The following is a 288,358-nucleotide window of genomic DNA, read 5'->3' on the forward strand; positions in this document are numbered from 1 at the left end:
CTCTAACTTTCTGGGAGTATGAATCATCTTTCACACAGTTTTACATGGTAAAATAAGTAATGAGAAAGTCAGTTTTTGTTTTTTTTTTAAACACATTATTTATCCTGCAGGGAAAGCTCAGAAACTGCGACTACACAATCTCATAAAACTAGAGGGGAAGAATAATTAACAGGTACAATAGATTACAGCCCATTAATCAGAGGCTGATAGAGTCTTTTACAACAAAATTTGGTAGGAACCATCATCTGGTATTTGGTGTGGGGAATCATTATGACAGACATATTAAAAACATCAATGAAAAATAGCACCAATTCCCCCTTACACAAACTGAGTCATCCCAAGTCAGTGTTACTACTCCTGAAGCCATGTGTTTATATCCACACTAGAGGATGCCTGCAACCTCACTGCATTTTTTTTTCCCCTGAAATGTCAATATATGCTTCTTTCACTATCCTGAATGCATAGGTTGTTTTAAAAAGAAAAATATTAAAGGATCAGTACGCTGTGTAGGAAATACTAGTAACAATTCACTATGATTGTTCAGTTCAAGTTCAGTTCAATTGTTTTGTCATATGTCAGCCTGATAGTTGTTGGTTTTGTGCATCTTGTTGGCTTCTTTGAAACTACCAACCAGGGAAACCCTAATCATTGTGTACCATCTTTACAGAATGGGTGCTTATGCTATTGTTAGAGGTCACTGTTTTTTCAGTGAGAAATTATTTATTTATGAAATTAAATAACATTAATTTCTACAAATATGTTTACAATCACTGACAAAACGTAAGTTTACTGTCTGTAGTACCTTTCCGGTTTAGCCTTAATAAGTTGGTTAATAGTGTTGAGGCTTACTGTTGTTACTTTTTAGACCATCACCTTTATAATGTTACGACAATAAAAACCTGAAAAGAAATTACAAAAAGAATAGGAATGACATCTGTAATCACATAAAAACTTCAGCATACACATATTTGACTGTCCTGGTTCCACTGGAATCCAGGGAATTCTCAAATGCTCTAATGCTACAAATGTATAAACATTTTCAGAAAAGAACATAAAATGTTAATTAGTTTCTGTGTGCTTTTTGAAACGATTTGTAGATCCTCTTTAACAGCAGCTAAAATGATAAGTAAAGTAACAGTGTTTGGCTTAGAATAATCTAGGAATACACTTCTATTGCCCATATATTTAAACCAGATAATTATTTCCTAGATCTATATTTTTCCAGATTCTTTTTCCTTGTCTCCATGTCAATTGCAAAAGTGTAGTCTTATGCTGAAAGGCTTTCTAATCCTGCTCTTGGAGGCAGGAAAGAAGGTTGGGTTTTTTCTGTTGATTATTAAGTCAGAACATTTCTGGTGACAGACAAAGCCTCCCTTACCTCCAGCAACCTATTGTCCAGCAGCTTGTGAGCTGACAGTTTTATCTATCTTTACACAAAGTCTGATGTAGTTTTATCTAACTACTCCAGTCCATTTTTATAGCTCCAGATTTGCTAGTTTTATCAGAAATTGAACAAGCCCTCTTTCATGAATTAAGAAATTTATTTTCAGATACTTTGTTTTGAAGAGGATTTCTGGAATTCTCAACATAAGCTTTTCAACACATTTCTCAGTCAGATGGTCTTTTCATTTCTGGTTTGATCCATTGCTGTGCAGTTCACTTACTTAAAAGTATTTATTCCTCTGTCTACTGTCTGGAAAGCTAAATTTAATTATATTCATAGAGTGAAGAATAAAAGCATGGACCATGCACACTGGTGAACGTAATTCACTTTGCAAATTATTTTTATGGTAATGTTGGAGAAGGTAGCAGGTATTCACTTTGCAGTGGTAGGAATAAGGAGAACAGTTCTGTTTCTTGCAGTGGAATATTAAACAGCAAAAACATTGAGAATTATAATAATGATCTTTCTACAAAGCACTACTAAGGTCACTTGGCGGATAAGGTCACTTGGCTACACTTCTGAACTAATTCACATTCAGTTCCTTTTTAATTTAATTTATGAGAAATCTAAATTGCTGTTGTTAAGATTGCATACAAATCCTACTTCATGCACCATAAAGAGATAAATAGTTTTGGTTAAAACTAAAATTAGAACAATAAAAATGCCCAAACCAAAAAGCAATAGTTGAAATTTCTAAGTCAAGGCACAGTAAAATTTTAAGGAAAGCATAAGGAAAGTATTATCAGAAGAGATACAAATCTCATAAGCTTGCACTATAAATGAAGACAAGTGAAGCACAAAAACATTACTTTCAAATCCCTCTTGTATAGTGTCTTATAATTGAGATATCTGCTATGGCATAAAATATTCTGCCAGAAAATGAGCATAATTTTCATAAACTATGCTTTTGGAATAATTGAAAATGTAGAGTACATTTGAGCATAATATTAGTTAATCTGATTTCATGTTGTAGCAGTTGCAAGTGCAGAAGTGTAATGCAACAGTACAATTTATATGAAGCACATTAATCCTCTCAGGGTGCTTATTAATAGTACAAAAATGCTGGCAATTTTTGTACCTACAAAGTGAATGTGTTTGTATTTCTTGTACCTGGCAGCCTTAGGGAGATGGATTGCAGATCCCATTCCACTTTCTCCAAAACCCCATGCAAGACAGTGATGAGCAATGCTGTCTCCATGTCCGATGTTTAGGGTCTACAACATCTACAGGGCCACTTCTGCATCACTTCTATGTGCGTAACATCTATATTCTGCTACTACTCCAATCTCACTTGGGTTAATGGTAAAAATTCTGTGTCCCTGAGAGCTTTTTCTTGGACTCTTGGCACCATATGGAAGCAGTGCTACTAGCTTGGTGCTGCTAGCCCTGTCAGACTGCCGTTGCACACTTTCTTCCCAGAAGTATCTATGTAAAACCAAAGCTTCCAAGATTTTCTTCATCCTGTGCCCCACCCAGCTGTTAGCTTTAAATAATATCTTATAGATAAATTTATATGGTCAAATAGGAGATTTGGTTCCTGTGTCAGCTAGGAACACATAACAGGTCTGTGAACATAAGTAGCTCTGGGAAGGATGGCTGACTGCCTGCTGGAGTGCTTTTTAATATTGAGGCTATTGCATTACTAAAGTACATAGTTAATAGAGTTGGATGCTTTTCACTCAATATCTCCACTAAGTATAACTGTATTAAGTCTTCTAGATTCACCAGTGAACAAACGTAAGAGCCTTACCTTATAAGTAACTAAGGTTACTACTCCACTGCTGCCTAAGTCTGGAACTTATACATACTTGAAGCATTAATACTAAAACCCAAGCATGTCCCCAAAACGAGGCTGTATCATAACACCAGTGTATGTGCACTTAATTGCCAGTGATAACAATGTGACATCAAATATTTTCTTTGTAAAGAACAATACAAATAAGATAATGCCTGAAAATGTTTTGGAAGGAAGTGGCACTGCAGCATTTTTATATTAGTTTGATCTCACACCATGCTGTCCCTCCTCTCCTTCTTGTCCAATACGATTTTAGCAATATTCAAAGTTTTTAAAAGATCAGTCCAGAAAACAAGAGCCAGGACTTGATTCTCATACTACTCGCAAATGGCAGCTGTAGGGCAAACACAAAATGTCAAGTGATATCAATCAGTGCCTTTTTTCCTACTGAAAAGACTCTTTCTGTATTCACATGGGGTAAACTCAAAGGAAAAGCACATAAAAATGCATTTTCTCTTCATAGGATTCCTTTGGCATGGATAAGAAGTATTTAAAGTACAGCAGATGTGTTTCTGCTGTAGAATGGAAATGAAGTCTTTTATAACATCTGTTTAAATAGTTTTACTTCAATACATATATTACTGTAATTGGACAGTGGCATGTTATCCTCACGGTCTTCTTTCCCAGAGGGAAACAAGCCCTACGTCAGTGTCAAATATTTAAATGTTTTACAAGATTATAATAAGATGACATAATATTTCTTGGCTTATTGAGGGCAAAACAAAAAATGCCTTAACAAATGAAACTGTATGATTTGCATATTTCCCTAGTTTGTCTGCTAGTAAATATTAACTGAAGCATTTTTGGTGGATTTGTGTAATATGTTCTCAACGGAAGGATACTGTAACCTCATCTCTTCCATAGAGGAGAAAGCCTAGAATATATCAGTCCCTCTGCCAAAGCGAAATGAGATGGATTAGTCAGAGGCAATGTGTGCTTGTACAATGTACATCCCTCAACACTCAAAAACCTTAGCTGAAAACCTAAAATCTTCTATGTAAACGACTCAAAAAGACCAACAATAGCAGTGAATCAGCACTTTCCTTATTTAAGTTTTCCAGGGATCATGCTGCAACAGAAGGAAATGTGTAGTATCTGTACCAGTATCAACAGTGATTCCACCCTAAAAAATTTATCAGGTTGTGTAACAGGCTCACACATGTCAAAATTCCCCAAACCTTTTAATTACATTGCTTAGAAACTGTTTTGGCAAAGGTGGGCTAACAAACTACCGCTATTTTGAGGGCCTAAATTACTAAGGAAAGCAAACAGAGGTACTTTTATGAGCTTCTCTTTTGAGAGCTCTGCTAAGGAGGTAAGGGAGAAGGATGGGTGCATGTGCTTCTGAAAAATGGCTGTGGGTGACTTAATGTTTTTTGATCAGCACATGGCTCATAAATTGAGCAATTTTAGCCCTCATGCTGGGGCTGTGCCGCATAACCATCCTTGAGGACTATGGCAACATGAGGGCTGTTGGATATTTTGAATATCCAGTGAGGGCTGGAAGTATGTCAAGAAGGTCGGCTGAGGGCAATATTGCTGGGCTGTACTGAGATCTAGCCCATTCCCATCCTGCTGTGAAGTAAAAGGATCACAGGGAATCCTGGAGTGAACTATCCCTAGAGATCCTCTTCCATCCTAGCCCTCTGAGGTACACAGCAGGTTCATTTTTATGCCTCTTGACTAGAGGAAATATTTACATGCGGTAAGGAAAGCTGGCCACACTTGATGGTCACAAATTATTTGTATCTGAACAATATTCAAACTGAGAAGTCAAGCACTCAAAATCTAGGAACTGACTGGATTAAAATAATCTATGGCCAACTTGTACATATTATGAAGTTATTTATGATCAGATTCCCCTTTTTTTTTCATGAGGATGCTTCTTTCATGCAGTAAACAAATGGACTATGCTTCCCCAAATAACTTTGCTTTCTGTGTTCATCATGTCTTGTGTTTAATTTAATAGTCTGTTCAGCCAATATCATGACCACAAGGTTAATGATAGCTTTATGAGGTTTTTGCTGTGCTCAACACTGTAGAATCAAGGTGTTATTCAAATATTATTAACTTTCCCAACAGTGCTGAGAAATACGGAGATATCACCGTTATTCCCTCTTTTCAGATGACTCAGTAGGATGGACTTAAAGACTTGAGCTCCAGCTTCTCTTAGAGAAACATCTTACACGTGTGTTGTCTCATTGGAAAAAACCCCAAAACCTGGACAGATTTTCATAAAGGACATTTTTTCACATCTCAGGTCCCTGTTTGAGACCAGGAACACAATAAAGGTGCTTAAAGAAAAGGTCACTAGAATGTTCACAGTAGCCGAGCAATGTATACATCCTAAGCTGTGTGGGTGACTGAATGGCATTGGCTGAGGCTTTCTGACAGAAGGTAGACCCCAAACATGGAAAAATTTATTTTAAGAGCTTAAAATTCGACAAACCCATAAACGTCTGAAAAGAGGGCCCAAGTGTGAGACATGTAAAGCAACCTTAATTTTATCACCAGCGTGATAAAATAGCTCTGGCATTACTGGCCACAGGAAGTCTGGCAGGTGAGGTCCCAGAATTCTTCCTCCAGTCCCACTTCCTTTTCCACCTCCCATGGCTGGAATGCTCCAACAATGAAGTTTAAGCTTTCTAGGAATAGTCATCTAAAACAAACTCACGGAGTATTGCTTTTCCATGGGTATTTGACTGTGTAGGCCTTAACCTGTGAACTAAAATGCATTTCAGGGTCCAAGCTTGGAATAATGAAAGATCTATTTCTCATATCTGTTTTATATATTTTTTTTTTTTACATGAGCCAGCAAAGCACCCTTGTAGCACAGAAAGCCAGCAGCATTCTGGGTTGAATTAGGGAGAGTATGGCCAGTACATCAAAGATGCATTATTCTCCTCTACCCAGCACTGATGAGGCCACATCTGGAGGGCTGTGTCCAGTTCAGGCCTCCCCAGACAAAACATGGACTTACAAGGAACAGCCCAAGAAAGGGCAATGAAGATGATTAAGGGACTAGAGCATCTGATATATGGGAAGAGGCTGAGAGAGCTGGGACTGATTAGCCTGGGGAAGAGAAGGCTCAGGGTGGATCTTATCAATATTTATAAATACTTAATGGGGGTTGGAATAAGGAAGACAAAGACAAACTCCTCTCAGGGATGTGCAGAGACAGAACATGAGACAACAGGCACAAATTGAAGTGTAGGAAATTTCACTCGAATGTTAACAAAACCCATAAAACTACTGTAACAGTGATTAAATAATGGAACAGGTTATACTGAATAGAAATAGAATGGAACACAAACCAGAAAATGTCAAAAAAGTTAATATGGTCTGAATCCCTGCCCTGCCAGGAGCAAGTTGTGGCTATAGGAGGATAATACAAGATGCCAGCAATTGTGGAATATTTTGTTTCTTCTCTTTCCCTTTTCAGGAACACTTCCAAATACCCGATAGTTGATGAGCCATTAGGTCAATGAGGAGGTGCTTCCTCACTGCATTTCTTGGCTGCTTCTAGAAGCCCAACTTCTGCTTAGTGTCTAAGAGGTCTTTGCTGTTACTTCCCCTCTGGTAACTTCATTTTTTCTTTCTCTGCATGGAGCTTTCTGAATGAGATTCTTCTCCATGGTCCTTGAGAAATTCAGATCCTGTACAAATTTGGCATCAATGAACTTCTGACCCACCAATCTTTTTCTTTCCAGTCTGATGCTTACCTCTTACCCTCTTTTTGTGCCAGCCTCTCATTTGATTTTTTCTTAGCTTTAGTTTATCTATCCTTACCATCTTTCCACTATGAAAGAAGCATTAGAAAAATGGTCACTTCAAGATAATTTTAAAGCTGCTGTCAGGCATGAACGGCGCTAATTTCAGGGGACAAGTGAGAATCTGAAATGCAGAGTCTTTCTTCCATCAGGAAAACAGAGAACACTGAAGGCAACAGAGCATCTCTGTAAAGACTTGCTGTACATTGTACAGTCTCAGCTTAAAGTTTTCAGATTTGTGTATCTTTTCTCTAGAACCAGTATGACTCATATGTGAAAAAACCACCATGCTTCAAACTAGGTGTTTATTGGTTTTATGCTACTGTCATGTCATTAACATATTTTTATTCCATCCAGGTCTCCTCTTGTTGTTTCTACACACATGAGGTAGCACCTCATGATTACTATTTGACTATGGTGCTCCTGTAGCTGGGTTTCCTGTTACACAACTCAACAGTCTGGTTTTTAACCAACAAATGCCACCTGCCAGGATGCAGTCCACAGCCATTTCCTTCTGCACTCATCAATTGGTTAATCTTTTTTTCTCAGCCAGAATACATTATTAGGGCTACCTATGCTGTATTCAGCTCTCTCTTTAGCCATTTGGTCTGAAATATTTGCATGTATAGACCTGCAAGTAAATTTATAGTAAGGTGTATTTTCAAAGCTGTGAAAAGAAGGCTATCATATGTATAGAACTATAGCTGTAAGAAGCTAAAAGAAGGCTATAACATACACATAATCTGAGGTGTACTGTGCCATTTTTACCACATAAATAAATGATTGAATTTGTCTTTCTTGTTTCATTTGCCTAATTTCATTATTTGTTTTTTTTACGGGTGTGTGTTGGTGCCCCCAGCAGGCTCTCAGAAAAACTAAATCTGTAACCCTGTGAACCAAACCTGATGAAAGAATTGTTTACTGTGTTGTGATGAATAGAATAGCTGCATTGAATGCATATGAAGCGTCCCAATGAATTACTATATAAATCTGTTGTCATGTACAAATGTGTCATGTATGATCTTTACCTCTAACAGACGATACTGCATTGTACAAGTAAATATGAAGCCCTGAATGCTTTCATTAGAGTACTCCTACGATGCTAATTACAATCCTGCCTTTAGAGTAGTGAAGAACACCTATGTAAACTGGACAGTCTTAGACTTACTGAATGTCACTGACTTTCATTGATTGTATTTATGAAATGATTACTTGCACTGAAATAATTTGCAGGTTTTATCTGAGTTCACTTTACAGAACTGGACTCATAGTTGTCTCTCTCCTTGACTGAAAGAATTTGCAAAAACTAGAATTCGCAGAAAATAATTAAAAGACTTGTTCCTTTATTCACTGTAGATTACAAGCCATTATTTCATGTAAGGTCTAATTAAATTACATGTCCCAGCTATATAGGACTCATTGACAAAACTTTTTAGAAGTGTTTATGTTATGGTATGGATAATATTTTACAGATCCCACTTCTACAAACAAGGAATCAGTGGGCCAGCTAAGGTTGCTCACTTCTATTTAAAAAAAACAAGCATTGGGAGCTAGAGAGGGAAGGCTATTGAAATCACCTATGAACCACAGGACAGGAATTTTATTTTCCAGGAGTCTAAGTACCATGTCCCTTTTTCACTTGAAAACCTCTTAATTCTAAGGAGAGGTGTGGTACTCACAAAAATAGAAGTCTCTACTGCTGAGAGGTTGTTTCATGAATTATCATGAAGGAGCTCAGGGGGACTGCAGTCAACTGATTTTATGCCACACATCTCATGAATAATACAAAAATAGAGATAAATAGAAGAATCTCGACATTGCATCAGAGCTTTGTTTTTCAAGTACCTATGCATCAATACAAAAACGTAATCGTAAAAAGAATTATAAATAGATATATTTGATTTCTGGAACTGATTTCTAGGAGAAATGGGGAACAGACTTTAGGAAGAATACATTTCCTATAGTGATTATGTAAGGTTAAAAATGAAATCTGTTTGAATTTATTATGGAAAGATGAATTATTATCAAAATAAGTGACCTAAGGAGGATCACCTTATACCCGTTACAAATGTTCTTGCTGAGCTATCGTCTATGAGAACATAGCAACCACAAGGATGTTTAATGGGGTACCTTGCTCCTAGGAATTCCCAGGCTTTCCCTTAGACTCTACACAGCAAAATGATGAAAACTAGTTATTTCCTAATAACAAATTATGATAGCCTAATGGCTTCAGTAGCAGCTGTAGCGAACTTAGAGGCAGACCATGAACTAGTGCTCTTCCTGCCCTATCTAGTGGAGAGAGCTGACACTAAGTTGTGAAGATAAAACTTGGCCCGAATAGTTAAAAACGTGTTCATCCGGCTCTGCAGCTAAAGAAAACCACCTTTCCTTTCAGCCTCTGATGAAAATTTATGATTGTTGAAATACAGCAAAGCTGGCAAGGAAGGATAAAGGAATAAGGAATTATACATATAGACAATAAGAATGTAATTTGCTTTTGTACCTTGGGTGAAAGAATGAGTGAATAATTACAATCCAATGATTAATTTCATTAGCCATGGTAAGTTAAGTATGTCCCAGAGCAAGTGAGACATTTGAGCTGAAAGTGCAGTGCGGATAAGGTACAGCGGAGTTTCTAAGTGCATGCTTTTGTGTTATAAATGAACACTTGTAGGGTCACGTCAGGCCCAGAGGCAGCACAGGTGCTTTGAGACAGTGGGGACCTGAAATAATGTACCTGTCAGGCCCTTTTGGATGTGTGGAGAGACAGCCTAGCACTCCATGAACCCTATTTCTATGACTAGGCATAAAGACAGACCTTCTTGACCATGTCTGTGATTCAGCCCAGCTGATCAGTTTGATTCGGGTCCGTTAAGAATCGCTGATATGTCTGCCCCGTACTCACAGAGTAAGGAGCATGATGGCAGGCTCTGTGGGTCTAGTGTGGCACTAAGTTCTACTGCCTCCTGAATGTTGTACCGAAAAGAGACATAGCACAGTCTGAGTCCCAGCCTGCCTTGTATCTTTGGCAACTGCAAAGTATTTTTCTGATATTTATAATCTTGAAATTCCGTATGTTGTCCTGACTTGTGCATACAAAGTTCTGTTTAAACCCAGTATGTTGATGTGTCTGTAGATCTAAACTCTAATAAATGAAAAGAACATTTATGTAAAGTATTGCATCTTCAAAGAACTATACTTCATCAGCTAATTAATCTTCACAATACTCTTGTGACTATGTTAGAATTTGTTGTTTATTTATTTCAATAGACTTCCATTTTCCTGTGAAATATGATTCTGAGATTCTGCCTTCCATTCTCAGCCTATCTACCTAGGTTTTGACATAACTGGGGAAGTGTATTAAATATAATATCCCTATTCATACCTTCTCCTGCTCATCTAGTTTTGTAAGACTGGAAGAATTCAACAAAAATCCTATGGATAAAACCCCTATTCAAAAGAAAGTCATTAAAGTAAAAATATGAAACCGTCATGTACCCATAATGCTGTCAACATTAATAATTTGAAGTGTATTTCTTACTGTGTGGTTTCTCTGAGTCTTTTTGGAATTAATCTCAGGATACGGTCTCAGATTTCAGGTGTGCAAATCAAATGACCATCTGTTCAAAATGCAGCTCCACAGAAAGGCTTTGATATTGGTCATCAAACAGAAAAAATGTTTATAGCACTTCTGTGCAACATGCTGCTAAGCCTGTGCCAAGTAATAATACAAAAGGTGATTGCTGCACTGTGTTTTCTTAATGAGAAACAGTATTACAGACTCATTGTAATTCATGCTATGAATCTGAGAGTATTTTATTTCAAGGAGTATAAACTCATACAATCCTCACGTGTTGGCCCTCACTATGATATGGACAATGCTTTTATTTTATGCTCATTAGGAAGGACAACTTCGTATAAGGATGGGTAAAATGATGCAAAATACAGCACTATATGTAGTGAATAAGCAATCCTTTACTGTTCAGAAAATCTGCATAACTAGTAAGGTATATATAAAATTGGACATATGCTGTTAAGTCCAGTTACCTCTTTTACTTTCAGGAATTTAGGAAACAGTTCTGGTCCTGCTGAACACAACAGCAAACTGCCAACTAATTTTAAAGATCCCAGAATCTGAACTTTATTGATTTACATAAACATCAGCTCAGCTGTGTTTTCCCCACCTTGCACCTGTGTTCATGCTATAACTTCTATATAGGACACAGTATGTTTTCTTTCCAGGCTATCTGAATCTCATTTGTATCTCTCTTGTTGTTGGCAACGCTGAGACCTTCTCCAGAATATCATGGTAGGGCTAGCATGAGAAGCTGAATGATGGGGGAAAGCTTTGCGGTGCCATGGAATTTCTGAATAAGGTGCTTTGAAGGGAACTGGGGAGTTGTCCTGAATTAGTGAGGAGAGGAGCAAGAAAGAGATAGACCAGGGAATGATGCAGGAAGTTAATTTGAGAAGGAAGTCCTTACTTGTTCTAAAAAGGCCTGTGCTGGGTTTAAGGATTAGCATTGGAAAGGAGAATCAATATGTTGCTTGTAGGCTTCATAGGACAGTTTTATTAATATATGCGTTGGTTTGAAGTTTGTACATCATCACATCTTTTGCAGCCCTCACAGCATACAAATTCCAAAAGAACTCATATGCAGGTTTCTTTGTCTTTATTCCACTATATCCCAATTACTTCTCTGAAGTCAGTAGGTGTTGTGTATGTACAAATGCTAACACATTTTGGTTCCTACAACTGTAACCACACAGAACGTGGCACTGCTGGATTCCGAACATGCATCATAGTTCTGTCAGTCTTGATTTAACTTCCAGGACTTATGATTGATACATCAGTTCAAACTATTGTTTGAGGTAGAATTTCTGTGCTCACTCACTTATGCTAGTTAATTTGCCTTCCATATAGCAACACAAAACACACTTAAAATCAGCTTAAGTGAAAACTTGACATTCCTCTCGCAAGAGGGAATCTCAAATGTTTTAAAGCTGCTGGAGCTGGCCATATCTTACCCTGTATCCCTGTTGTATTTTAGGGACAAAGGATTGTAGCCGATGTCTTGTGCTATCAATTAGATTCAGTACAGTGGGGCTGAACTGGAACAGTCCTGAGGCTGAGCAATACTTCAACAGACATAGGAATCAGGGGAGTACATTGGTGGCTGTAAGCCAGCTGTTTCCCCTAGGTAGTCTCTTGAACACAGATGGCCAGAACTGAGGACTGAGCTTCTGGGGTTTTGTGTGAGTTTGCTCTGAAATTAAATTGCTTTAGTTTGCTAGCCACTGTGATGCCAATGGGCAGATTATAGATTCTGTGTCCACTAATTCCTCACTATATCATAACTGCAATTTCATTAGTATGGAGTATTATACATATATATATGTATATATATGTATACTTATATATTATACATATACAGCATCCAAAACTGCTGTAGAAAATAGGGTAACCCCTACTGTTTAACAGTATTATTGCAGTTGCTTGAAACTTCTTAAAGTTCTTGATATAATTAGTGGTGTAAAGAGGTTTCCACAGTAGCCCTCTTTTATACCCTACTACTGTGTAACGCACACCTTAGTAAATATATTTAGTAATTTTTTTCAAGCTCTAAGAACTACCATTTGGTCTTTTGGTCCGAGTTTTTCATAGCAAGTTCCTGCTTCAGGGAATTAATTTTTTAATAGAAGATTTTAGCAAGAGCTCTTTGGCTGTATTTGAATAAAAAAGTGATGGAATAAGTATTTGTATTGGTAGGAACAAGCAAAGAAATAGTCAGGGTATGAAATTCAACATGATCTGCTTTATGTACCATAATGCAAACAACCATCTGGGCCCTCCACTTTCTGATACTTAGTCTTCCAGGCACAGGATAACTTGAAGGCTGGCTGATTTCTGGTTTTCTGTGGCTAAAGGGCTTCTGCATGGCCCTGTCACTCCTTCGTAAACTGTGGAAAGTTAAAAGGCCAGTTGATCTTATACCTCAGCTGGCAAATCTCCATTTCCCAGCAGCAATCTCCTTTGAAAGCAGCTGCCATCCCAAATTTTTGGCTGCATAATCAAGCCTCAGAAATCAGATTGTAAAAAGTCCCATTAGCCTTCAGTTCAACAGGGAGAAATTAAATTTGAAACGTTATTGTGGAGTTCCACAAATGCTGAAAAAGAAGGATGTGTTTCTGAAAAAGATATCTTCACACCACCAGTCATTTTAATGATGCATAATGCCTTATGTTTTCTCAGGTGAAACTTCACAAAAGGTGTAGTAGAAGGCATGTGTAGATATAGGTGAGACTGAGCATAAGTGCGTTTTTGGTCATTAACAATCCTGGGTCTCAAATATTTTTTGGGTCACCTCTTTTTCATAAAAGTGTGTAACTTAGAAAAGTAATGAAGAATGGGCACTATGAAGAACCAAGAGGAGATATGGTCCTTAAACTAATGAAGTGTGTTTCAGCATTTTCCTTCTAGCATATGCACTTACTCACAGGTGAATGGGCACTAGACCCCATTAACATGAGGCCAGTATTCTAAAATGATGTTTCCTAGGCTTGTTGTGTTCTGTATTCTTAAGAGTCACAGGATAATCTGCATTCTATTTGACTTGTCATGTGAGACACACATTGCTTATTTGGTACCTTTTACCTCTGGAGAACGTGCACTAAGCTGGGGTCCAGGATTTCTGATTTCTGTAGTCAGGAGCTCCTGATAATTCTGTGCAGTTTGGAGACCCTTTGGTTGACACAGGCTGATATCTGAACCAATTAAATATTTATTCCCTGCTTCCTAAGTTTCTCTGAGAAGTTTCGCTCATGTCTTAATCAGAAAGCTACATGACTACTCATAATCCAACCGCCAGAGGTATATTCTGGCTGTCTTGCTCCAATTACTCTGTAATTGAAACACTTCTGAAGGAAGTATGGCTATACCCAGGGTTCCTAGCCCACTCTGGGCCTACCTAGCTTGCACAATCCACAAAGTGTTAAACTCTTGTATAATGGTTACTCCACAAAAAGGTACGTCTCTGAGTGATGTCTGCTACAGGCAGGCATTTGAGCAATATCCCCTTTGTGCCTACAGGCACTGCATTTTCTGCATTGGTAACTGCAGAGGGCTGTCCCAGGGCGGGTAGGTTGCTTGGTCAAGGGCAGGTTCATGACCGCTGACAAAGGTTGTCACAAGTTGCATCCCAGGATAGCATTCCAAAGGTCTTGAGTTTTCAAGCTAAAGCTATTTTCTGCTAGCCATCTGCTTACCAAAGAAATAACCCTGCTTGCTGCCTTTTATGGAGGCCTACCCTGTCCTCTAGCAGTGGGGTCATTAAGCATTATATGGATGGAAGAGGTCTTGACAGGGGTGGCTTGACTGAACACTGAGCAGTTGCGGCACTGTGGTTTTGCTGACTAAGCTACACTGTTGCTATGTACAAAACTCCTGGTACTGGTAAGCGTATTGCTGTTTGTGTCAGTGAAACAGCCTGTGAGAAAAGATAAAGGCCTTCAGCTACGAGTCATTTCCAGGCTCCTTCTCAGGCCTGATGCCAGTTAAGAGGAAAGAGCATCTACTGCAGCTTAAACTGGGTTGACGGGAGAAAGGGCAGTAAGGGCTGCCTTGTGCAATTGCTCTGGAAGGAAAACTGAAATTATGTGGAAGAATGTGATGAATGTTTTATAATGTACGTACAAAATTAGCGAGCTTTATTGATTAATCTGTAATGTACATATTATATTATAAATCATTAATTTGAGAATTTAAAGTTTCTTACATTTGAAGCTCTTGTTCTGTTGGCTCCCAAACCCTCAGATATTGAAGAACGAACAGCATTGATTTTTCTCAGGTAGATTGATTGCTTAGATGCAAGAATATCTCTTTTTTTTCCCTCACGGACTATAGCAAAGGAAGATCTGGAGCTTTGATCTCACTGACTGGTAGCCTCTTCTATTCCTCTGGCATGAACTTTAATTTTTTTAAGGCAAAATGAAAGAATTGGCTTTTCTGGCATTCTCCTCTGCTATGCCAATTTCTTAGCTGTATCCCTTTAGCAAAAGGGATTTTTATATTTCCTTAGATTTTTCATCATACTGTTCAGTATCCTGATGTTAACATTTATTTCTGTTAAAGTGCTGAAGAAGCTGTGGCAGCAATAAGGCTGTTAAAAGGTAGATGTGAAATGTGAAGTTGCACATGTATGTGACAAAATTATGTTTGGCACAGCAAAAGAGATTAGAACAGAGGGCAGAGAAGGTAGCCCATGGAGGACTGTAAAAGGCACTGGCAAATTATCAGCATCTGAATTAATAATTTGTGTCTATCCATGCTGTAAAGCAGAGAGGAGTTATAAGCCTGAAGGAAGGCACAGTTTGAGTTTACTTTGCTATAATCTACAGGTAACCCCAAATATTGTGCTGAGATTTCTGTAGCTTCCTACCCTTCTCCCATGCTACTCAAGGCAGGTTGTGTCGATTGTAAGCTGAAGCTTATGGTTATAGACAGATTACTTCATGCTTGACAAACCTGGTGGCCTTCTATGACAAAGTGACTTGCCTGGTTGACATGGGGCGGGCAGTGGACATTGTCTACCTGGACTTCTCCAAGGCCTTTGATACGGTCCCCCATAGTCTCCTCCTGGAGAAATTAATGCGTTATGGCCTAGACAAGTGGTCTGCGCAGTGGGTGGGGAACTGGCTGACAGGCCGCACCCAAAGGGTGGTGGTAAATAGCTCTCTCTCAAACTGGCAACCTGTCACTAGTGGAGTCCCCCAGGGATCGATATTGGGCCCAGTGTTATTCAACATCATTATAATTGATCTGGATAACGGCATCAAGTGTAGCCTGATGAAGCTTGCAGATGACACCAAGTTGTGTGGAGACATAGGCACTCCAGAAGGGAGAGCTGCTCTGCAGGGAGATCTGGATAGGCTGGAAGAGTGGGCCAGCAAGAACGTTATGAAGTTCAACAAGGAGAAGTGTAAGGTCATGCACCTGGGAAAAACATAATCCAGGAGTGCAGCACAGACTGGGATCCACCTGGCTGGAGAGCAGCTCTGTGGAAGGGACCTGGGGGTCCTGGTGGACAGAAAGCTCAACATGAGCAAACAGTGTGCTGCTGCGGCCAAGAAGGCCAACAGGATGCTGGGTTGCATCAAAAAGGGCATCGCCAGCAGAGATAAAGAAGTCATCATCCCACTCTACTCAGCACTTGTCAGGGCACACCTGGAGTACTGTGTACAGTTCTGGTCCCCGCTATACAAAAAGGATGTGGACAAGCTGGAAGGGGTCCAGAGAAGGGCCACCAAGATGACCAGAGGACTGGGAAGCCTGCCATACGAGGATAGGCTGGGAGAGCTGGGCTTGTTCAGCCTTGAGAAAAGGAGGCTTAGAGGGGATCTCATCACCATGTACCAGTACTTAAGGGGCAGCTACAAAGAAGATGGAGACTCCCTTTTTACACGGAGTCCCATGGAGAGGACAAGGGGGAACAGACACAAGTTGCTCTTGGGGAGATTCCGATTGGACACCAGAGGGAAATTTTTCACACTGAGGACAGTCAATCATTGGAATAATCTCCCCAGGGAAGTGGTTGACTCGGCCATGTTGGACACCTTTAAGAGTCGTCTGGATAGGGTGCTGGGCCATCTTGTTTAGACTGTGCTCTTCCCAGAAAGGTTGGACTAGATGATCCCTGAGGTCCCTTCCAACCTGAGATTCTGTGATTTTGCGACTCTGTGATACTTAGGAAGATATGATCTAGATCCTGAAACATTTTGTAGAAAATATTTCACATAGAACTTTGCAAAATGGGGACACCTGCTGCTCTGCATTCCTTCCTCTGCTCATCACTTTTCAAATCATGTATGCAATAGCATCCTTAAAAAACCTGCATCTTGCAGGCCATGCTATCACAACAGAAGGGTGTATATGGTTTTAACTGTATACTAGACTTACCTTTCTCATGCTGTGTGTTGAGTTCCTTCCAACTGTTAAATCCTATCCACAGGCTGTACTGCCCAGCTCACTTTTCACCTACAGTAAACCAGATCCTTTTGGACACAGTTTAGTTTCATGGGTGATGACAGGATTGACAGCAGGCTGGAGGAAGGCTTCCAAAGAATTTCTGAAATGTGGACTGCACCTTACTGCCGCTCAGCTACTGTGGGTTTACTACTGGGGGGAGAGACACACAGCGCTCTGGAGAGCTGCTAAAATACTGCCGCGCTGCTTATAATTAAAACCCTTGTACTTCCACCCCCCCCGCCCCAAACCCAGTCAGGGACATCTCTGGTGGAGCAAGGGCTCCAGTATGCCGGGCTTAAGTGTGCGTACTGAGGAGCTCACGAAAGCCGGGGGAGGACGACCACCCCTCGCAGGAGGGGAGTAACTCCTTTCCGCCCCCTCCCTGGGCCGCTACCTGCCGGCTGCGGGGCGGCCGAGGCGGTGCCGGGTCACAGCCCAGCGGCGGGCCGAGGCGGGAGGGGACGGCAGGGAGGGAGGGCCGGCGTGGCGGGCGGCGGCCCCGCAGACCCGCACCCCGCGGCCTGCGGCGGGCAGGGCGGGCTGCCGCGGGGGCCTGGGCGAGCCCATCGCGCTGTGTGCGGAGGGAGGGTGGGAGGACGGACGGACGGACCGACCGGCGGGCGGGGGGAGCCGCCGCCAGCCGGGTGTGCGGCGACCTGATCGCTGTCCAACATGGTCGCCGCTCACACCTCCCATGCCTCATCCTCCGGCGAGTGGATCGCTTGCCTGGATAAAAGGTATCGGCATCTTCACAGGAGCAGCTGCGGAGGGATGCTGTGCGCGTTACCTGCCCCCTGCATGAGTGGATGCATGCATGCATGCATGCATGTATGTGTGCGTGTGTGCGTGTGTGTGTACTGGCACCCCGCAGCTCCCCCTCAGATCCTGCCTTACATAAGGAGCGTGCAGGTGGGAGGCAAAATGCCCGGAGGAAGCAGAGCCGGGGCAGCGGGGCAGGAGGAGGGCTCGAAATGCTCCTGGCAGCGGAGGGGACGGGCAGTCCCCGCTGGGACTGCCGCTCTCCGCCGGGGTCGGCTGCCCGGAAAATGCTGCACGTGGTGGAGGAGGGGGAGCTCCAGGGCGGGGAGGGGGCGCCGGGCCTTTGGGGCTGCCGGGCGGGGACGCGCCGTGCCCCACTCCGACCCCCGCCTCACCTCAGCATACCGCCTCTTGCCTCACCTTAGCACATGGCCCCGGCCTCGCCTCGCCCCAGCACACCGGCCCCCGCCGCGCCTCCCGGCCCCGCGCCTCACCTCGGCACGCCGCCCGCCCGCCCCCCCAGCGCACAGCCCCCGGCCCAGCCGCCTCAGAGGTCGGGCGGGAAAGGACAGACCCTCGCCTCAGAGCGCTCTGTGGCGCAAGCGGGTGCAGGGACTGTTGGCTGGGGGGAAGGGAGGGGAAATGTCCGCCCTTAAGAAGGCCGGCGGAGGCTTCCCTCAGCGGTGGCAGCCTCTCCTCCCCGCTGCGGCGTCCCGGGGGCCTGCGGTGGCCCCCCGGGCTGGCGGCGGCCTTTGCTGCGGGTCAGGTACAGGCCGGCAGCCAGCGCCGCGTGGGTGGGAGATACGGCTGGCTAAGGTGTGCTCACGGGCGGTGTGCTCACTTCTAAAAATACAGGCAAATTTTTTTTTTTTTTTTTCAAATCTTTGGAGTGCTTCCCCTGGGTGCTGCAGCAGAAAGTGAGTCTCGCAGTGTTGAGTTGCATGGTGGGTGGTTTGAACATCCTTTGCTGTATTCCTGCCTTCAGCGCTTACTGGATTAGTTCAGAAGCGAAGTAATTTGATTTCTGAACGCTCACTGTGTCTCCTGTAGTCTAGGAAAATAGTTAACAAAAATTTAGACTGTAAATACACTATACTGTTCAAATAAAGCTGTTAGAGAGAATTCACTTATGTGGCGTATAGCGGTTTCCTGAGCATCATTACCTAGCTTTTGACAGTTGATGCCGTTTGGGGCTGTGCTGTGGGGAGAACGATTTGTGCACACAGCAGGAACCTTCCTTTTCTCATAATTTCTATAATTTCCAGCTAACCTCCTAGTAAGGTTTTCCTTAACAGTCCAGGCAACAAACTGTAAGAAACTAATGAAACTTTTGGTCTGGACACCTACCACAAATACTGATCCACCTCTGTAACATGTCACTTAAAAGGAGAGTAACCTCTTATAGGTTAAATAATGTGTATAAATGATGAAAGTACTCTAAATGTAAATAGCAACAGAACTGGTGATGGTAACCTAGCCATATAAAAACCGAAGTGAAGCAGAGGGCCTGATTCTCCACTCTGTAAACATTGAGCAGATGTGAAGAAGCAGAGTAGGAGCCCCAGTGCTTTTAAGTAGGTGATCCTGTAATTTCCTAGGTTTCTTAAAGGCAATACCTTGTGAGATCTAAATGGTAAACCACAATTCAAGGGTTCATGCTTAATGAGGTGCATAGCCTTGGGGAGTGAATTATGTTTTTAGGAAACATGAGGCATTTCATATAGAAATCTCTCCACCATTATATGAAAATTAATATGCTGACCATTTTTATAATGTGAATTTCATTGGAGCTATTAAGATGAAACTTTTTCTTATCCTTTTGTTACTTGGAGTAAGCTAGTAGCGCCAGTTTGTTAAGTGGAAAGAATCAGTTCCAGGTGCCCTGAAGGATTAGGTATTATTATCCTTCTTTTCCAGAAGGCAATCTGGATATAGAACAAACCCAAGACATGAGAGATTGTAGTTTTTTTCCTGGTCTCTGTCATGCTTTGCTGTGTTATCATAGGAAATACACTTACGTGTTTTGTTCTGTTTTTCCACTTAAAAAATACAGTTAAAGCTATGTTGGAAAGGTACTTTAGGAATCTAAGTACTATTAGATAAAGCGTTTTAAAATAATTTATACACTGTGTTTCCAGAGTGTATTTCTTTTCTATAGATGATCTATCAGCGTACTCATATTAATTATTATGTAACATCTATGTATTTTAAGCCTTTAAAAAAATTCTTATAGCATTTTCTAACGTAGGTGTGGATTCTGTAAATATAGGATCATTGAAACAGTTCTCTGTAAGAGAATTTTGTTTTTATTAAACACTGTTTTTTTATTAAACACTAAAGATAGTTTTAGTATGTTTTAGTTAGTGAATATATTTATATTTTTAGGAGGAAGGCAGTTCTAAAACTGATATGCTTTAGAATTTTAGATGAGCCTCAGCAAAGACAATTAAAATGGCATGTAATAAGGATTATCCAACTTCATTCTTTAAAAAAAGAGAATTAAACTCTAAACGAAAATAACAAAATACATGAAGTACAGAAATGACGTATTTTGTATATATTCTTCATGTTTTTCCCCAAGTCACATATCAAACTAGAACTAGTAACATCTAAAATGAGAGCACATATGAAGATGAAGGACCACCAGAATGTTTCAGGACAAATGTTATTACTGTGTAGGGTATTGTGGGCTAGGGCCACCAGTGCTTTGACAATGCAGCTTCCATGTGTGGTTACTAACCAGAAAAGCCAACATAAAAATCCAATGCACAGGACAGTATTTATATATAAAGTCACAAGTGCAAAGGTAAGGAAAAGCAGCAACAGAAAAGGTTGGAATACTGTTTTATCAGGAATATTTCTGCAGGAGAGAGAGGAGATCAGCAGTGAGCAACTGTACATCCTGGTTGTACCTGCAGACATAAATAATTTTTGTGTTAAGGAAACCAGTCTTTTTATCTTTGAAGTAAATAGTTGCCTTACTACTGATTTCCTAGGGACCTGAAGCATACATACCGTCTTAGCGTTTTTCCATATGTCCGATCTGCACATAATGAAAAGAAGGTTGCTGATTTATGCAAGTGTATCTAATTAGCTTAGGAGCAATGCCTTCTCTACCCTTGTGGTTTCTTTCACACCAAAGGCTATCTAACCAGGAAATTTCCTTAGTGACATATCTTTACTGAATGGTAGACAAAGTATTTTTTACATAACTATTATTTCTCTAAACCTGATCACAGTTACGAATTCAGATAAGTGTTTTAACTGGATTCAGGTACAAACTTTTAAATGATATACAGTATTTACAACAGTCAGAGATCCCAGGATTTCATACCTGCCTATGGCATCTTGTGTTTTTCTCTCTATTAAAAGTAGCCTTCAGTGCCTTAGCAGGCTGGAGGAGCAGATCACAGGGCAAAGCATGTTAACTTTGCTAGCCTGTTGTGCTAAGAACGTTGTGATATTTCCTCAGCTATTTATTTAAATATGAATGGGCGTTTCAAAGAAATACTGTACATACTGAGCTTTTATATACTTGTCATCCTTGTTAGAGTTATGACTTGCATCATTTGCATCTGACAAACCCAGAATAACACATTAAGGATAATATCTCAGAGAAGTACCTTAAGCCAAGCTTCCATAGATTCGAGTGTAAATTCAGACTGAAGCAATGTAACAGCAACATTTTTGAATCAGGGTTTGTTTTTTAGTTCATTGTAACATATATTTGACATATAATTTACTTGTATATGCTTAGTAGTCAACAGGTCTTCTGTGAGTATACAGATAGGCTAGAATGAAGAACTGATATGCTGAAAGAATTTTGGTAAAAGAAACATGGAAAATGCTTGCCATCCTCTATAACCTATACTTATGTCAAAGGTAAAGGGATATAGATTTATAATCAGGCATTATTGTGAATATTTTAGAATTTCTTTACGATGCTATTTTATTTACTTTTAAAATATATTTTTATGTGATTGGTGAAACATACACTGACCTCTATATATTTTCAATTTCTACCCTTGCTTTTTATTTGTAACAAATCCATAGAAATAACACCACCCTTTTTCACATAGTTTGGATCTGAACAAAATCATGGACGTACACTGCAGCTTCTGTTGGCATGTGTGCTTGGTGTTTTCTCTCTGTATTTAGTATGTGGCTAAACTGCTGTATGCTTGGATCAAGTCTGCATGGGGATGTATCAGCAGAAGGCACTGGGATGTGGAAACTCAGAGACAGAGCAGTATAGACATAGCATAAGTGCTTTCTAGCATTCATGCAAAGGTGCAGTCTTCTGAGTGTGATGAATAATAACAAATTTATCTTTCCGCATCATGCAACTCATTTTCTAGTCCAGTGCAAAGGTGCAGTCTTTGATGAATAATAACAAAGTCCTTTTTCTTTCCATATCTCCTCAGAGAGACCAAACTAATTGTTAATATAGCTTGCTGTAAGCTTGTAGGTCTGTGCATTTTATTGAATATATGAATTCACAATAACTCATAGTGAGAGCAAGAGTTGCATTTTAAACAAATTCAAGCTGTTTTTTTCTCTGCTCACGGGCTTAGGCATTTCTAGTATCAGCTTCTATTTGTTACATGTGGTTGCAGTAAGATACACACTTGTTTTCTGGACAGGTATTAAGAGGAAGAAGAAGTGATTGCCCTAGCATTCATGTGGATAAACATTGTCATGGCCCACCAGAGCAAACTAGTATGTGCATATGCCTATTAGGACATGATATATTCAAATTTAGTCAGTAGTCTTGTGAAGTGGCTGCATGATTGGTATGGTACTTGTGCCACTGTGGGTTTTCTCTTTTACCAGATGAAACTGGAAACTTGTCTAAACTGTTATTGCCTGAGTTATTTCTGGCATGTTGTTAGGGTTTGATCTCTAAAATCCTGTATTCTGAGCAGATCAAATTTCTTTTATAACAAAAACTCATATTCTAGCAAAGGAATTCATTGAAATCATGCCCTCAAAGTCAGGTGGCCAGCAGATACTTTTCAAATAAAAGTATTTTTCTCATCCAGTGTGACATCTGTTTTTGTCTGCATCTTACAATTTGCTGCATTTAACAAGCTCATCGTTCTTATGATACTGCCTTTGTTCTGTTAGTTTTTTCTGCACTGTGTTTAGTGTGATCACTTACTGCTCCTGCTGCTTTATCAGTATCCTCAGTGAATGTTTCCTGAACTGACTTTACACTTCATCTTTGAATTCAGCAATTGTCAAAATGTATGTCAATGTAAATCTCTAGAAGTTATCTCATAGTTGCTGTAAGTTTTAAATTTTCATTAGCTGTAACAATGCAGATCCTAAATGGGCGAGGGTGCATTTAGCATAGTGTATTGGTGGATATCAGGGGCCAGAGTTTGAATCAAAGGATATAATCACTTGTGCATATTGTTCAATTACAGATTTCATTTGCAATGTATCTCAGAGTCTATCTTTATATTAAAGTGCTTTCAATGTCTATTATGAAGCTATGGTGCTGGTTAATGTGATTTCATCCAGATCTACTTCTGTCAAATGGAATTTTAACTGTCCTGAGCTCCAGTCCACGTTTATGAAAGTTGGAGGGTTTATTCAATAAGTTTTAGTCACACCTTGGTTGCAAAGCATGCACCATGCATAAAAATTTTAATAAATGAAAGGGGAAAACTTCCTTGCAATTTTATTTTTTTTCAGTTGAAGAATTTTGTCTTTTTAAAAATCATATGAAGGTGAATTTTTTTAAGATTTTGTATCCTATTATAGCTGTATTGTTCAGGTAGTGTATTTTTAACTTGAGATAAATCTTTATGAGTGTCATTACTTAATAAATACACCTTTTGCCATTCCTCTGTTTATACAGATCTAAAAAATGACCAATTAGAAGGATGTATAATTTGTAGAGCAGGGTATATAAAGAAAGGAAGCACACTTGATTGCTCTGTCTAATCCTCCAATAGTTTTTCAGTGCTTTGGCCAAACTGAGTTGAAGGCGCAAATATAATTGAGTAATATAATAATGAGATGATTGTGTTGGTAGGGGAGAGTCCCTCATAGCTGCATTCTTTTGGCCTTAACTGAGGAAGACAGAACTCAACTATTACAAATTCTTTTTGACTGCAGCAGACAGCCAGTCGGTCTGCATTTAACTGGCTGGTCAATCAGTAACTCTATAGATCAGGATTATCTACAGCGTTTCTTGTCCCTTGCATAGCAGGACATCAGAGATTATCACAGAGGTTCTGAGTGTAGATGACAGAGGTAATTTGCTGAAAAGTAAGCATCAGCAGTTTTACTTGCATTGCATTTTTTTTTAAACTCTGGAATGATTTGTATGTATAAGAATCCTAGGGGACAGGGTATAAATAAAATTTTATTTCCTTTGCATCAGAGGAAATGTGAAAACCAGAATCCCAAAGTCTTATAAAATGGAAATCAAAAGAAAAGAACAGTGATTTGATTGTTGTTTGAAAGCCTCATGATGAGGCTTTTCCCATGACAAAGGGAAGAAGAACTGAAATGTGAATGTTGAAAATATGGATTTGGTAATACTACTGTAACAAGAGCAAAGTGCCTCTTGAGGAGAGTTGATTGACTTATCTCTCCATGGAAGTAAACCCTTACCTGGACATTTCTTCAGATTAAAAGTAACTTCATTTATATCTAGCACTTAAATCTCTTGCCACAGGTCTGAGTGCTTTGATAGGTCACTGGTATCCCTCTCTTTAAACTTTCCTTTCTCAAAGAGGAATTAAAAGTCAAAGAGCCTTACAGCATTGCCTGGAGGAGTGAGGTGCTTCAGTGTTGGCCTGCTCTCACTAAGGGAAAATGGTATTTTGGTACTAGTACTCTGCATCCTACTGCTTTGCTTTTCTGCATGTCGGGAAAGGGTAGGAGAAAGTACAGGTAGCACAGAGGAATGGTCTGGTTTCAATGGCATTCCTTACTGTTCTCTCCTTGCTCATGTTTCAAAGCAGAATATTCTTTAACATACTATTAAAATTCACCAAATGGTCCATGGTGGTGGTTACTGGTACCTTCCAGCTCATAGAGTTTGCCTTTAGTTCTTTGAATAGATGCTTCAGTTTTAACCCAGAGATGAACTAGTTTCATTTGTCTATTATGTAGTGTGATACTACAGACAGCTTTGCGAGTGGAAGAAATACATCATATCTGCTCATCCTTCATGGGCTGTTCATTGCTGCCTGAAATGCATATTTCCCTTTTAAAGAGTTAAAAAGAGGAAAGGAAGGAAATGGACCTCAGTGTTTTCATTCAGTTAGAGCAGGGTTCAGATTTTTTAACATGTTATAGAAATAAACATTTAAAATTCTAGAGGCAGCTTGGCAAAGAAGTTAAAAACACATATCTTCTGTTTTTTCTTCTTCAAGTGTCAAACAAATTATGAGGAAGAACCTGAAAAAAAGGACATGTTTTATTAAAGAAGCAGATAGATCATGTTTTGTGTGAAAACATTACTGCCAGATAAGACTTCCTCTACTCTGAAGAGGCAAATTATAATGCAAATAAGGAGCTGGATAAAACGTTCAGTGGTCAAACAAACTAGAAAGGCCTGTAGGGTGGTGAAAATAAATTAAATACTCTTGCTTTTCATAATTTCCTAAAAATTTTGTAGCCCTGCTTTCCAACACTGGAAATGCCCACCTCACTTTGGCCACAGTGAAGTGGGATGTCAGTGCAGTACCCTGTTGAGATACAAATTTAGAGACAATCATATTAAATTGAAGATTGGAGGGGGGCATGTAGGAGTGTCACCCATGTATTATCCTTCATGGTAAGACATACTAAGCATGAAGTTTTCATTTCCAAATCAGCCATTCCTCCCACATGGCTTTGTCCTGGCATTTGCTATGGTCATGGCATGATACCTACTCAGTTATAGTTGCTGGGCCAGTTAGTCTTCTGGGCCTTTCTGGGCTTGTACCCTGTAGATAAAGGGTCTGGATGTATGGCAGCAGCTGCCCCATGAAGATACTGACAACTTGGAAAAAGGGGTAAGAAACTTTTTTTAAACAAAAAAGATGAAGACAAATGTAATACTTCCACAGTTTGTTTTACTTAAAATTTATTTTAAATTGGGTGAAGCAGCCTAGGTAGTGGGTGCTTCACTGGATAGAGCTATAGATTTTCTACAAGAAGGATTGTCTTGCCTTAAAATGCTTATGTTCTAGTTGATACCTCTACCAAACTGTTGAGAGCTGAAGAATTTTAATTGATTTAAGAGAGTTGTCCGTACTTTTAGATTCATCTATGGTCCTATTCCATACATTGAACTAGAGCTTTCAGAAAAAAGAGTACACTTAGGAAAGGACAGAAGCTTTAGTAGAAAATCCAGTTGCAGTTGAAGTCTCACTGAAATGCTTTTTTTTTAGCTTCTTATGCTCATGGATATCCAGTTATAACTCTGCAGCATCAGCAGTGAGGGGCCACCAAGTAGCATACCAGCATCAATGCCACAGAACACAACAGAACAGAACAGAAGGACATCCTCACCAGCACTAGTTTAGCAGAAGGGGGGCTAAGCTCAGTGAGATTGCTCTCTAGTGAACAGCACTGGTGATCACAGGGAAAGTTATGGAATGAATCCTCCTGGGAGCCATCACAAGTCAATTGAAGCACGTAATTGGGAAAAGCCAACATGGCTTCACTAAAGGCAGATCATGCTTGACAAACCTGGTGGCCTTCTACGACAAAGTGACTTGCCTTGTTGACATGGGGCGGGCAGTGGACATTGTCTACCTGGACTTCTCCAAGGCCTTTGATATGGTCCCCCATAGTCTCCTCCTGGAGAAATTAATGCGTTATGGCCTAGACAAGTGGTCTGCGCAGTGGGTGGGGAACTGGCTGACAGGCCGCACCCAAAGGGTGGTGGTAAATAGCTCTCTCTCAAACTGGCAACCTGTCACTAGTGGAGTCCCCCAGGGATCGATATTGGGCCCAGTGTTATTCAACATCATTATAATTGATCTGGATAACGGCATCAAGTGTAGCCTGATGAAGCTTGCAGATGACACCAAGTTGTGTGGAGACATAGGCACTCCAGAAGGGAGAGCTGCTCTGCAGGGAGATCTGGATAGGCTGGAAGAGTGGGCCAGCAAGAACGTTATGAAGTTCAACAAGGAGAAGTGTAAGGTCATGCACCTGGGAAAAACATAACCCAGGAGTGCAGCACAGACTGGGATCCACCTGGCTGGAGAGCAGCTCTATGGAAGGGACCTGGGGGTCCTGGTGGACAGAAAGCTCAACATGAGCAAACAGTGTGCTGCTGCGGCCAAGAAGGCCAACAGGATGCTGGGTTGCATCAAAAAGGGCATCGCCAGCAGAGATAAAGAAGTCATCATCCCACTCTACTCAGCACTTGTCAGGCCACACCTGGAGTACTGTGTACAGTTCTGGTCCCCGCTATACAAAAAGGATGTGGACAAGCTGGAAGGGGTCCAGAGAAGGGCCACCAAGATGATCAGAGGACTGGGAAGCCTGCCATACGAGGATAGGCTGGGAGAGCTGGGCTTGTTCAGCCTTGAGAAAAGGAGGCTTAGAGGGGATCTCATCACCATGTACCAGTACTTAAGGGGCAGCTACAAAGAAGATGGAGACTCCCTTTTTACACGGAGTCCCATGGAGAGGACAAGGGGGAATGGACACAAGTTGCTCTTGGGGAGATTCCGATTGGACACCAGAGGGAAATTTTTCACACTGAGGACAGTCAATCATTGGAATAATCTCCCCAGGGAAGTGGTTGACTCGGCCATGTTGGACACCTTTAAGAGTCGTCTGGATAGGGCACTGGGCCATCTTGTTTAGACTGTGCTCTTCCCAGAAAGGTTGGACTAGATGATCCCTGAGGTCCCTTCCAACCTGAGATTCTGTGATTCTGTTATTCTGTGACTTCAGGTGCTGTGATAGGGTCTCTGGAAAAGCCTTTCCAGAGGCTTTGGGAGCCATGTAGGGAGTGTAGGGAGATTCACTTCCTTGGGGTTGACATTTGCAGCCCATCTCCATGGTTTGGTTGGGAATGGTTCCTTTCTGGATTAATACTACTGCCTCCTACCAGTGTGACTAAGGTAACATTAAAGCTTGAATAATTCTCCATCTGCCATCAGTAGTACTTTTCTAATTAATAGGTTTAATCATTACTGTTCTAAGGAATATATTATAATGTTAACTGTTTGAATATTATTCCAAAGCTATGCTTTTAAAAAAGCCAAGTTTACAGCAATTTAGTAAGATAGCTGCAATGAGAACTCATTAATGTTAATTTAATGATGATGACAACAGCTACAATGATGATAATTTTATTTATAATTTATTGCTCTCAACAACTACTTGAAAGGAGGTTGTAGTGAGGTGGGTGTTGGTCTCTTTCCGCAAGTTACTAGTGATAGGACGAGAGGGAAGGGTCTCAAGCTGCATCAGGGAGGTTTAGATTGGATATTAGGAAAAATTTGTTCCCTGAAAGAGTGGTCAGGCATTGGAACAGGCTGCCTAGAGAGGTGGTGGAGTCACCATCCCTGGAGGTGTTCAAAAAACCTGTAGACACGGCACTTCAGGGCATAGTTTAGGAGACATGGTAGTGTTGGGTTGATGGTTGGTCTTAATGATCCTAGAGGTCTTTTCTTGATGATCCTAGAGGTCTTTTTGAACCTTAATGATTCTATGACTCTGATTAAAAGACACTTTGTAGAAAGTGGTCAAACTTTGCCTGAGTTTTGCAGGCATGTGGAAAAGCAGTTAATTGATGCCATGGTATTTTATTATCCTCATTATGCTCTCTCACTAAGTAAAACCATCCTTTTGAAACCAGTGTCATTGTTATAGATTATAAGCACTTAATAGAAATAAGTGTGAGTGCTACTTCTGTTACGGTTACACTGCAATCTGGAGTTTTTATGCAGGCAAAATTCCCTGTCCTCATAAGGACTAAGGACCACTGCAGCTTGGGACTCCTACTGTTAGTTAATTCCTTACTCCTAAACATTGAGGACACTTCCCAGGAGCTCTGATCAAATCCAAAGGGATTTTGTTGTCAGACAACTTGGATTCTAGTTCGTATTTGTGCTTATACACAATCTTAACCAAACAGCTACATCTTAAAATAGGTGTTTGGCTGTGTGTCTCATTTGAGAGAAATTAATAAGTTGTTATTCTGGGGTACAGTTAAGATTCTGTGCATGTTTCTGTGCTGGCTGCCTTTTTTTTTTTGGGGGGGGTAAAACACAGCTGGAGGAGAAGGTACCTTTTTAAAGACAGGTTAATGGTTAAATCATTCACTGAAAGCCTCTCACAAATTCTAGCTTCGTTTCCAAATGTGCAGGATCAAAGTGTGTGCCCTCCCAGTAAAAATACTTGTGGAAGTTTAGTTGCACACAGTAATACTAAACCCAGTATATTTTGAAGAAAGGGTACTGAAACAAACGGCTTGCAGTAATGAATTGTTAAGAAACATTGTAAGGAGTATAACAATCTTCAGATTACTACTATGTATATTAATTAGAAGTTTGGATTCCTCCTTTTCTTTAGAGCATGTCAGCGTGTCCCCCTTCAAATGGCCACTTCGTGTACTCCACGTGGAAGTAACTGCTGCTAATAAAAAGCGCTGTAGCTCATCTGCTTGCTAAACTAATCCACTAGGAGCACACAACTTTGATATCTAAATCAAACTCCCAATAAATATGGAGTTTGGTTTCTCACTGCTGTGCTGATGTTTAAAACTGAAAAGCATGGCTCAGCTACCTGTGAGAATGCTTGTCCTTCCATGTTGACTCACTTCACTGGGGTCATGAAGCAGTTTTGTCAGAAGAAAGAGCTTTTCCTGCAGTTCACCTGCCTCACACAAGACACTCCTTGCCACATCAGTGGAAGTGAGCCCTGCTGTCACCTTCCTCTGAACTAGATGGAAACCCTGTCTCTTGAGCCTTCAGCAACTCTCGGGGAAAAAGGCTGCAAGTCTATAAAACAAACCCCCCAAATCTTGTCCTTTTCACAGGACCAGAAGTGGAAGAGATTTCTGTACTCATATTTTGGAAAGAGCACCGAGAGACCAGTGTTGATTAAGTTTATACAACTTGCTGCAAGTTGTTTGCTAACTTTTTGTTTGCTTTTTCCCTGTCTGCATCAAACAATTAAAAACACTGAACACTGAGATCCTACAGTCAATTCTGTGCAATGACTTAAACAGGAGTCAGCTATGAGCAGCTGTATGAATGAAACACTCTCAGACACAGTTTTTCTAGGAAAAGGGGATATTCCGAGAATGGTCTCCCTTTTTTCCCCTGTCAGGTTTTGCTGTTAATTTTGAGAGTCCATAAATTAAGGGAGTTAGTGTTGCAAGTGCTAGTGTAGTTTGGGTAGGGAACTTGAATAAACGGGTTTTAAATCTGTGTGAAAGCTGCATCTCCTAATCTTCTTAAAAGGATTTTGACAAGAGAGTTAATGCTTATTAATACCTGTCAGCTAGTGCACAGTTATAAAAAAGGAATGGGTGAAAATCTTACTTGAAATATTTCAAAAGGGAGCTGTTGTAGTTGGTTGTGGTTTGAAGTGGTAAGAGGATGTCACTGTGATGTAGAAGTAACTGTATACACCAGAGAGATATTATTCTCATCTGTAGTTAATAAGGGTAAATTGGCGTATAAATGAAGATAGAGATTTAACCCCTCCTAGACTTAATCTAATAAGAAAGGTGAGAGACAGAGATTCAATATAAGTAGGACTTGGGCTTCTTCCTTGAGATGAAGTTTTGGAACCTTTAAGTCTTTGATTCCAAAGAGGAATCTTTGAAAAAAATCATGTTGGAGGGAATGCTTATACTTTGTAAGTGTACTTTGAGTATAGTTTGAGTGCTTAACATTGTTACAGTGTAACAATAAGATGATAAAGATATGTATTTGTGAATTTAGTCTTCGTTCATTGTAAAATACCTGACTTCTGTTCATTTAGAAGCTCATCCACTGGCTAAAAGAACATTTTTGTCAGTAAAATTAACTAGTGGCATTTGAGTGAGTGATAGGTCTAATGATCACAGAGAGTTGTCTGTCTTTCCGGTGCCCCTTTATACATAAATGGTTTCTGCATCTGATCCAACATGATCTCCTAGGAACGTTCTGATTCTTTCTGTGTGTAGTGGTAGGCATTTAGTCTGTTATGAAAGATTCTTTCTAATACTATTAGTCAGTGGTTGGCTTACCTGCTGATTCATAATGTTTGATGAAGTTAAAATTTATGTTTTGGAGCTAATTCACTTTAGTTTCATGAATATCTAGTAGTTTTCTGAACCTGCTGAACTGCTGGTCCATATGCTACTTTGCTGGAGGGAGTTCTAGAATTTTATTTTTCTTGAAATCTTGTTTTTTTAAAGTTCTAACTGTCATAGTTTTTAAATATTTTAAATATTTGGTTTAAAACTTTTTACCCTTACCAATTATAGTTTAAGATTCTTGCTTGCATGTTTAATTTGTCCAACATTAAGATACAGGAACTGCGTGAAAGAGCATGTACTTATTAAAGTTGTCTTTCTTGCTTGCATGTGAGAAAACAGAACACTCAAGTTAGTTTGTACCCAGTAAAATGCGGAAGAGCGATGTGGATATAGGAGTTACTGCTGATATCTAAAGCTTTTCTTTTATCCAGGTAGAAAACTTCTATTTTGAGCATTGATTCCACAGACCTCTTGTATGTTTGGACATCTGTTTATTCATGTTCTCATACAAACTTAAAACTAAGTATCATTCTAAGCTCTTTAGGGTAAGGAGTGTGTCATCATATATACTTTTACAGTAATTGCTACAGCAGGACTTTGGTGCTAAATGGGGCTTCTGGACATTGCCTGGGTTGAAATGATAATAAACATGTTCAAGTTGATAACAGACAGTTGTTAGGATGTTTTGGAAGGGTTTCATTATGTACCTGTGAAATGCATTTTGATTGGTTTATATTATAGTGTGATGTTTAATGCTAACATTTGTAAGTTTGGTGCGTGGAGGTGGGGATGTTTGTCTGATAAAGCCCTTGAGAATTTTGTCCTTTGTTTCCTTGCAGGCCTTTGGAACGTTCCAGTGAAGATGTAGATATAATATTCACACGACTGAAGGAAGTGAAGGCTTTTGAGAAATTTCATCCAAACCTTCTCCAGCAGATATGTCTCTGTGGATATTACGAAAATCTGGAAAAAGGGATCACATGTAAGAGAGCTTCATATGATGATCTATTTTATGTAGATAAAATTGGGGGTTAGGCTAGGATTGTGTCTAGGAGATCGATGAGAGAACACTACCAGGGGAACGGCCATAGAAGTGTTTACAGTCATAGCCATGGGGGAAGGCAAGACTAAAGTGCTGCTTGCTCTACAAATACAGTGTATAGTGAATCTATCGTAACAAGGCACACATTATTGGATTTAGGACTCTGCCACTGTTTTGTTGAAATATTAGAAGCAAATCATTGCACTTAAGCCTCATTCTTCCCCTGTAAATGTATTATTGATCTCTTTTGTAGGTGCTTTGTGACATCAGGGGCAAAAGAGTATCACCAAGGCATATTAATAGTAGTGTGTGGTTTGCAGTCACTCTGTGTAGCACGACAGACTTGCAGAGGTGCATACTGCTGTGAAGTGCAACAGCTCTGTGCCTGCTCTGGCAGCCCATATGCCAGATGGGGGTAGACAGCTGTGCTTGGTCTGTGAAACTGGTCCTGTGATGGGAATGTGTGAGTTCCCAGAGCTGTACCAGGCTAATAGCTGATGGAGACATGTGGTGTTTGGTAGAGTCTCAGGTACACCTCAGGTAAATCTGGCATGCTTTAGGCACACAGCACTGGGGTTTGCTTAGAGTAATAGGAATTCTGATGTACTGTAATCACACAGTTGGAATGCCTGAATATCAAAGTCCTGCAGTTGCTTCTCATCCAGAACTCTTACTGAAGTCAGTGGGAGCTGTGTCTGCATTGGAAGACTCTGAATTTCAAAGGAACATTGTTCAGAAAGTCTTTTTTGGGATTCTTTTGATTGTTTGTTTTGTTTATTAACTAAGATAGCAGTAAGAGAGAAGCAAAGTGGGGAAAAGAGTAAAGCAATTCCATGTGCTTTCATTGTTTCTGTAGTGTATTGACCAGTTTACTAAAATACGTGCTTTCCAGTGTCATTGGAAATACTATTGTGATAGTAAGTAAGTAGTCCAATATGGGGAATTCTGTAGTGCCAGCAGTCACTACAGCAGTACAGTAATATGAGGGGAAAATGTTTTTTAATGTTGCTAGACTTAGAGATCACTCTTATTTTAAAAATTTCATCTTTCCAGTATTCCGTCAGGGTGATATTGGGACGAACTGGTATGCTGTTCTGACAGGATCACTGGATGTGAAGGTTTCTGATACAAGCAACCACCAGGTAAAATAGATTTTTCACTGAAACCATCCAGTTAGTAGTACAAAGAAAGGGCATGACTTATGCTGAGGTAGATAACAACGACATATATCATACGGATATTTTGTCTTATCACAAGCATGTTTCCCTGAGTCTCCTTTAGTCTCAGTTGTCCTTTGTCTTTGGAGGCAAATCATGCCATTGATTTCAAGAAAACTGAAGTGTAATGCTCTGAAAAGGCATTTACATTTTAATATGAAACAAGACTCCTCTGTCTTTTCTAATAGTGCCATGTGAAGTTAAGCTAAAGATCTGAGAGTTGTTAATTCATTCCCTGGAAATATTTTAATTCAGTCCTTGTTCATAAGGTTCAAACCAAACCCACCAACAGTGCAGTGTGATAACAGCATGCTGCAGTCGTCACTGCAAGAATGGAAAATTATTACAGTAATAGCAGAGTATTGGAACTGCTGCCATGTTAGACCAGAAGCCTGGAGGCAATACCTATTCAGTGTTAAGAAACAGAAGAACAAGTAAAATTCCCCCAAAACTGCAAGCAATTTCTCAGTATCTTGACACTCCTGGATTTATAAAATTGGGAATTTAGAGTAAATAATAAAAAAAAAGGGATGAGATATTTCTCCTGGAGTCTCCCACCCATGTTGTCTAATGTCATGCTGACAAGTCGTGTACTTCCTGCTGTGAGGTGAGTCTTCTGTGAAGGCATCGAGTCCCATTCCTTGCTCCTATGTTTGAGATCAGGGGTTGTCCCATCGTATAGCTCAGCATGGAGTCATACGTCTGACATGTGACTCATTGTGCCTTCACATGGGTGGTATGGCTTCCCAGGACCTGAAGTATAACACTAGCCCTTTTTCACACCTTGACTGAATATAGCATGTGTGGGGTGGTGGTGGTTTATTCTTTGCCCAAAGTTTGGCTGACTGGGGAAAGTTTCTCGCTTATAGAATATTGGCAGAAATTGGATTTTTTACTTTGTTGATACTGCATCACCAGTGAAATTGGGTCAGAACGCAAGTCAGGGCAGTGCGTGAGCACTGGGTCTTTCTACTACTTACAGTAAAATGATAGATACAGAAGGAACTTCTCTCATATCATTATTTTTAGCAACCTCTTCACTATACTAAGTAGAGCCTGACTGAGAATATAGCCTAATTTGAGCAATTCTCAGGATGGCCTGGCTACCATTAGTATTGTCACATTTTGGAACAGTACTGGGCTCTTATGAGACACTTTTCTGTGCAGGTCTAAAGCAATCAGGAATGTTTTCTGGTGTTTGCCGAAAGATGGCACTGCACTGTTGTTAAGAACCAATACTCTTTACTGAATCAGAAAGAAATATATATGCAAAAGTGTTCTGGATATGGAAGTTAAACTAAGAACCTGCTTCGAGTGTTGATTTGTTCTGTTAGACGGAGAATGGAACACTTCAGCGTTTTAAGAAACCTAATGTAAATCTTTTTTTCTGCTTATTCAGGTTCACTGCATTTTCCTGCCAATCGGAAACTATAGAACTACAATTTATGTAGTTCTAGCTCTAGAAATCATATTCTGCAGTAATTTCTTAACCTGACGTTTCCTTCTCACAGGAACAATGAACTGGATTCTTACCACTTACCTTATGGCCTAGTTGCCATAGGATAAAGCCTCACTGCCAAAAGCACAGCAGCTCATGCATTTACCATTCCAGTGCTGGATAAGTTTAGTGCCTGGGGACTCCTAAATAGTATTTGTATCCAATATTTTCTCTGGTTTTGCTCCAGCTTGGTGTTTATGCCATGTCCCTCCTTGTCCGTCCTTGGTCTCCTGCTCCTTGTCCTGCCTTTAGCCCCTGGGTGCCCTGTTCGTCTTGCCTGGACTTCCTTGTTGGCATGCTGCTGGTCGTTCTTGAGCTTGAAGTACTTGCTAGCACTCCCTGCCTACTGTGCTCACTGCAAACCCAGATGACAGAGGAAATACAGTGTAGGTCCACAGGTGGGCAGCTTTGTGCTCAGGCTAGGAGTGGATGACCAGTGCTTAAGGTGTAGGGGTGCTTGTAACCTACCCTGGAGCACATTTTTGAGTAACAGCAAAGTTACAGTAATGATTAATTGCTCTGCTGTTACTATTATACTATAAATGGCACTAATGCTAATGAGAAACTTCCAGCAGAGCCGAAGAAATACAGAAATCTACCTGATTTTACAAGTTTAGAAGCTTGTAGTCTCAGACAGAAGTACAGAAGGACTATACCATCGTTTCTAGGAAGAGAGAAACTAACTTTGTATTTAGGTTCCTATTGGTTAAAAAGTCTTTAGACATGACTACTAATCTTTCAATACTTAAGATGAGCAGGAGGATGTACTAGATGATCTGAGTTTTCTTGCAGCTTGAGTTATCCTATGATTATATGATGATGCCTACAGTATTAATGTAAATATGGAAAATCAATTATCTCAATTAAAAAGATATCAGTCCCACTTTTACTAGGTGTTTATCTGTCTACCTGGGTAACTTAAATTTCAGCAACCTGGGGATAAATACGTTGTGTAGCAGCTACCATGTGCTAACTCTTTATGCAGTCACCTTTGGTGTTTGGTGGTTTTCTCCCATTAAAAGTGCAGTAAGTGATTGTGCACTTGGTGCTTACTAAGAATGTCTTAATGGCCTTTGCTCCTCCAGAGGCATGTAGTTACATGTCTTGCACTAGAAATTATATCTAAATGTACTAATGGATCAAGGTTTTGATGTAGCTAGTGAAGTATTAATTCATACACATACTTGCTGCACATTTGCTTACTCATGCGGAAACCTGTGATTTCTCACAGAAAATGTTAGTAATGCTGATTAGGACCAAGTTGAAAATTCATATAAACAGAAATATTAACATTACCTACTGCTATTATGATAAGAGGAAGCATTCCATGTAATCATTTAAATGTTTTAATGAAGACAAACACACATATTTAGGATCTCATAAAGCCTCACTTTCACTTTGGTTTGGAAAAATCCTTTCTGACTGCTTGCAAAACTGTATTATGTCACAAGAGGGCAGTGTTAGAATACGTAACACGGTACAGGCAATATTTAATACTCAAATGGCTCATTTGAAAATCATATTCAACTATTTACAATATATCTGTTTTAAAGGGTTTGAGCAGAGCAGATTTTCTCTTACTGTTAGTTCATTTCCACTGAAGTGGTAAAATACGCTAGCTGCTGACGATCATGATAGTAATTTAATTTGCCGTTGAAATGGGACAATACAATTTGCAATACAGAGTTCTGACAGGATTACCCATCCAGTACCTTCTGAATGGTAGCTGATCTGCTTTCTATACAAATTATTTATGAAATTTCTGGCTATTCAACAATCAAGAAGAGACTGAAGAGGACTTTTTTTTTTAAAGATAAAAATGTCACACTCTGAATTGTAGAGGTAAGTGTAGTGAACGGTTTTGGTCGTGCCTCAACTTATTTGTAAAAAATACCTTGATAAATATTGCACTTAAAAGTCACACAAAGACTTAGTAAGTCACCTTCAAAATAAACAGAAAATGCAGCCTGTTTATAATCTATGAAAAAGAGGTCTTTACCCTCAGTTATGAACAGATTCTGAATTTTTATTTGGCACTGTTACCTACCCATGTTACAACCAAGGCATACAGTAATAAAAGTTCATCTTAGAGATATCCCTAGTTTGGTGTTGTCTTAAAAATACTGCTGTCTGCCTTGTATATGTTTAATTTTTGAACTCTATTTTGAAAATTACCAGGTTCATGAAGGATGGCTGTTGGTAATATCTTAGAATAAAGCTGGGAATAAATGCATTATGGCAAAAGCATCAGTGTGACATCTTTGCCATATTCTACAACATTGTTTTACTCAATTAGATTCAGAGCCTTCTACCCCAAATTATTAAGATTTCTGTTCCTATCTGATAAAAAGGGAAGGAATGAAGAGAAGAAAGACAAAACCCAAATTTGATCTGCAGTTTTGCTGTACTCTGCCAGCTGAATCACAGTGTGTGCTGGGGGCTATTGCTAGTTTGTCTTGCCTGTATTTTGGTGTTGTTTTTTTTTAAACTGATCAGATGCTAAAAACAGACCAAACTGAACACAAAGCATTGACTTTCAAACAACCTATGTGAAGTCAAGGCATAGTTTGTACTGTAGTCTGTAGTGCAGTGTAAATATGCCCAAGCTAGCTTTAAATTATTTGGTTTGATCATGAGAACTGCTCTACCCATTGTAAGACAGAGATTGGCTGGACTAATGTACTTAGCTGAGAAGCAGGGTGTGTTGGCCTGTGCTAAGTTCCACGGTGTCATTGTTGTACTAATTTTAGTTTTGAACTTAGCTTATTGAAAGTTAATATAAAAAAATAATTTCAATTCTTTCTGCCAGGTAAACTAGCAAAAGGTCCCAAGACATTGCAAGTAGCTTTTAGAGGATCAGATAGAAAGGTATGGAACTAATGAATGTTATTGCAGTACAATTTGTCTGATATGTAAATATTTTAATTAAGAGCTAGAAGAGAAGTTGGTCACAGTCTTTCTAGAAGCATAATGCCTCCTTTAAGCAAATCACCTTGTCTTGCATAAAGAGGATTCCCTAACATGTGTTGGAGGGACACAGGTGCAGAGGTGAGTTGAAGGTACAATGTGTGGGAAAATGATGAAATGAAAACCAAACTAGCTACATCAACTCCCTTATAAACTCAAAATACTGAATAAACTAAAATTTCAAAGAAAAGTGCCAAATCTCTTTCAACCTAGCGCTCATAATTTTTTTTCCTGTTTTCTTCATTTCTCTTTCAGACACCATGGTTTTGTTTACACACAGTACAAAAGTTCTATTTGCCAGGTTGGAAAATAGAAAGTGGCGCAAGTCAGGGACGGGCATGCAGGGATGTGACTTGTGATGGTGGGGGAGGGAATAAGGCAGAGCCTTGATTCTGGTTCTCATCCACTCCATAGAATGGTCGTACAAATTCAATAATGTTTTAGATTGATGGGGGGGAGGTTTAGCAACTCTCTCACTGCATGTGTCTCACCTGCCAGTGAGAGTCAGTGAAACTAAATACACAAACAGCCTCTGATTTGAACGCTACCATTTTCTAGTGTGTTCAAAGGACAGACAGCAATGGAAACAATCTCATCTTTTTAAGTCTTTAATACAGCCTTTTAAATAGCTGTGTGAATTTTAGCTGGTTACCAGCAGCTAGAATCCCCTGCTGCTTCTGGGATTGCAGAGGGGAACAGCAAACTGAGTTTTGAGCTGCCAGCAATCCTCCTGAAGTCTACACTGAACAGCAGGAGATTCTTGAGTGTAAGGTTAACAGGCGTAATAGGAAACACACACCTGATTCCCCAGGAGGCTGGAGATGTATAAACAAAGGGCAGAGAGAAAATGGGGCTCTGAAGGCTTGCTCCCTAGCTGGCTGCGAAACTGCATCTCAATGGAGAGCAATGATGGCTGGGGAAAAAACTTTCACTAGACAGAAGCCTGGACTTTTCTTTAATGAATGTAGATGGAACTATTTCAGCTCCTTGACTTAACACCCCATAGTTTTAATTTATGTCTCAGGCTGAACAACTGCCTCATCAGAAGTTATCTTAGGAAGTCATTCTTTGACACAACACCTTTCCTTTTCTCTTCTCCTCTATTCTGTCTTTAAAGATATATTCTTTAGGGTTGTAAAGAATCAAGAAAGGTGAAGGGTTTCAAAGGAGTTTATTTTTTTGGAGGGAGAGAAGGGAGTGAGAAAGAAGTTGGAAGATGTAAATATCGCTTATGATCCACCTAATGTAAAAGTTTCTTTTTCTGCCAGGGTATTTGGTTATTCTGCCCTAAACAGAGATCTTTTATCTGAACTTTCTATGTAAAGTTGAAAATAATGTATTGGAGACCTGGAGATCAAATTTTTTGTGAGCGGTAGGCACATTTTCTTTGTAGCTCCTTTGATTGCAATTGTGAGTATGGTAGCATGCATATAGTGTTTCAGCTCTGAAAGGTAAGCTTGTTAAGGCAGAACTTTAGTGTATAGCCTGTATTATAGGCTATTTGTAGAGACTTCTTTTTAGGTGCCTAGTTACTCATTCCCAAATATTCTTTCTTTTAAACAGTGTCCATTCATATTTGCCTTCCTTGAAAATTTATTTCTGACAAGTTGGTGGATTCTTCCTAGGTCTTTTCTGAGACATAATTGATTTTGTTTCCCTGAACACATAATTTTGTGTGGTAATATCTGTGCAAAAGCAATTTGCTATGGTTCAGGAAACTGGACTATTATGGGTATTAGTCTTTGTAATGCAATTATAAAGCTACTAACTTGATCTTAATAACATTTGCCTATTACCACTTATTAGATGCATGAAAGGAAAACAATGCAATTTTGAACACAGAAAATGATGCTGAAATATGTGCATGCATCTCTCCTGGATTATCGGCCACAAGGATGTAGTAAATGGGATGACTATTTTCTGCTTTTGTATTTGTAGACATTTCATGAATCCTACACTTTAGAATTAAACTGTATTTCTAATGTATCAAGTAAAATTAGCATGTGTTTGTATATGTTTATGTGTATTTGTCTGTGTGCATGATGATTTCCTTAGTAAAGTGCAGTCTGTATCAGTTTAAATTTTTAATGCTGTTGATATTTTTTAAAAAATTACTCAAAAGACAGTCAGTTAAGGCCCATCTTAGAGACATACGTAAGTGTTCAGCTTCAAGCCTGTGCTCAGGAACATAGCAGCTTGTAAACCTAAAATAGAACACGTATCTAAAGATCTTGATTCAGCAAGTTATTTACTTTCAAGTACTCTAATTTTTTGTCTGCAATTGCTCATAATTTACATTGGAACTATTACAGAGGAGTTCCTGGCCAAGGGAGATTGATTTAGACATCTTTCCATCACATGAAAGGCATGTGCTCACATAGACTCTTTTGAAGTGGACTTTACTACATGTTTGGGACCATCCTGAATATTCTATCCCAGGTTGTTTTGGACTTTCAGTAGTTTTCTTGAAATCCCTGACTTATGTGAAAAGAATTTTTTGTTTAAAGTATGGTACTTAATCGGCAGGCATCGATAAACAATTGAGAGATTTATTGGCATTTTCAACAGAAAGGCCAAGAGTTAATTAAACTGTATGACTGCATTGCATACAGATCTTGTATATAGAGAAATGCATTATAAATACGAGAGGGTATTATAATAGAAAGTTATGTTTACTGAGAAAACATAACAGTCAAATTTTCTTTCTGATGAGGGTAGCCTATATGTGGCAGAAATTTATATCCCAAGATTGCATTTCTGATGCTAGTTATCCTCTGATCACCTCTGACATTTCTACAGGATCTCATCATCACAACAGTCTTTAGAGGTAGATGAACAGAGGTCATAACTTTCTTCCAAAGGTGAAGGTGACTCCTGTGTTCTCTGCTTTGCAGACAGAAGTGTCTAATTCAACTGATGGTCATAGAAAATGGGAGTCCTACTTGCTTGGTAATCAGCATATTATTTTTTTTGTTGGCACTTTTAATTATTTTTTTAAAGCAAATTGCTGAAGAATCTTAAGGCAGTGATATTATCAAATGTGACATAAAGACTTTTAAAACATCCTAGAATATTTAATATGTGTCCTTTTATTTTTAATTCAAAGGATGCTGTGACAATATGCACGCTGGGAATAGGAACTGCTTTTGGAGAGTCCATTCTGGATAACACTCCTCGCCATGCCACCATTGTTACCAGAGAATTTAGCGAGCTCCTTCGAATTGAGCAGAAGGACTTTAAAGCACTTTGGGAGGTAAATTCAGACTTATTTGCAGTTTATGCATAAAAAAGTGATTTCAGCTTTTAAGTGTTTGTAATGAAATATAAGCACATTTATACCATAAGCAAAGTAATAATTCTTTTTAATTACTTTGGATAAAAATAAAAGTCTTTTTACTTCTTTTTAGTGCTTCCTATTCTACATGATTACATACTCCTGTGTTTCTTTCTTGTGGCTTCTTCTAATGAAATAACTTAGGTGGAATTTCTGGTGGAATTTATTTGTATACTGGAGGTGTTGCTTTCTTAGCCTTAAAGTTGCTTCCACTGCCGGCATTTATGAGGAGAGTCTATCCTTAATATACTCTGATATTTTAAATTATTCTCCTTTACTCCTGTCTCTTCATCAGCTGTAAGGGGTTTAGAATTTGCAGATGGATCAAGATCACTTAAAAATTAAGTTACTGATTTCATGTGAATTTCCTTAAAACTTTCCTTTGTGGAGAACGTACTGCTGAGGTTCTTCATTCTGTAATCTGTGTGTACTTTGGTATCCATGCTGAGAATACTTCATTAACATGTTACTGTGCTAAGTTGCTGAACTTCAATCGGTTTGCATTTTTGTAAGCATTAGATTTGATTTGAAAAGTGTTCTGGTAATTGGAAAGTATCCTGTTGGCCTGACCTGCACTATTGCTGATTTGTACTGCCAGCTTGTTTTAAACGTTTACTCTACAAGTTTGGGTGTTGTGTAGAGCTGTCAGATGGTGTGACAGTGTCCTAAAGTTGCAGATCTAGGGACACTAACTATATTTAAGTAGGTGGTGGTTGTAGCATTTTAGTTCAGCTTCTTTCCTAAGTCCAGACAGATAGAGTTTTTTTGGCTTTCTCTTTTCCTGAGAAAGAGCAGTATTATACTCCAAATAATTGTCCTAAGCAGTACTAAAGTAAGGGTATCAGAAAGAAAATCAAATCCACAACTAGCTACACTGGCAGAGAAAACAGCACTAATATCACCTGTCTGCAAATATGTTGCCTTGAGCAGAGTTAATGGTGCAGCAGGGCCAAAGCATGAAAGACCAATGTGTGAACGAAACATGCTTGCCATTGAATGCTCTGACAATATCAGATTTCATTCTTTGAATTGCATAGCTGTAATTTGTACTGGCTTTTTGGCAATGCCAACAGCTAAAAGAAAATGCTTATAAAGACACAAGGCAAATTTGAGGAAATTCACAATGCAATATTTTTCTGCAGTTCATGCTTTTTTTCTCTACAGGAGCTGCATTACGGTTTTAGACCCTGGCATTAAAAGATTAAATATGCCAGTGGTCTCATCTGTTTTAACATATGCTACACTTGCTAGTGGTCAGAAATTTTTAATGTAGATAGTGCTTTACAAGCTCATGATGAAGGAGAATAAATCCAGTTGTAGGTTACTCAAGTAACATTTTTTTAATTAACTTTTAATTGGTCTAAACAGAGTAATTTCTGCTATATCTATGACTTTCCTGCTAAGCATTCAGAGATTGTTGGTTTCCTATCAGAAATACTGGGGGAGTGGACATTAAGCTCCCTTCTTAAAAATTTTGAACCTTAAAACATGTATAAACTTTTTTTAAAACAAAAATGCCAATGTCATTTGGTCTTTAATCACTAATCCAATGTTGTTTCTAACAATTTTGCTGGTCTTGATGAGTTTTTTGATCATAGATGCTTTTCGAAAAGGCCATGTGTGTTGAAAGAATTGGGAGCTATCACAGGGAGCCTTAGCACACATCTTGTACATTGCAGATTTTATTAAATTCTTCAGTAGAGCATGTCACAGATGCTGCAGGTGTCAGTCACAGACCAGAGTTTAGCTTTGTGGTGCTTCTTTGTCTTTTGTGCAGTTTTACAGTGAACTTTTAATGTATTTTGGTGTACCCTGTGCTTTTAGTGAGTGGAAAATTACGCCACGAAATGCTTTGCTGGTTTGTCTGAGGTAGAATTAAGTTGTTTATTTTTTTTCAAGGCAATATTTGTTTCCTTGTAATCTACTAATCCCAAAGCCTACGTAAACTGCAGCTAAGGTATGATAAACAGAAAATGTTCAAAATGGACAGAAATTATTTAAGAAAATTCTCCCAAAATATACTAGCAATAGCAGCAGTATGTCAGTGTGTTGTTGTTGTTGTTATTATTATTAACGTAAATACTTTTCTTCAGGGAAACTTTTTATTATGTTATGGATGCTGTGTTGTTCTGTCTCCCTTATCCTAAGATTCATATATCTTTGCTGTGACAAAGCCCATATGGGGAAATGGTTATCAATATAGTGATATGCCATTCAGATGATTTAAAAATTTTTTTTAAATGAAAACCCCCACAAATTCAAGAATGGATTGCAGATATATATTGTCCGTGGTACCATGGGAAAAATGGGAGAAGGCAACAATGTTAGTGTCATTACAGTCTAGGTACGATAAAAACTAAAATCTAGTCCATACAAATTTCAACTCTCCAGATAATGAGAATTGAATTCCAGAAATAAGTAGTTTCTCCATAAAAAAGTTGAATAATTCCAAAATAATGTAATACTGTAGTTTAAGAACAACCTAAATAAGCTGTAGTGTTGAAATTCTTAAAATGGTTACTGCTTTTATGATTGTAGGGTTTTTATGATTAATAATAGGAGTGCAAAAAATATAATTTATATCTGATTTTTTTGTTTGGTGTCTCCCCCCCCCCCACCATTTACTTTTGGGGAAATTTAGTTTTTTCCTTCTTTTGAGGAAAAGAACAAATGAAAAGTCTTTGTTAGCTGATTAAAGATTTTTGGCATACAGAGCATGGAAATTCCAAGACTACAAGTTTTCATGCTCTGTTTTCTTCTTAGGTTGTAACTATAATCTTGGAAAATGAACCAGTATAAATCGATTCAGTATTGACTTTAATTTATTGTGCAACTAATCTGAAATGATAGGACTTAGAGTTATGAACTGTCTTCCTTTATAGTAAAAATTTGTTAACACCGAAACCTACTGAAGGAGTTCATGTTTGCAACAAAAGTTTTCCTACCACAAATCTATGCAGTTCTTTGAAAGACAAATATCTATTTATACTGCTTATAAAACTTTTTGTATAAACCCTGAAACTAGATTTTAAGAGCAAGAAAGATATAATACCTATTTTAGTTATTTAAAGTTTAGAAGGAATTTTCAGAATCTCTATAACTTTGTATTATAGATTTGCAGATTTTTCTGAGTTTTGTTTAAATTGGAAAGTAGCTGTATTAGCTGTATTGCTCTAAGAATCAGTTGTATTGGTAGAATGTTTCATGGATGAGATGTGGCTTACTAACATATTTAATGCACAATATACAGCAAAGTGTATTAAATTCTTTGAGTACAGTTACAATTGGGTCTATACCTGAAAGAAAGAGATTGCTACTTCTAAACAGACTTTTTTTTTTAATCACTATTCTTCTGTCAGTTTTATAAATTTAAATACTCTGAGGAAAAAACAGGATATTCCTTATCAGAACTATAATAAGATTCCTTCTGTATCATACAGAACCACATATTCAATTAACCCTTTAAATACAGAAAGATTTTCTATGATCTCCATTTTTAACAGTCAGGGAATGCTGGTCAAAACAAGTGATATTGTCCTGATAACAACAATTACTGGTTAAAATGGCCTAGTCTTTTCTCTAATGACTATATCTGTTGAAGTAACATCCTGTTCAGGAACATGCATTGAACTTCTAAGTTTACTCATCCTTGGAGACTTGTTTTCTATCAATGGCTGCTGTAGCAGATTGGAGATGATGAAATCTCTGGTTAGGTTCTCACACAGCTGAACACTGTTCCCTGATGAAGAAGCTCTAGGAGGTTCTGGAAACCACTAGTGATGTGCCTTTTTGACTGGTTATCCCTGGCCTTCATCTTTGAGGAGCACTAACAGACATGAAAAAAGGTATTCGTCAGTGGTATAACGCTGTAGTCTTCCAAGATGCTCTGTGAATCTGTAGGCAGAAGTACTCTTTGTGTTGATAAGAACTTGCTTTCCCTCTTTAGCATCAATGAGTTAGTGTGGTGCTGGCTACCTTGCTGAAAAAACTGTTTCAAAGCACAAAGGAAAATACATCCAAAAATAAACATGAAAGCAGAAGGCTACACACGAGGAGCCCTGGTCATGCACATCCTGTTGGGTCACTGGCTTGCTCCACCCCTAATAGTTGGATTCTTTTAAACAGAGTAGGAGTGAAATGAATGTATTTGAGCAGTGTTATCATTACAAAAGTTCTCTGTAGTTCATCCTCAAGCTTTGTCCTTTCAGGCAGTTGCAAACTGATTCAAACCCAGTCAGGAAGGGAGTGAATCTGCTGAGAGGTGACTTATTTTTAGCGGTCTTTCCTACCACAGTGAATTACTCAGCCTTCCTTGGGTAACATACAAATAACCAATTTCCTTTTGTGTGGAATAAGATTATGTTAGAAGTTACTGAACATGCCTTGAGAAACATTTGATCTTGAGTAAATGAAGAACAGCTATTACTTCGGTATGCAGTAACTTTGGAGAGAGGGAGTCTTGGCCACTATAAGGTCAGAACGAATATTTTAATTGCTTTATTCATATTCAGCAGCACTTACACATCTTGTAGTCTGATAAACAGTAGTGTAACTTGCTTCCTGCTTTTGCCCATCTGATGATAATTCAGTAGCCCTCAGAGGATTTCACTGCTCTGAGGTGATAGCTTTGGGAGAAGCAGCTTTCTTGCCGTCTTTGTTTTCTGAACGCTGTGAATGCTAGTTTTAATGAGCTAGTTTAAAAACAGGTCCTCTGTCAGAACAAAAGAAATTTTACATATAGATTCAGTGGAATGCTGTGTAGGAAATACAATATGAAATGGCATGCCGACTTAAATGTGGTAGCACTGTTCAGTGAGATTTCTGAATAAGGCTTAAGTTCATCAGAATTGAGACCACAGCTCCCAGTGCATTTGTGTGTAATATCAGTTTGTCTTTTTAAGGTGTATCTAATCGTATCCCTTACATCAAGGTATAATATAATCGTATGCCTCATTTTGTGTGTCAGGATTATGTCAGTAGGAATTACGAAGGTACTGTAAAAATACATTGATGAAAATGAACATGTAAGAATTTTCATGTTTTATCCATTTGGCCGTGCTGTAAGTACATAATTTATCAAAGTACGTCACTGAATCTCAGGTAGGTGTTTTGCAGTGTAATGCAGTAGGCAGCATTTCAGAGAGGCAGCCTTTTCCTTGCCTTAGGCTGCTGGAAAATATGTTACATTGTTACTTGAGAATGTTCTTGCTTCTTTCTCTGGTAGACTCCTGAATACTTCAGCATGTTTAAGGAGTATCAGGAATCTCATGTAAATGTCAGTACTTTCTAATGCACCTTTTCACCAATGAGTATTCCATACCAGAAATTCTTTCCAGTTCATTTAAGTGAGAGATTAAATCTGATCTGAGAAATGAAATACTTGGAGGGGGGAATCAAACAAAAAATCAGATTCATGTCCAGACCCTAAACTATCAGCTTGATTTATGGTATACTACTTTGCCAGTTTATTGCCCAGTAATCAATTGCCGAAGTCTCTGCTCTGATTTACTGATTTCCCATAGGTGAACATAGTGGAGATATAAAACTCTAGTTAATAAAATACAGAATATTTAGCTTTGCAGGATGGATGATCATGTGATTTAAAATAGTGAAGTGCTTGGAGACTCACAAAAGTATAAAAAGGTGGTCATGGAACACCCAGCTGTCTTTACCCGCTTCATGTCACACTCTCCATTGACTGCTCAAACTCTACCTTGATGATTTGTCTCTCTAACGGGGTTTTATGTGAGAAATGTAAAAGTGCTCAAATTGTAGTAGCCTGCATTTGCAATGTAGCTGGAATACTGTGTTCACCAAGCTCTCAAATAGCCATCTTGTCAGAATAAGGAGGAATTATTCCGTGTTATCAGATATAGAATACCACACAGAAGGAAGATGTGGAAGGACCCAAGTGTGTGGAATCTGTTGCCTTATGCCATCTGCAAATCTTCAGCTGATGACTGATTCAAATTTGTATGCAAAGAAACAGAGCTAGTGTGAGAGACATTGGAAAATGAAGTGATGATAGGCAAGCAGGACATTTTTTCCTAGAGTAAAACATGGAAGGAGGAGGAATATAAAAAGTCCTCCTCCCCTCCCTGGCTTTAGAATATGACAGTAAACACAGAATTGACAAGATGTGAGTAAAGCTTTGAAAGTAACTAACATCCCATCCTCATACCTTCTGTGTTAATACTGATAAAGCATGCAAGTGAGTAGCATGGAAAGATTCCAAAATTGTTATTATAACAAGAAGTGCCAGATTGCACTCCCAGTCTTGCTGGTGTGAACTGAGCTATTTCAAGTGAATACTGTACGATTGCTTTGATACACATGGAGCTAAGTGGGAGCAGAATCTGGCCTTTAGTGCTGCTGTTATATTGGTTTTGACCATCCTTGTAATATGCTCTTAGGTTTTTTATTTTGTTTTGCATTGTCAGACATTTCTAATTTTAACGAGTGATGCTCTGTCTGGTGGAGCAGATTTAAACAAGTATGGAACGGCATTCTATCCTCAGTAGCCAGACTTATGTGAGAACAAGCCATGTTTGTCAGCACAGCAGCACAGTGACTGCTGCTTTCATTCAGATGTATTAATCACTTCCTGTTTTAAAAAAATGGATGCAGATTTCGAGAACACTGTTTATGACAGTGTATCTCCTAGGGTAACCTTCCTGGTCACTGGCAGTGGAGAAACATATCTAGAAATTAATTTAGATTTTTTTACTTCAGTAACACAACTTTTCTCTTGGCATGATATGTACTGATGGAAGCGTACAAGTCTATTGATAGAGTTTTGCTGTGATGTGTTCTTTTCTAAATAATGGCGTTATGACCATTCATAATCAATTATTATCCACTGTTTCAGATAATTTGCTGTGCGATTATGTATGATATTCAGTATTGTCAGTGAGGCACAATTTCTTCAGCAGATCAAGAGATCTGGTTAGTTTTAACTCTGTGAGTTTTCCTTTCTTTGTTGTTAGTGTTGTTTTAAGGTGGCAGTCGCAGGCACTTCAGACATCCCTTAAGCGACTGAAAAGACTGAAAAATAACAAGCTGATTGGAGAGGCCTGGTCCTTCCTTATGTCTCTCTGCAATGAACTTTCCTGATGCGTGTTCTTTTATGTCATCCTGTTATCCCAAAAAGCAGGTTTGCTCGGCCGGTGTGCAAAACGCCAAACTACGCACAGAGCGGAGGTATTTTATTTGATTCGTTTTTGTGTAAAGATTGGTGCTAGGTGGTAACTCCACAAAGCTAGCACACTGCACCGAGAAACTACAAGGCATTTATACAGTTAAATGTGTCAATCACAGCTAATATTTGCCTTGGCTAATAATTGGTTAGTTTCTTTCTCACTTCGATGTAATGGTACAGCTTACTTAATTTACCACGCATGCTCATAGATTAAGGGGCTTACTGGAGTGGGGGTGGTTCCTGGCCTATGGGCCTGATATTTAGTATTATAATGAGGATAGTTCCCCTCCTGGGCACTTTGGTTTAGTTCTTATCAACATCCCAATTAGTTGTTCTCCTTGACTATACACTTTATCACCTCATTCTCAGCAGCTTCTGAGGTGGGATGTTTACTTTGATCAGTCTCTCAGCTCTGCTTAAGGATATCTTTGTAAAACAAGTGCTTCTCTATCTCTTGTTTTCTGTCTCTGGCCCTCAACTTCAGTTTTGCCAGGCTTGCATAGTTCGTTGTTATGTCTTTAGCAGACAGTTAAAAAAATTCCATTTTCTTAGGCATATCAATGCCTAAAATTAGTTTTCACCTCAGTCTCTGGTTTATTCTGAATGTATTTCAATAGCAACGTTTTGTGACTGTCACTGATCACTATGTGGAGGTGGAATAAGGCTTTGCAGGCCTGGTTTCTCTGCAACCATACTAACATGTGGTTTCTCCTAGGTGCAATTCTGTATCGCTGTAGTAATGCCCATCAACTTGAAGCCCCTGTTGAATCCTATTATACCAGACACTGTGCCAAAATATATTGCCATTCCTATTTACAACCCTTGTAAATGTTTATATGTTTATTAGCACTTCAAAGTGTCTTAAATTATATTGCAGAAAGCTTGACTTATTTGAGCTTCCTTCTTGGATAAAAGGAAATAGAAACATCACAGAATCACAGAATGGTAGGGGTTGGAAGGGACCTCTGGGGATCATCTTGTCCAACCCCCCTGCTTGAGCAGGCACACCTAGAGCAGGGGGCACAGGACCACGTCCAGGCGGCGTTTGAATGTCTCCAGGGAAGGAGACTCCACAGCCTCCCTGGGCAGCCTGTGCCACTGCTCTGGCACCCTCACAGGAAAGAAGTTTTTCCTCATACTCAGGTGGAATTTCCTGTGTTCCAGTTTGTGCCCATTGCCCCTTGTCCTGTCATTGGGCACCACTGAAAACATCCAGTATGTAAGTCTCCCTGTTAGGTAATGCCTTTATTGGTTTTGTCATGTTTTATCATGGTTAGAGGTAAAGTTGAAAAGTATTAATTAATCTGATTTTTAAGAAATTATTTTGATTAATTCTTAAAATATTTAAATTACAGAAGAACATCTGACAAACTGAAATGTGTACACTTGAAGTCTGCAGATGTTTTTGAGGCTGCTATTGTTCTTTGAAGCTTTACCGCCAAACTTGCACTTTCTATAACCAGCTTTTTTATTAGCAAAGAAAGTGCTTTTCATCCTCAGCAGATTGTATTATTAAATGTGGTATCTGTAAGCATGATGTGGTAAATGGCAAAAACATATATTGCAAAACACAACTGGGAGCCTACGAATCTTACTTCAGAGAACAAACTTCTGGTCCTTCATGTGTTCATTTTTATTAGGTAAAAATGTCTTTCAGAAGAATCATAAGATTTGAAGCTTATAAAATAGTTTCTGGCTTTTTTTCCCCAAACATACATTTTAACTACCAAGTATGTGTCTCATTCTTGTCTGTCACAGAGAAAAAATGAATAACACAGAATTATGTCTTTGTAGATATGTGTGTGTATATAATCTATCTAATATATATTGTGTGTATGTATTAGTACCTTAAATTCATATTTGTCTTGTCAAATTTCTGTGGCAAATTGCCACATGGATACCAAAGTCATCAACTGCGTGAGGCTTTGTTCTAAACTGTTGGATTTGACACAGACCATCTGTTCCTTAACTCAACCATGGGGTCATATGTGGATGAGGTTATTTTGGAGATCGACCCTTTCTGATCTTCTGGTCAGCGTTATCATCTCAGTCCTTGGTTTCTTTTCAGATGAGTTGTGTTTTTTCTTCCTCACACAAAAGGTTAACTATTATTACTGGTTCCTCCAGGTTCTTGAGAAAATTAGTAAACCCATAGAAGCTTCCTTTCAGCAATGCATTTTTGTTGCTTTACAGCAATGCATATGGTTGTGTGTTCCTTCAAGGCATTCCTACAGAATGCGTGCTTGAATGCTGCATTTGAATGGGTGCTTTCTGCTTGCACTATATAATGGGTCAGGCAAATAATGGGATACCATGTATTAGATCAATGGATATGTTTTAATATTGACATTTTAAAAATCCATTAGCTTAAACCTGCTGGTATTAAAAAAAATAGAGATCTTTGGCAATCACATCTGTGGCAGTGGACGATCTTATGCAGATTAACACGTACTGAAAACAAGGCTATTATATTGTTTATTATTATTTTTTGTTCTGACCGTCTTGTTTATTTTATAAACTGTTTTGTAAAAATATTGTAGAAGTGTTCACTTTCACGTAGCTAGAAAAACGTAGCCTACAAGTCCTATTTAGTGGAATGTAAATTCCTTCTTCCTTAAAGAAGCATTCCCTTGAATGAACATTCAACACCTTAAAACTCAAAACAATCTAAACCCCAGACATTATCTATTTATGAGGTGTATGGATTAATAAATGGGCTCAAAAAGAGAGTGTCCTTTGCTTGCCTTAGATAGAACAGTTCTGATAGATGTCTTTTCCTGGTCATAATCAGAGCTGTAAGGTTCAATTTCTGGTCGTAATCAGAGCTGTAAGGTTCAATGTTTGCCCTTTCCCTTAGACTGGTTCCTCCCCTCTTTTCATCCATGGTGAAACCATACCTTATTGAAGTCAATGAGCATTGTGGGATTTCAACCCAGGTAATTACTAATTGCTTCCTTCTCCCTGTGTAATATGCAGCACAGGCTGTTGGCACTAGGTTTAAATCCTCTTTACCATCTCCCCTTCTGTAACAGTTTGTATCCACTGACATAGCAGATGTGATAGGAGAGCATGAGGCTGGAATCACTCAAATGATTTTGTGGCTTAGTAGTTCGGGGTGCTTAACAAAATGGTCAACCCAATACTTGTACTGAGGTAAATCAAATCAAACTTACAAATTCTAGGCATCCCAGAGGTATGCTTAAAAAATGAAGATATAAAAGACTAGGAACTGAATATGGAATATCTCTCCTGTGGCAGAAAATAAGAATTACAGGGCTTACCTAGCCTGTTATCTATGCTGATTATGGCCAGTCCCAGATACCAAGAAGAGAAAGAGGTTTTTAAAAACCAAGATCATCCATGTGCTTGCTCTTGAATCAATCCTTGTTTCAATCTGAGCACGGGAGCTCCAGCGCTTAAAGTTCTCAGCGTTAGTGGATGATGCTCTAATTCCATTAGTTCAGTGAACTACAAAATTCCTAGAAACCTGTTCACCAGCAATGTGAAAGTATCAGGCCTGAAAACATGCCTCGAGGGGCCTGCAGGCCCTCTGAAATGTTGAAATCTCAAGGGGATTTATGGAACAACCTGTTCATGGATAATTGTTTCTTCTTTTGGTGAATGGTTTTTTTATGCCACAAATATTCAAGAGCAGCATATAATAAGACATGGTGGCCTTCTAAGGCATGTGCTTCCTGTATTTTTGTACTCTGTGATGATGTGATTGTTCACAGAATCTGTGTTTTCAACCAGTATTTCTATTACAGGCTGCTGTTTAAATCAGTGGTTTGTCAGAATTTGTGGATTAATACCATCAGTCTAGTGTGATGTTTAAGGCTAAATTTCTTTATCCTTTATCTCATGCCTGATTAGATAAGAACTTTAGTGTGTATTTCCTCTGAGCTCTGCTTAAAATGGTTTCTCAGTTAAATCTCAAATTAAGAAAACTGAAATGCACAAATAAAAGTTTGCACACCAAATCCTGCATTTAGTATTTATTGATAGAATTCAGCTTGCCTCTGTTTCCTGAGTAATTTCTATTTAATTTTGCATTCCACCTCTCTCTTGACCTTTGAAAAATATCTTTTCTGACTACCCATGCAAACCATTTTCTCAGAGTATTAACCACTTCCAAAATGCCATTATTTTCCAAAATAGACAGACAAGCTTTATTCTGTTAATTTCCACTAAACCCTATCCAGACATTCCTGAGTACAGGTTAGTGGAAACAGGTGCAATATCATTGTTTTGTTTTAGCAGAATAAAAATGTGCATTACAATATGATTTTTGTATGACTTGGTCTTTGAGAAGCTGAGTCCTTCCAAGAAATCGTGTTCTGAAAGGACCGAGTTATAAGGGAACTTGTTTGAGTTACTTAGGCTTTTATGCTTAATTCTCTCTGGGGATAATGCTGGAGACTCTCAGTACAATTAAGGAAAGATTAAAAGCTCAGTACAGACTTACTTTCTCTCTTCTTTCTTTCTTTCTGCCAATACCCTTCAAGCCTGTATCCTCTCTAGAAGCATGAAACATTTTTCAAAGGCCTTTTTCTTTCTGCCATAATTTCTCAGGAATTTTTCTGCTACACTTCTCTTTCACAGATTTATGAATGTGATTTCTCTTTCTGCATTTCTCTTTTGATCCTGCTGGCATTTAATGCCAGTTCTGTTGATCTCTGGTTAAGAGTTCATTAGGTATTTCTCCTTAGGTTTATCTGTGACGTTTAGATCCTATTAGATAACTGGGGATCACCAAGCAGTTAGGAAAAAATTATTGCACTGTTGAAGTTGGTGAGAATTCTGTCATCACTTAGTATTTCTTAGTACATTGGCTCTGCCGACCTAAAGGAGTGAAATGTAGTGAAAGTATAGACAGTTAAGCAGATACACCTGAATGCACTGGTGGAATAGCAGATTTGATTACTAAGAAGGTACCCTATTTACATCATGCTTTATCGAAGAAGAGCTACGCTTCAATCTAAGCATATCATAGCTAGAGTGTTTACCTATGCTGTAGCTGTGGTATGGTTGAAAGATGATATGATTTGAAATTACAACAGAAGTTCACATCAAAACTTATCTTTGCAAGTTTTTTCTGTGTGATGTGTTTACATACATCTGCCATATGGAGTTGCCTTATAGAGGGTGTTAATTCCATGTGATCTCATATAAAAAATGTACTTTCTGTCATTTTATTCTGAGAGACAGACTTTTCCTGTTTTAACAACAGAATGTGGATTTTTCAGCTTTTTAACCTTTCTGAAGAATTATTTGATATAATTTCAGAAGACGATTCATGCTACCAGTCAGCCCACAAGTATTGACTCTTGAATGGATTGTTGTCAACTTTGTACTTGAATGTTATGTAAAGGTGTGAGGCACAGGAAATCCTGGAGATGCTCCAAGCCCTATAGTAGGCTTGTATGGTAGGAATACAGATTTTACTACTTTAAGAATTCTCTAAGGGATTGATTTTACATGAGCATCCATACTGTTAATCCAAGTATCATTACAGAATGGTAGGTGAATCACCTTTCCTGATATCCATTAACTGGAAAATGCCTCTAGGTAAGAATTGAGTTAATCTGTATTGAATAAAATGTGGTGAATGGTTGTGATATCCAGAAGCAGACCATGAGTTCTATTTTCCCTCCTTATTTAACAAGATAATTCATACTATTAGTATGAATTTTATGCTTTGTAGTGCATGAGAAAACAGTAGATGCACGAAGAACAACCCTTGTCATGCTGTTCTTGTGCAAACAGCCTTTGCAGGGAAATGGCGAGTTACTCTGTATCTGCCCACTGCCCTGAGGGATTATGGAATGATGGCAAAGATCACCCTTTATGGTAGTATGTATATGTAAAAATAATATCAAATTATGTAGAAAAAAATAGATTCTTGACTATGATTGACTGTTTGTTCTTGCTTGTTCCCAGTTAATGAAAAGCTTTAGCATGTTTCTTCTGTCTTTGCCAATTAAAATTTCTGTTGATTTTTTCCTTTTAAGTATAACTTTACTCCTAAAACTTTAGCTTTTCGGTCTATATATGTATATCTTCATTATCTGATAATGCTGTTGCCACATGTACAAATGAAAATTGTTAATTTAATGTGCTAAAAGCTTTTTATAGATGGAGAAATCAACTCTTACGTTGAAAGCTGTTAAAGTAATGACTACTATCTTTATATTAGGTGTGTTCTTTTTAAATGAACACTTTTGAATGGCTTGCTTTGTGTGAGTAGAATTTGCTGTAGGAGATGCCCATGTGACTGTCCCCAAAATCAGATTGCTCAGTATGATGAAAATAAATAGAAACCTGTATGGAAGTTTTGATACTATAGAAAACAAAATCTCTTAATGTTGCTAGTTTAATTTTCAAACTGTAAGCAGGGTATGTGCTGCATTAGTGGTCATGAATGTGCTTCCTCCTGCAGTGGGACCTCTATCTTGGCATTTTTACTGCCGCAGCAGTGCTCATCTATTTACACTAGGCATTCATTACAAACTGCAGCATGAGAGAAGTGGGGGGTATGGTCAGAGAGCAGTAGCATGGATTAAGTATTTGGAACCTTAAAGCAAGATGGTGGAATTCCATTAAGTTATGTTTGCTCTTGTTAACAGTATGTAGGAAGACACAATATTCTTAAGCAAAGCCTGTCCAATTGCACTCATTTCATTGCAATATTGGACAGTAGAATTTGCTATTCCTGTGGCAAAAGGCTCCACATACTATTCTTTTGTCTCTTATTGTGACCAATACCTGCTATTTTGGAGAAGCTTGTATAAAAGCCCTTGGTGAACTGTTTATGTATTGTAAAAATGGAATGAAACAGCATAGCATACTCCATAAATAAAAACCTGTCATGCTTCTTCCTCATCAGTCTTCAAGAGTAGGACTGGTTCTGTCCCTTCTTTTGGAACTAAAATGATGTCTTTATTTAATGAGATCTTTATTTCCATTTCTGTCATTCCATTCACTCTTTGTAGCTCCCCTCTGCAGAGGTAGGTATGGGTCCATATTGTATGCTCCCTGAAGTTTTGTCTTTGCACATTTTAAGTATCCATGCTGAATGGCTTGTGAATGGGTGCTGCTTTTGGAGAAATATTCCGCAGCCAAGTGCATCACATGCTGCTAAGAAATTTATTCTGATTTCTGCGCCAAAATTTGTTTTCGGAGTTCATTCTTTGGTTCTTGTCTGTACTGCTTTCATGCCTCTCAGATGACTTCTCTCTGTCCTCAGTATTTATATCCTTCACTATTGGCACACAGTGGTCATGTCTATGTTTTGTCATAACTTAAAAAAAAAATAAAAATCACATAGCTGTTCTTAATTTTCCTGAAAAGCCATCATGCTTCTTTGTATGAGCTCTTGGGAAGACAAAATTGTATGACCCTGTCTTTCATGTGTATCTGGAACATATAATCTGGTATTTACTATCAGTTTTACATGCCAGAATTTGATAATTGTTGAAATAACAGCATTTTACTCTTGTATTAAGAAAGACTGTCACTGTAGTTAAACTTACATAAAGATCTATACAGAGCTAGAAACAATGGCAGTGGGAGGTATGCTGTATACTCCAACTATGTTCAGGATTATTGCTTCCTAGAGTTGTCTCACTCATTAGCTGTGCTTAAATGATGTCTCCACTGAATTTTTCCAAATGTATCTGTTCCTCAGCATTGCTATTTCCGTAGAGTCTTATGTATTATATTTATTTTTTGTCCAGTGTTTTAATCTTCTCCATCTCTAATGTTTTCATAACATGTTATAAAGTTTTTTATTCTCCCTTTGAGATTATGAATTAAAAAAAAGAAACCCCAGCCCTTTAGTACTTCTTTAGACACCTCCTTTTTATTTGTTGCCGTGTTCCATTATGTAGTTTGCAGTCATTTAGCCAACTGTTAATTTGCATGATGGTGTTTCTACCCACGGAATTCTCGTTTTTTTTAAGATGAGGTATGACCATTAAATATTTTACTGATATCCAAATATGTGACAGCTACTGTATTCCTTTCTTCCACTGTTTCAGTGATTAAAATTAAAAACCAACAGCAACACACATATAAAGCCTCCAACTTTGGTTAAATCCATTTTGCTGCTTTACAGATTTGTTGCTGTTAACTATGAGTGAGGGCTCTCTGATCTAACTGTAGTGATGTTTACAGCTTCACTCTTGAAAAGTAATTTCCAAGTATTTTTGCTTTTGTGTTAGTTGTAAGGTACCTTAGTACACGGTGCTAGATACAGCCTGGACTGAACTAAAGTGGTTAGTGGTGGTATAAATGATGATATCTGTGTGCATTGGATGGCAAATAGTTGAAAATTACCACAGTTCTGGTGTTGTAAAGGTTTACAGAATCAATTGTGAAAACTCACTCTCAAACAAAAGGAAAAGTGTATTAGAAAATAAGGTATTGACAAGAATATATAATTCCAGTTTTTCTCTCTTACTCACCTGTTTTCTCCCAGACACTTCATTCCTCTCCTGAGTTATTCCTAGCTGTCCCAGGACAAAATTCACCACAGCATAAGCTGGTGTGACCTGCATTCCATTATTCTTTCGCACATCTGCTAACATTTAAATTAAAGCAAATGAAGGTTTTTATTGGCACTGCCTCACAATGACCTCTTATCATGATTATTGTTCAGCTATGTACATAATTACATAAACAAAACCCAAAAATTCTGAATGATCTTTAGTCTCAGTGAATACTGTTCGTTACTCTGTAATATGATAAGGTATTTATTTCCACATGTTGCAGATTTGTTCTGGTGTTTGTGGAATACCCGTTTGTGCCTATGTTGCAAGAAAGTGTGAGGAGGGAGGGGAGGAAGGAGGGACCCCAAAATCACCTCCAAACTTCACCTTTTTGCTTCATGTCACATTTTGTCTCCAGTCGAAAATTGTCTGGCTAACTGCTTAGTAGCAGCTAATCAAGGTCAGTAAGATAAAGCAGAAATATAATAATTATACACTATATTTTGCAGAAGCTGCAATATTCAAAGTATACACATTTGATTTTAGTGACAAGCAGAACGTATTTCCAACCGCCTTCTATGCAGGATTTCTGTAAATAGTCAAGTGCAAGTATACTAAGTAACTTCATTCTGTGTTTCAGAATGAAATTGCTCATCAGAAGTTTTATTATTAATGTTGTGCTCATCCGTCTGACATGGCTGGAACAAGTAACTCTTGTTTCTGTGCCCACTCAACAAACCTGATGCTTGTTGACTTCCTGACGATTACTCATTTATGTTCTCACAGTGGCTTTGATTTCCAAAATGCAGTAATGTTAAACAACCATAGCTCATTTTTCAATAGCACTTTAGTACCAGGTCTCCTCTTTGGACTTTTGGCCTTTTACTAGGGCATGATTGCCTTTACCTTTTGCAGCACACTTCTTTGAGAAAACTGCCTTATACAAGTCTTACTGATTGAGATTAGAGGGCGGTGCTAGGAACCAGAAACTTAGAAAAGCTTTTCTGCGCAGAAAAGTGGAAAAAACGCACTAAGTATCCTGATTTCTCATAATCAAATCCAGGCTTATTAAAAACTAAGAAAAAGTGTGAAAAGAATCCCCTGCTGAACAGAAACAGTGTACTTAGCATGCCGAGATTTACTTATTCCAAACTTAGTTGCAGGTGGAAGAAGTTCTAATATCTAATGAACAACTCATGGCTTTGACCTCTGGATAAGAAACCTGTCCCATATTCACTGTATGTAATATTACTTCTTTACCTAGGGTAGCTGTTGACATTTGTCAAAGCAATTTATCCCTGTTCTTTTCATGCAACTTGGGTTTTGACCTTCTCTAATGTTTTTTTGAAGTGTCATCTAAAGTGTGTCTTGCAATGGCCTTTACACATGGGCTTTCTGAAGTTCAGCATTTTTTTTGTGAAGCCACATCTGTCCATTGGGCAGATGTGCCATTCTCAGTTGAGGAAGCTCCTTCATCTGGCTGGGTTTGAAGGCATTAAAGCTAAGTTTAGCTCTCTTGGTTATTAAATATACATTTAATGATAGATTCAGCATGCCAAAGATTCTTTAAGGGAAAGCAAGGGACATAACACAATGTTTTGTTGCCATGCAGTAAGGCAGTTTATAACTGTCATCCTTTATTTCATCTTCAATCTGTAGTCTGACCTGATGTGGGAAGTGGAAAAGGATATTTCACAACGCTACCACTAAAATGCAAGCAGACATATAGAGCCATTTTGAGAAATGTGAGAAATTCAACTTCATTATAATACTGTTCTAAGGAAAAACATGGGTCTGATTGTTCGCTATTTAGAAGGATAAAATGTATGCTTGTGCTTTCCATCTATTCAGCTTTTTCCAGTGATTCTCAGTACAGTGTTGTTTGGCAAGTGGATTCTGTAGTTCCTGGGACAACGTACGTGTACTCTTCTGTTTTGTTCTTGGTTGGTCCTTGCTGCTTACGTAGCCCACGTTGTGGCCTGTGCAGTTTGCAGCTAGTAGACTCACCTGAGTTTTAGAGATCTCTGTGTTTCAAATTCCCTCTCAACTTCTATTTTGAAAGAAAGCTCCCTGTTTTTCTTGCAGAGAGTTTTTCTTGGTTTCCCTGATATTTTTCTTGCAGAGAGAGCCTTGAAACGTAAACTGGATATCTAGGGTTAAAGTGTTCCTACTGATTTATTTTTCCTAAACATTATTGATTATTTGGTCTTCTGTTCACTAAAGAGGTGTCTACTAAAATTTTGCTGGCAGGGTTGTGGGGAAAATGTCATAGTGTCAGGTTGGGAAAACGGGTTTTGTGTGGTATAGTTAGCCTAATGAAGGACTGGTATAAGGACTAGCTGTAAAAGAGTTTTTTGCTGGCATAAATTGCATTATCCCTAGGATAATTTGCTGACTAAGGTTAAAATGTAGGGCAAGCTCTGAGCTGGCCTTTTGAAACTGGTAGGATATTTCCTTAATTTTTCCCTGTCTTGGCAGTGCTCCATGGGAGGAATGGGCTGTCACTGATTAGATAGACTATCTGTAAATTCCCATGTTCTTCCCTGTGGAAAGCCTAAGGTGTGCCAGCTCTGCTGCGCAGCTATTGTGATTTCTAGCTGCAAAAAGACAGGTCATATAAACCTGTCTCATGAAAATCATAAGTCTTTTGGCAATTTTGATCAAGGCTTTTATTTTATTTTACCCTCTTTGTTTTTCCATATGCAAAGTGAGAACATAGTATGTATTTGTTTCTTGAAAGCTTTTTGAGGATTGTTGAACAAGGTATAAACATCCAGATGTGTCATACACAACACTTACTTGAACTCACAGACTCTCAGCTGAAGAGATTGCCCTTTACTATGCTTTCTTGGGGCCTCAGGACAAGCAGCTAGGTACCCTTTCTGTGGCAGAACTCTGACTGTGGCTTAAAAATTTTGTGGGTTTAATTTTGTGTGTGTGTGTAGTTTTTGCTAGGTTTTAGATGTCTCCCAAAGAATAGTCTTATTGATCATTTAACCTCCAACATTCTTGCTGCCTGTTTCAATCTAACATTTGACATTTTGAACAAAACAGTTACTTGCATAAATAAGCACTCGGATATCTTATCTGTGGTTTTGAGAACCTGCTTTTTTTGCCTACATGTATTTATTTGTTTGAAATTGAAGTGGGCTTGGAATCAATAATAAATTGGAAATACATTTAAAAGTCTGCTTTTTAAGTATTTTGTTTCCTGAGCAACACCCTCTTTACAAAACATTGTTTTGTTCATTCCTCCCCGCCCCAATTAGCTATCTTCCCTTTTAGTAAGGTTTTAATGTGTTGTTTTTTTTTTTCAGTAGAGAAGTCATGTTTAATTCAAAGTTACTTGCATGTTTTCAGTTATAGATGATAATTTGTTTGACTTTACACTCTCAATTGCCTTGAGTAATTTCCTGTAGAAATACATATAATCCATTTGCCTGTTTGAAGTATTAGTGTCATTTGCATAGCTGTGTGTAACACTTAAGCAAACCACTGGAGCTTAGGAAGGACAGATGATGCTTTTTAGTGGCAAACAGCAATACGATGGCTATTCTTTCTTCTCTCTGCTGAATAGATATGGCACCATCTTTTTTGAGAACTGGAAATTATGTTATCAAACTCACATGTTGTTTCGGTAAAGCAAGTATGCCAGCAATAATGTTATATTCATATTTTTGCTTGACATAAGTCAGTGTGGATTGATGTTGATTCTTACCTCATGACCTCATGTAGTATAGCAGAGAAAATATATTGTTAACACATCCCAGTTGGTATATGTCAGAATTCCATCACAGATAAAGCTGTTGTAGTTTTTAGCTGCTGGAGATGAAATGGTAGAAGGTTTAAATTTTATTGCAACCATGTATTAAAGCCACAGTTTGTTTGGTCCACTACAATAAATTCTGTGGTAAGTCCCTGAGTGGAACGTAGTATATATGGTTCTGCTCACCTATGTTTAGAAGAGGTGAACTCTAAGTGGGATAGGTGCAGAGAAGGACTACCATAGTAAGATAAATGGAGTGTCTGTTTTATATGGTAAGACTAAAGGAGCATGTCTTGATTAGTCTGTTGACATGAAAGCTTATAGGGAATATGATTGCTGTCTACAAGTATGTAAGACCACTGTTCAGGGGAAGTAAACAGGACAGTGCTGCTTAGGAGCAGGTGGGTACTAATGCAGCCTGAGCATACATTAGAAGTTTCTTTCTAACCATCAGAGCAATGAGGTTCCAAAACAAGCTTCTAATGGGAGTCTGGGAGCAAAAAATTGGTATGTTTAAAGTGTAGTTGAATTATTTTTTTAGGGTAAATTTCTGTGTGTACCTGCAATAGCAGCTCCAATGCTGTTTCTACACCAGATTTCAGTATTTTGGCCAACATGTCTTTTTCCTAGTACAGCAAAGACCTACATGAAACCATAGGGTCCAAATTTCGTTTCAGTTCTTAGCGAAAAAGTGTCCATTCAACTGATACTGCCTTTAGAATTGACAGCACTTGCCACTTTTGTTTGCCACATCCATGTCACGCTGCTTTTTGTTGGTGGAAGCCTGTTGGGAAGGTCAGCACTGTTCTGTCCCCTCTCTGATGCAGAGAGTCTTGAATTCTTTTTCTGTATTGTAGCACACTTCTCCACAGAAGGGGTGTGGGTTGGAGCACTGCTAGCGGGGTAGAGCTATTTCTTTAGGACACTGTCCTGAGGCTTGAGAGTTAGGAATTTGAATCTCATTGCCCAGAGAAGGCAAATGAAGGGAGGATTACTGCTCTTTGGGTGAGTCCCGTCCTGAGGAGGATTCAAAGCCAGATGGAAGTGCAGCACCCCACCTCCATCTTTCTTGAAACAGAGACCTTCAGTTCTTTGAATGTATGGTGTAGGCACCTATCATGCAGAGAGACTTCTCAAATTCAAAATCATAAGATGTTTACTCAGCATTTACAAGGAGCCATCTGAAGGCTGGGAGGGCATGAGGTTGAAGGTGCATCAGCTCCTTGGTGTTTCTGTTTAGCCAGCTGCTGGTAGCTCAGTGTTGGGCATGCTTTGAAACTCTTATTTCAGGTATCTTTCCTCAGGAGATTCTCAATCTGGCTTCTGGATGCCCTTCTGCAGTCACCCATTTAATTCCTTATGAACACCATACAAAAAGAGGAGAAAAGCTGGGGAAGCTTGACGAAGTTGTGTGCAGTCCTGCACCTAGATCTCAAACTGCCTTTGTAACAATTCTGTGCTAATGAGTATGCTTAAGTCTTTGTTACATTCTGTCCCTGAAGTTGCTGTGCTCCTGTGGCAGGCATGAAAATGAGTAAAATCCAGAAAGCACTTTGAAATGGTTTTTGCCAGAGTAGACTTTCACATTGCAGCAAAAATGGCCCCTCCTGGTTTTAGGGCTTATTATAAAGTAGCAAGTTAATTGTATTTCCTTCTTTCTCTCCTGGTTTCCTGTTTATGGTAAGACACTCCGTGTAATTCTTGTTTAAAATAAAGCTGATAATAAGCAGAGAACAAGTCTTTATCAGAAGCCGAAATGTTTCTGATGTTCAAATATTACTGGTGTTTAAGCGGCACATATTTCTTGTTTAATATTCAGGTATGGCATTTGTTTCTTAAAGACAGAGGGGAATACTTCTGTGATCAGAAAGACTAGCAGCTAGGAACAGCAGTGATGTGAGTCATTTTGACAGTGAGCAAACTTGTCAGAATGTTCACATTTTCAAGACTAGATGGTCTAAGGCATTCATTTTTTCCTAAATATTTTTCAAAGTCCTAATGAAAATTTAAACAGCTGTGTCTTGTGGTATATTGAATTGAAAAGATCATGAATTAACAATTCCGTTTTACTGCTGAAATAATATTTGTTTACTGGAAAGTCAAAATAGTAGCAACAAGGTTCAGTCAGGTTCTTTGTGATACTTTTAATAGCTGAATTTGACAGTCCCACTGTGTAAAAAATCCTGAGGAGAAAAGAGAGGTTTCGCAATGAACACATACATTGTAAGGCACTGAAATATTTTTTAACCAAATGAGTTTATATGTTAAGTATTTTTAACTTATAAGGTAATTAACTTGGTTTTTTTCCATAAGCCCTGTTTGCATTAATTAATTTCACATTGTCCACTTCTTTGGGATAAACTAGAATTTCACTGCATGTATATAATACCTTTTTGTTACAAAGTGAAAAGCGCATGATTTTGGATGAAATGTTGGTATATTACAGCCATTTCTTGCCTAGGGCCATCTGCATAGGAGAATATTCCTTTAACAGAATAAATCACAGATAGACTAGTGCAGACTTATTGGAACCATTCGTCTGTATCTCTGACTACTGTTCTTGCAAAAGATATTAATAAAGAGGCTCAGTGGATAAAAACACAGTATTTGTGAGAGACTACCTGCTTTGCACTGGTTTCAGAAAGAAAAAAAAATTGTGCTACATTCACTGGCTCTTTAATTCGGATTACCAATGATAATGCAGAGTCTACCGCTAAAGAAAGGTAGGATGCAGAAGCAGAAACATTAGTGCTAATCTGCTGCAGAAGGACTAGATAAATCAGCGCAGCTCTCATACATCACTAAGAGAGAAGCTGATTGCAACTTGACCATGTGCCTAAGTGGTCACATCAGCAACAAGAACGGAGCATGGATAAAAAAACTAAAATGTACCCTTAGGGCTACTTGCTGTGCAGGACCTATAATAACATCTCAATGTAAGTTTAAGATTTCTTTATTTTTTGTTTCCTTCTGTTGTGATTAATGTTGTTTACAAGGTTATGCTTTTATTTTGCATAGATTTAGGGGTAACACAATGGAGCGAAGTATAATACTAAGCAGATACTAGTTTGATACTGTTTATGTCTGTGAATAATAATGGGCTTTATTACTGTGTGTCTCAACATAGTTCTTTCTTTGAAGATGTTTTAATATTTAATCCTAACAGTCATAGCTCAGAAATTGAGTAAGGTTTAGGGTAAGACAGTAGTGAGATCTCTCTTATTCATTTCTCTCGTCTTACGTTTTAAAATTATTTGAAAGACAGAATGCCACGAATATATATATACTGCTTCTACCATAAGAATTTTACTTTTTTTTATTCTTTCTGTTAAGAAAAATGCTTGTAAAGAGTGATTTCTGTGGACCTTTTTATTCCTGAATTAAGTGCAGATGGTAATTTTCCTACAATTTTTTAAATTTGTGCAATTGTTTAATTTAATGTCACTTAAGCATCTGCAAAAAGGGAAGGCAGGAATAAGATGGAAACTGAATAAGCATTGATTGCTAGTCTGAAAATTAAATTTTAAAAGTTTTTGCAGTAAATCTGATTTCAGTTCATTTCTTACTAAATTAGATTATCATATTTAAATTGAGGCTGCTGTATAGCAAACAAATGTGTGAAACTATCCTGTGCAGCCCACATTTCCTGCTGTATCAGACTACAAAGATGTTGATTGTAGCTACCCAGGAATACTCTAATTGTAGAATTCAGAGCAGCATATTTAAATAATGCATGGGAAAATAAAAAGGAAAGGTGGAATTTTACTGTTGAGATGTTAAGGTGATGCTTTGTTCAAAGAGAAAAAATGTATAGTAAAAGCTATTGATGTGGAATCTCAGGCTCTCTCATAGCTTTAGGGAGAGGCAGGGAAACCCAAGACAGGTCTTGCTGTGCAGCCTGAAAGTGAGGGAAATTTGGAAGCACTTCTAAAAAAAACCCAAACCAATAATGCTTTGTTTATTTACTGATTTTTAGGGAAAGATAGGGGCTTCAAGCAAACAAATTTATGAAATATGAAAAAGGAGGATTGAAGGATGGATGCTTCAGTGATAGGAACTTGATAAAGTAAGTGTAAAGATACAGAAGAACATGATTTATTTTATAGTGGTGTAGCTATGGCCAAGTGTAATAACAGGAGGCTTACAAACAGAAGTAGCCTGCATGTGTTTGTTCTGCATGGATTTATTTTTGTGGCAATTAAAGAATGTAGGGATAGTTGTATGGCTATTGACCCCTTCACAGAGTTAAATACTCAGAATGTGGGCCTGTTTTAGGTCTTGAGACCCACATATTTGTGTAGGTCTTAGCCAAAATAAAAGTTAAGGTTTATCTATTAATAGTTGCAACTTCATGACAAGAATGATAGATGGGAATGGCGAAAGAGGAAGGTAAGGCTTTATGACAAAAAGGATGCTCACTGTTCCCAGCAAAATAAATAACCAACCTGGCCTACCAGCAGATGAAACATGGGCCAAGTGGAGAGTGCATTTTTGTACAAAATATGCATATCCATGATCACGCAGGCTCTCAGTCGTACTCAGCCCCTGAAGCTGAGGTCCCATTGGGAACCCGTAGCTTTAACAGTCTGACTTACAAAATAATAAACAAAGAAGGAGAGGAAAGCTGTAAGGCATTAGGAAGCAAAGAGGATTGGTGGTTACTTTGACCTTGTTGCCTCTGTTCTAATGTACCCAATGTGATATTAACTTGTAAACTCCATGGCAAAGATTCCTGTATTTTTGTTCTGTGAAATATTCTCCTTTCACACATGACACAATAATATAGTCAGTCTGGCTCCTCTTAATGGAGTTGGGGTTCTTGTTGGTAAAATAAAGGCACCGTTTTTTTCTGTGATCTGTGTTCATTGGAATATTAGGAGATTATTCTGGTTTACAAAGATAATGAAACAAGTAAATAGTTTTCCTTTTCTTGTAACTGAACACAATCTGTAAAGGTTCCTACCAAAGTTGTTTTTGACAGTTAGAAATGCTATGTCTGCTAAGATAGTCTACATTTGTGTTCATATTATGATCTTAAACACTTCTGTATGTTTCTGTGAAGTTTCACTTAAATTAGATGCTGAATGAATTGCATTGCATGTGACAAAACTGGACTTAGGTTACTACTTCTTTTAAGTTTCCTTTTTAGTTGAAGAGACAAAAGTATACTGAGTGCCTTCTGTAGGCTGAATTTGGTCTTGGATGCAGTTTCTGTTAGTCAAAACAAGGCACATCTTCCTCTAGAGTGAAATTCAGAGTTATCTGTTTATTATGCTGAGTGTGTCACTGTTACCAGTAAGCTCTTTCAGTAGACTCCAACCTAGTCTTAATTTCTACTTTTAGTTTTAGGTAATAAATTTATGCTAATTATAGTTTCTTGTACTTTAGAGAAAAGTGTGCTAATGGACACTAATCCCTGCACTTTCAGAGCTGCAGGGGGCTTACTGATGCCAATTTTAGTATATTGAATTTGCTTATACCTATGATATTCAGGCAAACAACATACAAAATATTCTTGCTCCCATTGAGTTTAATGGAAAAGCTCCTATTAACCAAGGTTACCAAGTCAGGGCCTGAAACCTTAAAACAGCATGAGCGTGAGGGTAGTATCTCACACACAAAAAAAAGTCTGTCCTGAGAAAAATACCTGAGTATAATCATAGGGGTTCAAACTGTTTTGATTAAACAGCATTTCTTCTAGTTTTCTGTCTACAAAGCAGTACAACTTCCACTTTTGCTTCGAAGTCTATCCTCTACTATCTCTGTGTTCGTCACAAAAGAAAACTGTATTGCCCCAAGGGGAAGCCCTTCAAGTTCTGTGATGCCAAAGGAGAAAGTGTACTGTTGTATTGCTGCAATGAATACATTGCATTCCCTTTCTGAAGCTTACCAGTTCTGCTAGCCAGGACAAGGAGTGACATGGCTTTCCTTCTTCCTGCTCCTCCTTGTCCTTTCTGGGCTCTAGTCACTTCTGATAAAAGGAAGCACCATTTCACAACTATCCCAAGAGACCTAAGAACTGTAGATCTTTGAAGTATGCGAGAAAAGCTCCCATCTTGCTTTATGCACACAGGCCTAAGAGCTCATTGATTTCTTCCACAAGTTCAATAATCACTAATCCATCCCACTGAATTGTGTCTGGAATACTCCATAACACAAGCAGCTTCCGACATAAAATGTTAACTCACATGCTACAGTATATAAAGTAGCCACAGATCAACTCACGTACTTTCACAGCATCAGTTACCACCTGAAGTACACTTAGAAAACTGTGATAAATGACTTTGCCCTCGGACAGCATTGCACATGCTGTGAAGAGAATACATGTGCTAACTGTTTGAACAAAGTGAACTCTCATCCAAGTATCATTTTCTTCTAGGGAAATAGTGAATCTCTGGAAGGGGAAGGAGAATTTTACATGTAAGTTGACTAAGACAAATAGTACCAGTTACAGCTTACAAGAAAAACTATTTTATACCTCGATTGGGTCCTCTAACCAAATCGTGGAACCTGTGTTGAAAACCATTTAACAATTATAAGCTATTATGGAAGAAGGTCATACCTGGAAAGGAATTTCCTTGGTATCTCTCCATCTAGCTTTCAGATTGTCTTCCAAGCCTTCCTAAATGCTGTCTTTGAAGCGGATTTCTTCCAGAACACAGTGAACTGCATGGTATCAGACTCTGCTGGGGCACACACAGCAATGATCTCAAACAGATAACTCCTAAGTACAACCACCCGTCTGATCTTTCAGTCTTATCTAAGGGAGACTTAAAATGAAAATATGTTCAAAAAGGCAGTCATGCAGACTGATGTCTATAACTCTGCTATTTGGTGAAAATCATAGACTCCTAATTAGGGTGACAATGTCTTGTGAAGCTTTTAACAGTTTTTGTTACCTCTCTGTTATTATCCTGGAAAGTAAATAGTTACATATTGGATAGCCATATGGATGATGTGTTAGTGTATTTTAAGAAGATTGCTCAGATGGCTTAGAGCCCATAATGGCAATGCCAGGATTTTTACATACTGGAAATCTAAACAAATAACTAAAAGATGGAGGGAGCAATCACTGAAAGAAAGAATGAGAGATAAAGTGTAGAATTCACCTTTAGCATTGATGACAGAGATGAAGGCCATGGGGACAGTATAGCATGACTACTCACAGTATACTTGGGCCATCTCCCAGTTAGCTTCCCATTTTGAGCTGGGGGAGCTGTATGGGTGGTTTTCCCTTGTTTCCAGTCAAGAGTACTAGGCTGCCAGTGCTCTTTTTGAAACTTGATGTTCTTGCCTCTGTTTTATATTTCCTCAGTGACTCTAGCTGAACTTCCCAGCAGAATGGGTGGAGTCTTAGGCTGAACTTGTCACCACAACTCCATACAAACCCCATTTCTCAACTTACCAACTCACCATAACAACTTCTTGTGATAACAAGGCCATTGAATAACCTGGCATTATTTTCTTTAGACATACGATGAGTGGTGAGAGGAAGGAAGGAGGCAGAAAGAAAGATGTGAGGAATAATGCAAGGAAAAATTCTTGAGGGACTGAATAATTCCTTCAGGGAGGTGTCTCTCATAATTTTTATTTGGTGCTTGAACACTGCTTATACAATATATACCTATATTTTCAATCTGTTTGAGTGAAAAAGGACCCTGTAATCCAAGTCCACTCATTGCACTATAAGTGTAACCTCACTGAAGGAAAGGAACTGTTTGAAACACTGACACTTTCGTATTTTAGTCAGGATTTATCATGATCTGTAAAGCACATCATTCTTATAACAAGAAAGCTTCAGATGTTTTAAACCCTGGCAATTTTTCATGCAGCAAACAGATTTGAGAAATACCCAGGCAGCAAGCCTTCTCTCAGTCGAGACAGAGTGGGCTGTTTTATATCAGGAGCTGCATTTCCTACTTTGCTTCCTCTGCCAGAAATTCTCTTGCCAGAAACTCTGTCATTTCAGCTTTTATCTGTTTTTGAGGGGAAGGAAGTTAACCATCCCAGTAACATCACCATCACTGTAACAAAACAATCTGCAGACATTGAAAGGCTACAGAAAACCAATAATTGCACACAAATGCATAATTTCCCAAGGCCATGATAAGCAGTGATAAGATTGTCAGCTCCATTTTAGAGTGGGGAGATACTTCAGTACAGATCTATGCCTTTAATATGAAAGTAATCTGTGGACAATTCTGAAACAGCAGGGTGATGAATATGTTTGTTTTATGTCAGTTACTACTTCTGCTGTATTGCTACATATACAATTAACTGTTACAGCCAGTACTATGTTCTGGTACTGGATCCATGTCTTTGAAGGAACGCACAAGCACAGTTTAGATTTTTCAAGAGTGTAAAAAATAAAATATAGTCATGCAAATTTTCATTGTTTGGCTACAGGAATCAGAACTTTGTCCTCTTTAATCTAGATATGTATGTACAGACCACATAGGCTTCAGTGGAAAAGCCCTTGCATGCTTTTTATGGAGAATTTGACTAAGAGTGGTTGATAACTGAGCCAGCAAGTTGGAGGCTTAAACACACATGAGACAGCCTATTTTTTATAGCATGTGATAACAGTGTTTCTGACTGACGAGTTCTTTATTCTATGGGTAGGCTATATGTTAGTAGAGGGTATTTGAATGTAAGTGTGGAGCTCAGCTTGCTGAGAGTTAGTATGTAGTGCTCAGCAGTCAGAGAGATCCCTCTAAATTTTATTTGTTGCTAGTCACAGAATCACAAAAGAGTAGGGGTTGAAAGGGACCTCTAGAGATCATCTCATCCAACCTCTCTGGAGAGATGCTCCAGTCCCTGATCATCTTTGTAGCTCTCCACTGGACTCTCTCCATTAGTTCCCTGTCTTTCTGGAACTGGGGAGCCCAGAACTGGACACAGTACTCCAGATGTGGTCTCATTAGCGTGGAGTAGAGGGGGAGGATAACCTCCCTCGATCTGCTGGCCACACTCCTTTTAATGCATCCCAGGATACCGTTGGCCTTCTTGGCCACAAAGGCACAGTGCTGGCTCATGGTCAACTTGCTGTCCCCCAGCACTCCCAGGTCCTTCTCAGCAGAGCTGCTTTCTAGTAGTTCAGCCCCCAGCCTGTACTGGTGCATGGGGTTGTTCCTCCCCAGGTGCAGGACCTTGCATTTGCTTTTGTTGGACTTCACGAAGTTCCCCTGGGCCCAGATGTCCAGCCTGTCCAGGTCTCGTTGGATGGCAGCATAGCCTTCTGGTGTATCAGCCACTCCTCCCAGCATGGTACCATCAGCAAACTTGCTAAGCGTACGCTCTGTCCCTTTGTCCAGGTCATTGGTGAATATGTTGAATACGTTGAACAGGACTGGACCCAGCACAGACCCCTGCAGAACACCACTAGTTACGGGCCTCCATCCAGACTCTGCCCCGTTGATCATGACCCTCTGAGCTCTGCCCTTCATCCAGTTCTCAGTCCACCAAGTCATTTCAAAAGTTAGTGGTGCGGTGAATGGCAACATTCCAGATTGCATCTCAGTCAAATGGATTATTCTTTAGAGCAGTGCTTTTCTGGGGAAGATAATATCCAGGGTCCAGATTTGAAGGGTGTTCTGTGGTTTTGGTGAACTCACCTGAGAAAAACAGTCAATACTTCATACAAGTGTAACTGCTGAAATTCTGTAATGTATTTGCTGTCTATGCCAAGAGGCAGTCAGTGAATGCTTACAAAGGGAGGTTTTTGGGTGAGGAGTAAAAAAGCATAACTGAGGAGAGACCATGCCAGGGATTAAAGTAACATATGATGTATCTTTTATTTTCTTTTTTCCTTTTTTTTTTTTTTTTTTCCAAATTAAGATCTGTAGTGTGCTAGTAACTTCATGGCAATGACGACTAAAGTGGTTATTATCTTTGTTGTACATGCGTTACAACCAAATTTGAAAGCGCCTAGCACCTATCCAAAAGATCTGTGACATTTATACTCCAGTGGTGATAGCAGTGGTAGTGGTGTGGGGTGTTGCAAAACAAGAAGGTTGAACAGGGGTGAAGCACAGACTTTCTGAAGGAGCTGGAGCACTGGAAGACTAAAAGAAAGCTGTTAATGCAATATAATATATATTAATGCATAATCAAATATACAGAGAGCAAGTGATCAAAAATACAAGCCCACTTGCATTCTTTATTACCTGAGAACATTTGTTCCCATTGAACGTAGTCTTGAAGGCTGCTTTCCACCCCAATATGCTCTCCCTAATTCACTGTATTTTTACTCACATATGTATATAAAGTCCTCCAAATAATCTAAGCACAAAAATCCTGCACAGAAAGGATTTTATAAAAAAGCTGAATGTTAATGCTCCAAAGAGGACTAGAGTATCTCCTGGGATTAGTGAGTAGGTGGGAGGAGTTGATTGCCTCAGGCATAACCCAGGGGCATTAATTCCAGCTAGTCATTAATCCCCCTGTAATGCCCTATGCTGATGCCACAGTTCCTGTTAGAACATAGAAATAGAAGCTGACTGACCTATAGATTTTGATGGGTTATGTTATTCTTGTAATGATTGCTTATACTTCTGAATGCTCATCACTATAGTGTTGGGCAGAGTTTCAGTTTATAAGCTTCATGTCTTTCCAGAGACTTAATGCTTTGTTTGTTACTCACAGGAAGCCTGCAACAATGTTATTGGTGTGCCATTCTGTCCTAGCCTTTCAATAAATCTTGAAAACATTGTAGCCTATATGAGGTAAGCTCCGTGTATTGAGTGCTGGGAAAGCGAAATTTGTATCAATAAACTCTAAAGATAATTAGCGTACGTATCTTCATATCTAGAGAAAATGAAAATTGAACATGTGGTTCCTTTACTCAGTGGTGGCCATGTAAGGCAAAGTGTAGTCTAGGTTGCATTTATTTTAGTTTTTGGTTTGTTTTTTTTTTTAAAAAAAAAGTCCTAAAATTTTAATTTGTTTCAATGCCCAAAGAAATGGCAATAAAGGAGAAACTAGTAAACCATTTAGAAGCAACTGCCATCCTGTGCCCTTTACATTTGTGCTCATGTACTCAGCAGTTTACAATAAAAGCATTGCTCGGCAGATCTTAAAGTACAGGAGGAAAAAGTTCAAGAGCAAGAGACAGCCCCCAGCTCCCAGCTTAGCAGATCATGTGAACACACATGACTCTAAGCAGCACAGAGTTTAGGTAGCAAACAGCAGCTGTGAGAATTTCCAGAATGCGAGACTTGCATGTCTGTTTGAATTCTCCTAAAATGTTTTTGCTCAAGAAGAAAGTTATTAATCTGTCCTTTACATAGAATCCTTCTTTGTCAGGGATCCCAAAGTGTTTTACAGATGTGGAGATTTAGTACTGACATGCACATGTCAGAGGGAAAATTAACAGACTGCACCATGGTTGCACAGAACTTTGGCAATGCAGAAATATGACTACAGATGGGCTTCACTACTACATTCCCTGAAAGACCATACAGCAATACCGCGTACCAGCTGAGGTCGGGAAGTGTGGGATACTTTACTCAGCTGAAAACATAGGTGAGTTAACAACACTAGACTGTCTGAGAACAATGCCGAACTGCTTTAAAAAGAGAAAAAGCAGCAGCTGAGCTCTCTATAATTAGCACTTGTGGTGAAGACTTAGATTGTATTGCTGAAATGTGAAATTCCAGCACTACAATGATTCCAAGAAAGAGGGTATGAGGTTGTTTGAGGATTGATTTAGGATAAATAACCACTTCCTACAGTGCCGTCTATGCTCATTATTTACCCAGCTGGGCCTTGTTTAGTTTATGAATTCAAAATTGATCACAGCAGAGAATGTTGGGGCATATTAGAGCAAAAGAGGAGGCTTAGGATAGACTGTGTTTAGGTATACAAAAAATGTCTGAAATATATAGATTATATAGGATAATTTGTACTTAAAGTTTAGCAATGCCAGTATAGAAGAAGGTTGATATACGTGGTTTTTTTTCCTCTCCTTATATGTGAAATCTTGTTGACCCTTGTGCCCATCTCATACACACAGAGGGAAAAGAGCCTAGGGCCAATGTTCTTTCATTTTAGGAAGACTAGTTGGGATTCTTTTCTGTTCGGTTCCATTTGCTAATTCTAACATCTAAGCACCTTTCCTTGAAAACCAGCATTTTCAGAATGGGTGTTTTTCAAAGGCGTACGTCACTCCTTTTCCTTCCTCTGACTTTACTGTTATAGTTTGGCCTGCCGCTGTGCAAGAAGAGGACAGATGAGGGAAGGAGGCAGTGGTAACCCTCTTTGCCCCGCTTACTGCCCATTCTCCCCCTTTCCACTGGCTCAGCATAAATTCTGTACTGTTTACAGTGCTGTCAGAGAAAAAGAGGGGTGGGAGGGAGGAAGAGAAGAGAACAAAGTGAGAATTGGAGGAAACATTTACCCTCTGGAGTCATTGTGAGGCAAACATGCGTCCATTCACCCGTCTGAGAATCACTGTAATGTAAATTAGACCATTTTAGTGCATAATGAGGATTTATTCTCTTATAGCTGGCAGTTAGTTAATAAAGTCTTAATTTCATTTCTCTGCGACTCAAGAGTTTTTAAAAACTGTACAAGGTAAATGATGAATTGACTCAGCAAACTAGTCACTTAGAGACTGTATTTACCAGGTGAATCAGGGGAGCTGACTGAGGTGACCCTGATCTTCCACACAGGTACGGGTGAGGCTTTATCAAGTACCACCTGTTGGCCTAAGCATTCCTGCAGAAACCCACAGGGGATTGTGCTAACCTGCAGTATAAGCACGGTACTGAAAAATTCATGTGGAATTAGGGGTTCGTGTCTTTATCCCAGAAGGCTGAAAGTAGATTCCTCTGTTATGATTCTCTTTCTTAGCAGATCTCCTGTCTGTTAGCTTTGATCAGTAGGGTCTGGAGTATTCCTGACTTCTGTTTCAAAGGTTGCTCTATAGATAGGAGTGTCTGAAACTGGAGGGAGGGTGTATGGAGCTCTGTGCAGACTTAATGCAGCAGAGTTTAATGTGTGTTGGACACAAATGGGGGGCTGCAGTACCTGTACATATAGGGACAACTGGAAACCACTGGGCTAAACCCATTCAAAGACAGTAGTGACTTCCTGCTCCTTGACTCAAGTGTTCCAGAGAGGGATGAGCAATCCTTATGTGCTGTTTCCAAAGAGACATGTCACTGCAGTTTGATGCTGACTTATTGCTATTTGAATTTATCTGGTTTGAGTTTCCTTTTTCTTTGAAAGGACTTTTTTTCCCCAAATATTTTTAAACTTCCTTCCTGATGTTTGTCTTTTTTCCAGATTCCAAAATTAGATCAAGTCACATTTCCTCATGGAACTTCTGCTGCAAGGAGGCACTGAGCTTTTGCAGCCTCTAGTCTGAAGGTGCCTGCTCCAGTGGATGACCTGCGCTGTCATGCACGCTATGCAAAAACAATTGGACAGTGGCAAACTTTAAAGTTAATGCATGTCCTGATTGCTGTCCCACCCCCCTCAGCTTGTGCTTTCTGACTCTTGCTTGATGTCACCGAGGCCTGTTTGTTGAACGTACTATTTAATCCATGACTTGCCTGCTGCATTCTTGTTTGACCTGTTAACTGTTAAACCAAAAAAGTTATTTTAAGAATTGGCTTGTCAAAGAGAGCATATCTCCTCCCTTCAAAGACCTCTAAGGATGAATACTTGATTAAAATGTGACTGCAGCATTAAAATGGGTGCCCTGTGTCTTTCTGTAAATGAATGACTAGCAAACATGTGGACTGTCTAGTTTTTAATTGGCAAATTATTCAGTGGATGCTTCAGGGGGAATTGCAGGGGAGGGTGAGGAGTTAGTTGATTTTTAGATTAATTCATTACTACTTTTATTCCTAGAGATAGTCTGAAGATGACTAAATACCCAGGTGCATCCACAGATTCAGTTGAAATTTTCTCTCTGGAAATGAGGAAGAGGACATGCTCTAAAACATGGGATAAACCCCTAGGTCCTGACTTGGGCAGCCCCACATCAAAACCAGGAGGTTAGGTTTGTGGTCGTCTTAGTAGTGGCTGTATGTATGACCCATGCAGCTGCTGCATCATCCTTTTTGCCTGCTTCTGTTCGCCTGCTGCTTTCTTTGTGAACTCCAGTGAATGGCTGCTGATAAAATCTGCTCTCAAAAGGGCTTGGAGACCAAATGCCTGTCCATTTTAATACTCTGATGGATCAGAAGGACAGTGAAATCTTTAGATATTATTATATGCTCTACAGAAGACTCTAAGACAGTCAGTACAGAGAAGGAAAATAATGGATAGACTTATTGTACAGTTATCTAAATATACTACTAAAACTTTTGACACTGTATCAGTGTACTGGAAAATACCATGGAATGGGGTATCAGGACAAGGGAAGAAGCTGTTTAATTTTAATTTTGAGTTTAAAAGCCTTGATAGCACTTTTTAAAGAGAAGAGACTGCTCCATTTGATATGTATGAGTTTGATGTTGCTATCTTTGCTTCTGTAAGTGATGCAATCCAATCTAACAGCTCATGAGAACTGAGGTAAGACACAAAGGGCTCCAGAAACAGTCTGAGTATGTCTCTTGCTGGGTCGGCACAGGGCTCCTGCAAAGGTCTTTGACTAATTTTCTTTTCTTGATAGCTGGCTGCTGAATTCTAGAAACAGAACAGCAGAAAGTATTTTAAAATGAAAGAACAAAGCCTTAAGGGCTACTGTTATTTCCAAAGTACTCTCTTTCAAACCAGAAAGCATGGTAGAAGTGAGATATGCGGGCAGCCTCTAGTACCTAGATTCTCCCTGCCCTGTGGACAGGCCAAGGGGTAGTGGTGCCAGCTGTAGTCAGAGATTTTTTTTATGTGCTCCATGGTCTGCAAGATGAACAATTGGAAATGGTGGACTAGTCTAGGTATTCATCTTTGTACAGTTGGAGACACAGAGACATTGCACGCAAACTCAGGGTGGACGGGAGTCAACTGTTGTTTTAGCTTTTCTTTCAGTGGAAAAGGGGCTATTATTTTTAATGAAAAGGAAGGTATATAAATGGATCTTGAATCACCTTCATGTTACATTTTTCATTTTTGGCTGATGTTAATTAAATTGCCCCAGTGAGATACTCTGAAATGCAGCATGGAGTGGAATATATACAGTATGTAAATATGTGTGCATCTTCTTTGTTTCCATTGAAAGATTGCTAAATGTTATATGTAAGATGTGAAAACCAACTTATTTTAACATTGGAAAGCAAAACCAAGTGCTCTGTTGCTTTTTTAGTGTTTTATAATGTGCTTTGGTTACTCTCGTAAATGTCTAACCAGTCTTGTACAGAAAAAAGTGGCTATTTTCTCATGTTACAAAGAGACAAATATTGTGTGAAGATTTGTCTTGCTCCTTTCTGGCCATTTGTTCTTGGCTCTGCAACAATTTCTTAAAGACCCAAATCTGTTCACTGATCCCTGTCCACAGTAGGGCCCCCTCTGCAATCTTTGCAAACCTGGCCAAGAAGATGACATGTTTGGCACAGGAGTAGGAGCCAACAGCTGCTAGGGCATAGGCCGTTCTTGCTTTTAATGCTTTGTGTTGTGGGACCATGGCCAACAGCTACAGGCTGCATGGGAACGTGTGAAGGGGTTGGATGTAACCTGCATTTGCACTGCTTCTTCAGAAAGGGAATTCCAAGAAAAGAGATTTATAGATGGAGTAACATCATGCATTGCCACTCAATGTCATCAGTGGCTGCTATGAAGTTTTAAAGCTGGGAATATAGGCAATTAGATGCTGATGAAGAATAGAATGCAGATGGGGGGAAGGAGGGTACAAGAGGGTTGCAAGAGGGTAGTATTGAATAGCTACATCCATAACTGACATGAGCTTGAAGAGTACATTAGAGTTGTACCTAAATGAAAGCTTAGTATTTGAGATCTTTGTTGAAGCAAGCCATACTATGTTAGGGGAAAAAGAATGTTTAAAAAATGTTTTGTTACAACTTATATTTACAGTTTCAAGGTGCAGCTGAGATGACTTCTATGATTAACAGAAGAGTCTCAGTGGCTTCATTGCAGGTGCACTCCTCTCTTAGGACTCCCTGGTTTTAGCTGGTAGCTTTGGTTTTACTAATATTGGTGATTTCTGTCACCTCTTAAGACAACACTGAAGAGCCAGAAATAGGTTTTCAATTGACCTGCAAGGTATATTTTGAAACATCACAGAAAGGTTTTGAATCTAGGCTGACCTTACTGTTGGGTAGCAATGCCCAAACACGATGGACTGGGTGTCATCATCTTTGTACGGCTGCTCCTCCTGGATATTTCAAGGATTGGCCATATGGCCTGGTAATGGGACATATGCAGTAGTACCTCATTCTTATTAACAGTTTGAACTCAATACCAGCTGCATGTATCGTATACCCTTGTAATTTAAATTGTAATGGTGTGCAACAACAGCAATAGCTCAGTTAAAATATATTTAGAAAAAAATGCACAAGGTAGATTAAATTGTTGGTCTAACCAAAATGTTGACTCCAAGTATGTTATGTTGAATTTGGACAGAATGGAGGCCTGGGAGAATATATAGTCCCTGTAATGCTGCTGGACAGAAATTTTTTTTAGTCGTAATGGAACTGTAATTAAAATTCCTGCTGGTCTTTCACTGATTGTCCTGGCCATCCTCTGTGCTGAACACTTCTGAAATATAGCTTATCATAGCAAAGTTTCTCCAGCTTTTCCCCCAGCTTACTCACAATGGGAAAAGGTTTTCCATTTAGCCAGGGGAGGCTTGTCAATCCCTAGTTACCCTTGCACCCAAGCTCCTGTTTTTGTGCCAGCTTGCATGCTTACCCTTAGACATATTCATCTCCCGGGGAGACAGTGCTGGCTTGCCAGACTGGAGTTGCCCTGAACAGCCAGTATAATGGTTCAAATTAGGGCTGCTGTTTTGAGAAGCTGCCTCTGACATTAAAAGAACAGAATTGGCCCGGTGCTTACCACTTTGGAAAAGCCATCCTCTTTGGAAAAAGTATTTTAATTCTGAATAAAACATTGGGTTGGCTTTTAGCTCATGAATAGCACTTTATGCCACTTCAATAAATATCAGTATTGACAAGTAACCACATCATGTCATGACCTTATGTAAGTGCATGGCAACATTCCAAGTTAATTTTGGCTATTATTTCTGCAATTGTGTGGGACAGGTTTTTGTAGGTATTTGATTCCTAGTTAGGCAGTGCTTTTGCAGGCAGGGGCTGTAAAACAACCTGACAATTATCTAGGCTCAACAGACTAGTCCTGGCTTCAGACACTGACAGTATCTCAGGTGCTTCCTTTCCAGACGACTCCTGAAGAGTTTGCTTCTTCAAGGAGCAAGTGAAAGCTGAAAGTTGACAGACATCTGAAGAGCTATAATTTTATGGAGAAGTTTGGGAAGCAACATTGCTTTATTAACAGGGAAAGGTCAAGCAATTAAAAGTCACTGGAAGACAAATGCCCTCACATCCTACTTGTGCCCTCCAGAGTCCAGAGGAAGGGTTGTCTACCAGTGTGCAACCAGGGGTCCTCACTGGGCCCCTGATTCAGGCAGTCTGCTTTGTGCTTGGACAACTAAATGAAACACCAAATGACTCATCTTCTGCAGCTTTAGAAGCTTCTAATACTACTGTAAGATCACTTCCTGCACACTTCTAACCAGCAGTTGCATGCCCTTGTCATGTGCTGCATTCCAAAGGTGAACTTCTCCATCATGGTTCTCCCTTTTATGATTGTATTTGAACAGAGGGTCGTCTTCATTTAATAACCCTCTTATGGTAGTTGGAGGCTTGATAAAGACAGGAGCTCATAACCCTATGTGGAACTCACAGGTTGTCACAAGCATCTTCTAGGATTGTTAAGAGGGCCAGCACTTAGGTAACTGTGTCTCTGAATGCTTAAATGTCTTTAAATTCTGTTTCTGGGGCCACTGAATGTCAATACCACATAGTATCTGAAATGCCTAAGTCATTGCTATAAATGGAGCGTGGTTGCTTAAGTCATTCTGGTGCTTTGGGAAATTTTGTACCCTCGGCTTGTTTGCCAATTAAATAGGGAAGGTTATTTTGTTGCAGATGATTTGTGTAGGCTATCACTCAAAATATTAACATTATGAAGTGTAGACTGCTGCCAGGTTTCTCTTGACATTTTTTATTTAGTGCAGAGAAAAGCAGATTGAGGTTCGTCACTTAGTGTTGGATGGAAGGCCCTCGCTCTCTCAGTGCTCTGTTTCTATACAGCAATCAAATCCCACATACTGTATTATATTCTGCCAGGAAATCTGCTAACCTTTCATATAATATGTAATAGGTTTTATAGCCAGTGCTGCAGAGCCATTTTCCATACAGGAGGATTTTCAGCTATTTTTTTCTGCTGCCTTGGTAAGATTTGCAATGGTTCTTTCTATGCTGCCAGATGTTGTACATAAAACAGGAAATTATATACTATTCTCTTGCTTATTGAGCAGAGAGAAGAATCTACTTTTAAAACCTATCTGGGAGAGGTTGTTAGAAATGCCAAGTTTAAAGAGGCAGATCAAGTGTGGGAGATGAGAAGGCAAGACAAAACTTGCCTGCATGTGACGATGAATGTTAAATCTCAACTGAAACACCGTTGATGTACTGACATTAAAGGGAATGTACTGAATATATAATCATTGTGGATATATGCATGGGGTTTTGTATTGTAAGATAATCAAATGAGTAGTTCTTTGTACATACATTTACTGACACTGATGGGAATCTCAGGAGAGATCTAATGATCTATATTTAAAGAGATATCAGCCCAATTACGCACTGTGGTGTTTGTCTGTCTATTCCTGAAGGAATGCAATGTCAGAATAATACTATTTTGGTTGGGATCCTTAATCTACATATCTGGAAGCGTTTTACAAATATTAAGTATTTAATTCAGTAGCATTCCACTGGGTTGTGTTCACAGGGATGGTGATGCACTGATTATAGACTTAAAGAGTCCCTCATGAACAACCGTAGTGACCAGCTGGTCACCCCTGGCCCGTAGGTTCTTCCTACCTGGCCTATGGCTTTTTCCTGTCAGGTACCAAGGAGAGCAGCTCTGTGGCCACTGGACTGCCTAATAGCCAAGTGGCTCCTGCTGCCCCTCAGGCTCTTTCAGTCTCTGCACACTGGACTCTGCCACTTCCTATCCATGCAGGAAGAGACTGTGGTCTGGGCTGTGTGACAAGGGGCCACCACAAAACTGGCCTCTGGATGCTGTAGCTGCAGAGGTTTGACCATTCTGCTGCAAAGCATGAGAAAAGAACCATAAAGGAACACATCAAATATCATGTTATTTCTCATTAGTAAGCAGTGCCTAACATATGACACTGAGAATTATAGTTCTAAGGGGATACATCTTTTATCTTTCAGAAACTTCTAAAACATACTAATAAATTCAGAGATTATTTGAGTCAGGCTCTTTGTAGCCTTTTCTACTAGACAGAGCCACTTTAGGAGTTGTTCATATGCCTGTGTGTTACTGTTCTTTGAACTAGTTAGCGCGATGGTGAGGCATCTAGATAAAATGTAGCTCTGTGCAAGTTAGAGAAATGACAATCAACTTCTCTACTGGGACTACTGCTCCATCAGAGAAAGTGTCAGCTGAGTCCGAAGTCTTGTCACTTTTACCTTTTCATCTTCTGGTAGCTTAAAACAGCTTTTCTGGCCACCATCACCTCCTTCTGCTACTAGTATACACTCTGGGAACCTGAATTACATCTCTGTTGCTCTAGTTAACCTGGTACCTGAGCATTATTTGAGTTTTAAATCTCTTGGAAAAAAGTCACACTGGCATGAAATCAGAGTAACACATTGATGTGTTGTACTGTGTTGTATGAACACATATGTGTACATGTGTTACAATGTGACGTAAGGGTCTGACGCACGACTGTCATGCATCAGACCCTTAGTTTCTGTCGTGAGGCAGAGCAGATCAGCAGGCCTGAGATGGCAGTGTTGGTCTTGCTTGGAATCTTAGTTAATTTTACATCTCCTCTTTTTTGCTCACTTCTTCATTAAAATGGCACCTTTGGACACTTGTAGCAATTTTCATTTTTAAGAGGCCAGATTTGATCCATGCTATTGTTGATAAATGGTTCCCTATGAAGTATTCAGGCACTAAGACTTTTTTCTCTTGTCTGGATTTTCCCCTTGTTTCTGTTTGCAGGAGGGATTAGCTCTGACACTCTCTGGGCAATGCAGTCATTTAGTAGGTCTGCAGGCCTCTTTACACTGCTCTTTGTAATCATGTCAGATTTGTAAAACCTGTCAAGTTTGCTAAGCTTAGGTGATACCAGTGATGTGAAAACTTTGTGATTTTGACGTGGTAAAACACCACCAGGTGTTTTTCAAGGCAGTGGCAGAGTATGTCATACCTATTTCATAGAGCATTTGTTTACTGCTTTTGGAACTTACTGCAATTTCCTAAAGTTTGGAGGTGAAAACAATTTCTGAAATTGTTATGTGATTATTCTGTAGCATCAAGGATGTAGTGGGGGCCTTTTAAGTCCTGTGTTCATCCATGTTCCCTATTAGTAAGGTAGTGCAACAGAGCCTGGGAATAGAACAGGGCCTGGACACAGCTGGAACGTAGGCTGTCTGCATGTGCCCCTTCCCAAGGATGAAATTTCCCACTGCAGAAATGAACAGGAAATCAGGGTAGTCAGATATCACATTTCACAGTTTGAACTGTCTTTGGTTCAGGTATCAGTTTTGGTGAGTTAGTGGCATCCTTGGAAAATGGCAGAGATCTCCTCTGAGATCCAGTCTTCAGTACTAGTTAGTGGACAATATGCCTTCCTGTTGGAAGATGGATGATCATTAGTGCTATTGGAACAGATCAACAAATACAAATCAGTTTTGCTGAAGCCAGTGAAACTGTTAATTTATGTCAGGTGAGGATCCATTCCAATACAGTTGTATATAATGGACTGTAACTCCTTAGGACCTAGGCAAATAATAATACTACATAAAAGACAGATTACAGTGGCTATTTTATCTAAAAGGTATAAAGATTTTCACAGAAATATGAAATTTATAAAACTGAAGGGACAGTATAATGCTAAAATTGCATTCTGTGATGCTCCCTAAACAAGCAGCTAGCAGTATGTAGGGGAATACTTGTAAATTGAAAACTAGCCAGTTAAATGTTAGGCATATGTGTACAGCTTCCTTATTCTTACAACACTGGATTCTCCTCAGTACTATCAAAGAAGACAGATCAGATAAACAGCAGTTATCATGTGAAAAAATAGAATTATATGGAAAAAAATATTTTTGCCTTATATCCAATGTGTTTGATTTTTATTACAGTATGGTTTGCAAAACTTGTCTCTAATGTGGTTTTAGAGTTGTAATTTAACAGAATAATTACGTGAAGTGGATTTAGATGTGAAGGCAGCTTTTTCTCCCTGTTAAGAAAACCTATCTTAAAGGTTGTTCTATAATTACACTTGTGGCTTGGTGGATAATGCCTTGTTCTCATATGCAAGTATTTTGATTCCTCTGGTGCCTCATAACACTCAAGAAGCATGGACCCTTGCAGTGTGACTCACGCTGCAGCTTAGTTTACTGCATATTCTATATAAAGACTTTCTTTGAACGGTGAGTAGATACACAGTATCAAAGTGACAATAACAAGCTTTGCCTGTCTTGCTTCAGAGAAAGACCTACAAAAATAGACAAGTGTAGGATGTTGCTAATTAGGTAACCTTTCAATTAAGAAGTGTTCCAACTCTAATATTACCAGTGACCTCGTCTTGCCTTCTAGAGGGACTGAAAGTCTCGTCCCAGTATAGCAATACACTTGCTTCAAGAATTAACCATTCTTGCTGTCAGAAAAAGCGTGAAGTATTGCAGGTTACTTCTCAGCTAAACCTGCCTCTCTTCTAGCAGGAGTGCATAAGAATGCCCTTGTATATTTTTCACCACTGCAACAGCAGGCAATAGCAATGCATTCCAAGCCAGAAATCCCTTGTTTCAGATGATTAGCACCTTCAATACTGGTGTCCACAAAAGCCTGAAAAATTGCATATGTCCTAAAGCACATCTGTGCATGGTCATAATGAAAATGCTTAGAAGAATTGCTAATAATAAAAATTGAAGTTGCAAAGTAAGTTTGGGATATAAATATAATCCCAGTCAATGAAAATGATTGAAAAGTTTTTCTGTGAGTGGAAGGACTGATAAAGCTTATTTCCTTTCCCTTTTTGCTCTTTCCTGCCACCAATACTTACCATAACTTCCATGATGTATCGACCTGATGGTAGACAATGTATGTGGCGTTTGGAGTTATACCCACGAGGATTAGCCGGCTGGTGTGTGCATACAGACTGGTCAGCTGGCTGTCACCCAGTGAAGCGGGTGACAGAGTGCTGCCCTCTGTTCCCCTAGTAGTGATTCTATATTTGGGACCTCTCTCTGGTCGCTAATTTTTATTTAGCTTCTAGGACCTTATTTTAGCCCTATATCAAATTTGGTTAAATTTTTTCCACTCGTATCAAAGAGTTACTGGGAAGAAGGGAGAAAAGGGAGGAATTTCCTGCCAGGCAAAGTGGTTATGTTTCATTAGGAAAGCAGACCAGCAGAAGAGAGTCTTTGTACCCACAGTTGAGTACAGGAGGTCTGGCATATTGTGGCCACAGTTATTACACAAACAACAATTAAAGTTTATTTGGGTATGCTTTTAATGTAAAGGTTGGGAAAATTATCAGGGACTGTTCAGTATGAGAGAAATGGCCAGAAAGATGAGTGGACAAAATGCTCTCTCTTCTCATCTGCCACTGCACAGCCAGAGGCAGGGTTGTTTACTGCATCCTTCAAGCACAGCCTTTTAAAAAGAACATTATAATGTCCGTGTTGAGTCTTTTTGAATTTTCAAAATGTACTCATGCAATATAAGTCCTAAGCAATCCATTCATCTTCATTTGATAATCTACAGAAATGATTTAAAATCATAGTGCAGTAATACTGTGCACTGTTATTTTTCCTCCTCTATTGAAAACCAATTTATTTTGCTTTCCATGTAAAAACAGTGTATTTATCTAGTACTGCTGTTTGCTTTGTGTAAATATTATCCCTTGTAATACATTGTTTCCAATGGGTTTGGAAAAAGAACAGCCAAGGTTCATGAGAAGCAGGTGGTGGGGCCCCCCCAGCACAGCCTGATGTATTTATTTTAATACCTTTTTCTCATTCTTTAAACAAACAAATAAAACATGATTTCATAAAGAAGGAGCAGGAAATACAGATCTATCTAAGAAATGAACAACTGAAAGCAATGGACTACAAAGATGTTCTACTTTCAAAATTAATGATCTGCTGTATTTCTAGGCTGTATCAAACCTATTCATCTAGTGGGGTAGGTTGAGATTTCAACATTATAATGACATTATTTTTAGTCATGTGCAAGAGGGTGCACAGAAGAAATGGCTGTTTGCCCAAGTGGAATAGAAACATAAAAGTTCAGAAAATTCATTCAGTTCCTAGTGAGCTTGCTATCAAATAGATAACATTTAAAACTAACTGTAAATTTTAGAGTATACTTTTAAAAGCCAGGTCTTTCAGAATGGCAAACTAAGTGCCACGAACGTTTCACTGAGAGCATCTTTTAGCCAGTTTGACAGAAGTTGTCTTTCCCCTGAGAGGCCAGTTCTTGGGCATTTGTGCTGATAGGTTTTGGATGCTTGAGCTTGGCAAATTGTTTCTAGAGGAGTCTTAGTGCAGGAATCAGCTTTTCTCGTTGCCCCGCAGATCTGGAATTTCCTTGCCAAATTTCCTCACAGGAGTGCTGCGTTGTTACATACATAGTATATGGCCAAGTGTAACAGTCTGTTAGTGAGTCTTCAGCAACCCCCTCCCTCTTTCTCTTACACTTGATTGTGTCTTCCGTCATCATCATTTGCGTAGTCCTTCCATGTAAACTTAATAGTGATAACTGTTTCTCTGAATCTGGTTATGTCTAAGCCTCTGTTTGGGATAGTGTTGGATCAGTTTCTTCATTAGTTGCATCCCTTTTTGGAGGTCTAGCTTTAGTGCAAGAATGTAACAAATACAATTCTTTCAGATGGGAGAGTGTTTCCTGAAGCATTTTCGTTCCAACCTGTGGAGTTCTGTCCTATGATGGATGCCAAAGCTGTGAACTTTTTGTTCTCAGTTACCTCACGCTCCGATAATCTCACTTGCTTTATTTGAAAACAAAATCCCTGGTGAAACATCCTCTTCTTGTATTTAGTTAATTTGTGCCATTCTGCACCTTTTGTGCTGTGCCACTTTGCCTGCTTGCATCCTGCCTGTGAGTGCACTGTGAGCCTTTCTGGATGGGAGGAGAGAGAGACAGAATCTGACCTTTCGTTTTGTCTGTAGAATTTAGCAAAGCTGGACCCCAGTCAAGGCGATTTCAGTGCTCTTTTGGACAGAGGAGGAGGCTGATATGATGCTATACTATTCTCCTTCTACCTTCTTTCTTTTTCTGGAAAGATTATTATTCAGTTTATTTCAGTACTTTACCCTTCATTATCTTGTGAGTTGTCTCCATTTTTTTCATGTTCCTCTTGTTTCATTTTTCTCTTTTGGTCATGTGTAGGTTCAGCCTTAACATCTCTTTACTGTTTTTTTCACTTAAAAAAAATCTACAGTGCATCTTCATTACTATGCCCAGCTGCATATCTCAAATGCTGTTTTAATCTTGATGACAGATAACATGATAGATCATAGTGAGAATGAAGGCTGATAATGAGGAATGAAAATCAAGGTGACCATTTTTTGTGATTATGTTGTGAACATTGTACTGTGAAAGAAACTCCCATTCAAAAAATGAAATAAATAGAAAACAAAGGCTTTTCAGTCAAAAATTCCTGCTCCTACTGAAGTGTCAGCCTAGTCAAACTAGGCTACATGCTTGATGCTCAGCTCAATTCGAAAAAAAACCACTATTTGAGTAATTTTTAAATGGTCACCAAAAAGATTTGGATTGTTTTTACCCAGCTGAATTAATCTGGGAGAATGTTCTGTAATTTCTTTAAAAAGGTCACTCCTCAGAACCTCAGAGTAGTTTGGACTCTGCTTGCCTTATACTATTTTAGTCCTTTAAAACTCACATTTTTCTATCCTATTTTCTTCCAATTTTTCTTATAATTGACATCCCGGTGCCACAAGATAAAAAAATAAAAAACTAGGCAATGCTTCAGTATGGAAAACAGAGATTAAGCTTGTGACTGGAAAATTGGCAGGGGCTGGATGTTGTATTATGTGCTGTTCATCTTGAGCTGCAGAATCTTTAAACCTAAACTGTCTCAGCAACAGCCAGATTTAAGGAGCCTAGCTTTTGCCTATTGTAAAATTGCTTATCTGTTTCTAAGACATCAACAAGTAGAACTGCTTCTTCAGTGGCAACAAGATTGAGGAGGGAGTGCATTTATAAGGCACATCCGTGAGCCAGTTCACGCACTCTTTTTTTTATTTACACACTTACAGTGTGCGCTCTTTCCTGAAGTCTGTCCAATTCTTGTGATATCGTATGTGTTCAGTGGACTGAAGGAGCCTGTTTACGCTCTGTATTGCACTCCTCTCCTACCCTTCAGCCATTGCTCCCTAAAACATTTTTACTACCTTCCTTCTTATTTCTTATTAACATTTCTTTCTTTTCTAACATTTAACTTCCAGTGGGACTCTCTTCCTTCTTTCCCATCCCTGCGTGCCTCCATTCCTCACTGTCCCCTCTCATGATGAGGTTTGAAAATCTGTCTAAGGCTGAGGTGAAAGGAATAACGCTACTTTACCTTTTGCCCAAAGAAAAGACACAGCAAGACTGGGTTAGAATTGCAAAACAGCATTTGGTGTGCGGGCTTTTTTAGTCTTAGTGAGGAACTGGCAGCTAAATAAAATGTCTTTGGTTTGAGGAACTCACACTGACTCCAGCCAGAAGGAAAAACCTTGAAAATGGCCCTATGGAAAGAAGGCTGTTGCATTGAAGATGGCTAATGCAGTTTACCTAATCCCTATGCTACAGCATGGCTGAATAACTGTTATTAATGTCGTTTGCATTTCAGTTTGATCAAAGTCAGTCATTTCTGTCCAATATGCTTTGGTATCTTCAGGCAAGATGCTGTGGTACTAGTCTATCAGAAGAGACTGTGTTTCATGGGCCTTTATAGGAAGCTTGAAACGTGAGGGCCGTGAGATGTTGACTGTGCATGTGGATGTAAGGCAGTATAACTAAACACTGTTACAAAATAGCTGAAATATTACTGTGAACTCTGATGGGGAAGTACCACGGGCAGCATTTATTATACTTCACTGCATGAAAGGGACTCTGGATGTGAGCAGCTGGACCCATGAGAGATTTGTGCTGGCAAGGTAATTCCAGTGGTGCCATTGCAGTGACTGCTGGCTGAGTTGAGGCCCAGGTATTTTGGGTCCTGTTAAGTGACATCAATCTGATGATAAGTGATTTTCTGTGTCAGAATTCACTCTTTTTCCATGCACTAGGAAGAGTAGACTATGTTCAGTTATGCTTCCTGAATTACAATTATTTAGTTTGTCTTTAGGTTTTCCCCTATTATTTTGTATTGTACTTCCTGTTCTGCTTTCACTGAAGTGTTACTGAGTGAGCTGCACAAGCTGCTTTTAAAGCAGCTCACACTTAAAAAGCATTGAAGAAAAGCTAATTTATAAGGTTCTGTTGTTACATGTTGTATGTTTACCTATTTACACTTATGAAATATCCTCATTATTGCTACGCACAATTGAGCAGAAACAATCACTTTGAGGAATTATCCATGAAAAGGAAGTGTATTGGAAGAGTAATAGGAGGGTATTGGAAGTAGGTATGTGCTTATTTCTGTGAGAAGCAAAAGCACAGCGTTAGACTGACCCCACTGAACTCACTAAGAGGTTTATATTGATTGTAGAGGAATTAATATTTAACCCAGAGTTTCTAGACCAACATACTTCTGTGCTTAGAGGTCATAAATATGAAAAGCAGAGTTATAGATCAGCTCACCATTTTGCTTTTTCTTTATTTGTTTCAAATCTCTTTGTAAAAAATATAAAGGGAGGGAAGAAAAGAAGCTGTTGATGAACAATGGATAAAGCCACTGCTGCACACAGTGTCAATGTAAGGCCAATGTGTCATTTAAGTTGCACTTAAAACCTATTTTTAGGACTTAAGTACTGCACAGACCTTGTGGTGACCTTACAGAATTTTGCTACAGAGGAGCATGACTTCAGCCCACTGTCAGAGCGCAGCCTGCACTGGGAGGTTTGCAGCTTTTCTCTCTCTTGGTGGTACATACTAGTTCCACATACATTTATTCCAATGAAACCTTTTTCATAACATTCATGCAAAGATATGTTGGTCATGTGTGTCAGGCCTTCTGTATTTGCAAGGTGGCAGTCTCAGGGTGGAACAATATCTTGGTTTACAGGCTCTTGCTGACTTCTGACTTCCCTAGTACACACAATCTTTGCTTTTTCCTTGCTCTTCAAGTTAAGAAGTGTGATCAGAAACAAGACATGTACGTTGCTGCAATTACATAATTTACCAATCCGTCAGAGAACTTTACAAATATAAATGTCTTCCTGGTGTGACCTTTTGTCTCAGCTGAAGCTCTGCTCCAGAGAAATGCTAAAGATCAGTTCAGGGAGGCACACCGTATGGGAAAAACAGTGTAGGAGGCAGCCCTGTAGCTGCCAGCCTCATCCTGTATTTGTGAGTCTCATATTACCTGTCTCTGATCTTCCTTGTACACTGTCTTCTTGCACAGCACACCCAGACTGAGCTTACCTGGAAGAGCACATCTTTGCTTCTCCCCTCATTAAAACAGTCTATCTGAAAATAGAAGGAATGCCTGTCTGAGGGTAAAAGGAAGTATTTGTGCCCATAACTTCAGGAAATTGTTCTTGGAACAGGTTTTCCTTGTGCATGACCCATGACATGATGTCACATTTAGCTTGACCTAAGTGCTGTCAGGTTTAAAGATTGGCTGAAGTGGTAAGAAAAATTGTGTTAAAATGGTACCTTTTTCTTAGCAGTTTTGCTCTTTGTTTTCAAGACATATCTGCTGGCTTTGCTAATAAAGATGCAGGTTTACAATTGTTAGCATCGCAGAACAGTTTGAAGAGGAGTGAGGTTCTGTTCTGCCACTTGCATCATTCAGAAAATTCCAGCTAAGGTGTGATTTGCTGCCTCTCTCCTACAAGTGATAATGAAAGGGGAAGAAAGGAGAGCACAGCTTGATTTTCTGATCTTGTATTGAGTTTGAAGCACTACTACCACTGACAGTCATCATCATCTGATTTTAAAGTGAACAAATTCAACACAGATAGCACTATGAAAGAGTAAATATGGAATTGTATAATGCTTTTGAAAACTTTAACTTCATATTAAAGGCAGTTAAATGGTTATATTTTTTTCCCTATAAATACATTACCTATTCTATGGTTACACAAGAGTAGTAAAAGAAAACACATAAATCAAATGGACTGCTTGTTCTTCTTTATGTATTTTCTTCATCCTGTTTTAAGTATATGCAATCTTTCCCACCCCTCCCAACCAAGTCCTGTCTCCACCCAACTGCATTTCCTGAGTGGATTCCTCTAGGAGACAAAATCTGAGGGCTGCATGATGTAATTTCTATATTTAAATTAGATGGAGCAGAATAGGCTGTGTAATTTGTTTAATCACTGCTCATGCTCTAATTTCCTTGGATTTGATTTTTTGCAGTGCAGTCTTATCTTCGGGTTTCTATCTGGAAGCCAAGTCTGCTATTTGGCATGATTTCAGGGAGCTGGGTGTGTTTTTCTTTTCGACTAAAACTCAAGGGGATTCTGTGATCAAGCAAATTCTGCATACAGAGGTTTTCAAGCATGATAAATTCATTTAAGTGGAAATGTGACAGAAAAATATATGCCACCAAAACAAAGAGATCAAATAAAATCTAAAGCATAGTTGATTAGAGCCATGCAGAAACATTCAGAAGATGGTAAATAGGTAAATAAATGGAAAAGATGCAGATTCATCTGCTGTTATATAAATGGCACTAATTCTGGGATCAGGATTCAGCAATTTCAGTATAGGCATTTCCTGTATTTATTTTATCTAAATATGACTAAATGGTACTTCACTTCTGCTATTTCAGGCCTTGTCTATCTCATTTTAATGACTTGATAGACTGACATATACAAAACAGTCTCTGTTCAGTAAGTCGTGGTAAGATCTTCACGTGGTTTCTTTTCTGTTTTTCCACAGTACATAAAGATATGTTTTGCTATTGTAGCATTCTTTTTTTCAGATTTGTCTTTATCCTTTCCTTTAGAAATACCTCCGTTCTGTTCTCTTACCTATATTGTCAGCATCAGTGAATATATATTCTGTGAATGACAAAGGCAAGTATTTAGTAATACGCAGGATACTTGGTGTTCTAGGGTGAAGCACCAGCTTCAAGCAGTGATTTACCATCCAATGTCAGCCATGGGTCAGGTCCTTTTTGTGATATCCAGTTAACTGGCATTGATCTGAAATGTATGGAAATTTTCTGAAGAAATACACTTGCTAATTTGTAAAGGTACTAAGAAAGCAGTATCTGAAATCAGAATTATGCCAGTCCTCTGTGGGTCTCAGCACATCTATTGGGCAATAACAAGTGTGTTATTTGGTTTCCCCTTTGTAACAAGATTTGGGTAAAGAACAACTATGAATATGTTTTGTTGTTGTTGTTGTTGTGAAATTCAGTAAGAACAGTAGGCACTTTTATTGGAAGGCACTAACGGATAGCAGGCAGATGACCTGAGGTTTTACTTGTCAGTTAGTTCAGTGAAGAGCAATCTCTGAAGCATCAGCTGTAGAGGCAAAGATCTAGACTTTGAGGCAGCAATCTCTGCTTAGCTTGGTGTTTGAAAAGAGGGTCCAGAGATCTTCAGGGGGTTGTCTTTCACATCTCTTGTTATTGTTCTGGAGAAATGAGAAGAAGGAACAATAGACCATGGGAGTTACGCACTCTTGTGAGTAATGCTCACTAGGGAGGTGGGTCATTGCCAAAATGGTATGACTGGTGCAGCCAACTTAGAGGAGAACAGAGTTGTACTGAGAGCAACGGTGATCAATTATTTATTGTCAAAAGAAAATAGAGAAGCTGGCTCACATTGTGAAGCTACAGCATCTATTCCCCAAGAGAAGCCATTACAGGAGTATGGACAACTAGTACTGGAGGATTGCAGAACTCAGGTAATAGTCAACAGCATCTAATGAAATGGTTACACAAGGTTTTGAAAAGCATGTGTGGAAAGGGCCTAGGATTCTACAACTGAAATTAATTATTTTGTATTAGTCCTAAGTTTGCAAGGTCTGCCTTGTCACCTTCTCTGCTGCCAGTGGTAGGCAGAACAGGAGGCAGCAGAAGTGCATCTGCTCAAAAGTGACACTGTGAGTTGAGATTGTAAGTGGGGGAGAAAGAGGAGGAGAAAGAGAGATCATGTATTCAACCAAGCATCTGTTGCAGTCTACAAAACCTTCTCCAATGTTGCAAGACGCTCATTGCTTAGTATCTGGCCACATGTACATTTACCTTGGGATGGGGAGGCATCAGAAGCCTGACTTGACTCCCTAATGCTACAAACCATCACTGCCTCGGTCCTTATTACAAAGCCTGGCAGATACTCTTTGCTGACTGCAGAACTGCTGAATGTGGGGAGTGGCTGGTGTGGAACCCGTGTTCAAAGCTTCATACCCAGGAGGTCTTCCTTTCATCAGTCCCGAGTCTTTCCTGTTAGGTTTTGCTGTGCAATGCACATGGAGGACAACAAAAGCTCATCTATTTTCTTCACAACTACCTGGCTTGTTTTGGAGTGTTTGTATTGTACAGATCTCTTTTTTGCTCCTTCTTTCCCTTTAAACAGTATTAGCTCTTCAGTACCTGCAGCAGAAGAGAGGAACTAACTACAAAGACATATTTCATGTACCTCATGTATACTAGAAAATTTGTAAGGAATTTAGAGATAGTGTGCATCAGAATTATAGTAATTGCCTTCCTAAACATAAGCATATAAAAATATACCAAATTATGTTCATAGAGTAGAAGAAAATCTCTTGTAGTCATCAAAACCTCTGAGACTAACTGCAATTAACTGCAAATAAAGTCTAAATAAGAGCGTGTGAAGGAACACACTGAAAAGCCTGATAATGAGTGGCCTTAAAAACTGTTGGTATCAAAATTCACCCACGGCACCACCCCAGTAAGGCTTCCGTACAGAAAAGGTTCCTTCTTCCTCCCATCCAAACTGTTTCTGTCAGCAGTCTTCTGTGGCTTAGGCTATAGCAGTGGCTGAAAAGGTCGTGTTAATTTTCACCACTGCATGGATATGAGGCGGTCAGTTACTGGAAGAAAAAACCTGTCTTTATTACTTTTGCTGTCAGATTAGATCCAGGAAGTGTCTGATCTTTAAGCTGTTGCATGATAGAGTTTGTAAATTGGTAGAAATCTGAAGACAGAGTGAATAGGTCACTGAGTGTAGTTTTAAAACCTGCTGTCATGTTGGATTTACAGAACCTGAAGACTTCTGGTAATAAACAAGCTTATGATGATTTGATACCTGTTGTTGTCTTTCATAAGAAAGGCCTTTCCAGATTTCATATCACCAGTGGAATACATTTTCAAAAGCCTTTTGTAAATTTTTAGTCTGTTAATCTTCAGGATGATTTTAAATGCCACCTACCAGTACAATTTAACTTATTGCATTTTCTTTTAATTTACAGACATTACAGTAACAAGATAGTTCTCACAGTCAGTATTGTGTTTTCCTCATTATTTCAGCTTTGAGAGACCTCATGCCTGGAACTTCATTACTCTGTCTGATACTGTGAATCCATATGCAGTTACTTACATTTTTCTTTGGCTACTTAGGTGTCCCAGCAAACAGTGTTGCCCTGACTTCTTGACAAATAAGTGTCCCTTAACATTTAATTTGGCTGATGCGGTGGCACAATTTTAGCTCTAAATTTTACCTCCTATGTCAGTCCGCACCCCACCGAGGCATCTTCATGGGAAGCCATGTGTAGGCAGTCATATTAGCCTTCCCTCCGGATACACAGGTACAGAAGGTAGTTTCATTTATGCAGAGGTCCCCTGGAGGAGTCTGAGCAACGGAGCTTTCTGAGGACATGTCTTGAATTAGTGCCTCTTCTAGTAATGCTGCCTGAACTCCTTTGCAGGCAGCACTGCTCATTGGCTTGCTGTGTCAGACTCCTAAGTAGACTCATCCCATGCAGGGTGGGACCTTCATGTGGAAGATGACAGAGTTGAAGTCCTTGGCAGCCTGTGCTTCTGTTCCTGGTGTACTTTGGCATCCTGAGCATGAGGTGGGGCTGAATGGGGTTAGGTGCCTCCTTTAAAGTGTTATATGCAATTCTGGCTTATTCTACCTGTAGGCATTTTTGTTAAGCTAAGCCCCCAGATCTTTTGGAAATTATCGGGTGTGTTCTATGTTTTGTTTCATGAGAAGAATAATCAGGACAAATATGAGAGAATTAGTCAGAAGGGAAACTGCCATGCAGTGTAGGATGACTGTGAACATGGTATAGGAAAAGAGAAAATTCTTCCTACAATTCAAGTTCTTTACCAATGTAGATTAAATGTGGACTAAGAGTGTATTTCTGGGAAAATAGTCTTTTGGGGAAAACAGAACAAAGAAACTAATATAATCTGGATGGTGAGGAAGAACAAAAGGAAAAAACCCTATAAAATTTGATTTTGTCATGTCCCAAATGAAACATTTAAATTTTCCATTTCTAAGTCACGTTTCAAGACCAAATTCAGTAGAAGGTAGAAGAAAAAACTTATCTACTGTTTGAATAAAATGTTATTTCAACTCCTTGTGACATGCTTTCCTTTTTTCATTTGGCCAACCAAAATGGGTTTTCCCCTTGTTTTATGTGTGTGGTTTACTAGGTGAACTGAGAAAATAATTATTTCTCATGTTCTTCCTCTGACTGACTTCCAGGCATAGGACTGGGTGCAGAGTATGGGAAAGCAAACTGCTTGGGAAAGAAAATAGAAGAGTTTTATCCTCAAATGAAGTAGCATTTATTTTGTGTGACTGACCAGGGATATAACATAGTTTTGCTCCTACGAGTTTGCAACTGGATTATGGGTGAGATTTAAATAATACATTCTTAAGCTTTAGGATGTAATAACTTGTCTAAAAATAGGATTGGATTATTAAGATTATGTAATCTTTGTAGCTTTTGTTATTATTTATAATGCAAGACATTCAGTCTTCAGTGCTAGAATCGATGATATTTTCATACCTATTTCCGAGAAAAAGGAATGTTAAAAGGGTAATTCAAGCATCTGTTAAAATCCAGCAGACAACATTTTAAAAGTGAATACTTCTAAACAGCTCCATAGAGCAAAGGGTAAAACTTTTAAATTAAAATTTTACTATGAGCGAAATTTTCTGTCTCAATTATTATGTGTGCTTAGTTGAAACCTATGTGAATTTCAGCTGGTTGGTTGTTCACGTTCAGCTCACTGCACACCCTAAGGACTGCATGACACATTTTGTTTATGCTGATCATCAGCGTCCCTGTAGCACAAGCTTGTTTTCTGACAGTTCCAAAAGGGAATTATAATTGTTTACCCTTAAGCGTGACAATAATATAGTATGAATGAAAACAAAAATGTCTCACTTATTCATTGAATGATTTGTATCTGATAAAAGGACATTTTTTTCCTTTGGTGTTATTTTTTAGCTTCTGTGAATTTCTTACGCCCTAGACAGAGATTTGAACTTTATTGATCTTGTTACCAGCATTCACTGAAGAAAAATAGCAGTTGCTGACATCAGTCACAATTATGTAGTTTACAGTGGTACAAGGGACGTTATTTTTACAGTTACAAAGTTTCATCTGATAATACAATTTTTATGTGTGTGTATGTATATAACATGAGGTACTGGGTTCGTGTGTTTCATATCCTTGTCATTTCTGAAAACCAAACTTAGTGTGTTGGAATTAAATGTTTAGGGTTTTTGCACTGAAAGTTTTATATTTTCAATTTTCACACCAAAATTGTAGTGGTACATGATTCTCATGAATCCTTACTTAACAGCTTTGTCTCCATCCCCACAATAAAGTGGCTTTCTAGTTTGAGTTCAGCTGAGTAGTATAATTTCAAATGAGCTCTAAAACAGCCTTTATGGGAAATCATACAACTAAGTACAGTATTGGTTTATTAGAACCCTCAAAGTCATGCTTTGGGTAAGATGGAGGGAACTGTTTTAGCACAACTTTTGATAAAATTAAGGCAAATAAGGTGTCCTTCAGTCAAGAAAGCAGGCCTTATAGTGTTAAGAGTAAAGACATGTCTGGCTGCCTCAGATTGCTTGTGTGTAAGTGAAGCACAGGGCAGCAGACACACAGATGTAAATCCCACATCATCCACTGAATGGCTTTATACATCTGTACCTGACTGAATGTGCCATTGCTTTCTTTCAGAAATATCGACAGTATATGTCTGGACTTCTCACTCCTCCTTATGGTGTTATGGAAACCAGCTCCAACAATGACAGTAAGTATGAGAAAATAGACATAAGATGTTAGAAAAAAGAGAAAAGAGAAGAAGGGGGAAGATGAAAGTCCTCTAGTTTTGGGTGTTGGAATTTAAATATTCAATTCAGTATTACAACTGTATTAATACCGCATATAGTAGGAAGTACTTTGGAACTTGCCTAGCTGCATTCCCAACTGTATAAAAAGGTATACAGAGCTGTACACAAACCTGCACTATGAGCCAGGCCTGTTGACTAAAGCATACTGCATGAAGTCATGTAACATTTAACTGGTGTTACATGACTTCCATGGAACATGGCCATGAGTCCTGCTAGTAAAATAAATATAATGACTGTAGGATGGACTACACAACTTGCGTGGGAGCCTAGGTTAGTGCTTGGGCAGACAGGCTGCAGTAAACCTGCTGCTGGCTGACCTGTTACATAGCTAAATAAGTTTGGATACATCTCTGCCTCATGAGAATCTGTCAAACTGTGGGATAGTGCTGTAGACACGAATCCAAGGGCAGTCTTTGAAACTCATCACTTCTGTAAATCACAGCACTTTTATTTAGTTGCCAGAGGATTATTTAGATGCCAACCAGGACAATATCTGATGGCTATCAATGGCATCTGCAAATTTTGTCCCATATGTTATATGTTCAATATGTTCTATTTGTGAAACAATAGCACAGCACAGCACAGCGTAGCAGAGCAGAGCATAGCGTGGCATAGTATAGCAATGCTAGTTAGTGCAACCTCAATGTCACGTTTGACTTCCAGGTACTAAAACACAGATAATTTTAAATGAAAAGATATAAATAATTCCTCTATACAAAAATACAAATAATTCCTATATACACACTTAAAATACTAAGTTGTGAGAAAGTACTATGTTTGGCAAGCTGTTTATAGTATATATGCAAGTTAGCTTTTTGTCATTTTTGTGTTCACAAGAGAAAATTTTTGTCTGAATAAATCTATTTTGCTCTTAAAAAATCACAGATTAATGTGTATGTTATCAAAGTATTGAACCCTCCAATTCCCTATTCTATTGATAAATATCTCCACTGTTACTTAGAGAATGTACAGTATGTATTTATTTTCTGTATTCTTCTTTTAGGAATGCCAGATAAGGACAGTATGTCAAGCAGTGCTCTTTGTCAAGTTTCTAAAAATTGTAATAAGGTAAATCCCACCTAGTTTTCCCTATGTTTTTTGATGGGGGGTGTGTGTGTATGTGTATTTGGTAATGAAAAATGCAAAAGTACAGCATTAAATTGCAAAGAACCAGATGCAAATGCAAAGCATGTGGTTGATGCATGTGAGTACAGTATACAAATTATAAGGATGCTTTAGACATTGTATCATGTAACTGGAGAAAGCAACTGCCTCAGGGTCAGCATTATTAGAAAGTGTACTGCTGCCGAAGTTTGCGTTACCATCTGGTTGTCCTATCTTTATCAGAAAGATGCTGAGGGTAAAGAAGAAAAGCAGCACTCTGACAAGACCAGTGCATAGCCAATGGATCATAAAATTTATATTTAAATCCTATTTTAAGGCTTAACTGAGTCTTAACTGATGCATAGGCATTGTTCTGGGCCTTTGCTCAGGGTGAATTTTCTCCTGTGTTGAGAGACCAGCTTTATGTCCCAGTTCTCCTTTGTAAAATAGTTCTGTGCCTTCAGTCTCCCCACATGAGGACCTGCATGAAAGAACTCATGAATATTTCTATGCTGGTAGAGTAATTATAATAGTGGGAATAAATAGTATCAGGCATTGCTGTAAGATTAATAACTTTTAGATATTTTTAATGGCAGGAGTAGAAAAATTACAGTAATAAACAGATGCTTGGATATGTTCTTTCTGGACATAGGAGTTTAATTGGATACATTTGTGTGATGTCTTTAAAGGTTAAATGTATTTTTGTTACACAAAAACATCTTTTGACAGCAGATAAAGACAGTATTTTAGCGTGTTTCCTTAATGCGAAAATAACTACTTCCACCTCTCCCTGTCTGTCTGTCCTGCTTCCTCAAGAGTACTGACCTTTCTTAATTGTCATATTTGGCTGTTATTAAATGTATAAATTTAACAGTATGCAGTTCCTTTTTCTAGAGTCTTATTCACTAATGCTATAGCACTTCCTGACACAGCGTTATCCTGTATGAAAATAAACATTTTCCGTACACTGAATTCTTGGATACTTAGATAGCACCTTTCATTCTGTAAGCATTTTAGAAACAGTTATGAATTAAGTCTCAGTGCTTCTCTAAGATGTTGTCATTTCAATGCTACACTTGGAGTTAAATCTGATCAGGTGTCTTGCTTGACCTCTCAGTGAAAGCATCAGGCATAGAATCCAAACTAAAATACGTTGTTGTATTTTCTGAAGCAGATAGAGGTCACAGATAGACGTAACAAGGTAAAAACATCTGTCTTTCCTAGAAGGTGATATCCCCCCGGTAACAGGCTGTGATGCTCAGCTAATGGTGATATACAGTTTCAGGTGCAAAGTATTTTAGAAACTGAGCAAAGTTTAGTGATTAATACTGCTGGCGATAGCTGGGCTCTTCTAGAATGACAGGAATCTACCTGCACAAAGTAATGTTCACCTGGGTAGGAGACAGAACTTGGCTGGGGCAGGCTCAAGCTGTTCAGTGACTTTTACAGAATAAGGTCCTTTGCAAACCATATTAACTTCCTATCCAAGACACAAAATTAAAACAGCCATAGTTCTCCCTCCCACATTGTACACATTTCTGTGGAGAGAAGCTGAGAGAGTAAATATGTGACAGATGCTTGTCACCTTGTTTCATCCTGGAGGAGCTCAGGCAGTCCTGTGACAAATGTGGCGGAAGAACCTACACATCATAGAAATAGTTGATGAATCCTAGTTCTGTGTTTTTGCCATATGGCCATGGTTCTCTTTAAGTATGTTAAGTGAAAGGTAAGTGCAGCAGAGATAAATACACGAGTATTTTGTTTATGGCAAGAAAGCTTCATTCCCACGATTTTAAATGGTACAACTGTTATAGTGCTTACACAACATGTTGATCTTCATGCCCTGCAGTCAGTTTTGCATGATCAGGGAGATACTGAGGTTGCAGGGCCAAATTCCCAGAATTGTTGCCAGCTCTTTGAAATACAAAATAACAGGGTACCAGGAAACAGGCCTGTGTTTGCAGATTTTATATATTTTGCTTATTTTAGGTTGATATATGAATGTCAAAATGGCTACTGCATCAGGGAAGGGCATTCATCCAGGGAAAGGGAAGTGTTCACAGGGCATCTTTAGACTACTTCATATCATTAGATTGCCAGAATGATGCCTGTGGGACTGGCAGCAAATACAGCTCGGAGAGGCCTGCAGGCTACTCTGTGATGTCCAGAAAAAGACTGAGTGAGGAACTTTCTGAGATTCAGAGAAAGTTTCTTAAAATCCTACATGTGGTAAGAAAACATTACGCTGTTAGGCAGAAGGAGATAACATCACATCTTCAGTAGTTCTGATCATAATGATGCATTTATTTTCTGGGTTGTCTGTGCTGTTTTAATTTTCCAGGGAAGTTTATAACTATAAATAATTTTCTTCAAATGAAATTTAATATATTCCACTCTTGAAATATGAAATGCATGTTTTTCTCTTTTAGCTTGTAATAGATGCACTGTAATAGATGATTTTCCGTATTTGCTAATTATTTGAGTTTCATCTTCATAGCTTAATTTTTTCCTCCTGTCATATCTATTAGTTTTTGATGAGTAACATAAGATTTTTCTTCTAATACAAGCCTTGAAATTTTCTCACCATATGGAGATGTTTGGTTTTGCTAGTTCATTAAAATCTATTAAAAAATTCTATTTGGAGAAGGCAGCAACGAGATTTTCTTTTACCAAACACAAATTCATTTGCATTTAGGGTTACATTATTGCACATCATTTAATGCAGTATAGCAGTTAAATTGAGCATAAAATACTGAGACAGAGTATGCTACTATCCTCAGTTATATTTTAGGGAATGGAAACAAAGTCAATTTAGAGCTGTCTTACATAAGGGAAAACAACACAGCTTCGGTCTTTTAAACTAGTTGGTCTAGTATCTGTACGGCAGTCTCTCTAGCTCTAGTTTTTGAAAATTTTCATGGGGTAGAGTTGGATATAGCTGGATCTGTGAGATGAATATAACCCTAAAGCCAAAATGACAAAATCAATAATAATTTCAGATACATTTTTGGAAAGGGTACAGGAGAGTCCTTAGAACGCAGGGGAGGTCGGGTTCCAGTGTGCAGACAGAATAGGTAGTGGTTCTGTTTCCATACATTACCAGCAGAGCTGGCAGCAGGGTTGCATGGTGCTTCCCACTACAAGATCCTGTTCTTACAGTTTGGCGACTTTTTCACTGTTTACACTGAATTTGCCATGCTGAGAGTATGCTTCTGGCTGATTTTTAAATTGAAATGGATCAAACCTCTCTGACATTGAGGTTGGGGGAGAATATCTATCACATATTAAATAGCTTTTCCCAGTGATATAGTAGCAGTTCTGTCTTTTGGACTAGGAGCTCGACATTCTGGGCTTGTTCTGGAGTAAGGAGTGCCACTTGCAACCCCCTACAAAATAAACTGTATTGTTAAGCCTTGACAAATCTGAGTTGAAACAGGGTCACTAGAGGCTCATTATAGTGTAACTGCAAGATTGTGCACACAGGCTGCTCACATTGCATGTGCAGAATTCCCACGCTGTTTGTCTTGTTCCTGGGCTGCTTGGGCATTCCTGTGTTGATGCTTAACGGTGTGGGTTTTCTCGCGATCACTCATTCTAGTTGCTAGAGCAACGTTTTGATTATTATAAAGCCAGACACTAATGAAAACCACAGTTCTCTCCCCTGTGCTTTTACACTCTACTGGTGCCCAAGTAGGAAATGAGTAAAGAAATAGCCCATTCTTCTCTGGAGACATGAGATATACGATAGTTTTAAAGAAGAGGGCATTGCAGAAATGAGTTGTAGAGACACAGGAATGAATGTGGGTAAAAACAGAGGACAGACCCGTCAAGAGCATAAATCTCCACTCTCCTATGGAGTGTGGTGCTGAATGCTTTTTTCTGCTATAAGTAAATGTCTTAAACTCCTTTGCGAACTGTGAATGCTGTGCCTAAGAAAGCATAGGAACGATCCACAGAAAGAATAGAAATCTGTGATTAATAACAAATATTCTGTTCATTCAAGTAGTTGATAGTTTAAAAGTCCTAACCCTGCTAATGATCCAAACAGAAGTTTTGTATTGTTTTCCATAATGGAATCTCCATATTGCAGTTTGCTAAAGGAAGTACCACATCTTCAAGAAACTAAACAAAAAAAATTATGCTTGAAGGTAAGGCTGAAAAATTAAGTGCTCAAAAGCAGAGAATTTCAGGGATGGAGGCTGACGGAGCAGCGTTAATGAAGTCCTCTTATCCGTGTTTGTTACGGTACAGACTTCAGTTCTTCGTGTTTATTATCGTACAGACTTTGATGGCCTGCTCAGATAATTTTTTACTGTGACACACTCAATTAAAACAACATCTCACCTCAAAAACCATGCTAGCTTTCTTTTTGTACAGCTTAATCTTTATGACTCTTTAAAACCTACTTAAATGTGTGCCTTCTTCATTGAAAGCATACATCCTAAAAGGGGGAAGGTGCTTCTTCATCTCCTTTGTACTGAGGAAGCCATACTGAACACAGAAGATATAATCAGATTAAGTTGTGCAAATTCATACAGTCGTTCTTGCTATTGGGTGAAGAATGTATCTTTTTTCTGAAATCTCTCTCATGCTTTATTTCCCTATATTGTCTTTCGGTTTCAATTGTGATAAAGAGTTGCAGGAGCTCCCCCTAGTGCACGAAGTAATATTCGAAAAACACATGGATCAAGTTTATGAAGCTTACATGCTGGGACATCCCCTTTATGTTTTTCATGTAATGGCTCCGAATCCTCTAGACTGGAAGCTTATTGGAAGTGATTTATTTAAAGATATTTTGTATGGCAAAGCTCCTATAGGATGTGCTGAAATACTCCTCTGAAAGTTACTTTTTTTTCACCCATCTTCTTCCTTGGTTAATTTGATGTGATAAAATGTAGATTCCTTTTCTTTACTGAATTTTCAATAAGACTTAGGTACCATGCTGATTTTTATGCATTTAAATAATTGGAGTGATTGTGAAAACATGATCTGCTGTTTTATCAACTCTAAATGCGTTTAATAAAATTATATTTAAAAGATCTTTCAGTTGACAGAGAAGGGCATAATCTAAGTGTTAATCCTCAAAATATTGCCATTTTCAATATTGCCAGACAAATGAATATTAACTTATTTCAATTTTCAAGCACTTAAATATAGCTCTGGGCATTTGAAAGTATACCGTTTGTAAAGATGACATTACAGTTCTCTAGATGCAGCTTTGAAAAGCCCACACAAGACACTAGTAATAATCATGTTCATTCACCATATTAGCTACTCCAGCAATAAACACAATAATTTTACTTCTGATTTCCCTATATTTCAATTTACTTTTCCCACATGACAGAGAAGAAAGCTTATCTTTTAACATACTCAGTAGAATGTCAGATATGGAATGTGATAGAGCATTAGCAGAATGCTAAGGGAAGTGTTTCACGTGCTCATGAAATTGTGAGCCTACAAGAAAGAATAAAAAGAGAGAGCAGGAAAGCAGGCAGTATTCTAGCAAGGTTATAGATGCAATGACAAGGTGTTTGTTTGGAAGTGGTAACCTCTCCAACATTCACATGAAAACTGTGTTATAACAGAACTGATTTTCTGTGTGGATGGTTTTTATAACTGTCTGGTGATATGCATGCATTAATTCCTGTCCTCTGTGCCAGAGTCAGTTCCGCTATACAGTGTTAGCATAGGGTTGAAAAAATAATTCCCTTTTAACATCTGTTTTTAAAGTTGTTGCATAGAAACACTACATGCAAATATTTCTAAATAATGTCTTCATGCAGTCCTAACTGTACCAGTTACTTTTAGGGGCTGCTCTCATATTTTGGTACCAATTTCACGTATATGAATGTAATTGGCTTAGAGGTCTATTCAAGTTCCTCATTTTGCTCTAAGTGGAGGTGCTCAGGGTTCAGTCATTACCCCAGCCTGTAACGATTTGGCTAGTGCAGAGGCTCTGCATGTAGTCCCTGGCAATGAGTTGCATGGTTACAGCATATGGCAGGAGAGATAACAAAGACAGGAGTGTGAGATGAGTAGGAGCCTGTGAAAGATATATTTTTCATATGTTAGTAATGAACTTCATCATGAAAAATGTGAAGGTCTTTATATGTCATCAGAGCTCTTTAATGTAAACAAAATTGTTAGTAGGTGTGCTGGCTTACATAAGTAGGCTTTGCATAAACTAAATTGTTGCAGAACCACCAGAGAAGGTTTTGATACATCACTGTCTCCAGTTCCAGCCATATGGAGATGATACGCAGCTGTAGGCTTCCCTTCTCAATGCCAGTGTGAATAGCGATGCCTCACAGAAAAGCTTGCACCACCCCATCTGTTATCCAGTTCAGCTGCCTGATAATCTATGAAATATCTATGACCCATGATTTCATTGTGTACCCTGATTTCTGGAGACCCTAATGGCAGTTTCTACTGGAAATGGTTTCTTCTGCCATATCTAATCATATCAGTGAGCTCCAATCTGAGCAATACAGAACTAGCCAGAGTAGTCCCAACGAGAAACCTGCAGATGCAATTAGTGATTCTCATTCGATCTATTACTATACAGGAATGAGCATTGTGGAGACAAAGATCAGAATCCTTGGTCCGGGTTGCTGTGTATTTACCAGTGTACGTGTCAAACTAACCTAATTTCTCTGCAGTATGTACTTGGTCCATTTCAAGGATCCCGGATCCTTGAAGCCCTTCCATGAATTTGGAAGAAAAAATATGGCCCCTTCGTTCTACAATGAGGAGTTTTCATTGCGGTAGTTCTAAGGACAGCTCTAAGGATAAATAAAGCTCTCTACAATGATAGTGGGATTGGTAAGAGATGGAGGCAAGACTACTCTTGGCAGATGAATTAAACTTCTTGCAGAAGAGGGCAGAATTTTGCAACCTACAGATTATAAAGGAATATTCTTATTTTAAATTTTACCCTCATTTTCTAAAAGCAATAACAACAGAGGTTTAAATATATGTAGGTGTATATAAGCAAATTGCCACATTTATCTTGGGGAATAATGGGAAAAGTAGTGAATAATGTCCAGTAGCACGGCACAGCTGAATAGTCAGCACCTGAAGACAGAGCCTCCCTTTCCTGTCACAGCTGCAAAACATTACAGAAGCAACCACTGCCCGTTGCTCAGGAATGGAAAAGCAAGCTTGGAAAAGCATGTCTGCATCCATAGCCTTCTTTAAGTACTGCAATGACATTCTGAGTCGTTGTGAAACTACCTACAAGATCCAAATCTGGGAGATGTGGGTTTTATCATGAGGGAGAAGCGAAAAGATGAAGAATGAGAGGTACATCCTCTGTTACTGGCAGAACAATCCATATAGTCGAGTCAATGTTAGAGCTAAACTATATGAGATTTTAGATCCATGGCTTTTACATCTGAGTATTAATATGTATGGTCTCCACAGTATTTGTCTGAATGGAGAGTCCCTTCAAGCAGTCGTTATTTTGGTGCTCTCCACTTCTCTTGCATTTTTTTAGTTTTTATGCCAGCCTTTATTGCAATTTATGTGTATCCTAAAGCCTTGCAATTCTTGTTTGTGCTGGGTCTGGGTGCTGTGATGCAAAGCAGGGTTAAAGGCCTCTGCTACAAAGAGCTTCAGTCACGGAAAAGATGGAGTGACTGCCAGACAGAAAGATGGTGGTTTACTTAGAACATTGTAATGCATGGGATTCATATGTGTTCATACATTTCAAATGAGTTTACTTACAGGAGCTTATTGTGGTCGGTCATTGGTGTGATAATCCTAAGAGACAGTGGGAGTGGGAGGAAAAGGTTCAAAAATCAATAGACAAATGAAAAACTAAGTGATATATATTTCTTTGTTAATCTTGTAATATGGAGGGGATCTAACTAACACTGTTGGCCTTCTTCAGAGTAGCAGAGTAAGCAAGTACTCACCTCCTCCCTGAGTAACCTTCTCCCCACAAAAGGGTTACAGAGGTACTTGGGGTAGCATGGCAGAGGCAATTCGGCTGAAGAGATGTTTTCCCTTACTGACTCCTCTTGCTTAGCTGAATGAATGTTGCTGCCATAGTTTAGACAAATAAAATAAATAATGGAGAAATAACAGAAATTCCTAGAAAACACTAGAATTTGAAAATACTCAATATTGTGAAGTAGGTGTGGGACCTTCTTTCAATAGGAGCATCACACTCAGTTCCAGTTGCCTGGGGAAACAGCATATTGCCTTACCTGCCAGTGCTGGCAAGGGCAGTCTGATAATATATACTGTGGAGTCACATTTGATGACTCTTGCTTCTTGGCTGTGTCTTCTCTGTGATTCTGTCCCAACCCATAGAAAACATGCACATATGCTCCATTTATTTCTTGCAGTTGAAAGGCAGAAAGAGTGGGTAATTATACTGAGAAAAAAAGATAGTCCTTTTCAAGGTTCATGTCTTCAGACAAGTCAAGCGTATACAAGTAACACATTTGGCACTTATATTTGAAACAGCAAAATGAATTTTTTTTGAATCTTGTAATTATTTTCTCAAGTTTGGCAGAAAAATTGGATCAAGGATCTTAAAATCAGATTCCTTCCAGTCACTCATATCATCTCTTGCAGAGCATTTTGACTGCCTGTCCTACAATGCATGCTGGAAATTGGTATTCTACAAAGTCAATTATAGTTCTGAGTCAGTAAAAAGTAATCAATGTGTCTGATCCGATCATTTAGCAGCATCTTTTTTTGTCTATGTACAGATGACAAAAATTTGAGAGGTTAATAAATAGTGAGGAAAAGCTGTCCAGTGATTTTATTCTTCTTTTTGTGTCAGCCAGCCAAGAACCAGGAGCCTGTTGTGCTGGCTCCATACAAAGACCATCACCACCAAAGCAAGTGTTCGGTTTGTGGTGCTCATTTAGAGCCATTCTGAGTTAGAATTTCTAAGGCAAAAAAGTCAGATATTTACGACAGAGCCAAAAATGTAATTGGACTATTATCTCCAGTGATGGTTAAGAAGCGAGTGCTGTTCAGGTATTTAAAGATTTATCATTTATGACTTTTCATTATTTATTCTTTTTGTAAATTTCCTTCTGGAAGAAAACTTGGCACAAGACTGTGAACATGTTTGATCTTTGTGTGATTTATCATCAGTGATGCAGCTGTCTTAAAATTAAAGATAGCAGTTAGTGAGGAAATACAAATACACATAGCTGAATTGACTAGTAGAGAAATGAAAATAATACATAATTTAGGTTCCAAAATAAAAATGGGGAAAAAAATTACTTCCAATACCAGTTACTACTCTGCTTCTAATTAGGATTACTCAGCCACACTTGTTTTCATCTTAGGAAATGAAATAATATAAACAATTTATATACTAACCTTAAATATGAACTGGATGGAGAAAGAGCCAGTAGCTTAACAGGGGAGAATTATGATTAAGTCTTTGTAAACCTCCCAGGACTGCTTTGTCCATCCTCACTCTTCAAAGTAGCTGACCTCAAATGCAGAAATCTGAGGGGGCTAAAGAAACATTTTCTCTCATGCCACTCTTCCCTTGTAGCCTTTTGCACAATGGCTCAGATGGTTACTTTTCATCCAAACCCGTTTTCTGACCCAGCCCACCTTAAAGCCATGTGAAGGCCAGCAGTGACACCTGGAAAAGAGGTAGGAGAGGGTGGCTGTGCAATAGGAAGATGGTGGGAGCATCAGCTCCCAGAGCAGGGCACATATGGGCCCAGGGAGAATCATGGGGCTGTGGCTGCCCTTCCACAGCAGCTTCCAGTGACCTGCACCAGGCCTGTAGGGACCTGTGGCCCCCGCCACCATCCCTTCTCTCTACACCAGGTTACGTGTGCCCTCTCCTCCACCACAGACTCCTGCCTGCCTGGGGGTAGAGGAGCAGAACCGTTGAGAAGCACATAAACGTTTTTGCTGAGCTTAATTTGCTGCTGCTTCAGATGAAAATTAGGTCCCTGGCCAGGGCCAGCACAAGTAACAGGGTGGAGCCTGGGTGTGGGGTTCAAGGAAGAGATGGACCACAGTGGTCCTGTTCGAGACTACTATGAACTGTCTGCAACTTTAAATGTAAACCTTTGCACAAAGCACTCCCAGATCTGTCAGCTGTAAACAGAGACTCTCTTCTGCCCCAAACCTGGCATTTCTGCCAGCTCATGTCAGCTGCAGGAGAAGCAGAGGGACAACTGGCAGGGGCTCGTTTTGTCAGGCCAGCTTGCAGCTCCACTGCAATTCACTGCTAAAACACAAATGAATCTGTGTGATTTCAGTCTGCTGTGTTTAAACAGAGATTTGTATGATGTGTTCCTGTTATTGCTGTAATACACATACAGATCCAGACAAATATTTGTTCCCCTGTCCCTTCCTCCACTTGAGTTGTCTTAATTATGTTCGGAGTCAGTCTAGATTAGGGCTTTTCAGCTTGTGGTCTGCAGGATGCTGGGTTCTGGCAGCTATTCCAAATGAGTGGGAAATAAACTTAAGCCTGTTGTCACTAGCTGTACAAGGTACCTCGTCTTGACTGGCAAAACTATAGGGGTCCACAAGATAAAGGAGCCTAACAACCCACCACCACCACCTTTTGTTTCCCCTGATTCAGTTCGCACTCTGCTTAGTGTCAGTGTTAGCTGCTGCAGATTCCAGGGGAATGTTGGAGAAACACGTGTTGACAAAACTGTAACAGTAAGGTTTCTGGCATTGCTTATACTGGAAAAGTATAGCCACCACTCCACAGCAGTCCTGGGCCTGTGTAACAGAATGGCGCTCTCGTCTTCCTGGTATACTGGTCCAAACTGGGGGAAGGAGGAGGTAGAAGAAAACAGGGAGATTGCCTCACTGGAGCTTCTGAATGCTACTTAGTCTGTTCGGTTTCTTCAGTGTTACAGTCAGTATTCTTGAAATGCTGTCTTTTGTGTTTTGTCTGGCCTTTTTGCTATCATGTTTGGGGTAGAGAACCTGGACTGCTGCCTGGAAAGTGCTGTGTGACCTTGTGGCAATACAGACATGGGGCAAACTGCAATAATATTGGACTTCACTGTACCAGAAATTCTTCCGGGAAGGATGCATCTTCCTTTCCCCAAGACAGTCTCCTAGACCAACTGTCATGGAGAAGCTGAAGAGTACTACATTGTCGCAGAAATTATATTTTTTTAATACAAGTTAGCTGGAAATATTCTGTGTACATTCAGTATTTCCAGGCAAGCTGGTTTGGATTACAGTAATTAAACTCCTCTGGAACAGCAAACATTTTCACACTCTGTTTTGCTTAACATAGTGCAACAGTCCTTATCCTTTATACAGCCCACAGAGAGACACTAAAGAGTCAATTAAGCCAAAGAAGATTTTGAAAAGAAAGAGGTGAGTGGTTGAGAGATGGCAGGGACAGAATTTCAGCTGGATGAAGTCATATTTTTAGCAATGATGTGAAAATAAATGCCAACATTAAGGAGAGTAGGAGAAAGGGGATAAACTACAAAATACATACAGTAGGTCCTTTTCCATTTCACAGGGACAGGGCTGGTTCTGTGATATCCCTAAAAGCCAGACATCACTGAATTTACACAGCTTGGGCTACATACCGAGAGAGATACAAAGAGGAAATCTCTTTCAGAAACACACTATGGTGAACTGGGATATAAAGAGATGTGGTTCGCTAGGGAAAATGTCAGATAGAGTAATTTCACCCCTCTGTGTCAGTCTTGGGTTAATAATTGCAGTGTTCTGTGTGCCTTCGTGGAGCCAGTTTTTTCTCAAGTTGCAATAAAGTTTCATTTAGCAACAGAAGTAGCTCAGAATATGTTTAGAAATGTCTGTCCCTCACTAGTTATCAGGGAAGATGAGCTGAAATTCAAAACAATAAGAAATGTGAACAGGCCTGATTTGAAAGGTATCAAGTTAGGCAGCTGCAAGCTCTGTAGGAAGTTAGGAGGAAGGAAGGAGCAAATTTAAAAATATTAAATAATTACTCTTTTCCAATGCTAATTATATTTTGTTCAGATTGGCAGGAACTAATAGTATTATTCTTTTACTGCTTTCTTGGGGAATACCTACTGTTTGCACAGATGCACATTAACTCAGTGTTTGTATTTTATTTGCTGATTGTTCCCAGTGCATTATGGAATTAATGTGAAAACCGGGGCATATCAATCCATGATGTTCAGATCCAATAATTTGATTCCAAATGACTTTGTATATTTTAATCAATACAATTACTGCCAATAAAGTATCTGAAGAACACTGAATTAACTGGTTAACTAATAGAGCAGTTATGAGTTTCATTTCATGCTAGTTAAATGCGTGAGATCACAATTGCATTTTACTGTAAAAGAAAAAGAAAAGCCCTTACCCTTCATAGGCTGCATTTATGCTGTTGGACTTTGCCCATTACTGAATCGGATGATGCACCCTCATAGCAGGAGAAGGTAATGATGTTGATGGGTTGTCCTCAGAAGACGCATGTTGTCCCTCGTAACCAGGTCCCTCCTGCTTTCATAGAATCATAGAATACCTCAGGTTGGAAGGGACTCATAAGGGTCATAGAGTACAACTCCCTGTTCATTGCAGGACTACCTAAAACTAAACCATGTGACTAAGAGCATCGTTCAGATGCTCCTTGAACTCTGACAGGCTTGGTGCTGTGACTACTTCTCTGGGGAGCCTGTTCCAGTGACTGACCACCCCCTCAGTGAAGAACCTTTTCCTAACGTCCAGTCTGAACTTCCCCTGACACAACTTGATTCCATTTTCTTGTATCCTATTGCTGGTCACCAGAGAGAGGAGATCAGCACCTCTGCTGCCCTCCTTGAGGAAGTTGTAGACTGCAATGAGGTCACCCCATGTTTTGGTTAGATCTCTCTGGTCATGAAGGTTCATTGTGGTTAGCAGAGTTGTGAGGGTGCTAACACATCCCAGTCAGGGACAGTAGCTGTCTCTTGCATCAGAAGTCCTAGGAAGAAGGGCGCTACCCTAACGAGACTACAATCCAATTTTGAAACAAAATCACCCAGCAGATAAACCGCAGTCTGAAAGACTTGGATGAGACAGGTAGCAGGTTCAGCACATCAGCACCCTCCACCTTGACATGCTGTTTGTAGACATCATGGGAAACAGAAGTTTTAAGGAAGGTTGTTTTGTGGATATTTGCCAAGAGCAGAATGCTTGCCTTTTCCACTGATGCACAAATATGTAAATTCAACAGCAGTGCTTCAATGGTTTTTATGCTTATGACAGAAGACTTAAAGCTGTTGAAGTAAAGAAATACTTGGCTGAAAGAAGAATGTCTGCTTTTTTTGAAAACGTGTTCTGATCTAACCATGAGTGTGGGGTTTCTTTTCTCTGTTTACTTTCATATACTACAGAAACCACCATTTACCTTTTTTAGGAAATATATTCCATGTAGATGGAAAACATTTACATAGATCATTAAAAAACTCCTTCTATGAAGTAGGATAGCAGAAGGTGTTGCACTGGATATTGTTAGATTATTCCTTTTCAGTTCCATTTTCAGCAAAAATTTATTTCTGAAAAGGATGACAGGAAGAAGAATGAGAAGTAGACAGGGCAGCTAGAATCTGAGGCAGATGTGCTGCCCTCCTTCAATGTTTCTTCATTTCACGTATGTTCACAAAATGCACTGGCCTGAACTTGGAGAAGAAGGAACCTGGAATCAGCAGAAGAGACACAAAATGGGTTTAAGTGAAATTCTGTTCCTTGCTTGCCAGAGGCTTTGCCTTGTTGCTCACCACCCCAGGGAATTCAGGAGGTAACCTTCAATGCCCTCTAGCCCTGTCTCACTTTGATGACTTTTCCTTTCAGTGTTAAAAATCATTGTAAAATGCACAGGATGACTTTGTAGGCACCAGACTTCCAGGATTTCAATTGCAGGATTCAGCAGTGTTGTCAGTTGCTCATTCTCATCACTTGTCAGAGATGTGAGTAGATACTGTTGCCCCCATTTTACAGGTGGAGAAGTTGAAACACTCAGAGGTCAAGTCACGCAACACATGAACTGCTATCACCCAGAAGACAGCGGTGCTCTTGCCTCACTTGCGTGGCATTTTGACTGCACCAAAGTCAAGAGTTTTACCATTGATTTTAATAGGTTCATGATCTCACTTGCTAATTCACACTCCATCCAGTTTTTAGTACCCTTTTGTTTGGCATGAAACCACTTCCATCTAAAATTTCACCACCTAATCCTCAGAGAGGCATCTGAGTGTGCTCTAGGCATAGGAGAGCCCACCCAGTCCTGTTTATCTAGAGGCATGCCTCCTGGGAGACTTGGAGGTGGGAGATGGGTGCAGAAGTTACAAAGGTATCTGGGAACAAGTGAAAAAAAAATCCTCCAGAAGCTTATTCATCTTTAGCTTCCCTTCAGTTTGTCTTTTGAATAGTTGCTGTGTATCTATAACGTGGGTGAGAGGCAGATCTTAAAAACCAGTAACCTTGCTGCCTAATATTTATCATAACTTTTCATCTTCATCATTATAGTTTGTTTCTCAAGAAGTAAATAATTTCAGGTGAACATACTATTAAAGCCATGGATACTAAGAAACCAGTAATTCTCATGAGAGACCATGAAAAAATGCTTTATTTTTTTGTAGGTTAAAAAATGCCGCAGCAGAGAAACCCGTGACAGCGCTGACTTGAGATTCCTTATGACAACTGTAGTCACACCTATCAGAATATCGGGAGTGCTCACAGCAGAGTTAGCATTTTCTGACATTTTATTCAATGTGTGCCGTGTAGTTATAGCAGCTGTTTCATTGTAGCAGGGAAGTAGAAAAATGACAGGAAAATAAGACATCATTAGCCATGTTCTGGGGGTTTTTGTGCACTGGTCATAGTCTGTTTCAATATTCCTTTTCCCTTTGACATTCACAGTGAAGTATCATTTCTGGTAATGGCTGAATCGTTTTGTGTTAAAAGGACGGACGTATACAGTTTGTCAAAGAAACATTGTAAAAGTGTTAATAGCAATTTCAATTTAACTTTCTAAAATAAATTTGCTACACTGATTGTATTTGAGAATTTAAAGCAACACATTTTCCTGTTTATGCTATTAATACATGTAGATTACTAAAGAAAATCAATTTTAGAATGTATTTTAAAATACAGGTTAGTCTTCAGACTGTATTACATTTAAAGAATATAGATTTTTAAACAGTCATCATTACTCTGAATATTTTGATAGTAGCCCATTTACTGACACTATTCAAAGCATTTTACAAAGGTAGACATTATTAATATTCCTCTCTCCAAAAAGAGGAAAATGAAACAGTGTGATTACATGATTTGCAAGGTCATGCAGTCAATTAATTCAGAAAAAAAGAATAAAACTGAGCTGTCTTAACCACCGGTCCTGACAATTTCTACTAGTCTATTTTGCTTGATTTAGTTAGTTCATAGTTTGGGGTATTTAAATTATAAGTGCTGTAGTTTTGTGAAACTCAGAAGATTTTTTAAGATACAATTAATTCCTGTTTCTGTGGAAGTTCCCTAATTTTGCAAACAATTTTGTGACTGTTTGTGTTTGCCTCCATCCATACTTTGCCCTGCTTCCCACTTCTGCTGTTTACAGATGTTTCTTAAGAAACTATATGGTTGTCTTTTGTGAGCATGGGTGGTTTGAAGATGCTTTGGTGATACAATTTTAGACTACCTAGACTGCCTACAGGTCCTTTTAGTACTTGCATTGTTTGGTAAACGTGATGAAGAGCAGAAGCAAGTGCTCTTTCTGGGTTATTTGTCCTTTGTTAATTGCGAAGTGTTGCTAAGTCACCTACAGACCTGGCATGAGATCAGTCATTGCCAGTTTTAGACTTTTCCAGTTAGCAGATGTGAGCAGGCATGTTGCTCTTTAGCTACCAGTGCTGGCTTGTGGAGAGTGCTAGAGAGGACAGATTTGTTCTCTCAGCTGCTGCATGCATTACTGGGGTGATAGTGAAGAGTTGACTGAAATGTTTCCAGCGTAGTAGTGATGATTGTATTTCTATTTCCACTTCTCTTGTCTTCTGGAGGGGCATGGTAAGGTCTCTCTGCAGATATGACTGTGGTCAGGGTTGGGCAGAGATCAGTCCTGGTAACGTCCCAACCATCAGAAAAGCCTGTGGCAGGGAATGTGTGCCAAGGTTTCTTACAGAGTGTGCACCCTGGGGGGTTGGTTAGGGGTCACGACATAGGTTGTTTTCTGATGACAAGAGTTGGTCAGTGTATCAGCATGTTCTACATCAGGCTACACCAGAGATCCAGCACAGAAATTCCTACATTATCCTTCAAATTTTTGCAAAAATGCTTTTCAAAGGACCTTTTTATGACAGAATCTTTGGCCAGCTGCTTCTCTGACGTTTTTTAGCAAGCTGCATTCACTAGGTGTATTGTTTTAGCTGTAGCATCCTGGCAGAGGTTGGTGCAGACTGCATTGACATACTCTTTCTCTGCAGATGGAACTAAGACCAATGGAATTGGCTTTAGGATACTCTGTCCAAGACTGCTTTCCACTTGGAAATGCACTCCCACAGCTATGATACTGTATGCTCATCTTTATGCCTGCTGTATGGTTATTGTGTAGCGATGGAAATACTGGTTTGTATTGGAAAAAGAGTCTTCTCTACAAAGGCCCCATATCTTTGGAATTCATATCTGAAGTAGCTCAGGTAGATGACATACTACAAAAAAAGGCAACTTTTTGGATATGGATATATAGATTTGAGAAAGAATGATAGGAATAGAAGGGGAAGGTGGTGTGTGGGAGGGCTGTGGGGACTCTTGCTGATTGTCCGCTGTATCTTACTGACTGGTTATATTTCACCAGTATTGTGGGAATGGTTTTTGGTATGTTTTATTTCCTGCCAAATGAACCAGACAGAGCATTGATAGCCTTTCACGAGATATATATAAGGATAGTCAAACATGCTAGTCTTAAATGGCAGTCATCAGAAGTCATTTGGAACCAGTAAGAGCTAAAGATGCTCTGCTTCCTGAAATACACTTCGGAGAATCAAATACTATGGGCCTGACTCAAAACCCGATGAGTCAGTTAGGAACTTGCCAGTAATTTCAGTGGGATTTGGATTAGGCCCTAAATCACCAATAGGAGTAAATACTGAGGGGGTAAAACAAACAGACCTCTCTTAGTCATGTGGCTGTTGCTGCTGCCACCTCTTGACTTGTGTGGGTTTTGTCCTTTGTTTCTTGTGGATCCCCTGCCAGCCAGCAGGAAAACAGATGTCACTTACAAGTCTTTTCAGTGCCTCAGTTGGAAACCAAGGGGTCAACAGTAGTGCACAGGTTTATCTGATCGCCTTGGTAACTTCACATGCCATGCTTAACTCCAATAAATACAGAAACTTGTTCTCTGTTCAAAGATGAGCTAAACTGAGGTCATGGGAAAAACATGATTCATTGGCTTTTGTTTTATTTCATCTTAATACTTTGCAATACACAATTCCTACACTAACATTTGAGAGTAGTAAGTTGGGTCCCCTCCGTCTATAGATTCTATAGATCCAAACTGATGTAGATCTAAAGCTTTCATTCATATGTAAAGGCTCAGAAGAAACATCCCTTTACAGCTATTTAACAAGGGGAATAGAAAAATGTATTTTTATAAGAGATGTTCTGGGACTTTACTTAGCAGATTCAAATAACTTGACAAATACAGACCTCATGTCAGGTCTCTATTATTGTTCGTTATATTATTTATTTGTTTGCATATGGCTTGCTCAGTGAGGTAAGGAGCACAGAAAAAATGGCAGCTCTTGCCCTGTAGTTGGTAATCTAAGGCCTATTTCTCCAGAGATTAAATGTGTGCATAAAATTATACACATGAATGGTCCTATTTAAATCTATGATATTGCTCTCATGCATAAATATTTGAATCTTCAAAGGAATGGAGGCTAAAATTGCTACTTTCCTTACTTTGCCCCGGTTTAAATAGGGAGTTTTGTGATTGGCTTCATGAAGGGTTTGTTTAAATGGCCCAAATGTGAATCCATAAAGGTACAGATATGGAGTTTGTCAAAGTTAATGCTGAAAGCCATTTTATCACAGATTCTCATGATCATTTTCTGCCTCCCTCTACCAACACCTGCAGCTTTCCCCTCTCTACCCTTCAGACCCGTACACACCTTCTCTCCTACGGGGGGATCAGCAGATGATAGTAAACTGTGTGTGCGCTAGTTGGAAAAGGGCATGCTGTAGCTAACCCTCAAGATGGTACTGCTGTGTTGCTCTATCTCATGCTGAAGGAAAGCTAAGAGCAGGAACACTTGTCACTACTGTGGCTAGGAGTTTGGTAATAATTCGTAAACTATTCTGATTGGCTTCCAGAATGTATTAAGAAGGTAGTTAAACACCCTGCTCACTCTCTGCTGTTTTATAGCGAGAGTTACTTCTTTTTTTCTAAGTGCTTTCTAAGTACCCCTTATTGGGAAATCCAAGATTGTAAAGACTTAGAAAATATTTCTTAGGTTTCAGCCAAGTTGTGAATATTATCCTAAGATACAATCCCTTACAGCATCCAGGCTTTTTTTGACGGGAGGCTGTTGCAGGAACACTGTATCTCCTATTAACTAATTGATGTTACATTACTCTGCCTTTGAAGGATGACTTACCTTTCTATAGCAAACTCAGTCCAAGTCCTGTGATTCCATTTGTTGCATTTCATCTCATTGCTAGTGCAGCCAGGGTCACTGCGGAAGCTTTGGAAGGCTGTAACTTTGGGGGAACTCTTTGCTGAGCATGTCTTTTGGATGGCAATGATGTTGTTCCTCAGTAGGAGTGACTGCTTTGTTTTCTTGAGTCTGGGCTTGCTGCTCTGGGGGCTGTATTATTGATCATCTCCTTAAGCACCACCTTGTGGTTGAACTAATTTTAGACATGTAAAGGTGTCCTCGAAAATTACACAGTGCCACACAGTGAGGCTAAAAGGTACTTCAGGAAAGCATCTAGTCGGTCCCTGAGCCACATGTACAATTCACTACAGCAGTAGCACTCCTGACAGATACCTTACGTATCCTCCCAAGCCTCCAAAGATGGAGAAACCACACCTCCCTAGGAATCTGTGCCAGTATTCACTGTCCACACTGTTAGGAAAGCTTCACCGATGTCTAACCTGAATCTTTCTTACAGTAATTTAAACCCTATTTCCTGATCTCTGCAAGATGGACTAGGTGACTTCTTTCTTCTTTTCAAAGGCCTTTTAAATCTGAAGTCTTTTTTATCATGCTTCTGCTAAGACTTGCCTTTTCCTTAGCTGAACAACTTTGATTATTTATGTTGTGCTTTCTGATGATACTTGTTGCTCTCCTCTAAATTCTGTCCAGATGGTTTAGATACTTTTGATGTGAAGTGGGCAAATATGACACAGTACTTCAGCTTAGGTCTTAGGCTGACTAAAGCAGAACTGCGTTATGTATCTAATCTGTTACTACATCTTAGTACAGTATTTGTTGCTTTTATACAAGTACGGCATTATTTACTCAATTCTGTCTAATCTGTATTATAAACCTTATTTCCTTTTCTGTGGGACTGCTGTTAAGACACTTGTTTCCTACCCTGTCTTTGTATATCTGATTCTGCCTAGAAAAGTAGTCAGCACTATCTGTGTTGCATAATAGCAAATATTTAATTCAGACCAATGTCAAAACTGTGTCAAATCGTAAACTTATTTTTCAATGTACATGAAGTCCCTCCCATCCTGAAGTCTCCTGCAGAATCAATCAGTGTACATTCTACTTCATCCCATCTTAATATTTAATAGTATCAGATGTGATATATTCTTGAGAATGGTGCTCAGAATAGACCTCTGGTATGACTGCCAGTTGGACAGTGCTTCACTGGTAATTGCTTTCAAAATATACTTTTCCAACTGACTTTGCACCAATTTTGTAAAAATTTAATCTGGCCTTTGCAGAAGAGATTATCATATGAGATTGTGCCAAAGTCTTACTAAAGTAAAGGGTTAGAAAACTACTGTTTCTTCCCCAATCTGTGTTGCTACCCAACATTAGAAAGAAATTACATCAATGTGGCATGATTTGTTCTTGATTAATATACATCACATGTCACTCATCTCCCTGTTCTTTTCCAGGTGCTTACAAATGGACTTTTTCTAGGAAGTCATGTTAAGCTGATATGTCTGTCATTTTTCAGCTCCTCCTTTTCCCATTTTCCTGTCTTCTGCTGCCTTCCTTAGACCCCAAGAATTGTCAGAGGTGGCGGTGGCTGCAGCCCTCTTTAAGTTTCTTCAAGCTCTTCAAGTTTCCTGCATGAAATTTTAGAAACCCAGCCAGTCTGAGAATAGCTAATTTATGTAATATTTTCTCATCCATTCTTTTGCTTTCTCAGGCTGAGATTTTACTCCTTTCACTCTACAACTTAGGATATTAGCCATCTGTCTGCCACTGATCTTTCTAATGAACACTTAAACAAAAAAATAAATCAACTGCTTCTGGCCTTCTTGAATTATCTGTCAATAGATTTACCTCTGTTGAGCAGTGGATCAACACTTCTCCTCTCTGTTTTACTACTAATGTACTTGTGGAATACTTTTTGTAACTCTTGACATTTCTTCGTAGGTTTGTCTCATTTGATACCTTTGCTTTTCTAATTTTGTCCTTCATTATTCAAATTATTTTTTATACTTGCCTTTTGTAAACCCCCTTACCTTAGCCTTTCTGTACATTTCCTTCTTGTATTTCAGTGAAGAGCTCTTTCTTTAGTTAAGTTGAGTCTTTACTACATCTTCTAGCTGTATGCTAGGGTATATTTTATGTGTGGTTGGTATTGTTTCATTGAGTAACTACCAACTCTCTTTAACTGCTTTTACCTTACACTTACTCCTCCATGACCTGCTCCAGGAATTTAGCTATCAGTATCTTATGGGAGTTTTTCTTCCTAGTCCATTGTTTCTACTTTAATGTTCTTCCTTCCTTCTGTAAAGTACCGACACTGGATCATTTCATGATCACCCCCACCCCCGTTACCTTGTGTCTTTGCAGCTGATCCTTCCGTATTGGTCAGGATCAAATGTAGGTGAAAAAGGCTTCCTGCTGCTTTTTGTGGAATCTTGAGCTGTGCCCTAGGTTTCACCTTCGGTGTTTTCTGGATTTTTGGCTTGAATCAGATTTCTTCTAAATGCTGTCTTATATTCTGTTTTAATTAGGATGGGAAATTTATTGACAAATCTTCTTCCATATTTGATTTTCCCAACTATTAGTTTTATGCATTTTTGTTGTAGCTTAATGGAAGCTCTAAAGAAGAAAAATTAGATTCATTTTCACTTGTTTATTGCTGTAAAAGTCTTTTATATTTTTTGTCTTATGCATTTTATCTTTTCTTTGAAGTATATTCTTAACTAGAATTAAAATCTGGAAGCTAGATTGAGTATATTGTGCTTTATTGATTTAAAAAAATCTTTTAAGAATGTAGAATTTAAAAATCATTTTTGTAATGGCTTTAATGTCAATTTAGCCAACCATTTAAGTATATATTTACCTTCAGCCTCACTGAACTTGATGAGGACTTGAAATCCTTTCAAAAGAAAATGGAAGCTAAAGTTATTAATACTCAGAGTGATATCTCTGACTTCATTATTTATGTACCAGTTTGAAACTGTTATTCAGTGGGTTTGTTTGCATTAGAGGCACCTTTCAAAAGATTCTTGCTATTCTTAGTATGCCTTAACTGCAAATGTAGACTGTCTAAAGCATGCTCCACACAGTTCAGAAACCAAGAAATATTGAGGGATGTTTTACTACCCTTTCAGTGGGACAGAAATGTTTATAACTTAAATAGGCCTTTGAAAAATTGTAGACTTATTAATGAGAAAAATCAGGAATCCCAATTTAATTGTATTGATTTGCCTTTTCGGAGACTTCTTGTAAGGTATGACTAGAAATGAAAAATCATTCTCATTGTTTTCCATATACAGGCCTCTTGGTTAAGATTATCTTATCTTTATTTATTTCTGTCATGTGCTTCCCTCATTTTCCCCTTCCCATCTGACCTACAGTCTCCTGGTGCATTTGTAGCTCCTAGCACTATTTGATTACTACAAGGACTTTGTCACATCATTAAAATCCTGTGGGAGCTAACAAACAGATGCCCAGCTTAAGAAAACTGATACCCAGCAACCCAGCAGTGCATGGCATGTGTTCACCGTACTTCTGACCTGACTGTCCTGCCTTTGCTGTACGGGTATAAGGGAGCCATGGCTGCCATGGGCTGACGTGCAAGGTCTTGCCCTTGTGGGAGACCTCTGTGTTTGGTATGTTCTGCCCTGTCAACAAGCCCACACCACCAGCCAAATTCAGCCCTCGTGTTGTGTCTCCTGACATTTCACAATGGAAGTAAATTTGGTCCATGCTGTTAACTACAAGTCCCAACAAAGTGAAATGTCTTCTCATCATTCTGAGGTGGCTGCTGAAGTTTGGTTTTGTTCTCCTTTGTCTCCATTTCTGCTGTCCTTTAACCCTCTGCTTTCCTTTTTTGTCTATGTTGTGCCATGTGCTTCCTATCTTTCCTCTCCTTTCACCTGTTCATTATGTGCCTGTTTTCCCATCTCTCCCATCCCCTCCTCTGCTTCTCTCTTGTAGAGCCTCGATAGCCTTCCTTTTCACTCTTCCCTTTGCAGAACCAAGTCATCTGCTTTACTCTTCTCTTTTTCCTTTACCAACCCCTTTGTGAAAATCCTTACCCAGGTCTCTGTGAGTGGCCTGTGTGTGCTTGCATTTCAGAGAGCTCTGGTGAGAGGCTATAAAAGGGTTGCCAGCTAGGCCAGATAGTTTAGAAAAGACAGAAGGTGGGAGCAGAGCTTTTTCTTCATTACTGTTTTGTTGTGTTACACTGTAAGAGAAAAGAGAGCTGAATATAAAAAGATGTTGAAGGAGGAGAGAGTTTCCATGGTGGAGGCAGCCTATGATGAGAAATGTTGTGCCCACTGCAGGTCAAGAGCAGCAAGTCTCAGATCTGATTTGGCCATTGCACACTTTATTAGTACTTTAAAAAGTTTAACATGCATTTGTTTATTCATCTTCACATGTCATGTCACTGTTTTAATTTGCTGAGCATTAAGAGCCAAGTTTGTCTTTAGGATGTATTCAGAGTGCTTTTTCTACTCATGTCCGCTGGGCAGAGCTTGGACTTACACATAATTCTTTGTTTTTACAGCTTCTTTGTTCAGTTTTTTATTTTAGCCTTATTTTATTTTACTCCTCAACCTTTAAAAATGTATTTAATTTCATTTTATTTTTCAGACACCTCTTATTGAACCTCACATCCCACATCGTCCTACTAAAACCATTACACAGGTAATAGGACACAGGTGCACTGTAGAGCCAGACCGCTAGACAGATGGAAATAACTCCTATTTCCAACAGTATGATGCATATCAGCTGAAGTGATGCTTTCTGTTAGATGTGATAAGTATGTGAGACTTAAAATCCCAAATACATACTACATTGCTCTGCAAAAGTAAGCATCTCTGCAAGGACTTTTAATTTAGGGAAAAGAGAACTTGTGTTTTGTTTTTCAGAAGGCAGTACAGAGATTGCGGAAAGTTTAAAATCTGTGTGTCTTGGTCCCTGTTTTTTTCTCCATGATCACCAAGGTTCCTTCAGAAAAGATCCTCAGAGCTGGAAAGATTTTACGGAATACAATTCTGTCCCGAGCCCCTCACATGATAAGAGATCGTAAATACCATCTGAAGACTTACAGGTGTGTGAGCTGATTGTATAGAGGTCTCTGAATTTTTATGCCTGCCATCCTCTGATTTGTGATTTATGCTTTACCATACTTGCAGGTCTCAAAAGGTCTGAAATTATTCTGTGATGCTATTTGAGTCTGGATGTTATGCAGTCTTTAATGGGCCTGGTAAATCTTTTCTGAAGTAATTTGGCTGGAAATTGAGTCCATGATTGTGAACAGAGTATTCACATACAAAAACTCTACCAAAGTTAATAGCATAGTTAGCTGGACCGGTCTGTGCAATATCAAATTAAAATGTAGATTCTGTTCTCTTTGTATATCAGTAAGAGATAATAGGAAAGCTCATTAATATGTTGCTGTACTGATTGTTACAGCAGTGTTGCTCAGTGTGGAGTTCTGAAAACTCACCTGGTGAGATTTTCTGTTATATTTAAATTTATTTTTTTCAGTGTATTGCCAGGCTTTCTTATCTTCCTGCTGGTGGCAGCACTGTCTTGCTGAAGTGAGATAACAATGGCACTTGTAGAATAGGAATCTGACTTCAAGGAGTCAGGATCTATCTGCTGTTGGCTAAAGGAACAATCAATTTGGTTTAGTGTCTAATGTTTAAATCAAATACCTAATGCATTATTCAGAGTATGTTTAAGTAAAAATTGCTTTAAAATCTCTGAGTATGTCTTTTTCTAAATAGTAAGTCAATATGCTGCTGATCTGCTTTTGAGATAAGTGCATTGATTTTCCATATTTCAGTCAAAATGTGTTTAATATGCTGAAACGTATTTGGAGCTTGCAGGTTGATCTGAGAATATATCACGATATGACATTGCTCATTGCTCTAGAAGAACAAAAGAGCATGCATGATAAATGAAGACGAATGCTGACCCAAACAACTGAACCATTTTATCTTATACATAGCTGGGGAAAACTCAACTCTTACTGTTCTATCCTTGCTTTTTTTTTTAAATATGGAATGTCAAAATTAAGATTGGATCCAGGTGAGGGGAAGTTTTGTCATCAAAATGGGATTTTTAATTGGAAGAGCATTATTTGAGATAGATTTCAGCAATTTCAGTATTATCTATTTCCTTGGTCTCTGAAAGTTATGCAAGAAGTGTGGAGCCACATGAGCCAGTCCAGAAGGACTAGCCAACTTCCTCTCTGTTCTATGTGTGATCAGTTATAGATTTGTAAGTTTTTTTATCACATTGCTTGTTTGCTTCTGTTCTGCTGAGCTAGGTAGTGCTATGCAAATAATTTTACTTAGTGACCATGTGGCTTTTTGTTTTTTTCACCCTCTTTGGGTGTCCTCCAGAACTTGAGGCCTGCTGTTGCCTGCCTCTGGGTCAGTCAGGAGGTGTGAGGTGACCAGCACCTAGCATGAGAGAGCCCCAGAAACACTGTAGATCTACAAACCAAAGTCCCCAAATACAGTGTGGCCAGAGTTTGGTTACAAATGGAGGAACACCCTCATAATGCTCGCTCTTCCGGTGGAAGCTGTTCTCATTGGCAAAGTTTTTACAGTGTTAGATTATTGCTTTCGTGCAGGATTCTGAAAAGCATGAGGCTTTTGCTATCCCATGGCATATAGAGAAGGTTTCCTTTGAAATCTGTGTTGGAGGTTGTTGTGCTGATGCAACAGGCTTTGTACCAGGTGGCACAGGGTCACTCTGATCCTCTGAACTTTGCATTTCCCAAAGCACTTGTTGTCCTGCTGAGGTGATCCTCTCAAAACTGAATACCTTCACTGGTATTTCAAGCATATACACGCAGATGGTGACATTGTGTCTTGTGCAGGTTATGCAGAGTTTAAGATATTGCTGTTCTTGGCAAACATTGTGTGTGATTTCTCTCTTGGCTAGCTCCCTTTTCATTTCTATCTATTCATTTGTCCTTCAGGCAATGCTGTGTGGGGACAGAACTAGTTGACTGGATGATGCAGCAAAGTCCTTGTGTCCATTCACGAACCCAGGCTGTTGGCATGTGGCAAGTATTGCTGGAAGAAGGTGTTCTTAACCATGGTAAGATAAAGAAAACCAGCATCTTGACTAAAGCACGGGCAATGTGTGACATCAGTGCCTCTGTAGATCTCTCATAAAAAAGAAAGGGTCCATGAGCCCAAAAGAAATGCTGCAGAGCAACCTGTTCATTCATAAGTGCAAGTGCAACACACAGACAGTATTACATTAATCCAATATACCTTTTTAACTTTTGACAGTACTGAAAAGTAAATGAACAATTTATAATGATAACTTTCATTATGCTTAGGAGTACACTGGCTTGTGATTATATTGCGAGGGCTGTATAGCACTCAGGCCAAAACCAAGAGGTGTACTACCATGCACAAAACTGATCTTCATCAAAGATCTGCAGCATTTGAAAGTGAATGTAAGCATTTTTGTTTGCTCAGATCCATAATTTTGGAATGATTTTTAGTGGTTTTGGAATGGTTCCCAAATTCAACACTCCAAATATTCAAGTGCAGAGATCTGGGATTCTGTGTTAGTTTTCTGACTGTGTTTTACACTGACTTTCAGTTTCTGTCTGGCAGGATTTACTTGGTAACAGGATATTATAGCTCTCAAAAGGGTAGCTTTCTAAAGCAATATTAGTATTTGAAGCTTTGCATGTACAGTTTTATTAAGTTCTGAGGAGCAGCTTTATTACGGTACATTCCTATTTATCCTCTGTATTTATCCTTCCCATATCCTAGGAAGGAATTCCCACACTGAGAAGACAGATTTTTTCCACTGCTTCCTTACCCTAAGGGCTCTAGCTTTAATTCCTGCCAAATATTGCCTTGAACTCCCAGGTGCAAGCTGTTGCAAGCTGCGTCACAGTATCCAACTCAATACATCTCACTGACATGCTTGGAAGTCCAAGTGTTTGTCCTTTGCCATACCGTAGCCACTCTTTAGAATTCTTCTCTTGATAGTCTTTCCATAAAGTTCTTCCACCAGGACACAAGTCAATGAACTTGCCCTGTGTTCATCATCAAACTTTCTTGACGATGTACATTTCTGGTACATCAGAAAGAGTTTAGATGCTTTTGTTACCTTTTAGTCCTATCTGAAACCTGTAGGGCAAGGTGTTCGTGCTAGAGACCACCTCACAGAAATTCATCATATAACCGTTTCCCTAGTGTGAATTGTTTGCTTAAATGAAATGGTTTGAAACAATAAGAACAAATGCAGATCTAGTAAGAAACATGCACACATGTGTGAACACACACGTATGTATACACACCCACAAAACACATACCTGCAAACAAATTCTGGAAAGTGTCTGTAGTATACAATTTAAAAGTGTACCCTCCAAGCTACATAATTTGGTGAAATAAAGGTGTTTCATACTCCTGCAATTTCTCTGTAGCTTTCTTTCCCTTCTTAACTAGTATATCTGTGACATATACCATGCTACACAGGTTTCTATAAGGTTAACTTTAATGAGGAGAGCTTAGTGTTTGATATGTTGTTTTCAGTGGATCAGGAACACCACTTTCAAGACAAATACTTATTTTATCGATTTTTGGATGATGAGCGTGAAGATGCCCCTTTGCCAACTGAGGAAGAGAAAAAGGAGTGTGATGAGGAGCTACAGGACACCATGCTGCTTCTGTCTCAGATTGGGCCAGATGCTCATATGAGGATGATTCTCAGAAAACCGTAAGCAGATTAAAGAGTTAATATTATACATGGATCTTCCTTGTGACATGGAAACAAGTGAAATCTACATTTATTGTCAGGCATCCTTTAGCCAGTTATTTCACTTCAATGCCAGTTTGTTCAACCTCTAAAGTTTTAAAGTCCATATTAAGTCATTTCCAGTCCTCATTAATCCTTAGAATTTGAACTGTGTGTTGAGAATAACCATCAAAGCCATGAGTGGCATCATACTCACCTTGAGGAAAATGCTGCATTAAATTTTTATTTCATTTCTGAGTCTCCCCAAAAGCAAGTTGCAGGTAATAGAAGAGTCCTGCTCTGTTAACACTTTCTGTGTAGACATGCCATTCAATTAACTGTGCCGCCTTAACTTATTGTGAGTGAGTAGAGTGGCAGGATGGCAGCGCAGCGGGTACCTTTCAATTACAGTCGTCAGTGGCAGCCGTTAATTATATTCATCCTTGGTAGAACTATATTGAATTAAGATAGGCTGGATTTGGCCAGTTGTAGTTTGCTAGCAAGGTGTGAAATGTGGCTCTGTGGGTTTAGTTATCCTTTCTTATCATATAAAATCAATACTTTAAAAAGAATACTTTGTGTACCTAGGCCACCAAGGATGTCTGCCTAACCTTTTCATAGCTATCCGATCATGTCCTCTCACTCATTGGCTGGCTAAACGTCCTTTCAGCAGTACATTCTGGTCGCACTGAAAACTGGTAAAGGCATGTTTTGAAGGCAGCTTTGTAGTGACTTCAAAGCAACCAGTACAAACTCTGTTTGACCCTCCATTGAAGGCAACCTCTTCATTATGCAGGTAGTATTTAGGGGCACTAAAGACATATTTTACTGCTAATTAAGCACACTGAGAATAATTAATTACTTAAGGTTGTCTATACTGAAGATTTAGTTGTAAGGGTCAGTACAAGAAAGGTAAGTATACAAAGCTGGTTCCCGCTTCTTTGAAGCCATCGACAATATTTGTCTTTGCTATGGCATAGGATTGAGCCCTGTCTGCAGTGTGAGAATGTTTTTTATACTAAACATATTTTGAAACCACTTCACTCAAGTGCTTGCTCCTGTTCTGTTTCCATCTGTATCCTCTCCCTGCTCCATTCTTGTCCCTGTGTTGTCTGTTTAGACTGTAAGCTTGTTTAGATGGCACTTCTCAAAAAATTTGCTAAAAGCATTGAATTTCAAAAAGTGCCATCAGATACTTGTGCTTATAAAAATAGGTAACCGTGCCATGCAGCAATAGTTTTTAAAGTATAAATTCTCTGTTTATTAGAGGTCTAGTCAAACACAACCAAAGGAGCACTCACTCCCTATCACACAAAATACATAGACTGAAACCAGACTGGGAACATGGTGCTTCCATAAACCCTTATGGTGTCAGGGTAGTGAGGTGTTTTCTCCTCACAGACATGTAGATGTCCTGTGCATTCTCACTGAGGAGCAAAAGAGGGCTTCCTGCACCCATGAGCAGATGCCAGTCATTAGGAGGCTGTGCTATGTGTGCTGTGACCCTGCACTTCTGCACTATCTCCTTTGCCGCAGACTGACTGGGCAGGTTGGCTCTTGGAGAACTGCCCCATTAGGTTATCATGGGGTTTGGCTGCCTACTATGTTTGCTTTCCATCATGACTTTCAGAGCAGCCACTGTAAGTTTACCCTGGCAGGATCAATGTTGATTATCATCCACACTCCTTGCAGAGAGCTGAAGGGCTAGAATGATGCTGTGGAAAGTACTGCTCTTCCCTCTGTGTCGTCACTCGCACAGCATCGCCTGAAAGAACATTCATAGGAGATTTTTCATGCAATATAGTGAGGGGAAAGAGGTTTTCTCAAGACTGACAGCCATCTGACATCTTTCCCTGTCCCTATCCCTGAAAGTGCTTATTTTTGCTGCCCTTTGCTCAAGAAAGCAAGCTTGTACTGTCAGGCACCATATTAACTACTGTTCTAGTATTCAGTTTACATGCGTTATGATTTTGTTAGGTGAAAATCCACCCTAGGCTGTGCTGAATCAAAGCTGTTAAAATCTCCATGAATCCTCAGAGTCCTGCTAGTTTTGACTAGACACTGTTACAGCTGCCAAAAGTTCAAGGAATTGTCAGGGCTTCAGCGACACTGGCTCTAGCTGACCTGAGCAGGACCCACAATTTTCCAACCAACACAGCTGCATTTTATAATAGTCACCATTTCCGGAGAGGTTGCAGAACTCAGATAATTACCCTGAAAGAAATAAGACAATATTCTTTGATGAGAAGATTACTTTGAGAATTTGATTGTATAATGAAGCTGTTGCTTTGAAAGGTACTTTCTATTGTTCAAAATCTGAAAATCTCTAGCAAAAAATGTCACTTGTTTTGACAGCCGACTTAAAAAATTCTCTGTTTATTACATTAACTGCAGCATTTTAACTGTCAAACTGTGAAAGAATGTTCTATAGTTTAAAAAACAGAATAGAGCTCAGGGAAATTTTTGGCAGGCTCTTGTTGCTATTGGGTGGTTTTTTTTCTTTGGAAATACATACACTGTGAATGTGAAAGTAGCTTTTTGTGAAGTAGCAAACACAGCTCTCTGCTCCTTATAATGCCCAGAGCACAGGTGCAGACCTTGAGCAAGTCCCTGGAAAAAAATATTGTAGAATTAACATAGCTCTTCCTTACAAGCATTTCAATCCCTCACTATGAAAATACATCCTGAAAACATTTTTCTAGTTATTTTAATTTTATTTTAATGGTGTTCAGATATAGCTAGCTTGATGGTAAACCCTAATTAAATAGGATGCTGTAATACAAAGCTAAACACAATAATAACAGGAGTCTTTAAGGGGAGAATGATACTCATCAGACAGCAGTATTTAGCTCAGATGATGTTATGGATTATATTCCTTTTTAAAACTCTAGGCTCCAGTAAGTTAGCAGTATGACTGAAACAATAAATCTGAGTAAGCGCAACAGGATGCTAGGGAGAGGAAGTGAAAACAAATCTAAACATGGTAAACAACACAAAATATATATATAATAAAATACCAATTTAATCATTGGTAAGAATCTATAGCTTCCTGAAGGTCTTGTAAAAATTAAGCAAGATATATTTATTCTCTTGTCCTTAAGGTGTTTCATTTAGATATTCCACTCAGCTGTTAGTAGTAAGAACCATACTGGATTTCTCCTTAAAGACTGTATTAAGTTCCGTAGTCCTTGGTGGAGCTTCGTGCCAATGACATTTAATAAACCAAATGTTATTCCTGGGACAGGAAATACAGATTATCTTTCCACATATCAGTTCACTGATGTTTATGGGTATTATATGTGGTAAATGGCATTTATGGAGTTAATCAAGGAGCACTGATTCAAGTACAAAGATTGCATAATTAGCTTCTGTGCTAATGTAAGTGAACATGCATTCACTTTCACACTCAGACACGGGTAGTAGGTAAAATTATTCATATATCCTATATAGTTTTATGGTACTTGAAGACAAAATTTGTACTCTGGAAATGTATGCTTATTTAACATATAATCACAATGTTATGGGGTCTCTGATCTTTTTTCTTGTTCTTATTATCTAAGAATTTTCTGGCTAGCTGTAATCAATTATGTTGCTTGTACGTACATGGTTTATCAATGGCAAAGTACTATGTTATTGTCAACATCCTAGTCGCAGAGAAGCTCAGTGTCTCTGACCTTGATAAATTCTCCAAACACTGAACAGTGTTTGTTGATAACTTAATATCATCTGAGTTCTCCTGTCCACTAATATGTAGCTTCATTCTCTACCTATTCCATTTATTATCCTGCCTACAACCAGCTATCGCTGTTAGAATGTGTCCCCTGCAGAAACTAGGTCTTTACACAGCAGGATCCTACAAATCAACATCAGTGGGTCACCACACAGGTTTTACAGAAGCAGCGATGCCTAATATCTCTCCACGTGACATCTGCAGAAGCAGAAGTAAAGACTGGGAACATCCAGTGTAGATTGTCAGTCTAACACAGGAGGCAAACGACATGCTGAAAGAAGAGTGTAGCCTTTTGTCCTGATAGAGATCTGATATAGTAAGACATCATCCTTTTAATTTCATATAGAAATTTGTTGATTTGTTACACTATGTTTTCCATTTTCCAAGACATGCTGGTTTTGCAAGCATGTAATAAAATTAAAGTTGTTACTTCCTATGGGAAGTATTATTTGTTGAAATCTTTACCTTGTGTTTCTTAAATCTCCAGTGAAAGGTTGCTAGTACTGGCTTAGCTTTATTCTGTACGTAATTAAGCTGCTACTGCCCCACATAAATCACTGGGAGTGTCAGCCTTGTAATTTCAAGCCAGATTTAGAAATAGTAAAGAGTATTTTGAGTCACTAGAGGGCACAGCAGCACCAAACCAGTTTCTGTTTCTCCCTTAACAGTTTATTCCATTCTGTATGGGAGAAGAATCCTTTCATCCAAAGTGTTTTTTTGTCTAAATGGGTCTTTAATTTGGGTATATAATAAATGCATGTCATTGGTAAGTGAAGAACAGATTAAAAATATAGCTCACTCAGCAGAGATGTCAGTTGTTTTTACGTTTTCTATAACTTCTTCAGTACTTCCTTCATCCAAGAGAAGTCTCCATTAAACTTCCTTTGCAAAAGGATGCAATATATCTCCAGAGTGACACGATTGCTGGGAACTCCCTCTACCTCACAGATGGTTTAGACAGACTGTTGAACCAAGAGGTGATTAGGCAGAAAACCTGTAGAGCACTATATTTCTTTATATAACTTTTCTGATCCTCTAGATGCTAGGATCTCCTGTCATATTGACATTTCAGGAGGAAAACATCTATTAGAAAGGCTCATTATGACATTTCTTTTAGGGCTGTCCAAAGATTCAACTGTGCTGTTAATTCTTTTGGCACCGCACATTGCAGACAGTGGGGTATGGAACTGCGCACTAGCCTATTCTTAATGTAAGCACGTAAACCTTCTCCTTTGAAACTCCTGCCCCTGGACTGGACTTTCTGTATCCCATTTCCTCACATCTTAAATTTATCTTCTCTCCCTTTTGACTAGGTTGCTCTTTTCTTCTGTTCTTGACCCATTGATGTAATACTTATATTCTGCTTTTCACAAATCTAAAACATATTGTTTGAATGGACTTAGTCCTATAAAAGTAACTTGGGATAATGCTTTAAAGGATTTTTTCTGTGTGTGTGTGTACGTAACTCCAATGTGCTGTCTGAAATGATATCACAGGAGAATTTGTCCTGTTAGAAAAGAAACTTGTATTAGATACTTTAGCTGAAGAGAATCTTGTGAGTGGGAAAAAGATTAGGAGTTATTCACAAGCTTCTCTTCTCATGGGTACTATTTATTAGATCCTCCAAAGCATCTCTGACACACTGCAGTCCTCAGAGTATTTGTGTCCTTTTTTAGCAACCAGAAATTTTTCCAGTGTGTAGACTACAGAAATGCAATCATTTCAGTTACAGTGGCAGGCTCATTCCTCGTTGTGCTACAGGAGGATTATTCCTTCATCAATGCACGCTTTCTATTAATGGCAGCTTCTTGTGTTTTTCAGTGAGAGAAGCTGAAACTACTGAGTGGTTCTTATTTACCTTTGTGGCTAAACAACAGCACTCAGCATTAACTCTATAGCAGTCGTTTACTGTCCTCCAATATGCACTGCCACCTCTTCCAATTTGTTCAGCGGAAATTCATGCACTCCTTTACAAACCACTACTACTGTCTGTTTGCTACACCTAATTAGTGCCACATGAAAAATAGTGCAGGTCCCACACTTGGGAATCCTTTTGAGAGGAAGAAATCTTTATGTACCATTTCTGAATTATCTGACCATTTTACATATCAAACACTTGATTTCATCAGGAAAGCTGCCTAATCAGGATCTCTCTAAGGTTGTAGCTATGGCTGCTTCTTGGTGTCATTCAGGTGGTTTCAGAATGCTTCCATCCTTTGTGTGTTTCAGTCCTCCAGCCAGAACCGTCATTTAGTCCCTGTTTATTGAGGATGTACCCTTCAATAGACAGTGCAACAGACTTTTTTGTTGTTTTGCACTTCTCTGAAGCATTTATTTGGGGCATTTATTGCATTTTGCTGTCCTTTTTATCTTTTCTCTGTAGGCCTGGCCAGAGAACTGTAGATGACTTAGAAATTATATATGAAGAACTTCTTCACATTAAGGCCTTATCTCATCTTTCTACCACAGTAAGTATTTTTAAAAATATAACTCATCACCAGAAGGGAGGTTGAATTTTGACTTCTGGTGCTTCATTAGAATTGGAGTGCCTACGACCCTTTCCATTTATACTTTCCATGCAAAGAAGTTATTCCCACCTGTGAGGACCACCCAAGCACTATGCAGATGTAGGTTGTCTTTTGGATATCAGATATAATTCTCTTCAGGTATTTCTGTGCAACGCCTACCTCACTCACTTGGCACAGGTGCATCCATCTGGGTCCATACGTGAGTTTAAATTAAGATGCATATCATCTGACCTGACACCTGGGACTGTGGTGCTACTGAATTTTGCAGAACAGATGTCTGATTTAGGAGTCTTGACTTGAACCAGTTAGGAGGAGGAATTACACAGTGCAGAAAGGTGTACTGTGCAGTGCTGGCTGCTTGAGTTTGGTCACTGAGTGAAGGAAGCCTCATGAGACACCTTCTTTCTGAGTGGGCAAGAACAGTACAGAGAACCAAGAATAAATTGAGAAAATGCCTGGAGAAGAAAATGCAACTGTTCAAAGTCTCGCCATCATTGACACACTGTGTTGGCAACTGAAACAAGCTAAACAGCACTTTACGTGGTAGCAGAAAGATGTGGGTGCTTTCAGAAGGAGGAAGCCAGTCAGAAAGTAGATTTACATTTAGCAATAGCTTCTTTAGAAGCTCTTGATATTTTCAGTAATTCTCAGCTAACTTTAACAGATGCAGCTAATCATGAAGCTGCATTACAGAAGGGTAGTACTCTGTGCAAACCTGAAACAATGTTTTTCAAAAAGAACATGCATCCGGAGTTGGTAACTGAACTAAGAGGGACAGCCAGCCAGCCAGCCAGAATCTGTAAACATCTCTGGGATGTAGCACAAAAGTGTTTAAAGGAAGACTTCTGTAAGATCCAGAAATGACCCTTTTCAAATCAAACAAAAGAATCTACCCAAGATGGACGGATACTGAGAGGGAGTGGAGAACACTTTTGACGCTACAGACGTAACCCAGAACAAAAAAATCAGAAACACAACATATTTCCAGCTCAGAAGGAATTCAGACTTGTGGTCAGGCTCCACAGCAAGTAGCACATAAAACAAGTATGGCAAGTGGTACAAACTGCAAGAAATGTTGGGCATTTTGAGGAATCACAGTTGATTCCATGTTTTTAGTAAAAATTTGGAAATGCCAGCCTATTACGTGCTGCATGAACTAAAGCAGAGGACAGAAACCAGAACTAGCTTAGAGGAAATCTTCAGAGAAGCAACAGACAGCATTGCTCCTGTGAACTGGAAGATTAATGGTCAATCGACTTGAAAGCAAATGGAATGTTTCTTCATTTTAAGCAAGGCATAATTCCTAAAGTAATAAGTTTTCTAGATATGCCACGAGCAGCAGGAAGTAAAATGGATAAAGCTCAAGTCGCATGGTGGTGAACTAATCCCTGCTAGACAAGCCTGTGAAGTTAATGTACGAATGAAAAACAATTATATAATACAGTGTTAAAATCAAATCAAATTCTTGGCTTCATCAAGAGGATTCATTCACTGCAGAGGCAAATGACTGAAAAAACTGAGAAGACATCTGAGGACGTACATAGATAGGAGCACTCCCTACAATGCACATAACAGTGCCAATGGGGTTGTATTTCCTGTCCTTACGAAAGCGTGATTGCCTTCAGGCAGAGTTTATAAAAGAGTCTGGTAATCTAATTGTTACAGGAATCACAGGCCTGTGTGTGCGTTCACTGGTCAGTGTACTAAAAAAACCTGTCCAAACACTTCTATTTATCCCTTTTCTTCTCCAGACTGCAAACAGGGAGTGCTTTGCACTGGCTGTCAGGAAGGAGTTCTGGGAGAGGTGGCTGGCATGGTATATTTATGCTTGGTGCCTGAGCTAAGGTTTGGTGGGTGCCGTTAGGACATCAGAGCCTGAATTTGTCCACCCATCTTACGAGATGCATCCAGATTGTGTCCAGAATTTGAGAGTTCCTCCCCAACCTTTTCTTCATGGCCTAAAAAATTTTTCAATTTAAACACTTGGGAGAATGGTGTGAAAATACTACTACTAAATATATGTTGGGAGGCAGCTTTTCATCTGTATTTGGCATGGCTAAGTTACACGGTTGTACCTCTGAAACACAGATTGTCACCAGCTGACATTCTCTGCAAACAACAATCCCCACTGCCTGGCAATTGGTCTCCAAGTCCTTGGAAACTTGCAGTTGAATGGAGACATAAAGCATGTAGGAAAACTCAGGATAATATGAGGTTCCCAGCACAGCTACTGTTTTGTGAAAGTAACGCTAACAGCGTTTACAGTGAGAAAACGTGGTTGTAAACAATGTCTCACTAGAGGCAGTTGCCCAGTCAGTCATAAGAGCTAATCACACCAGAGCAATACAAACCCAGTAAGGAGCAGGCTGAGACCAAGGGCAGTCACATTCTCTAGTTCCTGAAAGATATAGTGAGCTGGACGTTTTGCCTGGGAAGCTGTCAGATGGAGAGAGGCCTCAGCAGGTCCAGATGGCTGTGCCTCATAGCTCGATGCAGCAGAAGTGGCCAGACTTACGTCAGTAAAGGGAAGGGTACTGATTTCTCAGGGGAGAACAAGAGTACTGCAGAGCCCCGTGGAGTAATTGACAATTGCTAGCTATCTTCTATAATAGGTTAGCTATTATCATTTGAAATTTTCTATCAAGTTAATGTTAATTGTTAATGATGGTTTCACCTGTGTGTGTATGAAGAAAGATGTGGAAACCTGTGTCTTAAAGATGCTCTTGTCTGAGCCATTTGGAGCCAGGAAATATAGAGGCTCATGTACTGTAAAGCTAATCAGTAGGAAATAAGACATAAAGTGAAGCAGACCATTGTCTGGCTGTGGGACTCTGAATGAGTGCTGAATGATGCAGAGGGAAGGAAGCAGGAACTGGAGTATATTATGTGACTTCCTTTCACCAGCACAAATAAGATACATCTAAAACCTGTAATTTCTCTCTCTTTGTTTTAAGGTAAAGCGAGAATTAGCAGGTGTCCTCATTTTTGAGTCACATCCCAAAGCAGGAACGGTCTGTAAGTAAATGGAGTCCTGTAAGATCTTCTTTCTCGCTGTGGCATAAACATTTAAATTCTTAATGTTTAAACCACAAGAGCAAAACTTGGATGCACTCTTCAAAATTGACTGGCATTCAGCGTTTAAAACCTGGGGTAATAAGTGTTGGCTTAGTCTGTTGCTGATTGCAGGGGCATAACCAAAATTCATTCTATATCCTTGGTTGGCTGTATATATCACCTACAATTTGGGTGTGCCTTTATCTAGAATTTTGGGTTGGACCAATCTCTATTTAAAATGTATTTTAATAGTATCTTTATGTTAAAAAAATCTTGGCTGCACAAAATTAAGGATTTAAAATATTAGTTTACTCAGACCTGTTTATACTGAGAAGTTTTAGCAAATGGATGTCAAATTCACAGCCACTAGAGAACTGGGTTAGAACATGGTGCTAATGTGTGCTGATTAGCAATTGATAGCCTGACATGTATTGGTAAAGTAGTTGTTGCAGTTGTCATGGAAAATAAAAGCAATTTTCACATCAGTGTAATAAAATAAGTACTATATGTGGGGCAGGGGGTTTCTAAAATCTGAAGGCAATTGCTTTTAAAATCATAGTATGCCCTTTTTCAAAGTAGACATTAATATGACTGCAGTAGAGTTACCTTGAATTTTATTGAGTGCAGAATCTGGCCCATTTATATTTTGAATAACTATATTCTCACCAGAAAATCTTTTCTGTCTTGTAGTGTTTAATCAGGGAGAAGAAGGTACTTCGTGGTACATCATCCTGAAGGGATCAGTAAACGTAGTCATTTATGGCAAGGTATTTCTTTCAGAAGCCTTTTTATATTATTCTTATTATTGAAATTTTAAGAGTAAACTTTGAAGGAATACAGTTTAATTTAGAGCAAAATTGCTTTGTCTGAGGAAACAAATGGAACATAATTTTATTAAGAAATGATCCAGTGGTTTCACTGGTTATACTTCCAGTTGATTGCTGCATAATTTTGGGATATATTACACACCTTATGAATATAATTCAGCAGAGTTATATTAGTATATTTAGGAAAAAGTAATTTGCTGGAATTTGGTGAATTGCCAGACCTCATGGGGTCTGCCTCATGGGGATTTTTGTCCTATCCCTTTACCACCATATTCTCTTGGTTTGTATGACTAGTTTTTCTCACACTTGTCAGGCATGTCTGACAGAAGTACTGCTTTGTGACTAGTGGTTCTCAGGTTTGATGAACCCCTCCCATATTTATGTCAGCTTTTCATTTTAGTTAAGCTATAGACTGAAAAGCATCTCTATTAAATTTACTGTTCGTGAGAGAGGTTGTTCAAGGCAAAAAAAAAGGACCTTGATACACAACAATCTAGTGAGTTTTTAAAAATCCATACTTCCCTATTGAATTTTCATTCAGTGACTAAGAACCTCCATTCTGAACACCAAGCATCTCACAAAAATCTAGCATAGAGACCCTGGTGGAAGTCTGTTCCTAAGTAACCCATATTTAGCTAAAGTTTTTACCTCACTGGGTGGGCCAGATCCTCTGTTACTATAAATTGGAGTAAATGGAGCACTGCTGATTTACACCAGCTGGGGATGTGGTGTTACACGTTATTTCTGCAAATTTAATCTTATTTTTTAGGGCCTCTATAAATAAAAACCAAACAACTCAACAACTTTCTGTCTTCAGCAGAGCTAGAAGTCTCTCAAGCTGAATGTAATTTCCGAGAACAAGCCAATTCTTTTCTATTCTTGCCTTTCTTTAGTAATAGTAATAACCAGCTATCAAGTATTGTTTCCTAGTCATTATTTTGGCTGTTGATTTCCTGCCAAATAGATTTGTTTTGGTATTTGATTGTGAAGTCCGGTGTTTGTACAAGGACTTTCAATAGAATCCAGAGTAATGATGGGTTTCTACATGTAAATGTTTTGCTCTGTGCAGGGTGTGGTATGTACTTTACACGAAGGAGATGATTTTGGCAAGTTAGCGCTTGTGAATGATGCTCCCAGAGCAGCATCCATTGTTCTGCGTGAAGACAACTGCCACTTCTTGAGAGTAGACAAGGAGGACTTCAACAGGATCCTTAGGGTAAGAGTGGGAAGGGCCACCCCAACAGTGCTATATCAGAACTTGCAAATTTTTCTAGAATCTGGTTTATTTCTATGGATATATTGATATTGATAACCTTGTTTGAAGTGTCTCTAATTGCAGAATAGAGATGTGACAGTCTAGAAGATCAAGGAAAGAATATATTAATAATCTTTCCTCTTTTTCTGTTCCTAGCTCAGCCATGAAAATGGGACCAAATGGAATCTTTTGTGTCTCACATTTCTGTAGCCTAGAATTTGCCAAGTGCTCAGTTTTTCTTTATGCTGCCCAGGATTTCTGGGTGATCTTCCATCAAATATTGAATAAAACAAGATCTTGCAGATAGGTCAGTGTCAGGTACCTTAAACTCAACAGATTCAAGGCAGAACCAAGTGGCAAATTAAATAAGGTAAATACATAAAGAAGGTAAATACAGGTAAATACACACGTCTTTAGCAGAGAGCTCTAGAAAGATATTCCCAGGCTAATTTTACAGTTATTCATGTTAGGACAAATGTGTTCCAAAGTCCAGATGTAATTCTGTAAATACCGTTTTGCGATCACTCATAGTATAGGAAGTCAAAACCAGTATCATCCTATATTCAAATGTATACATGCCCAGTATTGCAGCAATAAAACCAGTCCAGACACAGTACTGTGCTAGAAAAATGACACAAGATTGTGTTTACTGTACGAAAGGGAACAAGGATCCTATTGGCAGTAAGGTTGGGTTGGCCATGGATTTAGCTTTGGTGATACTTCAAAGAAGATCAAAGTCCACCGTCTTACTGATTTTCATCTGTGTTATTTGAATGCACATTATATTTAATTCTTCTTTTTTTCTTTTTCTACTGTGATCTGGTAGTGGAAAATGAAAAGTTTATTGACAGTTTATTGTGCTAAGGCTTGCCATTTTTAAGTGTCATTTTGGTTTTTTTCAAAGAGAAAAGTCAGATTATGGATAATTATGTACATATATAAGTGGGATCAGAGATTATATTATGTATGGAAAGTCAGGGGGGCACTCTGTTTTTGGGAAACTTTTTTACTTTGCCATAGCCAGAGATTTTTCACACGGCTTTTGCTGTAGTCCCTCCCACAATTCTCTGCCTTTTCCCCCAGTACCAGTGCCTCCTTCTTGATTCTGCCCGTGACAAAAGCAGAATAAAGATAGATAAATATAGGGGAAAAGAACCAACCCCAGAGGCTTTTGTGATTGGAAGTCATGCACTTTTTCAGAGTAACTAATCAGCCAAATTGGGTGCAGTTACTCTATTAAAAGTAACTTGTCTTGCAGGATGTGGAAGCAAATACAGTAAGACTCAAAGAACATGACCAAGATGTCTTGGTGTTGGAGAAGATCCCAGCAGGAAACAGAGTTTCTAATCAAGGAAATTCACAACCTCAGCACAAGTACGTTTTCATTCAATAGTGCAAATGTCAGACAATGATTAACCTTTTCATATGGTATTATTATCCAAACAATAGCATATTCCCCCTTTCTGTGGAAAAATGCAGTGCATATAAAGTTTTCTTTTTTTTAATCATCAGCTGATCACATGCCCCATACTGGATAATGTATCCATTTCCAGCAGCACATGAGTTCTATGTCTTTACACAATAATTCTCTAAAGATCTCACTGTAAATACTTATCTCATGTAATAGTTTCTAAATAGACTACACACGGAGAATGCTGAAACGCTATTAAGCTGAGCTACTGTGTAAAAGATGTGAGGAAAATACGTTGTTTTATTTTTAAGTACAGATAACTTCATTTTGGATTCTGAGTTCTGGATTCTAATAAGAGTTCGCTAGGTACAATTTATATACAAAACTAAGATCTCGTGCAATGGAAGTCACACAGCTTATCTTACAGAATAGGTTTGCACTGTAATAACAATATTCATTATATTTTCTTTACTTTCTTACTAAAAGGGAAAAAGTACAATTCTGTTTGGATACTACTGTGTTAAGAGTAGAGTGAGGCTATTATCGTTCAAAATGTTGGTAAAAGCTTTGTAAATGTGTTATTTGCAAACAGATGCACAATTTTCTTCAGAAACGCTTAAAAAACTCCAAAAAATAAGCACGAAGAAATTGTGAATCCTTTACCTTGGACCTTACTTTTTTTTTTTTCTCAGAGAAAGAGCTAATTTACTGTGAGATACATTGGTTACAGTTTTTATCTGATCTGGGATTTCATATACCTATTTTATCTGCATAACTGAATATAAAGATTTGTATATGCTACCAGGAAAACATGTACTTTTACAACAATTTTTCCTTTGTCTAAATGAGGGGAACTTGACTGCAGCCAGTGGATTTGCATCAGCAGCTGCAATGCACAGCAACGTGGTCATAGATTTAAATCCATTTTCTTGGGTCTGATATATTATTTATGCTTTCAGAAGTGAAAGTTTCATTTAAACATATTTCAAACACTACCTTCATTGCAAACTCTTTGCACCGCATTATTTGTATTATTTAACGTTTTCTTGTTCAGTATTTGATAAAAATAGCTAGAGACATTTATGATCCCTGGTTGTTAGGCTTACATTCCAGGAATATTTTCAGGTGAAGCTCAGAATTTCATTTCTCTAAATATTTTATGCATTTGGTCAGCTTTTGGGTACTATCAACGTGCCAGCAAGGGAGCTTTTGCTGGTAATAATGACAAATAGACACAAGCTACATGAAAGCGGAAGCTACCTTGAAAGTTCACTCTCTGTTTTTCAGCAGTCAGATTACCTTGTTAATGGTGTGTTGGCAGTGTCTTTTTGTTTAAGATCTTTTGAAGTGAGTTCACTGGTTTTGAAGGTGACGTTTCTTTTGTTAGTAAATAGAATTAGTGGCTACGCTTGTGCTTAAGAGTCCAAATCAAAGTTACTGGTGTATTCTGATTTCCAGAATATGTCATTGGAACGTTAGTTGACTGTTCAGTACTTTTAAAAATCACTATGCTCAAAAGAGAAACTTAACAGGGACCTCTTCTTAAAGGCTTGCTGCTTTGCCCTTCATTGGGTAGCTTAGATCTCTGATATCTCTTCAGATGAACTGCCCTTTGGGCTTTGCTCCCTAAGCAGGTACGTAGCATTTGCGCTAAAGAGTTGTTCTGCATCCCGAAGTTGTTCCCTGCAATACCCAGTCAACCAAGAAACTAATTTTCTTCATCGTAGCCTTGGGGAAAACTTCGCTTTGGGAACAGATCCTCTCAGCTGCAGTTTGGATTCTACTGCCTCTTCTGCTGAGGAGGTATAGCTCCTACATGCTCCCTGAGCCATGCTTTCAAACAGCGACAGTTTTGCTTCGAAGGACTAGCTCTGAAGTTCTCACTCCCAAGATCTAACTCTTTATGGGTGATCACACTCATGCAGGGTGAATTCAGCAGCCCTGCAAGTCACTTCACTGTTCATTTTCACTTTCATATTCAGAGTACAGCAACCTGTGATTTCTCTGCTTCACTGACTTAGATACTTGGTTAGTATCTCTGCGAGAATGTGCACTGGCTTAACAAGTGTTTGTGTTCTTGGGACATCAATACAGTTCTTCCAAAGGGGTTGGCAGGTAAAAGAACTGTGACGGTCAGTGCTCAAAGTGAGGAGGAGCTCCCAGGAGCTCAGCTCCACCACTTATTTCTCAGCAGGAGCAGAGTATCTTCACTTCTCGGGGTTTTTTCTTTCTTTTTTTTTTTTTTTTAAGTTTCATACTTTATCAGTTGGCTTCCAAAAAAAAGAAAAAAAAAAAGATGCAAAGATTGAAAGAATGGAGGGGAAGATACAAAAATCCAATCTGCAAGGAAAGAAAAAAAAGATGTTAAGACAAGTTTAGCAATATCCTATGATATTCTGCGGGTACTTAAAATCTTCATGCCAGTGTTTTTGCATGAAGCAGAAAAACCTGACTATTGCACTAGTTCCCTTACCTCCCCAAATTTATTTCAGGAAATGGTACAATCCTAAGTTTATCCACTTGAAAAATGTACTTACTTCAGCTATCTAAGGAATTGCACAAATTTGAAGATACAGTGTGCTATTGCATTATCTGCCCCATGTTCTCAGACCAACCTTGTCAGTGATGCTGAAGGAAACTGTTATACACATCAGTTCTCATTTCATGGTCATAGTAAGTCTGTTAAGACACTCTAATGACTGCTATTTGCTGTCATTACTGAGATATTTATTCTCAGTGGAGAAGCATTTCTGATTGCACTTCTCCAGGTTTGCACCAGTGCAGCTCTCCTGATTGCGGTGTAACTGTGGTGGTGTTATACCAGAGTACTTGTGTGGGGAGGGAGCATTCTGTCATCTCACACTCCCTGTGTAGGGTGGGGAGAGTTACTGCTCCCATTCTGCAGGGGGGAAGCCAACAAAGACTGTGAGTGGTATTACCCTAAGCCACACAGAAATTCTGGTCAGAGCAGGTATTTGTACGCTAGCACTTGTCAGTCCTGGTGTTCTCACTGGTACACTACTGTTTCATGATTAGCTGTTTTGCCTATGAGACACTAACTGCTCCTTTCCCTCCGTCAGGTATATTGTGATGTCAGGAACCCCAGAGAAAATTTTAGAGCACTTTCTAGAAACTATGCGCCCTGAAGCAACTTTAAATGAAGGAACAGGTATCTACATGACAAAGGCTGTGTTATTATTACCACATAAGATGGTCTTGCTGGGGAAACACCACAATGTGATGCTTTGAAAAGCAGCTAGTGGTATTTTTTCTCAGAATAAGAACTATCCACTGGTCTGAAACAACCCCAAGAAAACCTAGGAAATCCAGAATTAAAGATAACAATCCACTCCTCCTAGCCTACTCTATTGTATTTCTACTTTTGGTTCAGAGCAGAACAGCAAAATCTGAAAAAGTGCCAGACCACTAGTCGTGATTTTAATTAGGCGCAACTGTAAGGCCAGGACAGAGCATGCGTTACCTCCTGATGATAATGGTACTCAAACTTCTTGTTCTGGGTGTTGCTTAATACTGTGAACTAGCTTGATACCACCAGCCATTGCGTTACGCTAATATAAGTATTCCCAAAGTTTCATATCCATATCACATTGAAAGTATCACAATTTAAATTACTTGTTTGTGATACTTTCCCATGTGCAGGGAAGGAATTGTTACTCAAAAGAGAAGAACTCAGCACACCATGAGCCACATCCCAAAAAAGGGGTTGCTGCAACTGCACTTAATAGGCTGCTTTTCATTAGTGTAAAGACAACAGAGAATTTACATCTAGGGATTTAGGTATTTGCTGACTTACTATTAGTAAGTATTTTAATTTTTAAAAAGTCAGGCACAAAATGTTCCTCCTAATTATGACAAAGTAATGCAGAGACTACATAATATTGCTTTATCAAGTTCTTTTTACCCTGCAGATGTCTAAGAAGTATATATTCAAAGGTTTTCTTAAATCCAGTTAATCCATCACAGACCTCATAGTATTGGAGAAACCTGTATAGTGGTCCATAAATGGTGGAAGAGCTGCAAGATTACAGAAATTCTTTTACAGAGTGTGTTTTAACCACTTTTAAGAATAAAAATTACCCTTCTGATAGATACCTGTTTATTAAGATTACAAACAGAATGTTCTTTAAGCCTGCAAGAATATAATCACAAGTTTACTATTCATAACATGCATGCATTATACATTTCCCTAAAAAGAATTATTTTCTAGATCTTTTAAAACTTTTCCCCAAAATATCCAATGACAAGATTATACCTATATTCTAATGGGATACAAAATGTCACAATTCACAAACAAAGCTATTTTTAGGATATAGAAGCTCAGAGTCCTGGAAAATTGAATTTTTAGTGTATGCATTCCTTTAGTTTAAGAACAGTTAAAATCCACTTTGCTCTGGAGACTATGCAAAAAGTTCCACCCTTCCAGAGGTGAGTTTTGTCAACTGAGAGGTATTTTCATATATGAATTACAGTGGAAGCAATGATATAATATTACATTAAACAGTTATCTCACCATATTTTTTCTGATATTCTTTACTTAAAAGGTTTTAAAATTTTCTTATCTCAAAAGTTGCACTTGTAGAAATTATAACCGACAGTATTGTTTTTATTGTTTCTCAGTGATTCCATATAAGACTTGCATAGTTTAAAAATAAAATAAAGTTTATTCTCACTGCTAAACTTATTCTGGCCTCTGCAGTCAGACTTTGTAAGTCCTTCTTATTGTCACAAATACAAAGATAAGGCAAACTGGGTTTTACACCAGCGCCAGATCATCTCAATAGAAAAAACAGCATGCTATTTTTTGCCAGAGAAGATGCAATCATATCTTTCATATACATTTTAATATAAATATAGCAGCTGTGATATTTTTGAATCAAAATAAAATCAGAAATTTGACTGTCCATTTATGTCTTTTAGGCGTTCTGCTCAATGCTAGGAAATCAGCAAAGAATTAAATTATTTGCCACATCCTGTGTAGTATATACTAAATGTGCTGCCTGGTATTGTAGTTCCCTAAAGCCAAATGCAGCAGCACATCTTAGGTACCCAGGCGTGGCAGGCCTGATTCTTGTTATGCTAAGATCTCTAGTTTCTAGATCTTCTTGTAGGGAAGTATATCCTAATAGTTCACTTTAGCACAGTTGGGGTTTTTTTGTTGTGCCAGATTTCCCTTTGACACAGGCAAATGCCTGTTAATATAATTGCGGTAAAACTCATGCAGGCAAGAATAGAAGCTTAGTATATTAGCTCATATTTGTTCATTCCCCATTTTCATACTTAATGCCTATAAACAAAGCGCAAAAAGACCCCTTTATTATCTGCAGAGGGCTAATAAGATATTTTAGCTGAAAGAAAACGCATCCTTGTGATCCCCAAGCTGTTTGCAGGGGCTTAATTGACATTTCTTTCTTCTTTTTTCACAGATTCTGTTTTAAGTGATTTTATTATGATGCACTGTGTTTTTATGCCAAATAGTCAGCTCTGCCCAGCCTTGATGGCACAATATCCTTTTTTAAGAGAAAAGTTACATCCCTTTAATAGCTATCCCTACTGGTGATGAGACTGAAGCTTCTCTCTCTCAAGAAGTACATCGTGTTGCATGGAGGCTGTGCCTTGTGGGTAGGTTCTCAGTGTCTGAATAACATCTGTCCATAGCTCAACAACTCTGAAATGGATAGTGTATACCCATGATGGGATACCGTCCTGGAGCATGGAAACTGTATCTTTCCTGTGCTGATTACTATTCCAAGGGAAAGAAATGTACTGTCTCTCCACCAGATAAGTGAAATTGCATAAAAGTTTGGATTACCCTTCCTGTATCCTTTCTGTCTTTCTTGTGTTTTTTTGCTGAACTACAGCACCTACATTTTAACTAAGATCATTATGTTTTGGTGATTTCAATAGCCTGCTTTATAGATTGCAAGCTGCAAACTGCCTCAAGCAAAAGCGTGCCTAAACTAGTAGAATAATGTGTAAGTAGTTCCTAGGTGCTGTCGTAATGGTTATGAATGAAAATAATGATAATCTATAATAACAGTCTAGAACAAATGTTAACAAACTTCAAGAAACTTCAGCTGCATGCGGATACCTAGGAGATGAAAGCTTACAGTGGACAGCATCAAGAGCTGGAGGTGATTCTTATACCGTCTGCATGTTTTACAGAAGGAGTCTGTGAAATATCCATCAGTCAGTTACTGGCAGGTCATTTGGATTGGGGAGCTGTTGGCACCAAGAGTTTTCCTTGTGCAGAGTGACTTGAATCTATCAAGTGACTGGGAGCAATAAATAAACATATAATGTTTTCTGTTTTATAGAATTCTGACAGGGGTGTAATAACTTCAATTCCCTATTTATTTTTTTTTAGAATCAGATTGGTGTGAAAGTGTGCTTTCCTTGAAGCTCAGCAGGGCGAGTGAATGCTAACACCCTGAAACCACAAAATAGAGCATCGTGTCCTTGTCTGGCAAGCTCGAGAATCCATTTGTGTTACTCCTAGCAAGGACAGTAATTGTTTTGAAAACCTTTGGACCCATAAAACTGGTCTGCAGAAAATTGTTTGTACACCAGAAACAAACACATTTTCCAAAACCACGTAGTTTTGGATATCAAAAGTATTATGAAATGCTGTTGCTGACAGCTTTGAGAGGGGAAGAAAAGGGCAGCACTTTTTATAGGTTTTTTTTTCTGGTTTATCTAGCTCATATTATTCAATCAGTCCATCTGAGGCTCAGGCTTGTCTATCCTCAGTTATAATAGTATACCTCTGATAGCCAATAACTGGGAAAATCAGACACCTAAGCAAAATGTACCTCATTGTTTATAGGGGAAAAGCTTTTCTGAAGATCAAAGTGGTAATGTCACTTGTGTATACATATTCACTTGTGATGAAATCTGTTCTGGATAGGAGGCTAAGACCATGGTCTTTAGGTGGGTCATGGCAGGCATTGTGCTAATTCTTTTCAGAGAGGAGAGGGAGGAGGAGGAGGGCTGGAAGTAACTGGTATCCCACTGCTTTAGTGTCACCTTCTCCCAGAGCTGCATTATTGTTTCTTTGGTCCATTCTGAATATGGAAAATCAAACCGTGCTCTGTTGATTGTACCATTGAAATTTACTGTTAGAGTTGAAAGGTTGCTAACAAAGCTCATCTTTTTTGAGCAAAATCACTCTACAAAAATGTTTGCTGGTGCTGTGGGACTAAGGAGAGATTAGTTATGCTCAGTGAGAAAATGAAAACAAAAAAAGAAGAAGAAGAAAGGTGATTCAGTCAGAGACACTGTTTTTGCTGCAGCTCCCAATTTTGAATCATTACAAGTCTGTTTTCTTACACTCAGTTAGGACACTATTTTAGCTGGCAGCATGCAAGTGTGAGTAGAGCTAGACCACTGTAGTGCTTTTAAGCATAGTACAGGTATAAATCATTTGAGTTTTCACTTCTTTTACAGCAGTGCTTTGGCATATGTAAGTTCTTTATTCCTGAAAGGAATGGACGGATGCACCGTTTTGGCTAAGTAACATTATCACTTGCTGCAGATTCAGTGCTTATCCTGTGCTGTCCCTTGGCACACCACTCTTTTTTAGTCATTAAAGTATAAGGATCCTGCAATATTAAAAAAAATCAGACATTTCTTTTTTATACGGAAGCAAAGGGCATGCTCCCCTGTCCTGGATCAGGACATCAGTCCTGTGTGTTGGACCAAGGCCCCTGTTTATCTCTCTTCTTCACAGAGATGGAAATGGATACATTCTCAGAGCTGCAGCTTGTCAGAGGGAAGCAGGGCAAAGCCCAAAAGAAAACTTGGAGTAGCACCTCCAAAAGTGCACTTGGGATAGTGCAAGCTTGTGAGCATGTGTGCAGGTGTACATATTTAAAGGACCACTGTCTAAATACTTGGGAACTATAAACTCCTCTTTTGCTCTCTGTAGATGATAGTCCTTTAGCATGTTTCTCTATGAATGTTTTGTGAACGTACTTTACCATCACGCCAGCAAAATAGTTTGCCTTCTACTGTTGTAATGGGTGCTGGGTTTCCACAGCTCCTGATGGCTAATTATTCCCACGCAGGGAAGAACAGACTTCAGAATTGCTTCTACTTCCTAGCATATGCTAGACGTAATTAGAAATATGTATATTGAACCATGTTGGTGTTGATAAATATTTTACAGTTATCTGATAGTTGTTGCAAGTGTACATGGTATTTTACTTCCGATTGCAGTCTGCAGTGAAGCTGCATCCTGTAGGTCCCGTAAAAATGGGAGAACCCTCACTGACTTTCCCTGTGATAATGTTAATAAAAGAGCAATTAATACAAATGAGCAGTAAAAATACAGAAAAATTACCAGTGCCTGTGGTGAGTCAGTTAATAAGAAAGTAAAAATACATGAAATAATTACAGTGTTTGAAAGGTAAAAATGGCATGAGAAAAATGACTCAGTAGAATATTAAACTTGCTCCCTGAGACATCAGAGCACATAGCTTACAATATATTATTTATTTCTTATGACCCTTTGACTTATTTACTCGCATAAATGTACTGACATGTTTAGTTCTGTTGTAATTTTAAACCTTTCTGAGGGAAATTAAAATGCAGATTTCTAAAAGTTTGTCAGTCAAATGAGCACCCTAGTAACCCTGGTAGCATGTCAAAACTCTGCAGGAGTTTTGGGCAGGAGGATCATTTGGAAAGTGTGAGTTAATAGATACTTTTACCCATTATATTTTACTAGTATTTGTTAGAGAAATGCTTTTAAATGAGAAGCTTAAAATAAATATCTTAGATAATTTTGATTTCTAATTAATGTTTTAATTTTCTGATTACTATTTTAAAATCTTTTGTTAAAGCAACTGAAAGTGCACCTTGAAAGGATGCTGGACTTCACTGTGAGTGAAAGACTGTCAGTATTTTAATATTAAACATCACTATATAATTGGGAGTGGTATTATTCATGACAATCCAGAGTCAGAATTTTGGTATCCGGGAAGGAAGATTGAAGATGTGACTGCACTCATTCTGTGCTTACTTCGCATTCAGCCATCAATTTTTCTGGAATCAGTTTAAATATATATTGTTAACCTCTGATCAGTGAGAAGTAGGCACACAAATTGTCATATCCTGTTTCTGCTGGGGATTCTTCTTCATTTTCACACAGATTAAAAGCTGAAATTATCTCAGTTTATTGCCCATTGTGCCTTTACTTTTTTCTGGATTTCTTCCTTTCAATAAATGTTACTTCTGGCCTTTTTGCTATTTGCATATTTTTGTAATGTTGACACTGCATCATGAAAAAGGTCAATGAAATGTTTCCCATTTTTTCTTAGTGTTTATCACAAAATAACTATCACAAAATATTGTGTCCCAAATATGCTTTATTTGATAGAGTGGAGACTTCTGATTTCCTCATATGTAAAATGAGGCTTCTACAGAATTTATTATTTTACCCTGTGTCTCTATAGTTAGTCTAGGCTGTAAGCTTTCAGATCCCCCTACCATAATGGGACTGAGGTTCACCTTGGGTTACAGTAACTTCTAAAAATAAAAGGAAAAACACTGGTGGTTCATTCCAGTAGTCTTCCTCACAGATGGAAGACTGGAATTGTTAATAAACATGAAGTGACATTTTTCTTTTTCTTCAACTGTCTCAAAGAAGAACAAGGAGAAATACCCTTCTTCAGACTCCGTGGTTAATCCTCTTCTCTATTGTTCCAAGTGTCATTTTTGTTCTGCTCCCCTACAGCAACTCTCTCTGTGGTGGGATTGTGATCATTCCTGTGCTCTTTAGAGAATTCACTATCTTTTTACTTTTTAGTATGAACGTGAAAGGTTTGCAAGTCTTTATGCTAGCGGCAGTCGGAAATCAAAAGTATGTATTGGAAAGTTGTGTTTGAACACCTTGAAAATGGTTTGTTGGAAGTCAGTTGTTTATGAATTCATACTGGTTTTGATATTTTCAATCACTGAGTGTTTTCCTTGACACCGTGGCACCTATCATGCCCAGCCTTCCCAGGGTACAGAGCAGGAGAAAATGGATTATGCCCTCAACAATAAAAGGCGAGTCATTCGACTGGTTCTGCAGTGGGCTGCTTTATATGGAGATTTACTACAAGAAGATGAAGCAGCGATGGCATTTTTGGAGGTATAAAGGAATTGTTGTATCATTGTACTGAAAAGTACCTACCAAGGAAGATAAGCTGAAAGCCTGTTCCCGGTCTGTAGAATTCTGTTATGAACTAAAGAGAAGTAGGTCATTTCAAAGCGGAAACTCATCCCTCTGTTTTCTCAGTTTTAGCTGCAGAGAGTATACACGCTACAACAGTGCTTGAACCGTTGTTCAGCCTCTGGACCTCTGAAAATATCTGGTGGAGTCACAGACCCCTTTCAAAGCACTGCATGAGTAGATTGCTTTATAGCAGTAGATGAATTTGCTTTTTTTTAGTATTTTCTTGTGAATAGTTCAGAGGCTCTACAGGTGGAACTAGGGGGCTGTTTATGCCTGCCTGAGGCGTGACAGGAAGGAGCTGGAAGGTTCTCACTCTACAAACCCAAAAATCCATTCCATTTGAATGGAATCTGTACTGCAGCTCTTGGAATTCAAGATCTTTGTCTTCAGAACCCCTCTGATCCCTTACAATCATTTAACTCCTCAGACATTGGTTGTAAGGTCTTTGTGGTAGGTGCCATATCCTTCTATTTCTAAGATAAGATGCACCGCCGATGTCATGTTAAGTCACTATGATTGCCATTATTATTGTTATAAATTGTGTCTATGGAACACAATCCTGTATGTTACTGGCTGAATGGAAGTTTTTGCCCCAAAGAGCTTAAAACTGAATCTAAGTTAAGAGTTAGCAGAGGGGAATAGAGGTGGTTCTTAACTATGACAGACATATAGCAAGCCCATATGGGAAAGCTTTTCATAATAGACAAGCTTTGGAGACGTACGTAATGTCTTTCAGGAGTCTAGAAGTTAAAGAACAATTACTAGTTGCAAGCTTTGACCCCTTCTTTAGATCAGTTTTATGTAGGCGTGGCAGGAAGAGGTTTGAGTAGGGTTTAAAAGAGGGTAATATTGTAGCAGACTGGAGCAGCTGAAAGTCAACTCAGTAGCAAATGAACCTCTAATGACTACAACAGCAGTGGGTAAAAAAAAAAACCCTATCATGTCAGATTACTTGTGAATTTTATAGTCTTTATCCTTGATAATCTGAAATGCAGTTTTTACACAAGGAGTCAGTGGTTACACAGTGAGCTAAGGAGCCTCATCAGGCTTCCCTTCTGCATGTGTAACTCATGCTTTAAATCAGCTGGAGATAAACAAGTAGAAGTAATAGAGGGTTGGGCCCAGCATGTGTTCCTCTATGCAGATTATCATTCTTTATAATCATTAAGCTATCAGATGTCATCTCATAATCCTCTATCCCGAGTACTGCTCATTTACCCCTATAGTTATTTAAAGACTATTTTGTATCATTTACAGGAATTTTACGTGTCTGTATCAGATGATACTAGAATGATTGCAGCACTAAAGGAGCAACTTCCAGAGCTAGAGAAAATTGTAAAGCAAGTGTAAGCACAGTTTTTACTTCTTTCCTTCCCCTGCCCTTTTTCTCAGTGAATAGATAAAGAAAATTTACTGCTTATATCTATTAAAAATACATTCTATGAATGGCACTCAGTCATACAAGACTGAATGTTTGCATGCAGGCTTGTTTGGATGAATGTCTGTGGCCCTCTCTTTCCACATTGTTCTTGCAAACACCAAACTCTCACTTAAAGGTTGACAGAAGGAATAAGAAATTGTGTACACACCACTGAAACTAAGCTGGATGCTTATTTCATGCTTACATGGCCTTTGTATAGTATTTTCCCTGCCTTGGTCATAGATTAACTATGGTATCCTTTGGTCTTTTTGTATACGCAAACATGAATATGTTGGTATTGCAGTTTGACACGTGGTACATATTCTATAGGTGATTTTGTACACAAAGTCTTCCAGGTAATATTTATTTATATATACCATGCTTTACCTTTTTATAGTTCTGAAGAACCTAAAGCACCACAAAAGAAGGTAAGATAATTTATTTGACATTTTCTAAAGTAAAAGCCTTAGCACAACAAATCCATAAGCATCTTTTCTTTCGTTATCATGGATGTATTAAAACAACACATTGAGAAATAGCTTTTAACATTAAGTGTCAAATTCTGCATTACTACTTTTTCCTGCCATTGATAAAAGATCTATTGTAGATCATATGTATCCCGTCATGTTTCTTTTTGCACTGATGTGAATCCTGATGATTCATTTTCAGCACAAAGTTCTCCTGCAGCTGTTTAACACAAGTGATGACAGATCACAGAAACGCCAGCCTATCAGGGGCAGCGATGAAGGTGAGCTCCTTCTCTGCAGGTTTTCTTGAGCCACAGAGATTTGCAGTAAATTTGTCTCTCTCAAAAAAAGGGTCTAAAAATAAACAAAAGTACCTACCCGCAGTTTTGAAGCCTGGCCTGAAGCAAACTCCGCTAGCCCAACATTCTCCATCATTGATGCTCCTGGTCTTTTCCCTTAGTTACTCGCACTATCAAACACTGTGCTTCCTCAGAGGAAGATGTACAAAGCTTTAAAATATGGAATGAAAAACCCAGGTAAGAACCAGTACAGACAGTGTCCATGCAGGTAATGGCAGTGCAATAAATAGTGGGTGCTGCAGGTCATGTTTGAGCCTGTGCCTCCCCTGCATAGTTTGAACTGTTAGTTACTGTTAGTAACATGTACAGCTGTTCCTTTGAGAGATAGGAGCGGAGCAAATAATCATGCCATGGATCTCTGCCCTGTGGCACACAGCCTAGAAAACAAAATCTGCTGGTTTGCCCTATTGTTATTGTTTGATTCTCTGAAGAGATTAAGGTAAAATTTACAGCAGTGTATCAGAATATAATTTTCAGTTGTACTGGCTTTTCATATTGTCCTTTACTTCAGGCAGGTTAAAGCACTGCTATGAGAACAAAATCCTGAGCTCTGCTGATGAGATCTGTTCATTGTAAACAAAGATACATGTCCCTTAAAACTCACAAGTCTGAGGATTTCTTTGCAGCTGACAGGGCCGCTCTCTGAATGGTTGTTTTGGTGCATCTTCATCACAGAAAATAGCTTCTGCTTCAAGGTGTTTGATATTAAAGGATAGCTCTTGCTAGTGAACAACAGTAAAAATAAGGGAACGAAATGCAAGGTCATACAGCTGAGAAAGCTGGTGGCATAAATCAAACCAACGGAAAAGCCATTTCAAAAGCTGGAAGTAACTGCGTATCAACAGCAGACATCCTGCCAGGCGTACAGCTGCTGTTGTCCCTACCAGTGTTTCTTCTAGGTCTGCAAAGACCGAAGCAGTTGCGGCTGCCAGGGAAGTACTACTTCTTGTTTCTGGGTGGACAGGCAGTAACTGCCTCTTTTGTATGGCTGCACCTTCCTCATTCATAGGGCAGGCAGCACACTGAGCATTGAAAATCCATTGACAGCTATAACCCCAGGGGCTGCTTGGCTGGGCTTGACAGCTGAGCTGAAGGAGTGTTTTGCTAACTTCTTCTGTCTTAAATTCATGTCACTTTGGGCTGCCTTGCTTTTTGCAGGCTAATGTACTATCATATTGATTTCTAGGCAGCCAGAGGCCTGGGTTCATGCATGACTCTGTGAGCCAATTTGTACTGTACACTCAAGTGTATTCTTACTGTTAGGGTATTTTTCTTCATCGTCTACAACAATCTTGATTTGGCAATTATATACTTGCTTGTAAAAAACAGGTCACACACAGTTTGAGTTCTGATTGTAACCAAAACTATTTTCAAATCTATTTTGTAAATAGGAAAATTATTTTCCTGTAATTAAGAGAGTTTGCCACCAGTTTTCCTGACTCTTGAAAAGAAGTGTTGATTTAGAATAGTATAATGTCTGGAACATAACAAAGTGCCAGATTAAATTGGCGTCCATAAATAATGTGGCAATACTGAAACACTAGTACTTCATGGTTTACTAAAAGCTCTGGGAAATCAGAGATTTCTATACTAGAAATTGTAGAACATCTGAGGAAGGAGGGGGAGCTATCAAAACTGTAGTGATTTATTGTTGCTTTATTTGTTTCATTTGTGAGGAGTGGTTACTGAAGTGAAAATAATTTGTACAATGAAGTCTCTATGGTTGTTACACGTGGCATACACAGTGCAATCTTTTTTTCTTTAGTTCTGTTTAAGGTGTACTGCATAGACCAAACCTATACCACTATCCGGGTGCCAGTGTCTTCCTCTGTGAAGGAAGTGATCAGTGCAGTAGCAGATAAGCTGGGTTCTGGAGAAGGCCTCATCATAGTAAAGATGAGCTCAGGAGGAGGTACTGTATTTGCATCATCTTAAACACTTCTCACTTATGGTGAAGCGAAATGTTCGGAGGGATTGAAAGACTAATTCTGTCAAGGCTTTTATATCCATGTACATGTTTGGCTGGTACACAGCTTCTGCCTTAGGGGCAAGTCCTTTCCCTACTGCAGGCACAGGCTGGAGCTCACCTGGGAGACAGGAAAAATGGAGAAGCTTGTGTATCTGCATGTTACAGAGCAGAGCTACCCCAAGTTTCCTTCACTGTAAGACCTGTAAGAGATTTTTAACGAGAGAAATATGAGGTAAACACGGGTAATGCCAGGCTAGACATATGAATCAGCAACAGCAGAAAACACTGCAGTGCAGATATTCCAGTAGTGGTAACTACCATTCTGGCTATTCTGTCCATGCAAACCACTACGGAGCAACTTAGTGTAAAGCCCACTGACCTAGTGTTCGCAAAGGGTCAGGAGTCAGACCCCCACTCTAGGCTGTGGAAATGGGAGAGTAACTGCAAGGTGAACTCTGCTGGAGAATTGCTGTTGCTGAAGTGCTCGGGGTGAGTACGACTGTGTGGACACACACAGAGCTAATGAGAGCTGTGTTGGAAGGCATTTTTGCAAACAGTGATGTCTGCCAAAAACAGCTCACTTCCTGAGAACTGACACCAGGCGGCTCTAGTTTTTGCAGTTGCAGCAATTTTTTATTGTCAGATTTGCTGACAGCCAGCACATGCTGGAAGAGACTGTTTAGTAAGTTACTGCATTATCTTTTCTTTACCTGTGATGTGATGCTCTTTTAGAACTGCTGCAATGAGATTTGAATACAGTTGCATTTTGTCACCTCCTTATACAGCTAGTGTCTTCCAAGGCAATTTTTGTTAAGAACAGCTCTCCAAATGCTTACAGCTGAGAGAAGAATGGATGGAATCCCTAATAATGGCTGAATTTTTGCAGGTAGCTTCTTGATATGGCAGCACACGCTTTCTGACCTGTCTGTACAGTTTTGGGCTGAGATTCTAGTTCCATGTGCCAGTTCTGTAGGAGATTGGTTTGGGCTGAGCTTGTTGTTACATGTCTTCAATAAAGAGGACCTTCTTGTCACCTATTTGGTATCCTGGACATAGGTTTACTTGCAAAATTTGTTCTCAGAAGGGTGAACTGTGCAGCTGTTGGATCAGCAGTCCTGCTGTAAATTCTACATATATATAAAATAAACAATCTTTTGTTTCATGTTTACAGAAAAAGTTGTGCTCAAACCTCATGATGTTTCCGTGTTTACAACTCTCAGTGTTAATGGACGGCTGTTTGCTTGCCCACGTGATCAGTTCGATTCATTGGTATGTATGTATGTAGATCTCAGGAAGTTTAATTCTTCAGTTTATTTGAACACTTGGCCCTTTATGCATTATCAATGCTTTAGGTAAGAACTAGTGGAAACATTCACAACAAAGGGTTTGCTTGTCACAGTGCTATGGGGCGAGCCCTGAAATTAAAACGAGGTAATTTCCTAAACTAGAGCAGAAATCCGTCTGATCCACATGACAGCACTTGATCCCAGTATTCTCTGTGTCATACTGAGCATTTAGGAAGAACTGAATATTGTCACTAAGACATGCAGTAATTCCTGATTACAGAATTATCTCCTCAAGGCCACAGGGATGTATTCTTGAAAATAGATGTTACCAATTAAAGCATTCTGGAGACTTGATTCCAACAGTAAATTCCTTAAAATCTTTTATTTCTCAGCCCCACAAAACACTCTCAAAATCTCAGATAATTCTAAGTAGAATCACAGAAAACATTCCTGGTGGAAAGTCTGTTTATTCTAAGGTAGAATTGTTCATAAGTACTTACAGTTTATACAGTAATTCTAACGATCTCCATGGGGTCTGCTTTTATAGAGTTTGATTTGACTGTACTTTTTGTTCCTTTTATTTCATTAAAAACAAATGTCATTGCCAAGTCATGTCAGCATGAACTCTATTACTCCTAGCCTTGTTTCAGCCTCCCGTATGCTTTTAACAAGCCACTTAGTATGTATGCCTGATTTCTTTTATAGATATGGTAAAATCTGTGCTTTGCTGCTGCTTTCAATTTAGTAACCAGGGAATGAACATCCAGCGTACTCTAGTTCCATGCAGAGATACCTCTTGTTCAGTTTATTAAATTCTGGTGTTCCCTTAAGGTTAATTAATCCTGCCAAGTAGATACCCTCATGGGGCATGCAACTCTAAAGCAGGGGTGTTGCATCAGTATAACTACGCTGGGTACTTTTATATGGCTCTGCATTGTCTGTGTAGACATAGCTTTGGCAGCAAATTGTCATGACTTTCTGTACCTTTTCCCCTGTGCTATTTACCATGGATCAAGTACTCAAAATGCTACAGGGAGCTCTAAGACACAGGGCTGAAATGTGCTAGTTTTCATCAACTGGACTGACTTTAGTAGGAATTAGGGAGGAACAAGCAGCACCTTAAAAAAGGTTCTCAACACTGCATAACAGAATACATCCCCTTATCATCTGCATTTTTTCAGAGAGATATAAACAAATTGAAAACTATTACAGCCTTGCTTGCCTCCCAGTTTAATCCTTTCACGTTCCAATTTTTGGCTGCTGCCTGTGTATGTGCGTTTATTCACATTGCGCTTGGCAATTCCCATGTGAAAATTGTTCTGGTTTAGATGAATTTTCAAATGTGCAATGACTTTACATCTAAGTGATTCTTTCCTAGCCTTGGAAAATATGTGTTTGTTATGGTAACAGCTATGTTGTGTTTGTCTCCAAATAGGGGAAAAAAGCCCTCTTTCAGTCTGTGGACAATTCTCTTTCCACAGATTTCCACAAATTATGATTTTCTACACAAAACTGCTGTACTTTCATACTATGTCTTAAACTAAAGAGATTTTTTGTTCGTGCAAATCCCAATTCAGAGCAATCTGCAGGCTGTTATAAGATTGATGGCTGTCCTGATATTTTTTAGATAATACTTTGCTTATATACACTATTTTTTAAAATTGTAGATGGAGCTTTTGAGGTAATAATACCTATGGTTTATTTTAGTAATTTTGAATAATCTAATTAATATGATGATATTTGAAAGACAAGTTTTCCCTAGAGTACAAAGCAAGAACTCATACAGAAATAAAGCTCCTACATACTGTGTGTTATTGAGAAAGTGATTTGATGTAGTAATCCAGTCAGTCCTTTTTCTATTGGCTATATAATATTCTTATATAAAAGGGGATTAATTTAGTTAGCTCTTCTTTTATATTGCAGTATTTAAATGTGATCTGTTAATCTTGCAGACTCTATTGAGTTTGTACTCAGAAAGGAGCCTGTTGACAATTCCGTGCTCTGTAATTGTCTAACAAAGACCCTACGAGAAATTGAGAAACTTGTAAGTGAATTCTACTGCCCTCTCCTGGAAACAAATCAATTAAAACGTGGGTTCACTGGAAGCTTTACTGATGTAACACATTTGAATTTGCAAGAGTGTTGTTTGTTAGTATTTTAGCAGCGCTGGTTCAACCACTTTGACCCTAATATACACAACAGACTACTTCAAAGCTGACGTTGTCTCAAGCCACGTTTTAAATCTCGCTTTAGTATAAGATTCACCTGTGTACAAAACTGTAGATCACATCTCATTTATTGGGTGGTATGGAAGTGTCTTTCAAGAATGGTTTATACTTGAATGCTTTAAAGTATTCTTTCTCATAAGACTGTGCATATAATTTTCATTAGCATAGCCAGGAGTTTTGCAGTCACAAATGGTGCATCCCTGTACTGTCAAACAGCAAGTATAAGGCTTATTTTATAAATGATCAGAAGATATTGCAATCACTGCAGATTTCTGAAGTATGGCAGATGTAATAATTCTCATCATTAGAATCAGTAATTTGCACAAATGTTTGGCTTGTGCTTTGTGGCCTAGTTATTTGTGTATGTGAAAAAGGAAACTGATAACAAAAGCTTTGTGGAAAGACCTATGCTCCTAAACAAACAGGCGTGCTTTAGTTAGCACAAAGTGTATTGAATTATTTATTTCTGGCTTCAAATTTTAGAACAATGCTAAAAATAACACACTGAGAACAGTCTGTTTTATTTCCTTACAGTGCCTCTGAAGAGCTTTCAGAATTTTCCTGACTATCCTGTGCATAGTGGATACTGATTTTGCACAGGGCTTCTCTCATTTCCTAATGCCAGACCATGGTTAAATGCAAATTTCAGTTTTACTATTAGAAACATGCTTAGGAAAGTGGTCACACTGAAGAAAAAAATCAGAATCATTATGGAAGAAAAGCACCAATCATGCAATTTAGTATTTTAAAAATATTTCTATACCATTTTTCCATTTGTAGGCACCGTTACCAGAACAAGAAGGACCATCTACTGGTACAGTGGGAACGTTTGAGCTGATGAGCTCCAAAGACTTAGCACATCAGATGACAATTTATGACTGGGAGCTCTTCAACTGTGTGCATGAGGTATGAGGATCTATCTGTTCAGCAGATAAGAATCTGTTAGAAAGTGTTTAGTTTTACATTTGTGGGTTTGTGCATTATTTGCAAAACTTTCTCTAAGCTTGATTTTCAAAAATACTACAATAAAGCCACCTACAAGTTTTGAAATTATAAGGCATTATTAATTTTATAGGCAAAATGCAAAAATAAAGTTAAGCTTCTCCTGAGCGTGTGCTGCTTATTGAATTACTCTTGTATGTTTTAAGGCATTAAGCTATTTATATATAGCCTGTAGTTATGCTTTTAGTATGCCTCAGCTATTGTCTACTGGATTTACAACCTGAATTCTTGTCATCTGTACAGCAATATATGCTTGCAGAGCAAGTTTCAGGCTAGATACTTAACCTGGTCATTCTTAGCTTCTTTCCTGTGTCCCTAAGGTAAGATTTCTGGGGAAAAAAATAAATCCCAAACTGTTTTCTTTTTCCTAGCTGGAATTGATCTATCACACTTTCGGAAGGCACAATTTTAAGAAGACCACAGCAAATCTGGACTTGTTTTTAAGAAGATTTAATGAAATTCAGTTCTGGGTGGTCACAGAGATTTGTCTTTGCTCTCAACTCAGCAAGCGTGTTCAGCTGCTAAAGAAGTATATTAAGATAGCAGCCCAGTAAGTATACAGTCATTTGTGATCTGGAAATGAGGTTCAGTATAGTCAATTTGTTGTTATTTTTCTTTTTTATTTTCAGACAGCCACACACAGTAGAGGTTAAAAATGTTCTCTATTTAGAAATTCTGTCCGTTTCCTTATAGGGCTGTATAGAACCTTTTTAATATCTGTTCATCTTTCCTGTCCTACTCTCCATTGCTCCTCGATCTGTGATTTCTTAGGGCCATGTTTTCACATAAAATTTGTGAGTAAATATATTTCAGTTCAATAGGAGAATCCTTCATTTACCCTTACATGCATTAGCAAATATTAATATGCTAATTAGTAAATATTAACAAAACTGAGCCTTCATTTTCCTGAGAATGGAAGTGTTTCTGATGCTGTTCACGAAAAATGTTCTCAGAATTGCCCGAAGTGGGAAAACCAACAGAGGGAAGCAAAGAATCATAGAATCATAGAATGTCCTGAGTTGGAAGGGACCCACAGGGATCATCAAGTCCAACTCCTTCCCCTGCACAGGACAACCCCAAATTCACAGCATATCTCTGAGGGTGAGATAAAAAGAGATGTAATATGTAGATGATGAGGCTCATGTTACCTTCAGTCTGCTTGGTACAGTTTTTCTAATATTTTTGTTTAAAAATGCAACAATATGGATGTCCTTTTTTGTTAGTAACTGCTGGGTCTGAGGTTGGACAGAAGGCAATTATTGCTGTCTTCTATTCTTTTATTCATATTAAAACTTAAAATCTTTGGAGCCTTCATGCCAGAGATGTTGGCCTTGACTCCTTACCACTGAAGTCAAGGGCAAGGGTGTGACTGACTTCAGAGGGAGCAGGAGCATGCCCCTGCCCTCCATAGCTAGTATTTTATCACTGCTACCCTCTTCCTTCCTTTCCAGTTTGTGGTGTATTTATTACATTCATTGCTTTCTGAACAAATGGTTTCCTGAGGTGTGCAGTGAAGAACTGCCTGTTTAAGTGTTTGTCTATGATTCTGGGCGTTGTGACAGCAGCCTTTAGACAGTCTTACTGAACAAAGAAGTTAATACTTGCAGTTAAACCATGAGTTTTAATTTTTTGCATTGTTAAATGTACTTGTGTGAAGGAAGAGATTACTATTACAGCTGTGATGCCGCCCTCCTCCCAGTTAATATTTCCACATAGCTGAAATCAGTGTTCACATCAAAACTCTGCATCAGCGTGCCTCCCGTCTCTGGGAAGGGCCCTGTTCTGCAAGTACCCACTTCCTTCTGGGAATTGCTTTGGGCCCTCCGGTCGGATTATGGTTGGTCAAAGCTGAAGATTTTCAAAATCTAGTGGTGGGCATGCAGGATCAGGTTTATATTTTTAGAAACTAAAGATATTCCATTATCTCATTCTGCAGAGCGAAACTGGGAAGGAAGCCGCTGGTCTGGCAAGCCATGTCCAGGAGAGGGCAGTGGCACCCACACACAGATGTGTCAGGGTCTTTTCTAAAGTTAGAGGCATGAAATGGGAAAATGTTGAAATGTGGTAAATTAAGATACAATAGTAATTTCCATAAACACTTGAAATCAAGTGTCCTAAAAATTAGTTAAATATCTCATTAATAAACTGCCCTATCCCATGGGTTCCTTAGTGTCATGGGTTTAATCCTATGCTATTTACAACAGCTTGACAACCTCCTGTTTACTTCCATGTTTCTGGTATCACTACAATGCTAAAAATAGGTAGCTAAAAGCAGTCTGCTCTGCTGAGTCCTCTTTGTCTCGTAAAAGCAGAAAAAGTCAAAGCACAAGATTTTCCTCCGTGCAGACTGAGCGGGCAGGTTTAATTGCAGCTGCTGGAAAGGCGCTGGGAAGTTTTGCCAGGCTGCTGCCCTCTGTGCAGTGCTGTCATGGTAACAGGTGCTACAGTGTGCACTAAAACAAACACAAAGTGCACCGAAGTTAGAGGGGAGAAAAAGCCAAGGAATTGGATCAAAGATGTAGGCCCAGGCCTTGAAGCAATATCTTTGAGGAAGTTTTCCTTGTGAAGATCCTTGAGACCTAATAAGAACTTTACCCTACCTAGAAGTACTAGACTCATTAGAAAAGTGTTCGGGGAGAACAGCTCAGTGCTGCACTATTAATCTTAGGCATGACTAGTGGTAACAAGATGCCTTGCACATACCGATTTTCAAAGATAACTGTTACTGAGAACCCTGTTTCAATTCTGTGACTGGGGGCTCAGACGCCATGGCAGAAGGCACATCATTTTGTGTCTGCCACCCCACGCACCCTGTGATGTGTGCTCCCTGTCAGTGCAGGCAAGCGCAAGGCCAAGTGCTGGCTCCAAGTGCCGTGCACATGTGCTTTCAGTTCCAGGGGAGCTGTTGTTGCCTTTGCCTTTGCTGAGAAAGGATGTAGGGGTTACCAGGTTCATCTCTTTTCTCCAGCCACTGTAGGATTAAACTTTCAAACAACGGGGAGAAGCGAACTGTATTTCCTACAGTGAGTTCTTCCCATATTAATTGTATTAGAAAGGCCTCCTAGGCTATACCTGTACATACCCTTATGGATATCCACAAACCCAGTTTGTATGTATTTCCTCTTTGCAGATATACCCACAGGCTATTTAGAAGCCTTCTTGTGTATCACTATACTCAGACACTTTCATTCAGTTTTTGAAAATCATACTTTCCATACACATGCACATGTTATAAGCCCAAGGAGCCTGTAAGATATTTTTGAAGGGTGTGTGTTTACAGGGAAAATGCCAAGATGAATACGCTCACGTAAGTACCGAGAGATTTCAACCATGTGTGAGTTTGTGTTAGAGATAAGAGCGTGTGCATATTTGTGTGTTCACAGTTCATACTAACAGGAAGATTTTTCCAATACAGTCTGTTTTGGGAGGCAGAGGGACCTCTGCTCAGCCCACATAGTGGTACTTTGGAGGATCCACTTTCTGACATTTTACAGGCAGCATATATGCAGTGGAGCCATGCAGCGCTGTTTCTCCTTCCTTACAGTGGTCCTCTATCAGAACCTGAGCTCTTTAGTGTAGAGCCTGTAGAATTTACAGAATATTCGGTGTAGAATGTCATCCATCTAGATGGATTTTAACAGGGGCTTTGTCAAATTATATTGCTTAACAGGGTATTTAGCAAAACTCTTCCTTCTTAAAATTAAAGATAGATTCAAATTACATATTGCAGATACATTTGCAGCTGCCTACTACGTTTGAGCACTTCTGCTGTGTGGTACTAATTATTTTTACCATGCCACAATTTATTCTCAATGTCACAGGCTGTGGACAGATATCCCTTTCTGGATTTAGTTGTGCCTGGGGAAGAGGTTATCACTGGCAGCCTATCCTGGCTGCCTTTCATCCTTATCTCCCCTCAGATCCACTAACGAGGCACTCCCTGACCTGCTCTAGTCAGAATAACTTGGGGTAGTTTTAGCATTTCAGCTTGTCTCTGCTAACCTTGCTCACTGTCCCTAATCTGATGGGGGAGAATTTGTATGAGCAGCTCTTCCAGAAGATCTGAGGGGGCAGCAGTCTCCAACAGACAGACCATCAGATGGGAGAGATCTTTTTTTTTACGTGCTCAGTGTTCACACAGTGCAGACACAAGTGAGGCCCAGATCTAAAGGACTCACCCACTTGATACATCAAGTCTGGTGAAGTGGATGGACAGAAAGAACAGAATAACAATAGGCTGATGTGGCAGTTATAGAGTCGGACAGTAGGATGTGATGATCGTATTTTGTCTGGAGCTGAGGATACCTCAGAGGAACTACAGGCTTCAGTGATGAATAAAAAAATTGGAGAATCATAGCTTGATTCTTGTTAGTTTTCTTGGTAAACAGCAAGAGAAGCAGACTGAGGTGCTGAAATCAGATGTTGGCAAATCAGTTGTGAAAAATAGCAAATTATTTGCAGGAACCTAGTGAGACACAGATTTATGAGATATAGGCTTTGTTCTCTCTTCTGTTCCCACTGAGTCCATGAGACACCTGATGCAGTCCCAGCTGAGCAGTTGTGTGGGCACTTCCTGCCCGATTGTGTCTACACCTGTCTATGGTTATTGGATCTTCCATAATACTCAGTTACATGTTCTGTTTTTTCCTGATTGGTGACAAAAGTTGTCCTTTGCAGTAGGGATGAAGCATGACCTAGAGCACCTACTGCTTAGGACATCTTTAATGATGCTGTTAATAAATGGCAGTTCTTTGCCTGAAACATCCTGAAGAGTTCCAGAATCTACAAGTACTAGTTAGAAATCATACGCAGCAAGAGAGGTCACTGGCATGCAGGCATCTCTAGACAGCTGGTCTTCTCCCTTTAAAAAGACTCAGAGCCCCTGTCAACTGCAATGAAGACTGTCTAGGGACAGCTTCCAACATTTAGTTCAGAAGCTGTCAGCAAGTTCTGCAGCAAATGAGGTTGTAAACCCATTGCTTCCACTGTTTCTGGTATTCCCTGAACTGAATTAAGCCCAATTTCAGGACTGTGTTTCTGGGTGGGGAGGAGCTTCAAAGACTCCTTTAATGTCCTTGCAGAAGCTGGCACCCAGTGAAGTGGAAGCAGGAGGTCATTTTAGGAGGCAGGGGGAAGGAGCCTCCAGAGTGCGGTGAATTACTCACACATAGGTGAAGTGGTGTGCCACAGGTGTGCTGGCCTGGGCTGTCCAAACTCAGTCACACCTATGCTAGATGCCTCGGCTCAGCTCTCTTGAGGTTGTCACGTGTACTTCTGCCCTGACTGATACATACCACTTAAAATTGGCCCTTTGTGTTTCAGCTGTAAAGAATATAAAAATCTGAATTCCTTTTTCGCTATTATTATGGGACTGAGTAATGTTGCTGTGAGCCGTCTCTCGTTAACATGGGAGGTAAGTCAGCTAAAATCCAATTCCAAGAAGTTTGACTGGGATTTGTGCTTTTAGTTAGCAAAAACATGACTTGGGCCGTTATTACTGGTAAAATTAGATCTACTAACTCAGCACCTGCACATAAGCCTTTAGCTAATGCTGACAGTTTTTACTAGTAAGGCAGTATACCCACAGATGTGTTGAATACTCACAAGCAGTTAATAAGAGTGACAACAGCAGCTTCTATTGAGGAGCTAAACTGCCCAACAAGGATGAGCAAGTTAGCCAGTTAACCTCCTACATCAGCCCATCCTCCATTTGACTTTACTGATCATTTAGGGAGATTGCTACAGAGATACTGCTCTAAAATCCATCCTCTGTTTATACATATTATTTTCTGATCTCCATATGGACTCTGCTGCCCTATTAAAATATGGGTTTGTCCTAACCAGTTCTGGTTTTCTCTCTGACATGCATTCCCCTGCTTGCTGTCAGTTTTGTCTTCATTCTCAGAGCTTCCACCTTTTTCTGTGGTTATGCTCTTTTGTATGTGAGTATATAAAAAGGGTGCAGTGTCCATCAGGGTGAGGTAGTAAGCACATGTAACCACTAAGAACACACTGGTTATCAAAAGTAGTGCAGGCTTGAATGTGCATGTATTTTGTTCATTAGAAATTCAAAATAGGTAGCATGACTGAGGTCATTGATGCAACTGAGACCAAAATTTGAACACCTTTTAAAAAGTGCTCTGGAACAGATGACACCAGCCCAGTTTTCAAAAGTACATTTTGCAAGTAGCATATACAATCAGCACTAAAGGCAAAGATTTTCAGATCTGTTTCTCAAAATAATGACCCTTTATTTGTGGCTACTGAGAGGAATAGTTGGGAAAGCTGAGATGATACAGGAGTAGTATGAAGAGAGAAGAGGGAATTGAATGTATATACTCCACACAGCAATCTGAAATGGGCACAGGGTCTGAGCTGGAGATCATTTGTAGGTGTGGGGTATGAACTTTAGTTCAGGGAAATGTTATCACACTCTGGTTCTGTAGGGCAGTCAGTTTATCAAGAGAATCTCTGCAGCTTGATTTTTTTAGCGAGGCATATCTACAAAATATACTTTAAAACAAACATATCAAGACCTGATTTTTGCTATATTATCATGCATTTACATTAGTTGCATGCACAAATTAGATATTTGCAGGTGCAAATGTCCAATTATGCCACTTATTTCACAAATACCTAATCTGCATGCATATGCAAACTAGGCATACAGTTGTTGACACACATGATTAAAAATTAGGCCCTTGCTGTGGCACAGTGTAAATATCTTGCTAGGGTACACATTCCAAATGTAGAAAGTATTGCAAAAAATAATTTCTGCACTATAAACTCTCTTAATTTTTAATGTTACCTGCTGCCAGTAGTAGTCTGATTTAATGAGCAAATAGAGAACTTTCTTATTAAAACTAGAAAGCTGACATATTCTGTGTGCATAAAACATTACTGTGATCTCTGAAACTAACTTATATCTTAATCTTTAGGGTAAAATTATCTAATATGTATAGCATAACATGAGGGGGAGAGAAAATATTTAGTAAAGCCCATCTCATCCCAATCACTGCATGATCAACTGCCCACGATTTATTTGTGTAGGTATTGTGGACTGAAAAACTATTCATTAATTTATTATTATCCAGAAAGCGGTAGAGGCCCTTGGCTGCTGGGCACATCACAAATTTGAGCAATAGTTGGTGATATGTCAGCATGAACAAAAAAACCTCCTGACAATGCCCAGGCATGGATTTGAATATTGCAAGGGCAGTTCATCATAGGTATGAATAATTAAGCTGAGCTACCCCTACGCAAGCTGTGTGTAAATTGTATTTTCAGATAGTCTATGATCAGGAATGTCCTGAAACCATTGACTTGAACTTTCACTTACATTCTGAATTTAGTGATTGCGATGTGAGCCAAACAAAAATCTGAATCTAAACATCCCAAAGGAGTAAATTCAAGTTGGGCTTTAAATCAGGATCCAGGTTTCATGGCTGGTCCCGTCTCTATTTATAATCTGGTTGCTAGGAAACATGTTGTATTTTAGATTAGCACATTGTTAGAAATATCTGGCAAAAAGAGCACTTTCCTGACTTAGGGCGTTGTAGAAGGAACTAGCATTTACAGTAAAATTACCACACAAATTGGATTTAATTAAGGTTTGCTATTTTTGTTTTTATTAACAGAAACTTCCAAGCAAGTTCAAGAAGATCTATGCAGAGTTTGAAAGCTTAATGGTGAATAGCAATAGATCCCTTATTCTATGCACAATCTGAGCTAATTCAGTTTCTGAGTAACTGATTTGAATTCCATGATTCAGAACATTTTATATGTCCTTGTTTGACTTTAAGAAGTTTATGATCCCATTTTAGAGCTGCTAAAACAAGTATGTATGACTAATAAATTATACTCTTAGGAACCTACTCTGAGAGAGCTTATGTACCACTCAAAGTTAATCTGGGAACTCAGAAAAGCTTTATCACATGTTTTCCGATAGTACATACAGGAAATTATATTTTCCAACCTGGATTTTTCCAGGCAATACATTTTAGTGTTACAACATATGCAAAACTGGATCTGCAAGTGCAAGGAGGGAGGAAAATGTGTGGTTCCTTTTATGAACAATTTTTTTGTAATCATATCTTACCTTGCTATTTGACATGAAAAATGTGTTTAGCAGCTGCATGTAAGCTGTATGGGAGAATGATAAAAGGTCTCTTAGTTTGCAGATGCACTTTTAAAGCCACAGGAGAAAATAATGGTTTTAATAAATGCCATGACATCTAAATGAATGCATACAGTGTCTCAATACATATAATAATACGTATTAGTAATTATTTGATTTCTCTTTTCTTCTTAAGGATCCATCAAGAAACCATAGGGCCTACAGACTAACTGTAGCTAAATTGGACCCTCCAATAATTCCTTTCATGCCACTACTTATAAAAGGTAAGCTTGGATGTTACCAGAATTATTAACTTGAAAGCTATTTGTCAAATATTTGAAGAATAAGAGTAGCAGCAAGAAAAAGCAAAAATCAATCTCAGTGTGAGGTATGATCTTTTTCCATTATAAAAAGCGTGACACAGAGACAAGAAAAACTGCTTTAGTACATTTGAATATCATACCTCAATTTTACTAGTCTCAGAAATGCTGCAAATTAAAAACTAAATGTTTTACTTTTGTGGCTGCTTTGATATTTGTAAGGGACAGATGAAAAGTTCTGCTGTTCTATATGGCCATGATTCAGTAATGGGCTTTTATGTGGCTTTTATTTCTATACAGACATGACGTTTACTCATGAGGGGAACAAGACATTCACTGATAATCTAGTAAACTTTGAAAAAATGGTAAGTATGACATATTTGAAATGAAAATTTTAAAAGACCTCCCTATTCATCTCTTCAAGAGTGAACTCAACAATGACTTCCAGGGTTAGAGAAAGTGAAGGCAGGACCAAGAGCTGGCAAAAATAGTCTGCATTGTGCACAGCATCTGGGACCTCTGGGTTTCTGGAAAACCTCATAGAGGTGGAGAAGAAGCTGCCCACTGAGCCATGCACAGCCAAGATGTTTCCTAAGAGAGGCAGCAGCAGTGACAGGAAGCAGAGCTGTTAGGGGCAATTTTTAACAGCCAGTTTGGGACCAAGCTGTGATTTTAACTGCTGTTTCTTCAAACAGGACTGAACTGCCTCAGGCTGGGATAGTTCTGCATTGTTCCTCAGAGAATGAAAGGAGCTTTAATATAGAACATGCACAACATCCTATTTTGTTCTTCCCTTTAGCAAGTTAAAGGAGACTTCTGTGACTCGATTACTTTCATATTGGAAAGGGGGATCAATGATAGAAGGCAAGATTATGTTCAAATTTGATTTATCTTAAACGCTGCACCTAAGCTGTCATTATTTCAAACACCTTTGTCAAAAACTGCAGGCAGGCAACTTCCCATGGCAGAAGTCTCAACTGAAACTCAAGTTTTTCAGCAGTGAGAAGCCATTTTCTTGGTCGCTAAGGCCATGTTCTTGATTAATGTCATTAATGTCTGCACCTGAGAACAAAGCCCAGCTATGAGCAGCTGCACTGCAAAACCAAACCTGACTTACTGTTCCGACAGTAAAGCTCCATTCAGCAGCCATGCTAGAGCATATCTACTGTTGCACCCATAATTGCTTGTTCTTAGTACTACAGTAATCAGAACTACTCCATGGTTATTTCCACTGCACTACAGAGGAGCTTGTCTTACCTTCTGAGCACTGATACCATGGAAGGGAAAAAAGGAGGACCTTCAGCTCTTTAGAAAACTTAGCAGAAACATGATCACCACTCTGAGTGAATTCTTCTCTTAGATTTTAGTCTGTAGCTCCAGGACAGTCTCTGTCCTAGGGTGAAAATGCCTCTCTACTAAGCTGAGACTTTTTGGGGGTAAATGGTAGTGCTAATGCCTGAATAAGGGCCTGACCTCACTTTGCAATAATGACATTCTGTAATTGCATATGCAGACTGTGTTTCTGTCTCCTTCCAAAGGGCTTGAGCCTTCTACCTGTAGAAAAGGACTTTTTCCTGGACTGTCTGTTCTAAATAGATAGATAAATACATATATTTTAGTGTATATAGTAAATATTTTGGGGAAAACAAAGGGATCTCAGACTCGGCTGGAGCACCTCCAAACCAGGAGGGGTGGCAGCTGCATTGCTATAGCCACAGCTATATGGCTGGCTCCATGTTCTTCACCTCACTTGGCCTACTTAGGCCTCCCAAGCCAGAAAAGCTGGTACATCCGTAGGCCTCAGAGCTGTATGCCTCAGGCTTTTCTTTATACCTGGTTATGTGTAAAAGCCATTACAGGAGGCAGGCAGGAGCTCTCCTGTGAGAACTTGTCCATAGACAGAAGTCCAACCCAGGCTTGTAATTTAGAAATAGTTCTGCACCATTCTATACCACAGTTTGACATTCCCAAGGCCAAGAGTGAATTTTTTAGTAGCTTAAACTGATCTCTGTCTAGGCTGCTGCAGGTCTGCCCTCCTCACCCTAGTCTGCACATTGCCTTATCTTCAGAAGCATGTTATCTCCAGAACATGGATTAACTAGTAGCACCCAAAAGTTTTCAATAAAATTTATACTCCTTGAATGTAGTATTGCCTGTTTTGATCAGTAATCTGAGCTCTGAGCATTGGCATTAGGAGGTGAAAGTGAAGATCAATTAATATCTTTTTGATGCTATATATTTTTAAAAGAATCAATATAAAGTCTCGTATTCCTCCACACAACAGGAAGGGAAACATTCTCCTTCCTCAGTATTCTAAACTTTTCTTCAATTAGTACTCTACCTAAAAGCTCACTCTGCTTTTTCCTCCAGGCCTTACTACAAGTATATCTTTCATGTTTTTAATGTTCTTCACTACCTATTCTGCATACTTCTATGGTGTTTTTACTGCTTCTCTCAACCCATAGCTCTTCAAAGCAACATGTGTTCAGATTCCACCCACATAATTCATTCAAATCTTAATGTGGACCTGGCAGTTTTTAGCTTTTTGCATGTGTCATCAGGTCAAGCAAAGAAGAAAAGCCTACTGTTAAACCTCAGTCGCTACCGCCTACTTGCATTAAGCTTACAACTGTCATATCCACACATAATTGCCAGATATTAACTAGTGAAGACAAGACCACTCAGCCAGATAACTCTCAGATGAATTCAGCTCTCTTTTACATAAGTATAAACTCAAAGTAAATCTGTGATGTTATTCTGCCATTTTCAGGAGAAAAGCAGAAAATAGATTTCCTCACAGGAATCATGTCCTGCCAGTTGTTGTTTCTGCCTGTTTGTTCTGCTGCATGATGTTCTGTCACAAACAGATGGAGATGCCTCTGAACATTGCTGGGAGCCACTCTTACTGATCTGTCTAAAATATCTTTGTTCTTTGGAAAATTATTTCCCTTGATCCATCCTAACTTTGATGCTCGCTGAAGCTTATGAATAAAAATATCTGGGTAGTCGCCACTGGTGGTACCATTTGCCACCAGAGGAGGTGGGCCCCTCCAGCTCTCATGTAAGCACAGTGATGAAACCAAGAACAGCCTCTGGCATCGTGTCTGCATTCTCACCACAGAGCTCTGATCCCGACAGCTGATGTGCTGCTGACAACTTTATTCCTGTAACTGGCAGCCAAAAGTAGAAGTTTGATCTAGTGGCATCTCTTCAGCTGAAACAGCTTCCTTTAAATCTTTTACGTTTTCTGATGTTTCTGTTATTATTTATATTAAATGATGCACCTTAAAACACGCAGGAGCTTTCAGGCAGTGTCTGAGCCAGGAGTTCCCCAACTGCCAGAAACAGCGAAGCCTGGTTTCCTAAACGTTTATGTTTCATGGCTGCCTGAGCTCTGCTCAGAGCTTTCCTCGTGGCTGGGGCATGTGTGGTTTCTTCATAGCTGGGGAATTCTGTGTGAATAGGCTTTTGTCATAGCATAGGAACTTGCACTACAGTCTTTTCCCTGAGGGAGACATATGATGAGGGTGCTTACATGATCTTTCTCTTGTCCACAGCCATTTATTTTCACAGAAAATTGGTAGGAGCTTTCTTATGTTTGAAAACTCTGGGTTCTTTTTTCAAATTTGACAAAATTGTCTAGAGAAGAAGGGAAAAACAGACAGATGGTGTTAAACCACATTAGTGACTGAGTCAATTTTTCCCTGCTACACTTTCCTATAAATCGGTCTTTACAGAGGTGTAGTGACAGAACTGTGGTATTGGCAGTAGTGGGGGACATCACTCTGCAGAGTTGCTGAGCTTTACCTGCTGCTGCCTTTGTAACTGCCTGCTCCTTCTTCCCCTTCCACATGTCCTGATCCCCATGGATGCCTCGTATTTGGAGGAGGCTTTGAGGAGTGGGAGGGCAGGGACAGCTAGCCAGGGAAGAGAATACCATGTGTGACAGAGCCACAGCTATGTGTAAAGAGGAAAGTTTGTGGACAAATGATATTGAATGTGTCAGAAATAGGTATACTTTTTGTATTTGCATTGTACTTGTGCTTTTCACTATGCCCTTTTTTTGCATGAAACAAAGAGGGGGATGGAGGAAATAAGCATTTGGCCTCAAAATCCAGCCTGGAACGTGTTATTTATACTTTTGTCAGTAAGTGGACAGAATAACTAATTTATTGGTAATAGTAGTATAAGTCTTTAGTAGAAGGCTTTGTCTTCAACACCAAACAAGACATTGTTTTAGAGAAGTATTGAAGGTCTTTTATTTATCTCACTGTAAGAAGCTGATGGAAACAAGATACAAGATGTTTCCACCATGGTGTTGCTCAGATGTTCTTCTAGGTTGGCATATAGTCCATGACCTTGTGTGGTATAAACTACTGATTTCCACTTTTTTCAAACTATGGCTGCCCGACTGCCAGTACAGAATTTTGTATTCATAGACAGAGGGAAGATGCAATTATTTGGGAACTTTATCAATGCCTTTCTCAAGCTATCAGACAGCCTGAACAAAGATCACTTTCCGTGATCACCATCTCCATGTTACACTACCCAGAATGTCTCTGAAATGGCACCTGTAGAGGGAGCAGAAGTCACAAAAGAGCTCTGAAAGTGCTGACCTGCCATGGCAGCACAAGACAGTGCCATGATGTTAGCCACTGATGCTTCTTTTTGTCAAGCCTCTTCACCCTTCAGGTGTGAAATGAGGATTAAAGAATCTGTGCATATTGGTTTTCGGGTTTTGTGGAGATGAACAAAAGGGAATTCACACTCTGATCCTTATGCAAAAAAAGGGCAAACATTCTTTCATTTTTGGAACATAAAGATTATGCAAAAAGTGTGTGACTAAAGCCCTTAGTAGTTTTCTATGGCATATATGAATATTTATAACATTTAGAAACCTGGGTTTGGAATGGATTAGAAGATAATGTGCTGGCCTGCTGCCACTATTCCAGACTGCATAAAACTTGAAAGGTATTGTTGTGTATATATAGCCTGCTGGTAGTAGCAGTTGCTTGTTATATTATGCAGTTGTGTCTATTTCAGAAAGATCCAAATTTAAGTTTGTATGGATTTTTCAGTAATGGTCTTTCTTAGCACAGTGAGCAAACGGAGGTTAATTTTTGCAGGCATTAAGTAGAGGTAATCCTCTATTTGAAGAAAAATTATAAGGAACTGGTAATTAAACTTTCATCTGAACATTTTCTCAGTACATTTCTAATTTTCTTGAATTGAAAGAAGACAATCCAATTTATCTACAAGATTCAGGAAGGAAAAGTCGCTTTCGCTTCATATGCTGTTTTTCTGTTCAGTTTGCACCTTCCAAAGAGGAGCTCTTTTGAGTTTGTGTTAGGCAGTACAACAGCACTTGGAAAAAAGCAATGTGAAAGGAGCTCTTCAAGGATACATAATGCTCCAGAATCTCTCCATTGGGTTGCAATGTTGTCTTCTGGCCACAGTTTCTCCATTTATTCTGCCTTAACACTTTATTCCTTTATGTTTCATCATTGCCGGGATACTTCTGAATGCACAGATTGAATGAGATTATCCTCAGAATAGGCAAAGTAACTCCACAAAATGAAGCCTTTCAGCCATCTGAAGGAAGCCTGGCAGTTCAGCCTTCAACCAGAAGTCACACAAATTCATTGCCACTTCGGTTTTCCTTGCGTGGAATAGCCCATATGAGAAATTCAGAAATACTGAAAACTTTTTAGAAACTTTTGCTACGCACGTAATTTGTCTTTCAGTACAATAAAGCACTACAGCACTTATTCTGAATGCTGTGCTTTTTTTCAGAACAAATTCCCCACATAAAGAAAAAAGTAAAATTATTCCACAGAACACACTTTTTTGATAAATCTAATTTTCACTTATGAAGCTTAATACTAAACTAATCAAACACTGAGCCTACAGTCTAGCTCCAAAGGTCATTCTGAAATGAAGCTTCAAAGCCTAAACATTTGCAAGTGTGAAAAATTAGTGTGTGTATTAACAATCCATCTAGAAAGCACATCAAACAATACTAGCTATCCTCTTAAAAATGAAGTGTCCTTAGCAAAGCTTCCCTTGAAGTTAGACACTCCTGAGACTTCATCAGGTTGGCTGGTGCAGTTCAACTCTTATAGTCTCTCCTTGAAATAGGAGCATAGAATCATAGAATCATTAAGGTTGGAGAAGACCTCTAGGATCATCAAGACCAACCATCAACCCAACACTACCATGTCTCCTAAACCATGCCCTGAAGTGCCACATCTACACGTCCTTTAAATACCTCCAGGGGTGGCAACTCCACCACCTCTCTGGGCAGCCTGTTCCAATGCCTGACCACTCTTTGAGTAAAGCAACTTTTCCTAATATCCAATCTAAACCTCCCCTGATGCAGCTGGAAGCCATTTCCTCTCATTCTATCTCTAGTGACCTGGGAGAAGAGACCAACACCCACTTCAATACAACCTCCTTTCAGGTAGTTGTAGAGAGTGATAAGGTCTCCCCTCAGCCTCCTCTTCTCCAGCCTAAAAAATCCCAGTTCCCTCAGCTGCTCATTAGACTTGTTCTCCAGACCCTTCACCAGCTTTGTTGCCCTTCTCTGGACACACTCCAGCACCTCAAATGTCCTTCTTGTACTGAGGGGCCCAAAACTGAACACAATATTCAAGGTGCAGCCTCATCAGTGCCGAGTACAGAGGCACGATCACCTCCCTGCTCCTGCTGGCCACACTATTCCTGATACAAGCCAGGACGCTGTTGGCTTTCTCAGCCACCCGGGCACACTGCTGGCTCATGTTCAGCCGGCTGTCAGCCAGCACCCCCGGGTCCTTCTCTGCCAGGCAGCTCTCCAGCCACTCCTCCCCAAGCCTGTAGCGTTGCATGGGGTTGTCGTGACCAAAGTGCAGGACCTGGCACTTGGCCTTGTTAAACCTCATACAATTGGCCTCGGCCCATCGATCCAACCTGTCCAGGTCCCTCTGCAGAGTCTTTCTACCTTTGAGCAGATCAACACTCCACCCAACTTGGTGTCACCTGCAAACGTACTGAAGTTGCACTCGTTCCCCTCATCCAGATCATTGATTAAGATATTAAACAAGACTGGCCCCAACACTGAGCCCTGGGGAACCCCACTCATGACCGGCCACCAAATGGATTTAGCTCCATTCACCACAACTTTCTGGGCTCAGCCGTGCAGCCCGATTTTACCCAGCAAAAAGTACACCTGTCTAAGCCATGAGCCGCCAGGTTCTCTAGGAGGATGCTGTGGGAGACAGTGTCAAAGGCTTAGCTGAAGTCCAGGTAGACATCACATAACAGAGCCAAATATGAATCCATAGAGTTATGAAACTTTCATGTTTACATGTTCATATTGGTTTGATTTTCATTTGATTGTGTTAGACTTGAAGAACCAGCACTGTAATATGCGGTGCATTCTGTCTCAGTCCAGTATTATAACAGGTGCTTATCTTTGAGTATTTAAGAGGTTCCACTGAAGTCAATGGGGCTTATTCACATGCCTAATGCTGAACAAATATGAGAATGTTTGCAAAGTAAGTGGCTTAGAAAATCTGCCTAGTAGTAATGGCTTGAAGAGGTATGAAAATTAGCATAGGATAAAAATTATTCTTACTTGAAATCTACTTATTTTCCACTTGTAAATACGTATGACTTTAGGAGCAATATAAGCAGACCCATGTCCAAATTCCCTAAATCTTTTGGGAACTTGTGCTTTAGAATTAAAATATTTTAGATCTGTTTCAGAATAGCTACATTTAATAATAAACTACATTTAATAAGCTGCATTTTAAGCTCAAACTCCTATGAAAGGTGAAAGCTCTTTAATTGCTGAGCATGTTCTAGAAATGGCCTTGCTACTGGGAACTGATGGTCTTAAAATTAAGATGTGTACATACTCCAAGGTGTTCTACATAATATTCCTTTTACTTTTGAATGTGGGAAGATGTTATCAAGGAAACGCACATTGAAGGGGCTGATTTTCATTCTTAGTTAAGGCCTTTTACAGCATCCAAGTAAGGGAAAGGGTTCTCTGAGCGCATGTAAATTATACTCACACTCATTTAAAGCCTGTGTAAATGCAAATCACACCCTGCATATGAGGGTATCAGCATTAAAATTATATTTTCATTCATATGACTGCTTTTATTGGCATATGTCTTCACACTCAGGCACAGTTAGGTGCTTCGTTTAAATGATGATGAAATACAGTGCTTGTTCTCTGATTGCATCCCATCTTTTCTTTCCAGCGCATGATTGCCAACACTGTCAGGACGGTGAAATTCTGCCGAAGCCAATCTTTCAGTAAGTGTATTACAACATCTGCACAGTCAGCTTTATCATCAGTAGCTACAGTAATTACAACTAATTCTGTGTGTACTAGAACTGAAAATCCTGGTTTCCAGTGATTCTTCCATCTTTGGATCCTCCGATGTTTCATAGGATGAAATATCCTTCAGGAAGCTCTAATAGGCCCCTTCTCCTCCACCTCTTTTCCAAGCATGTGAAGGAGTTAAATATCTGTGAGATCTCTACACATCTGTCAAATTAGAATCGGCTGTAATTAGCCACTGGTTCAGAAGCGGTTGAAATAAAGCTAGCAGACAGCACACAGATACATGCAAGATACTTGCTTGGATAAACAATATTTTTTAGTAGGAAACCAGTCCGGAAACATGACGTTTATAAATGACAGAACTGCATACAGTGATGAACCTAAAACCTGTTTGTCGGTATAATTACCAGAACTTACTTGAGGCCATGTAAGATGACAGAGCTGTATGGTCAGACAGGCTTGCTCTGTGGGTCTCACCCACCCAGGTGCACTGTCAGTCCCAGTCACACTGGCTCTTCCTCAGCACGTCATTCATTTTGCCTCACAACAGCCTTCCTCTTTCTCAAAAGAACAGAATAAATAACACAACACATTTTAATAAAAATTGTTTCTTTCCATCTGGGTCAAAGCTTAACTGCAGAAGATCAAGTTATGGGAGGTTTTTTTTTCTCTCGCCATCAAGGTTTTTTCTGGCTATGTGTCTTTTAATTTTAATGTATTAAGCACTAGTGAGACCTCCACATATTTAGAAATGGAAGTGGATTTTCACTGTACATGATATAACAAAATGTCAGTAGATGGATCTACTGTATCTGAGTTCCATGGGTTTTGTGTATGTGTATTGATATATAGTAGAAGCTCCAGTATCTTATTTTTAGAGAAGTTTAAGTTACCAAGTTACCTAACACATTTCATTAAATTGTAAGCTGTTCACTGTGAGGCTGAAGATACTGAGATTTTAACTTAGTGGTATTTCATAATTGTTGGTGAAGTAGGTATAATGTGGTTATGTTAAGTAATGTAAACAGGTAGTCAATTTTGAGCCTTGAATGGGGCAGCCACTAAGCACTACAGTGTTACTGAGCCAGATATGGGAATATTTCATGAAAGGAAGCTCAAATCAATTATGTAGATTTGAATCTGTGAACGCTGCTGATTCAAAAGCAGATGGGCAGCTTTAAATCATACTAGTTAGCTATATAATTTATAGCTATTGACTAGTAAGGTGGTGTATAAAACTGTAACCAAGGGCCATCAATTTTAGTAAATGTAGCCAAGTATATGTGAGAAAAAAGTTAATTTGTGGGAGTAGTAACCAGAAAGACTATCAGATATGGAGAAAAGGTTTCAAAGAGAGTGATTTCTAAATAATTTTTTTTAAACTCCCCAGGATCTGGCATTTCCTGTGACAGCTTGTAAAGAGTTATGCATTCTGTTCAGGCATTTGTTCGTTTAAGTGTATCAATCCTACATCATTTCTCTTTCACCAGATCCCGACGCAGCCCTAACTAATAAGAACCATCAGGATGTTCGGAGCTATGTGCGGCAATTAAATGTGATTGACAACCAGAGAACTTTATCACACATGTCTCACCGACTAGAACCGCGTCGAGCATAAACATTTGAAGCAATGATGAGAAATGATCTTTTATCCTGTCAAGGTCACTTGTTAAGAACTTCACTTTCTCTGCTACCGCACTGCCACTACAGAACTAAGCAAAAACATATTCTAAGATCTTAGGCAACGCACAATGTACCAGCCTGTCAGAGAACTTTGGCTGAGGAAGAATTTATGCACTGTAGCTGTATGGGTGGCCATGTTGTGAACTGTTGATTCTTCTTAAATTGTAGTAAATGATTTCTCACATGGATTAAAAAAAGACAAAAGATAAAATAGAATAGTTAGTGAAAAATGCACAAAAAAGCTTCTAACAATTCTAAGAGAGGCAGTGTTTTTCTCCCTAATTAAAAATCTGCGTTTTATGACTTATTCTCCAGGTCAGGACCAAAACTGATCATGAGTTTAGCTTGCCCAGCTACTGTTGACCTCAGTAGAAGATGTATGTATGCATCTGATGAAGGGATGTAGGTTCAAGAGAGGTCCAAGGGATAGATCCATTCAGAGAAGACTTGCAAATATTTCCATTTGAAATACAACAGATACTAAGAAAAATGTCTAATCTTAATCATACTGCCTACTACTGCAAGCAGTGTGGCCATTTCAGAAAGCTGACAGGACTGAAAATATTTTAAATGATAAATAGATTAATCTGTGTTTACATTTTACTTTTTTAAAATTACCAATCAGGTTTTTACAAAATTCCATTACAACAGTAAGGTTGTCAAAATCAATAGCATAAAGGTAGCAAAGGACTGGTTCAAACAGAGCACAATATGCACAAACTGATTTCAAGAGAATAAGACATTAATTCAAGGCATTAATACCTTAAAATTCAGCTATAATTATTGGTGGCTGGTCAACACATATTTTCTGGTCTTAAGCATTTACAACTATCTTAATTTTCAGCCAATTGTTTTGCACTTTCAATAGACTGTAAATAAATGTTAATTCATTATGTTCCAGAATATTTATTTATGTAATAGCTATTGTGCCAAAATAATTCAGTTTTATTTATTTTGTTTAGCATGTTATGGGAGAGCAGCTTTTGTCTTTATACTTTGTGCATTTTATGTGTAGGAATTGTGTGATGTATGTTTGCTGTAAATAACACACAGTACCTTATTAAATGTAATTGCCGGAAAGGTTTTGTCGCTGGCCTTATTTGCACTTTGGGCTTCATTTGTGTATAAATACCCATGCTATTAATTGGCTGATATAGCAAACGTCGCTTGTCATTTGCTGAGCCTCAAAACCGCCGTTAGCCTACATCCAGTGTGATATGGATGACCAATGTAAAGCCAGTCAGATCCATCCCTGCCACAGGGGATGACAGCCGTGCAGTGATGCAACACTGTGGTTTTATTAGCTGGTTTGTTTAGAGTTTCTAAGGAGGCCCCCTACCCTCCCATGTAAAGACAGAAAACATTTAAACTGGAAAGGTTTAAATGAGGAAGGGATGTGTTCTTCATTTTAGCTATCTGACTGATTTGTCCTGTTCGGTCACTAATATGACCACTAAAAGTTACCTTATCTTGGACAGGATTTTACCTCAGGTTGGCTGACTCAAGTTGAGACCTAGGCTAATGTGGCACTCGAGAGGCCTCTGGCTTCAGTCACCCCCAGGAGGTCTGTCAGGTTCTGTAGCCATGAGGGAGGAGGTGACCTGGCACGTACCCTTTCCCCTCCGAGATCATTTGTGCTAGCCTGAATACTCCACGGGATGGCTGCACTGCTGCTGGGCAAGCACTGATGGTGGCCGTGTGCGTGCCAAGGGAACGATGATGTTCAAATGGCAAAAGGCTTTCCTATTGCATTCGCATCGGCTCTGCTCTGCAAAGCTGGATGTCATAAAACTGAATAAGCCTGAAATTACAGGTTGCAACTATTATCTCATAATTAAGTTTCGGAGATGTCCTCATCAATATAGTCTACATTTTGCCTCAGATGCAGCATATACTTTTCTTGGCATTGACCAGGACTGTGTGGAGTTGGTATACACATAAGGAATTTTTTTTTGTATCTATAAAAATAATTACATCCTTTTAGTCAAAACATAAGTCCTGCAAAAGCCGAGAGTCATCAGGGAAATGCTGACACATGGAACCACTATCTGCTCAGTACCTGCATTCTGCAAAGGAAAGAATTACACAGTTAAGAAATATTCTGCAGCATGATGAAATAATTTATTTTAACTTTGCTGTCTGACTAGAAGTTCAAGATGATTCAGAGGAAAACCAGCTAATAACACAGAGAGAGATTTGTGTCATTATTTCAAGTGAGAAATATTTCTTATTTCAATTTGTACTGCTCTATGAATATACTTCATATGGCTTTTTCAGATACAGAATCTTCCCAGAAGCGAAGTATGCAGTAGAAGAAACTACAGAGACACAATTAATTCAGAAGACATTTTTATCTTTATAATAAATTTATAACATTTGTGAGTTTATGATTTTATTTGTTCCAGATTTATTCCTATTGTTTGGACTTTCATTTATTTCTATGTTAACTGGTTTATAAAGCTGCCAAGTTTTAGCTTGGTTCTGCAGATAGACCGATTCTTCATCCGTTTAGTATGTTTTTATCCCCTTGGATTATTCTTTTATTCCTTAGAACCTCTAACTGTTTTACTTATTTGTTGCCAAACAGTCTCTATCATGTAGATATATCCCAGTGATACAACTAGAGGTTTCATGGCACCTCCATATTAACAAATGAATGCAGTTTACCTACTCAATGAAACTGGTGTTAATTTTCCAATAAAGGGTGCTGTATGAATAACAAGTGTTGCTATCTCCATATCTAATTCATTCAAGTGGCTCAGATAGTTGCTATGGTGCTGATCAGAGCCTACATACCTAGAGATTAAATGAATAAAACTACCTTCTGGCTCTGGGAGCCATACTGGCCTTCTCTCGCTCCCTGTGTTGACTTTACAGCAGTAAGGTAGCTGTTGATGTATTGCTCTTGCTGTATGAAGTCTAAGTGACCGTATGGTGTGAAGAATGAATAGGAACTCAGGAAAGATTGAAATGTCAAAACACCCATACCGTCTTCCCCTGTGCTTGCAGCAGCGAGTCACAACTTCATCCTGCTTCAAGGTAGAGACTTATCTGCTGACTCTGGGGGCCTGTCTGTAAGCCCGGGCTCGGATGCTATGCCAACGCAGCCAAGTGAAAGGGGGTTGGGCCACCCCCAGACCTGCGCCACTGGTGGTCCGTACGGCTTTAGTTGTAGCACACTGCTTGGCCTGATTTTGGCCCATGCCAACTGGCACCGCATGAGAGCGTCCAGCCATAATTTGTGGCAGAGCATGCACCAGGGACCATTGCCAGCAGGAAATACAGACCAGCCTGTCCGGCCTGTCTCTGTCCCCTCTCTGCAGTCCTCCAGCAGGTCCCAGGAGGCTTCACACCTCCATCACACCCACTTGCATGAACAGCATAAATGCTGTAGGTAGCACAGCCCCCTCCTTATTTTCAACACTTCAGACTGAAAAAACATAAACCTGTTCAAAATAATGATTATGTCTGAGGGTCACAGGTCATACAATGCCGATATGGCCTGCCCGTGCTGCTTTGCCTCAGGCCCCTGAGCCTGTTTTATTTACTGGCAGAGTCATAGCTGTAGTTTCTAGATGTGAGGTGACCGGGAGGCAGTGTTCATGACAAACATCTGCTGCCGGGGACCAGTGAGGCTGCAGACCCCATGGAGCTGGGATGGTGGCACTGTGGGCATTTTGGAAAAGGTTCTGCATTACAGGGTTCCACTACAGGCATGGCTTTTTGCACAAGCAGCAGTACGGAGCACAAACTGTGCCTCTATTTAGGGCTATAGAGCCTGAAGAGCCACAGGGCACAGCTCCCCCCTCCCCTGGCACATTTCGCTATTGTTGCTTTGTTAGGATTTGCTGTTTTCCTCAATGGCCAGGCCAGGTGCTGGCCATTGCTAGACAGAGCCAGGGAATAAAAGTTAAATCCAGGGAGGCCGAATACAACATACCAGGAGTCTACGACTCTTTGGTAAAGGCAGGATACAAAATATTTTCCCCAGATACCTTGTTCAAACCTGATCAGCTGCAACGACATGATAGTGCCAGATAAAAGAGTTAAAAAGTATTTGCAGGACTCTGCAGATGGAGGGTTTGCATTTTTTCCTTCTAAGGAAAATGCTGTGAAGGCACACAGCCTCTGCAGACCAGGTACAAAGAGAGAGACAGAGACAAAAAAAAACCCCCTCTTTTCAAAGAGACATTGGCAAAACAACTTTTTAAGTACCAGAAGTTTAAATACAATTTAGAAATCTTACAAAACAAGTTAGAGAGAAATCAAGAGGTTTAATCTGCAGGGGTACCAAAAGAGATAATGAATTTTGCTTAAAAAAAAAAAAATTTAACAAAATGTAATGGCAGAAAATTATAAGTCTAAATTGTTAACATAGCTTCTTAGTAGGGTCAACTGCATAATATACAGTACCTTAACCTCTTCTAGCAATTTTTAAACACCACGCAGCTTAAATAGACTACTTCTGAATTCAGTGGTATTTCTTCTGGGAGCTCTGAATGCAAATCAAGAGGTAATAGTAGACGAAAATTAAAAGATGTGCTATTCTCATTTCATTTTTTGTACTGATAATAAGGAAAGCAGCATAGAGAGCGATATGGCAAAGTGAACCTCTAACTTGAATAGCTTTTCTTTCACTGTTAATCTGAAATGCATTACACCCTGCCTTTTCAAATAATCATAATGTTCTTTACTGTAGTCTGCATTAAAGTTTAGCAGGCACAAGCAGCAGCTGTCACCAGAGGTCAAGGTATTAGCAATCAAAGAAAATAATGACCAGATTAAAAAGTTATCATTAAAATTACTAAACCAGAAACTTCTACAGCAGCTTATCTTCACCTTGAGCACAAACAACCAGCGGAGCCCTGCCTCCAGCGCTGTAGCTGTGCCCAGGGAACCCCTGCCACCCTTGGATGTCTCCCAGCCAGCCCTCGGTCAGGGTGACAGCATGGCTGGCCCCAGTGGCCAGAGGGGACCCTTGTTCCTCCACCTCCCTTGGGAAAAGGCACTGCTGCCCCAAACCAGCTCCCACAGGACAGGGAGCTCCCCGACACAGCTGGTAGCTAAAACCCGATCTCCAGCTTCTCGCTGTGGTGAAAGGCTGTGGTCAGTGTGCCATAGGAGCACCCCGGGTGCATCCTCTGGGCATTTACCTGCACGGCATCCAGTAACATGTAAGGCCGGCTCTTACTTCATCTGCCCCGTGCACTGCTTTAGCAATAAAATGCAGCTCTCATACAGTACCTAACTAAGGAAATAACTTGAAAATTCACAAAGGAAAGTAATCCAGCCATGGTCTTGGTGTTTTCTGACTCAGGTGATGGAGGCACTACTGTAAAAAGGAAGATTCTTGTAGTTAAAAGGGAAAAAAAAAGAAAGCACGTACAGCCACAAAATCCACTATTTACATCTAACTGCTGAAAGATATTTCACAAGGGTTTCGTTTTTAATAGGTTTGGCACTCAAAGGTAATTTCTGAATTCAAAACAAACTCAAAAAATTACATGAAAATGCATAAAGAACGCATAATTACTGACGCAAATTGGAATATTTTTCTTGGAAACTCCATGTAATAAAAATGTGACACACAGGGGTACTGGTAAGAGACTGACCTTTATTTCCTGGCCCTAATCCATTTGGGTCAGAGTGACAAAAAGCAAAGCCTTTGTCAAATGGCAGGGGTCAGCCAGTCGTGTTTAATTTTTTTCCTCTTTTTGCTTTCAAATGCAAATAAAGCACATTACCAATGAAAATAATGATTGTAAATGAATTAAAGGAAATTTTCATAAAGATACATAGGATAGGGGTGACAGTAGATACTCCAACATCCTAACAGACAATAATCCATTTCTTAATCAACTTGTGTCAATAATCATAAGCTTTCTGCTCCCCATGGTTTCCTCATTATAACACCACCTCTTGTGTTTTTAAATAGTTCTTTCTTCAGATGCTGTCCGAGCCAGCAAGTGTATCTGCTAGCTGTATTTGCCGACTCTTTGTGGTTTTTCACAGGTGTACATTATTTCTGCACAGGAGTACCGTCGGCAGCATTGTGGATGTTCTCAGATAACAGAGAGCCAGTGCTGCCTTGGGTTTTCTTTAGATGTCCTCATTCTCAGTAGGACTGACCCTTGAGGGCTGCGGTACTGGCAGGTTGCTGCCTAGTGTCTGTTTGAAATCTAACATTTCCTTCCATTTGTAATTCCTGCCCTAATGTTTCTCCTGTTCCAGTTGTCTGGCATGTAAGTCCTTTGTGATGCTCCTGATCAGCTAGTGCTGTTGCCAGAAACTAGTTAGAGGTTTGCAGAGATTTTTTTTTTCCCTTCCTGTCACAACTAGCCATTGTTAATAGTGTGCTAGTGTTTGGGGGGTGTTGATCACCTTTTTTTCGGAAACACAGGCAAAGGGACTGAGATGGTATAGCTAAACAGATTTATCTACAATAAGGGCTTTTCTGAGGCAGTCTAATATTATGGACATTTTCTGGTCTTATTTCATCTCTAAATCCAAAGAAAAAAGATGTGATCTTCAACAGGCAGATTTGTTTCTAATTAATGCACTCTGGATTAAACAAGTAGCAAAAAATGTAAGCTACTAATACCACAGTACATCACTAAAAGGAGCTAATATTTTCTTTTTCATTCAAACCAACTCCCTGTTAACAGTGGCCAAAGTTTTCATGATTTCGGTGGCTGCCTTTACTTTCCAAGAAAGGTAAATGTGCTAAATAGTTATATAATAATTAGTTTTAATAAAGAAAATAGCATACGATGCTTTAAACCAGCTGTTGAATGTTCTGTGTTGTCGTCTTCCTTTGGTGGTGCTCAGAGGTGGAATTGTGCCTGCCTCTCCCCAGACTCCCTACGACCGAGCAACCTATTGGAAAAAAACTTACGAGGGAGATGAAGGGGCTGTTGCTTCAGTGGAGCTCGCAGTAGCGTGGATTAGAAAACACAAACAGGCACAACAACAATAAATTCGGTACAGCTTTAAAACAAAGAAAACGGCTCTAAGCCGTATTACATTTCAGAGAAAAAATGTGCTGAAATTAGAACAACAAATTAAATCTACTGGACCACAAAATTTAATATAAGGAGGAGTATGAGCTCTATATATATAATTAAAAGTATGTAATGAAATGGTAACTGAGAAGAGTACTACTGAGTGGATTACAGCTGAGTGTAATGATCAGCTAAAAATCGTGGTGCCAATAAAAGATAAGAAAACTATTCTTGTAAAACAATCGGGAAATGTATTTCATATTAATATTTTGCCATCTCATTGCTATCTCATTGTTAATTATATTGGCATTTTTTTAGAAGTTATATGTGCTTTTATACTGCGCGCATGCCAGATCAAAAGACAAATAGTGTACAAGCTGTAGCCTGCCAGCTCTGAAAACCATTATGCACAAAGCAGGTATTTGATGCACATGTAAAACACCCATCACACACAAGCCTTCTCTGCCACATGAATGCCTATATTTTACCATTCTAGTCCATATGTAATAATTCTGTGCTTAATAATTTTACAAATAATTCATAATTAATATTTATAATGATGCATATCTATAATTTTTATGTTAGATTCACAAATTCCTTCTTTTTCTCTCTAATACAAAAAACAGATGAGAAAACAACAGCAGAAAAAAATACCATCTGTGTGGGTCTAAGAGACATATGATGGTTAGTATGGGCTCTACCTTTCTTCACTCCCCAGGAAAGCCGAGAATTAGCCGTTAACCACAGCACACCAAAGACTGGGCTGCTGAAGCAAACAGGAATCAGCCCTGGCTGTGTGGGCACAGGGCCTGCACGTAGCATCACGTCGGTGTTGGTGGGTGGACACTCACCATGTCATTTGCAGCAGGAAAGGCAGGATTGCCTCTGAGCCAAATCCAAAGGCACTTCCTTAGATTTTCCACTTGTTAGAGCTCGCTGACTCCATCACTCAGAAAGAGTAAAATGCAGCTGATTTTGGCTAGCAGTACCATGCAAGTTCTCTTTCAGTCATGAAACAAACCCTGCCGGTTATGTTTTCGGATGAAACCGCAGAGGTGCATGGTTGCAGCATGTCTGCACAAACCTGCATGAACTTCAATCTGGACAGTGCAAGCAAAAATAATGACGCAGAGAGGGTTTCCAGGAAAGCCACTTGTGAACCCCTTCCAGGTGACAAACCTGATGGTACAAATGGCATAAAATTAATGCTACCATATAATTACTGCTACTACTGTTCAAACTAGCCAGCTTAACACTAGCGTATGCTAGCACTACGTCTTCTACGGCAATGTGTGTACAATCTTTCATCCTAGTATATCCCAGGCACGGCCCTCACCGTGTTGTCTGGCCAATTTTTAAAGCTAGAAATGGAGGCAAGCCATATCAGCCAGAGAAGCAGAAGTCCTTCAAAGAGACCTCAGTACTAAGCCTGAGCTGAACTCTGAGCCAGTCTTGAAGGAGATTTGAAAAATATGGAGCAGGTGTCTACCTCCAAATTATCTGTGTCTAGAGTTTCATGTACAGTTTAAGCTGGCATAAACCTTTCCTACTGCTAAAAAAGCTCTTCCACGCCCCATACCCTCTCAGCTGCTCGTATCAGCCCTTGCTCCTCTCCTGCCTTTGCGCTGGCACAAGTCTTTGTGCAATTGTCCGATGACCTGCATTCACAGGTCACTGATTGCCTTTCCCTTCCGTAGCTTTGCTTCTGCAGCCCAGTTCACCACGCAGCCATGCAAAGACTGCGCTGGCAGAAGGCGAGGTGGGCAGCACAGCGGCAGGAACAGGGCTCGCCAGGCAGGGGAGGGGTGTGACTGCTGCTTTTGGCAGGCAGGATGATTTAAATCGCCTGGACGTATGCATGAAACTGTATTTTCCATGTTGAAAGGTGGTGAGACGTTATCACACACCCAGTGTGGCAATGAGATGTAAAGAGGCAATTCATATGAGTCCTTTCAACTTGAAAATTGAGTTAAAAGTTACCAGAGCTGCCTTCATCTCTTGCCAATTGTTGTGGCTTTACAGTAACTTTTGTTAGCTTTTAATTATTTTTTTTTCGGCCTGTTCCATCTAAATTAAAGAAGCCTGAGATTAGGATTGAATTCTCTAGAGCTAACTCAGATTTTCTCAGTTTGAATTTGCTGCCTCAAAAAGGGGGGGAAAAACATATGCCATGTGTTGGCTGATTGTTTTATATGGCATTATGGCCACCCAAGAAACCCCGATTACTCCGGTTTCTGATCTTTTCTAGGTAATATTTTAGTTCACATGATAATGGAAAAGAACTCAAAAATATCTAGAGACTCACTTGCCAGAAGGCAGAAAATATACAAACCCAAAAGTGCACACTAAAAACCTGTTGCAATAATTCCAGCTTCGTGACAGTGTACCACTGGGGTTGGACAGTCCTTGCATAGGCTCCTTCACTTTCGCTCTCTTGTCCTTTAGTAGAGCAAGTGCAATTACATGTTTTCAACAGTGGCATGTTAACACAGTGCCTGATGCAGACTCTGCACTCTTGGAGTAGGAAATATTAACCACCCCCTCGTTTCTCATGCGCTACTGGAATAGTTTATTTCTTTCTGCAACCAGGGCCTAAAGTCAGACATGATAAATCCCAGCTCTGCAGACAAAATGGACAAATGCTCTGGTCAAAATGCCGGACCAAGCGCCCTAGGCAAGAGACCTCTGAATGCAAGTGCTTTGCTCTCTGAAGCAAATGCCAATGAATAGAGTGATTTAACATTTAAATAGATTTTAAAAGCTTTTGACTAATTGGCAATTGCCTCAGACAGGAAGGATAAACACGTTAATCTTAGCATTTAAGAGACTAAGTATGTGGCACCTCTCCTCCTCCAGAGCATGAGTTTCATGTGATTTGCATTTGATATTTGTGCTTTCTTTTAAAATGTGGCACCTTTGATTGACTTTGTCTGCAGACTTTTCCAGGCTCACCAGCAGATCAGTTCATAATAAAGCAGAAGCACTGTCAGATCAGACAAGAAGTGTCTGAAAGTGCCATATCCAGGGGAAGCCAGAGCCTGCCAACCTCCTTCGTTGCTTGTCCTGGCAATGCTGAACCTGCCAGGTGGGCGGAAGGGGGCCTCCAGCATCTGCCTTTTGACTTTCTTGGCATCTTCATGTACTTACTGCATCGAGTGCTTAAGATCTTGCTGAACTGTACTCCGGTTAGTTATTATGGCACAATGAAATAATATGTTTTATTTTACGCCCAGAAATGGGCACTTCTGCTCCACTGCTTTAACTTTTTTTTCTAGCCTCTCCCATGCCAAAAGAACACACCTTCGGGAGAAGCCTCTGATGTTCGTGAAACGCTTGTATTTGATTAATCAGTAAAGTGTTCTTCCATGATTCACCTCGATGCCGTACATCTTTGTGATGTACAACTAATGTATATGATTCAGTATGATGCTGCACACCTCTTTGTGATTCACTGTGCTACACAGCTGATTTTTATATGGCACATACATATAACAATAGTCAAATAGGAGAGGTAATGAGGAGCTGAGATTCTCCGGTGAATGCAAAACCACAGTATACAGAGACTGGTAGACAAGCGGGGGAGCGTGGTATAAAGCAGTGATATGCAATGAATCTTGTGCGATACTGATATAAAAAAATGTACTGTCACGGCCATGTGATGTGTTTGCCTCTGCAGGAAAACTGTTTGCCCCCAAGTCTTTTGAGTCACTTCCTTTAAGCATGACAGCTTATTTTCAATTTGCAAGAAGTCTTCTGCCACAGCAGAGTATCTCAAGACCATTGAAATGTTTGGATAAGGAAGGGTCCACGTGGCTTCAGAGGGAGGAGGTGGTTGTCTCTGTTTTCTTCCTGACCTGGGGTAATCACCCTGAGAGCAGCTGGGGATATGGGTGGGGGACCAGTGGGCTGCACTTGCCAGTCATGTCCTCCTCTTCTCCCACATTCCTCAAAGGAGGACTGGCTATAGCAGCACAGCCTTCTCCCTTCCTCTTCCTGGGGACCTCCAGGCCCTCTCACAGACCCATCCGCACAGCAGCTCAGCAATCCCAGGCAACACCCAGCACTTAAAAGACGCTGCTGCTTGTGGTAACACCATCCCAGCTTTGGTCCCATGAGAACAACGAAGCAGGTTTCTTAAAACATTACCATCTTCTGATCATTCCGGTAAGAATTTTAGATAAATTGAGCTGCATTGCCTGTCACTGAAGCAGCAACCCTGGAAGGAAGCCAGTTGTGCTTCCAAAGCTGTGGCCATGGCAGCGCAGCACTGTGCCAGGACTCCTTCCACCTGCAACGGCAGGGCTGCGCTCGCGAACCGAGAACACCCCAGGTGACAGGCCCTGCTCGGTCCAGAGGGCTCTTCCTAAATTTGGCGCGGTTCACTGACACCCAGCCTCAGGCGAAGGCCACCCTCCCTGGTCAGCCCAAGCCACCCACGGAGCAAACGCTCCATCCATTCGCCTCACGGCAGCCCCACGGCGGCAGCTGGCGCCGCGGGCGACGGGTGCGCAAGCCGTGAGCCATTGCTCATGGATGCATCGGGGGCGTCGGGGTGGGCATGCGGCCCTCCTCGCCCGCCGCCGCCTCGCGCTCCCTCGGCCGGGGCGGAGGCGCTGGTGCCGTGCCGCGGCCCCGCCGGTACCGGCCGCCTGGCTGCCCCGGCACGTCGCCCCCTATAGGCGGGGCGGCCGCGCTGCCCGCACCCCCGAGGTGGCGGCGGCGGGCTCGCCTCCCCCGCGGGGCTCGGCGCAGAGCGCGGGGTGGCGCCGCTGCGAGGCGGCGCGGGGGCGGCGGCGGCGGCTCCGGCTCCCCGGCACCAACCGGAAGCGCGGGGGACGGAGCGGGAGACGCGGTCGCGCCGGTTCCAGCCTCCCTCGGCGGCTCCGGGGTCGGCGCCGCTCGCGTCCCGCCAGCCCGGAGTCCCTCGGGGAAGGTGAGCCGGGCGGCGGGGCAGCGCTGGGGGGCGGCGGTGCGTGTGGCGCTGGGCGGAGGGAGGCGGCGGGGCCCGGCGCGGCCGGGGAGCGGGGCCGGGCCGGGCCGGGCAGTGGGTGTCCCCGCCGGGTTTGACGTTTCCCACCGGCTGAAACAACTTTGGAAGTCCTTGGAGAGGAGGCGCCCGGCCGCCCCGGCGCCCGGCCTGACCTTGCCTCCCTCCGGGGAGCGGCCGACCCCCGCGGGAGGCAGCGGCGCCCACGCGTGGCCGGGCGGTGGGGCGGGGGTCCCGCTCGGCGCCGGCGGGCGGGCCGTGCCTCCCCTGGTCGGGCCGGGTTGTGTCCACCGCGGGGCACCCGGGGGGCGGCCCCACGCGGGAAGGGTGCCGCCAGCCGTTCTCTTCCGAGGTCGCTGGGCGCGGGACGTGGGCGGCCGGGGGCCGCCACCCTCGCCCGCCCCTCCGCTCCTCCGACGGCGCATCAAACACGTTCGCTTTACCTGCACCTGCTGCGTTTTTCTGTTCTGGGCATAAAATCCCTCAGGTTGGGCTTTAAAGTGTGACTTTCCTTCCCCTCCGTTTTTTCCTTTTCCTCCTCATTTTTTAAGTGCACTGGCATTCTTTTTTTTCTACCGTTGCTCAAGTTAGTTCGTTTCCACCAGTATGCCTTTTTTTTTTTTTTTTTTTTTAGCGCGCCTGTGTGTCAGCCATCCATTACCCCTCTATCCAGCATGCTTTGCTGTGAGTTGTAGCGACAGAGCCATCGGGAAAGCCATGGATCATTATTTTTTCTAAATTCCAGAAGCAGAAATAATTTGAAAGCGCTGGATTAACTGGGTCAGTGCCTGAAAACATCATAGCTTTCTGCTGGAGGCATGCGGTTAGATGTTTTCAGGACTTTGCCCTGAAATTGTAAGTCCTCAGAAGGCTTCTTGTTTTATCTATCAGTAATGTGCTTTGCATACCGGTGGCATTGTGTGAATAATGGTAACCCTGGAGAGCCCGGCTCACTGAGGGAGGAGAAGGCAGAAACGCTGACAAAACCAAGGCCCGGATCCTGCAGTTGTGCCTGTGCAAGGACCGAGCGGCTCTACAGGCCAGGGTGCAGGTTTAGCTGCCTTGTCTTTCTTGCGTGTTGTCGCGTGTGTGCCCCTGGCACACATCACTGACGAGTTATAATGTAAGCAAAGCGAGCAGTTCAGGATTTCTCCAAGATAAAATGTTTTCTATTTAAAGTGAAGTCTTTTAAACTCTTCAGACTCTGCCACTGACAGAGCTCGGGTCGAAAATAGTTCTTTTCCTGAAGTACTCAAACTGTTTAGGCTAGGTTGAGCTCTTTTTCCGTACCACTGCTGGTTATATAAATTCAAATAAAATTAGAAATGTTATTAATGGAAGTTATGCAGAATTCTTAGGTTCTGACAAAGGACAGGCTCAAATGTTGTTGCTTCTGTAACTAAGGTAGGCAGAGCCTCATCGTCTGCAGGGCTCCTGCTCAGTCTGAGTAAAAAAGTTGAGTAGTTGAGGGGGTTGTTGACTTTATTTTAACTTATTGGGAGATTAGGATATATTTAATTTGGAGTTGTGCTTGGAGTTTGTTTGCATCTTATCCATCAGCCGTTCATGGTATGATTAAAGGATCTTTTATTTATAAAAACTTTCTGCAGTATCTCTCATAGCTTGATATCACTGTAACTCCTTTTCTGTTTTCTGTTTAGACAAGACAGTGGTTAACAATGTTTTGGCATTTGAGGGATTCTTTTTTTTTTTTTGGTCAGGCTTTTTTTTGTTTAGTTTTGTTTGTTTAAAAGCTAAATAAATATGCTGCTGCAAAAATCCAGGTTGATATGCTCAAGGACTGTAGGCCGTGTTGGAGACAAAGGATGATTTGGGTCTAAAAATGGATGGTCAAAGATCCTGAAAGCAAATGGGCTGTTTTGCCAAATAAGGAAACTTGGCACATTCTGCTGTGTATTTTAAGATAGCACAAGTGTAGTGTGCTACTACTTTATTGGCAATATGTTGGCGGTGTGCCTTCCTGAAAGAAGCACTGAATCCTGCTTCATGGAACCACACAGTGAAGCAAGGGCAGTGAGTTGCATGGTTGTTTCCTTTAATAAATTACAAAGGGTTTTCCTGAAGTAATCGAATAATTAAGCAGCGTCAGGTGCATGTGCAAGATGAGGGATGCAATTTTCAGTTCTGCAGCCACGCACTAAACAAAATATGAGTTGCAGTTACAGTGCAATTTCTGCTAAATTCTTTCCTGCCTCCTGTCTCTAACTCGCAGCTCCCTCAGTGGAAGCTCTCAGTGCTCTGGGAGCAGTAGCTGAGTGACAAATGTTAGGGTCTTCTGGCTCCTACATGGAATAAAGCAGAGAGTTTGGCTTGGCAGCACTTCGCCTACTGCACAGGCTGGTTGGGGGGAGCTGGGAGGTACAAGCGATCATCTTGCGTTCTTCCAGTGTCGCTGTGCTAGGATGCAGGGCAGGGCTGCCTGCAGTGCTGTCAGTTTACAACCTGTCTGCCTGGGTGCTTGGGGGTTCCCTCACCTTGGGCAGGGTCTGGGGGGAGCAGCAGGTGTGGGACCCTAGCACATTTCTGGGGAGGGATCCCCCCCCCACTGGTTACCCCCCCAAAATGCTGTAATCACAACAAGCCAGTGATGGTGGATAGTTTCCTATACTGAGCACTTATTACTGTACTGAACTGAGTTTTGATGTAGCTTAATAGCTTGCTGTAAAGTGACTCTGCATAATAGAGTCCTGACATGTTAAGATACTGATGTTAAATAATAATGCCACATACTAAATACTGCCAAACGTGGCTCAGGTCTGGGTTTTTCTGTGTGAAACAAACAGCTTCAAACAGCATGCTGAAGTTAGTTATTATGAGGAAAAAACACACAGAAGATGGAGGTGGTCTTGCGTGATTACAAGCGTGTGTTAACCATTAGAAATGAAACAGAAGGAGAAAGTTCTGCCCCACGCCCTCCAAGATCCCATAGGAATAATTAAAATAACCAGCAATCGAATTATTTCTTCAAATACCTGTCATTCACTGTCTCTGGACTGTGACATTTTCATTTCATTGAGAGTAAGCAACAAAGTCAGTCAAGGTAGTGTTCCCCACTCTTACATGCCAATAGTGGTTAAACACTCAGAACTGTGTTAGTGGGGAAGGACGGTGCTGACGCTAAACCTGTGTGCTTGCGTGTGGGGGAATTGCTGTCATGCCCCTGGCCCCGAGCCTGGAGACCCTGTTGCAAAGGTCTGCTCTCCTGACTGCAGAAGTGTAAGATGTGAAGAAGTACCACAACTGTGTTGGAACGATTCACTTGTTTTGGATGCATGTGCAAGACGATGGAGTTTAATGAAATCCCCTTTTTTTTTTTTTTTTTTACTTAACTGCTGGTGTAAACTCAGATTGTTAAGTATCTTGCAGCAGGATGACAATTTAATAACTCTGTGGATTTGTCACATGCAGTTGTTACTCTAAACAGTTGTTTTCTCAAACATAACAAAGGGATTGATCAGTCTAATTGTGGATTAACTACCTTGCATCTGAAAACATGGAGTAATATTTAAACAGGTCTGTTCTTTCATCTAGAAGGAGAAAACTCTATACCTAATTTAGGCGGTCATTAATTACAGATCTCTAAATAAAGAGTGTCCCATGTAAATCTCCTCTACTTTCTCTGGAAAAAATAATCTGGAAGAATCTGATGCAAACCAATGAATTATTCTTTAAATTATTTTACGTTATTATATGCTGGTGCCTATAGCATCTGCAGCTGATTGACTGCTGTAGATAAATTTGAGATTGGGAAAGTGTTAAAAGAATGAACAGTAGCTTCTGGAAATGCTTGTGTGCTGGGTGCTGCATGCGATTGTGTAAATGTTAAGGTAAAGTTTTAAGCAGCAAGGAGGATGCATCAGAAAAGTACTTGTATTTATCAAGTGTCTGGTGTGTACGTTGTACCATCCTGAGGTCTGTTTCCTGTGAAATCTTGGAATAACATCTTGTTCTATGCTACCATTACTTTCAGAAATCAAATAATTTACTTGTTTATATGGATGATTTGGTGGTTCTGGGTGAACAGTAATTTAAAATAATTTGACAGCTCTTCAGAACTATTGAATTCAGATAGTGAAGGCCAGAAATATTTGTTTCCTGTCATGTATTTTTCTTTTCACTTGGTTTTCTGTTCCTTCTGCCATCCCAAATGCAACCATCTGTTATCAGCTGTTTGCAGTTTCCTGTTAAATTTATGGTCCAGTCGGTGCATATGTTTTTGCCTATGAGTAACATTACTCTTCTGAATAATTCTGTTGTCGGTAAGGAGATTATTCACTGGAGCGTAATCATCCATGTGCATAAACGTGTGCAGGGCTGTGGCCTTAAATCATGAGGTCCCCAGGTTGAGAAGCTGCCCTGTTTTATTTCTCTATAAAGTGTCACATATGCTTGAGACACCGTGTACACAGCGTTAACTTGGAGCAACTGCTGGAGTAGAGGCAAATGAGTGTTTGTTTCTGAAGACCTGCTCATTAAGCAGCACTGGCAAAGAAGAAAATGGTAAAACTGGCTTCGCTACCCTCCTGATTTGCAGGAGTGACTAGGTTTCCTTTCCCTTGAGCTTTCTCTAAAGAAAATGCGTCTAGGACAGTGCAAAAGATGACTCTGAGATGGCAGGAAATCTAATGACAACAGCGACAAGGTTAACACAAGAACGAAAGGTCAGCGAAGAGTTCAGGCACTTGTGTCGGGGAAGGAGCCAGCAGGATAGTGGATGAATGGACTTTATTTCGTGTCCCATGGGTAACCCCTGCTCTGACTCGCAGAGCTGGGGAAAGAGCATTCACGTTCCCTTACTGAGATCTTTGCAGGCTGGCTGTCAGCGAAAAGGTGTGCTTGAAGCCTGCTCCCTCCTAAATGTGATACCTTTGGTATACGTAGTAAAGTTGTGATGATCTGGTCAGCGCTTGCCTCAAGCATCACCTTATAGGTGAAGAGATGTAAAATGAAGCAGGCAGTTTCAGAAAAGGCTGCATGTTATCCTATGCAATGTGTAGAAAAAATGTTGGTATCTTCATCTCTTATTTGGAGAATAACTGCAACCAAATAGTGCCAGAAATTTCTGGTCAAATGATGTCTCAAAATTTTAATCAGATTAGCTGCACAATCAGGAGAGCCGGGGGGAAGTTATGTCTCTGTGTTTGTTACAGAAGGGATTGGGATGAAGAGGTTTTGGGAGTTGGCAGTGCTAGGTGTATTACAGGTGCATTTCCCAGCCACAGACAACACATAATGTGTGGATTCTATCTCAAAAAGCCCTATGGATTGGGAGTTCCCAGGAGACACGGTATGTTTTGGCACTATAGTTAGACCAGTGTAATTGGAGGTATGATTTTCACCAGCAACCCAAAATCTCTGTGTCTTTTTTTTTTTGTTTGTTTTGGCTTGTTTTATTCAAACCCATCTCTCATTTTATGATAAGTTTACTTTCAGTACTTGCAAGTATAGTGACTTCTGCTGGTAATTAAAACTACTTTGTCTAAACTGGTGAACTTTAATGATCCTCTGGCAGGCTTGCAGATGGTTCTGGAAGGTGCTGTGTCCTGCAGTCCCACTAAAGACTTGAGGCTTCCTGATCTTACACCATTAAAAAAAAGAAATCTAAAATTAGTCATTGTTCATGCATTTAGGTGATAGTGTTTCTTGAAATTCGCTACGGGCATAAGCTTTATCGCTGTGAAATCTCTGAGAAGGACGTTCTGTTCCCCTGGCAGCAGACATGGGATCGTCTCTTGAAATTGCCGACACCAACCTTGGCACAGGCTGCAGAATTTCCTATACTGTAACCCAGATGAATTACCACGTACTTGCGCTTTGTTATAACATGTGAACAGAATTGAGTCACTCGGGAAGAGACATTTACCGTGGCCAGGTTTTTCCACATCTTTGCGTGAAGCACTCCTACCTCGCCCCGAGCGCTGGCAGCATGTGGGGTGCGTGCCAAGGTGCTGCTGCCCGCCTGCCGGAAGGCTGCCTGCCCGGCCGGGGCGGCCAGAGAGCCAGCGTGCCTGGCATGCCTGAGCTCCTAGGCAAGCTCGGAGCGCAGAGCGCACTTCCCGTCCATCGGCGTGCTTCACTTGTGTTGGGGAAGGCAGCGACGTGCCTGCCTTTCACAGAGCTGCTTCCAAGGTGTTCGGGAAACGTCAGTATCGCTCTGGGGAATATTTTTAGTCATTTCTGTCTCCCAGCTGCTCCCAATAGCTCCTGCAAATTATGCAAACATTTCCAGAGCCTGTTGGAGTGCGAGTTCCCAGGCTCTTTTCCTCCTGTGCCCCCATGGATTTTACTGTCCCATGTGTATGGTGACTGATTCTGGTTTTGGGGTGTTTGAGCATGAGTAAGAAAGCCCATAAATCCATGGAGCATATGTATTAACAAAAGCTTTTCTTTTCACAGGTTTTGCTGTGGTATATTTTGTCATTATGAGATGTCGTCTACCAGTGCTTCATTTGTGCAAATTAGATTTGATGACTTGCAGTTTTTTGAGAACTGCGGTGGAGGGAGTTTCGGGAGTGTCTACCGAGCCCGATGGATTTCTCAGGACAAGGAGGTGGCTGTAAAGAAGCTGCTCAAAATAGAAAAAGAGGTAAGAGCTTACTTTTCATTCCCCTTGCTGTGGAAACAAGGACAGAAATTCTTTTCTAGTGTCTTCCATCCTCTAGCTAATTGAGGCAAACTGCCCTGGGCTTTTTGTTAATTACAAAACCCCATAACTGGATGATGCTACAGTAAAGGCATACTGAGGACGTCCCAGCAGAGGGTGTTTCTGACTTAAAGCATTATTGTTTTGCTGTTTACTGTTCTCCCCCACTTTTCTTGTTTAGCAGCTCCTCTCTGCTGTGGCCCTGAGGAGGAGAGCTAGCTGCACCTGTGGGGCTAGTAATTTCCCTTTGATATACTGCTGGGCACGTTGCTAGATAAGAAGAGCTAGTGGTCATTCTCTTTGCCTGGTTCTGTTTTCTCCTCTTTACATCTGGTCCCTTAAGTGCTATGGTTTTTGTCTGTATGTTCACTATAGGCTTAGTGTGTGCTGCTTGGTGTCATCTCTTCCATGCCTGCTGCAGGTTTTGATCTGGGGCTCTACTAGCTCCGAGTTAGTCATAGCTGCACTTTGGCTTGGTCTCATCTTGCAGAGACGTTTAAGCCTAACTGTTCTACCAGTCAGCTTCTCTCGTGGCATCCTGTGCATCTGGAAAGGCAGACAGGTCCTTGGCAATCCTGTGCGAAAAGGCAGAATTAACTTAACTGCACCTTTACCAACTAAGGTTGGTTTGATTTTTTAATTTTTTATTTTTTTTTTTAAAAAGACTTCTAGGTTTACCTAAAAATCCTCCTGACCCTCAGCTTTGTACCGTCCCAGCAGAGACACAGGGTATGTGGTTGTCACAGTGCTCCAATGTGGCTGTTGATTGGATCAACAATCACTGATGCAGCAGTGAGGACACACTGGTGTAGTGATGGACAGCACAAGTTACTGGACTTCTGTTCTAGCATGACTATATCTAACTTGTATACAACATCCTCAGAGTATTTTAGGAAGACAGTTATAAGCTGGAGGACAGCAGAGCACTGCTACGAATAATATGCTTAGTAAATAATCAGACACCAAAGTTCACCCACTGCTGCAGCAGCCGAGTTAGCGTGATTACATCATGCTTAGTGATGTGATAAGCATGTTTGATCATGATTAAGCAAGTTGCTGTCTGAAATAATGTGGAAGGATCTCATGATTTTTCCAGGATGGTCGGAGATGCACACCTTCTGTCCAGTGTCAGTTTGTACTGTTCTCTTTATTTCTACTACTTGTTAATATCAGAAGATATACAAAGACAAGTAAAATCGGTGCTATGCAGTGTCAGTAATGCGCGCCTTAAAAATCAACTGGCTGGTAGATCTCGGTAGTGGTCAGTGAAGTATCTTTACTGAATAGGTGTATTTCTGGTGGGATTACACAAGAGTCTGTGCTAGAACTGTTACTAGATACTTCAAGCATTTTTGAAAGGAAAATTAAAAACAATATTACTACATCTTGTGATGGCATAAACCTTAGTGGAATGGGAAATAACGGAGAAAGTAGGACAGTCATATATTTCTTGACACAGTTGGACCATTCAACAAAAATATTTTTTTTAAACAGCCAAATACAGTGTTCAGCCTGTAGTAACGAGGAACACAGGTTGTACGCTAGGAAAAGGAAACCATATGCTGGAAAGAATTTAGTATAATTTAAGGGTTTATTTAGGGACTAATGAAGTCTTGCAGCTCATTAAGAGCTCATATCATGGTGGTGTTAGGCAAATTAGGTTAATGCCCTTGCATGTCCAAATGAGGATCAAGTCATTTGTAAGAACCAGGCATGCTTTATCTTGGTATGTGGCACTAGGGAAAGGGGTGTTAGGCAGTAGGTGCAGACCTGTTTCTGTTGTGTTTAAAAGAATGTAAACAAACTGGAGGGGCAACCCAAGGTGGACTGCAAAGGACACTCAAGGAGTGGAAAGTAGGGGCACTGTGGGGGTGTGTGTGTTGGAAGGGCGTGATGGACGTCATCCATCAGGATGACTTGACAGAAGGGGAACAAGTGCCTTCCAGCACAAAATTATTTCTTTTCCTTCAGACTGGTCATCTTTTGCAGCTTAAGCTGACAATATAGGCTATAGTTGGGAGCAGCTTGGTGTGGGCACCTTCTCTTGAAAGTTTTCTGGGGAGGCAGCAGAGAGGCAAGTGGTGATGCCTCAAGCCTAGCAAGTTTTGCCAGAACTTGTCTGTCAAAAACCCTGGAGAATTAAAAAATAAGAGCTTTTTACAAAAATTGCATTTCATATGGAGAAAGTGCTGGGCTTGTTTAATCTAGTGCAGAAAGTTATTACAGGAGCTAATGGTTGCAGTCTGAAGCCAGACAAATTAGAGTGGGAAATAAAACACAAATTATAAGCAGTGAGGATGAGTAACTCTTGGAGCGGACTACAAAGGGAAGGAGCAAAGATGGAGAATCCTTTCCATCTCTCCATGTCTTCACATTGAGATGACTTTTTGGACAATTGTTTTTGTCAAGTTGCTGAGCTCAACACAAGAGCAGCTTGCTGAAGCATAGTGGCCTGTGATGTACTGGAGGCCAACCTTGGTGGCCTAAAGGTTTTTTCTGACCCTAATGGCTGTTAGTCTGTTTACATACATAGTATGCAGTATGTTTATCTGTAGTGACAATAATGAACGTCTGTGACTGAACTGTGCTGAGAGTCATTGAGGGTCAATGGCTTTTCTGATAGCAATAGAAGAATAACTTGCCGTAACTGTAATGTATCTGTGTTTAGTACATATTTGGATGGTTTGCATTTAGCCCAGAAAACTAATTGTTACCCTTTCTGGTTTATTTGAAAGGAAGTGTCCTTTTAACTTCATGACTGATTTTCTTGTATTTCTGTTAACTGCTGCCAATAATCCATAACAACTGATTAAAGACAAATCAGAGTAGAGTTGGGAAAAGCTTGCTCAGAGGAATTTTGTGCTAGCTGAGTCCAAGGGCACAAGCCAAGTCAATAGAGCTGTGGTATCATTCTGCAAATATGTTGTATCTGTGTTTCATTTTATTAAACAAGCCAATAAAAACCAGCAAAGATCTCAAAGGCTTTATATTAGCCAAGCGGCTAACAAGTTCTAACATGTGAAACAAAGCAATTTTTGTTCCAGTATATAGCAGTGCATCATACTAAAGTATGTGGTCAGAAAAACTTATAAGTATTTGGAAGGGTGTTGCTCAGGCAGATTTCTTCAAAACTCTTTAAAATTTGAGAAGAGGGGAGACCTCTGCAACCATTAACTTTTTATAAACAGGCAGTAAAATGTGACTGTACAGGAAGAGGTGTGTTTACGTGAATAAAATACAGCTAAATACAGCTAACTAGGTGTGCTGAGAAAAATAAATATGCTGCAAGGCCTTGATTAGAGTATCTGGTCTGAAACTCTGGACAAGACTTCTGCTGATTAAGTAAACCATAGACGTGTCTTTTGAGTGATCAAATAACAGCAAAAACAAAATTTAATTGCCGTTTTACTATCTAGTCCAAGCACTTTTAGCAGTTTTAGGTTTTAAGCATGGGATAGATAGGAGTTCCTTGTGGATGTTCTAGGGGAAATCAGACTATCAGTGTGATGTTTATGATGCATGTGGGGGGAGTAGAAATGCCTCCTGTAGTAGGATGTGTACTTGCTCCTTTTGCCCTAAGTGATAATTATGTGCATTCATTGAAGAAAATCACACACCTACTACTCAGGAAGTTATTTGGTACTTTTGTGAATGATTCATATGAATTATTGGATAGTTTGGCTCCTACTGAAATGGATGGGAGAGATTGGGCCCAAAGGCCTAATTCTGCAAATTGCTAGCAGTTATTTTGCAGCCGCTATCTTGAGCAGGTAGCTGCTGGAGTGAAATGTTACAACCTGTTGTTTTATGCCTTGCCATGTTAGCTTTTCACTGAATAGCACTCACCTCCTTTGATTGTCTGTACATCTTTGGAGTTCACCTGGTATTTGTCACTGCTTTCGAAGGCTCAGCTTTTGGTGGCTGTTTTTTGGCATCTGGCATCTGATCTGGATTGTGGTTCTCCACTGGGAGATTTATTACTGCTGGAATTTTACTGGAAATTTGAATTTAATTTTAACGTCGCTGCTCTTTGGAAGTACTCCATGATCCATGTACCACCTCCAAGCTATTGATGGGCAGCATTACTGCGTCTGATTTGCTTGCTTCAGCTGTTACAACCAGGGTACTTAGGTACAAGATTGTTTTGTTTCATGCAGTACAGCTGCTCCTGGATTCCTTCAAAATACTGGTGGTGGTCTGTGCAAACTACAGGAGAGTGGTGGAAAAAAAACCCAGTAGAATGTAACTGTAATCTTACTGGGAAATACTTCTGGTGAACTAACAGAACTTGCGGATAAAAGACATTAAATTGAGTAGGATTAACTGTGCATGCTTGTTCAGTCATGTGTGTGCAATGCTTTTGAGTTTTATGAGAGTCAAAAATAAAAGCATGTTTTTACTAGTTTTGATGCCATATTGCTGGAAATTAATTTTATATTGTCAGGTTTTCTTGCATGTTAACATGTACAATAAGCTTTAGGGGATCTTTTCATGCTTCATAAAACTTTTCATATGGAATAAATGCAGCTTGTTCACTTTTTTTATTTTATGATCCACTTCTGGAAGGAACTGTCAGAAAACATGGATTGTGCCTGCAGCTTCTGAAGGGGATAAGTGTAACCACATGCATGTCACTGGGATTACCTCACTCATTTTTGTAGTCCTAGAAGAGAACATGTGGTAATTTTAATGTGGGTCATAAGAGTAAGGACTGGGAATAACTTTCAAGAGTAACAAGAGAAAAACAACTGAGTAAAACAGAGCAAAACAAACGAAACCAAACTGAAATTGATAGCCCTGAGAGGACTAAAAATAGTAGATGTTTTTGCTTGGGGTTTATAGCTGGTATGGGTGCTTGGGTGTCAGCCTGGAATGACTCTCTACACTGGGACCTGGCTGTAATGAAGGGCAGTTTTGATGCTGCTTTTTATTATTTTATTAGCTCTTTCTAGGAGCTCCTACCCCCTTACTCCTCTTATGTCTGAGTCAGCAAGTGCTGCAAGTGGTTCAAGGTGACATCTGCCAGGAAATGCCTGGGTTTACCTGGTTCCAGCTTGGAGCAGAGGGAAGACAAAGCCTGTGTTTCCAACTCAAGATTCTATGGTGCAGGTGCTATTGCTAATGAACAGTGAAAGAGGGCTTAAAATGTATGCTATATAAAGGTACATAAGGTGTATATGAACTTTCTAGAGATATATGTACCTATATTGGAAAATTACAGAGTTCACGGAAATTACAGAGTTCACAAAAAAAGGAAGGTTGTATATCCCTAGAGAAAGTGATCACATGGGAACCCTTCCAGCCCCATATAATTTTTAAAGAAATACTGCTGTATCTTGTTAACAGCTAAAAGGAAATAAAACTGTATTTATTATGCCAAAAGGGGTGTCTTAAAATGTCTTTGTTTCTGTTTTACAGAGTGGTTATTTTGCAGGGTTTTCTGTTTCTTTCATATATATATATATATGTGTGTGTGTGTGTGTATATATATATACGTAAAAAGGAAATGGTTTAGAGCACTCCTCCTGGTGCTGACTAGTGTATTTCCAAAAGGTATCAGGATGATACTCGGTACCCTTTCTAGACTGTGGAAGTTGTCAAAATGGATTTGGATGTTCCAGCTGTTATATATTCTGTATCTTGCAGAATAAATAATTTTGGATAGGACAGATTTCTGCAATAAATCTCTGACTGCTTTTGAGTTTGCCCTACTCTTGCCTTCCATTCAAGGGATTTTTTTCTGGAGGACTTTATTTTGTAAATGAATATCATGTTTTCAGGTGTCAAAAAAGTCACCGCATCAGATTTGCTTAGTGGGTGCTTTGGATAAGACTGTGTTGTAAGTGTTGAGCAGCGTATTTGTTGCAACCAAGATGATATCAAAACCCCATTGGTATTTGGAAGATACTGGTATAAAGAAAGATGATGTAGCATTGCCAGAATGCAATTATTCTTAGGAAGAAGTGTCTTTGTTTTCATTTTGTATGTTTTAAGAAGAAACTTCATTCCTCTGTGTCTCTGCTCCCCAGAACAATCTCAGAAACATAATAATCCAGGCACAGAAAAGTATTTGTCTGTATTTTGCTACATTTTGTAGTGGATTTTTTTTTTACTTGGGTATTTAAACATTTTTATACCAAGGTTTTCATTAGATGAGTACAGTCTTTCAGAGTTGCTTCATGTAAATAATGAGTATTTGTGGTACAAGTTGTATGGCTTACTGAGGTTTTTTGATCAGCTTAATTTGAGGTTCTTACTTACACAGGCTTGTGTATACACTCTTCATTCTTTTAAATCAAGCCAGTTTTGGCTTAATTTTATGTAGACATCAGCTTCAGTGGAACTGGCATGTCAGGGCCCAGACCGGCAATCTGTGGCTTCAAAAGTTATTTTGGGTCAGTTGAGACATGGTGACTGTCAGTGTTGTTATCTTAGCTTGCAATAAATGGAAAACAATTTCACAAGTTCTAAAAATCTTGCTGTAGCCATATTTATGAAGTTACTGTGTCCCTTTTTTTAATCAGCTAAACCACCAGATTTTGTACTGGAATTGTAAAGGATTAAGTACATGTGTCCTTCTGTTGACTGGTGGGCAGCTTTGGGCAGTTACTACATAAACAAATTTGATATACAGGTAAATTAATAAGCTAAGATGCACCAGATTTGTCTATTGCTTCTTTTTGCTTGACTCTCTTGAATAGCCCTAAATTTTGTCAGCATGAAGCAAAATTACCTTGCGTGTGCTGCTGGTCAGGAATACATGTACCGTTGCCATAGGTTGGTTGAGGCACAGGAACTTAGCATGTGCCTGATCCCTGGGTTAGGAATATCTCTGTGCGGTTTGGGCCCTTTTACTTCAATTATCTTTAATTTTGTTTTTATCAGAAGGTGCAACATCTGCAGGTAAAAAAAATTGATGCTAGTTTCCTACAAGTTATGAATAAAATGTTTAGAATAGGGAGAAAATCTGTCTCTGATTATTTAGAAAGCACTCTTTCTTATTCTTTTTGCTGGCCACAATATGCAGCCTGTTAGGATATTATTAAATATTCTTTAGTTTCATAATCAGTTTAAGTCCATCATATACTGTCTTAAAAATTATTCTGTCAATCTGCTGTAAATTTTTGTTCAGCAGTGGGTTGCTCAAGTTGCCAGTAGAAACGTAGCTGGAATTAAGGATATTTTTCCTAGTTTCTTTCTATTTTTTAATTTTATTTTGCCCTAGATGTGTTTCTCCCTTTTCTGTTTTCTTTTTGCATGGGTCCAGTTATTATTTATAATTTGGAGGAGTGGTTGTGTTGCTTATTTCTCCATGCCAGCAACCCTTGACATCAGACGGTGGCTCTTTTGTTTCCCCTCCCACGACATTCTCTGACCCCAAGCTTCTGTTGAAGTGATCAACTGCAGAATGGTATTTTTAGATGTTTAAGCCATCTTGAAACTTTACTGTAGAAATGTCATGGATATGGAGGAGATCCTTTTCTCTCAAGGTGGTGTTTTAGGCTCTTGCAGGCTCAAGCAGTTGAGGGTTGGTTCAAGTTAGTCTTATCTCTACATTTATCCAACTATATAGTTTTCTTAAAACAAGGTTACAGTACAAAAACACATGGCAGGTGAGATCTAGTGGTAACTTCAGAGTAGTGTAAGTGATTGCATGCTTGAGTCTGGAGTGTTTTGAGGGACAGCTGACAATTTAAATGTCTGTGACCTGCATTCAAATCTGTTGGTGTTGCAGTCCCTGGGGACTCTAATTAAATAACTTGCACTCACTGCAGCGCATGGAATGACAAATCCTTGTGTCTGATAATACCAAAGTTGCTGTTGAGGTGTGCGGAAGTATTGTTTGAATCTAACACAGTTTCTGGCTTGTTGCACACTATGTGATGGTTCAGAAGAAGTCAGGGATCTGTGCTGGTAGTTGATGTGACTGGAGGCTGTTTTTCACATGTATATTCAAAGCTGAGCATGAGGCCCACAGCCTTTGGTTGGGGACCCCAAACTACCTGCCACACACGTGGTAGCAGTGGAATTTTGAACATGGTTTGTTCTTTTAAGAGGGCAGTAAAAGAGTTGATAGGACTAGACATGCCCTCCTTTACTTGCCTGTTGGTTTGGTTTTTTTTTGTTCCTTAATTTTTGGCCAGCTGCACATGAGTTGTATAGGGGTCTGGGGCACAAGTTTTCATTGAAAACAAAGTTGAACAAAAAATATATAAAAATATATCTTAACTTTAAGGGAAGCATCAAAATCAGTCTTTTTAATTGTAATGATGCAACTAAGACTGTAAAAGTTATTTCACATATACCTATTGCCACTTATTAAGGTGCTGATAGAGAAGGTTTCCTTTTTAAGAGGACGATATAAACAGTCACAAGGAAACATTCAGACCTGTTTATGTTAGCTGGAGGCTGCAGAGGAGCCCAGAGAACAACTTCAGCATTAACTCTTTCTCTCATATTCAATTAATTGTGCTAACACACTGGGGAGATGAGGCCAGTAAGAGAAAATATGGTGCTGCTTTTCTCATCCAGCTGCCCCAGAATTGCTCTGTTTGTCTTAAAGGTGTTTCATCTGTTACAGTTTAGCTGCTGAGGAAGAATCCTATTTGCAAATAGGATTCTTTGTAACGTTTAGTAAATCTTCATTTGTAACGTTTAGTGAATCTCCTTCTGTGTAACTTCTATTTGCGAAAGCCAGCTCCACTGGCACACTGGGTGAGACGAGTAATGGTGACCGTCTCTGTGCCTCCTCCATGCCCTCTGCAGCTCAGCGGGCTGATGCCCTGGGAGCCGGGCAGCCTTTTGCACACAGGAGGGGCCCCCCTACAGCTGCACCTCCTCGGTGAAGTAGTGCCTGGCCCCAGGATGTCACTGAAAGGGGACAGTGCCACACGTCTTCCTCTTCTGCCTCTATATGCTCATTTATTTTACTTCAAAACTTCTGAAAATTGAGGTTCCTTATAGCTAAATGTTGAAAATGGGAGAGAAAAATTCATGTCATGACACACACCTGACCAAATAGCTGTGGTTTTTGTGTATCGGGCACGTGAGTTTCCAATAGCCACGTCGAAAGTGAGCCTGGTTTGTAAAAACCCTTGAGCTGCTGTAGGAGAAGGGAGGAAGCTAGTGGTAGACACAAAAAGACAACATGCAGTTACTTTGTACCAAGCTCATCTTTGGAAGGTGGTAAAACGGAAAAGGCAGGCGTGCAGGCTGGGTGGGCGTCAGCTTTTCAGCGAAAACTGTGGCGCTCTGCACATTTTTATCTGGCAGAAGCAGAATAGGGGAGGTGAGTAGGTTGTTGTTCTGGGAGCTTGTTAAAATAGTCTAGTTGCTGCACCCTTGAGTGACATTTTCCAAAAGGATCTCTTTTCCTCTTCTTTGGAAGAATTGCAGAACAGAGAAAATATAGTGCATGCCTGCGTGCAGTTAGAGAGGGAAAACAGAGATCACATTTTGCCTAATTGTTTAATAGCCTTAATTTCAGTAATGTCAGATGCATTTGAGGCAATCCTATCCAAGATGATGGCTTATAAGCAGTGATTGGTAGTTTTCATTTTTGGTGAATGCTGTACTTTTAATCTCCTAAACCAAGGAAAAAGGTTTTACTTTGACCTCTTCGCAATGTGTCTGTGTGTACTGAGGTGCTGCATTTGATATAAAAACGTAGCAACAGATGGGAAAAATTCAGAGCTTTTGAATTGCTCTTCCTTTTGCATATCGCTTGCTAGCACCCCCGTAAGAGTTTGCGAGGGCCCTAAATTCAACTACAAGATCCACTTATTAGGACCACACATCTTGGAGTTCTGCTCTTAAAGTCTGCTTTTTTGGTTTTTTGTGTATTTGTACTGAAGTTTATATTGTAAAGTTTTCTCTCCAAGCCAGTGTCTCATCTGTCCTGTGCAGATGTTGGTAGTACTGTGGTTTCTGGTGCTGTGTCCCAAATGGTTTACTCTGTTCCCATTGCAAAGCACTTCCCTGTTAGCACTGCAATTCTGGAGGGTGTCCTGAGTGTGATTTTTTTTTTTTTTTTTTTTTTTTTTTGTCACTGACTGGGAAGAAAGCTCAGTCCTCCTAGGGTAAACAAGCACACTGTTGTTACTTAATAAATTTGAAATCTGCAGTATGAAACCTCCTGCCTTTTCATTACTGTTGCAATGGACTGCTGTAATGCACTGTTTCATACTGTCACAGAGATGAACGTGGAGTAACAGCGCTAACAGGGTGCCTGGCTCAAGAAATTCAGGGCAAGTGACACTTCATTCTGTCCTGACACTGGCATCGGCTGTTAGCTCTAGTGACATGATCATTGCCTTGAAACCATGACCTGAGTTCCCTTTTTGGGAAAGAAGAAGCCCACTGACCCATTTCAAAGACCAGGGCAGCTGCTTTGTCTTTTAAAATCTATATTTCTGCCTTTTTGCTTGGTCAGTGTTTAGTACCATTAAAAAAGTAAACGTGACATGGGACTGAGATCCTGCAGCTAGAGCTTCTTTATAATTACATATTCAGTGACAACCGTACAAAGGAAAATAAGAGTCCCTTTTCCTTCATGTACCATATTTCAGTTTTCCCTTAGGTTTAAATTGGCATTTTGGACTATGTTCACTGGAGCCACTGAAGAGCTTATCAGAAAAGGAAGGAAACAGAGGGAGGGAAAGAAAGATAGATTTCCAAATGACAACCTTTTGAATAGTCCAAGTTCAATCCCTAAAACAAAAAGTGGAATCTTTTTTTTTTTCTAAATAATGTGCTCTACAGTCTCGCCTCTCATCTTGAGAAACATGAAAGAGCAAGTAAAAGAGATGACCCAAATCACAGAGTTCCTTTGAAAGAAGAAATTCAGCTGTTTTGAACACTTACAATCAAAGGAAGTGGTTTCCCTAATTACATGAACTATGTGAAAGCTCTCAGAATAGCTCTTCCACCCCAGGATTCCTTGTACTTTAGAAGTTTGCATAAAAGCTCACATGGAGAATCAGATGCAAAGTGTTTGATTCAAATTTTATTAGGCAGAAGTGAGCATACGTTCATTTCTCTGGGTTTGACAGCTGGTTGGGTTTGGACCGCAAGCCTGGGTTTGATGGATTTCAGTCCTATACTTTAAAATCTTTCACTGTTTAGGTTCTCTGGTGAGACACCCCTTTCAAGAGAAAAGTGGAAATGAAAAAATAAAGAAGGGATAGAAGGGTCCCCTTGTGAGCTTTCAGTTGATGATTCTTCACCCTGCTTAGGCTGTTCATCACTGTGAAAACCCATTCCTGTACACAGCTTCTAAAAGAATGAGGAATTTTACTTCCTCTCATTTTAAAGAAGCTATATATCTTAAAATACATACCCGGAAGAATTGAGATCTGAATTCTAGAACTTCAGTATTATTCTAGCACCACCATTTACTTCAACCCATCAAAATTCTGAATTCAGTAGAGACCGAACAAAAAAAAAAGCAATATTTTCAGAAGGCTGTTACACCTTGTGCTTTGTTTTTGTGCATACACAATAATAAAGGTATGTTAGTCTAAACTAAACGGTGAGGACATGTGAAAAGGTGCAGGACACTTCTAAAGGCTTAAGATCTCTGTTCCTCAAGATTTCCTTTTCAGAAAAACAGTTTTGCCTTTTTGGTGGTTTGGGAGTAATGGGAGCAAGCAAAAGAGGACTTGAATCAATGACAAGATAATTTTCGAATGTAGGCACTTAAAGTTAGATGCATCATTGACCCAACTGAAATGCTCAGTTTTCTCCAAATTTTGGCAGAGTATAATTTTATTTTTGCATTGTAGAAAATGTCTTTATTTCTCAAACAGTTTATTAGCTAAAAATGTAGTTAGATTTTTAGCAAGAGTTATGAGTATTTGTCACAAAATTGTCTGCCCTGAAAGTGCTAAAGATAGTTTAGCTAGGTAAAGATTAGATACCTAAAAATAATGCTTCCTTTCCAAACCATGTCTGAAACTAACAACAATGTGCTGTCCCTGAGGATACAATATGGAATAATTAATAGTTGAACTACTAATAAATAATATTTGCAAGGCTTGCAATAATATGCAAGACCATCACACTTGCTCTGCACAACAGTAATCTCCAGATGGTCTGATATTCTCCACTCAGAGCCAACTACAGTAATTATATCCAGATTTGATAAAAGCAGAGATAATTGATGAAATTGGCCTTGAGGAGAAATCTTGAAGCCCTCCAAACTGCAACAATTCAAACTCAAGAAGGAAAAAAGGCAGGGTTATGACTGCCTTCCGGATATATAGGACCAGCCAAACCCTCTTTATAGTAACACTGAATACTAATAACAAGATGATCGCTACTTGAAGAAAAGAAGAAATGTTTCTCTGGGTGCTTTTTTTTCCTGCCAGTACTCCATCTTTCTTATAACAGAGTTAGCCTTCCTAAGCTCCATTTCTTTTTTTTCCAGGCAGAAGGAAGGACTTGCCCTGGAATCAGGGAATTGTGTCCTAGAAGTGAACACCCTCAGCAGGCCAGTGGTGTTGCAAGTAAAGTGCACAGCACAGTAGTGGCACATGTGGAAAGAAAGGGGAAGTGTCATGTAGCCATGCAGCACTCCCACAGGGTGGGAAAGAGTTCTGGCTGTGCCCTCTAAGGAGATGTGTCTCGGGCAGCGAAGCTTTGTGAACACTATTGCTAGAGGATTATTTTGCTTGGACAAAGGAGAATGCTTAAAGTCATCCCAGCCTTGCTTGACCTGAAGGTGGCATGGAAAATTACATTTGCTCATGTATGATCCTTGAGGAGAGTTGATTCCTCCCTATATGAACATCAGAATAGTCCTTAGATAAGCTTTTGCATACCTCTGGCATTGGAAAATGAGAAGCTGTGGTATATGTGACGCTGTTACTCTTCCACACCAAAGGTTTGCAGGTGCACAGGTTTGAATGCGCTCTGTGCCACCAAAATAGCACAAAGCTCCTGGGCCCTGGATCCAGCTTGTGAGCTTTCATTGCAATGAAATTCACCGATCTAATCCTTGTGTACTCAAAGCAGAAATCAAGCAGTAATCATGTGAGGACTATGGACGCTGCTAGAATAGGAAGGGAGATGGCAATTATTTTTGCTGTGCCTAGATTCAGACTAGAATTGTCATTAGCTGCAGCATGTTGCCTCCTCTTTGGCTTTTCAGGTACAGCCCATAGGAAAGAGGTTTCATTGGTACGCTGCACAGCGTGACCCTGGTCCTGAAGTTCCTGTGGGCTCATGTAATGCGTTGTTCCCACTTCCTCTTTGCTGTTTCATTTTCTGCAGGTCCTCGGGACACACAGTGCAGGGTGATGGAGGAAGTAGTGCAAGTCAATTGTTTTGTAATCACAAAATAGATTTCCATTTTCTATCTGGCCTTGTAAATGTTCATAATCCCCTATTAGGGTATGTGTGTGGTATTTATTCCCCTCGTATTTACTTCTGATGTGCCTGGAATTTTTTTGTTAATATGATGAAAGAGAAAACTCAAAGTCTAAAGGTGCAGTTTACTTGTGTGGAAGTAAGAACTGAAAAATGGAGAAATGCCAGAGCTGAATGTGGTTGCAAGATGTTCTTTTCCTTTGCATCTTTACCCTAAAATGTGTTGTGGTTACATTGTGGAGTATTATTGCAGTACTGTTATTTTTGCATTCAACTGTCTTCTATTTATCACTTTTTCCTACATCTGTACTCTTTTAGAAATGTTGATCTGCTCTTATATGTGAGTTAGAGTGGTTCTCAGAAACAATTTGTATGTGTTGGAGAATGAGAATTAATGGCATGTGGGATGCTGTGGTTTTTCCACTTTTCCAAATCTCCCCAGAGATGCTCCTGGCTTGCATGCGTTCTGTTCCACCAAATCATTGCAAAGGAGTTAGAGTGGGTCTTAGGCTTTGCGTTCTCAGTTTGGCTCACTATTCAGATTTGCTCTTTCTGGTAGGTTTGAACCACAGAGCCAAGGTTGCAGCACAGAGAGCAGTAGAGGTCATGGTACCTCTGGTTGTTCTGTCATAACTTTGGGGAAGGAACTGGCTCGGGATATTGCTGTTTGGTTGGAGAAGAGGAATGGGAAAGTTGGAGTTGTGGCTTAATTTGGTATCCTGTGGTGGTGCAAAAACTGTACGAGTTCTCTGCTCCTAAGTCTGCTGTTCATAAAAGTCAAAGCCACTGCCTTCATAGCTTCCAGGTCACTCTGTAATTAGTCTCTATCACTCTTCTAGATAGATTCTTCTAGATTTCCACTTTCTACAGAGTTCAGAGATACTGATATTCAAGTTACTGACTTTTTAAACAATTTATTTTGAGGCTGATTGCTTGTATTCTTACATAGATATGATGTCAATAAGTTTTATTTTCTGGAAATAAATTTTTAATAACAAAGATTAGAAATTAAATACTTGTTATTGACATATCTATGTAAGCAGATAGCTATAAATATAGTATAGATAAGGTAAGGAGTTCTGTGTACAATAAATTCAGCAAAGAGAAGTAGGGGAATAGCTGAAGTTACGTGTCAGGAATAAATAGTACAGTAATACTAATAAATGTGGTTTTATGCCACTAAAACCAATTTTAAAATATTGCTAGTTTTCCTCTAAAGTTTTTATTTTAGGCATTGTTTTATTTGAAGTTTTTTAGTCTTAATGGAAGAAGGTTAATCTACCATGAAGGTAGCCTCAAGAATCCCAAGAAAAAAAACCAGTGGATCTACTTTGCATAAAGGTGAAAGATTGAGATTTCAGGAGTTTTGTCTAGTTTCATTTTTTGACCATCTCTACCCAGTACGGGTAGCATTTGGGCCTAGTTTCTAAGTACAATTTTCAGTCTTAGACCAAGAAGAGTAATTTTTCTGAAAAGCAGGTAAAGAATTTGTGTCCTGAAGCTTTAGTTTTGTTGGGAACAGAGACTCTGATCCATAGTGGTCTAGGTGGCAGTGTGGACATAGCCAGAGAGCTGCTGTGAAGTCTGTTGTTCTCACTATTGCTTGATGGCATGGTCCTGGCTGAAGGGTAGTCATACTTAGTTGGAGAAAGTAAAAATCAGATTTTGGTGGAGCCTGGGAGTCCTGTTCCCAGAGACTGTTCTTCCTTATATTCTTGCCAGACTCTACAAGGTGAAATGGAGATCTGGCTGTAACCTGAGGAAGGATGCTTACTGTTTAAGTCACAGTAAAGAAAAGAGTTGGTAAGTCACAGAGGCAGCTTGCTGCTCTGGATTCAGGAAGGAAGGCATTCTGTTGCTAATACGTGGGAAAACCAAAACCGGAAGCAGATTCATGGTGAAGACTTCGCCATGATTCATGGTGGATCATTTGGACAATTGCACATAAAGCCATGATGTGTGTCATTCAGATAATGTGTTTGGATAATGTACAGCAGTCAGAGATTCAGATTATGGTGACAACTCATTTTCTTGAAAACCCCAGGTTTTGTGAGCTTGTGGTATGGTATAGGTAAATGTGGCGTGAAAAATGTTTCTTGTCCATGGAGGACTCTCAGGACACTTCAGCAGAAGAACACCTAGTTGGCAACTACTTTCTCTCCTTTCTTTTATGGTGGCTGGTCACAGCCAGAAATTCTGTGCTGAAAGTTATGTGTCTTTTTAAAGTAGGTGGTCTTTGGGTAGGTGGCATTCTTTGCTTTTCTGCAGGGGCAGGTCATTTTTGAATGATGACTGGGGAGGGCCTTCTACAGAGCTCAGCTTGTGTGGAAAGCAAAACCCCACATGGTTCCCCAGCAGTTGCTGTTAATATATAACAGGGACGTGACATGTCTTGTGATGCACTGTTTTCATGAGGGTGGGCTTAGCCTGTCTGGTTGAGGAACATTTTCTGGAATTATAACAGTCACAGGGATTCCAATAAGAGGGATCCCCATCAAGTGCTGTCCCTATCATTAGCTACAGTAGGTTGGGTTCATCTACTCTAAGACACTCACTCTTAAAGTAAGTGCTCATCAAGAACATGATTTTTTTTCCTTGGTTAAATTACAGTTTTCATTATCAATTTTGAGAAAACACTTTAGTGGAAAGATCATAAGTGCTTTAGAGGAGTAGATCAGGATCTATGAGTAGAGCTGCTGCTGTCTCTGTTGAAGCCTGTGCTAATTGTTCAGCAAAAGCCACTGTACAGATTAGACTTGTTCTTCGAAGTTATCTTATCCAGATTCCTTACTAATACTCTGCAGACCTCGGAAAAATTACTGCTTTAGCTGGATATGTATGGACATGGCCTTTCTCCATTTCCTTGACATTATTTTCTTTTCTGTTGCTCCTAAGCACTGCAAGAAACTCTTTGAGAGGGGATTGGTTTTGCCCATCACTGTCGTACCTGAATGTCTTTCCAACAAGGCACTCATAAGACCTATAGTGACTTTGATCTCAGAAATAACTTCCTTGGATATTTTTCCATTTGTTGGATCTAGAAAGAGTCAGGTGTTGCATATTAGCCATGATACCAGCTCTCATGTGGAGTGAGCAGGGAGTCAGAAAGTTTCACAGTTTGTTATTCCCTTGTATTTTAGAGATGCTGTGGGTTTTGTTGCTGTACTCTATAGTCAAAGCAGGTTTGTGTTCAAAATGATTGCAAGTAAATGGGAAAATTTCCCAACATTGAGAAAAGAAATGATGATTGCTGAAAATAAACTGCTCTATGGGAGCTCAGGTATTTTAAACCTGCTGTTTAGTCCACTCATCTATTGTTTCTGTTCAGTTGCTGGTATTGATTTGCAGCTGGAGGCAGCTTTTTACTCTAAATCTGCCTGAAGGAAATATTATAAATATTGCAGGACATTGCTCACTTCTAAACTTGTACACCATTACAAATACATAGTTTATACATGTTTTGAAGGGGATTCCTAACTGTGAATAACACTAGTGAAATCCAAACTACCCTTCTTCTTGGCAGATGTCCCTTTATCAGGTACCTTAATATTAAATGCTGATACAATCTCAAGCTGCATGCTGCAAAATGTAACACTCCTGTGGGATATGTTTGGACATTGTGGATTTCTAGTTGAAATACGTGTGAAAATGAATTATTTGTCCATGATCTTTGTGGTTGGGTTTGGGGTTTTTTTTGTGGGTTTTGGTGGTTTTTTTGTGTGGCGGTTTGGTTTTTTTCCTCCTTGTAAATGGCACTGCAGTTGTAACTCAAAATGTCATTTCCAGCTTATTAAACCTTCTATAAGGATTTTCTGCAGAAAGTGCCATTGCTTACTTTTATCCTAAATGCTGCAGCTTCTGTTGACAGCTTCTTCTCTCATTGATAGCAAATTTTTAACCCCCATCATGAGGAAGACCAACACCATGATCCTGCAGTTGCTCGGTTGCTGCTTGGTGGGCTCCATGTAGTTATTGTACTTGGCTGATGTACATCAGTGGCAGGATCGAGCCAGTTAGCTTGATCTAACTCCCTCTTTCTGTGTAAGGCAGGAGGTCCACTGCTTTATCACAAGGACAGATCTCCATGTGATTTTTGGAGGGACCAACCTGCTTTCCATGAGTGGAGCAAGCCTTTGTAGTGGTTTTGACAGGGATGTTCTGAATTGGCTGGATAGTACTCCTAATCCCACAGCCTCCAAATTATCCTTAAAACTGCCAAGTTATGTGCAAAGGTTGCTATAAAAAGTTATAGGAGATTATAAAACTTTTTCAAATGGTCAACGTTCAATATATTTTACTACTAACGTGTCCTAAGGTGGTGTTACCTCCAAAAATGCTCATACGCATTTGCTACTGCATGGTGCAAATGAAATATTTTGAAGTAAGTTACATAAAACGGGGTAAACCTGTAACAGTACATAATAAATTTATGTCCATATTCCTTCAGCATGGTATGTTATGATAGTTTAAAGGAATTGAGGTATCTTGGTAATGTGCTTTTTTGTTTGTTTGTTTCAAGATTGCAACCTAGGAGTCAATACAAGCTATTTAAAGTGTGTGTTTCTACCGCAGTATTTTAAAAAATGAGAATTGTGTGGTGATATAAAACAAGGATTTAAAATAATGCTAAGATGATTGTATAGTAATGAGATTTTATTAGTTTCCTTTATATTTTCACTTTTAATCTCTGGGACTTGTAACAGTGTAGGACATAATTTTGGATGCAAATTTGATGCTTTGCAACATTTGCTCAATCAAAATGCTTTTAAATACATGTTTTGTACGTCATTGTGGATGTACTTAGGAGAATTTAATTCTGTTGTTTATGGAAGTGCTGGTGGCATCAGTCTGAGAATGTAATTTAACCCTTCTTTTCTGGATGGTCTGTGAAATAGTATCCCTATAACACCAAATATATGGCTGTCTTCTAAGACATAACAAATGTTGTTTTAACATGTTAGGGGACTATAGAAAATCACTTTGATTTTGGATAAGTGATCCTCTAAGCGTATACTAAAAAACAACACCAAACTCACACAGCTTTAAGTGATATGCAACCATAGTTTTAAGGGCTATGACTGCCTTTTGAAAAAGGTGGTAATGCATTAGTGCTGGGAAGGTGCCCACACCACTTGTCAAAGCAGGTGGTAACTCTGCTTATTTGCAGGTAAAAAATCTCACTGAGGATTCTTTGGCTTTGCCATGTTCATGTGGTTTTCCTCTTGCTTTGTTAATATCAAAGACAGTTTAATAGTTTTAACAAACATTCTCTGAACTGGATAATCGGTGTGCTTTGCTTCTTAATAGCTCTCTTCATGGGGACCCCAAAGCCCAAAATGTTCCTTTTTTTTTTTTTCCTTAGAAAATAAAAATTTAGGACTTTGCCTACTGTTCTTTCTGTTCTCATAATTTTTTTATCTGTTTGCTTTTCTTTTTAATGTTAAAAACTGTAATAATTGCATCAGATCCCTGTGTAAAATTCTTCTTTGTAGTTTTACATATCTAAAATTCTTTACGTATCCCTTTATTTGTTCATATTGAGAGGAGCATTAGTTAGCAATGATAGAACATTAGTTTCTATCATTAGTCTAAAACTATGGCATGATAATAATCCAGAAAGAGCTAAATTACATAAACTGTTTCGATATCCTTAATGGCTTAATGATTTGTCAGCATTACTTTAAAAAGTCAGCATTACTTTAAAAAGATCATAAGATGCCTGTTTTACTAGTGTTTTGTAGCTGAACTCTAGCTTTAGATGCTGATTGTCTTAGTATTGTCTCTGTAAAATGATGGTTTGGGCTCATTTATCTAGAGAAATGAGTGCATTATAAGAGACATCATCCCTTATTAGACATCAGTGAATTCGCAGGAAAGAGCATTATTGAGACACTGGAAATGGACACAGACTGAAAGTATTTTTGAGCAGGAATTGGGAAATAAAGGTTTGGGATTGATTTATGTTAGCATTCTATATCTTTTTGTATGTGGTTGTCAGTAAACAGAATGTTTTTAATAAAACATCAGCTGGCCTTTTCCAGCTGCCCTTTTATTAGACTGTAAACCCCCTGAGAGTAGCTGAATTGCAATTCTCCCAAGAATATGACAAGGGTCAAAGCCTTTAAAATGCTACAAGACTTAAGAAAAATCTTTTCAAAGCTGCCTTAAGTGTGTCTAAATAGCTCCTTAATAAACATGGCAAACATTTATTTGGAAAAGTAAATAATCAAACCATTGCACAATGTAATAATAAATATTAGAAGGCAGTTAAGGACGTTGTATTAATCGGATTCCTTAAGTAGTTAGCCATGTCTGACCCTGTAATTTTGCATGGAGTGAAGGTACCTCTTGCTGTGCAATTAACTGATTTATTAACAGGAGATTCAGTTGGCTGCTGGCTGACCCAATGGTCTCATAGGGGGGCTGCAGATATTTCCTGTGCTAATCCTAAACTAGCATGCTCAGACCAGGGTGGAAGGATGGCCGTACTTTGTCCTCTCTGGCGGCCAGCAGCTCCAAAGGGACCTGGAAGAAATGGTGGTTAAGTTGCTGTGGGCAGTTTGCCTGGACCCAAGCTAAAAGGTCTTTTGAATCTGAAAAAAACTCTGTGGGCAGATGTTCTTTTGCAGATCCAGCTGTGCTGCTGCAATAGGCTACTAGCCCAAATCCTTGGTCACTTCTCTTGACTACAAGTGTGAGTGTAACAACTTTCTGATGTATTTCCAAGGAGGATCAGAGTAACTAAAATATGCTGAGTAGTTTGGTCTTTGCTAACTTTAGCTGCCTTGGGATAGGGAGCTCTAACAAGAGCAGCTGCAGATGGTAAGAGTAGCTGTCAGGCAACAACACAGCTGTATGCAAAGTGCCTCTGTCCACATCCTTGTTGCCTTTGCGGCTGCAATTAAAGATCTGACGATAGGGCCTTGTCTGTGTTCCCGAGTAATGCCAGCTCAGCATCAGGTGGCCATTGCCCACATCTGCAGTCAGCACCGACCTTGAAGATCTCACCAGAGCTAAGCTGCCTTTGCTGCTGTTGCTGCACTGTCACTGGGCAGAGCAAAAGCAAGCTCGGAATTGTCATCCCAGTGAGCTGAGGCTTGTGCTGCTCATTACAAGACCACGCTGTCCAGGTAGCTTGCTTTGTCCCCTTATCTGTTGCTGGCCACACTCAAAATCTCTGTTGGTGGTTTCTGTTCAACAATTGCGGAATATAGGCAAGGCCTAGAGGAGGACCCTGTTTTTATGTGCTGAAAATACTGAGGATATGAATATTCATGCAGAGTAGTTTGTACTAGAAGGTTAAGAGAGTAGTAGCAGGTCTAGAGGCAGCTGTAGGGTGATGTCAGACATAGATGATGTAATTGACATTTTCACATTTGTCAATAAGCAGAGATTAAACAGGCATAAAAATAAACGAGCCATTAAGCACTGTGATCTAGACCACAGTTCACAGGACACAATTAGTTTGTACACTGAGGGATTACCTGCATTCTTAAATCTTATACTGTAGTTGTCTTATGAATTGGGTTTGATTTACGGTAATATTTACAGGAGCCAGTAAGTGAGAATTAAATTAAAATGTTTTTAGTATAATTTGCTCTGACCTTCGATTTCATGGTAGTGGTTGAATTATGTAAACTGTGGATGAGGTTGGTTTTGACTTCTGAATCCTTTTGCCTTCAAGAAATGGCATCTAGCCTGTAATTCCCTTCAGCAGGGCTCAAGAGGGAGACATAATTTCACCCATACCTGTGGTATAAGTACACGGTGAATGGTTTTATCATCCTTTGATGATCAGTACCAGGCTGTGACTAAGCTTATTGTGGGACTAAGCGTAATATTCAACTCCACTGCAGTCACCTTGTGTGTCTGACTCTGTGTCTATGTTATGTCCAAGGAGTCTGTATTGACATGTTTGGGTTGTGCCTTTCCTTCAGCTGAGCTCCTTCTAGTTGCGCTTTGATCCACATTTAAAAAAAAATAAAAATTGTCTTTCACACAAAAAGTAATATAATGAAATAACTGAAGACTTGTTACTTGTCATCACCATGGCTTTAGGAAGGAAATTGATGCTCATTTAAGTTGCATAAGATAGCAGCTTTACTGAGGAAAGTGTGTCATGCCCAAGACAGTGAGGGCTGGCTTATTCAGTGGCCTTTAGGCAGACAGATGCATGACAGGATTTTCTTCCAAGCAGTTAGGCATTTTGGATTTAAGTATGAGTTTGATGCTTAAAGGTGATTTTAAATATTCTTGTAAGTGCCTAAGAGACCTTTGAAATACCAGTCTTTAACCACCGCTTTGTAATTTGCTATCTGAAAGTCAGTCTTTCATTGAAATATGGCACATTCTTGTAAAAAAAAAAAAAAAAAAAAAAAAAGTACAAAAGCTTCAAAGATGTGGATTGACTTGCATCTGGTTCTCACTGTAACGAATAAGTGTCTTTAAATTGGCTAATAGAGTTCATAGCTGATCTACAGCAACTGAAAAGAGCAAAACATGAAAGGAATAGTCTAGAATTGCTAGTGCTAACAACAGCAGAGTGATTAAAAGTGTTTAGAAAGGATTTCTTTCAGAAGTAATGGTCCTTAGAAAAGGTTGGCAATTTCCCCCCCCCCCCCCAATTCTTAATTTGGTATATCTGTGGGCAATTAGTAGGTGCCTTTCTTTATTCTCAGATGGAAGCTTGCTTTGGTGTCTGTTAAATCCCAATTTAGAGCATGAACATCAATGTGAAGATGATGGTATTGGCCACGGTCGACACAGCATTTCTTCGTACTTCTGGAATGTGATCTTAGTGTGTAATACACTGTAAATAAGATAATCTTAGAAAATAATTATTTTTGAATCTCCAAATAATAAAAGCACTGTGTGCCAGTATGCCTGCGGCATCAAAGAACCCATCTTCTTGGCCCAGTGCTCTTGTCTTGCTTGTTTTCCGTTTCGTGGTAGCACTGGTGATTGGTAGGCCTGGGTTTTGCTAATGTGGCTGCAGTGCAGCCTCTCCTCTTGTCCAGTAACTGGTGGGCGATTACTGGATCCAGCAGCATCATGTGTGAGATGGAGGACAGTCACTGGGTTCTGCACGTTGCTGCGGTGGAATAGGGAGCTATGGTCCTTGGATGTGTTAATCATGTGGCATTTTTAATCATTCTCTAAAAAGATTCATCTAGTACTACTTCTGTAGCCAGGACCTAAATGCATCATGCCATGGGAAAGTTAAACGTGAGACCAGTCAATATAATTCTAATGACCTGTTGAGGTACGTGTATTGTAAACATGAGCAGGTGGTGTGCACAGTGCTTTGAAGACGTGGATTTTTAAATACTGTACAATAGAATAGTTTTATTCCGCTCCTCATGACCAAGGCGTTCAAGAAAAGATGGTCTAGATAGTTTGTCTGATGTTGTTGGTGGCCTGTTATTCCTGTCTCATTTCTAACAATATTCAGGTAGGCAGTCAAGAAGTATTATTAGGTGCCCTGGTTATCTGGCAGTAATGCTGGTAGGAGTTGGAGGACAGTCCCAATTTAATATTTCCTAAAGAAGATAAAAACATAATACAAAAGTTTTTGAGGCATAGGGGTCTTGCATTTGCTAGGCCATGGAGATGGAGTTTTGAATGACTAGACAGTCACCTGCATCCTCCAGGCTACTTAAGGAGGTTGGGTAGTTGCTTAGATAGCTGCCAATTAAATTATTTTGTGGACTTGTAGGTGAGTCAGTCTGCAGTATGCTTTGCTGAAAATAACATACCTTTAAAAAAATACTTTTCTGGTATTGAGAAAAAATTACTCGCTTCACAGTAACACGGTTTCCCTTGCTGAGCAGGCTAAGCAGCACGAAGAACCCTTGCAACCCATGTTAAGTTCAAAGCTATAGTTAAAGATTCAGTTGAATATGTGTAAATGTGCGTTAACTAAAGATAAAGGTCTGAATTCAAAACTGTGTTGAAGTTATTCAGAAAAGGTTTTCAACAACAACAATAGCAAAAAATTGAGCCATCTGATACCTTTATCTGTAATCATGCAGTTACAGACATGTATCATAGTACCAGCTATAAAACAACGACCAAAAAAACCCCTGTTTTGCTATGTCTATACATTTATTACAGTAGCACTAGCTAATGTACCATGGTTTTCTGCATCAAAGCTGCTATAGCCTTCCTGTTTTCAGTGAATCTACAAGGCCACAAAAATAATTTAATTGGCAACTAAGCAAATGTGGGAAGACTCACCTGCAAGTAAACAGCAACACTCCTACAGCTAGTCAAGGGATCAGAGAAGGGATCTGTCAGATCAGGTACTTTTGATAAGTTCAGAGGAATTAATTGTGTTTTTTGTTCTTGTTTGATGCTTCTTGACTGGTGTAGAGTTAACATAATCTCTAAGTCTTAAAGTAATGCATTGCTATAGAAAAAAATATAAAATAGTATATATCTGTATTTGCATAATATGTGTATTTGTGTAAAAACATATTACTAAAATATCTTGAGTATTTATTTTAATATACTACAGAGGCAAAACTGTTGGGAGACCTTGAAGGAGATATCTGGCCTTTTTTCTTAAAAAATGCAGGGACTATATGTCTTAATTTCTGTGGATACATTCTCAGTGTCTTGAAGTTTCTTTCTCAAACGTAGAAGCATTGTTCAAGTGGAATTTGAAGGTTTTGTATATTTATCCAGAATTTCCAAACATCTGCAATCTGCTCTAAGGAGCAGTTTCAACTGCACTGCTGGCTATTTGGCAATCTCAAGTGTGCTTGCAGTGCATATTCAATCAGACTCTACAGCGCATGGCTGGAAACTCCACGTTTCCAGTAAACATTGGGTGGAGCTGTGTGTGCATGGTATGCTCTTAAGAGCCTGAAGCACTGGGCTCACTGAACCCATTGTACTTTGTGCATAAACACAAATTCTGGATAGGGCTGCTGCAACTCTGCCAAAAATCCCAGATTTGTCTTTGAACAGAGTTTTCCAAGGCCTTCAGTTTTTTCCAAAGACTTAGCTTCTACATCTGTGCCTTGGCCATGAAAGAATAGTCTGAAAATTTATTTAATTCTTTTCTCCCAAACATATGAAGCATTCATCTGCCAAACTCATGAATTTTTTCAAACGCCAAGCATTTGTGAACAGTCTTTCCCAGATAAGAGAGTGTGTGTGTGTATGATATATATATATATCTATATACATGTAGACCTGCTTGAGTATAAAATGAAACTATCATAGTAACTGCCCCATTCTTAATTGTCTAACTTGTTTGTTTGCTTTTAACAGGCAGAAATACTCAGTGTGCTCAGCCACAAAAACATCATTCAGTTCTATGGAGCTGTCATTGAACCTCCGAATTATGGCATAGTTACCGGTAAGGATTTTTGTCTGACTCTTGCCTTGATTCTGTAAAACTCCAAATCCAGTGTTTTGCTAATTGTTCTGGCCCTCTTTGAACGTTAGAGTGCTCGGCACCACCTGCCTCAGTGTAAATGGGAATGCAGGAGGTGGCAACCACGCTGGGAGAGTGGCTGGTGGCAGCACAGAGGCAGCTGGAGTCTGGGGCGTTCTTAATGCACAAACTCAGCACTCCCTTTAAATAGAAGCTTTCACTGTGTTCTCTGACCCTGTTCTGTGAATTGCTTTTCCATTTTAACTGACATGTGACAGAAGTGGAGGTTTTCATGATACGAAGTTCTGGCAAGTTCACTGGAGAGGGAAAGCTGAGAGTCTGGTCAGAGCAAAGCTGCACTGTGAATTCTGCCTGTACCAAAAATAGGAGAATCTGCATTGGGAACTTCGTAGCCGTGGGAAGAGCTTGAAATAGTCAGGGTTTATTAGACATCATAAGAGAACTCTCTTTGTTCAGTGAAAACTAGATTTCATTTGTTCTGGCATTCCTAGAATTATGCAGAGGTTGGTTTTTGTGGTTTTGTGGGTTTGGGGTTTTTTTGGGGTTTTTGGTTGGTTTTTTTTCCTATCAGCACTTTAAGCTTCCTTCCTGTATCTTGGGAGTTGGTCCAGATATAAAATTACATGACAGATAATGTAATTTCTCCCTTTTCTGTATGGGAGAAACTAGGTAAGACAGTAGTAGAACATAAATCCAAAGCAAAGAAATCTCCAACCTGCTGAAACAAATGTCTGGAGAGGTAAAAACCACAAAAGCATGGATTAGGAGGCATATTTTGGCATGCCTGTAACACTTCAGAGAGTTTGATGCGAAGAGTAGTTTTTGCATGTGGCACAGTTTAATGCCAGTTTGAAACACTGCTGTTCAAGTTTTTATTGGTTCTCAGATGGTGGACAGAATCTGTGAAAATTCAGTTATTTCTACCTGTCTCTTAGACATTCAATTATCACAGTAGATGGCAGTGTATTCCGGTGGAGCGCATCTGAGATACAGCACTCTTCAGAGCATGGAGAGTTCTACTTACAGAAGTATCAGCCTGCTGGAGGTCATGGTGTTCCAGCCAGTGCTCCAGAGGTGCATGGGGGTGACCACAGCCTACACCACTCGGAGGATGCACTGATGATAAGATATAGACAGGAACTTGAATACTTTCTTGAAGCAATAAAAATAATAGAAAGCTAATACATCAAGTAATGTAATTTTACTATAATTTATAACATAAGTGTAGTAAGTGTAAACCAGGAAGCAGAGTGACAAAGGAAATGTGTAATCAACAACTCAGGGTGATGTCTGGATCAGAAAGTCCTCAGTTTGATCTCACAAAAGGTCAGTGTTCGAAGGAGGACATTTGACCTGCTTGCCAGTCACGGGACAGACAGCAGCTAAAGGAGTTCATTATGTCATTGGGAATGGGGACTCTAACCATATGTGAGAAAGAGACTACTCTGCGTAGTCCAACCACTTTGTAACTCAGCGAGTTCTGATTCCACTCTGGAAAGATAGAAGCTTTTTTAAACAAACTGCATTGGTTCTCCCTGCAACTTCCAAGGAGACTAGAGTCTCTTGGTTTGGAAGGGAAGCAAGCCTCTATTTCCCCACACCATTTTCAAATGGGAGAATGGCTACTGAGAAAAGAAATTTTAATTGTGCTGGAAATACCTTTTAGAGAGATTTTTGCTCTGAGATCTTCTGGATGGACTTCAGTGTTGCGGACTTAATCCTCTGTTTAGTCAGAGATCCATTTCTTGTGAGGGAAAAGCCTAAACAACAAGAAATCCTGAGAACCTAATGATTCTGCAGAGTGCTGGAGATGAGGGCATTCAGCCAAGCGTTGGCATGTACCGAGCATTAGCTGCACGTGGTGTCTTATGTGAGATTGTCAAGAGTTCTCTGAGAAAGGCTACATCTGCAGTCAAAACACGTTTCCCTGCTGGGATGCATGTCAGAGTTACAACTGATCATCCTGCTCAGCGAGCAGCTAACATGGATCACATCATTCTAGATGTCACTGTCTGTCTCTGTCAGCAGCGGTCTCAATGCCTAGCTTTCAGATGTTTTTTGACCACAGCTGCCTCCCCCCAAAAGGTTCTTGGAGCTTGTGCCCTCCATCTGCTCAGAAACATACAGTGTACCCCACAGCCCATCACAGGGTCAGTCCAATCAGGCATTCAGAGCTTTTCTTTCTAAAGGAAATACCTCTTTTCCATTACTGACAGAAAATTATCCTCACAATATGATTTCCAAATCCATAAGCTCCTAGTAAAAACCTGTGGCACAATACTTAGAAGAAATACTAAAGGATTGAGCTTTGTTGATTGAAGCTTGCTTGCCTCTGTTCACACAGAGTGGCAAAGGGCCCGGGGAGCGGAGTTGTCCCTGACCCTGGTGGATCAAATTATGCATTGTAAAGCATGCAAAGCGTGCAACTAACCTATTCCTGAAGAATCCATTTATATGACAGAGGATGACATCATGGGTAAAAACAGCTTATGTTTTAATTGAGGAAATGCGCAGGTCAGCAGCTTACTCCTCTTTTGGTGACATCAGAAGCAACACTTCTGTCTCCTGCAGAGGCTCCTTTCAGTGGGAGGTCCTGCAGTAATGATCCAAAACTAACTAAACTCGAGTGTTTACTTCCAAGGGACTTCCTGTTTTCTTCCTTTACTTATTAGGCATTTAGTCTATTGTATATAATTCATTGATATTATTATTAACAGCAATTCAGATATATTTTATGTAGTTTTAGAGGGAATGATTTTGTGGCAGCTTTGAAATGGCTGAAATTAAGCATTTCAATTGTATACTAGCTGGTTTGCCACCTTAGGTATGCAGACTTTGGGAGTGTTGTAAGTAGGTTTGTAAGCAGGTGTTAAATTCTCCAGACTGCCTGAGGAGCACACTGAATAGCCTTGGGATAGAGGGATGAAAGGCTTGAAGCTGCTCCTTGCATCCCTCTGGTCTTTGTGCTACTTGGGCTACACCAGGTGGCATATGCTCACTCTGTCGTGGCGACCAGATAGAAAAAAATGTATCAGCTGCTTCAACTCGTGAACCTCCTGTTGTGTTTTTGGTAAAACATGAATGAATAATAAATAAGCATAAAGCTTATTAATGGATACTAAGCAGAGAAGCTACAGCCTTTAGGCTGCTGAACATGACCTGCAGCACATGGAAATCTGGCCCACTTATCTCAGGGGTACACCTCTAGTTTCTTCCTTCCATTTTTTCATGAACAAATGGTGTGATCTGCTACTCTGTTCCTCCATGGGGAAATAGGAAAAAAAAAATTAATTTCCCTTTCTACCTGCAAACCCTTTCTTCCTAACAGAACATTATATATTTAACATCTGGTTTTACTTCTAAAAAGAAAAATAATTATCCTTTGTTATGAGGCAACCTTTATATGCAGTACTGTTCACCACTGGGAAATATCCTCTGTCTTTGGAAACAGTAAGAAGGATCTGATACCACCAAACTCATCCGTTAACTGTTCGTCTGATCAGGAGTGGCAAACTCACTGTTTAAATATGTAAGAATTTCGAGTTATATAAAAGTGGTGCTGGGGAGGTTTCAGTTGTCCTCCAGTTTCATACCTAAATGTGTGTAGGTGTAACTAGCTCATATTCCAGCGTGAGCTCTGACAGTCAGACTGGATTCCATCTGCCACGTTTGCAAACAGCAACAGGGCGAAAAAGTCCTTGCTTGTACCCATATAATCCTGCTCTGGGTTTCTGTAGGTGTAATTGAGAGAAGTTTAAAAAAAAAAAAGGTCTGTTGATCCTGAACAAGGAATTTGAACTTCTTTGAGCTTTGTTGATGCCAGACCTTTCTAATGCTACCATTAGCAGTAGATTATGTCTGTGTTGGGGTAATCAGAACCACTCTCCTACTACACTACTAATAATACTAGCTGCTGAACCCAAATTCTTTGTCATTAAGCCAGAGGCTGAGTGCATTCTGGAACTGGCAGAGTTTCCATTAGATCTTTCAGTTTAGGTGAAACATTTTAAGATGTCATGTGAGTTTTATTGTTGTGTTTTAACAGAATATGCTTCTGCTGGCTCACTGTTTGATTACATTAATAGTAACAAAAGTGAAGAGATGGATATGGATCATATCATGACCTGGGCAACTGACATAGCTAAAGGTAAGCAAGACGAGCAGTGCATTACTGCCCTACACAGCTGGTGAAGTGTACAGCTGGAGATGCTTTCCCTATGAAGTCAGGAAAGCCTTCCTATACTTCCTTATTCAATTTGTAAAGGAAAAAAAAAACCAAAACCCAAACACCTCCAAACTAAAAAAACCTCAAAACAAAAAAGCCCACAAAAAAACCCCAAACATAAAAAAAGGAAATGCCATTCACTGTGCTTTTTAATATGTTCCTTGGTTGTAATGAATCCAAAATAATTTCTGGAGTAAAAATGGCTTCTATGAGCCAGTTTTACTTCTGGTTTGTCCCTGAGTCCCAAAAGGATAATTTTGCTAATGTAGAGTAATTATGAGGTAAAGTGCATAATTATCCTTACATTTGATTTGATTTGGGACATTTAAGGAAGCTAAGGGCTTATTCTCAGCAAACATACTGAAATTCTTCATGTAATAATGCAGAACAAGCTGTTTTGTCCTTTGTGTTCTCTGTAACCATACAACAATTAGAGTAAACTAATGAATGAATATCTTGGCTTCCCTGTGTAGACAACACCTTTGAGGAAATAAATAAATCTGATGTTAAAAAGCATTAATGTACCCATATAGATTCTCTGAGAGATGTATGAGCTTTGCTTAGTGTTTTTTGCTCAAAGTAGAGTATGGGAAGATGTGCTTCTCCTGCAGCATATCAATATAGCATATAGGTAACGTATGCCAACTTGTAATGAGGACAATCAATGAGAACCAGAAAACGTGACTGCTGATAGGTCATGGCCATGCTCATCCTGTCTAACTAGATTGTTCCCTTGTTTTGTGTAGGAATGCACTATTTACACATGGAAGCTCCAGTTAAAGTAATCCACAGGGATCTGAAGTCCAGGAATGGTAAAGTAGCAAAACACTGAAATGCTCTTTATTTACTGTTACATGCTAATGTAGCATCTAAATATGTACCTGAGCTTTGTGAACATGCAGAACTAACACACGCCTTGGCTGTCATCAGGCAGCACTAGGAGTTGTTGAGGCACAGAAGAGCCTGTTCCATCCTCCCCGTCCTGAGGCTGGCTGAGCTCTGTTACAGTCCCTGGCATCATTTAGAGCACTGTGGAGGGCTCTTTCAAGTTGTGTCTTGCTGATGATGATTGTACCCATCTTATCAGCTGTCAGACATTGCCTCAGCACTCCTCACTTCCTTTTTCTATTAGGAAAGGTTGAGTACCATGAAAGCCTGGCAGACACCAGACACAATAGACTGGATAAGGCCTATTATTTCTTATCTGAAAATCTTGTCTTTACTGTCACCTGTTTGGAGGTTTGACAAATATTCATGTAATATGCACTCAGTGTGGAGCTGCACTGGTTAGTCTGTATTTGGCAGTTGACGACTATTTATGAAATTTGCTGGACATCGCCTTTTAACTGAAACTTTAACTACTAGTAGTGGGATAGGAGGGACACAGAGTTTAATAATGTGCACGGGGAGATAATAGTCAAGAAGGGTCTGTATCTCACCTCAGTTATAAGTTTTCTCCCTTTATTAATGAATCTTTCAGAGAGCTTCTTGTTAAGCCTAACTACACTGGGGACAATGCAGTTTATCTGTATTTTAGCTATAGTTGTGTTGCTATCTTTGAACTCAGTAAGGCCTGAAAGGTTTTGCCTTTGTTCGCAGGCTTGCAGGCGTTCAGCAGATGTTCTCTAAAGCTTCTCAAAGAAACCAGGACAATTGTGCATATGTGCATGTTCAGTTGCTGACTCACCATAGGATCATTTTTCTTGATAAAAAGCAAAGTTTTCTGCTGTGAAAATGTGTTGTGTTTATTTTTAATAGCATTCTCGTAACCTATTGTTTCTTCATTTTCAGTTGTTATAGCTGCTGATGGTGTGTTAAAGGTATGAACACTTTAATTATTTGTAGAGAGATGCTGCTGCTGCTTGACTTGATGTTTTGATGCCTAATGAATGAGGTTGATAACTCTAATATCTGTTTATTTTGTATTTTGCCAGATTTGTGATTTTGGTGCCTCAAGGTTCCACTCCCATACAACCCACATGTCATTAGTGGGCACTTTCCCGTGGATGGCCCCAGAAGTTATCCAAAGCCTCCCAGTGTCTGAAACGTGTGACACATACTCGTACGGAGTGGTGAGTGCCTCTCATTTCCCTATGCATAGTAGCAGATCTCTAGTGTGACAGAATTTGTGTGATGCAAGGTCAATTCTAAATAAGGACAACAAAAAATATCACACTTTCTTTCAAGACTGACCCATAATTTACAATTACATGCTTGAAAATTACAGGAAAATCAGTGTCTTGCATGTTTAGTAAAATCCTTATCTGATTGGATTAGCAGTATGCCAGTATGGGAAGTGTATGTTTTACCACAAGTATTCAGCATGTGTCCGAAGGCTTGCAGGAGCTACTGAACAATCTGCGTCATGAATCTCTGCTCGTGTTTTTTAGTGGAACGGAAGAGAAAAAGGTTGTCTTGCCATAGATATATAACAGGATTAAATTATTAGGATTCCACTTTCCATAAAATGGAGTGTCACTGAGTTTATATTAAAAAGTAAGCCACTTCTCCATGCTTAAATGTTTTGTTTAAAAGACACTGCTAGCATTAGCTGTGAGAATAGAGACTGTACCTCTTGTGGAGGTAGAGGCCCCATCTAAAAGTACAAAAAAGGCCAGCGTGGCTTTGCCATTTTTCTGAAGGGGGAACAATCAGTTACAGTTCATCAGAACGTCAGGTTTGCAGACATGGTAATGTGAATTATATCGCTCTGTCCACAGTGAAACTATAACTTGTTTTTGCTCTGCAATGCGAAGTAGGCTAGAAATAGCCTACTGGTCAGAACAATTGTGTGCCTAGCCCCGTAGCCTTTCTCTGACAGAGAACGATGGATACTTTGGGGGGAAAAGGAAAGGAAGTAGGGTTGTAGTTTCCATGCACATCTGTGTATTAACCATTCTGGGGTTTGGATTCAATGGTGGGTGGCAGAATGAAGAATTCTTTCAGTACCTGTCAAGTATTGCCTCTTTCTTTTTGAGGGACTCGAGGAGATAGATGTGAGGAAGGCACTATGGTTTTAAGCTAGTACCTATGGCTATACATAGCTAAGCTGATGTCCCAATGGAAGACGACTTAAACTTTTGCCAAACAATTGTTTATAGTGAAAAAAATGGATGAGAGATGATGTGGTGACACTTACCAATGAAAGGTTGAAGACTTGCAGGGAGGGAGAAGAAGCCCATACTGGCAGATTCAGTGTCCTTCCTTGCGTAATTGAACTAGGTCACAAACACTAAGAGAACATAAGCTAATAGATGTAAATGTTAATGTAAACTGTTACTGGAAGCAATCACATATTATCCACTGAAGGGAAACATTCCAGTTTCAGAACAAAGTAAAAATGTTAGAAGAGAAATTCCAAACATGGTCTTACAGCTCAAACTGCTCACATGGTCGATTTGGTGTGAATTGACTTTAATGTTCTAGAAGTGGGTGAAGGTAAGAAATTGTTTACTATCTTTCCGTGTCAAATATTAGCAGACCCTTCGGAACAGTATGTCGCACATAGTTTATTTTTCCTTGTCCAAAAAGTAAAGCTCCTTTGACAGTTCTGTGCTTGGAGGTAAAACTCAACTACCCTCCATATGAACACAGTTCAGTGTTACTAGAATATTTTAATATGGTTATGGGTGTATAGTGCTACTTTAGTATGCCTAATAGTATTCGACCCACATTTCTTAATATATTGTTTTTGTGCTAATGTGTTCCACTGTGGGTAGAAGCTTATGAATTCATAAGCACTTAGGAATGAATTTGTCTTTTTATAACTCCAGTCTTGGAACAGCATCGTTTTCAGAGGAGATACAGGGGTAGAAATGAAGAATGGCAGTGGCCCGGGTTCACTGTTGATGAAATTATTGACATAATGGGGTTAGACCAGCAAGAAATTGTCCGAATATAACACTGAAAGTTGGAATCTCCCTATAATAAGTGTTAGACTATCAGAGAAATAGCTAGGAGACTGAAAACAAAAAATCTTAGGGTATTTTTGTCTCTTCAGATGATTATCATCTATAAAAACAAAATTTAAAGAATCCCTTTTCAAAGTGTAACACTTGCCAGCAGTTTTTGTGCAAATCTACTTTTCTTCAGTTAAAGTCCTGTTAACAAAGAACAGAATCCTTTCAAATGTAAACTAGTAAGATGCTAGGAATAGATATTCTGTTTGCAGTATTTGTTGCCTTCCCCATGGTTTTCTTTAATTTCTTTTCTGCTACTTTTTTTCCTGACTGGCTTTTCTTTCTACAAACCAGTCTGCAATTTTAAATATTCTGCTTAAGGTGTGTGAGAGATTTTTTTTCATGAAGTGTCAAAGTCTTTCTGCAACCTTATAGGTCTGAGTTGCTCCTCAGCTGAAATGAATTTTTCTCCTTGTAAACAGTTGCATAGATGTTTATAGCTAACGTTTAGATTAGTTTGTCCTGCTCTTCATGGGTGGTTGAACAGGTCCATATATTCTCTTTGAGATATATAGTAAATAATTTATGATATTGCCAAGAAATGCTAAAGCTAAATGTTCCAGGAGATTTATTACAATGCAAAGACAGATCTTGCACTTTCCTTCAGCCATGGTGTTATTCTCTTTTCTAATCCATTTCCAAATCCATACTCTAAACAACAGATACCTCCTGTTACAAGTGATCAACCCAGAAATTGACCTGCATGTGATTGTGTGTTGCTCAAAAACAATTCCTTGCTTCTCTTCCAGATATGAAAATTTACATGGAATGACAATGTTCACTCTAAAAGCTGTTTTGAAATCATGAAGATACATGCTTAGAATATGTTATCCTGGCAAAATTGTTTGTAGTGCACTGCAGTATGTGTTTCTGTATCAATACAAATGTGTTCAATCATAGAAAGCTTATGCAATGTAGCTGAACTATTTTAACACTTAAAAGAACAAAAAAGGAAAACCATTAATTGGCTACTGGTAGCATAGAGGCTGCCATTAAATGTAGCAGCTGTTATGCTCCTAGCAATAGTTCATACATTGCTTTAGCTAAGAGAACATAAGTTATTTATAGAGGGAATGTTGGCCAGCTCCAGGGGTTATCCCTTACTCTTTTTGAAAAGAATTATGAGATCTTTAACTTCCACTTGGATCAATGCAGAGAAGACTGACCTAATTTTCATGCCTAAGGGCAGTACCTCGAAGAGTGCGACACGTTTTGCTTGTGCTGTACTTCTGCTAATTGTGGCTCCTGACCCTAATCTGTGAACACTTTCCTACCAAGAGAAAACATTTCTCTTTTTTTAGTGAAGATATTCAGTGTGTTTGCTTTTTCTCAAATTACTCATTTGGATGTTCCCTATCCTGTACGGCACTTTGAATCTTTGATGGCTTTGCATGCGGGAGTTTTGTTTTGTTTTGTTTTCTTTTGGTTGTTGTCACATAGTTGAGAGGATAAGAATTGAAATGCACAGCTGAGCTGACAGAAGTAAGTGTGTAAGCTTTTTCTGAAGACCATAGAGTTATTATTCTCAGCTTCATGGATAGGATGAACGATCATACATTTGTCTCTCCTTTCTGTTTCTCTGTACGCAAAGAAGAGCCCAACATCTTCAGGGCCACAGCTTACAAACCACCACATTAAATGATCTTGCTTTGTTTTTCTATCATTGTGTCTAGCTTGGCTGTTTCTCTGTGAGCACCTGCTGTCCGTCATCAGAGACATGATGTGATCAGGAGAGCAGGTGATCCTCACCATCAGAGATGGGAGGGGAAGTGAACCATGTCAGTCTCAATTAAATTAGACCAGAAATGGAAGATAAATTGATTTCCATATGAGGTTAGCTGAGGAGCTAGTTCTGAAAATGAACAGAGTGTACCTTGCAATAAAGAGGCTGGGAGAAGTCAGGTTGCAGTGCTTTTTCTACTGCTGAATGACCCTGGGGACAGGAGGAGACAAATGGGAATGCAAAAGATACCCATTTGCTTTTTAAAAGACTGATAATGCAATCATTCACCTTAGCTGATGATTCAGGGTAGCTAATCCATGAGATGAGATTGAAGCTCCTGTAAAACATAGCTCCTGTAAACATAGAGACATGTCACCATTGGAAGGAAAGGCTTTATCTGCATCATTGGCTTGAATATGAAATTTGCGATGTTGTTAGAACATTTTCTAAACCTCTGTAAATAAATATAAGGATTTCTGACATCCCACTTTTGTATCTTTTATTTTCTTCTACTACTCGTAAAAAATAAGGCATTAAGAAAAATTCTTCATATTGTGTCAGATTGCTGTTTTTTCTCTCAAACTGTGTGCAGTCTTGAAGTGTTTTAAGCTAGCACTGTTGGTTTATGATGGCAGTATTCTGTATAGGCAGTGGAAATAAACACTAGAGGTGTCATGATAAACGAATTCAGTGCAAAATGTTCTGCACAAACTGTATGCATGAATGAAACGAGACAACCGTTATAATTTACAGTCTTCTAAAAGAAAGGTAGCAGAGCAGTAGAGTTTTCCAGCTCAAGGCTGTTGGAGACATTTAACGTGTATTTCATTGTGTTCTTTATTTGGAAGATATATTTAGGTACTGCTTTATCTGATGTGGAAACTTGCGTTTTCTCTCTGTGGTTTCATGGTACAGATAAGGTGGTTCTGCAAGGCTGCTCAACTGCATGTTTGATTTGGTCCAGTGGCTTTTGTTTTAAACTGGCTATTTTGTATGCTGCTTTTTTTGCCTGAAGTACATGGGACTGCTAAATTATTTCCTTCTCTCACAGTTAAATTTCCTTGTCTACCAGTCGAGGGGTGATAATTGGAATTAAAATTGAGGTGCCTTTTTTTTTTCTCTTCTAAAAGGAATGAATTGAGGCAGAAAGGAGAATTGAACTCCTCTGTGATAGCCTTCCCCATATTTCTCATTCTCAGGAAAACTGTCCTTTTACTTATTTTCCAAGATACCCTTACCTTTACTGATCAGTCTTCTGACTCAAGCAGAATTATTCAAATAGGTCTGTTGATGGAGTACCCTGTTCACTTGATTAAAGGCCCAACTCTGCTTCAATGCTTTTTTTTTTTTTCTGGTTGAGCTGCATCTGCCAATATTCTCTCATTTTCTTTCTAATTAACTCCATAGCTGGCCAGAATCCATTCAAAAGGATGTAGCTGGAATAAGCCTGGGTACTAATCCAGATAGCGAGGATATAGACACTTGCATAAGGATCTTAATGCATTTGGTCAGATCCAACATAAATGATGTCTTTTTTTGTTGTTGTGCTTGGTATGAGCAGAAGAAAAAGTTTGTATGTAGATATTTGTAACAAGATACATATATGAATGTTCTGATTTAAAAAAAAAAAGACACATACACAAAGTGCCTGTTAATTTGGTTGAACTCCAATATGCAGTCCCAATGGCAGAAAACCAAGGTGGATTCATTGACTTGAAGCCATTTTGGTGATGCCAAACTCTTTTCTACAGAGTAGCTTAGATTCTCAGGTACTGTATTACCAAAATGCTAAAAGCATGAGAAATTAGGAGGTCTTTTTATATGTAAGGACAGCGTGTCTGTAAGATATCGAGGAGGACAGAATAATTTTCTATATGCTATGTGTTGTTCAGTTTAATAAAATCACATACTTGGAGATAAAAAAAGACAGTTTTGCTTGCAAAATTTTATTTAGTATTTTCATAGTCATGCCATAGGATCAAAATACCTTTTGGATCATATTCTGACTACTGTGAAGCACTAGTTGCAATCATGTAGCAATATTTTTAAATGCAAAATGACTACAAAGCAAAGATGCATCTAGTTGGGGTTGAGAAGGTGAGGAGGAGTTCATTGTCTTCCCAAGTTTCAACTGCCAAATGTGAACTTTATAGTGTACAAAGAAAGTAAAAAGCATTTTCCATGGCTCTCACAAAAATTGCAGGCATTAGACCCCACACAACCCAGTTTTTCATCTCAGCTTTTCTGTAGAGTAAAAAACAGAAACATTCAAATTAATTTAGCGAGAGGATCTTGCACACAAACACTGGTCGAAGTTCCTGCAAATGGAAACTGGTTGCCTGATAATTGGATACAGAATAGTGCTGTATCAAGGTTTAATAATGTATTTAAAATACAAAGTACAGAAATAAAAATTCTTTTCTTTTTTTCTGTTCCAGGTTCTCTGGGAGATGCTAACAAGGGAGGTCCCCTTTAAAGGCTTGGAAGGATTACAAGTAGCTTGGCTTGTAGTGGAAAAAAACGAGGTAAGACTACGTTTCTACATTCAGGTACATAGATCAGAAAACAGTATTGGGGTTTTGCAAAAGACTTTTTCATCTTCTTCAAATTGAAAGTAAGTTCACGCGTATGGAAAGATTAGCAGTAGGAGCTAACACAAAGGGTCAAAGTGATGTTATTCCTCATGAATGGACCCTTTACATCTAATTGTTGCAGCTTCACGTCGTGATGCTGTAGATCAAAAATTGTACAAGTACTGTACTAGTTTCTCAGTCTCAATTGTAAAACCTAGGGGTTTGTTCTTAGTGATGAAAGAAGCCATTGCGTCCAAGGTAGGGGAACAGTTTAACTCCATCTCCTGCGTTTAGGACATCTTTTTACTGGCCGGGAGTTGATATATCTGTAAGAGACCTTCAGCTACTTCAACTTAACTCTCCCAGCAGGAGTCACTATAGTACAAGAAACTGCCGCTTAGATGAAAATTTCAAAAATAAAAGAAGAAAAAATAGTTTTAAAAAAAGAGAGAAATTACAGTTTTGCCACCTACGTTCAACACTACATTGAAGATGAGCTCCTCACTGGTATCGGCAAGGCTGTGGCATAGCTGCAAGCCTCCTCATGCAGAGTCTTTCCATTTCAAAAGCACTTCAGTGGTGTAAACACCGTTTGTACAGTGTCCCCAGCCTCGCTTTTCTTCTCACAAATTGAGGCTTTCAGTTAGTTGGACATGTGAGCGTATATCTGAACACATAGTCCCTTGATATCAAAGACAGTAACTACATTTAAAAAACATTTAAAGTTGTGACTGTACCACACACAGACAAGCATGGAAATCCTCCACAAAGATGAAACCTCCTCTATCTAGACACAGCGGAAGCTTGGGAAACATTACAATGGCGAGGCAGTGGCTGTACAATACAGATTCCTATTATTCTACATAAACTGTTTCTCAAAATGCTTCAGAGTTAAACAGAGGAGTTAGGTTTCCTCCTCTTAGTTTAATATTTTTTGTTGATGTTTTTCTGCCCCCATTTTTTCTTCTATTTGAGGACTGGATTAATTCCAGTGGGTGATACTGTGATACACTGATTAGTTGGAAATGCTACACTAAGAGTGTGAAGATTATGAATTTGGTCTTCTACAGCATTTATCAGAGCAGGAGGCGCAAAGAAACACCTTCTCCTAGTTTAGGAAAAGCCTTGTACATAATTTTGAAGGAGGAACCATAAAGCCTTCCACCAACAGTATTTGTTTCAGGTGCCTACCACGTGCAGTTTCGTGTAAGGGGTACAGAATGGCATTGGGAGTGTTGTAAAGAGAAGTCATATGCTGAAAGGTGTCAGAGGGTACAACACACTTACAGGTTCTCTACAGTTTTCCAGAGCAAGCACCTGTGTAAAATACAATATGAACAAAATGTGGACATGATGATTATTTTACTCATGGATGAAGAAACCTCAGGGATGATGTTTTCAGAGCCAGCTGTTTGTCTGTTCCTACCATCTGCTTTGGAAGGGTGCCACAGAGCTTACACTTGCTTACATAGATTATTTTTTTTTTCTGGCCATGACTTGGGGAACATGCCCAGCCGTAAGCCTTGTAAAAGTCAGCTATGTGCTACTTTTCTTCATAGTTTCTACGTCCCAAAGCTAGTGTGAGGGTCAGGTTCTGCTCTCAGTTCAATCTGTTGACACCAGTGGGGTTGCATGGTTCCAATTCACAACAGAATTGAATCACTGTTGAGCCAGTCCTTCATTTTTTTGCACTGCAAGTATCTTGTTAAAATCAGTGTAGGACTGAGGACAAAGCGTAATTGCATAGGGTGAAAAATCCCCCTTTGCAAAGCCTGAGCCCAACAAATGGATTTTCATGACTCTGTATGGGTTTTTCAACTCTTTGTATAATTTCTATATAATTATGGTTTTGGGGTGTTTTTTTTTAACCCAGAAAATAAAAGCTTGAGTGTTCAGATTATGCTAAGCATGATCTCATAATAAAGATGTTTTTCAGTGGTAATTTATTACAATACAACACTTTTGGAACCTGCTACCTCTCTATTACATGACAGATAACATTCTGCACAAGCGAGACACACAAATGGTGATTGCAACTGATTTTCCACCTCCTGGAACAGTGAGGGTTACAGAAAAATACTGTAGCAAGACTAGTCAGAGTATTTTAGGCTAATGACTCAACCAGAGATTGAGCACCAGTACAATTTGTTTATGCATTGTACAAATTTATGTGTATTTCTTGCACAGAAAGCTTTGCACCTTAAGGTATTACATTATTTTAATAATCATAATCCTGCAGTGCCCTGGCTCTGTATCTCATGTTTCTAGTTTTCATGGTGTTCAAATGCTTGTGGGGCAGAATTTGTTAACTCTTACTTTGGTTGCTGTGGCCTGTAAGGCTTCGCAGGTCACATTGCAGTAATATAATGACACAATTTGATACCACTTGCTCTGCTTTACTTCTGAAACGGCCATAGTAGGACAGGTCAAAGGGTCTTCCTGGCAGGTTGGTCTGAACAGGACTGTTAACACCTGTTCTCACCTGGAACTCTTTTTCCAGCTTGAGCCCTCTTATATTTGGACTAATTTTCACTGAAGAACTGTATTTTGTTTACATATTTATTTAAATGTAGTATGAAACATCTGAAGTCAGTTAACTGCCTTAGTGAGAGCAGAGGGATCTCCTTATATTTGTAATGTTGGTGGGATGCACGTTTAATCAACTGGAGAGGCTTCAGTATCTGTCTGTTTGTATACGAGAAAGGATTTGCTTTTAGGCTTTCCAATCTGGGCAGAGTCTTTAAAAGTCCTCTAAGACTAGCTGAGAGAATCTTTTCATGGTTTAAAACACTCAGCAAAGGAAACCAAACAAGCTTCAAACTAATTCTCTGCAGTCAGTGGTCCTGGCTATAACCAGCAACTCCTTGTCTTCAGTTGTCAGGAAATATTTATGAGTTCACTGTGCTCTGTGAGTGCCTTCTGAGGTCTGCATGTCCTCATTAATTCTTCTGACCACAGGCTCATCACTCGTCTCTTGTGTCATGTAGAGCTTCACTTAACTCTTTTTAACTCACTTAATGTAATCTATATTTCAGCCATTTGTTATATCAAAAGTGATTATAGTATTGTACAGCTGGATCGTCTGTGTGGGAGAAAGGAATTAAGGCAGGCTGTGCGTTACACCTATCTTGACAAGCATCTTAGAATACCATGCAGTAACCTCCACAAACTATTATGTTTTAGTATTAAAAGCTGTTTGCCTCATGTTTTACTTCCTTGTCTCCGAGATTTCTTAAGGAACTCCATTTGTGCATTTGTTCCATTTCTTCCTTATAGGTCTATTAATTAATTGTACATCTTGCTAGTGTTAGTAATTTGATTTATTATTTTTAATATGTCAATCCTCAGTTTTTATATTGTGTTTAAAAGAAAGAAGAGTGTGTTTTACTTCTTTTAATTGCATTGCTCTTACAGGAAATCTATTAGTAGCAGCTTAAAAGGAAATGCTTCCAATAACTGGCACATTCTCTTTCCATTAGAGATTAACCATTCCAAGCAGTTGTCCCAGGAGTTTCGCAGAACTGATGCACCAGTGTTGGGATGCGGATTCAAAGGTAATTTAATTTGTGTTTAATTTCTGCATCACAATCCCCTGCCTTGTTTTGCTAAATGTGTTAGCATTTCTTTGGGGGACAAGTCTGAGCTAACACTATTGATGCATGCTAATAGACACGTTTCTTCACAAAGGTAGCTGGGCTGTCTTTTTTTTTAATGGGTTTCTATATTTATACCTAAATGCCTCTCTTTCCTTTTTAATCAAGAGTTGTTATGCTACTAGCTTACCTGACTAATAAAGACAATGACAGTAAACAGGGTGGGATGGTAAGAATGTAGCCATTTTGGAGCAAGTGAAAAATGGTTCTCTTCTATTTTCTTTCAGTAGTCAAAATCTAATCTTTCTTGGATGTATGTGAGCATCATGTATGAAATATCTATTTCAAGGTCCAATTTTGATGCTTTCTGTGTGTTGAAAACATGTAAAGAATAAAGTAATCCATAAAATGTGGGTAGGAACAGCAGCAACACATTCTAAATTAACATTAAACCTTTCCTAAACTTTTCCCGTAGGACTTTGAATGATGAGCTTTATAATGATTATACTGTAATAATATAATAATAGAAATATGGTAGTATACTGTTGAACCATGAAAACAGAATAAAAATACAAGTTAAAGAGCCAAACCGTTACCACTATTAATCTGCCCCTACAAGAATAAAGTAAAAGAGAAATTAAAGAGAGCATTTAGTCAGTAAAAGCTTTTGAAGATTTATGGGACTTACCTTTTTCAAATAGACGCTGCTACCATCCTGTTGTACATAAAACTGGCTGGAAAGAGCCTGTGGGCATACTAGCTTTATTGCCATGGATTAGCATACATTTCCTTTGCCTATGAAGGTATTTGAGAGAGGGAAGGATGTTTAAGGAAAGGAAATGAAATGCTCTTTTTCTGAAGTCCAGGCATGAGGAAGAACTTTGTTCCTTTAAAGTCAGGAGAAAGTTAGCTACTACTTCATAGGGACCAAGATTAATCCCAAAACAAATTATAGCGCTTAGGTGCTCTAAAGCTAGAACTTGTTATCAGAGGGTAGCCATAGAAGAACAACATGAGAAAGATTTCCCTTCTTGCTCTCTCTCTCATGCGCTCTCTCTCTCTAAGCAAGGAGTTGCTTTCCTACAGAATGGATCTGGAAGGCTGAGATCCATCACCAACACGTGGTTTCCACGTGAACACACATTTAAATGCCATTCCCTTAATACCTCCCTCCTTATCCTCTCTGCAGAAGGGAGGGGAGAAAAATGTTTTGAGTCTACAAGTAGACCGTTCAAGTTCTAGGCCAGGAATTACAGAAGAACACTTTCCAGTGGTAACTACATATATTTAATAACTACTTCCAAGGATCAGCATCACTACCAAATGCCACAGAATAAGAATTATTGAAGCTTCTTTTCTGTAATTGCAGCACATACTAGATCAGCTTGCTCTCTGCCTTGCTCTAGCCACTTATATAAGTGTCCAGAAGGCTGTTGCTGTTTTTCAAGGAGAGGGAGGGATCTGCATGTTGTAAAAGGGGGATGCCCAATCATCAGGCTGAGTTCTGTCTGCAAAAGCAATTCACCTGGGTTTGGGCTGGCTCCTGCGAGCATTGTTCCTACAGTCGTGTCTGATGTGCGCAAAGAGTGAATCTCATGTTGGATGTTTTTTTCTGACAGTCTGCTCTTTGCAACTTTTTTCATGTAGCTTCTCTTCTGTTTGGCAATTATAAATGCTTTGTTCACATGACTGAAATGGAGTAATCCCTGGTCACAGTTTGGGCATGTGACTGATTTAATCAGTCACGTGTTGGGAAAGGTTCACTACTTACAGCTCTCAGAATGACTTGATAAAAGGCTGTGTGGCCTGCATGAGCCAAAAGATGGAGCACACTCCTCTAAAATACTGCTCTCTGTAACGTTCCCTTTTCGCTAGGATTAGCTTTAGAAAATCAGAGGGTTGATGCATGAACAAGTTACTGACGGTCAAGCAGGGGTGACCCTGAGGATGTCAGCTGCTCAAAAGCAATTGCTAACATGCATACTTTCAGCCTGCAGAAAGCATAAGGTATCTTTAGGTGGTTTACCCCTGAGAAAAGAGGGATGCGCGTTTGCTGTGGGGCTAAGGAATACACTTGGAGAGCTGCTGCATAGCAGCTGGAGCATCAGACACTGCTCAGACCATAACTTCCTCATGGCCATGGACAGAGTTATTAACTTTGCTTTGAATTCTTAACAATTTCTTCGTACGTCGAGAAAAATGTCTGTAGTGCATTGCTCCATGTGATATTTGTACCGGTATTCTTTACACAGTTTAAACTGTGCTAGTTGAAACAAATAGTCCCTAGTGGGCTCGAAGTGTTTTACTAAAATGTTAATTGCTAACTATTTTAAGTCAGTAATTATTAAAGAACGATCTCTGTGGTAACTAAATATCTTAAATAACTACTTCGACATGTTAAAATCCCTACCAAACAAGCTGCTTTTGCTTGGGTACTAGATAATTGTACAAACAAGGTTGCTTATCACTGATGCCTTTTGTTACTGGGGATACTTGCTTTTAGAACAGAGGTGATTGAAGGAACAGATGAAATGCGAAAAAAACCAGTTTATCCCCATTTTAACCTTAAAGAGGTTTATAAATTACTGAATATTTTAATGGAAATCAGAAACCTGGGAGCAGAGAAGCAGCAAGAAAAGAAACCCATGTGGATTAAATATCCTGGTTTTATGCAGGCCTGTTTAGTAAGAAATACTGAGTGGAAGAAAACAGTGAAAACATGAGCCAGAATTATTTCTAGAGGAGCATATATTTTAAAGATTTTTTTGTATGAGACATCACAGATATAAAGGGAAACAATTTTCAAAGGCAACTCATGCCTTGATATTTTAAGAATCTCGTATAAGTACTGACTTGAGATGCCTGACTTTCTAGAAAGTGATAAGTAGTCATCCACTGAAAATAAGATATTAAAAAAGAAACAAACAAAACCAAAAAAACGCAGCTCAGCTTGGGCTCCCAATTTCAACAGTCACTTCTTTCCAGCTTTAACCAAGTTATCAGTCTGCACTTTGAGTGCATTTATTAAATCTGAAATTATCCTTGCCTAGGGGAAAGAAACTAACGAAACCCACATGACAATGTAGGCTTGTGCCTTCCTGTCAGCTTTGCCTCTGGGGAAAGCCGGTACCTGTAAATCTGGCAGGGTAGCTGGTGGCTGTTCACAGAAATTGCACAGCCAGCGATGTACAGGCTTTGTCAGTACTGTGTGACTGTGCATTTGTTCCAGCTCTAGTTGCGCAACTCAACAGCTCCTTTGCGTTTAGCATAGGACCCAAAGCGTGTGCGTCGCTGCTCCTCCCAGTCAGTCAGTGTTGTCACCTGCCCTTAGTAAAAGCCCTGTTTGCTGTTGTTCTCTTCACTCCAGTTACCCTGGGCTGACTGTGCTCACTTAGTGTCAGCCCTGCCCAGTACTTCCCAGTATACCCCTAAGAAAGGAAGAGGAAGCAAAACTCATGGAAGTGTCTTGTAAAAGAATCCTAAATAAACCATGAAATACTGTAATTAATGCAGCATGGGGATGCTTGCCCTTCATCTGCTCCTGAAAATGGAATTGGTTTAGTATAGTTAGGAGGCTCTTGAATCCTCTCAACAGTTCACACCCACTGGGGTGGTTACAAGAGATGCAGCTGTAGTAACAAAGGTGTCAGGGCTGTTGGAAGGTTCTCCTGCCCCAAAACTGCACCAGAGCTGTCTGTCCTGGTTGGTGCCAGGGATGAGTTTCGTGTACGCCTGGCGCAGCACGCTCCCTGACTGGGGAGGTTTGTGCTCTTCCAGGACATGTTCAGAGGGTCTGCTCAACTGTGGCAGGTCCAGCAGCATCGTGCGTGTAGGGGGAGGACTGCTGCCTCCCCCAGCGCCCCTGTAAATGCAGGGTGACCCTGGTGGGTTTCCACACTGGGACTAGATCAACAAGTGTGAGCAATGCGCTGCTGAACAGGCACCTGCTGCCATGCTGCTTGGTGAGCCCGCGTTGCCGCTCGGGGACACCGGGCTGGGGGCCAAATTGCATAAGCACGTGGTGGCTGGGGCAAGTGCTGTCTGTTGCAAAGAAAATCCACATAGCTCATCCAACTGCCTGTTGCCTGAAATCAAGGAGATGGACCAAAAAATGACAGACAAAGACTCCAGTTACAGCCAAATAGTGCAGCATTACAGTATAAGAGAGCTTGTCTTTTTTTTTTTGTTATGCATTTGACACTTTTTCATGCTGTTTGACATTTAAAATAAAGAAATTGTCTTTCTTTTATAATGTGGAAATCACTTGGATCTTCCTGGGAGAGACACCTCAGCATTGTTCCTAATTGTTTTTGTGCTCCCAAATTAAAATGCACGTTTTAATTGCGGCATCTGTAATTTTAGCAGAAACGGTATAATTACAGGCGTGATAGAGAGAGAATGTGCATCATCCCCTTATTATGTCTCTACATTTTGTTTCAACCTTTTGTCTCAACCTTGTCTGGGGTCTGTCAAACAGACTAACAGAGTCAGCACTCTTTCAAGAAACACATTTAACTGTGGCTTTTTCAGTTTTCAGTTATTATCCTACTTCATAGCTTCCTTTTGGGACTAAGCAGAAAGTAGAAAATACAGAGAAGTTTTAACTGCTCTCCGTGACTAGTGAGCACGGTGGGTGCTGGATGGAGAGCCCTGGAACAAAAAGGTCAATAAATAAGCCCAGGACAGAAGTGCACAGACACTGCTGACATGAGCTCGGCTGCCAGGCAAGACATCTTCGCCTAGCCTCAGCCTTCACTTCCTCCCTGCCTGCTCCTTAGGTAGCCAAGGGAAAGATTTTCCGGGAAAGTCTATCCCATTTTTGATGGGCAGCTAAATAGCTTGTTCACATGTTAAAGAGTTTGGATTACTACCTGTAAAAGGCCATCTGTCTAATGGGTCCAGCCTTCTGGTTTTGTCAGTATTTTTCTTCTTAGCTTGAGGAAAACTTTAGAATTAAAAGAATCTTGATGGTTATTGATGCTCCTAATATTGTTTAATGCTCTTACTGAGTACCAAAATGTTTTATTCGTAGATCTGGGAGACTAAACTAAGGCTTGAGTCCTACTAGCTTATGTGACTCTTCCCAAACTGACCTTTTCTTGAATGGGAAGAACAAAAAAAAAATTTACGAATTTACTGTCCTCTTGTAGCATGCTGTGTTCAGAAGCAGCATCCCAATTTATGTTGCTTGCAGTCCTTCAATTGAAAAATTCCTGCAAATAATTTTACACAGTAGTAGTTGTATATGAATGCAAATAGTGTGGTTTGGTTTGGTTTAGATGGTGTGGTTTTTTGTTAATTTTTTTTTCTTCCCCCCTCAGAAAAGGCCATCTTTCAAGCAGATCATTTCAATCCTGGAATCTATGTCAAATGACAGCAACCTTCCAGACCAGTGTAACTCATTCCTGCATAACAAGGCAGAGTGGAGGTAAGTTTCCTTCCTCCCAAGATGAAATGATGTGGTTTTCCTTTGAAATGGTGAGTCCATATTCTTCAGAAAGACATCAGACTCCGATGACATATTGGTAGAAAATATCTGTGCTTGAGGTATTTTTAGAACGTAACTTACCTTGTTTTTCAGGAATGCCCAGAATGTTGTGAAACTTGTATTTGGAGCCAATACACTTAGCTGTACCCTATATTTATTATTACACTGGTTTAGGTATCACGATATTTATGGTTTTGTGATTCACATCTTAAAACCAGTTACGCGTTTTCAGTCAATAGTGTGAGGGCAAAACAGCTTAGGTATAGGTATGTTTGATGCAATTTTCACAGAAAGTGTATAGGTGTATATTTAGAAAAGAAAGAAAAGGATAAAGGGCATAAAATATTTTCAAATCATGTCTCCATTTGTCTTCACTTATACGCGTTCTGCCATTTTTTGTGCAGTCTCTCCTTTGTATTGCTTTTGTGTCCGTGCATTCATTCAGCATATGTCCAGGCCAGCCCTGGTTTTGCGTAGCGCACCAGCATTGCCTGCGCATATGATTTTTACCTATTGCCAATGGTAATTTTTATTCATAAGTGACTATAAATGGAGATGAGATTTGAGAAAATTTTATTACATGACACAGTTTTACAGTAAAGCTTTAGGCCTATTTTCTGTATATGCCAAAACTTTACAAAAAACCTGCCCCTGAAGCTTATTTGTCAGTTAGAAAGCTCGCTGCTTTACAGTACATCCTTCCGTGTGGAAAAGAAAATTGAAAACAGATCTGCACAGGCAGAAGATTTTTACCAGGCAATCGTGCCTCGTCTATGTTAAGAGGCATTGGCCCCGCTCCAGGTAAGCGGGGAGCAGAAATACTAAGAGATTCCCTGCCTGCCAAAGAAACCTGGAGCAGGGGTGGGGAAGAGCACATGGAAAGGTGGCTTGTGTCAAAGGCACCCGCATTTCCTCCGCGGGCTTCCACGGAAAATCAGGACCTGTAGGGTGTTTTTTTTTTTAATCGGGAGAGTGGAAAAAGTGAGCTGGCGATGGGCGCTCCCCCGGTCACATGGTGGGAGTATAAATAGCCCGGGCCGGGGCCGGGGCCGGGGCCGGGGCCGCTGCTGCTCCCGCTCCCGCCCTGACTCAGCAGCGCGGCGGCGGCGGCAGCGCGCGGCCTCGGGGAGCGGCGGCGGCCACGCGCCACCTGCTGGCGGCAGCGCCCACCTGCGCCTCGCGCCGGCGGCGGGGGCCGGCGTGGCGGGAGGCGCCGCTTCCCGCCGCCGCAGCCGCCCCTCGCACCGTGCTCAGCGCTCCCCCCTGCCAGTACCCGGCTCTCAAATCGCGGGCGCCCTCTCGCCCCCCAGATCTGTGTGCTAAGGCTTGGGACAAACGTCAAGCTTTCAAAGAATAAAAACGTTATTTCTTGGCCACCGTTATTTTTGCGGACTCTGGACGTTGTTCTGTGGTTTTGGTAGCAGACAGAACAAGGAGGGTTGGAAGAAAACTGTCCCTCAGAAAGGGGTTTCTTATACACCTCTGTATAGAAAAATATTTAATTAAAAGATGAGCAAGCACTCAAATCCCTTTAGGAAAAAACAAATGACTCCTTAAATCTTGCCATTATAGTAGACTAACAGCTGTGCTAGTTAATGTTTGGTGGCATTAAACTTCTTTTACTAAATTGCTTCATTTCTTGGAGTGTGTCTCTGGCAGCCGAGTATTTCTTGCAAATTTTATTTTGATGGACCTAAATTGCTCAGATGAGGAATGGCTAACAAGGTGTTAATGAAAAGCCATGTAGAAACAAAAAGTTCTTTGGCACTGTCAGGTCATGGAAAAGCTTCTTACCATGGAGACTTTTGTTAAAGGTAAATTTGGCTTTTTTTTTTTTTTTTTTTAAGAATAAATAACTTGGAGACAAAGAAATGTGGGAGAGAAAATAAAAATTCATGATGGGGCATGATTTGCCTGAAAGCAAAGATGATTTCTGAATTAAGCCAAAATGAAAACGCGAAGTGCAGAAAGAGCACAAGTCATGAGGGGACTTGCTCAGACGCTGGGTAAGAGGGGTGGTCTCTTACCTGAATTCCAGTAACAGCTGCCTTCCCTGATGCAAAAGCTATGTCTGTATGGAGACACTCACAAAGGCTAAGCCAAATTAACAAAGTATGTAAAAAATACGCAAGTTAAAAGTAGATGAAAGGCTTGTATGCATAAAGTGATCCCAAGGGATAAACTAAAACAGAATAAGACCATTTCTGAGAACAGCTGCACAGAAGTTCAAGATGTTTTAACTTCTTCATTTAAAAAATCTTTGCTTTTACTCATTGGTTTATTTTTTTTACTTTTTTTTTTATCCCATAGTGATGTGCAAAGAGATAGTTGAACCAGCAATAGGGAAAGAATGAGATGCGTTACCAAGAAATAGGGAATTTTAATGAAGCCTGGCTATCAGAGCCCTGGAGAAGGGTAGGCTTGGGAAAAGTGAAGGTTACCCTTGTTCCTTTGAGGGACCTCCAAATTAGTGATCCAGATACTGCACTTTCACAGGGATACTGCACTTATCAAAGCAAATCAAAGCTCAGACAAGCTGGATTAATTTTTTTCCCACTCAAAAAAAAAAGGCGAGGTGAGGTTCTTTTAGCATAGAGATGTGCAAAAAATGCATCTGTAACAGCGAGTAACCAGGGTCTTCAATGTCGCTGGCTGGCCGGTGTGCAAACAGAGAGTGGGCTGAGTGTATACATGACAGACAGAGGTGATAAGATAAATGACATTTTGACCTATCTTTAATGTGGTCTTATTTGCAGCATTTACTGGTCTTGATGTTTATATTAAGAATACATTTTAATCTGCCTGTTCTATCGTTTCCTTAAAATAGTTCACTATCTTATTTCCTAACTGTTCTTCCCTTCACATTTTTATTATTTAATTGAAGAGGGGCATTGTCTTATGACAAAGTTGCACAGGTCTGCCTAATGTTTAAGTTCGCATTCTGTGATCTTTTGGAGCTCTCTCTCAAGTCACTTCCATTACAGTAGGAAAAATTTACTGTTGAAGTAATGATGTTCCAATTCAGTGAGAGATCACATTTGTCTGCATTTAGTCATATATACTAACTGCATTTCTCCTTCCATCCTCCCCCCATAAGCGGCTGTTCTAATGATTAAAATAGTCTATTAGTGATACTTATATTAGTGTATCAGTAGCAATTCAAGACATATAAACAAATGTCAGTCATTGTTTTCAATCTCTGTTTATCATTGTAGTTTCTAATAATACAGTATACGTTCTTCAGTGTCACAGAATGAGATTATTCTAGAAAAGCTAGTCAGCTCAGACTGCAGAACTACAGAAGCAAACAAATCCACATGCCCTACCATGTATAATGTTTCAAGCTGCTTCATTTATGAAGTAAGACTCATTAACTGGGCAATGTACAGTAGCTTTCTCTGTAATTACACAGTTTTATTATACAGTGGAATTATTTTTCAGAATGCAACTGTTTTCACAGACTGACCTTTTATTATAAGAGAAGTTTCTGTCTAATGAAGAGAGGTAATTACAGCACAAAATAGACTTTTGACATATAGAAAGCTATTGTTATCAGGACTTTCCTAGTGCAGGATGTTATTTAAAAGAGAACTTAATTTACATATTTTAAAAATTATAGAGTTGCGTATAAGTAGCAGTGATGTTGAGAGACAAACTAAGAAAAGCAGCACTTGCGACTATCCTCAAATTGCTCTTTAATTCCCACAGTCGACTGCATAGTGTATGTTGCAAATGACAGAAAAGGTTTATGATAGGGAAATAAATATTTGGAGAGGAGTCACTTTCTGATCTTCTGTCCAGTGCCTTTTAGTTTTGTTCCTTTATTGTCTCTTTATTAGCATGTGTGGCCACTTTCCATCTAGCACAGAGATCAGCCTTGACCTTTGCTTGCCTAAATACGAGAGAGAATTTTGCTTGAAATCTGAAGCATAATAATTGTGAGGGGCATTTGTTCTGACCACCACATCGAACAGCTCACTCAGCAGGATTTAAGTGTGATAAATGCCCTTGCCCCAGGTGGCTGATTTTTGCAGTAGAATTAAGCGTGGTGGTAGAGGTTGCAGTAGAGTTTGCTGCTTATTCCAGCTCTGAATCCTTTCACTGTACTTTGTAAGCATTATTGTCTGTCAGAGATGTCGTATTAAGATAAGAAATCTAAGATTTGGAATATTTAAATTATTTCATTTACTTAAATAGGCTGTTTGGGTATGCATTTTCCCATGTTGAGAGCTGGAACTCCTTTAGATTGATACCGGAGAAGAGTTCAATCATTCCATGCTCGGACAGGAGATTTACAGGAAGAAATAATTCTCCTTTTTTTTTCTTCCCCTGCCTGCCCCCCACCCCCCCAGGAAATGACAACTAACTCTGTTAGTCCTTTTATTTTCTTTTTTAGAACATCAGAAGGAGCAGATTTTGTTTGCAGTGTGTTTAAAGAGTGAAAACTTTCTGAAAGTTTGAGCAGAAGATTTGGCATTGCAGAGTCCCAATAACTATCTTCAGACCTCTCTTAAGGTTCTCTGCCTCCTCTAGGAGGAAAATGGAATGCTGTGATTGATTATTCCCACAATGTGAACAGGAAACAGTTGAAGTAATAGTCAGGACACAGGTAGTGCAGTGTCTCCCAAACAGTCACAGAAATGGTTTGTTAAATGCAAATACCACCTGTGATACAAATTGGAGGTTTTTCTTTGGTTATTGCACAAGTGAAAATGTGGCTGAATTTAGTTACGGAATTATTTTTCTGAACCTTCTAGTACACACCCGTGCAATTGTAGTGCAAAACTTGTTAAACTGTTTTCCAAGAGTAGTTCAGTTCATGTATTTAAAAGGTACTGTCCATCAGAAAGCATGTCAAAGGAAACCACTTTAAGGGGTGATGTACATGCAGTGCAACCCAATAAAGATGGTATATGAAGTACTGCCTTCACTTCCTGCCTTTCTTATTTTTCACACCTTTTGCATGTATGGTGAGAAGCAGAGAAAAGTAAACCAAATTATTAATGGTTCCTAACCTGAGAAGCTTGTATTTGTAACCATTTGCAGGGCTGGGTCATATCATTCTTGCTTTTATGTCTTCACCTACAGAAACAGGAACATAAGGGGGAGAAACACCCCAGCGCTGGTTCTGTGTATTTTAAGTCCAAATAATATTTATAGCCAAGTTATAAACTCAGGCAAATGGGCTTCTCAGACTGCCCGTATAGTGTTGCTAATGATTGCCCCATTACCAGTTCTTAATGCAGTTTCTTTATGGATAAGATAATGTTGCATGATGTTGAGGGAAAAGACAGCATTTTAGTTTTTAAAATGTTGTTATGATATGGCATTTTACTCTTCAGTGTTATTTTTCTTCAACTGAAGGTGTTATGGTTATTCTCAAATATAAACGTGGCCAGTTGTTCTCAAAGCTCTGAAAGGCTTTGCATTTGGTAATTAAATGAACTCCTTAAGTCAGGATTGTACTTTTCAGCCTTTCACATTTAATTAACATTCAAGTGGGAATTATGAACAATTTATATCTGTCAGGAAAAGACAAGACGTAACAAATTGTCTCTGTGCAGATGTGAAATTGAGGCAACCTTAGAGAGACTAAAGAAACTGGAGCGTGATCTGAGCTTTAAAGAGCAGGAACTAAAGGAACGGGAGCGACGTTTGAGGATGTGGGAGCAGAAGTTAACCGAACAGTCCAATACTCCTGTAAGTAGACAATAATTCAACTTTTCATCTTTCTTCAGAAAGTATTTGGAGCTTTGTCTATGTAAATCGAAAGACACACCAAGGAAATAGTACCCATTTTCTTCAGTTGTCCTTTGGCCCAATTAAAGTCTATTTTATTACATCACTGCAAATAACTATACTATTTTTTGAAATTCATCTAATATATTAGGTATCAGATATTGCTGATAGTTCATATTGTGCCATGGGCACTTAAGCAGTTTCCCATTGATTTAATTAGAGTTCTCAGCTTTAAAAGTTGATTGCATTCAATAAATTCATTTTTCAACTAGAAAGTTGTTGATTTTAATGGATGCAGGGTTTGGTCTTAAATGTAAGAATTGCTTGTTTCTTGCAGAAGGCTGGAAAAACCTATGTAGTTTTTATTATTATTATTCTGTTCTTTTTCTTTGAGAAGAAGCAAATTCCCATCCTGTGAAAAAGGGGGTCAAAATCTGAAGTGTTAATTTAGGCCTTTGCTCATTATAGTTAACATGCTTGTACTGGCCAGTTATTAGCTGTTAGGATTGCCATATTTCTATTAATAAATTGAACAACAAAAATTCTTTGGATAATCTGGAATTCCTGAATGAAATATGATGCACTTGACTACTGATTGGCAGAGGGAGGACCACAGGGTGAGTGCATGGCTAGACATATTACAACAGAATTGTCGTTAGGAAAAATACCGCATTGCCTACTTGTTTTTAAAGCACTAGCCAAAACAAATACCAAATTGAGATTGCAGTAGCATATGATTTTTCTTATGCACAATTTTATCCTACTTATAACCTTGATTCCAGCCAGACCCATTTACATACCACTTGTTTTTAAGGCATAGCTTATTGCTATTGTTTGAATGAAGATACAGTCATGTTCCAGCTGTGAACATGCAGTAATGAAATAATGAAGAATTAATGTTTTCCTGTGTGCAGATACTGTATGTTCTCGGTAGATATCTGTATGCCTGCTTTAACGCTTGCAAACTTCCAGTAACTGAGCTGTGGGCCATCATCTATCCTGAGCACAGCATGAGACACAGGCTTAATGAGCAAACCTCTTCACGAGCAAGGCCCTAGGGTTTTTTATGCTGTACTTGCTTATGACTTCTACTTTTCACTTAGAGCTGGCATTGCTGAAAGAATAAAGCATTGTGCTAAGGCCTATTGTGCTAAGCATGAACTATCTTTCTGCATAACATTAACCCAACTCTCCTATTGCATTTAAATGCAATTTCTTCTAATAGAGAAATATAGGTTTGTTTTTTCCATAGATCTTTAGTCAACCGTTGCACAGAACGGTTTTTAAAAAAACCCTTTTGTTGGAAAAAAATTGACATACTGGCAAAAATTGGCTTGTTCAAGCAGGATTGGTTATTTCAGTGCAAATGAAGTTCTGCAAGGCACTGGTTACAAACGCAACTATATTTTAACTTCATAGCTGTAAATCATTTGCAAAATATCCATGGGCATTCTGTGTGCAAGCTGTAATCTTTGGAGTCAAGTGTCTCCCTCCTTCCCTTGGTATGTCTGCTCAGCAGTATCAAAGTAGAGGATTGCAACAGGGAGGTGCACTGCTCAATTTCAAGCTACTTTGGCTGTAAAAACAGTAGTAAAGATATGACAACCAGAGCTAATAACACAGTTTAGGGTACACACTAGGCTTATACCTGGTTCTTAACCAGCACTAGGCCTTGTGTCCTGTCATCCCTGCTCCATGCTCTGCAGTCACTTCTTAGTTTTGCTCTGCAGCAAAGACTGGAGAACAAGGAAGCGGCTCTGCTGTTTGATTCTCTATTGTTTTAGGGTTGGTAGAAGCTTCATCCTGCATGGAAGGTAGCTATGAGTGGCAGCTCCTACTCCAAAGAATAAAGTATAGCTTTACACACATCAGCATGAGAGAAGGATGAGGCCAGTCTTTAGAAACACTTCAGTTAAAGCAGTGTTTCTCCCTGCTCTTGTTTTGACCCTGTTTCTGCTGTGTCTTATACAACAGACACCTTTGAGTCTGATCTCTGCAAATTCCCTTTGTGTAGATTTCCAAGAGCCTCTTGCACAAGGGAATCTGGAGCCTTTTGGAGGAGTAAAATAAATCAACAGTTGTAGTGAAATGGGAGACTTCTTTTGAGAGAGGGCCTGACTTTTAAGAAGGGAGTGTATGTAGCTAAGCTGAAGCTCGTATTTAGAGGAAGACAGTGAGCAAGACATGAAATCCAGATATTCACCTGTGGTGTCATGCACCTGCAGGTGGTCATTTAAGAACAGTGGCTTGTATACAGATTGGGGATCCCAGCAATCTATAAAAGTTTCTTCATGATAGTTATATGCAATGTGACACCAAAGGCAGGTCCTGTTGCAAAGAGCTCCGAAGTTCTCCAGATAACGAGGTGGCAAGATATGAATGAAGTAGGGTGATTATGACTCGCAAAATGAGCGACAGTAATGGCTCATTCGCAGCTCACCCACTGCCAGGCATTGCACAAACACTGACCCAGAAACGTGTTTTAGAGGAAGGCTGTTTTGCAGCTTTGCTGATTTTTATAGGGAATTCAGGGCATGCTTTTCCATGGATCTAAAGTGACTAAAACTCCAGTAGCTGACAGCAGGACTACCTGGCACTGAATCATGTGTGCTGGGCATCTCATTTCTGTGGCTAGATCTTGTTTTTAAAATATTCTTTCTCTTCATCAGTAGGACCTTTTGGTGCCCTTGATCCTTGAGTAGTGCTCTGCTGATGGTATAATCGTTTTTTCCTGTGCAGCCAGGTGTACAGAAGCTTAGCTGAAGGTTCTTTGGTCAGTTAGACATAGGATGCATGAAAAGTATTTAGGGCATCCCATTTCCCCAACTTCTGAATTTTATTTTCATTTCTTAAACCATGATCACTAACTTTTGTTAACCACAATGCAAATAGAAAGCCTATGTAAGTAGGGAAATCTCGAGAGGAATAAAAAACAGATACTGTCTTTTTTAATGTTAGACAATCTGTCAGTGTAAGTGGTTTTGCCAAGAAATGGGCACTCTTTGAGCAGCCTGGCCATGAAGCCTCCTGTGTTACAGACCAGGGAATCACCATAAACACCCCTGTAACCTGTTGTGACCAACTGCCATTGACTCAGTTTTCTGATTAGGTTAAAAATTAATTTTGGGGAGGTAGTTTTGCAGACAGCTTTGGAAAGAAAGGCAAATTCAAGTGTTCACACACAGCTCCTTTGCTGTTGCTTTTATAGGTAGTTTAATTTGGGATGAAACTCCTGAGACTTTACTCCCTGTGGAGAACAGGCAAGCATGTCACAGAGGTTACTAGCCTGGCCACTCTGAAGAGGCGTTAATAATTATTTAATGATTGGAGCTGGAGAGGGCATGTTTCTTTTGTTACTACAAACAGACTGTGTCAGGAAAACACTATTATCTGTAGGTGTAGATTAAATGAGTAGAGATTTAATATGATGTGCATCCAAATGGCAGATATCTAGAATTTTTTAAAAAAAAAAAAAAAGGGCAACCAGGCTGAAGAACCTGACCAGCTGACCAAACAGCCCCTCTTCCTCTGTCTGCTCCTTCTTGGGACAGCTTCCAGAAGCAAGGTGCTGGTGCGGGCTGGAGGCCGGTTCCATGTCCTTTGCATTGGTGAGAGGCTTGTTTCTGATTGTGGCCGTCGCAGGGTGACCCTTTCCTCTCCTGAGCATACGCTCAAACCCAGTCTTTGCACAAATAATACTGCTGCTATTATTTCTGATATTTAGAGGGCTGCTACTTCTGCACTGAACTTTGGGAGCTTGTTTGGGTTCTCTGACCTTAATGTGATATATTCTTCAATCCTGAAAGGTTCAATTAAGCAACTTACTCAGACTTCTGTTGTACCTACACTGCCTTGGGAGCCAGTCCACCTGGCTGGGAAATGTCACATTCTGTTTTACGCTGTACAAAATGAAGGATTGAAGAGTTTGAACCTTCTTTTGTCATGAAAGCTCTGCTACCTGTGGTTCTTGCCTTGCGACTCAGTGATTTTGCACTTCCATTTAAGAGCAATGACCCCAGAATGAAGCTGTCTGGTTTAATGAATTCTTACTTGATCTCTGTGTTTAGATTCACTAATCATTGTGCTTTCTGTTGATTGCCAACTAATCTGGTGGTGTCTTTTTCCTTGATTTTTAAATTGGTTCTAACTTTCACTTTTGCTCTGTCCTTTCCTCCTTTAAATAGTTTTTCTTACCTCTTGCTGCAAGAATGTCTGAGGAGTCTTACTTTGAATCTAAAACAGAGGAGTCAAACAGTGCAGAGATGTCATGTCAGATCACAGCAGCAAGTAACGGGGAGGTAGCTGGCATGAACCAAAGTCTGAAGGCCTTGATGATGACGGGCTTTGGGGATATCTTCTCTCTGAACCAAGCAGGATCTGTCCTGCACTCTGGAATGCAGATAAACATGCAAGCCAAAAAGAATTCTTCTAAAACCACCTCTATGAGAAAAGGAAAGAAAATCAACATGGCTTTGGGTTTCAGTGAATTCGACTGGTCAGATGACGATGATGACGATGATTTTGATGACACAGATGATAGCAGCGAATGAAATAATTTATAGAATTAACCCTGAAATCGGTTTTAGCAAAGTGAAACAATAAAGTGTTAGAACAAGAATCCTGTCAGTTTGGTCTGTTTAAATCCTGTAAAAGAAAGAAAGGAGAGAGAGAGAAAAAAAAAACCCAAAAAGCAACAACAAAAACATTTTCCAGGCTGAGCATGTTTGTGTGTAGAAAGACATGTTGTTTTTGTTTAGATTGCGCTGACTTATTTCTGCTTTGATGAAATTTGGAACTAAACTTTCCAAACTAATTGAGATTATTATTATTTTAAGAACTGTGATTATATCTATAATTCTTGATGCCTGATTACAGAAACTATGGCTTGATAAACTTCAGATCTGAAAACATTGGGGGAAACTTCAATGCCTTTAATGCCATTAATGTACTTCAAATTTTTCTTTTGTGTTTTTGTCATTTCCCTTACCCCTTTAATTGTCAGTCATATGAATATACTTGTACTTCCAGATTTGCTATTCTTTACAATCGGTTCTTTCTTACTGTTGTAGTGAAGGGGTTTGCTGTGTTTCTAATTTAAAACCTTTTTCAAGGCAGCGTTGTGGGAAGTCACAAATACGTTTCGAGGAAGAGAAGCTTGGTTGAGGGGAAGAGAGGGGTTAGTTAAATACACAGTTTAAAAACTGAATAGCAGCAGAATCTAGATAAACCCTATCAGTAGATGATTTGTATAAATGTTCCTTTTTCCCCTCACGTGTATATACATGTGTATGTAATTCACTCCAGCAAAGTGAACTGCAATCAGACCTCTGCATCTATTATCAGATATTGTGATCCAGAAGCTAATTTTCTGTTATGTTGATGTAAATCCAGGAAGCCTCATTAACTTTGATGGACTTATTCTTGTACCTGAGAGTGAAAAATCTGTGTTAGTAAATTTTGATCCTGTTGCATCCCCTAAACCATGTGTGTTACCCTTATGAAAGGACAAAGAGAAGCCACAGTGACATTTCAGCTTGGGCCCTACTACTGTGGCTTATGCGAAATTCTCTGTGAAGGCGGTAATGTGAAGACTATTTACTAGTCTCTGCATACCTGTTTTTTTGCAGCTAAATCACTTTTAAAGTATTGCCACTGCTGTTATGACTTACCATAAAACTCAGTGTGTAACAATCTGCTGCAATAATTGCCTGCCAGGCACTTGTGTTGAGAGCAGCGACTATGTTTCTCCTGATGACCCCTTTAGTGGTGATGCAGAAGGAGGGAGGGAAACCAGTGTGAACACAAATGCAGGTTAGAAAGGAGGATGTAAAATATTTGCCCAAGGAAGAAGGGCAGTATTTCAAAAGAAAAAGATTACTGTCTAGTTCAGCTATAGTGGGAATAAGCCATCAAAATTCCATTCTCAATTACTGGAGAGGTTTCTTTTATAAAACTTCTGTTTTTGAGTGGCTTCTTTAATTATAGGCTTGCCTGTTACACAGCTCTAACCTACATATTATGGTGAGTGTTTTTGTAGATAGCTTAGAGAAAAATGGATACATTAGATAACAGCAGGCCTGAAATCATTACACGTTCACTCAACAAAAGAGAAAGTTCTTTGAAGGAGTTTTTCTAGAGTGACGAGTGGGTACCTCTTTGGGTTGTGAGAGAGAATTGTTTTATCCTTAAGCATCGGCACTGGTCTGGTAACCTGCAAGGCAGCGAGTGCTGCGCTTCAAGCTGGCCTACTCCACTCAGTTTGCGTAGGATTAGACCCTCCAAGATGCTTAATTTCTAATTTCTGCAGGATGTAATTCCACTGCCTTCATAACAGCTGCAAATCTATTGGCTTGAAGTTAACCCTCTTGTATCAGGAAGCTTTTCTCATGACAGAATTATAATTTAAATGAGTTTACAGAGTACCCCAAGGAGAAACTTGCTCCTTCGGCCCAGGCAGGGATGGCTTCTTCATTCCATCAAAGCAATCTGATTTTAGGGAGAAAAAGGTACATTGAAGGGCAAATAACTAAATGGAAATAAGAGCAAATATGCTGTTTCCAGTGCAGATTTGTAGTATTTTTGTAAGTCTATGCCTGCGAACACTGACAGCAATGATACTTTGCACCCAGGAAAATTTGATGGGTTTGTGTAATCTAATATATGCACTTTAGATCTTAAGATGTATGTCATTGTGCATAAGTTACTGTACCACATAAGCAGTGTAGGGTTGTACGGCTTTAACTGAAAGGGAAATTTGGCTTGAAAATTTAGTATTCAAACCCCCCTACCCTCCCCCACCCCTCCCCACCCTCCCAAAAATAAAGAATTCTATCCCTAGCATTGATGTTTTGCACTTCTTTAGCATCTGACAATCTCAGAGCACTTCGTACATGTTTATATTTGCATGGGTTTGAATTTGTAAATCCACTCCTTAATCTTTACAGAAGTAAAAATAGTCCTTAAGTACTATGACAGAGGGTTTCATAGTTGCAAAATCACAGGATTTAGGTCTCTCTCCAAGGTTTTGTGCTTACCCAGATGTGTAATATCATCAGAATTTGGTACCATGCTTTTAGGAATTTCTGCTATCTTCTTAGTTCCAGTATTTTTTTAATGAAACAAAGATGGATTTTTTTTTTCCCCTTCCCCTTTTTCCACATACAGTATTTGTCAAAGCAAATTAATCTATATTAAGGGAAAATTTAAACTCTTGTAAAACTTACCTGTGTTCAAAGTAGCAAAGGTGGTCTCTGAATTGTAGAGGTGATAACATGACAAACTTTTCTGATGCAGTTCCCATGAGATAGTGTTATACTTAGTATATTGGCTATGCTTATTAAAAAAATAATGGTATTGATTGCATTTTTACTTCCCTGTGATGACTTTCATACCAGATGTCTCCAGTTTACAAGCTAAAAATCATATGTGAGGATCAAGCTGTGTTGTTTCTGCCTCTGATATGCTTCTCACTCAATAAAGGTTTTGAAAGTGGCTCTGGTGGGCAGGTATGTTGGTTGGAGGTGGTCAGAGTATTTCATCTTCCACACTTGATTTTGCTCTGCAGTGCAACCTAGTCTGTCTTCTACCTGTATCATCACCAGGGTGTATGTGTATATATGTTTATGTATATATCTCCCCAATGGTCTACAGCCACGTAGAGTGTCAGCTTATGAAAGCATTAACCAAACCCAGAAGGTGTTTCTCCAGCTGCTCTGGGCTGTGAGCAAAGCCACCAAAAGCCTTCCCATGCCTCGTACACCTCTCAGCTCACTAGTTCCCACCAGGCCTCTTGGGATCCCAGTTTTCTGTGGCTTCCATAAAGCCTTGGAGGTATCTACAGTAAAATAATATTGCTGCATTTGACAGAGGGGAAGGGTAAGAACATCTCACTTTTCCCAAGCTGTTGTATTGCCAACGTTGACCTGGATGGGTAAATGGCCCAAGAGAAGAATGGTGAGGATCAGCTTTTGGCTTGCTTAAAGATAGAGGGTGAGCTGGGACCAAGACAGGATGTCCAGCTCCCAACTCCCTTTCTTTTCCTTCACCAGTGGGGAAAAAATGGAAGGGGGAATTAATAGAGGAAAACTTTTGATCTAGTAATTTTTGTGACCATCACACCACTAATTCCTTGGAGTAGCAAGTGTCCTAACGTATGGTGTGTAGGTGTGCTGCTTCCCCAGCCTCTATATGGGAAGGGCTTCCAGGAGGTGAAGTCTGGCGTAGCAGTCTGTCACACAGTCATGCTCTTGACTTGTCATTTGGTTATTTTTCCAGCAGTTTTGTTAAATGTTGATTCCCTTTTCTTCTGGCTTTTAAAGGTGTTATTCTGAGTTAAATATTTGATGCAATAATGATTTATATTGCTATCAGCAGTAGCAGTAAATCCATAGTGTACATATAGCTGTTAAAGATTCAGCAGTGTTACTGTGTGTCTTTAATACTGTAGTTCCTTTTTCTGTAATCAGGCAGCTTTTACAGGTTTTTAATAAGACCTCTAACTTGATGGAGCTTTTAACTACAGCCCTAGGTAGAACGTTCAGGTAGAAAAATAAGTTCATTTAGTAATTTTCACAGCCCTTATAAATGCACTGGTAGGAATCTGGAGGAGAGACCTTTCCCTTTTCCCCCAGAATTCAACTTAGTGTACACTGTAAAATCTGCACAGAGATTTCTGATGTGTGAAGATTTAATTTTAAAACTGTAGAACCAACAACTTCAAACATTTTATATTGTGTGCTAAATATTCATATGCCTTTTAAAGTCAGATATAGTCCACTGCATTTCTTGCTTTTGCACTACTGAAGAAGTTTTGTACTGAATACTAGGAGTCAATGCTACTTACACTTCAAGTGTGAACCGATAAAATTTGAATAGAAAATATTTTCACAGTGTTAGAAAACTTCATTCTTCCCTTCTGAAAAACAAAGCTGAGCGTAATGCTTGTGCAAAAACTCTTGTGCTGTAAACTGAATATCATTTGTGTGGAACATGCAATGTTACACTTCTGTGTGGTAAAACCTTGCAGCGTCAGTTATACTCTTTATTGCACTTGACATATGATGTCTTGTTTTATTCACACTGTGGATTTGATTTTTCCAGTGTAAAGCCAAAGCAAACAAACAAAAAGAAATCATGCAATGTATTTGATTTCCTCAATTGGTGTCATAAACTTTATTCTGATGTGAACTTTTTCCTTTGCTTCTCTTTGTTCCAAACCTCTATTTTGCAATAAACATTTTGACAGTAAATTTTATGCATTTGTGTCCCTGTGTAAAATGCTGGTGTTTCAAGAGGTTACTTATTGTCTGCTGGTTTAAGTAACTTTTTGTATTACTCACTGTGTGACAGTTCTCCTTTATTCTCCCATTTATTTATTTTTTTTAAATTGAAATAATACAGAACATATTCTGCCACTTGTTATATTTAAACATGGGAAAAGCTGACAAAAATCGATTGTGCAACTAAAAATGTAATATTGGGCGTCTGCAGTAAATGATCCAGTTCTACAAATTATTGTACCAGGCCCACGGCACCAGCTGGTTTGACTAGAAGTCATGCAAAATGCATGACCCGCTGCCTTCCTGAGGATGTTTACAATTGCCGCTTGCCCTCCCTTGTGCTCAGGCATTGTCCCCAGCACTACTTTTGCCCCACAGCGTCCTGCCCAGGTTGTGGGTAGCTGTTAGCATAGGGAATGCCTGAGTAACAGCAGGCAGGTTGAGAAGATTGTCTGAAAGTGTGGTGTAGTAGAGAGAAAAAGCCAGGATGGTCTTTTTCTCTGGCAGACACATCTTCCCTTCTGCCACTTCACCCTAATTCCTTTGGCTCCATCCCCTGTGGGGAGATAGTGGGCAAAGGGATGGGTTTGAGCGTCCACTAGGTCCTTCTCACTAAGGTGGCTTCAGCTGGTCTCAGGGATGCTTTGTGCCCAATAAGGTTTGGCTGAGACATTGGTGGAGGAGGAGGAAGAGGATCTGAAGAATCCTCAAAGTGGGGTAGGCAGCAAAAAGTCATAGTTAGAGGCAGAAGTCAAGGGATGTCAAGCAGTCACAAATCCTTCAGTGGGAGTTTTGTGTGGATGCTGCAATGGGTGTTTCACAGTGAAGGCTGACAGTTGTGGGCAGATTACACTAGACCCTGATCTCCTGCCTGGAGAGCCAGGGAAGTGCTCAGGCACATAATGGACAACTCTGCCCTGGGGCTCGGTGTTCAGCTGGAGGCAGGCAGGGGTGAGTGCCTGCCAGGGAGGGGGGACATGCTTGGCCGGGGCGGGGGTGGGGGGGAGAAGCTGGAGGGCTGGTGGGTGGCAGGGCTCTCTGGAGGAGGTAACAACGCCTTGGTGGCTAACTGATCTGAGTCTCTAGTAAGTCGATGTTATCTACATTGAATAAGTTTGCAAGTACGTCGTGGTATTGAGCCTTTGGGAGACACTGACAGTCCAAATACACACCAACCAATGCTAACCCTTTAGCTGGATAAAAATGCCAAGAAGGTGAAGCTTGGGATACCATATGCTTGAAGTGAGTAAAATGGCAATCAGTATTATAGTGATGCCTTCTCCTGTGTCAGTTTTCAAATAATTCCAGAATTTCACTTAACGCAGCCATTCTCCTGTGCATTCTCTGTGGTTTCCTTGCGCTTGAAGAGCTAACACCATCTTGCATACAGCAAAGTGTGCCCTGCATGGGCTGCAGCACTGGAGGAGGCTTGGAAGTGCTGGACTTGCCCAGCTTCAGGGGAGCAGTTACAAAGTGTTGGCAGAAACCAAGAGAGACTTGTCTATACAGGAAGACTAGCCACAGTGGCCTGACTCCAAATTCTGCTTTCACTGCTGCTCAGTGACAGTTGTCCTTCCTTTTGCAGAAAATACGCATCGTTCGGCAGAGTCGTAATCACAGTGTTACTTCCATTGCAGAAATCAGGTGGTACCAAAGCCATAGCAAAAGCAAAAGCCTTCCCATAGTGTCAGAGCTGAGACGAGATGCAGCTAGAGGGTCCCTCACCATTGGACGGTTTACTTTTACTTCCTAAATTGTTTCTATTGGAGACCTGCTGATAATTTTATCTGCCTAAAGAGATGAGATCGATTTAGCACTGCCACCATGCTGTTGCAGACAGCCCATGGTCAGTGTCAATCCAAGGGTTTAGTATGTCAGTATGAGAGTTGCAGCCTCAAGTCCTGCCCTTTGCAGGGGAAAAGGAACCAATTAATAATTGGCCACCAGAGTAAAACTTGGGTGGAGGGGAGAAAAATGGTCAGACAGTTTTCTTTTCAATTCGTATCTCTCACACAGTTGCTGCCCTCCTTTGATATTTGTGCATGGACGGAAGAAGATGTGGTGAGTATTTTGTGTTGATGTGGCCAGTGTTGCGCTGCTGGAGGTCTCTAACAAATTGCAGTGGGTATGGAGGGAGGGAAAGCCGGATCAGAGCATCTAGGTGAGACTTTACTGCTATTCATTTGGTGAAACTTGTGTCCCAGAAAGGCTTTAAAATGACCATGAGTAAATTAAGAACTTGAGCAACCTTCACAAAAGTCACTTTCTCCAATACCCAGAAAATAATCTGTGTTGGGAGCTGTCAGCAGCCAGGAGGATATTCCTGAATGATCATTTGAGGTGGAAGTGCCCAAGACATGTCCTGGGCAGGACAAAACAGGTTTGAAGGTTTTATCCCACTGTGCCACTAGGATGGCAATTAACTGAAAATTATGGGGTTTTTAAAGGGGTGTGGAATCTCTCTTTCATATAAAATACTGGCATTGAGCATTTTTAACCTCTTTATTCAGTTAAAAGGCTAAACAAGAAACATCAATGATTTATCTCTAGCATAGTCATGTGTCATAGTGATTTTAATGTCCTGTCTAGCACCCTCCTCCTGTGTTGTGCACCATGGGGTTTAGCTAATGTTTACCGAAGGACTGTCTAGAAAGCCAGTGCAAAACCCATGATAGCCCACCCTGGCTCCTTAACATCAGCACTTTTAGCATGTGACAGATCACTAAGCTGCTTTGGTCATTTCTGTTGTTTTTCATAATAAACTGAGGAAGGTGGCTGAAAAATAGGAGGCAGTTTTAAACAGCTAATTAAAAGTAATCACTTGCATTGGTGAATCTTGAGTTCTTTAACCCAAAGTTAGAAATATTTTCAAATTTTGTTTTAAAAAAGAATTATTACTTGCAAACTCCAAATAACTGTAATATAAAATTGTGATAATGTGAACTTCAAGACTGATTCCTCTTTTTTGCAGTTTTTCTGGATGCAGCAACTTACTAGAAAAGGTAAAAGCTATTTATACGTACCTTCATATTCACATTTATGAATATATATACATTTGCTCATCTTTTTCTCCCTCCAATAAAGCCACCCTATGGATTTCTGAATAACCTCTCTTATCTTAAGGTGATGCTTCTGGTGAAATGAGCGTATATGCTAGCTTGTTTAAGGAACATCATATCACTGGGAAACGATTGCTTCTTCTAGAAGAGGAGGATTTAAAGGACATGGGAATTGTTTCCAGAGGCCACATCATCCATTTAAAGGTATTTAACAGCATATGTTGAATGTTGCAATAGGTTATACTGTGAAGATTAAGAAGGGTTTTCAGTAGTATTAACACAAAAAAAAGTTATAAAGTTAAATAGAGAACATATTTGAATAAAAAAACCCCAGAGTTAAAGGTTCTAGATCCATACGGGATCTAGAACCCAAAGGAACCTGAGCATTTTATGAGGCAGGAAAATGCGCTGCAGTCTTTATATTCCTCTGCAGTTCTTGCTTTTCTTGTGGGCTGGACTGTCAATACTGCTAAAGATTTGCCTAGGAGGGCCATCTTCCCGGCAGAAAGCTTTGGGTATCTTCAGAGAGAGTTTTTCCCCAAAGGTGTCTCTTTAGTTGAGGGAGGAGCACATATGAAAACAGTTATTTGAACTGAAATCTCTGAAATTTTCAACTTTCGCGTTTCATCTATAGCTTAAAACATACTTTGACTAAGAAAACTCTGCTAGAAAACTTTAAAGCTGGTTGACAGCCAGGTTGCTTTGCTCTTAAAGCTTTGTTTCACAGCATTTTAAATATCTAATGTTTGTAATGAGTTAGGAAAATCATAGTCTGGAAAACGTAAGCATGACAGCAGTAATAGTATTAATACTGTAGCCACAGGAGAGAGTTCAGCTTCCTGGCAGTCAGCTTTGGAAAAGGATTTCTTTAAAAGCAGCGTCTATAATTCCGTTAGGTTTCAATGATTTTACACCACAATTTACTAGTAAAGAGATACTTGTATCCTAATTGCTAGTCCTGCAAATTTAGCTTCCTAAGTCACACAGATTTATTCCCCTTTTGCTTATCAGCCATTTTTCCATGCCACCTGCCATTACTGATGTATTTCATTTGTATTTCCTACAGGGAAAATTATTCAAACTTAATAAAGTTGATAATGCCCAAAACGAAAGATTTCAGCTTCCTGGGTAGACTGAGTGTAAATAAAAACAACTAAAACAACCCCCCAAAAATCTCTTTCTCTGATTAAGCAGATCTGATTCTGACTGCAAAATGGGGCCAATCTACCAGGACAGTTTCCAGAACAGGGCTGTATTTTAAACTCTTCTACATGCCCTATTGTATTCATAATGGAAAGCACAATGCACATGGAATTGCGCTGGTTTTCATGCTGATAACTGCAGTATGAGACACTGAATAACTCTCATCTGATATTGTTGATTTGTTTTATTTTTTTCTAGACTGCTATTGAGAAGTTAACCCATGACTACCTAAATCTGTTTCATTTTCCACCATTAATTAAGGCAAGTCTCATTGCTTCTTATGTTGGTATGAATATTTTTCTATTCTCGTGTCTCAACTTTCCTACTGTTCGTGGGAGGGCAAAGCAGCGGTTCCTACAGAGGGTTGTGACAAATGCGGAGGGTCAACAGCAGCGATGGGTCACATCAGAACGAGTAATAGGATAATAAAAGTTGTTTTCAAGGGGGCTCTAAGATTTTTATCATGGAACTGGTACTATTAAATTAAAAGACTACTGGTTGTGATTCCTTTGCTGTCATTAATCAGAAATTACTCTTAAGAGCCATTCCTTTGAACTGGTGCCACCAGCTGCTCACCACTGAAGAACGGCAGACCTCTGGCCAAGAATGAGCCCATCATTCCTCAGTTTGTTAATGTTGCAGGAGAGAAGGGTGATTTATAATGTCTGGTCACCCTTGTGTTAACCTGTTGGTTTTCTGATATCAGTAACAAGAGCCATGCAAAATGGAGAGAGTGTTTGGGAACCTTGAGGTTGCCAGAGCAGATATTTGCCTGATTTAATTCTGTGAGCTAATCAAGCAATTCTAGACCCCAAAGCCTGAAGTAGCTTTTTTAGTCATAATTTATTGCACAGTTATAGAGTGCTATCCACTTGAAGTGAATTTACATGCAGTGAAACTCTGTTCCCTGAAGGGGAAAATGAAAGTCGGGGCTTTGTCGCCATGCCGCGGCTGCGATTCCAATGGCAGTGGCTGCCACGATGCTCACAGCGGCACCGTGCCAGGCTGGAGCAGCTCCACCAGGAGCAGAAATCTTGCAGCATCTCCCAGGTGCCGTCCACTGTGCACTGTAAACCTGTGCAGAAGCCCTGGCTCCTCTTGGAGCAGTGTGATGGCTCCTTCTTGCTGCCTGCCAGACTTGTAGCATCTGAAAGGCAAATCCTTTCTGCCACCAAAGGCCTTACTCCTGTCTCCTAGGGGGTTGTGGTAGATGTGAAGTCTCACCTTGCCTTTTTTTTGGCAGGATTCTGCAGGTGGAGCTGAAGAAAATATAGAGAAAATAGTGAATCTTGAACTCGTTTTTGGTTATCACTTGAAGCCAGGAACTGGTCCAAAGGTAAGCTGGGAGTGCTAGATCAGCTGGTGTGGTTAACAGTCACTACCCAGAGGGTCCAGTATCTTCTGAACAAAAAAAAAAAAGAGGATTTGCTGTGAGAATCCTCTTGTTTTGGAAAGTGCTGACCGAATGTCAAGGTGGCAAATGGGGCTGCATTGGTGATGGGGAACCGCACCCCAGAGCAAGCGAGGAAGAAGAGAGTGGCACAGAAAGCTTTGAAAGCTTTTGTTTCCTTGTGAACAATTTTTTTTTACTCTAGTTTTTGTAATTCAGGCTTTTGCTTTGTTCCTTTTATTCCAATGGGTGTGAAATAACAATCCATTTATGCAAAAAAAACCCCATTCACAGTTCAGCAGTGCCATACGCCTGTTGTTAGTGGAGAGACTATTACTTTTGTCTTAGCGGAAAGGTGGTGGCTTTTATGCAAGCAAGAGGAGTTTGGAAAATACGTGGTATGCACACCTGCTGGCTGGGGAGGACTGGTCCTGGTGGTGACTGTGTTCACTCACGCTGCTGGGGAAGGAGGGAGGGGTAGGTACAGCACACTGCAGATGGCAAAACTACTGTGCAGAGCTGGTAAAAGGCAGTTACCAGCATGCCGCATCCTAATCAAACCTCCGCTCCAAGCCGAGCTGGTTCAAGGATCTCTCGTTACGCCCTGTGTAACGGGAGTGTTGATGACTCCAGATGTTCCAGCAAAGCATTTCTACTACATTGTCTTTTTCAGAGAGTGAGGTTTGTCCCATGCTTTTTGTTTTCTTTATCCAGCTTGCCATAGACTCAGAGTTTCAAGAGTCTTAGAATTAATCGTTTATGTGGAAATGGTGTGCAAAGCATTTCTGAGTTAGAGTCAGGGGTTGTGACAGCAGGATTTGTTTCCTTTTGTATTTAACAAATCTGCATTGTGTGTCCACCCTAAACTTGTGGGTGGCTGACTTTCATCTTGTGTTATCTGGCTGCTTTGCTTTCAGGGCATATTTGCAGTAGTCTCTTGATTTCTGTACTTGGTGGTGCTTGCTGAGAAAGCATTTAGGTTTGTACTTAGCAGGAACTTGGACTCGTACTGAAAGTATTTCATCAATTTGAAAAAGCTGTTTGCTTTTTGTCTGGAGATGTCCATTATTTGTTTGTTTCTTTTATCCTAAGCACTTTTTTTTTCCTATTAAAACCTTCTTTATCACTATGTGAATTACTTAGTCTCAGTGTTCTTGAATGCAGGTAGCTTATGATGCTGTACAGCTGCTTTCTTGTAGGTGTGTGACTTTCCCATGTGCAACTCTACAAGGAACTAAAAGTCCATGAAATAGCTCATATCTCCCTTCCATTTCCAATATGGGTTGTGAGCTATACTGTAGGGAGGTGGGCAGCCTCCCCCAGGAAACAGCAAGAGAAGGAGTGAATAGACCTGAGTGTTGGAGAGAAATTCAGGTTTCACTAATGCCTACTAAGTGTGAGGACAAGTAGGTATTTTAGCCATGACAGCAAAATTTGTAAATGAGACAGCGTGCCAAAGTCTACAGGACAGAAGCTGAATTGTTATGAGAGGATGGGGCTAGTTCAACGGGCCTGCGTAGTGCCAGCATAACCTTTGCAGATTTCTGATATGCCAATTGAGAACCCTTTTTTTTGGGTCCTGCCTTCCCTGTGACCTCCTAATTGGTCCCCTCTGCTCTGCGTGCTGTCAGGCCACTTCTTAAGGAAGCCATTCCCTCCACAGCAGTAGGCGCGTGCCAGGCATGCCTGCCCTGGCATCCGCCCTACTGCAGTGCCCGAGTCCCCAGTGCTGTTCCAGGAAATGTGCTATTTGTCACCTGAGTTTGTGGGGACCGGAAACTTCTGTCTGAGATCTGTTTATTAACTCATACCTGCCTTTAAAGATGTTGCAGCTAAGCCGGTTTTAACAAGCGGACTGCAAGGAGTAGATTGACTGAGCTTTTGGGCAGGATGCTAGGGCTAATGTGAACAAGGTGATTTGTGTTAAACATCAGACTAACAAACACTGGTGTGGTACATACAATACAGAAAATTTGGCGAGCTTGCTTCTTTGAAAATCCCTGGCTACAATCTTCTAGCTCCCCTAGAGGCTGCTTTAAGCCAGCTACTGCTGCCATCCAGATTTGTTCCAAAATGAACTAGGATGGAAGGGTTTAAACTTCTTTTACTGTCCCGTTTTTGTAGAAGAGTGGTGCCTATTCCTGTAAAATGGGTCACCAGAAGCACCTGGGATCATACCTTCCACCATCTTTATAGCTAAAGATCTGGCCTACATCAGTTTAAAAATAAATTTTTCAAAGGAACTTTGCCCTAATCAGTCCCTATAACCAGCTGCCTAGATAAGAAGCGTTTCTTCTGTTTTAGCCATGAGGAAACAGAGGCAATAAGCTCAAATCTGGGTTATGAGTTGAGAATGAGTGTTTCCCAGGTGATGTGTAGACTGTGTACATCATGGGAGTTTATCAGGCTCAGCTGGGAGCTGGTGCAGCACAGCAAGAAGGGCTCTGTACAGGGCAACAGGTCACGCTGGGAGCTTTTACCCCAGCTTGGCTCTGCACTGGTCTCCAGGATTGAGTTCCCATTAGTTATTGTAGTGCGTCTTCTGGTGTAGTTGCACCTGGAAGCAAAGCCATCCATGTGCTCAAAGGTGGCTCTGCCAAAGCATGGGACAGGATGGACGCATGGGACAAAAGCACGCTCCTGATCCGAACTAAAGCCCTGGTGTGGGCGCAGCCTTGGCATGCAGCATGACATACTGCAATGCCACAGGGCATAAAAGTGCTGGATGAGCTGGTCCAGGACCCAGAAACCATGTGAGGGATGCAGGTCAATTCAGATGCATTTGGCTGGTCAGAGCACAGCAGCGTCTCAGGTGCGAGGATGGTTCCTTTGGGGCACAGGTGTCCTCTCCCTAGCACTGCACCGAGCCCTGTCAGCACAGCCAGTGCACCTTCTCTGTTAGCAGGCAGAAACTTAAAGGCCGTAGGAATGGCAGTGCCTTTTAGCAAGGATCCTGATGAATGTACTTCAGGATGGCATTACAGTGTTCAGCCTTGTCTGTACACTGAATGAAACATTGACTTCCCAGTACACAACTCTACCAGCCTCAGATTTGTTATCTAATTTAAACTGCATCTTCTAGTGGGATTATGTTGGTTTCCGCCAGCTGACAGATGCAGTCATTTCATTACAGTTTCCTTCCCTTTTTAGCTGCATCTTTGGAGGTGATGAAAGCTCAGTTGACCTTTGTGCTCTCTGAATGCATCAGGAGTGAGCGCTGCAAAGCTAACCTGGTTTTTAGAGGTTTCTTTTCCAACTCTTGTAGTTCAAGTTATGTGGTTACTTCCATTCACTTCCTTTTAATGACCTTTCTGTACACAGTTCCCACTGAGCTGAAAGGTGATAAATTTAGACATTTTATATAATTTTCTTCCACAAATTAAAAAAAAAGGGGAACACACACCAATTAACTCCAAGATACCAAAGAGGGTAAAAAACAAACCCTGGCAATTGTGGCTTGAGCCGGTTCACAGAACTGCAGAGGGAGATTTCAATGGCTTTCTCGTCCTCGGTGGCTCATTAAAATTTCCCAATCAGGGAAAGGTGTCTGAGCTGTGTTGGCTCTGCACTGATGAATTGCCCAACCCCTTAAGAAGGATGGTTCAGAGTCTTTTTGTCTCCTGTTGGTGCATTCTTTAGTTTTGGTCCTCAAAAGGGCAGATTTCACCATGCCTTCGAATGTTTTCATTTTTTACCGAGTGTGGCACAAACTGACCTATATCCAAACACAAAGCCTTGAAGCTGGCTCACCATTTGCCTTATTTTTCCCCAGTTACCTCTCCCTCCATTTGACAAGGTAAGGAGCAGAGCCTCTTCATAACCATCTGCTAACTGTGTGAACTATTTTTTAGCCTAGAATATCCAAACTGGGATGTATTTGAATGCTATTATTTAAATGTGTAATGCAAAAGTGAATGTAATATTAAGGTCACTTTAGAGAGACATTGTGACCAACTCTTCATGTGGAGAAACCCGGCAAAATGCAGGCAGTACCAGAAAAAACAGTACTGAAATAGTTGATGTAATGGGAATGCAGTTGCAAAAGTGACTGAGACCATTTCTGCTGCGTCTTCCTTTCCACCTTCCCACTACATCACCCTTTCGTCACTTTCTTAAAAATAATTCCTAGTTCAGACAGACATGAGATAACATCACCAGTTTAATTCACCTTGTAAGGTACTTTTCACGTTACAAATGTGGCAAAAAATAAAGCAAGGGCCAAAGTCTAAAACTTAGAATTCCAGTTTTGTACTTTTTGAGTCGCACATATGCTCTGTAGGTATTTTAACCCACTTCAGTAAGTAAAGCTGGCAGACGAATCTGACCCTTCCTTTGCAAGATACTTGCAAGTACCTTGACTTTCTAATGTGGGGTAATTTAACCTTATCTCAAAACCTCATCTTCTAAAGCCTCTCTTTAATTACATCTCAAAACCCAATGCTTTCACTACTAAAGGCTAATAGTTAATGCAAGAATCAGAATAGGTCTGTTTGTGTGTCATTTTCATAGATTTGCTCCTACTCTAATAAGTAGTCAGTAAAGGGGTAAATACTTCGTGAAGGAAAACAAAAATTACCTAAGCTGTAAAATAAAACCATAGCCACATTTAAATATAACCAGCACCATTAAGAACTGGTTTATGTAGTCTGCCGAGGAGGTGGATCAGTGGTAGGGTTTTAGAAGTTTAGTGCCGGTGATCAGAGCTCCATGTATTTTCTTTCAAAGAGCCTTATCTGGACCACATATTGTTTTTACACAGGTGGAACTGGTATAACTCCATCACCTTACTGGGATTGCTCCAGCTGTAGCATCCATATGCAACTGAAATCAAACTCAAGCTGACACCTTTTAAAATCTTTGTGTAGGTGGTGCTGAGCCAGGGATTCCCATCAGAAATGATTCTATGATCCTGAAGAGGCATATAGACTTTTCAGCTAGGTAATTTGCTCACTTGACTTTCTAGACTTTTTAATCTCAAGCTTTGTTTTTACACCTTGGCCACTCTGAATTAACTTGCTGCCTTCCAGATGTTGTCTTTTATGGATACATCTGCAGAAGCGCAGGCAGGTTCCCAGTGGTCTGTAGGCTTGGCACACATCCTCTCCAGACAGAAGCCTAGAAGAGGAGCCTCTGGCCCTGGCATGGGCAGATGTCCAGCGGCCCTGCCATGCCTTTTCCGACATCCTGCACATCCTTGCCCCCTCAGGGCTGCAAGCTCCAGTGTGTGAGCTGTAGCCTCCACGTGCCAGCCCACCCCACCATCGGTGGGGACGTGGTGCCTGCACAGCTCTAGCATGTTGTTCCCATCAGTGGTCTGTGGGAAATGCCATTGGAGGACAGGGCTGGCTCTGACAGCATGGGAGGGCACCCATGCAGCCCTCAGGGAAGGGACTTGTGTTTTTCATGCTTCCACCTTTACAGTCCTCTGTTGCAAGCAGGCTGCTTGTGTGCATGATGATGCCTGTGACCGCAGCAATCCCTGTTTGCTTCTGATCATATGGCAAGGGCAGCTTTGGGTAAACGCTACAGCAAGGCTCAGGACCGCTGTTATTGCAGAGCTCTCCATCTCGGCTGCTGCAACCCACTCTTCGCAGAGCACCAGCCCACAGCATGTAGCGGCACCCGGTATTTACAATTATGTTCCCTTCTGTGGTGGCACAGAGCTTCACAGCGCTGGATGTTAAAGGAAGGCGCTGTCAGGGGACAGATATTTTGGGTACCGCCGGGTGGTCTGCGTAGGTGCTAAAAAGGCCTTGTGCTTCTCCAGGCGAAGCTGCAGCCAGCCAGTGCCTGTAGCCTTGCGGAGGAGTAAGGGCTCCAGCTTTCGGAGGAGGCATCCAGGCAACTGATAACATAAATATATATTTCGCTTGCTTTGTTTCTGTACGTTTTAAGACCATCTCTCTCGGAAGGCCTCCCCTCCGCCCCTGTTTTTTTCTGCCTGCACAGCTGAAACAAAACCGGCGGTGGAGCCACCTTCTCTCTCTGGAGCCTGGCTGGCAACAGCCTGCCCTGACCTGAGACACCAGCCATTGTTAAGGGTATAACACATTTACATATTTTGCAATAAAACATCAGTTATTTGCATTACTGTGTCAAGTTTTATTTGATTCTTTCACCTAAAAATGACTCATTTTCCTTTCTTGTATTTTAAAAACCAACTACTCTAAGCTTGTTTGAGAATAATCAAAAATTGCCCATTTAGCTAGAAGTCATTTTCTTTTCAAAAGGCAAATGTTATTTAATCTTTCAGCTGTTCATTGTGCCATCATAAATACTTTCTTTTCAGCACAGTTGTGGGGACTGAAATGAGCCCACTAATTGCCTCCCATTTCGACTGACATGTGGTGGTTTAGTGGAAAGAGAACACAGCGGGGAGAAGGAAATAGGAGGCTGAGAAAATGAGAGCTAATTATTTTCACTGCCTCATGTCAGGCTCTGTGTCAGCCTTGTTTTTACAAACTGGAAGGTTTAGCACTAAATAAAACAAACTGGCGTCATGTTTTTATATACTGGCAGTGTCATGGAAGCAGCTGCACATCTCAAAGACAATATAATGCCTGCATTCGCATGGACACCATCTGACAGCCACTGTGAGCCACTGCTAATGAGGATATCACAGTGGTGCCAAGTGAAAGGTGCTGAATTATGTATGATTCTTCATCAGTGCAGCAATAGTCCTGTACATCATTATGAGACATTGTTTTGCTGAAGAGATTAAAACATTCTTAGTTCCAGACCCTGCAACCTATACACGCTACAAGAGGTTATTAATGGAATTTTTAGGGAGAGTTTCTTGTGGATTTCTTTTTGGTTAAAAATATCTCATGGGACAAAGCCGTGGTGGGTCATGACACTATATATATAAAGAAGAGAAGCAAATTAACCATAATTGTGTTATCTTCCTTTAAATCCAGAATAATAAAATATAGTGTAGCAGGGTGATACATAATGATAAATAACCCAAGTGCTGTCACTAGATGTTCAACTCTAATGCCTTTAAAACAGCAGGTTTCAGCAGCTGAGATGGATAATAGCTAAGAATGTAAAGGAGCTTCTGGGGACCTAAATCATCAACATGCTACTACTTTTAGTACCAGCATGACCAACATTTTTTTCGTATTTGTTTCATCTTGCGTTACATCTTACTTTTCTTCTAATAGCCAGTTGCCTGCTACAATGCTGTTTCCATTTTTTTCTTCAATCTAAAAAAAAGAAAAGTTTATTGCAACCACTGATTTTAAAATGAATCCTGGATTTGGGCCTCCTTGGAAAATGAGGTGTCTCCCCAGCAAGAGTTTTAAGCTGTTGTGGCAGGAGGCATGCTTGTTTAAAGCCTGTGCTGATCTTTTTTATTTCCCTTTCTATTTTTGTTGCACACATTAGCGCATATGGGGTTAAAGGAATATTGTCACCACAGTAAGCTGAAGACTTAATTTTTAAAGTGTTCTTATTTTCTGTTTCAAAGCTGAGAAGTGACTCAAAATACATGTGTGATTTGCTTTTCTTGTCTACAATCATTTGCAGAGGCTGATGATTTATGGGCTTTGTCAAAGTGTTATTCGAAAATGTTTTTCACACAAAGTTTTTCTGGTTGTGCTTCTCAGTTCTGAAACTAAATTTTTTTAAAAAAAGACAAAAAGCTGAAATTCTTTATTTAAGTCAAAATCAAGCAGGTAAATATTGGGAGGTATTTTAATGTTTGAATTACAAGATGTCCAGGGAAATCTCTTTGAAGGACTTGTGTAAGTATATTTGTCACGGAGACGTTTTGAACAAGCCATTTCCAAATTATTTTCCCATACATGTCTGGCACTAAATGTAGTCTCGATCCAAGAAATCTTATGGCTGCAATTCATCAAAGAATTGAAATACGTATACTTGGTTGTTCTAGCCAAATTTTTGCTTAAGTGGCTGAGCATTTCTCTCCTATTCATTGCTAAATAAGAATCTAGAACTCGATTGGAAAACAGGGAAATATGTCCCTTTCTGCAGCACACAAATGTCACGTTATTTACTGTGTGTTTGAACGAAATAGTTACCAAGTGCAAGACAAGTAGCCACCTACTTATCCTAGATTTCCCAGGTGCTTTGATTCAAAAGTCACCTCACTGCTGTCTTTTCTCCTTCCTTTCCTTCCTCTCTTTTTTTTCTGTCTTTTTTTCTCCCAGCCTCTCCTTCCTTTCTCCCCTCTTTACTTCCCTGTCTTTCTCTCTCTCTTTCTTTCTTTCCCCATTTCACTGTTGATTTTACAATAATGCAAAATGAAAACCTTTCCAAATAAAATGAGTGATGTATTTTTGAGTGACCAGGGAGGGTATGCTTAGTGTGATAATTTGCCCTTTGGTATCTGCATGGTGCTGCTGGAGAGGACTCTGAGGAGGATGGAAGGTTTGGGGGCTGGATTTGAAGGACGGGAGAGTGTATTTTCTTTCTCTGAAGCTGCAGTTTGGAGCTGGGGAAGTCGGTGTTTGTGCAGGGCTCGTGCATCCACAGCTGCATGGGGCAGCCTGATTTGTTACCGCACAGAGAGGACTCCTGTGCGTGGCAGATCCGGCAAGGGGCTGGGCGCTGGTAGGTGCCCACTGCCTGCCAGACCCTGGATTTACACAGCTTGTCGGCCTTTTCCTTAGAGAGGGTTGTTTGATTTATGTTGTTTATTAAAATGAGCTCACGGTTGTCAGATCTGGTCTGTAGGAAGGTGTGAGTGAACAGCACAAAATCCTGAGTTGTGAAGGCACAGGAACCCTGGCACAAGGTGCCGCTCTGGCTCTCAGGTGTTTGGCACTGGTCTCGTGGCGGAAGATGCACTGAATTAACTGGAGCATAGTATTTTGTGCCAATGTTCTGTTCTTTCCTTGGTTCAGGTGTTTTTCTAAAACTTATAAATGTCATCAAGCATCTTGTCCCTAACCTTGGGTTTGATCTGCAACAGGGAATCCAGGTAGCATGAATTTAGGGAGTCCTGCAAAAAAGTCTGGCAAGCAGGCCAGTGTGGGCCGGGAAAGGAGCACAGTTTGAGAGGTGAGGAGGAGTCAAAGTCAACTTGCTTCGCTGTTGCTATTCAGTTACATAGCACGTACAGTCCTCAGCCGATGTCAGGGCCGGTGCGTCGTGCTGTACCTACCTGGGAAGAGGGAGGCATGACACTGGGTTAGCTCACAGCCCAAAAAATCAGGACAGAAAAAGGATGTGTGAGAGATACAGTCTGTGATTAGGAAACGAAGGCACAGGGCAATGTTGGCGCCTTACCAGGTTGCGCAGGAAGCTGATGGCAGAACTGGAAGCTGAACTCAGTGCCTCCAAGTCTTGGTCCGCCGCCCTGACTGCTGGACCGCGGTTCCTGTTGCTCAGACTCGCACCAGGGTGATGCGAAAACCAACTCACATGTCCACTCTGCTTGTAAAACGCGGAAGCTTTCAATGGAGACAGATGGACACACAGGGCCAAATGCTTTCATAAGCATAATTTGTTGTTGCGGTTCGGAAATGATTATACTCCAGTTTTCTTTTATCTTGGAATTGCCAATTCAATGCCTGATTGAAAGCTTTGAGACTTCTGAGGGCTGAGCTCCTACGTTACATTTATGAGAGATGCACGTGCAAACACTAGCACATAATCGCATGTGCGAACGGATACTTTTTAGGCTGCTGTACATTTGTGTGTGCAAATAACTGCTTACGCAAGCCCTTGGCCCTAAGCGGCCATCTGTGTCCCCATTGAAAGTTTTTGCATTTTCTGAGCAGAATTGAGGAGAAGACTGCCTTCCGCAAATGCTGAGACCACACCTGACCAGCCGGCGGCGCGCGGCAGACACAGACCCTCCTGAACCCCTGGCGTGTCTGGAGGAGCTCCTGCCTCTGTGAAGGGCAGATCCCTTCCTGCCTCTACAGAGATGGAGACGCTCTGCTTCACTGCAGCCCTGTTGTCCCTCAGGGGGCTGATTTTTAGAGGAACTCAGTGCACTGGACAATATCTAATTCCCAAAGCACCTGCTGGACACACCAGCGAAAGTTGGCTGGTTTGCAACATGGACAGGCAGCCTCTGGTCCCCAGTGGCCTCCCTGGCCACAGGTACAAACCCCAGTCCCAGCATTCAGCCCATGTGGGATGTCCTGCCAGGATGCTGCCAGAGCCATCAGCTTCTCTAGGCTCACACCTGTGCAAAGGGTTGGATGTTGGCCCCATGTTCAGCTCAGGGGCTTATTTAAGGATACCTTTCATTGCTTTGGTTTATTAGACTCACTGTGATTAATTTCCAAGTTGAGCTTGCTTACAATTAACAGTGCAATTGGAGGTGAGTGGAAGCTGAGGGTGCTTAGTGCCTCACAGGGCACTCAAAATCTGAAATAATGGAGCTGTAATAACCAGCTCATCCTCTTGCCCGTTATTCGAGTGACCCTCTGGGCATTTGTTCCCGGGTTCACTGGGAAGATGTCCTTGGGGCTGGCTGCCAGCACTGGCTGTGACCCCGAGTGATGGCCCCCACCTCTGCCCTGTGCCTCCACTGCCACACTGGTGTGCAGAGCTCCTGCACTGCCTGCTCAAATGGGCTGTCTGTCCAGGTGGGTGAAGCCACCATACTCCTGGGGCCCTTCAGGGGATCCACACCTCTGAAGACATCCAGACCCGTCAATGTGGCGACTGTCTTTCTGGGTGAGATAAGAGGAGAGCAAGCAAGAGAACCTGAGGGTTTTCCATTATCAACACTTTTACTGGAAAACATGCGTATCCTAAAATATGTGTGTGTTCCTTATCTTTCTTGTTGGGTGATTTTTTCCCCCCCCATATACTGAGGATTAGGTTTTAGGTTGTTTTGGCTTCCAGTTTTGTTTCATTTTGGCTTTGTTTGTTTTTGTTTTGTTTTATTTTGTTTTAAGTTGTATTCTAACAATCCAGCATTCTTTTTTATATTATTCATAGGATTGTAAATGGAAAATGTACATGGAGATGGACGGGGATGAAATTGCAATAACCTACATAAAAGATGTGACATTCAACACTAACCTACCTGATGTAGAGATTTTAAAGATGACAAAGGTATTTACAGCCTTAAAGCTTTCACGAATTCACAGATCTCAAACAAAGACATTAAAATACCACAGCAGTCGACTTTTGTGCTTGCGGAAGCTCAATCTCTTGACAGCTTTTAAATAAAATGCACATTTTAAACAGGTTTGTATCATAATAGGAGTTAGGTATTTTGGTTCTCTTTTAAGCTGACAATAATGTTAACAATAGAAAAATAAGAGAAGCAACTAATTTATATTTTCTTGTTTTAATTCTGTGTTCTATCCTCTGAATTTATTACCCCTTTTAAAGAAAAGAATGTTCAAAAAATTACTTTCCTTTTCAAGAGAAGAAAGTGTTTTAAAATGTTCCAGTTTGAAACTTTGTGTGATTTGTCTGGGTGGGGTTTTGGTGTGTTTTTGTGTTTTGTTTTGGGTTTTTTTTTACATGGTTTTAGAACTTTTACGTGGTTCTGAAAGTCCCTCTTTCATGCAACGATAGATTGCAAAGACTGAAACCCATCAACAGACAGTACAGCACTGAACATCTGCAATCCAGTGTCACTGTGCATTTTACCTCATTTCAGAACCTGCCTGTAAATAGTTACCAGCCAGCATTTAGGCTGCTTTTTCCATAACCAACAGAAGCTTTGTCAATGCAGAGGGCATTCTGTTTGCTGTTGTTTCACTTGTTTGTTCTTATTAATATGCTCCACTTGATAATAGCTAACAAAATAAATTTCTAAATGAAAAAAATACAGCTTGATTACCAATTAGAATGCTGCTCTAATGTGCACTGATAAAAACCCAAAACTCCTGAATGCTTTCACTGTGATTTTTTTTTTTTGGGGGGGGGGGAATTTTGGGGGAACCTTTTGGTTAATTTTTCTAAAGGAAAAAGTGAAAATCAGATTTTCAACAGTCAGAATTTTAAGGAAAATGTGAAATTATGGGTACTTGCCAAAAAGGATTCTCATATTTAATTCACGCTAAAGCTATTTTTATAGTTAGTGATTTCTGGAAGAACACTTGTGATTTTTTTTTATTATTATTATTGTGGTGTTATTACGATTATTATTATTATGGTGCAAAATAGTTTTGTTTAATTTTCTTCTTGGGCATTTTAATTTTTTCCTTTAAAAAAAGGCTTAAAGTTAAGTAAACTAATAACTAGTACAAGAACATTAACTTTTCACATCCTTCAACATTTTTATGTCTGTCAGGGAATATCTCCAAGAATCTCTAGATATTTGTTCTTGCTGGCTTCTGTAAGTCTAGCAGAAAAAAACCCCTGTACATACACAAAAATGGAAAAGGTTTATGCCCCCATTAAATCATTCCATGTTGTTGTACATATTATCAGTTATTTATAGAAATCTCTTCTCAGTTTCCTTTTGTAAACAAGGAAGTAAATAATGCCAAAATATATTGCTTTGTCTCGTAAGATTTTCAGAGAAGTATTGATATTAGCAAATATGGAAGTGGATGAAAAAAAGGCAAATATTGAAAATATCTTTGGGGTGTTTCAGAAACAAGTCAGGAAATTAAGAGCACCTTATAACACTCCCACCATGTTTTTTTCAGCCACCATTTGTAATGGAGAAATGGATTGTGGGGATAGAAGAACACCAGTCTGTAGAATGTATTGTTACGTATGAGGTAAGCTCTAAGAAACAAGTAAAAATATTGTTTATCCAGGATAAAACCTACGTGGGAGGTGTGGATATAGCATCCTCTGGCTTTGTTATATCCTATAATAAATTCTCAGCAGCCTTTAATTAATTGGAAAATCTAAAGTTCAGAGCAAAAGCTGAATGAGGTTTACACAGACGATGTCCTCAGACTGGCTCTTTTTCTCAAGGACAAAACTCCTTTTCCTTGAAGTGTAATGGTCAGTGTTGTTTGCACTACTTGAAAAGACTGGTTTTTGCCTTTTCAATGAAGTACTAATTAGAGAAGCAACAGGAGAAGAAAATGAGAAGTCAAGAGTAAAATAAGATAAAATAAAACCCAGAACACAATTTAATGTGATAGAAATTAGCCTTTGTAAAAAGAGTTTGCAGTTACTTTAAAAAGTGGTTTTATAAAGACCAATGCTGTGCATCACAAGGAGGCTAATAATTGAGATTCCAGCTCTGCCCCACACAAGGATTCAAGCAGTGATGGAGAGACAGGGGAATCCTGGACCTTGCTTGCCTGTCTCAGAAGTGAAGTATCTTTCTTTCAGAGTGAAGTTTCTTACAGGAGTCATAAGCCCTTAACAGCAAATTGAAGAGCTTAATACTCCAAGAAAGTTTTGTGGAGGGTTCCCCTGCAAGAATACCTGCTTAATCCTACATGTTTTAGCAGAAAGCACTGCCCATATGATGCTCAGATTAATGCAATTAGTAAAATAAATTTTTGTTTTTGTAGAGGAAGGCCTTCAGATCTTTCCTCCACATGGTACATGAATTGAAACAGTTGTTCACTACCACATTTTTAGCATAGTCACAAAATACCAGCCAAAATTATCTAGAGTCTAAAAATACTTGAGAACTGGCTAAGCGGTTTTGCAAAACAGACTCTATATTGGAAATACTGCTGCCGCCCAGGCACTAGTGGAAGTTCCCTCGTAGGAGAGCTTAGTGGGTTCTGTGTTGTTATATCCTCGTGTGCATTATGTTCTCATGCATGTTGTGTCCTTGCTGAGCAGAGTGATGTTAGAGCTCCCAAAACCACCAGGCACATCCAAGCTATCTGCTGGAGCAAGGTGAAAGCACAGGATGAGGTTGAGACAGTACAGCTCATGATACAGACCTCACTCCCCAACTCGGAGGGAAATTCACGGACCAGATCCGACTCAAGTAAGTCAGTACATGTGAATTTTATTGCTGACATGAGCAAGGCGTATGCGGGGAGAACAGCAAAAAGTCAATGCCATTATCCCGTTCCAACAACAGATCACATCTTGCAGCATCAGCTGGCATTGTGGTCCCCACAATGTCTTCATAGATGCATGCAGGAGCACCCTGGCATATCTGACTTAGCTTAAAGTTCATGGTAATTAGCTACAAATCTTTCATCTACTTGTAGTCACTTGTAGTTTCACATTAACAGGAAAGATAGAGCTCAGATCCTTCTGCTCCAAAACCCTGAATGCCTCACATCTTCTAGGAGTACACAACCTTAAATTCTTCAACCCCTTCCTTGGGTTGGCTTTGGGTCAACCTTTTGATCTGCCCTTCATGTCCCAATCCGTCCCTCCTCACCAAGACAAGAGAGTTCTCTGCTCTGTGGAGCCAAGTGTATTGGCATAGCAAAAGGATTTAGACTGAATTATAGCACCCACACAAAGTGTGCAGAGCCTGGGGTGAAGATATGTTTCTCAACCAGGATGTCAGGAAGGCATCTGCAGGGCAAGGAGACAATCTCACACATCTCTACCCTCTACCTGTTGGGAATAATGGAATTTTCCACCGCTGTTTTGAGGGTTTTGGGAGCCAGTGCCTTCAGCAGCTTTTATTCTGGCTTTCACTACCTGCAACCCAAACTCAACAGGAGTGCTTTGGCCAGCTCTTTCCTCCTGCTCTTGGCCACTAAGGACACAGGCAGCTTTGCACAGATGCTGTGCTTGGATACAGGGCACTTCCTGGAAGAGATGTGTGGGTGCAGATTGCTCTTCTTCTGGCCAGTGCTCTTGCAGGGGGCACATGGACCAAGGCTGTAGCCTGAGAAGCTGCATGTGGGGTGGCAAGAAGTACCCGGTGGGCGAAATGCAGTTTTGACACATGCTGCCAGCCTGGCAGATGCCATAGGTGCCTCCTGATGTCCTACTCTGCTGTGGGGAAAGAGTGGAAACCTTCCCACTGCACTCTTCTGTCCATTTGAGCCAGCCCTGGCTCATCATTATCTGACTTCTGGAGTAGTGTTTGTTATGGTTTCTGGGGCTTGACTTGTTCAGTGAGATACATTTAATAATACAGTGGGCTCTACATTCCAGTCTTCATTTCCTAACTAAAGTATGCCACTGACATAGTCAAACTCAACTCAGTTGACTCTAGCATGGTTCTGCCTTTAAGATCTGCTGTTCTTGTTGTAAAGGTGTTTCTTAGCCAAAGCTCTTTTTCTGATCGAGTTCACAGTAGGGCTGCAGAAATGTTTGGGATGAGACAGCTGAGGGGCAACACAGGGGCTGGAATATGATACCAGTCAGTAGAGGGTGAACTTCTCCGATTTTGTACACTACTGCCCGAATGTAGAAGAATGACCTTGTGAATTGAGACTGCTGGGTTTAGACTACAGACACATCTAAAATGGGTGCACTTATTCGTAAGCCATCGTGATCCATTTGCAACACAACTATGTTTTGTAATGCAGATGGAACCTAAAGGTGTGCTGAAAAGACACATCTTCATTGCAGATTAGTTCTGCTGATGGAGGTTACCCTGCTTTCAGGGTGGTGAGCCATACAGCCGTACCAAAGCAGATTGACTCTGCTGCAGTAAGCTGAGCTGCTTTCATATTTTTGTGGTGAGCAGTGGGAGAGCTTGTCTGTCCCTTTGCCACATGGAGGAGTTTCATGAAGGCACTAATGTATTGTCAGCACCCAAGTGAATAGGCACAGTTCAGAGAAGGTGGGTTACCAGCCAGCATGAAAGCTGTGCCACAGCTCTAGCAAGCCTTCTGCCCTGTCTTCTTTACAGGACCACCTACCCCAGGTTTAAAACGCCACCAAACCCAAACATGAAGGTAAGGATAATACCTGTCTAAGAGGCTGAAATAACCAGCAGTGAAGGTACTACCTCTGTGGGCTGCCACATAGAGCATTTGTTTCAGTGGCACAGAGACCATACGAGGGAGAAGCCCCCCCCAGTCCATGAGGGGTAGCCCCACAGGACTGCCCTGCTGGGCAGCTGGTCCCTGGGCTGGCGATGGCATCTGGCCTTAAGGAGCAGGGACTGAACAGCCTGAAGGCACTAAAGGGAGCCCCTCATTCAGGACAGCTTTGGCACTGGTCCCACAGGGCATGTGGTGGCCACCTGAGGGTTGATAAAAAAGGAAGACACAAAGTCAAGTCCTGAGCCTGCTGCTTCCAGGTTTATGAGGTCTGTGTTTTACATCCACAGCCTTGGTAGGAGGGCACAGGGGAACGGCAGAGGAGATGGTGTCTAGCAAGTACATTTCAGCATGCTTGTTTGTTTTGAAACTGTGACTTTCAAGGAGGTTAAGAAGCAGAGAAGGCAATTCCTATCTGTATTCATGTGAAAGGAGGGTTCACCTCTCAGTGCAGCCAGAGCTATCTGCTGTGGCGGTGTCACACTTGTACTTTGACAGGAAAGACAGTTTTCTTTTGACATATTTGACATTAAGTCGAAGTGATTTAAATCTCTTGGGATTCAAGCAAAGTCTGGGGAAAGGAGGAATGAAGAGACCATCCATTACACCTTAGCAGGAGCAATCCTAACAAGGGCAATGCTGCTACCCAGCTCCCACAGAACTCCTCACGACCAATCCAGCATTGCAGCGAGAGGCACAGGGCCCACAGCATAGGGAGTCTTTCCCTGGAAAACCAGCAAAAGGTGAGAGAGGAGCTGGGGTCCTCTGTTGAAGATGATAACATTTTGGTCATGTTTATGCTGCTTCAAGCTGGCGGGGTTATTCTTTCCTGTTGGTATGATATTGGCAATCTTCAAGGACAAATCATTCAAATCTCTCTAGAGCAAATTATTTAAGCTGCTCCCCATGGGGTTTTGGTCAGAGCTGTGGCCTTGGATAAAAGGAATTCCTGGTCTCTGCTCTATCCATAAAGTAGCAATCCAGGCAGCCCTCAAAGTTCAACTGGAAAATTTATAACTATTGTATTTGCTATAGGTTTTCTTGCAAACCACAAGACCTACTTTCAAAAGCGCTTCAGTCTGATCTCTGGGAGCTGCAACTTTTGTTATGACCCTGTGGCTGTGACAGTAGGTGTGAGGGAACTGTAATACCTCAAGTTGCTCACAGTTAAGCACTGTCTGGGCTATCCTGGCTGAAGCATGCTGCCTTACCGGCTTTTCCACATACAGAGCTGATTTTCTGCACAAACCCAGATGGAGCGGTGTAGCTGCAGCTTAGACTCTGTATCTAGAGCATGAAAAGTGGATTGACTTCTGAATTTATAGTAATAACAACTGAAATGACTCTGGTTGTTGTGGTGTGTAGCAGTTTGAAGACAAAATGGAGCGAGAGGAGGTGAGTCTGGCTGCCACAGTGCAGATTTGCACTGGGGTCTGCACTGCCTCTCTCTGCGCTCGGCTGTGAATGGCATGACCGTGCCAGCTGGGGGAGACGCAGGTGGAGGGCGATGCTACAGCAGTGCCGGCACCTTGGCGTGCCTGCTCCATGCCTGCTCTGGAGGTCTCCAGGCTCTTTTGCAATGAAAGCTGTGGAGACATCTGATAAAGCTGCAAAGAGCATAACAGGAAATGTTTAAAACTAGGTTGGGTTAAAAACACTGGGAGGCACTTGAGAGCTGGAACCCACCTGAACAGCCACACGGATGGTTCAGTAAGTGTTTTCAAGTCTAAGCTCCATAATCTTCACTGGCATCAGAAATATTTGCATCACTTGCTATTGTAAAAGTCTAACATTATGTTCATAATGTTGAGCGTACTCAAACCTAAGACTATTTGCTGCAAGGTTGGGAGGGAAAGGTTTGTGGTATGTCAAGCTTCTTCAGAGAGAAACCCTGGTACCTAGTTTCACACATTCAATAAAACAGAAAGCAGTTTTCCATCGATTCACAGAAAGCTGACTCTGTTTCCATTTTTCTGCCAGGTATCGACAGCCAGTGGATGCAGACACTGCGGATGCACCAAATAGCGAAAGCCATTTCTCTCCAGCACAGCCACCCCCACAGCCCAACCACTGTCACCCACTACCTGCCCTACCTTCGCAGCCAGGACTCCTATGCTGCTGCCGTGAGGAGGACACGTGGTCCTGTCAGTTACCAGTTCACGTCCATCAGCCACTCCAGAAACTCCTCTCCCCTCTCGCACAGTTTGGTGAGAAACCTCTCGAATCTGCACCTGAATTCAAAAGGCAGCAGCACCTCCAGCACAGCCTCCGACACCCCTTCAGAGAGGGACAGGTCTGCCGGCAAAGGCAGGAATGCCTCACACAGTGGTAACTCCCGCAGCTCCTCAGACGGGCAGTGCAGCAGGACCAGCTCCCCAGTCCCGCCTCGGCACTCGGGAAGAGCCTGCAGGACTCCCTCGCTAGCGGTCCCCCCGGCCTCCCAGCACCACAGCTACCCCCGCAGCCTCCCCCAGCCCAAGGCCATCCCAGGCATGCCCCCGCAGGGCGAGAGCGAGCCCAGGAGGGGCGAAGGGGAGAGCAGACTCAGCGAGGGCGGGTGGATAAAGGTGCAGCATGCCAAGAAGTCCCACAGACAGACTGCCAGCAAGCTGGGGAAGGAGAGGCCCAGGGGGAGCTGGCGGGGCCGGAGGATGTTCTGAGGGAAGAATTTGCCCCTTTATTTAACTGAACGTTCAACCTAGAGAAGATACGCCTGCTCCTGTTGAATTCGCTGCACTGAAGCCGGGTTGCCACTTCCCTCGCTGGCCGGCACGGCCCGGGGCCTGTCCGTGGAAGGGGAGACCTGCCTGCCTCTGCTCCAGTCACTGTCAGCACCAAGGGATTTAATTTGATTTTCTCCCCTTCCTGTGGCTGCTCATGTTCTCATCTGACTGGATATCCACTGATTTGCTTAATATTTCAATAATAAATGCAGTAAGGCACAGCCAGGAGCCATAATGAAAGGCTCTCCGTTTCATCCTTAGGGAAGGAGTTGTACTGCTACATCTCCCCTCACCTTGCTTATGTCTCCAGACACCGAGTCTGGCACTGAACAGGGTCTCCTCACCCCTTGTTCAGTCTGCTTCTGCCAGAGCTATAGGAAGAGGTAGTATTTTTATCAGACAAGCATAGCCTGAAAAAGCAGGAACCCAGGGAGATTTTCTTTCTGGTCCACTCCAGTAGCTTCACTTCTCCACTACCAGCTTGCCATTCCCTCTCAGGAATTTCTCACCTCGCTCTGTACTAAAAGCCCCCATACCAGCCACCTGACACCACTGACCACACTCTGTCACATACGCAGTTGTAATCAGAAGGAGAAACAAAAACTAGGCTTTCTTGTTTTGGGGATAAAAATAAAAATTGAGGGAGAAAAAGGCATTGCCTTTATCATAGTTACATCTAACCTCACTGAGGTCTATGATAATGTTTATCCCTGGGCAGCAGGCATTTTTTAATTGAATTTTTAAATGGGGCCAGGCTGTGTCGCTTTTGTCTTTCAGTCTTCAGGTAGTAAAGACAAGGTCAGCAAAGTTTCTGATTAATGTGGTCTTTATCTCTGCTGAGAACAAAGACACAGCTGTAGACTCACTTGTCATCAGAAAGTTTCTTCTTGGCCTTTTCACTCCAAGTTGATTTCATACAATTAAAAAGGGGAAAAGAAAAAAAAAAGTTAGGGTTTCCCAAGATGCAAGAGGGGGGAAAAAAGGAAGAGACAGATAAAGGAAGCTGAACCCAAAGCAATGCATGGTACCCTCTGAAAGCCAAGAAACTGTAAATTAGAAATGCCTTTGAACAAGGTGCTACATACCATCCGTGCCAAGCAGTGCTCGCTGGCATGCAGTTGTGAGCAATGCTGGAGGAGCTGCTGGCGCGTCAGCCCTTCAATGACCCCCATCACCATAGCCCTGCCACTGGATGATCAAAAGGAGGTATGAATTCCCTCCTGCACACAAAGGCCACTCCTGGTCATCTCTGCACATGCATATCTGCTTCCTCTGATTCCCACCAGTCCCAATGAGGCTGAGCCCCATGGTGGGTTTCCCGATACCCACGAGAGTGAACTGGGACCCACATTTCATGAATTCAGGACAGGGTCCACCAAAACCAATGGAGCAGAACACAACAGATACCAGCTGTCAGGAATTGGATCTCTGTCATTTAAACACCTTTCTTCTGACAACAGTTAAGAGCAGAAAAAATAGTAAGAAGCTTTACCTGGAAGTGAACGGGGCTGCATGTGAAGCTCTGTGGCAGCAAAGCTTGCTGCTTTCTTGTGGCTTCGAACTTGTTGAAAGCTAGTTAGTAAGCCAGCTTCTGGCCCTGGTTTACTGAACCTGACAACAGATTTGGGGGATGTGGACAATCCACTGCTGGATGTTCCTCTGTCACAACTTAGCAGGAGACTGGTATTTTGTCTAGTTTGGGGATCCTTCTCTAACATTTCTTGCCATGACCCAAATGGGCAGGAGGATACTAGCTGATAGTAACCAGGCCTGAGAGCACTTGCTGGAAACGTGCTTGTGTTGCTAAAATTTAGACATGTATCTCAGGAAGTGAGATCTTATTTCACAGTTGGGCCTGCACAAATTCTGGAAAGAAATTGCAAGAGTTTGGAAGGGTACATTTCTCTTCCAGGGTGATGAGGATGGCAGTGTAGTTGTACAAGCCTGAAAACAAGGCCCCACCCAGCAGACGCTGTGGGCTGGTGGTGGCAATTCAAGATTTATGAGCTGCCTGTGGTTGATTGTCAAGATGTCCAGCAGGATTCCTCTGCTGTTTGTAAGCAATTTAATGCTGTGCCTTATTTTAATCTGCAATGTACTGTCTGTCCACATCTGTTGTATTAAAGTGTTCATTAGCATTTAAAGGAAGAGCGGATGGTATTGATCATGTCTATTAAAATTAAACAATCATGCAATAGTGACTGATTAGAAATCCTCTTGCTGCACCAGCATTGCTGGTTACAGCAACAGTGAGTGAACTTGTCAAGAAAAAAAAAGTCTCAGCAATATCTAGTTTTCCATCTCATTTTTATCACTCTTAATGTGGCTACTCCCTATCTTGATTATAATTCATTGTAAGTCAAAATGTGCTTACGTTTTTACCTCCCAGTACTTCATGAAGCTGAGCAATTTATTTCCATGTTTTACCAGCACACAGCTAGAAGACCATTCACAGCAATGTGGAAAATCAGAGTGTCTTGGGCAACTACACCTCAGCAAATGTCTACTCTTTGGAGAGGAGCTATGCTGTATTTTCTTAGGGTTTTCTTACAAGTCCATTAAAGCCAATTGTATTTAAGTACCAGTATGTCTAGATTTGCACACTGGACACACTGCCCTCCGTCCATACCCATACCCTCCACAGTGCTACCCCCTCCCTCCATGGCTGACTCTGCAAATGGCACAAAATATCACTGCTGTAGAGCTGCTTCTTGTTTTCCTGGCTCTCCTTTCTCTTGGTCTTCATATCTCCATGCTCTGGTGTTGCTGTTTTCTTAATCCCCAAAGGGTGCATTTTCCTTTTCCACAGTTTAAAATGCTCTGAATTATAAGAAGCCAGCTCGGGGATGACTGCTGGAATGGATGATGAAAAATAGTGGAGACCTCATGAAAGCAAATTCAGAACTGGACATCCAAAGTGAGTGACTATTTGCATCCAATGGTGAGAATGTTTCCAAAATCAGTTACTAATTTTCTTTTTTTTTTTTTTAATTAAAGTGTGAGACACTGACTGTCAGAGCTTACACAGAATCTGTTTGTTCATTTGGCAACATTTTACTCCAGATCTTGTAGGAATCACAAGAGTTGCCCAGCTCCTTCTGGATGCCAGACATTGGCAGCAAGGTTTCAGGGTGAACAGCAGTGTCTCTCTCCAGCCGTTAGTTCTTAACTCAGCTGGTGGGTTGGGAGGGAGGAAGCAGTGCTCAGCTCAGAGAGGAAGAACAGATTAACCTCAGCATTACAGTCCTCAGTTTTCTGAAACCTTACAGGCTTCCCTTCCCAGCTGATGTCCTCATGGCATGAGCAAAAATTATGCTGAGAATTCTTTCATTTTCTGCCAACAAAATATGTCGTTCGATTTTTAATTTTTTTTTGTCTTTCCTATATACCTAAGGATGTATTTAAAGAAAAGAAAAACAGGAGGATAGCGAGCAGGCACTTAACACTGAGGTTAGCAATCATTCTTCTTCAGCTCAGCAAGGTGTTCCAGAGCTGGCACTGACTCTGGTGGATATTGGTGTCCTAAGTAGACAAATTTCTTCAGCAGTCCAGTGCACGTGCTGCCACCATCAGAGAGACCAGCTGTAAGAGACAAATGTCCTGGGGACCTGCTCCGCAGAGGGACTAACAGCCAGCCCAGCAGCTTGGTGCTGTGCTGCACAGGAAAGTGGCCAAGTAACTGCGCTCTCAAGCCACATGTTCCCCATGTCCTGCAGGCCAGAAGCATGTGTGCTGCTGTGCTGCAAACCAGCTGGCAGTTCCAGAACCTCTGAAACTCTGGTCCTAAGCACAGCGGGCACTACATGCATGTGAGAGTCCCTGGAGCAAAAACATTGCCCAGTCCTGCAAACGCAGACTGCTTTTGTTCACGTGCAGCCAGGGCTCAAAGGGGCTGCCCAGGTGAAGCTTGCTTGACAGAGCTGAAGACATTTCTGAAAGGTGGAGAGGTGCTCAAAGGGCTTTTGTAGCTACTCATCTGCCTGGGTGGGGAGAGGATGAAACAGCAGAATAATCCCAGCTCAACCCCTCACACAAGCCCTTCCTTTTCCTATGGAGCCTTTGCAAATTCACAGAAGGATGATTGTCACAGAGGTGACAGCCCACTGAACAGTCCAAGGGGCCCCCAAAATCATTAACAACCACAGGCTGTTCCTCACCCTAACTCTTTGTGACATGAGTAGGCCGTCAATCCATCTCGGGGCAACAGAGGTTCAGAGGCTGCTTTTTATGGCCTGGGCAGGGATTTCACCCAGCTCAGTGATTTATTTGGGCAGTGCTGTAATCTCTTTCTTGCAACATTTCTTGCTCTTGCTTTGGCCTTGTATTGATATCAAAGCACATACTGAAATGTTATGCCTGCACTGCGCTCATCGGGAAGCTAAACAGAGGTAACGGTCAGAGAGGGGAGATGGGGTGGCCATCTGACCCTGTTTCACTGGGGAAAGCAGCTGCCAGGGATTCAGCCTGTCCAACTGCTGCCACGGTGCACTGTACCTCTGTGCTGCGGGGAAACTGGTCATACTGACCAGGTGGGATGGGTTGGCTGTGGGACCTGGTCATTCTGCACTGATGCTGCTGAGACCTGCCTGTAGCAGGGGGGACAATACTAGCCCCTCTGTCTCCCCATCTACACCCTATCTGAGTGGTGCCATGCTCCCAGGAATGGTGTTTTTCAGGGCTGGGTTTCACTGGTGTTGTTGCTGCTGGTTGATTATTTCTGTGAAACACTAGAGAAAGCAAACTCAGTTCCTGTTCAGTTGCGGGGCGAAAGTGCCTGTTCATGCCTCCCCCAGCACTGCCGCACCACGAGCTAACACCTCGTGAGAGCCTGCTTTCTAGCTGACATTGGTGTGAAACAGGGATAGGTGTTTTTGGACATTGTTTGCTTTTTAAAGAAAATATTTGCCACTATAGTTTTGCCCTTTTTAACATGTTCCCACTGATTATTTTCTAGCAATTGGCCATGTGTGACAGCAATGCCACCCTCCCTCGGCGCACACTACAACCCCATAAGCTGACCATGATAGGGCAACTTGATGAGATGACTTAAGGAGCAGATGTTGCCCAAACCTTCTGTGTCCCCCCCTCCTTCCTCACTCAGAGCAACAGCCCCTGCCTGGGGCACCCTTACCCCTGTCCTCCTCTCCAGCTCAGCTGATGCTGCTAAGGATCAAACCCCAAGTATTTTAAGACATTCTGGAAAGTTGCTGCCAGGAATACTAGACCATGCAGCAAAGATAAGCACTTGATATTTGTGATGGTGCTAGAGATTACACTTTGATCTAATTATTATAATTATTATTACTTTAGGCTGGGAAAGATGGGCAGTTGCTTTTGTAGCGGAAAAACCCCAGAGATCTCACTTCACTAAAATGGAACCAAGTAGCTTTCTTTCAAGACAGCTTTCTACCTGTCCCCGCCCCTTCCTCCCTCCTGAGGGAGCAGCCAGGAGAGGGGTCCCTGGGGAGAAGGTTAAGCCACCACCTGTCCCACCACTCCCATCCTCTCCCAGGAACTCCACCTCACGGAAGGCTGGTGGAGGTGGTGCAAATCAACATTTGCAAAGAGGCAGTGGCAAACCTTATATGAAAGGGCAAAACACCAGACTGCAGTATGCATTTCTGATTATTTTCTGATAGCCTCCTGTTTCCCACAGCTATGCATTTGCAGAACATTTTGTAAGCAATTTCTTTATGATGTGACTTAATCTATTTTGCGTTTTCAAAGAGAAATATAAATCAAAGCCCACAAGTGAAAGGGCTGGGATCTTTAGCTTTTAAAAGTGGCTACTGCATACCATCAACAGCTACTTTGGATCAGCATTTTTTGCTATGCATTTTGTGGAATGGCTACAGAACACTCAAAACAAGCATTATAATTACACTCCCATAACGTGCATCACAATGCTCTGGGCTCTGAACGATCTGCTACAACGTATACTTGGAATAATCATTAAGATTTCTATCAAAACTGACTACATTTCAGCCATTCTCTTAGTGTGCTGCTGAATATAGGTTCCTAGAGGCATTTATGAACTGCACTTTTTCTCTCCTTGGGCTGTATTTATTCCTTTGGTTTTCTTTCTCTTTTTCTTTCCATTTTTATGGTCTCGACAGTTTGTGTCAAAGAAACATAGTATTTAATAGGATCAGACATGACCACCTTCAATTCAACATGCAGGATGCATTTGCACCCAGCCTTTACTAGTAAGGAGCTTACAGCAAAGCACAAGGAGATGCAAACTGTTAAATTAAGAGGGAAAAATATATTTTCCCTTCAAGAGAGAGAAAAAAGGAAAGAGATGCTAATTGCATTGTGGAGGTATTTTGTGGAGCTGGTACAGTTGGTCTTGGCTATAAACTGATTATACACACTAAATATTTAAATTTACATTTATTGTACAAATTCTGATTCTGCCTATCAGAGCACAATGTCAAAGTATTTAAGGTAAAAAAGTACTTCATAAAAATTAATGTCCAGCAAACAGGTAGAGGTCTAACTATAATTAAATCTCCAAAAGCGGCCATCCTCCTGCTTCTGTGTAAGAACAAGTGTCTTTTCTGGGTTGCAATCAATAGCAGGTTACCTGATTATAAACCTTATTATGTCTTGCATAGTAGTGTTAGCCACTGGAGGGTGACATGTGAACAAATACATATGCTTGATCAGATCTTTTACAGAAACACACCTTTCAAGAGAGAGAGAAACAATTAGCTTGTGTTATAGGTTACCGATTTACAATTTACATCATAACTCAATGTCTGATTATTTTAATGCAAAATGTTTTTAGCTTCATTTTATTGCTCTAACAGTTTCAGTAACACACTATAATTTGCTCAGATGAAGAGGTGATTGGACAGCTCTTACATAAATTTTTAATTACTGTCATTAGTGGCTGCAATCTTATTCTTTTCTATGGAGCTAGGATACATGCTGTTGCATTGTGCTACAGGTGCTCTGTGGCCACGAGAATCCAAACTCTCCCTTTCCACTGAAACACTTGCATCTATAAATCTGTGTCATTGTATATGTCCCATCACAGTAATTACTAGCATCACACAAACAGTAATTAACGTATCCACATGCTATTTTAGGCAGGTAGAAATGTATTGCCCCTATTAAAAAAAAAAAGGGGGGGTGGAACTAGAGCATAAAGCATGTTGTCCATAGTTAAGATAGGAAGTGTGTAGGAGAGCCAGGGATAGGGCAGCAGGAGTCCTGCCTCCAGAGAGAAAAGCTAAGTTGCAATGCCGACAGCCGTAATCTGCGGGGTAACGTGCAGGACAGCACTTGTCCATCGTCCCATGGGAACAAAGGTCACATTTACTGTTTCTGACAATGGAGCTATTGTTGTTGGAGGTCCATGTTCTTGTTACTGCTTGAGGCTCCTAATATGTCAACAACTTTGATCCCCCTAGATGGATGCAGAAAGCATTATATGTTCAATCTACTGCACATCCCTCTGTAATTTCAGCTGATTCCCTTAGCAGGTCTTCCAAAGGCCACTACCATGTACTGACAACTCATTTCAAGGAAAGGCAAAAATTTAAGAGACTATTTTCTTGGAAACATCTAATAAAATACTCCAGATAATCTTTGCTGACACGTGAGCCCTGAGGGAAGTGCTGCTCACAGTTGGGCAGCAAGCAGGCTGGTAGCACTGGACAGGCCATACAAGACCTGGACTGGGAGACCAAACTGGCAGGGATGTTTTCTTCCACTCACATTAGCCTAATTTGAGTTAAGTCTGGCTGAAAATGCAATACTCACCTGGGTTCAGCTTTGCACGTCCTCAGCTATTGCAGATAGCTGGATGTAGGACAGTGGTGCTGCCTACATCTCGACAAACATTAGGAAACTTTTGCAGTCATGGTAAAGCCAGTTGTTAAGTTTGTTCTGCCCATCCACCGAGGACATCTGGGCTCTGCAGGGTAGAACAGGAGTACAAAGGGCATGAAGATGAAAACAGGGGAAATGAGAGCAGCGCAGGTCACAACAGCCACCTCCCAGGTTACAGACCTTCATTTTCTGGTACCCTGCCCTTCACATACTTCCCATTACTCCCTTTCCTGCCCTCTTCTCCCCAGTCCTCTGTAAAATATCTGAGCTGATATACACAATTTTCAATAAATTAATTCTTTCTCACATATTAAAAAAAAATCTGAAAATAGAGTTCACATATTGTCCTGTCCAGTTTCCCAATAAAGACCCTGCTCTGGCCTATTAATTTTAAAGCCATTTCACTACATATGTTGTTTGAAGAATGCTGGTTCCGTTCAGCATTAAATGGAAAATTAACTGCAGTCTGAAGTACGGATTCAGCTAGCCCCATCAGTACTCCATGACATTTCATGAGACGCTCTTAAAGGCTGTGGAAGATGGCTGCTTTTCCAGTAAAATCGTTATAATTATGATTCAGGATGTTAAAGGTCGTTACTCTTGAGAAACTGGATCTTTTCTTCTGTGTAAGTAAACTAGATTTGTTGGGTGTTTTTCTGAAAGAAGTAGAACTACATCAAAATTCGAGAAACATCCCCCCTTCCCAACTAAGCTGTCTTGGTTGGAAACCGTCTGGGTGGCAATCCTCCACTAAAGCGGATTTAGAGGAATTGAGTGTGGCCTGGTCTCTGGAGAATCGGGTTTAGTTCATCTGCTTTTGTGCGTGCACTGAGAAGCCAGCAGTGCAGGTAAGTAGGTAATTATGGGCTTATTTAAAATGGAGATTCTTCTACACGACAGATTGCAGCACGTGCAGGGAGAATAATGCCCACAGAAAACAGAAAACCTCTGCAAGGGCTCTTGTACTCTATTGTGCTGTAGCCGATTTACAGGCTTCAGCCTAGAGATGATTCGCGGTTTGCTTTACACAGGCACAGGTCTGTGTGCGGGCTGCACGTGCACAGGGCCTCCTTCCCTCGTGCCAGCCGCAACAGGGACTCGCCTGCTGTTGGGAAGGCACCTGGAAATGCTGGGCAGCTACAGTTGCACTGGTATTGAGCCCTGCTCAAACCGCAGAATTAACGGAGGATTATAGCAAACGCTGGGGCCGCAAATCCCATACAGCTTTTTCAGGGCTTCTCCTGTTACTATCGCTGCCAAATACTGGTCGCACAGCAGTTATCTCGCTGTGTTTAACGGCTGTAGTTGATTTAATGCGATATTACAAACGTTACCTAAAATGGTTTACAGTGACTGATGATCTACTTTCCTCTGGCCTCTCTTCAAGTGGAATTTTGTTTGCAAAGAGCAACGCAGCCAACTCCTTTGTACAATCCTTTTGCACTGCTGTACTCCCAAGGGGGCAGAGGCAGCAGGGCAGCACCCGCGATCTCACTCCTAACGCTGAGCTGCACTCGTGCTGCACTGGCAAGTAACGCCGCATTTACTGTGGCGGCGCATGAAAGAGTGCGCGTTGCTGGCTGGGTTTTTAACAAAGTGCACTTTCACTACCCCGCTCGGCGGTCGCCGCTGAAGGCCGGGCCCCACGGGGTGCAGGGTACCCGGGGGTACGGCGAGGCTGCCCCAACCCCCTCTGCCCCTGAAAACCGGCAGGTTTGGGGGGTTTTTACTTCAGAGTGCTGGAAACTAATCCAGCTTTGACGTATAAAATTAAAAAAATGAGACGACGTGGGGACCCTGGCCCCTCACCCCGCCCGTGCAGACCTGCCCCCGTCCGCGCCCCTCCCCTCTGGCACGCGAGCCTTGCCGCGTTCCGGCCGGGAGCTTTTCGCGCCACAGGGCCAGGCCCTTGCAGCTCCACAAACGCCGCACCGCGAATAGAAAAAAATAAAAACCAGGGTCCCCGCCATAGCCCCTCCGGGGGCGCCCCGAGAGGGCTAATGGCTCCTCAGCAGGGGTGGGCGGGGGGTCGCGGGGCGGACACGCCGGGTGCCCGATCCCGAGGGGATGTCGGCTGCATCTGCCAGGACGCGGGCGCCAACGCGGGAAAGGCGCCGCCGGGCCCCGCCCCCCCGCGGTCCCAGCCACTTTGGCGCGAACCTTCAGTTCCCCGGTGCTCGCCCCGCCGCCGCCAGCATGGCTCTGCCGCGCCCGCAGGTGAGCGCTGCCCGCGGCGAGGGGCTGCCCGCCGAGCTCCCGGCACGGCTGCCGGTCGGGTCGTTCCTCCTGCTCCCGCTGCTGCTTGCTGGCGGCGAGGGGGCTGCGACCCTGCGGGGTCTTACGACCCTGCTGAGCCGGGCTGTGGGGAGGCTGGTGGGGTCGGGCAGGGTGAGGCTTTGGGCTGGAGCGAGCCGG

The 288,358-nt window shown here is 40.2% G+C and overlaps 3 protein-coding genes across 11 annotated transcripts in view; all 3 read left to right on the forward strand.

Annotated features, from left to right (window-relative positions):
• Positions 1-17,551: 17,551 nt before the first annotated feature.
• On the forward strand, positions 17,552-174,983 carry RAPGEF4 (Rap guanine nucleotide exchange factor 4). 6 transcript variants are annotated; one of them, XM_064451607.1, is made up of 32 exons: positions 17,553-17,770; positions 31,854-31,996; positions 33,110-33,198; positions 40,845-40,991; positions 95,032-95,104; positions 96,208-96,272; positions 119,546-119,599; positions 119,899-120,005; positions 121,893-122,014; positions 123,475-123,658; positions 128,524-128,616; positions 129,790-129,874; positions 132,889-132,949; positions 133,679-133,755; positions 134,885-135,031; positions 136,329-136,444; positions 139,562-139,650; positions 141,926-142,004; positions 146,484-146,634; positions 147,976-148,064; positions 148,536-148,566; positions 148,808-148,886; positions 150,730-150,876; positions 152,105-152,202; positions 155,228-155,353; positions 155,821-155,999; positions 160,772-160,862; positions 163,087-163,137; positions 163,762-163,849; positions 164,186-164,250; positions 172,135-172,189; positions 173,711-174,983. In XM_064451607.1, the coding sequence occupies exons 1-32, from the start codon at positions 17,706-17,708 to the stop codon at positions 173,836-173,838; spliced, it is 3,174 nt and encodes a 1,057-aa protein (XP_064307677.1). In that variant the 5' UTR covers positions 17,553-17,705; the 3' UTR covers positions 173,839-174,983. The 6 variants fall into 6 exon arrangements, with proteins under 6 accessions (XP_064307678.1, XP_064307677.1, XP_064307679.1 ...); XM_064451608.1 differs by lacking the exon at positions 119,546-119,599 and having other exon boundaries at positions 17,552-17,770; XM_064451609.1 differs by lacking the exon at positions 128,524-128,616 and having other exon boundaries at positions 17,556-17,770.
• Positions 174,984-185,704: 10,721 nt separating this feature from the next.
• Positions 185,705-280,234, forward strand: MAP3K20 (mitogen-activated protein kinase kinase kinase 20). Of its 4 annotated transcripts, XM_064451616.1 has the most exons (21): positions 185,745-185,837; positions 186,526-186,746; positions 192,309-192,498; positions 217,201-217,288; positions 221,373-221,474; positions 222,299-222,364; positions 223,344-223,372; positions 223,487-223,624; positions 229,673-229,759; positions 233,287-233,361; positions 238,722-238,828; positions 244,453-244,588; positions 255,922-255,966; positions 256,877-256,907; positions 257,029-257,168; positions 258,366-258,428; positions 259,411-259,503; positions 270,481-270,597; positions 272,151-272,225; positions 273,259-273,409; positions 277,362-280,234. In XM_064451616.1, exons 3-21 carry the CDS (start codon positions 192,340-192,342, stop codon positions 278,039-278,041), a joined length of 2,382 nt encoding a protein of 793 aa, XP_064307686.1. In that variant the 5' UTR covers positions 185,745-185,837; positions 186,526-186,746; positions 192,309-192,339; the 3' UTR covers positions 278,042-280,234. The 4 variants fall into 4 exon arrangements, with proteins under 4 accessions (XP_064307688.1, XP_064307689.1, XP_064307686.1 ...); XM_064451618.1 differs by lacking the exon at positions 186,526-186,746 and having other exon boundaries at positions 185,705-185,837; XM_064451617.1 differs by lacking the exons at positions 185,745-185,837; positions 186,526-186,746 and adding an exon at positions 192,191-192,209.
• Positions 280,235-287,995: 7,761 nt separating this feature from the next.
• CDCA7 (cell division cycle associated 7) overlaps positions 287,996-288,358 on the forward strand; it is an 11,185-nt gene continuing 10,822 nt past the window's right edge. Inside the window, exon 1 of the mRNA XM_064451620.1 lies at positions 287,996-288,160. Coding sequence (XP_064307690.1) covers positions 288,011-288,160 — 150 coding nt within the window. The 5' untranslated portion in view covers positions 287,996-288,010. The remainder of the gene's footprint in view (positions 288,161-288,358) is intronic.

Source organism: Phalacrocorax carbo, chromosome 5 (assembly GCF_963921805.1).
Source record: "Phalacrocorax carbo chromosome 5, bPhaCar2.1, whole genome shotgun sequence".
In the NCBI taxonomy this organism is placed as follows: domain Eukaryota; kingdom Metazoa; phylum Chordata; class Aves; order Suliformes; family Phalacrocoracidae; genus Phalacrocorax; species Phalacrocorax carbo.

Excerpts from the sequence above, each read along its gene's own strand:
- MAP3K20 (XM_064451618.1), top strand. The coding sequence starts at position 192,340 with ATGTCGTCTACCAGTGCTTCATTTGTGCAAATTAGATTTGATGACTTG. Across the intron at positions 221,475-222,298 it reads GGCAACTGACATAGCTAAAG|GAATGCACTATTTACACATG; the intron begins GTAAGCAAGACG and ends TGTTTTGTGTAG. Across the intron at positions 255,967-256,876 it reads CATGGACGGAAGAAGATGTG|TTTTTCTGGATGCAGCAACT; the intron begins GTGAGTATTTTG and ends TCTTTTTTGCAG.
- RAPGEF4 (XM_064451607.1), top strand. The coding sequence starts at position 17,706 with ATGGTCGCCGCTCACACCTCCCATGCCTCATCCTCCGGCGAGTGGATC. Across the intron at positions 119,600-119,898 it reads CTACTAAAACCATTACACAG|GTTCCTTCAGAAAAGATCCT; the intron begins GTAATAGGACAC and ends ATGATCACCAAG. Across the intron at positions 129,875-132,888 it reads TATCTCATCTTTCTACCACA|GTAAAGCGAGAATTAGCAGG; the intron begins GTAAGTATTTTT and ends CTTTGTTTTAAG.